At 42.1% G+C, this 288,358-nt stretch overlaps 2 protein-coding genes across 2 annotated transcripts; both read left to right on the top strand.

Annotated features, from left to right (window-relative positions):
• Positions 1–6,517: 6,517 nt before the first annotated feature.
• On the top strand, positions 6,518–8,459 carry LOC309565963 (uncharacterized protein; the record flags this gene model as incomplete). The annotated part of the gene is made up of 2 exons (XM_082270991.1): positions 6,518–6,850; positions 7,665–8,459. 2 exons carry the CDS (start codon positions 6,518–6,520, stop codon positions 8,457–8,459), a joined length of 1,128 nt encoding a protein of 375 aa, XP_082127117.1.
• A 59,774-nt stretch (positions 8,460–68,233) lies between these two features.
• LOC309565962 (von Willebrand factor-like) lies at positions 68,234–282,302 on the top strand (the record flags this gene model as incomplete). Its single annotated transcript, XM_082270990.1, has 78 exons — positions 68,234–68,294; positions 83,385–83,522; positions 85,290–85,340; positions 105,471–105,732; positions 108,608–108,722; positions 108,809–108,899; positions 111,006–111,112; positions 111,204–111,420; positions 112,083–112,208; positions 112,317–112,434; positions 113,508–113,646; positions 114,965–115,075; positions 115,312–115,381; positions 115,487–115,624; positions 115,710–115,874; positions 118,779–118,873; positions 119,252–119,378; positions 120,678–120,933; positions 121,235–121,281; positions 122,201–122,301; positions 122,971–123,122; positions 123,214–123,352; positions 127,201–127,311; positions 127,436–127,615; positions 133,375–133,614; positions 141,468–141,624; positions 141,755–141,883; positions 143,915–144,059; positions 144,850–144,893; positions 149,848–150,039; positions 151,948–153,249; positions 153,958–154,199; positions 157,816–157,990; positions 161,736–161,986; positions 169,105–169,288; positions 169,403–169,643; positions 177,596–177,774; positions 177,962–178,031; positions 183,678–183,778; positions 183,951–183,982; positions 187,202–187,379; positions 215,591–215,695; positions 216,622–216,659; positions 223,692–223,866; positions 232,763–233,013; positions 233,864–234,047; positions 234,161–234,392; positions 237,279–237,379; positions 237,528–237,559; positions 241,115–241,840; positions 242,648–242,825; positions 242,927–243,031; positions 244,485–244,522; positions 249,493–249,667; positions 254,299–254,549; positions 255,853–256,036; positions 256,152–256,350; positions 260,962–261,140; positions 261,293–261,362; positions 261,836–261,936; positions 262,102–262,133; positions 267,102–267,279; positions 267,378–267,482; positions 267,928–267,968; positions 270,252–270,380; positions 270,467–270,565; positions 270,852–270,980; positions 271,059–271,157; positions 272,002–272,121; positions 273,852–273,950; positions 274,159–274,278; positions 274,948–275,046; positions 275,440–275,556; positions 277,031–277,129; positions 277,243–277,362; positions 280,182–280,227; positions 281,130–281,247; positions 282,065–282,302. The coding sequence occupies 78 exons, from the start codon at positions 68,234–68,236 to the stop codon at positions 282,300–282,302; spliced, it is 12,291 nt and encodes a 4,096-aa protein (XP_082127116.1).
• Positions 282,303–288,358: the final 6,056 nt, after the last annotated feature.

Genomic DNA, 288,358 nt, shown 5'->3' with positions numbered 1-288,358 from the left:
GTATCGGAGTGTCCTAAATACATAAAGTATTTTCAGTAAAATAATCATCTTATACGCCGCTAAGCGTCCTGACCAAGAGATGTAGAAACATTGTAATTTAGCTAGATCCTGCGCAATTGACGATACTAACGGTGCATAATTAATTTTAAAGGAGATCCGATAGGGGGTGCGTGAGTTCAATACCTAGATATTTTAATGGGCCAGTTGTCCACGGGTAGGGTAGGCTACATTGCAAGGAAGAGGCCCTTACGGGATCCACATTAATGCCAAGGATGTTGGACTTGGAAGGGTAATTTGTAATAGGAGGCCTCTCCAAATTGGAGTAAAACCTGATGGGCCCGGGGCAGTGACTGATTAGGGTCTGTTAGTGTCAAGATTACATCGTCTGCGAATAACGATATCTTATATTGATTGGTGTGTGAGGTAATGCCACATATGTGTGGGTCAGATCTTATTTTTTCTGCCAGGGGCTCAATAACTAAAGCAAATATCAGGGGCAATAGGGGACACCCCTGCCTTGTCCCATTGGTGATTTTAAAGTTTTTGGAAAACATACCTTCTGTGTAAACAAATGCAGAGGGGCAAGAATATAAGGCCATTATTGCGTTCATAATCGGGCCTGTGAAACCAAATTTGTGTAAAACTCGCTCCGGGTACCTCCAGTGCACTCTATCGAAGGCCTTCTCTGCATCCAGGGTAAGAAGCGGAGAAGGCCTCCCTGACTTCTCCACAATGTGGATAAGGCTGGTAAAGTGAGTTTCCTGGAAGCACATGACATCACTTTTCAGCTTGAGTGCTTCAATCCATGTCATCTGTCTCTTATGGGGACTGTTCAGGCCTTTCACGTTAAAGGAGGAGATAGTAAAAGACATAATGAAGCACGGTGACAGTGGGCGGTTGGGATATAGTATATAGTAAGTTAGAGTGACAAGGAAAGCTGTTGGCAATAAAAAACGAGTTTGTAGAAGGAAATAACTGTTGGATGAGGTCTTACGAGGAGAAGCTTTCCGGCAGGAAAGTGGTCCAAGTTAGATAACCAAAGTAGCTTGAGTCCACAAGGCGTGGTCCGACTACTGAGGGGAGACTCGTGTGGACTGTGGGAGGCGCCAAGAGGTACCTCGGAGAAGACAAGAGACCGTAAGGAAATGAAACCAAGAAAAACAAGAAAAAAACACCAAGAACAACACAGAAGCGATCTGATATTGAATCTGTGTGATAGAATTATCGCTAAGGCAAAAGGGGTTAAACTTGGAGTACCAATCTGGCTATTCTCCTAGGCCAAGTGTAGTAACGTGCAGTAGTATTGAGTGAGCTCCATCTGTTAATCTGCATCTGAATTGGAGTTGCAAGCAGCAGAGGAGGGCGATTTGTGCGGCACTTCAGAATGTGAGTGATCCTGTTCCAGTATGCCCCAGGTGTGCAGTAGGTGGATGCCCTCTTTGACTGTGGTCACGGCATAATCATCACCATCTTTGGTGATGAGTAATTTTGCAGGATAAAGCCAACGGTAGGCTATATCATGGTTATTCAAAGGCTTAGTAATTGTGGTTAGCTGCCTCCTTTGTTGTAATGTAAAGGCCGAGAGATCAGCGAAGAATGACAGGTCCTGCAAGGTGGGAGACTGAATGTCACGTCACCTCATGGCCGGCATAAACCGCTCCTTCACGTGATAAAAGTGAAAACGTGCAATTGTGTCTCTGGGCAGGTGGGAGGGAATATGCTTAGGCTTGGGGAGCCTATGAATTCGGTCAATGATAAAGTCCTCAAGGGGAGCGTCAGGCAGTACCTCTTTAAGGACATCAACAAAGTAAGCTTTTAAATCCTGGGGTTTAACAGATTTGGGTATTCCCCGTATTTTAACATTGCTCCATCTGCTTCTATCCTCCAAGTCAGCCAATTTACGTTTTATTTGAAACAGTTCAGAATCTCTATCGTTATGCACCTTCAATGATGTGGTGGACGCAAATTCCCCCATCTTCGTTTCAACGTGATCAACTCTGTCACATTTCGCTGCTATTTCAGTTTTAAATTGGTGGGCTAAAGACATTATGTCAGCATGTAATGTAGACCTCAATGACACCAGCATGTCCTTTAGTAAAGTATCAATCACTGGCTGCCCCCTTGTGGGGAAATGAGAAATTGAGTCCTACAAGTCTCTAGTCATATCTTGAGAAGAAGGGATGGGGCTTACCTCCAGATCCAATTCTGATTTGTTTTGTCTCCTGGACTTGTGTTTTACAGGGCTGAAAGATAAGGATGGAGGGAGAGAGGTTTGATGTGCAGCACCGCTGCAAGAGCTGGCAGGGTGAAGCAGGGGCAGGGAGCCTCGCACGCGGACTGCATATCCGCCAGCGCCATCTTGACTGGACCTGCGGCTCCGATGTGGAAAAAAGTCAGGCATTTTTGCCTGGCTTAGATGGCCCCCTCCTCTTTCTCATTGACATCACCGTGGTTGTGGGTGTTCAGCGGCTCTAGAGGACAGTTTAGGAGGAGCTGTTCGTCGCTGGGGTCTCTTACTGCAGCCTTAGGAGAGGAGAGCTGAGCACTCGTGCTTCCATTCACCGCGCCGGCTAGCCAAGTCCCCCCCTGAGGAGGCGATTTTTGATAACCAAATACTAAAACATGAGGCAAAATGGATATATACTTTAAAGACAACTTCTCCGCCAGGGTTAAATACAACGATGTATTTCAAGCCATTTCTATAAATACTGTAGAATTAGGAATTATCTTGGGGTTTAATATTATGATGTCATTAACTAACTTTCCTTCCTGGTACAAGCTCCATTTATTTAATGTATGTCCATTTAATATTATTATTTCCAAGGAACGTGTTTCATGTTAATTTGTTTACATGATTTACTGTATATAAGCTATGGTTATTGTCCACTGTGCCTCTGGATGTTGTGGTCTATCCAAGGGGAAGTGATGGCTGTAGTCTCTGTGATGGGCACTCGGGTGCCCAGCCAGGATTGGAGAGGATTTTAGTACCCTTAGCCATCCTGACCCGGCTGGAGTTTTCTCTCCGGCTGGGAATGGCACTGTGGTGTGGCTCCAGGCGGCTTTGCAGTGTCTTTGTGCTTGTGGGCGACACACATGCACACGAAGCTGGGCACCCATGCTAGATAAGACATAGTGGGCCGGGTTATGGCCCTGTCATATCCGGTGGGACTGCACTATTAAAAGGAGGCGGCTGGATTGGGCGCCGGATGCGGCTCCCGAGATGTGGCTACCTTGTTGTACAGACAAGCTGGATACAGAGAGGTAAAAAGGCACCTTTAATGTTGGCAGTGGCTGATTGCCACACTATTGTGCCATATAGCTTTATATAGATATTAATCTAGCAAAAATGGAGTCCCCTGCAGGGGGAGCCAGGTGCCACTATATGTTATCAGGTATGGTGAAAGGTAGACCTCCACATATATATTGGCAATGATATACTATGGTGTACAGTACTGCCTGGTCTGTATGGGTGGCTCACCTATGGGGCCTTGCTGGGCTAGTGGACTATATAGTTACGCTGTGTGTGGAGGGGATTATGGGGACTAGTGCGTGTGGTGACTTGACCTAATGGTGAAGGGGGAGGTGGGGTTTTTTTAATGAGTTTGTTTTGCTGTGTTGGGGCATATGAGTTTGAGTGTGTGTGTGTGTGTGGAGGGGGGGGGGGCATTGGGGAGATTGGGGAGTGAATGTGGTGTTGTGGCTGGTGTATGAGGATCTTGGTGGTTTTGGATGTGGGGTAAGAATATGGGGGGGGGGGGGGGGTGTGTGTGTTTGAGTACTTGGTAGACCCTACTGACCAGCAATATTTTATTTGTAGGGCTGGGAATCCTGATATATATTGACGCAGTTCAATTGCCAGGTGGCTATACGGACATTATATGACCCGGTGTATACCATACGTGCTTGGATGGTTCAGTGGTCTCTCTATGGCCGAGTTATGTTCTCATCTAAGAAACAGAATTTGATTTGTGATATGATCTTATATGTATAATATGTCTTCTCTTTTCTTCTAAGCCTTTGTGACAACTTAGTTAACATTGAGGGTCCCTGAGGAAGGGGAGTGGGAACAAAAGTGTGTTCTGTAAAACTCTTTGGACCTTCACTCTCTTCAATAACTAGTTTTGAATACATACACTGTATATGTAATGAGCCAATTTGTTGTATCTTCTTGTATATGTGATTTTATACTAAGTTTTTTTTTTTTTAATCTATTTTTGTACAATAAAATCTACCTTTTTACATATGTTAAGTCGTTGTGTGCTCATCAGTGCTGTATCTTGGCCTAGGCCAACAAGGCCCAGGCCTAGGGCGGCACTTTGTAGGGGGGCAGCAAAAAAACTGCACCCCGCACAAAAAAAAACAAAAAACAGCCTCCTCCCTGCTCCCGCACGAAAAGGGTCCCCGCCGACTTGCACTACACTTTTAGTATAGTGTCAGCCTTATGGGGCGAATTGGGCCAGAGAGCAGGGTCCAGGAGGCAAATAAGTCTGGCTCCCACATAAAGCAGTCACACTGCTACCTGCTGGTATGATAATACCGATGGGTGAGGACATTCGGACAGACCGCAGGCCGCCAACCACTCCTAATACAACTGGCCTGATGGCCCCCAATTGCTAATAAGTGTGGCACTGCAGCCTAATGCTCCGCCTACCCTCCTCCGCCCCCAGGTATGGCAGGCATCATGTCAATAATATAATTTAATTTCTCTAAACATCCTTGTCCTTGAGCGAGAATACTGAATTGCATCATATAAAATTAAGACTTTTAATTGTATATGTTGGCAATAATATTTTGGACCTGCTTACCTCATATGTCCTATCACAATATGTCACTGGGTTAGTAAGATTACTCCTATCTTATAAGATATTTGGACTTGTGTTTGCTGCCACTGCTTATTTCACTTATTTGTATAATGACTATTCACAAATAAGTGAAATATTCCTATAATTACAATCAGTGGCAGCAAACACAAGTCCAAATATCTTAGGATGCACTAATGGGCACTGATAGGCTGCATTGGTGGCCACTGATGGGGCTGTACTGATGGCCACTAATGAGGCTACACTGATGAGGCTGCACTGATGGGCAGTAATGAGGCGGCACTGATAAGGCTGCACTGATGGGCACTGATGAGGTTGAACTTATGGGAACTGATAAGGCTACACTGATGGGAACTAATACACTGTGGTTGTGGTCTGTGGTTTACAGATGACAGAATGGGTCAGAAACAGCAAGGGGTGTGGCCTTTACAGGAAGGGGTGGGTCATATTTAAAATCAGGGGGTGCACAAGTTTAGTCAGGCCTAGGGCAGCACAAAACCTAAATACACCACTGGTGCTCATCTCAAGTGAGAACCCCACATCCTAAAAAGTCCACTCTTTCTATTAGGGGGGGGGGGTATTTTTCCTCTTTCCTTTGTGATTTTCTTTATACAAATACTAGAATGTGGATGTGGTAAGTTGTCTCTAGAACTGGTAAACTTTCATCTAACTTTATCCACGATAGACATAAATGAAATTTGTCAAGATACAATTATGCTACTGCCTTTTATGGAGTTGATTACTTTGAATTTTTCCTAATAAAGGCATATTTGTGGGCAAAGTTATAGGGAGGTTGGAGTTCTGCCACTAATTGGGCCCCCCTATTGTTTGCCACCCCGGACTCCTCCCCCAGTCCTTTCTTCAATGCAATACTGTATGACTATGTACTTATTATTATATTTTTGTTTAGATGATTTTATAAAAAAATAACTGTTGGCTCCCGAAGAAGTGGATAATGTGACAGACAATAAGAAATCAGTATCCCATGATACAGTGCCTTACAAAAGTATTCACCCCCTTGACTTTTTACCTATTTTGTTATGTTAGAGCCTTAAGTTCAATGTTTTGTTAATCTGAATTTTATGTGATGGATCAGAACACAATAGTCTAAGTTGGGGAAGTGAAATGAGAAAAATATATACATAAAACTATTTTTTAGAAATAGAAAACAGAAAACTGGCATCTATGTATGTATTCACCCCCTTTGTTATGAAGCCCATAAAAAGCTCTGGTGCAACCAATTACCTTCAGAATTCCCATAATTAGTGAAATGATGTCCACCTGTGTGCAATCTAAAGCAGGCCATACACGTTTCGAATTTCGTACGATTTGTCGTTCGATAAACGCAAGCGCCAGTCGTGCACATCATCGAGTGTACCATCAATGTGATTCGAAAATCGTACGACAAAACACTTCTTCCTTCTGCAAGTATAGGAAGTGATGCAATGTTGTCTTGACCTTTTAACCACACCTCCACTGGGCACTCCCCCTACAGTTAAAAGTCGGATCGTGTCATTTGCGAACAGAGCAATCATTCGCCACAGCATACGACTATTCTCAGCAATAAAATGCCATTCAAGAGGTATAATAGGAATCAGAAAATGGCAGCAATGGTTATTGCATTGATTGCTTTGGAGGAGGAGAAGAAAAAGAAGAAAAATAGAAGGAAGAGCAGAGTGTGGGCCAAAGACTGGCTCATGCAACGAGAGCAATTTTCACATGTAAACCTGCTAACAAACCTCAGAGAAAATAATCCTGAGGATTACCGTAATTATTTGCGGATGACCCAGCAGTCCTTTGACATGCTATTATTAACTCTTGTGCAGCCACATATCACCAAACAGGACACCTGCATGAGAAAATCTATTAGTGCAGAGGAGAGGCTCATGGCAACCCTGCGTTTTTTGGCAACAGGCAGGTCTTATGAAGACCTGAAGTTCACCACTGGAATCTCTGCCCAATCCTTGGGAAGAATCATACCTGAGACGTGTCAGGCCATAGTGAAGGTGCTCCAGCCACAGTATTTAAAGGTAATTATAAAAATTACAACTTAAATTAGTAAGAATATTACTGCAAACATAAGTCAAATTTTGTGAGTACATCAATTTTATTAAAAAATATCTAACTTCCTGTACACGGTTGTCTGAAAAAGTTTGTATTTTCTTAAATCAATACATACCCATTTCCAAATCATTATTATGAAAATATATAATTCTTAAACAATAACCAATAAAAAAGGAACAAATACACCAAAGAAATGCAATAATATTGAGCAACATATCTAGAATTATTTTTACAGATTTGTGTATTGGGGGCCATGAAACCAAGAACCTTGAGGTGGTTCAGGACGCACTGACCAGCTTGGGTTTCCCTGTGATTGAGACATATTTGGGTGCCAATATTGGCCAGATGTTACAGGTGGAGCAGATGTTACAGGTGGAGCAGATGTTACAGGTGGAGGAGATGTACATCCCTGATACCCTATTATATCTGTGTTAGGTGTAAGATTGCCCTTTAGTCCAATGGCAATCATTTTATGCATTAAAGCTTCACAAATGTCTCGTTGCTCCATGGACATTCTCCGTAATTTGTGTGCAACCAGATGACCCACAGCATCACATTCATCATCTTTCTGCTTCATGATAGATGATGCATCCTTCAGCAAACTGGCAGTATCGTAGTCAAGATTTCTCTTCTTTCCTCTTTGAGTTCTCTGAGTTGATGTTCCTGGCTGCTCTGATACTGGGCTTGGTGTATCCTATAGAAACAAAAAAAATTAAGAAGAAAATATGATCACTAATTATCATTAAAACATGTTTTAATTTTTTTCTATCTTGCCAACAGTTTCCTTCTAAATCTGAAGAATGGAAAGAAGTTGCCAAAGAATTCCAGGACATGTGGAATTTCCCCAATTGTGGTGGCGCAATTGATGGGAAACATGTGAGAATTACACCACCAGCACATTCAGGATCCTATTTTTACAACTATAAAGGGTTCTTCAGCATAATTCTAATGGCAATTGTGAATGCCAAATATGAATTTATGTACTTGGATATAGGGAAAAATGGAAGAAACTCGGATGGAGGTGTGATAGAGCGCAGTCCATTTATGCATCGATTAAAAGAAGGAATGTTGCATCTTCCATCTTCCAGTGAGACAGTTGAGGGCCTTAATTTTGTGTTCATTGGGGACGATGCATTTGCCTTACATGAACACCTGTTGAAACCCTATCCCTTGCGCAATTTAACTGCTCCCCAGAAAATCTTTAATTATAGATTGTCTAGGGCGAGAAGGGTGGTAGAAAATGCATTTGGGATCATGGCCAGCAGATTCCGCATTTTCCACACCGCCATTAATGTTACAGTTGAAAAAATTGACATAATAGTGGAGTGCTGCTGTATGTTACACAATTATTTAAGAAGCACAACTGTGTCATATATGCCATCAACTGCAGTTGATATTGAAGATCTTACCAGTGGCACAATTGTGCCAGGTGATTGGCGAAATGACAGCAGTGGCATGGTAAATTTAGCTCCTGCAAGGCCTAGGCTACCAACTGCAAATGCACGTCAAAATCGCATTCATTACACAGATTATTTTATGGGTAGTGGTGCAGTTGCATGGCAGGATCGCATATAATCATATGTATTATATTTTGTAAGAAATGACTTGCTCTAAATAAAGACAGCTTAATAAATCATATACAATATATGAGTATTCTTTATTCTAGTTTTTGTTACATTCTACTATGACTGGCCCATGAGACAGAAGGACCCCTGACCCTATAGTTGTTTCATTGGGCCCTCCAACCCCCCCCCCCCCCCAAAGAAAAAACATTGTGAATTAAACGAAAATTTGGATATACCTGTGTCTGAGTCTGTGTCTGTGTCTGTGACATTTCCTCTGCTTCTGGGTCAGATATCAAACTGGAGTCTGATGCTGCACTTGGTGGCAGAGTGCAATGGGACTCTCTTGGATCATCTGTGTCAGCAAGAAACATCAGGTCTTTGAAGTACCACAAACGTGGGAAATAGACATCATCAGCCCCTGCTCCAGATTTCTTGGACGCTTGTATTTTTTTATACTCCTTTTTAAAAACAGTCCGCAAGTTAGCAATCTTGTGCTTTACATATAGGTCATTTGGATCTTTGCAAACCTCTTTACATAGCTCCTTTAGTTCTTTGATGGCCTCATCACGCTTATATCTATTAGAATAATCCCTGGATTTCACATCCCATAAGCACGAAAATTCTCTGTATTTATCAATGAATTGGGGAAGGAACTCAGTAGATGTGAATGTGAGAGGCATTTTCCTTTAAAAAAAAAAAAAATATATATATATTTTACTAAGTTACCTTGCAAAGCCTTGTTATACATGTGTAAAATATAACACATAATGATTTTGCACATTAATAATGACTAAATAAGAAGAATAAATAATACTTAAGACAATAGAACTAACACGATATGCAAGTTTCATGCAGCCTGTTCATATAATGGATGAGACATGTGCCATGAATCGTGACTGAGATAAGTTTGGACAGGAGTGAGGTCTAATTTTTATCCTTTTTGAACAGCTCCTATACTGCAAAAGGACTTCTATCAGTAATAAAATATCATATATTTACATTATAACACAGTATTTCCGTAGAAAAAGTGAAATATGCAATGGAGAGTCAGCATTTTGAACTTACCTCAGGGATGTGTGTTCAGCGTTCTCTGCACGAATAGACTTTCCTACGTCCCGAAAAGTCGCTGCATATTCGTGCAATGCGCACGTGCGTTATATACCATGTACAGGCCCCGCCTCTTCTTTCTTTCGGGGGCTTGTGGGAGAAATCATGGCAGAGGGACAAGACATGGCAGCTTCTCAGAGCGAAAGATCTGGGACAGATGAGGAGCAGGAAATCGTGGAGGTGGAAGAAGGTCACCAGACAAACATTGTGACAAGCCCCAGGAAGAAGAAAGCCACCAACATGTCTTTGGAGGAGATGGTGGACATGGTGAACATTCTTCAAAAGAAGGATTATGACTGTCGGAAGCAAGTCTACCCTAAAAAAAATGTGAGAAAAGATCAAATTCTGGAGAAAGTTCTACGTGTCCTACAGAAAAACCATGGTGTTGAACGCACTAAAGATCAAGTGAGAAAACGCTGGTCTGACTTAAAATCCAGAGAATCCCATCAGCTAAGGAAAATCAAGAAAATTCTTCAAAAAAGTAAGTATAAACTTTTTAACAAGAATGTATGATGTTCTTGGGTTTTTCTGTGTGAGTGTCTGTTCTGTATATGCCATGTGACATGTGCATGCAGAGAGTGCATACTACACAGCTTGCATCGTTGTGATTTTCTATGCATATCTATAGTGTATTTTTGACTTCTATACAGAAATAATATGCATAGTGTGATTGCATTTAAATATATGTATAGTATTTGAAGTTAAATACATGTATTTATTAATTTTCAAAGGACATTCTAGAAAGGCCCATGCAGAGGCGGGAAATGAACAGCAGACAAGTGCAGAGTCTGAGATGAGGACTGACACAACACTGATATGTCTCACACCAGTTGAAGGCAGTGATTGGAGCAGCATTGCCACCAGTTCAGGTACATAACCAAATGTCACATAAACGTATGCTCATTATAACGTTTATACTGTGATTTTTATGATTTTTCATGTTTTCTTATAGGCTTTACAATGTCTACTGGTGGCAGTTCTTCATTCACTTCTGCATCTGCAAACCGCATGATTGCTAATTTAATGCAAATCAATTCAGATATTGAGAAAGTTTGCAATAAAATGAAATCGTTTCAAGGCAGGATTTCGGATGTGATAGACCAATTAGCAAAGGTTTAAATACTCTGGAAACAAAAATTTTTTTTTAAGACCATGTTTCGTTATGGCACTTTAAAAAATAAAAATGGTTGTTATAAAGTAGGGGCCCATTCACACTGTCCGCATGCACCCACGTACTCCATTCTGCTGAAAGGGGGGTCCACGCCCAAATCCCCTATGAGCAGGTGTCTGACAGCTCTTTCTCTGCTCTTTGTGCAGAGACAGAGCTGTCAGAACCCCACCGTTCTCTTTTGGGGACCACCAGTCCATTTTCATCATATCCATCCGATCCGCCTGACAGATGTAAATGATAATTTCCATCCGTCAGGCTTTGATCGGGTCGGATAGCAGCGGATGTCAGTGGACATGTTTCCACTGACATTCGCTGCCCTATGGGGATGCATGGAACATTCCAATGAGTTCCGCCTGACAACATGACAGGCGAATCTCATTGGATTGTGTGAAAGGGCCCTTGCTCTGACTTGCACTTTATTAAAAATACAATTGCACTATGTGACTGTTTATGTACTTTTGTACTGTTAAATTTTGGCTGTATGTACATATTTACTAACTATATTGATGTACATATGTACAAGCTTTTAAGATCCTAAATAGGGAAATGTTTGTGTGCTGGACATGCGCAACTACGCTTTTTGTTTATTGTTCATCAATAAATTGATGGTTATTTTGAAATTGGTTTCAAGTGTCTTTATTTCATGCATTATGTGATATCAACTGTATACACAGCTATTGATCTTTATGGTAGTATAGACAATGACATTCTCATCAAAATAATCTACTGTTAAAATGACAATTAGGATAACCATATGTTATTAATGACAAACAATATTGGAACATATACATCCTGCAGAAAGAAAACTTGCTGTACCATTTATTCTGCAGCTGTACAACAATGCAGTGGGTCCGTTTATTGAAAAAAGGTGTTAAAAGTCATTTTGCAATACACATACTTTTGTGTTTACACTTTTCATGCACACATATTGGCCTCTTAGCAGAGTTTGCTTGAACATATAATATTTGATGTATTGCGGTTTTTCGGCTGAACAGTCGTCCGTGTTGATATTCTTTTTATTTACCTTCCGGGTCATTCTTTTCGGAAACATGCGCAGTTGTGTGTTGTTCTGTGGAATCGAACGACTAAACCACTAATGATACGAAAATTGGACAAATTTCGCGGAAAAACCCAACATGTTGGATATGTGAATTTTTGCTGTCGTACGAAAACGCATAGTTTACATACCACACTAACGATACGAAAATCGTTCGATAACACTGGCATTTACGATTTTCGGACGATATTCGTATCGTCTATGGCCTGCTTAAAGAGGAAGTAAACTCAGCTATGAAAATCAAACTTTTACAATGTATTAAACGTACATGCAATATAATTACATTTCACATTAAATATTCACATCATAACTGTCTAGAAATACCTTTATTTTAAAGTTTATCTTTTTCCTCTTCCTTGGTGTAGGCAGCGCCATGTCTAGTCCTGTTTTATGCTCCCCCTGCTGCCGTCATTTCCGCCCTTACTGTAGTTGTAAGACTCTCTGTGTAAGACGTGCTCTCTCAGTCTCTCACACTGTCTTGGAATGCTTGGAATTTTCACTCACTAGCTCCCTCCTCCCCCCTCCCCTTGTGTAAACTGTCATGCTCACTCCCCCTGTGAGATGACAGGAAGCTGGAAAGAACGGCATAGCTAATCGCGAGACTTAGCTGTGCCCTGACAGAACAGGGAGAGTTCAGAAACGGCATGCAGACGTGCCGTGGATTAGATAACACACTGGGCATGCGCAGATGACGTCAGAAAAAATTACAGGAAGGATTACAGGAAGAATAAACAAGTAAGAAATCTTTTACAGGCATCTATCAACTGCTTTGTTTCTGCAGATTAGAATAAGCTAAAGTGAAAATTATGAGTTTACAACCTCTTTAAGTGTCACATGATCTGTCATTACATATACACACCTTTTTTGAAAGGCCCCAGAGGCTGCAACACCTAAGCAAGAGGCACCACTGACCAAACACTGCCATGAAGACAAAGGAACTCTCCAAATAAGTATGGCCTCCGCAGTCACCAGATCTCAATCCAATAAAGGACCTTTGGGATGTGGTAAAAAGGGAGATTCACATCATGAATGTGCAGCCAACAAATCTGCAGCAACTGCGTGATGCTATCATGTCAATATGGACCAAAATCTCTGAGGAATATTTTCAACACCTTTTTGAATCTATGCTATGAGGAATTAAGGCTATTTACCTTTCTGTAGGCAAAAGGGGGTCCAAACCGGTACTAGCAAGGTGTACCTAATAAAGTAGCTGGTGAGTGTATGTACCTATACATATAAAGTGCTGAGGGCTAACAGATCCTAAAAATACTAACTATTCCCAACCGATCAACCAAAGATCAATGTTTTGTGTCCTCATAATACAATATAGCACAGCATTATTCATAGAACTGTATGGCTAGTTCTTGGGTGCACACATTCCATTCACCTGTTATCGGATGATCTATGCAGCAGGAAGAACTGTCAACAATTAACCTGCTTCGTCAAAGGAGCAAGGTCAAGTTGCACATAGCACATATACTACTATACCCCACTCACCCAGCGCTATTAGTATTGACACATTAAAACTCAAATAAATCACTTTAAAAGGTTCAGCTGCTGATATTAAATGAACAATCATAAACAACAAGGGCGTGAAAATGGCTCAGAAAGCATATATCCCCTGAGACAAGGATCACACTAGCAGCGCTAAGCTGAGTCTGTTCAGTCCTACTGGGATGGGAGCAATGCTGCTAAGATGTTTTAGCAAAAGTCTGATGCAGTCAATAGGCAGGGTAGGTGAATAAATCTTCAACTTCAGTTCTCAAAATTCACACCGTGCACCTTCACTGCACTTCAGTGACGCCCCTTAGGCAGTGCTCACTTACCAGATAATGACTTTAAAATTGCGCCTTTCTAAGAAGACCCCGTGGGATTAAGTATCTCCAAGGAAATCCTTATCCAGCGCCTTACCGGGTCAGGGTCAGGTACTCCTCTTATCCCAAATCAATACACTGTTCACAGCATGATATCCAAATAAAGCTCCAGGTTCAAGTTGGTCCATCTTAATCACACAGGCAAGAGAACATATGCACCCTATATTGAACATTGCATTACAAGGTCTTGGCTCAGAAACTTCCTGTTCCTGTTTCAGTCTGCAAACTTCTACAATGTTACAGGAGCTTTTGATGCAGGCTTTGCGGGTTGTTTAACACACATTAGGCAGGCACAAATTACTGTTGGATTAAACAAGCCCTAAGAAATGCAGTGTGTTCTGTTCTCACTACATGTTTGCCCCTGGCATGTATGTAGCTCAACATACAGTTTAAACCTTCAATCCTATAATAACCAGACTGTCTGTAACTTTGGGTCTTTATTACAATGAACAGATGGTGGTCACATAAGAATAGGATGTACAAGCGATATGATAGGATATGGATATGGTGAAACTAGAAATAAACAGATAAGAACATATAATAAGTACATGAACATAAACAAATGTGCACTGGATATACAGCTAACAGTCTTTAAGCATACCAGCGTTGCTTCCTCAGAAGGATAAGGATTTTCTTTGGAACATGCGGTGCAGGCCTAGCTGACTCCCATGCGGTGTGTGCTTAATGGAGAAATGTGAAAGACATTTCAGTAAGAGATGGAGCTAGACTAGTTACCAGTGATAAAACAGGAAATGTGTAATACCATGGAATACTGTCCATCAGTAGTCTTTGTTAGAGTGGCATCTTGTAGACAATGTTGGTATTACAAGTCCAAAGGATATTATTTTTTCCTTATAGGCTGAAGGCATGACACTCCCCGTCTGGTATCTATGGCTGCCACTATTTATTCCTCAAATTACAACAACAAAACTAGTTCAGAAACTGGTCTGAGGAACAACTGTCTCCTTGTTTCTATGAATCTTGACTTCCACTTTTCTGACCTTTCCATCCTCGCTTGGAAAGGTGTTGGTGATGAGACCCAAAGGCCATTCCTTCCTTTGGGACTGACAGTCCTTAACAAGAAAAATGTCTCCTCTTTTTAGGTTAGGTTTATTGTCTTGCCATTTAGTACTTGGCTGTAAAGTAGAAAGGTATTGCTTCCTCCACCTGTCCCAGAAGGTATTTGCCAGACTTTGTACTTGTCTCCATTGGCGCAAGTATAAGTCTTTAGTGGTGACATTCCCATGGGGAGCACCAATCACTCCAGTTTTCTATGTAAGGAGTGCTGCTGGTGTGAGTAAAACAGGCTCGTCTGGGTCATTTGAGACTGGAGTTAGAGGTCTGGCATTGATGATGGCTGAGACCTCTGCCATGAAGGTTACCAGACTCTCATGGGTACGTCTTGAGGTCCCTATTTGCAGAAAGATAAAGTCCAAAATTCTGCGGGCTATGCCTATCATTCTTTCCCATGCTCTACCCATGTGAGAGGAGTGAGGTGGGCTTAAAGTCCATGAACAGCCATGGTCTCTGAGGTATCTCTCTACCCCTTTGGTGTCCATGTTTGAAGGAATATGCAGTTCCCTGGCTTCTCCAACAAAGTAAGTGCCTCTGTCTGAGCGGATGTGTTTTACAGGGCCTCGGATAGCGATGAAGCACCTGAGGGCATTTATGAAGCTTGAAGTGTCCATAGACTCAATAACTTCGATGTGCACTGCTCTGATGACCATACAGGTAAATATCACTGCCCAGCATTTTTTCTTTGTGTGTCCTCCCTTGGTGTGACGTGCGACAACAGACCAAGGGCTGAAGACATCAAGGCCAACATTGGTGAAAGGAGGGTCTGAAGCAAGTCTGTCCACAGGAAGGTTGGCCATTTTTTTGTGTTTGTAGCATGCCACCAAGATTGCGACAAGTAACACATTTAAAGATCATGTTACTCACGCATCTCTTAGCTCCAACGAGCCATAGGCCAGCAGCTCGTAAAGCTTCCTCTGTGAACAGTCTTCCTTGATGTTTGAGGTGGGAATGATGATTTGATACAATCAAGTAAGCGATGTGGTGGTGACCAGGAACTATTAGAAGGTTTCTCTCATCCGACTCTAGGTTGGCTTGTCTTAGGCGACCACCTACCCTCAGTAGTCCATTTTGATCAAGAAACGAGTCAAGTTTTCTCAGGGGACTGTCACTAGGGATAGGTTTCCCGTTCAAGATACAGTCGATCTCCTTAGCGCAGGCTTCATGCTGTACAGTGCGGATGATAAGATCCTGGGACTGCTGGGACATGAACAAATGTGCACTGGATATACAGCTAGCTAACAGTTTTTAAGCATACCAGTGATGCTGCCTCAGAAGGATAAGGATTTCCTATGGAACTTGTGGTGCAGGCCTAGCTGACTCCCATGCGGTGTGTTCTTAATGGAGAAATGTGAAAGAAGTTTCAGTAAGAGGTGGAGCTAGTTACCAGTGATAAAACAGGAAATGTGTAATACCATGGAATACTGTCCATCAGTCTTTGTTAGAGTGACATCTTGTGGACAATGTTGGTATTACAATTCCAAAGGATATTCATTTTTCCTTATAGGCTGAAGGCATGACATAGTGCAAGATTTGTTTCAATGCATAGACAGAAAGTGGCTGCAAAGAGGCCACAGAAGATCAATAGCACTGAGAAAAAAAAAATTAAAAACTTTATTGTTGATGACATACAACACTTTAGAAAACAAAATGTCAGCTAGGGTTTACATCTACTATGATTTTTAAAGGGCAGCCAAAACAAGAAACACAAAAATCAACACAAGGGACATAACTTACAGTCACTGGGATGCTTCCTTTATGCTCATGCCTCTTCCATTAGGTGAAATCCTCCTCTGTCCATGCCTCCAACCACCTCTGCAGCTGCAGTCTTCTGGTGTGACAGGGGTTAATAGAGGTCTAAGGGACTGTCACAGGCTCTCATCAATGGTGCACAACTATGCCCACCACCTTTTCTTCCCAACTCCTCCTCATAAAAGCTGTTACTACAGCTTCTATGAATAGAAAGCAATCTATGAGTGTAGGACAGGCAGATAACACCCGCTCCCTTTATTCATAGATCCTGTTTCATTTATAGAAGCTCAGCAGAAAGGGTTAGCATAGTCAGGCACAACTAATGAAAGCCTGTGACAGCCTCTTAATTTTTCAACCCCTGCCGCACCAGAAGACTGCAGCTGTGGGTGCAGGGAGGGACATGGACCGAGGAGGATTTCATCTAGTAGAAGAGGCATCAGTACAAGGGACACATTCTGTACATTACTGTATGTCTTTTGTGCTGATTTTTGTGTTTTTATTTTGACTGTACTTAGGCTTTAAAGAGCCATTGTATCCCGTAACTTTACTAGGATCACAGTTCAATGAGTTCATGATCTTGTGCAAGGGAAAAAAAAAATGTTTCTAAATGGATCTGAAGCAATCATTTATGTTGAATGTAATGCATACTTTTGTTTGTCTACTTAATACTGTCTTTGGAATTTTTAGGTGTTGTTCCTGTTATTCACTTGCCCTTTTAATAACATAATTTCCCTGATGTCTAAATATATTTACCAAGTTCCTTAAGGAAGCCTATTTCTGTTTATTCTGTCTTGTGGTTAATGAATAAACCAAGAAATAACATTTAGAAGTTAATGTATTGTAGATATTAGAATATGAATAGCCATCATTTCACCATAAGGATTATCGCCCTTTCATTGTGTTGATATATTGAACAGAGAATTAATCTGTGGTAGATGTTGAGATTAAAGAATGATAATATTTTTACAAGTGATTCAAACCAAAGTGAGCATCTAGTTACCAATAGTAGTAAGTGACTCAAAGGATTTGTCTACATTAAAGCGTGATAACTGATTACAAAAGATGTAGGCTTAGCAATAAACACTCCTTGGTGTGCTAAGGAGCATTGCTGTTCTCAGATTGAAAGGCAAACAAGTTTTTGCTTCTCCATGTTTTCAGCTCTGTTCTCCAATATAGTAATATTTTTATTTCCGGAACTTTCACTTCTCTGTTACTCTGATTTTTTGACTAATCTGCTTTGTATAACTACTGAATAAGGAACCCCCCCTGTTTTTTTAACTATTTTTTTAACTATTTTTTTTATAACAGCTTTTGGTCTTACCTCTAGTAATAGATATGAAACCTATGAAAGCATAAACATATTTAAATGTATCAATTTTTTCCATACCTCTTTACTTATCAGTTTTTATTTTGTTTTTTACATCCCTGCTTATGTTTATGCTTATTCTGATGTGTCCTTTCTTCCTCTTACTCCTGTACTGTTCTTTACTCCAAAAGTCTCCTTTTAGTTTTGTACCTACATATTTCTTCTCTTCTTTCTTGGTCTTGATGTTTCCCCTTCCTTGTTTTCCCCTTCTCTCTGCTCTGTTTCTTTAACTTTTCCCCGCTCAGTGCAGCCCTTCTGACATCATAGGTTGCCATGGTGTTGGTGGCCCCATAGGCTAGCATCCTCTGTTAATAAGAGAGATAGCTGGCTGCAATACACATGCGTGACTGATGCCTTTTACTGTGATAGACTGAGAGAACCAGTTTCCGGGTTACTGGCAATGCTAGACCTTGTATGTTGCATTGTTTTGATTGGGCGCATCTGGCAGGATGGGGCTTTTATATAGCACTATGTACTGTGCACTTATGCCCTGTGTATATAAATCTGTTGATTATATCCCAGTGTAACCCTTGATAAGATCAGCTAATGAGGAGACACATGGGGAAGAAAAATGTATGCTACACAAACAAAGGCATGTGATCCCCCATAAAGTGTTTTCCTCAGGCATTTTGGAAAGTAAAATGGTTTTATCTTCTGCTAGTAAATATCATGGATGTGAATCAGCTGCATATGAAATCAGATCAGTAGATAAAAGCATTAAAACACCTTTTAGTCAGTTTTATGAAGCGAGCAGCGCTCTAATAATTTTATTGCTGAAGATTTGTATATGGCTGAGATTATTTATGGTTGACTGAATTCTTTATTTCCTAATAGCAATGACTTGTGGTGAAAAAGTAGACCTCAGCTACTGGGTTGACTTTTTATTATTGATGTTGAACATAGAAAGTCCTATAGGAAAGTACTGGACTGATAAGTACAGAAAAGATGGAACTAGTCCACTTGGATGCACCAAAGACCACTCACAACTTTCAGGGGACCTTCCCCCAAGTGTAACTTGCTACAGCAGTTTGCCTTGAAATATGTCAACACTTTTCAGCCTTTGTGACTGTTATCAGCACTCTGCTGGCATTGCATTGGATATTTTAATACAAGTCAAGGACTCATCAACACTGCCCTGTTTCTAAAGTCTGGGCATCCAGGTGTAGTTAAAGGAGAAGGTTGAGGTTGTTAAAAAACAAACATACGTACCCACCTCCTTGCTGCAGCATTGATATGATGCTACAGTTGTCCCCTACTTGCTCTAAGCTTGAGAATTGACCACTGATATCTCAGTTCTCAGCAAGCTCTAGGCAGAGAGTAGTGACTGTCAGTCACCACTCTCTGATCTGCACCTCCAGCACTCACTGGAGCATTGGGCTGGCATTGGGCTGGCAAGGGGGTCTAGCTCCAGCTCTTAGCCATGTGCTGATTGGCTGAGCCAAGCTGCCAATCAGGCATCTAGGTGGATGCTGGAAAAATAGATGAGATCCTACCAGAGCCCGGAGAGGCTCTATGACCTCATTCCTGATTCTGTTTTACCGTAGAGCACAAGTAAATACACTCTTGTGACACGTTTCTCTTTTAAATGCCCCGGTTACTGTAATCTGACATTTGGAAATAGACATCTATAAGAATATGAATCACTATTCTTTTTTTTTTTTCTTTTCAAAAGATTTTATTGTTAAAGGAGCAAAGTACAAAGACATAAGAAAGTGACATAGGAAGTGTCACCTAGAATTTACCTTTTCGTACATTAGGTAATGTTTTGCCGCAATCAAACACAGGAATGGCTTGTAACACAACCATGTATCAAAATACCCTAAGGACATACAGTAACTAAATTCCAATAATACTAGGTTGAAAAAAGGATGGAGTCATCAGGATAATGAATATTTGGGGGGAAGGGGGAACAAAGAGGGAAATTTGCATATCTATCTAGTCAGACTGACCGAGGGGTGTTCAGAAATGAAACTAGGTAGTAAGGCTTTTAACTGGTATCCTCCTTGTCATAAAGCTGTTGGAGACCTTGGAAATACAAAAATGACTCCTCTAAGGTATCAAGTTCCTTAGCGGGCATAGTGGCGAGCATGAAAGACTCTCTTTTGTAAAAACTCACCTTTGAGGAGGAAAGAGTGAAGTCCATTCCTACTTTCTCTCTGTATAGTAGAAGCTGGAGTTCCTTTTTAATCAGAGAAATTGTTGGACAAATGGAGGAAGTGCAGTTTTTTAGAACGGTTCTCCGTGCGATTAGTAAGAATATCAGAATTCAAGATTTGTGCTTAGTGTTGGTATTATGTGGGGATCCTGAGAAGAGTTGTTCGTTCTAGTATCCAAAGACTATTAGAAGAGGGTCCTTTGGCAGTAGCACTGGGGTGATTCCATTGATGAAGGATAATGTCTGGTCCAAGAAGGTTCAAATAGATTTGCATGACCACAAACGGTGTGAGAGAGACGGCCTAGGGTGAGAGCACAGAGGACATAGAGCAGTTTGAGGATTGGCTGTATCTGATACAAATGGAATATAAACACAATGGAGAATTTTCATTTGTGTTTCTCTCCACTGCTCATTTGGGATCAGGCATAGCATGTGAGTATAGCCTTGGAGAATCTTGTTCAGGATCTCTGGATCAGAGAAGTCTTTGCCCCAGTTGGCTGTTGATAATGAAGCAAGTGAGGAGGTAAATTTGTGGATCAAAGGTTTGTAAATATCTGAGATGGAGTGCGTTCCCAATTTGAGTAGACGGTCCGGAATTGAAGGTTGGAATCTCTTGTCGTTGTTTCTACAGTAGGGGCGCACAAAACTGACACATTGGCCATAGTAGAAAGCGTGAGCTTTTGGAAGGGAGAATTTTTTCGCTATTTCCACGAAAGCGTATAGTGAGCAACTGGGTAAGTCGTACAGAGAAGTAAGTTTGATGAGACCTTGTTAATGCCATATGGAGAAGGCCATATGTTCCATTCCCGCTGGGAACATGGGATTGCCATGAATAGGAAGATGTCTTGAAATGTAGGGGGGAAGATTGAGTTTTTTCCAGATTTCCCTCCAGGCTACCATAGTGTCCCATAGTAAGAGATTATTTTGAAGATCTGGACAGACAGATTTCCACTTAGCATGTAAGAGGGCCTTTAGAAAATAAGGGTGAGCCATCTTGGTTTCAATAGAATAGTTGGAATATCATGATGCCTTCAGCAACCAGTCCAATCCCGAATGAAGCAGGCATGCTAGATTGTAGACCCTGATATTGGGGAGACCTATTCCCCCTTCGCTTCTAGGGTGATATAGTTTAGAGAATGCAATATGGGGGCACTTGAGCCTGAGCTTGAGGATTTGAGGCATTTTGAGGATCCTTTCTTGGGCTCCTTTGGTCCAGGGATGGGTTGGGTTTTAGACGGAAGGTTTGCCTGAGCCTCCGGATGTAGAGAGCGGAGAAAGTTCTCAGCATCTGATGGGTAGAGGAAGGAGAGTTGGTCTCCGTTCAGTGACTTAAGCCGAAGTATGGCAGGGAATGCTAGAGTGAACTTTATTTGGTGTTTAAAGAGTTCTGAGCATATGTGTTGGAAGGCTTTTTGTTTTTTAGAGACGTCTGCAGAATAGTCAGCAAAGATTAGGATTTTGACCGAATCAATTTGCAGAGGACTGGAATGCCTGCATTTTTTTTAAAACTAGAGAGTGCGAAATCTGGTGCAGTTTTGCATTGAAACCAATCACCAGTTATTTATTTATTTTTACAGCTAAATTTAATAATCTGAAGTTAGAAGCTAATTGGCGATCATGCACAGCTGCACCCAATTTTGCACTCTCCAGTTTTAGTAAATCAACCCCAATGTACTGTATGTATGGATACACAAAATATGATTAGAAAGATTTTTTTATTTTGCATGTCAAACATTAAAACTTTGCATTAAAACATTACAAACCCTCCAGTGCTTACTAAAAAGCCAGGCTGGGAATGGGGCAGTATGTGGCTGGCTCAGGTTCTCAGTGGTGCATTGAAAGGCCGGGGCAGCTGCTTGTAAAGCATCTGAATGGATCCCAGAGTCTGGAGTGGGTCTGTCACATGAGCTAACAGCAGGGCTTATCCTGATGTGGACTGATTTTGGTTCACAGAGGAGCAAGGAGCAAGTTAGTGCAGTCCTGGGACCCTGAGGCATAACTAGAACCTTCAGAGCCCAGTGCAAGAAACCACGAAGGGCCTCCTGACCCAAGCCCGGGGCCCTTCCTATTGATCCTGAAGCTCTTTACTCCCATCTCTGAGCCCTTTATTATGGTCACACAGAGGGACCCTTTTTACACGTTCTGCAGCAGGCCCCCTTCCTGCCCTTACATTGAAGTCCCCCCTTACATCAGAGTTCCCAGGATTTCCAGAGTCCCTTTACATCAGAGTTCCCCTTTGCAATGCAAAGAGAAACTCTGTGGACCCTGATGTAAAGGGAAGTTCTGTGGACCGTAATGTAAGCAAGGTGCTAGGAGCGTCTGTGAAGTAACTGGAGTAGGTTTAGTATCAGGGGAACTTAGAATAGGGTAGGTAACAAATTAGCAGGTTATCCTTATTATCCCCATAGAATACAGGGTAATAATGTCTGACAGGATTGGGGATGCCACTCAGTGCACTTCTTGCTCCATGTATGCCTTCCTTGATGAACCAATCGTGGGCGAAAACTGCTGTGTGAGATGTGAGCGACTTGTTTCTCTGGAAGCACAGATCCTAGATCTAGAAAACTAGGTGGCAACACTGAGAAGCATCAACAACCTGGAAAGGAGCTTGGACATCACCCAGCAGGTGCTGGCGGGGGCCAACGTAGAGGAGGGTGGAGACATCTAGACACAGGCACCAGAGGTAGGTAATTGGGTGGTAGTTAGAAGGAGGGGAAGAGGGAAAAGCACTAGGGAGGCCAGTCCTGAGTTAGTACACCCCAACAAATATGCCAAGTTGCATGATGTTGGGGATATAAGCTCAGGGGTGGCAGTGCTAAAGCAGTCGCCCTCCCCTAGCTGCCAGGGGAGCGACGGCTCCAGGAAGGAGGGGGACAGAGACTCAAGAAGGGTTAGACAGGTAGTGGTAGTAGGGGACTCAATTATTAAGAGGACAGAGAGGGCTACCTGTCAAAACGATCGTGGTCGCCGAACAGTATGTTGTTTACCGGGTGCTCGGGTTCGGCACATCGCAGATCGGATAGACAGATTATTGGGCGGGGCTGGGGAGGACCCAGTGGTCATGGTGCATGTAGGCCAGTTCACATCACAGTCACTTCACATTACTGTCCTCAGCTGCCCCATTACAATCCTCTGCTCCATATTACTGTCCTCAGCCACCCATATTACTGTCTTAAACCCCTTATTACTGTCTTTAGCTCCCCATTACTGCCCTCAGGTCCCCCCTTATTAATGTCCCCCCATTAATATCCTGAGCCTCCCATTACTGTTAGAAAACAGGAAGCTGTAACATTTAGCACTGGTAATAATACAACTGCTACGTGTTGTGCTTCACGCTGTAGCTAGAGGTTTGCATGACTGAACACCCATTTTTTGGGCCAATTGCACAGGATTCCTTATAGACTCTACACAGTGCAGAGGTTGCTCTCATATTTATTTCCCTTGATAGTCAAATGTTCTTAGTCTATAGTGTTAGGCTAATTTCTCTATTGGCGAATGTTAACTCTTATGGTTGAATGTTCTTAGGGGTATTTTTTCGTAGAATTGATTGTTAGGGAAAGCTACGATTTTGCTAACTTTGATTAGGTTACTGTATTAAAAAGTACATATCTTGTACACTGTATGTACATACTACCCTACTTTCTGAGATTAAAAAGCAGGACAAAATGTTGGTGCAAAGGAAACACCTACATATCACCTCCCCAGTTTAGAGGACCACCAAAAATTAATACTTCAAAGAAAGATTTGTTAAACTTAAAAGTGCCTTTTTTGTCATTATGTTTCCTTTATATTGGAGTTTCAGCCTAACAAATGTATTCATTTAGAGGTTGGATGAAAAATTTAGTGTAGTGAACAAACAACAAAAGAACCTCTATGTGGAGCACTGGGGGATGTGAGTATGTTCAGCCCAATCATAGTACATGTGCTCACACTTGCTGGCTGTTGTAAGTAGGCTGGAAACAGTCACCATGGATGATAATGATAAAGAAAAAATATTCATTGTAAGTCAAATAGAAATAAGAGCCAGGGAAGAAACCCACCTGTCTCCACAGTGTGATGAGCTGTGTCCCTGCAGTGTGTCACAGTTAAATGGAAATGATGATAAAAACCAGAAAGGGGAGAGCAGCTATATTTCCCTGGCTGTGTGTCCCGCTTAGCTCAAAGTGCTGTCTTGGACACTGCAGCAGCAGCCCCGCAAACCACACTGTGATCAGCAGGCGGGAAGGCTGGAAGTGAGCGATCCTGCTTTAGCTGGAATCCCATTCCCGTTCATTACAGAGCTGTCATCATGACGATGCGTTCCGGCCATGGCCCTTCGTCTAGTCATGTGGTGTGGACAGCCAGTAAGAATATATATAGACAATTGTTAAGGGAATAAGGGTAGAGATGTACCGAACTGTTCGCCGGCGGACAGTTCCCGGCGAACTTAGCATGTTCGCGTTCGCCGCTGCGGGCGAACATATGCGATGTTCGGTCCGCCCCCTATAATACATCATTGAGGCAAACTTTGACCCTGAACTTCACAGTCAGCAGGCACATTTCCAGCCAATCAGCATACCTCCCTCCCACACCCTCCTATAAATAAGCAAGGGCAGCATCCATCTTAGATCATTCTGAAGCAGTGTGTTAGTGAGAGCAGGGAGAGTGTTGCTGCTGCTGCTGCTGTTAATAGCTAGGGACAGTTGTTAGTCAGTGTTCCTGGTCTTGCTAGTCAGTGTTCTTGGTCCACTACTGCTGTAAGGACAGCATCCTGACAGCACCAAAAAGCCCTTCTAAGGGCTGGTATTTGTGTAATTTATATATATATATATATATATATATATATATAGTGTCCCCAAAAGCCCTTTTTAGGGCTGGTAATTGAGTATTTTATATATATATATATATATATATATATATATATATATATATATATATCTATTGTACACTGCAGTTGCCTGCCCGCTGTGTGTGAGAGACCACAGACCCACCACAGACTGTACTGTGTGCACACCACACTCATTTCGGGTGGCACAGACACAGTACCTTGCATTTTAAAAAATATTTTTTTTTTCCTCTATCATAATTGCAGTGAGTGCTGTGTCAGGTCCACAGAGTGCACTGTACCCACTGCAGTGCACTGCCCACCACTGATATATATACGGTGGCACAGCATCTTGTTGCAAATTGAAAAAATATATATTTTTTATTATTGCAGTTGCCTGGGCTGCCAGTGACTGTCAGGTCCACAGAGTGTACTGTGCCCACTGTAGTGCCACTGCGTGCCCACCCACCACTGATATATATACGGTGGCACAGCAGCTTGCAAAGTAAAAATATATATATTTTTTTTATAATTGCAGTTGCCTGGGTACCAGTGACTGTCAGGTCCACAGAGTGTACTGTGCCCACTGCAGTGCCACTGCCCACCCACCACTGATATATACGGTGGCAGGCATGACTTTTTTTTGGATTAGTGTCTGGGGGGGTTTAAAAAGCGTACCTGTGAAGTTTCAGCTCTGTAGCATGTCCAGAACCAGAAAAAAAAGATCATATAGGTGTAAAAGGGGTTCCTATCATCCCTGCTCTACTGAAAAATGATCTTTTTTTCTGGTTCTGGACATGCTACAGAGCTGAAACTTCACAGGTACACTTTTTAGACCCTCTAGACACTAAATCACACAAAAAAGTTCTTAAAAATTGTCATTTTTGATAGAGAGCCAATTATTGGAAAAATAAAAAAAAAAAAACTTAAAAAAAAAATTTCTTTGTATTTATTGTCTGGGGGGTCTAAAAAGCGTACCTGTGAAGTTTCAGCTCTGTAGCATGTCCAGAACCAGAAAAAAAGATCATATAGGTGTAAAAGGGGTTCCCACCATCCCTGCTCTACTGAAAAATGATCTTTTTTTCTGGTTCTGGGCATGCTACAGAGCTGAAACTTCACAGGTACACTTTTTAGACCCCCTAGACACTTAATCACACAAAAAAGTTCTTAAAAATTGTCATTTTTGATAGAGAGCCAATTATTGGAAAACTTAAAAAAAAAAAAAAAAAACTTAAAAAAAAAAATTCTTTGGATTTATTGTCTGGGGGGTCTAAAAAGTGTACCTGTGAAGTTTCAGCTCTGTAGCATGTCCAGAACCAGAAAAAAATAGAATTAGGGTTAGGGCTAGGGTTAGGGTTAGGGCTAGGGTTAGGGTCAGGGCTAAGGTTAGGGTTATTTTTAGTGCTTAGGGTTAGAGGGTTAGAGTTAGAGGGGTAGGGGTAGGGCTACTAACTCTAACCCTAAGTATCTCACCGTAACCCTAACCCTAGCCCCTAACACTAAACCATAACCCTAACCCTCTAACCTTAACCCTAACCCTCTAAGCCTAGCCATAAAAATAACCCTAAACCTAACCCTAACCCTAACCCTAGCCCTAACCCTAGCCCTAGCCCTAAGCCTAACCCTAGCCCTAACCCTAATTCGTAATTTTTTCTGGTTCCGGACATGCTACAGAGCTGAAACTTCACAGGTACACTTTTTAGACCCCCCCCAGATACTAAATCCAAAGAAATTTTTTTTTTTTTTTTTTTAATTTTTCCAATCATTGGCTCTCTATCAAAAAGGACAATTTTTAATAACTTTTTTTTGTATGATTTAGTGTCTGGGGGGGGGGGGGTCTAAAAAGTGTACCTGTGAAGTTTCAGCTCTGTAGCATGTCCAGAACCAGAAAAAAAATAGAATTAGGGTTAGGGCTAGGGTTAGGGTTAGGGTTAGGGCTAGGGTTAGGGTCAGGGCTAAGGTTAGGGTTATTTTTAGTGCTTAGGGTTAGAGGATTAGAGTTAGAGGGGTAGGGGTAGGGCTACTAACTCTAACCCTAAGTATCTCACCGTAACCCTAACACTAGCCCCTAACACTAAACCTAACCCTAACCCTCTAACCATAACCCTAACCCTCTAACCTTAACCCTAACCCTCTAAGCCTAGCCATAAAAATAACCCTAACCCTAAACCTAACCCTAGCCCTAACCCTAGCCTTAACCCTAGCCCTAAGCCTAACCCTAGCCCTAACCCTAATTCGTATTTTTTTCTGGTTCCGGACATGCTACAGAGCTGAAACTTCACATGTACACTTTTTAGACCCCCCAGATGCTAAATCCAAAGAAATTTTTTATTTTTATTTTTTTTTAATTTTTCCAATAATTGGCTCTCTATCAAAAAATTACAATTTTTAAGAACTTTTTTTGTGTGATTCAGTGTCTGGGGGTCTAAAAAGTGTACCTGTGAAGTTTCAGCTCGGTAGCATGTCCAGAACCAGAAAAAAAAATAGAATTAGGATTAGGGCTAGGGTTAGGGTTAGCGCTAGGGTTAGGGTTATTTTTAGTGCTTAGGGTTAGACGGTTAGGGTTAGAGGCGTAGGGGTAGGGTTACTAACTCTAACCCTAAGTATCTCACCGTAACCCTAACCCTAGCCCCTAACACTAAACCTAACCCTAACCCTTAAAGCCCAGTTCCTGTCCCATTTTGGTCGGTTCTGGTCTGTTTGCGGTGCGTTAAACGGGGAGTTTGGTCTGTCACTGTGAAGCGGGCGTAACCCTTACACTACCTGATCGATACAACATCATACCTGATCGTATACACACACTGGATGTTTTAAAGCACGTTATTCCAAACAATTTAGGAATGTTAGGTGATTTATGCCCTTTATGGAATAAAACCCGACTCTGCGTCAACTACGTAATTTTCCATGGGAGTTTTGCCATGGATCCCCCTCCGGCATGCCACAGTCCAGGTGTTTGTCCCCTTGAAACAACTTTTCCATCACTATTGTGGCCAGAAAGAGTCCCTGTGGGTTTTAAAATTCGCCTGCCTATTAAAGTCTATGGCGGTTCGCAATGTTCGCCGGTTCGCGAACATTCGCTGATGTTCGCGTTCACCGTTCGTGAACGGCGAATTTTATGTTCGCGACATCACTAAATAAGTGTTCTCTTTACCACTTGCCAACCGGGGGCCATAGCCGAATGATGGCTACAGCATGGTCTCGCTTATTCTGGGAGGGAGTACAATGATGTCCTCTCAGAATCATGCTTCCCGCTCTCCCCCTGGGCAGCGCACATGGAAGTGTCCATGCTCGCCGGGTCCCAGGGACCCGGCGCATCACGGATCGGGGTGAAGGGCCAATGACAGTGGCCCTTTACCACGTGAGCCCTCCGTTCAATAAAGGAGTGTTCAGTTGTCAACAAGCTGGCGCATGTCCGGTTTAGTTCTCTCCTCTCCTCGCACACTGTACACAGGAATTGGTACAGCAAGCGAGGAGAGGAGGGAGGCTGCAGCACCGCCACATCAGTGTTCATCCATGCCACATCCACGTCAGTGCTCATCTGTGCCACATCTATGCCACGTCAGTGCTCATCCATGCAACATCCATGCCACATTGGTGCTCATCAATGGCACATCCATGCCACATCAGTGCTCAGCCATACCATTCCATATCGGGGATTCCACCTAAAGCAGGATCGTTCACTTCCAGCCTCCCCGCCTGATGATCGCAGTGTGGTTCCCGGGGCTGCTGCTGCAGCGTGCAAGACAGCGCTTTAAGCTAAGCAGAACACACAGCCATGGAAGTACAGCTGCTCTCCCCTTTCTGGGTTTTATCATCATTTCCATTTAACTGTCACACACCACGGAGAGACAGCTCATTTCACTGTGGAGACAGGTCGGTTTCTTCCTGGGCAGATCCCTTCCTGCCTTCCATTCAGTGTATGGGTTTCTGATATGTGTAGTCCCACAGGGATCATTATTTTTTGCTATATATTGCCTACAGCAGTTCACAGCTTCTTTAGAACTCTTATTTCTATTTGACTTACAATGCATCTTTTTTCTTTATCATTATCATCTATGGTGACTGTTTTCATTTTGTAGAACTACAATTAACAGCCCACTTACAGCAGCCAGCAAGTGTGAGCACATGTACTATGATTGGGCGGGACATACTCACATTCCCCAGCACTCCCCATAGGGATTCTTTTGTTAGTTTGTTGTGAGTATTGGGACCATTATGCGGGTATAGGATTGTGTATATGGGATTGTATGGTTGGGTTTTCTTTACTGTTTTTTGTTTTTTATTGGTTGAGCCAGATGGACTTGTGTCTTTTTTCAACCTGACTAACTAATGCCCCGTACACACGTTCAGATAATCGGACGACTTATCGTTGGCATTTTGTTGCATGATACTAACATCGAATTCAACAATGCGTACAAACCGTATGATTTTTGTCGTACGGTTCACGAAAAACTTCCTGGTTGCTTAGCTACGTATCAGATGGTGCAAAACAAAAACAATGGCAACCAGGCTTTTTCCATGCTATTTTAGTGTTTCTGAGCATGCGCGGTCTTTGTCGATCAATTTTTAGCGGACGCATAGTATACTGATGAAACGATTGTCGTTTGCGAGGCTGTCGTACGACAGAAGTTTTCCTGTTTGTCCCTTCGGATTTTGTTGGATGAACTGTCATGATCGGCTGTCGAAAGCTGTGTACTAATGATCAGATTATCGTGCGATCAGGTCGAAAGCGAGTTTTGTCGTATGATTATCGGAATGTGTGTAGGGGGCAAAACTACCGTATTTTCACGACTATAAGGCGCACCGGATTATAAGGCGCAGTATCAGTGAATGGTAAATTTTCAAACTATTTTCATATATAAGGCGCACCGGATTATAAGGCGCACTTTTTTTTTTTGGAACATTGATCCGCGCAAGGTTTACTGGCAGGTGCTCATCGCGAACCCTCGGATGACAGTTCTGGCGGATACTTTATGCCAGGCATCCACTATCCACTGGCACACAGTGGCATTACTGGCCCGGCGTTGCCTCCCGGTCTTCGTGAAGGAGTGCTCTCCTTCCATCATCCAGTTTTCCCACGTGATTCGCAGTTTCACCTTGAAGGAACGATTGACACTTATATCCAGTGGTTGCACCCCATTGGTTAAACCATCCAGTTAACGGTAAATTTTCAAACTATTTTCATATATAAGGCGCACCGGATTATAAGGCGCACTGCCAGTTTTTGATCAAATTTTAGGATTTTCAGTGCGCCTTTTAGTCCGAAAAATACGGTATGTAACTATTAACGTGCCCAGGTGTTCCTCTCAGCTCCGGGTGGATACTCAATCAATGCTTTTCATAGTCCACTATAGAGCGCCATAATCATTTGTTTTTCGTATTTAGTGTAGTGAAATGCTTTTGGTGGTTAAATAGTGCATTAATAAATTGAGAAGGAAAGATAAAGAGGAAATTTGATTTGGTTCCAAAAAAAGTTACAGTCCCTCCAAATGAGGAATGGTTTGGGGCTATATATGCATAAAAAGTTATATTGTCAAAATGTTTCTCCTAATGGTTTTTCACGACTGTTCACACACCTATCCAGCATAGTAAAAGCCCAAGATCGTATTTGTTCTGGTCCCTTGCTAGCTTTCTGGGCAGCACCGGAATGTGAAATGACGCTTGCAGCCCATGTTAGTCATTAGATGAAACATGTACAGCTGGGAAGAGTAAATAAATACAAATACAAAAGATCTGATTTCCGAGGGATTAAGCCACTATGAGGTCACTCCCTGCTGTCTGTTTGTGGTGCAATGTTAAATGTTCCAAGAGAAGCTAAGAAAGTAGCAGGGCAATTCCCACACTTCATGTTCACAGTGGATAATAACGCATTCAATGATTTCAGTGAAGTGGATGACAGTTGTATCTGGTACATTCCACAAGCATTTTCACCAAATAAACAGTCATACAAAAGGAAGTGTTATAAACAAATTAGCTTTTTGGTATTATTTTAACCCTGAAACATGTGTTTCCTTCACTTTGTCTGGATAAAGCTGGATGTGATGATTGTGCACCTTCTGTAGCAAATTAGAAGTAAAGACGATCAAATCTGAGAATCCAATTCTTAATTCATTGAAAATACATCCCATGTGCATTCAAAAAAATGATGTGCCACGTCTTAGGCCCCTTTCACACCTCGATCCGATCCGCCTGTAATTTTTTCTCAGGCGGACCTGATCAGATGCTCTATGCAGCCCTATGGGGCAGCAGATGTCAGCGGTGACATGTCCGCTGACACCCGCTGCTCTCCGATCCGATTCTGTCCGTGAAATCCGGATGGATGGAAACCTATTTTCCATCCGTCTGGAGGATGGGATTGGATGTGAATGGACAGGCGGCCCGTTCTCATCCGATCTCCCCATAGAGGACAGCGGCGATCTGACAGCTCCATCTCTGCACACAGAGCGGAGACGGAGCTATCATCTGCCTGCTCAGCGGGGATCAATCCCCCGCTGAGCAGAACGGACTCCGTCAGGTGGTGCGCCCGTGTGAAAGAGGCCTTATAGTTGGTTTCCTTTAACCACTTGCCTACTGGTCACTTTTACCCCCTTCCTGCCCAGGCCAATTTTCAGCTTTCGGCGCTGTCTCACTGAGAATTGCGCAGTCATGCAACAGTGTACCCATATGAAATTTTTTATCATATTTTCACACAAATAGAGCATTCTTTTTGTCATATTTATTCACCACTGGGTTTTTATTTTTTGCTAAATACATGAAAAAAGACTGAAAATTTTGATTAAAAAAATTGTTTCTCATAGTTTGTTATAAAATTTTGCAAACAGGTAATTTTTCTCCTTTACTAATGTGCGCTGATGAGGCTGCACTGATGGGCACTGATAGGATGCACTTATGGATACTGATTAGGTGGCACTGATGGGCACTGATGAGGTGGCACTGATGGACACCTTCTTTCTTTGTCCAGATAAAGCCATACACCTTTTCAGTTAGAGGGATGCAATTTGAGCTTGGATTCACACTTGTGCACTGCTGGGCATAGCATGTGATTCGTACAGGAATCGCACCACATTTTGTATGGCTCAAAATGCATCACATCTGCACCAAAATGGCGCAGGACCCTTCTTTTTCCTGCACCTAAATTGCATTGCATGGGTGTTCACACCCACACAATGCGATTCTGGCAATCGCGCTGCATTTTGCAAGCTATTTTTGGTTGTCGGTAATCTAACATTGACACTCTCAGCAGATAGCATGGATGCCATGCAATTGTAATTCTGTTTGGGAAATGCACAGGATTCGCTGCATTGACCACATTGCATCAGTGTAAACCAGGGCAATTACATTGCTATAATCTTTTTATATGGACTATAAACTAAAACACTTATTAATAAATGGTTGTGGAACAAATCATCTGAGTTTCCATGGGGAAATTTGCTTTGATATACGAGTGCTTCGGATTACAAGCACGTTTCCTGAACAAATTATGCTCGCAATCCAAGGTTTTACTGAATATCCGTACTTAAACTGTAGCTTTATTCTTACAAATGTGAACTCAATCCTATTCAAAAAGTAGAAAGAAAACTCCAAAAATATCCTAATGTGAAACATCTAAATCAGAAGGAGCAGTTCAGTCGGTAATTTAATTATGTTGTTTTCCAAACTAACATAATGGAGAATTCATAGCATTATAAATAAAAAAATACACTTATAAGGTCACATCATTTTGTAAACATCATACAATTTACTGTGATTTTATGTAGTCATTGAACTGCTTTATTGAGTTAGATTACATTATAAACCTTTTAAACCAAGGTGGCTACATCTAAGGGAGGAGTTATAAATAGGTCATTAAAAAAAAAAAAGTATTAGTTCATGATTCTAAAGTTTTCTGGTTCCTGATATACAACCTATTCCTTGGCAGAAGTAATGTGGTCTGCGAATGACAAAGTGGGGTCAACCATTTCATTTTGAACTTCCTAATTGATTAAATTACATGGTAATTCTGCAACACTTCAAGATATGCCCCAAAGGGTTGCCTTCTTGGGACATATCTTGATGTTTATAGATATAGATGTAATTTTTTGAAAATTATATTATTTCTTCTCTGTTTTCTAACATTGTCCTGAGATTGATCTCCAGTCTATGGATACTTCTATGCTGTTTTGATGTGGCTATAGGGTAAAAGGCAGTGTGTTCGGTGTTGGTGTTGGTTTCATCTGCACTTCTGCCTGACTGATCGGATTGTGTGCACACCAATTTACAACTACACTTAAGGCCCCTTTCACACATGCTGTCCGTTTGTCCGTTTTTCATCCATCCGTTGACGGATGAAAAACGGACATCAATGTATCTCTATGTAAAAACGGATGACAACGGATGATCATCAGTTAACATCCGTTTTCATCCACTTCCATCAATGTGTAGGTAGTTCCCAACTAATTGAGAAACGATATAGCGCTTGCTGATATGTGCAGGAACTAGCGGATTAAGTGTATGTAAAATTAAAATTGCATTACTAAAAACAGTAAAATTGGGCTAACCCCTATACAATACATATATAAATAAATAGACAAATAGTGAATGTGCCAATAATCAAGTCCAAATTCAATATAGCATCAAAGTGCAAAGTGACCTTTGGTGGAACGCACGCCGTCAAACCCGGAAGTCAGCTGGAACACAAACCGCTCTCCACGCTACAGACATCCATCATAGGGATTGCACAGTGTTATTTTAATGTAATTTTACTTTTTGGCACAATAAATTCGTTTTAAACGATACGGCACTATCTGGAGCCTCCTTCTTGTTTCCCCAACCGCACGGGGGATCCTGGTTAAAGAGGGAGAGGAGCCCAGCAGTTGCTGCCATCCAGACCTGGAGGATCACACAAAGCTCTGATGGTCTCTTTACCGTAAGGCAGTAGAGACCCAACCTATCTGGTGAGTGTACATCTTCCCTCAGTGTCTGCATGAATGAACACTTTATCTCATTGGAGGAATTAACACCAAGCACCAGCACTTTTTTCCATTTTTCTGGCCCCTTTTTCGTTTGAGAAACTACAAAAGGGCCACCTATGAACTGTTATATATCACTTTGCACTTTGATATTATATTGAATTTGGACTTGATTATTGGCACATTCACTATTTGTCTATTTATTTATATATATTTGGGTTAGCCCAATTTTACTGTTTTTAGTAATGCAATTTTAATTTTACATACACTTAATCCGCTAGTTCCTGCACATATCAGCAAGCGCTATATCGTTTCTCAATTAGTTGGGAACTACCTACACGTATACCTTCCTATTTTATAGCAGCTGCTTAGTCCACACACTATTTCTATTATACCTCTACCTTTAGCACACATCTGGTTAGGTACTCCTAGGCGCGAGAAATATATTCTATCGAATATATACATTTGCCAACACTTCCATCAATGTCAGTTTTTTTGAACGGATGAATGCCCTATTTTTCATCTGTCAAAAAAACGGATCGGACGAAAAACGGATGAAACGGATGAAAAACGGATGACAACGGATGAAAACGGATGACAACAGATGAAAAACGGATAACAATTGACAAAAAACGGATGAAAAACGGATAACAACTGACAAAAAACAGATGAAAAACGGATAACAACTGACGAAAAACGGATGACAACTGACGATAAAACGGATGAAAAACGGATGAAAAACGAATGAAGAATGGATGAAAAACAGATGGAAAACTGATACATTTTGACGTGACTGAACTGATGAACTGAACGGACTGTATGTGTGAGAGGGGCCTAAGAGACTTGTGGACTCTTTGATTAGTTTTAGCGCTGCACCTTCTTTTATATTGATGTCATTTAATGCCTTATCTTACATATGTGCTAGCAGCTTATCCCAAATGATTGAATGAATCTGTTCTGGTTCACTATTTATTAAGTCTAAGAGCAGCTTTGTTTTGTCATTTACTTGTGTCTGTTTTACCCTGTATGCTCAATAAAAATTGCCACTTGCCATTAGCAACACTATTTCTTTTTCTGCCTTTAAAGTTCCTGGGGGGTATTTATCGGCACAGTTGTGTGTTAATTTGTTTTTCCAGTTTCGGATGTTGGCAGAAGCCTCCCACACTCCACTCAGCCCATTATCCTTTGAAAATTAGCTGCAATCTTATGGCATATTATGTTTCTCACTCAAATTAGGCATATATAGCATACTATATGGCACTATTTTTGGAACAATTTTATATTCTGGACTTATAAAATAGAGATTTTAGCTCAGTGGTTTTTGGTGCAGGGGTAGATGCATCCCGTTTAAAGTTCTGAATGGATTGATAAAAGAGCTAAGGTTATTTTTTTGGCTTTGGCCTGTCTTAATGTTAAAGATTTCACTTTTATCAGAGTCCTCCCTCTGTTAAATTCTCTTTCCTTTGCCCCTCTTCTCCACTCCATAGTTAATACTGTCTATACTGAATAGATCAATCTCATTTCAGCCTTCTCCCTATTACTGCATTCATCCCCTCCCACTAATTCTGAATTCACACGCTGACATAATCTTCGGGACACTGGGGCATGTGCAGCTCTACGTATTTTTTCTTTAGTCATATGGCAGTTTAACACAATAGTTTAGCTAAGGCAGAAACCAGAAAGTATCTGCAAACAACAGTTTAAGCAAGTGAACCTATATTTCCCAAACCAGCTAATTTTTTTCCAAATCTAATTCCTTCTTTCTCCACCTTGTAATATGCTCTGTCAACTTTTCTTTACACAATTGGGCCCTTTCTCCTTAAACTATCTTTTCTTTATCCCATATCTCAACACCTCAGCTAGGCAGGTGTGAAAAAATGCTGTAAATGATAAATGCTTTCAGGAATAGAAGTGTTACTAGTTTATTTGTTTTTTATCAATTAACAAAATGGAAAGTAAATGGACAGAAAAGAAATCCAAATCATATCAATGTTTGGTGTGACCACCCTTTACCTTCAAAACAGCATCAATTCTTCTAGGTACACTTGCACACAGTTTTTGAAGGCACTCGGCGGGTAGATTGTTCCAAACATGTTGGAGTGTTAGAAAGTCTATATATAGCCTTACCGAACAGTGCACAATCTACATGCCTAACTGCTTACAGGAACACTGCCATCTACTGGTTGGAGGATATAGCTCTGTAAAATACTGATATTGATGTAGATGTTGCATAAAATATAAATGAACATTGTATTCCAACACTCCAACTTAACCACTACTCCTTATATTATTCCCATTTCAGGTCTTAGTTCTAAAAATCTGTTTCTTGCAAGCGATTTTGTCAAATGCTCTGATACACTTTGGTTTCTCATGAGTTGGAAGTCTTTGCATCGCATCCAATAAATCAACTGTAGCTTTGGTTTTAATGCAATGTGAGCAACATAGGACAGACATCTGGCTGGGATGCCTTTATTGCTTCTGATGGATTTCCTGATTGAAGCCTTTTGTGGCCTGGTATCTATTTGTATAGCATTTGGATTGTCTCCATTAATTTCTATTTCTTTGTCACTTTGTTGCTTATCTTCATGTGACACTGATGTGGATTTTCCCTCAGTTTAAAGTGTTTGCGTTAGTTCATAAAAATGTTGAATACACTGAAGTTTCATCGAAAATTACTCTTTTACTGGTGGTTGTGTCTTGGTGAAGAATTCTGTATCCCTTTTGAGATTCACTGTAACCCATAAGTACACCTTCCTTTGTGCAAGCATCCCGTATATTTTTCTTTTGGGATGTGCACATGGGCTTTGCTTTCAAATTGTTTTAGATGGTTCAAATTCAGGGCTTTTCCATTCCATAGTTCATAAGAAATTTTCCCAGTTTATTTTCCTTGTAATCGATTTTGGAGATAGCATACAGTCACAACTGCCTCCCCCTCCAGTTTGTGGTTGGCATATCTGCATCAAACAGCATTGTTCTTCCACTCTCACGGTTCATTCTTTCTGCAATCCAATTTTGTTCTGGGTTGTATGGTATGGGCATTTTAAATATTATTCAATCCTTTCTGAGAATCGCCTGTGTGTTATAACCTGTATATACAGTTCCATTGTCTCTGCGCAATACACGCTACATTTTGCCAACTTTGTTCCTTACTTGAGCAAAGTACTGTACATGTTTCACTGGTACTTCACTTTTGTTGTGAAACAGATATGGTGTAGTATACCTGGAGTAATCATCTATAAAAGTGAGAAAATACCTCTTTTTCCGGAGTCAATATTTCCACTGGACCAGAGAGATCTGAATGAATTAGGTCCAGAGGTTTTTTAGCTCTGCTGTTACTTTGCTTTTGAAAGGCTTTTCTTGTAATTTTTATTTTTATACAGCTGTTGCATTTATTTATTTGATCGCATGGACTAACTTTTATTGCACTTACATAGTCATTCTCAGTTGATTTCTTTATCATGTCAGGACTTCTATGCCCAGGTCATCTGTGCCATATGTGAATGCAGTTTGAATGTTTTTCCTCCTTGGCAGTATTAACCACCTCATTGCAGTTAAGCTGATACAATTCCTCTCTAATTTTAGCCTTTGTAAATAAGAAATCCCCTTTTGTGATGGCAAAACCGTCATCTTGGAAGGTCAATACATTGCCTTGTTTTGTGAGCTTCTTCCCTGACAAAAGAGCAGGGACATGTTAGTTATTTTTCACAGGTATCTTTCGGTTGACACTCTCGGGAATAGGACAATAAAGAAAACAATTTCATATTCCTTTTATTCCATTATTTGCTCATTATCTGGGGTGGTTTTTTTTACCTGTTTTACTCTGGTCAAGGTGAATAAAGAAATGTTTGTCATTTTCAATGTGACTTGTGGCTTCTGAATCAACACACCATGCCTGCAAAGGTAAGGTGTGACTTCTTGATTAAAAAACATATTCATTATCTGAAGCAAACTAAGTTTCCTCCTTCACGCTTTTGGCCTTTTGTAGTTTGGTTTGTATTTGCATTCTAGCAGATTCTGCAATCTGCTTTAAATTACCTTATTTCTTGCACACAAAACATTCACATGTTTCTTGTTGCATGTTACTGTTTTTATTCCTGTTTTTTCGCCTTTAAAGCAGACTCTGCGACAGAAGCCTAATCACTATTAATTGCTTTCTGCTTTATGCTTATATTCATCCACAAGCTTGCCCTTAACATATTACAATGTCAGTTCTTTATCTGGACATGCATCAAGTGCTGTGACAAGCGTTTCATAACTTTCTGGTAGACCACTAAGTAATAGTGCTATAACACGATACAAAAAATTTTTATTTCTACTCCTATACCCCTCAGGCATTCAGCCATTTCCAAGATGTGCCTTATGTAATCCTGCATATCCTGGCCTTTTATCAGCCTGGTTTGGTATAGCTTTCTAATCAAATACAGTTTATTGCTCAGATTAGCTCTTTCATGCACCTTTTGTAATCCTTCTCACATTTCTTTAGCAGTTTCACACTCACATACAGTATATGTATGATTTAATCATCTTCTATGCTAAGAGAGATTGTGCTCTGAGCTCTTTGATCTTTCTCTATCCACTCATCTAAAGGGAATTCTGGTCTGACTCCATTTATACATTTTCACGTACCTTTGCCTATTAGCAGCATTTTCATCTTGAATTTCCAGGATTGGTAGTTCTGGTTTGTCATATTTGCAAATGAAAGCTTTATTGCTGTTGCATTAATGGCGGGTGTCTGGGCTATGCCTGGGCCTATAACTTGTTAGAAATTATGTATATAGCCCTACAGAACAGACAGTGCACAGTCCACATGGGCTTTGCTGCCTAACTGCAGACAAGAACAGGAAACTTTTATTCAGAGAAAAGACATAGACTTTTACCATAGATGCAACTATAAATGTATAGACACTGCCATCTTTTGTTTGAAGGATATATCTACACTAAATAAGGATATTGATGTAGCTGTTGCTTATACAAATTATACATTTGTATAAGCAAATGAACAAATGAACATTGTATTCCAACATGAATAACTAACCACAGATCTTCTGTGGATCTAGGCTGCCTCAAAAACGTCTGTTTCTTAATGTAATCCCGGACAGGCTCGATGATGTTAAGATCAGGGCTCTGTGGGGGCCAAACTATCACTTCCCCAAATCCAATTTCTTCTTTACGCTGAAGATAGTTCTTAATGACATTGGCTGTTTGTTTGGGGTCATTGTCCTGTTGCAGAATAAATTTAAGGCCTCCCTGGGGGTATGGCATGATGGATAAATATTTGCCTGTGTTTGTTGCCATGTTTTTATGCATAGTTGCTTAGCCTTGTTTCCACATCTAAGGTATGGCTTTTTGGCTGCAATTCTTCCACGAAGACAGTAAATGTTTGTACCCGGGTACCATTGTTTTCCGCCATTTCTGTGCTGATGGAAATCTTCCGATGTTCAAGGGAAATAAGTATGATGTGTCTTTCATCTGCTGCATTAGGTTTCCTTGGCTGACCACTGTTTTTATGGTCCTCAGCGTTGCCTGATCAATAGTGTCCTCAATGCTGAGATATGCTGAGATATATGATACAGGATATCATTAAGAAGAACAAGCAGCATGCTCGTAGACGCGCTGCTGGTGGCAGTCCCACCTGACAGAGGGGGCACAGTGGAAGCACAAGGCCAAGGCAGGGGAGGAGGAGGAAGAGGTCGTCAATGCTGCCAGGGCACCGCCAGCACCTCAGAAGGCAGGGTTAGCATGGCCGAAATGTGGAAAAGCTTTGTCAGCATGCCACAACAAGCAGCTGTACCAGCAGCTGATATGGAACGTCTTAGCAGGAGGCAGCATTTCACTAACATGGTGGAGCAGTATGTGTGCACATGCCTAGACGTACTAAATGATGGGTCTGCCCCCTTCAACTTCTGGGTCTCCAAGTTGGGCACATGGCCTGAGCTTGCCCTTTATGCCTTGGAGGTACTGGCCTGCCCTGCAGCCAGTGTATTATCTGAATGTGTATTTAGCACGGCTGGGGGCGTTATCACAGACAAGCGCAGCCACCTGTCAGAGCCAGTGTGGACAAGCTCACATTCATTAAAATGAACCAGGCATGGATCCCACAGGACTTGTCCGTACCTTGTGCAGAATAGACATGTATACCGGCCTTACCCAGCCATTGCTAGATTGGATCTTTCTTACTCTTTTTGGGGTGTACCCGAATTTAAATTTTTTTTTTAATTAAAAACCAAAACCAGCATTGGCTACCTCGTCCTCCTCCTCCACCTACACCTCCATATCCTCTGCCACCTCAACCTCCTACTCCATATGGGCCTCGTCCCTTGTCACACACACACACACTTAACACTCCATGTTCGCAGGTACACTCAACCCTGTTACTATAGACAAGGTTGCTAAACTTATTTCTTATGCCCACCTAACCACATGTCCCCTGGACCCTATTCCCTCTCAAATACTGTGGTCCCCCTCTGGCTCTATCCTACACTTTCTAATCAAGTTAAAGTCAGTACTCTGTGCAGGCCAGGAGGGGCCAACACAAACTGGCCTGAAACATCTACAATCTCTCCCTCTCTTATGGCATCTTCCCCAACTCTCTAAAACATGTCCTAGTCACCCCCATACTTAAAAAGCCTTCCTTGGACCCCACCAATTTTAACAACCTACACCCCATCTCCTTGCTCCATTTTTCCGCAAAATCCTTGAGTGCCTGACATTAAGAATAATTTCCTTGATCCCCTTCAGTCTGGATTTCACCCTCAACACTCCACAGAAACTGTTATCCTAAAACTGACAAACACTTTACTAACAGCAAAAACAAATGGATGCTATTCTGTACTTTAATTCTGGATCTTTTGGCTGCCTTTGACATGGTTGACCACCCCCTCCTCCTCAAAAAACTTTACTCATTTGTTCTCCATGATTGTGCTCTTCATTGGCTCTCATCTTAGCTATCCCTCCACACCTTCACTGCCACTTACAATTCCACTTCCTCCTCTCCTCCCCCCTTCTTCTTTGCGGTCCCCCAATGTGCTGTTCTTGGACCCTGCCTATTCTCTAATTTACTGACCTATATATCAGTCTGGATACCACTTCCTCAAACTCAATCTGTCCAAAATCAAGCTCCTAATATTTCCTCCCCCATGTACCCCTTCCCCTGACTTCTCTGTCAAGATTAGTGGCACAACCATCAACCCATCCCCGCGTGCCAGAATGCTAGGTGTAATCTTGGACCCTGAACTCCCCTTTTGCTCCTACATCCAATCACTTTCCAAAGCGTACTGCTTCCGCAACATCTCCAAAATACGCCCCCTCCTAACCAATGGCACCACAACGTTCCTAATTCACTCCCTATTTATCTATATCTCGCCTTGACTACTGCAACTCCCTCCACGTTGGCTTTTCTGTATATAGGCTATAACCCCTTCAGTCTATCATGAATGCTGCTGCCAGACTCATCCACCTTACAAACTGCTCAGTGTCTGCTACCCTCTCTGCTAATTCCTCCATTGGCTGCCACTCACGCAACAACCTAAATTAAAAAAACTAAGAACAACTTACAAATGTACAGTAATGAGGAGAAGGCGATTATACCTCATGCGACAGACACAGCGCTTGCTATAAATTTACGTGAACAGGTGCAATAATAGGTATCAAACCTATTCTTGTTGGCTAAATAAGTATCTTCTATATATCATCAGAGATATATAAATAGTGGAAGGGGTTGAAATATTAATGAATAAAGTAAATAAATAAAATAGTGGACTGGGTAAATAAATTCGGGGCATATAAGTTCACGGTGGTGAAACGTTTACCCAAGATCGTGCACTGAAGTATGATGTATCTCCCCTTGGGGTCAAGTATATCGGCATGGTGGTGAAAGTCTATGGAGTCTTTGACCGCAATAAGAACACCCTTCCGCTTCCTCTTGCAAGATGCTAGGTACATGTATGGATAATTTTTATGGGTGCACTTCGGTGTAGCATCTTGTGCAAAATGGGTTTCTTGAATACAAAGTATGTCCCCCTTCAGAGATGAGGCCGTAGCCCATAGAGATGACCTTTTGGCAGGGTGGTTCAGACCACGCACATTCAGTGATACTATGTTAATGGACATGGTAAGTGATGAGGTTGCAAGAAGACTTCAGTGTGAGAAAGGCACCAGTGAGCACGTTATGTGGAGAGGGTGATCTCCAAAGAATTGACAGTACCTGAAGGTCCAATGCTTATGTAGAGGCGGCAATCTATTTGGATGTGAACCTTTTGCGGTCCAGGAAAAAAGCAGACACTGGCGGGTTTCACTGAGGTTCGGTATCTCTGGGTTATCTGGTGACGATAGAAAATGTCTCAGATGTAACGACCAGCAGGAACTTCCGACATGTTCAGATGAGGGTGGAAGATGTCTCTACTCTGCAATAAAACACGTAGGGAGAGAAAACAACAGAACAAGTGGAAAAAATGTGAGCTTGTGTTCAAAAATGACAAACTGGTAACAGGTGAGAATCAGCAAGTGGTATCCTGGGTCAGGCTTGCTGATATAAACAGGGGGTAAATCCACCTCTGGTGGAAACAAAGGTGCACAGAAATCATTCAAAAGTGGGCCGGCCGGGCCATGTGTTGCTCAGTATGGGGAACTCAGTAAAGTCACGGTGTGAACCTTTGCCTGGAGCTGCTATGATGATGCCCCTGGGATGGAGGCGGGGTACGATGTGGGAAATCCGGAGGGCCCCTCGGAGGGTCGGGGTTAATACCCCAGGAATGGAGCAGTTTCATCCCTCCTTCCATCGTGGAAATAGTGTGAGGTATCCCATTGTACGTGACCAGAAGGGTAGCTGGGTGGCGCCATTTATATGTAACTTTGTGGTTCGCCAGGGCCTTGGTAAGTGTTTTAAGCTGCCTGCGTTGTTGCAGCGTGTGCTGGGATAAATCAGCGAACAATTGTATTTGCGAGTAGGGGGCTGGGAGAGTGCCCAGTGCTCGGGACGCTTGCAGGATTTGCTCTTTTGCAGGATAGAAATGAATTCTTAAGAGGACATCCCTGGGAACTGAGGCTTCCAGAAACTTGGGTTTAGGCAGTCTATGTATCCTGTCAATAGTGAGCTCAATAGGGGTTAATGCAGGCACTAGAGAGGAGAACAGGGTGGTAGCATATTGCTGCAACTCTGCTGGAGGAACATCTTCAGGAACGCCCCGTATTTTAACATTATTGCGGCGAGAGCGATCTTCTAGATCTGCCAGCTTGTTTTTGATCCATATATTGTCATCTTTCTGTTCAGTATATGCGTCCACAAGATCGTTAATAGTATCTGTACAGTCCTCCATTCTCTGTTCCATGTATTGCACCCTGCTCCCCACACTCTTCATTTCCAGTGTAAATCTATCCATGATAGAGGATAGGTTAGTCATCAGTGAGGATTGAAAAGAGATAAGCATGCTCTTTAGGGTAGTGTCCATGACAGGTTGCCCTGTAGTAGGGAAAGCTGATATGGAGGTCTGCAGGGATGACAGGGAGTGAATGGAGTAAAGGCTGTTACTCACTGTGGATCCTGAGCTGCCATGATCATCCATCCGCATCCTCGTTTTGGCAGGACTCCCCGAGATCGGCGTCGCTGTGGCGGAATCCGGAGGAGAAGGAGGTGGGGGTCCATCTGCCGATGTAGTGGGGTCAGCATCAGGGAGATCTGTGTACGCCGCCGGATCGTTGCGGCCTGCTGGCGCGGCGGCGCCATCTTGGATCCTTCCTGCCTGTGAGGGCGGCCTGGAGAAGAAGGCCGTGAGCTTCGTGGGGCCCCGATTTTCTTTCCTCTTTCTGTTGGACATTGTCCCAGGGCTTCGGGTATCAGAGGAGGTAAGTGGTAGCGCTGTGGCGATCGATAGATCCCCGTTTTTTAACGAAATCCCGGCCGGTCCCAGAGAGCTATCGGCTCAAGCAGCCATTCAGCAGTGCGCGCAAGCCACGCCCCCTGACTGGGTAAATAAATTGATCAAATAAAATAAATTAAAAATAGTGGACTGAGTAAATACCCTCTAAGTAGTCAGGGATATGGGTATATTGGAGGGAATTGTATTATGGTCCCACTGGGTTGGTAAATGGAGTAGTGTTAATCCCAAAAGAGATAATAGACCATAATTTCATGCAGGGGGTAGAGGCCAGGATCACCACGTGTGCACGGGAGCTGTGGATCAAACTCACCAAATGAAGTGGATCCCCTCTTGCCTTATGGCAGGGGGATCATTCAGGCTTAGGCAGTCTTCGTGACCAATGAATCTGTGGCGTCTGGGATCAGCCTCCCTCTCCTCTTTCTTCTTGTATCCCAGGTGGCTTAGTGCATGGATGGAAAGAAATGAATCATCATAGTGATTTTCATTAAAAAAAAAAAAATATTTTTAAAAAACAACTTGGTACAGATAAATTAAGTTAAAAAAATGACTTCCGAAGTGGGGGGGGTGGAGGATGGAGGGGATGCCACACAAACTAACGGTGTGCATTCCACCTACCACTTCCACCCAGAAGTTACGTGGTCTATGTGCATTTCAAATTTCATCACAAGGTGTGAAGTCTTCAGAAAATGGAATGAAAACGTCACACCTTGTGACGAAACGCATCAATTTGGAATGCAATTTGTGCTTATTCAAAAGGACTTGAACAGCACATCTTGAAACCCCAGTCTGCTTTAAAGTATTTGCATGGGAGAGACCTTACTATTGCAATTTATCTACCTTGTGTCTTGTTGCTGTGCTCAGTCTTGCCAGGATGTATGACCTGTGACATTGTAAAATTGTCTTCCACAACCTCACCTTAGTAGCAGAGTTTGGATGTACCTCGCAGTTTTAAGCCCCCTACACAGCTGTTTCTGTTTCAGTTAATAACTGTGTTTTAACCTACATATTAAATTGATTATCATTAGCACCTGCTTGGTATAATTTATTCACACCTGCCTAAAACGTTTGCATAGTACTGTAGATGTGTATACAGTATATAAATAAATATATATAAATTTGACAGTATATGTCTTTGAATCAATGCATCATTTTGCAATGTGGTTTTTACTTTAATTATGTACTTCATCTATGTTTGAAGTGCCAGGTTGATTACACGTGTACTTTGAGTCTACACTGTACACATTACTAAAACAACAAGGTTGCCAAACCACAGAATATTGGCAGTAATTCAGTTTTTTTTTTTGGCCGGCTCTGTTTCATGTACACTAGAACCAGGCTAAACAATATAAATTGCAGACTTTTTATTAAACAGTACAGTGCATTTATATTTACTTCCTAAATGGATTGTGACATACTGAATACACAAGGGAAATTGAAACATTTTTACCCATTTTTGCACTAGTTTGTTCACCTCATAGCAACTAGCTAAATTTTCTAAATCCAACCAGGGGTCTGTTTAGGGACTTTGTCAATATTAATGAAAAGTGATGTGGGATTTAGAACCAGTGTTGATGGCTGTTTACTTCAGAACTGCCAAACTAACAACTCCCCCTCGTGGGAATGCAAAGCAGCTTGAAGACCATCAACTAACTGCAGATCAAATGCACTCACAATAAAACATGAAGGATCTCATAAGAGAGGCAGTCGCAATAAATCTAAAACCTATAGGCTGGCTCCCTCTTGTAAGTGTAATAGAATGCTTTAATTTTTTTCTTTTTTACGCTGTGGGAGCTGCAGAAGGGACACGCTTTAGGAAGGATGCTGCTGGAGACGGTGGGGTGGCATTATGACAATTCTATAGCAGTATAAGTCTTAGCTTGACCCCTTCATTTTGTCGGGGAACCTTTTAAAAAGGGGGTCCCACGTTATTAGGGTGCACATTAAGGGCAGTGCTCAGCACAGGGAAAGGTACTTGTTAAGTAGGGATAGCACAGGGAAGGTTCCTACAGTACTTTAAAAACTTTGAAATCTGGAATGAGAGTATGAAGCCAGTTCTGACAACAGAGACCGTGTACCTTGTGAAATTAAAGGAACACCATCTCCCCTGTAACCAAAGGCATCCTCCAAGAAAGTATATTGTGAGATATATTAGTGGTTCCTCCTAAGTTGGGCACCTGACTTAGGCCCCGCCTTCATTCTTACAGAAACACACTGCATACATTGCAGTTAACCTTGAGTTTACTTCAGGGTGTATTTTAAAGCTGGATGTTTGGCACCCATGTCACTCGGGCCCTCATACTCACTGTCTACTATTTCAGGGGTGTTTGGACTAGAGTTGTAAGGGAGACCACTGTCAGTTCAGTCTCTAACAGATACAGCATGTCTTTGTTCATCTCTATTGCATGGGGGGGGGGGGGGTGGAGAGATTATTAGTTTACAGAAGAGGGATAATATTGTTTTACATTTCAAGTTCAACCTACATGAAGTAACAAGGACACTGGCAAGATCAACTGGTGTTTCCTGTATGTCCTGGTATTTTCTGTACATAATAAAAAAATGTTTTGAAAAAAAGAAAACAAATGTAGCCACTGAGGATGACTTGACGGCTCAGTGCAAACCCAGGTTTGAGCTGAACTTTGGCTGTTCACGTGTCCCAATTTTTAGCCCATTTCTTTTTATGTGTGGAGCCCCCCTTAAGGGGTCTGGTATAGATTTCCTGGGGGCTACTGTTGGATTTCCCATTTGGATAATATTCTTCATTCAGGGATACAATGTAACAACATTTTACATTATATTTATCCTGTTTCATTCATCTGCAGATCAAAGAGGTGACATTTGATTTGCATATGATGTCAGTTAAAGCAGCCCTACCAGTAAAACATGTAAAAGAAATTGTTCTTATTTAACCCTTTTGTTATTTAGCACTATCCCTGAAGGAGCTGCTTGGTAATTTGGGTTCTCTGTTCCGCGCCTCAACTGCAAGAACAGCTTCAGCCCCTCTGAAACACATAGTTGAGTGAAAGTTACTGCAAGCACTTATAGGAATGCAAGTGTGGATACCTTTAACTTGACTGTGAATAAGTATCAGTTAAGTTATATTTAATTTGGGTTCTCTGTTCCGCGCCTCAACTGCAAGAACAGCTTCAGCCCCTCTGAAACACATAGTTGAGTGAAAGTTACTGCAAGCACTTATAGGAATGCAAGTGTGGATACCTTTAACTTGACTGTGAATAAGTATCAGATAAGTTATATTTATCCTGTTTCATTCATCTGCAGATCAAAGAAAGTGTGGATACCTTTAACTTGACTGTGAATAAGTATCAGTTAAGTTATACTTAACTGACTGTGAATAAGTATCAGTTAAGTTATATTTAATTTGGGTTCTCTGTTCCGCGCCTCAACTGCAAGAACAGCTTCAGCCCCTCTGAAACACATAGTTGAGTGAAAGTTACTGCAAGCACTTATAGGAATGCAAGTGTGGATACCTTTAACTTGATTGTGAATAAGTATCAGATAAGTTATATTTATCCTGTTTCATTCATCTGCAGATCAAAGAGGTGACATTTGATTTGCATATGATGTCAGTTAAAGCAGCCCTACCAGTAAAACATGTAAAAGAAATTGTTCTTATTTAACCCTTTTGTTATTTAGCACTATCCCTGAAGGAGCTGCTTGGTAATTTGGGTTCTCTGTTCCGCGCCTCAACTGCAAGAACAGCTTCAGCCCCTCTGAAACACATAGTTGAGTGAAAGTTACTGCAAGCACTTATAGGAATGCAAGTGTGGATACCTTTAACTTGACTGTGAATAAGTATCAGTTAAGTTATACTTAACTGACTGTGAATAAGTATCAGTTAAGTTATATTTAATTTGGGTTCTCTGTTCCACGCCTCAACTGCAAGAACAGCTTCAGCCCCTCTGAAACACATAGTTGAGTGAAAGTTACTGCAAGCACTTATAGGAATGCAAGTGTGGATACCTTTAACTTGACTGTGAATAAGTATCAGATAAGTTATATTTATCCTGTTTCATTCATCTGCAGATCAAAGAAAGTGTGGATACCTTTAACTTGACTGTGAATAAGTATCAGTTAAGTTATATTTAATTTGGGTTCTCTGTTCCGCGCCTCAACTGCAAGAACAGCTTCAGCCCCTCTGAAACACATAGTTGAGTGAAAGTTACTGCAAGCACTTATAGGAATGCAAGTGTGGATACCTTTAACTTGACTGTGAATAAGTATCAGATAAGTTATATTTATCCTGTTTCATTCATCTGCAGATCAAAGAGGTGACATTTGATTTGCATATGATGTCAGTTAAAGCAGCCCTACCAGTAAAACATGTAAAAGAAATTGTTCTTATTTAACCCTTTTGTTATTTAGCACTATCCCTGAAGGAGCTGCTTGGTAATTTGGGTTCTCTGTTCCGCGCCTCAACTGCAAGAACAGCTTCAGCCCCTCTGAAACACATAGTTGAGTGAAAGTTACTGCAAGCACTTATAGGAATGCAAGTGTGGATACCTTTAACTTGACTGTGAATAAGTATCAAGAAATAGACACAAGCCCATTTAGTGCTAAATTAACTCAATGTATTGGTATGGTTAGAATAAATGGTGGTTTGAGCAAAATGAGAATACAGATACAGTCTGCTACACAGTGTAATCACTATGCCAACGCAACTTAGAACAGGATTCTGTACCACTAGACAGAAATCAACACATTATAATAATACTATAAATAGTAAAGAGTGCACTCTAGGGGAATGGCTAGGATATGGTGCAATGTCCCCTGAGAGGTACCTCTTAGAATAGGCAATAGGTAAAAGTTTTGGTGTAGCAGCTGTAAAGGGACAGTCTTTAGTTCTAACTCATCGGTTGGCTAGCTTTGGGCCCCAGTAGTGCGCTGGTGCACATGGGAATAGTCCCAGTCATGACTGGGGTCAGCAATAAGGTTATTAGATGGCTGTATGGTCAGTCTCTCAGTCCCTCAGTCTCTCTCTCTCTCTCTAGCAGCAGTAAATTCCCACAGCAACTCACTACTTCCAGCAATATTGCAACTCACCATCCATTGAGTAGTCCACCATGAACCAGGAGACTTCCTAGCATCTGCAGACATTAGGAAAATGCAGGTTTTTGAGCCTGTTAAGGGGTTCAAGGGGTACCCATTCTGGGGTATTTGGATGATCTGTTGCTCAGAGGGCAATCAAAACCATGCAAGTGCAGTGCTATATGATAAACAAGCTCACAATTATAATAAACAAAGGGAAAAATACCCCCCAAAAATGATATTATAAAAATCCCAATATATATGTGAGTCCCAATATTATTAAATTAGTGTAGATCAGTCCCTAGTACAGTCCCTGGTACAAAATAGGTATCCGCCATGTGTTCAAGCTTCCATCCCGTGTTTAAACTCTACTCAACTATGTACTCACCAAAGACATGCAAGTAAACAGCAACATGACAGCCGATACACTTCACCAGGTGTAACAAACAGGGTCACTGCACGTGAGCCTCCACCAACATATGCACTCACTAGAGGTAAAATAAATGTAAGCCTCAATATACTCCTTTAAAGCATACTCCTTCCCAGCTCCTCTTGTGAATCAAATGAGGGGATCATCCAGGGAAACGATAAGATGCATATGAAAGGAGCACACTACCAGGAGCCCACAAAAGTGCTTAGATTGTGCAGTATTCTATTTAAAACTTGAGTAAAACAAATGGATTGCTATAGCATAACAACATGTAAAAACAAGCTCGCCAGACTTACAGCAATTGCCCCCACTCCGAACACGTGGACTCAGTGGCAATGACGTCAGCATGTAGGCCCCTCCCCTAGCTAGCAGCTTTTCACCTATTTAGAGCGCTAACTACATATTTTTTGCTTTTATTCAGAGAACAATAAGTTTACCATTTGAGGTAAAATGTGTTTCTCGTGGTTGAAAGAAGTTTGGTTGGGTTCTCAATGTCCAGAAGTTAGCATTGGTGCCAACTCAGAGACTGGAACATCTGGGTCTGATCCTGAACACTGTCCAGGAGAAAGCTTTTCTTCCTCCAGAAAAGTGCATTTCTCTAAGAAATAAGATGTCTTCCCTCAGAACTGTAGGAAGAACACAGGCGCCACTCTAAGTGCAGTATAAGGATTTATTAGTATAAAATCAGATGTAAGGGTACTCACAAAGAATATATAGATAGGCATAGGAATGTCCATATATATAGAAAGTGTCCATCATTCCGGTGCAATGGTCAGGATGGCTCGAGCGGTCACGATCCACAAAATGTTTACCGGTGGTTACCGGTACTTCCTGGTGACTGGAACGCACTGGGGTTCTTCCCGCCGTCACTTCCGGGTATGACTTAATGGCACAGGCGGCGACGCGTTCTCGGAGCATGTGCTCCTTCCTCATCGGCCTGAGGAAGGAGCGCATGCTCCGAGAACGCATCGCCGCCTGCGCCATTACGTCATACCTGGAAGTGACAGCGGGAAGAGCCCCAGTGGAACGGGCCCTGCTGATAAAAATTCCATACGAATTTGAAATCGCATGAACTTGTCATACATTATACTCACAAAATGATTATGGAACAAGGGCAATAAGCAATGAGGGACCACCAGGGGTCTCCACTGTGCATCCTCAGCTGCTGCAGGCCGTGGAAGGATGTAGACCTTCAAAAACCGGCTTACGCATTTCGGGGTGTTCCCCATTCATCAGAGCGGTGCAGGAACGGGCCCTGCTGGTAAAAATTCCATACAAATGTGAAATTGCATGAACTTGTCATACAGGTGCAGAAAAATCGGGCTTTTGGTTTTGTTGGTGCCTGAACACAGTAACCCCTCACAGCTACTCTTGCTGGGCGCAGGAACGGGCCCTGCTGGTAAAAATTCCATACAAATTTGAAATTGCATGTACTTGTCATACAGGTGCAGAATAATTGGGCCTTGGTTGTTGGTGGTGCCTGAACACTGCAACCCCTCATAGTTACTCTTGCTGGGTGAAGGAAGGGGCCCTGCTGGTAGAAATTCAATGCAAATTTGAAATTGCATGTACTTGTTATACAGGTGCAGAAAAATTGGGCCTTTGGTGTAGATGGTGTCTGAACACCGTAACCCCTCACAGTTACTCTTGCTGGGCACAGGGCACAGGGACAGGGCCTGCTGTTAAAATTTACATATGAAATTTAAATTCTATGCACCTGTCATACAAGTGCAGAAAAATTAGGCCTTGGATGTTGGTGGTGACCTAAACCAAAAACATTGTTAGAAGCTAGCAGAATCAAAATTGAGGAATAGGATAGGCAGCATATGCAGTCTTCAAGGGATGGCAGACCCCTAGAAAATTCAATCAGTTACATCAGCATCAGGGGCTTGATAGCTGCTGTTGATCCAGGACTGATTAATTTTGATAAAAGTCAGCTGGTCAACAGAGTTTTTGGACAGACGAACTCTTTTGTCTGTCACAAAAGCTCCAGCAGCACTGAATGTCCATACAGAAAGCATGTTGGAAGCAGGACAGGCCAGAAGCTCCATTGCATATTGAGCAAGTTCTGGCCAGTGGTCCATCCTCAAGACCCAGTAAGCCAGTGGATGCTCAGTTGGAAAAGTCTCCAAGTCTACTCTTGCCCCTAGATAGCCATGCACCATATGATGGAGACACTGCCGATGGTTGTTTAAACCTAACAGCCCTGGGTGCTGCTGAAGACTAAATAACTGTTTAAAGGCATCGGTCAGCCAGCCGCCTTCTCCACTGCTCCTCCTTTGGATAAACGATGCCTCAGAAACACATCCAGAGAATGTTAACCTCCCAGTGTCTGGAAAGGTGGTACAAATTTTTCTTCAAGGCGTCCTGAAGATGTTTCATCCTCTGCTCCCTCTGTGAAGGCAGGATGAGCTCTGCAACTTTACCCTTGTAACGTGGATCAAGAAGGGTTGCCAACCAATAATTATCCCTCTCCTTGATAGCATGAATTCTCTGGTCCTTTTGCAGGTTTTGCAGAATTAGGGAGCCCATGCAACGTAAGTTTGAGGAGGCATGAGCTTCTGAGTCCTCTGGGTCACTAAGGATGACAATGTCAAGAGCAACCTCTCCCCAACCACGTACAACTACTGGGGTTTCTGGGGAACGAAAACCAGCCGTTGAAGACTTCTGTATGTTATCCTCTACATCCATGCTGCTACAATCCTCCACCTCCTCCTCCTCTTCCTCCTGTGTGTTTTGTGTCCCCACAGGAATGAGATCTGCCTAAAAGGTGCCTTGTGAAGAAAGGAAGTCCTCCTCTTCCTCCTGCTGTTCTGCCTCAAGTGCCCTGTCCATGATTCCATGAAGCGTGTGCTCCAGCAAGTAGACTAGAGGGATAGTGTCACTGATGAATGCATCGTCCCGGCTCCCCATCCTTGTGGCATCCTCAAATGGTGACAAGACGATGCATGCATCCTTGATCAAAAGCCACTGGCGTGGCGAAAAAAAGCCAAGCTCCCCTGAGCCTGTCCTTGTGCCATATTCACACAGGTACTCATTGATGGCCCTCTGCTGTGTGTGCAGCCACTGCAGCATTACCAATGTTGAGTTCCACCTGGTGGGCATATCACAAATGAGGTGGTTGGTGGGCAGGTTGAATTCCCATTGAATGTCAGATAGCTGAGCACTGGCATTGTATGAATGCCAGAAATGGCCACTGACTTTTCTGGCCTGCCTCAGGAGATCTTGTAAGCCCAGGTATCTTCAAGAAATGCTGCACCACCAAATTCAGGACATGTGCCAAACATGGAACATGTGTCAAGTGTCCCTGTCGTGGGGCGGAGAGAAGATTGGTGCCATTGTCGCATATAACCATTCCTGGCTCAAGCTGTCATGGCGTCAACCATTTCTGAGCCTGCCCCTGAAGAGCTGACAGAATCATTGCCACGGTGTGACTCCTATCCCGTAGACAGACCAACTGAAGCACTGCATGGCATCTTTTAGCCTGACTGCTTGCGTAGCCCCTTGAACGCTTAGGGAGCACTGCTGCTTCAGAGGACAATTCAGCAGACGAAGACATATAGGAAGAAGAAGAGGAGGAGGTGGCGGAGTAGCCAAATGTGGCAGAATCAGCACCAGCTTTTTGGAGGTGTGGTTGCAAAACAAGCTTCAGCACTGAACCCTGTGCTGCATCCTTCCCTGCTGCCAGCATAGTTATCCATGCCTGCTGGACCAAGAGTCAGCAGTAATGTGAACCTTCCTGCTGACTTCTCTGTCCAAGGAGGCCAAAACACTACCTTCCACATGATGGTAGAGAGCTGGAATGGCCTTACGTGAAAATAAATGTATTTTTGGAACCTGCCACTGTGGTACAGCATATTCCACAAATTCACGAAAGGGGGCAGAATCTACCAGATGAAAAGGCAGCAATTATAGTGCTAGCAAATTGGCCAAGCTAGCATTAAGATGCTGAGCATGTGGATGGCTGGGACAGTATTTTTTTCTATGGTTCAGCAACTGGGGTAGTGAAATTTGCCTGCTGGTGAAATCAAGAGGTGGTGTACTGCTAGCAGATTGGGTGCAAGTATCTGTGGCACTCATTGCTATACCATCATCCCTCTCAATGCAGGTTTTTGAGAAGACATGAGGTATAGTAGGGTTAGAGATCCCAGATGAGGAGCAAGGTGAAGTATGCTTGTTTTTATCTTGTAGCTCTTTCAGGTGCTGTTGCCAACAGACTGCATGGCAGGTCGTCATATGTCTTGTCAAGCATGTGGTGCCCAAGTGGCTGGTGTTCTAGCCATGCTTGATCCGCTTCAGACAGATATTGCAAACAGCAATGCTGCGGTCTACTGCACGTGTTGAAAAAAGCCCACACTAATGAACTTTGGAAGTCCACGGGGAGTTTGCAGCACCCTGCACCTGTGGAGCTCTGGCGTGATGCAATAGGTTGGCTACTCCTATGGGAGCACATCCTGTATCGTTGGAGTTGTGCTAACTCCTCCTCATCCTCCCCCTCACTTTCCTCCTCTATTCTCTTAGGCACCCAAGTACAGTCAGTGACCTCATCATCCCCTCCCTCCTTATCACTGGAGCAAACTTGGCAGTATGCTGCAGCTGTGCCAACATGACTGCTAGTTTCTTGTCTGTCATTGTCACTCCCTCTCTCTAGGTTCACGTTATTCCCTTCATCAACCTTGGAACCAACATCAGAGACTTCAAATTGCTGCGCATCCTCCAGCAGCATGTCACTGACACTATGATCGAATAATTCAGGTGGCTCCTTTGTGCATGATGGTGGGGCGACAGAAGGAGTAGCTGTGGAGAAGGAGACTGTGGAATGGGCTGCTTTGGCAGCTGCGGTGGAAGGCAAACTAGTATGAGCCTGTGTGACAGAGGATGAGGCGGATGAGGACGGCTTGTCTATCCACTCCATCAACTCTTCTGCATTTTATGGGTGAATAACACGGCCAGCACCAAAAAAAAAAAAAAAAGGATGGGCGTGCCCCGCCTGCAGAGGATGCATCATGTCTGTGACCAACACTTTTAACTGTGGACACAGAGGCTGCTTACCCTCTTTTCATGGCCTGTGAGCATCTGCCTCTCCTTGTCGGCCTTTTGGACATGATGTGGATGGGGGGGTTTATTACTGGTTGATAAATATATAATATATATATTCTGCACTGCTGATATGTACTGAACTGGCCAATAGATACTGCATGGCCTGATAGATACTCAAGTGGCCTATATATATATATATAGATATCAATATATGGTCTATACTGAACCGACCGATATATACTGAATGGCCTGATATATACTCAAGTGCCCTATATATCTATAGAGATATTGATGAATGGTCTATACAGAACGGACCGATAGATACTGAATGGCCTGATATATACTCAAGAAGATGCATATAAAGGTGGTTGTTTGGAGTAATTATGATGGGATCCATGAACATGCCCCTACATGTGTATATGAGTTGCCGACTAACCCGAGACTAGCATATGAACAAGGTATTCTGCATAGGCTGCAGAATGGTAGTAGGTTATGTATGTCAGCTGTAAATGAGTCGGGGCACATATATATGTGTGATCATAGATGTTTATTAAAGCAAGTAAAATTGTATCAATATACAACCGTGCAAATTGTTGGTAATGTGAACCAGTGAAAACAACAAGAAACAAGACTGACAAGACATGTAGACACATAATAACAAAACCGGCCGGCGTACAATGGTAATAATCTCAAGAATATAATTACAAAATATTTGCCATACCACATACTGATCAATTACAACATCATGGCTGTGTAGAAGAAGGATCCGGGTACTGAAATGGCCAGCCTGCAGTCCAGATCTTTCACCCATAGAAAAATTTGGCACATCATAAAGAAGAAGATGCAGCAAAGAAGACCTAAGACAGTTGAACAACTAAAACCCGTATTAGACAAGAATGGGACAACATTCCTATTCCTAAACTTGGGCAACTTGTCTCCCCAGTCCCCAGATGTTTGCAGACTGTTATAAAATGAAGAGGGGATGCCACACAGTGGTAAACATGGCCTTGTCCCAACTTTTTTGAGATGTGTTGATGCCATAAAATTTAAAATTAATTTATTTTTCCCTTAAAATGATACATTTTCTCAGTTTAAACATTTGATATGTCATCTATGTTGTATTCTGAATAAAATATTGAAATTTGAAACTTCCACATCATTGCATTCTGTTTTTATTCACAATTTGTACAGTGCCCCAACTTTTTTGGAATCCGCTTTGTATAGATAGATAGATAGATATCAATGTATGGTCTATACTTAACTGACCAATAGATACTGAATGGCCTAATATATACTCAAGTGTCCTATATATACATATATAGAGATCAATGTATGGTCTATATTGAACTGACTGATAGATACTGAATGGCCTAATATATACTCAAGTGCCCTATATATATATATATATATATATATATATATATATATATATATATATATATATATATATACAGTATCTCACAAAAGTGAGTACACCCCTCACATTTTTTGTAAATATTTTATTATATCTTTTCATGTTACAACACTGAAGAAATGACACTCTGCTACAATGTAAAGTAAGGGAGTGTACAGCTTGTATAACAGTGTAAATTTGCTGTCCCCTCAAAATAACTCAACACACAGCCATTAATGTCTAAACCTCTGGCAACAAAAGTGAGTACACCCCTAAATGCAAATGTTTAAATTGGGACCAAAGTGTCAATATTTTGTGTGGCCGCGATTATTTTCCAGCACTGCCTTAACACTCTTGGGCATGGAGTTCACCAGAGCTTCACAGTTTGCCACTGGAGTTCTCTTCCACTCCTCCATGGCGACATCACTGAGCTGGTTGATGTTAGAGACCTTGCGCTCCTCCACCTTCTGTTTGAGGATGCTGTACAGATGCTCACTAGGGTTTAGATCTGGAGACATGCTTGGCCAGTCCATCACGTTTACCCTCAGCTTCTTTAGCAAGGCAGTGGTTGTCTTGAAGATGTGTTTGTGGTAGTTACCATGTTGGAATACTGCCCTGCGGCCCAGTCCTATTATGTTAAATCCTTGGTGATCCTGCTAGTCCCTCTGCTTTCCTTAAAAAAAAAACTGACCACACTAGGCACAAGAGCACAGATTGGTCAGTTACCTAGCTGTGATGAGAACTCCTCCAATGATCAGACCTATCCTGACACACCCTGTCTGCACAGCCATTCACTGGGAAGTTCAGAGTGCTGCTGCTTCTCCTCCCCCCCAGCTCGTATGCAGCTAAGAACAGATGGAATGTGATCACTTATAAAGAGGGAAAAAAGGTATTTATATTAATTTTGATATCTATACAAAGGAGTTTCAAAGAATTTGGCAGTACATCCAACCGGCCTCACAACCGCAGACCACGTGTAACCACATCCAGCATCGTCACCTCCAAGGTCATCTGAGACCAGCCATCTTGACAGCTGCTGCAACAATCGGTTTGCATAACCAAAGAATTTCTGCACAAACTGTCAAAAACCATCTCAGGGAAGCTCATCTGCATGCTCATCGGGGTCTTGACCTGACTGCAGTTTGTCATCGTAACCAACTTGAGTGGGCAAATGCTCACATTCGATGGCATCTGGCACTTTGGAGAGGTGTTCTCTTCACGAATGGATCCCGTTTTTCACTCTACAGACACACCTGTGCAATAATCATGCTGTCTAATCAGCATATTGATATGCCACACCTCTGAGGTGGATGGATTGTCTGGGCAAAGGAGAAGTGCTCACTAACACAGATTTATACAGATTTGTGAACAATATTTGATAAAAATAGGCCTTTTGTGTACATAGAAAAAGTCTTAGGTCTTTGAGTTCAGCTTATAAAAAATGGGGGAAAAAGCAAAAGTGTTGCGTTTTATATTTTTGTTCAGTATATGAAATCAAAGGAATTACACTTACAAACGTTTAATTAGACCTTGGTTTATAAATGAAGCCAAGAACACAGCATAAAAATGTGGTTTAATAACTGTATGGATGGTTTATGGTGACTGGACCCAGTTATACATATAGGAAGACAAAAGTAGAATATTACAGATCCTGCACTTGGCAGCATAATAAAGCGGAACTACATTGCATCTGCGCATCACAAACCAAAAAAGCTATTAAACGAATTTTTAACATTCAAAGCAAACTCCCCTATCCTTCCATGTCTTCATGCTTTATTTCACTGAGAAATAACTTTAAAAAACACCTCCTAGCATTTCTGGCCATGTCAAACTTGAGTAAGGGCAGATAATTCTATTTAATAATGATAGCAACATAAGGATTAAAAAAAGTCAATGCTGATTGAGACTCGGTTCACACCTATGCAATTTTTAGTGCTTTTTGCTTGTTGCAGAAACACACTACAGTCAATTTAACATGGTTCCTATGGGAAACGTTCATATCTATGCTTTTTTCAGCCTCTGTGTTTTTGGATTTGTTTTTTTCTCATTAAACACATGGTGTTTAGCTGTATTGTTAAGGAGTGGGTCAGGAAGTCGGCCCCTGCATCCTTAACAACCCACGAGTCATCAGCTGTCAGTGAGGTTCCCTGCTGACAACTGAATGTAAAATAAAAGAATTGCCGGCAAAAAATTGTAGAAAAAAAAACGGCATCTGGTATGTTTTAGAGGGGAACCCAATGTCAAAATGAAAAAGTAATGGCATGAGGTCCCCCCAAAATACATACCAGACCCTTACCTGAGCATGCAGCCCTACAGGTCACAAAAGGGAGGGGACAAGTTAGCGCCTCCCCCCCCGGACATACCAGGCTGAATGTCCTCCACATGGGGGCTGTTTTTGGGGGGGGGGGGCTCTGTTTCCCCACCCTAAAGCACCTTGTCCCCATGTTGATGGAGAGAAGAGCCTCTTCCCCCACTACCCTGGGCAGTGGTTGTTGGGGTTTGGGGGCTTTTCAGAATCTGAAAGCCCCCATTAACAAGGGGGACCCAAATCCCAGCCCCCCCCCCATGTGAATGTATATCAGGTACATTGTACCCCTACTTAATCACCAAAAAAAGTGTCAAAAAGAAATTAAAACACACACAGTTTTCAACAATTCCTTTGTTAATAATAAAAAAACAATGTCCCCTAATGTAGGTCCATCATCAATAACACCGACCGCCGCATCGCCGAACCCGTTTCTATTGAACCGGCCAGTGCCACCCGATATTCGGCCTTTAAACATGCGTTTGATATCATCATCTGTTAGGTGCGTCTCCTGAAGTAAAGCTGTCAGTATGTAGTCTTTGCTGTATGTCACAGTACTTTCATTCGTTTTGAAGGAGAACTCAAACCCTTCACATTCCATGACAATATTTTCATATTTGTTCTTTATATTCTTTGTTGTAAAGTATAAGGAGTAGGATTTTTATTTTTTCCAAGTGTAGATGCAAATGTAACTGGTGTATCTAGTTATTGTCAAACTCATTGTCTTAATACAATTGTTGAAGATATAGTATAATCCCACAACAAAATGCACGCAAGATTCCATTAATAATCCACAAACATCGAATGACAACAGAAAAAGTAAATAGTTAACCAAAAACTGCTTCTCTTTTTTCCACATTGATCTACCTCTTGTAAATCCTAGCAGCTGCCGAGACCCAGCAAAAGAGATAAATACTGTATATATGAACTCTGCAGTCTAAAACCCCATCATAGTTATTTAAAAACATTGTATAAACTTTAAACGTTTGCATATATTTTCCATAAATGGAGCGACATTTTACAATACTTATAGCCTTTGTGAAGCAGTAAACAAGTAGTAATGGAAGGGCGTATATTGCATCCCTGTTTATGGCATTTTCAGCACACTGAAAGTCGTTATAACTATTCCATGTACATTTCCAGGCATTTGAAAAGGCAAAAAATAATTTAAACAAAGGCTAATAAATCAGTGTGCTCTGGAGTTGCCCATATGCCCTTGTGATCTGAAAAGGAGTTTTCCTAGGGCTATGTTGGGGTTTAGCTGATGATCTTGTCCCTAGAGGTATTCCTTTTGTCAGAAGGAGATTTTCCCAGGGCTTAGCATCCCATCCATCAAGGAGCCTAGGAATGCCTTGTGATCCTCAGGATATTTAATTGTATTTTAATTTTCTCTATCAGGTGATTGGACATATAGAATAGCTGGGTATACAAGGGTGAACTTCAGCTTTTTGTGATATAGGTTAGAACAGACTGAGGCAATTGCATTGACATGTAACTTCTACAGAGTAATCTGTAAAGATCAGTATTCTATGTCGAGCTATAGAATCATTGCGTGTTTTTCTGTGATGTTGTAAAATTAGCATTTTGTTGTCATAGTTTAGGTATCCAACTATTATGAGTCTGGGTGATGAACGACCCTCAGTCGACCTTCCCACTCAGTGACCCTTTTCTGTTACACACAGAGAATCTATTTCCAGAGCCACTGGGATGTACTTGGAATATATATGCATTAAAGTGCTAGGATTGTAAGACTCAGGGAGACCAAATACTTTAAATGATTGAACTTAGAACAATTTTCTAGGTCTCCCACCTTTTCCAGTAATGATTGTTGTTAATGACTGTGCTATGGTTAAAATAGCTTGCTCAAGCTTATCTTCAAACGCAGAGAGACTTCAATCCCTGTAATATGGCTTTGTCCACTGCTTCAGTGGATTTTGGGGATCAGTAGACTGACCACAGCCTGTGCTCCTTTAGCATGAGAAGTTACTGGCTCATCATCTGATGTATCAGAAGAGGGAGAGTACTGCCTGATATCCACAGTACCTGTGCCAGTGTCTGTGTCTTGGAGCAGCAACTGGAGCAGTGGTCATATTGGAGCGCCTGTTGGCTACACTCTGCTCCGCAAGCCGACAGGGAAGCAACTGGGAGTGGGTCCTGTTGCGGGCTGCAAAGTGCTCCATACAGGGAGGATTTCAGTGGGAGGCAGGCTATGTAAAAAACAGGTCCCCCAGTGGTCTTTATTGCAGCATCACTGCCTCTCCATGCAGCGTCAGAACTGGAAGTTAAACAGGGATATGATGGTATATACAGTATTTTGTGGTAGTGATACTTTTCTTTGCGATAAAGCAAGCAAATTATAAGGCATGCTTTAGGCCCAGAGTGTTTCCCACCACCTAGACACAGAACTACTTTATTGGCACTGGAGCAGTAAATGTGATGTTTAAAAGGTGGTGAAGAAACTTTGATTTACAATGTTTGATGTTCTATCTGATTTTTCAGCTACTCATTTGAAACTACATGAGGCTAATGGCCTTGTTGTCATAACTGTCAAAGTTTTAGGCAGCATTTATCACTACGTATGCCAAAGTAAAGCATCCTCTTTTTTACATATTTTGTTATATAAATGTTATAATGTGTAAATTCTATAGCCATATGAATTATTTATCAATGCATTGGTTATGTAGGTATTCAAAAAACTTTTACTGTGAAACATTAAACTTCTTAAGCCAAAGTATACCCAGACCTAATGGGACCATGTATCAGTGTCCCATTAGGTCTGGGATCTAAACCCCAAAACAAAAATGTATATGCTGCAGCTTACCAGAAATTGGATGCTGTGGCTACATTGTTTTCTCTTTTAGGTATTCCTCTTAACATCAAATACCAGACCCTTATCTATCATGAGGGCCTGGTATGGATTTTAAGGGGAACCCCCAAGCAAAAAACAACACAAAAAGTGTTGTGTGGTCCTCCTAAAATCCATACCAGACCCTTATCTGAGCAGCTGACCAAGAAAAGGAGGGGAATCAAGCCTGCATTCCCCTGAGTAAGTGGTGTATAGTTTTGAATGTAGATTATGTATTTTTCTTTCTTTATAGCAACATTTTTTTATTGCACCCCTCTGAGCCCTTAAAGAAGCCAAAAAAGGTGAAACATGTTGGGATGAGTTATCCTATCCTTGTGTGATAATTTATGTACAATTTATATGGGTATGGTGGTTACCAAACATTACCACAATTTATAATGTATACATACATAAGAAGGGATCTCTATTTCCAGGGGTGCCATGGGTTTAAATATAAGTTTTAACAATTTTCTATGGTTTTAAAAGGGATGTACAGTATATCCCTAATATTACATTTTTAAACAATTTTTGTTATGAAAAATATTTTTTAATCCATGACATGTGCCATCCTGTGTACAGTACTAGTAATTATTCTGAGAGGGGGTTCAACACCTTTAAAGTCCCATTTGTTTCTTCTTTTTTGCATTCGTGCATAGTACGAATTCACTTATTCATGAAAAAAAAAATAGTATATAAACACACACAAGCACACACAAACAGTCCTTTAATAAAATATTTTAAAAATACAAGAAAATTCCTACAATGTTACATAGAATCCTTTCGAAATCATGTTAACCACTTAAGCCCTGGAAGATTTTACCCCCTTCCTGACCAGGGCCTATTTTGCGATTCGGCACTGCGTGACTTTAACGGACAATTGCGCGGTCGTGCGATGCTGTACCTAAACGAATTTGACGTCCTTTTTTTTTCGCACAAACAGAGCTTTCTTTTGGTGGTATTTGATCACCTGTGCGATTTTTTAATCATGCGCTATAAACAAAAAAAGAGCGTAAATTTTGCAAAAATAACAATATTTTTCAAATTTTTTTTATATGAAATTCCCCCCCCAAAAAAATGTAAAAATCAAAAATTTTTAACATTTTAGGCCAATTTGTTTTATGCTACATATGTTTGGTATAAAAAAATTGCAAAAAGCATATTTTGATTGGTTTGTGCAAAAGTTATTGCGTTTACTAACTAAGGGAAAGATTTTTTTTTTTTTTTTTAACGAGTAATGGCGGCGATCTGCGATTTTTTTTGCGGGACTGCGACATTGCGGCGGACAGATCGGACCCTTGACTGACATTTTTGACACTTTTGGGGTTACCAGTGACATTACTACAGTAAACAGTGCTATACATATGCACTGTTACTGTAAAAATTACACTGGCAGTGAAGGGGTTAACTTTTTTTGAGAGGTAGGGGTTAAGTGTGTCCCTAGGGGTGTGTTTCTTACTGTAATTGGATGTGGCTTGATGTGTAAGAACAGAGATCAACGGTCCTACATAGCAGAACTGTATGATCTCCATTCTTACTCAGGGAAGAATGACAGGCGGCTTTGTTTACATTAGCCGCCTGCCTTTCTCCCAGTGTAATGGACGATCTCGAGTGCCCGGCGGACATCGGGTCCACCAGGCACACGCGGGGGGGTCTGTGACCAAGCGGGAGCGGGAGCGCGCCTCCGGCAGCACGCGCTCGCTCCCTAGAGCCTCACAGGCTAGCGACGTAGACCTATGTCGCTTTGCCTGTGAGGGGCTGACCGCCGCCGTAAATAGTCGTGCGGTGGTCGGCAAGTGGTTAAAGAGTACCAAAACAACAAAAAACATGACACCCCACCCACGGTGATCCTATTCTTGCCAGACACACTGCAGATGACAGCTCCCAGGCTTTGTGCTGAATGTAAACAAGTTGGGTGATGACCATAGTTGGTTAATTATGTTGCTGAGGCTACCTGCTGGCTTGGATACTATATGAAGTCATTGCTCTAGTCATACTGCCATGAAATGAATGACTTTTGGCTGCATTAGCAGCCAAACGTTTGGTGAGGATAAAGATGCCATTTCTGTCCATTTATTTTGTCCACTCAGTGAGCCGTAAACAGCTAAAATTTGGATCAAACCTGCCATTGGTCTTAACCTCAAGTTCATTCCTATGGCTGAGAATGTTTACTAGATTTCTGACATAATCCACATGTGTTTTTTTTTTTTTTTTCACTTATCAAACAGATAAAGGAAACTGTTTTTGATGGTATATTTAATAAACCAAAGAGACCAAATAAGAGACAATCAATTTTAAAGTTTGCATTATTCACAATTACTAAAACCAATTGAACTTCTTTCTGCCTGATTAAGTATACATTTTAGTGGTTTAAACATCAGAAAAAAATGAAGCTGGGGTAGCCAAGGATTTTTAAAATTTACGTAAGATTGTTTCCTGTGAAACCTATGATGAACGTTGGACAGATAAGTGGAAAGAAAGCAGGGAGTTGTTTTTGCTGCTTGCAAGCAGGAAATCCCCACGAGCCAATATTTGTTATGTCCGTCTTCACATTGTAAGATTTTTCTTTCCACACAACCTATTTAGACTTTTGCTCTGCATTAAGTTGCTTTAAGTAACTCTATGGTTATATTACAAAACTAAAAAAAGGTGCTCCTTGCAAATAAAGAATAAATGCTTACCTTTCCCATTAACCGCGTTGACGATTTTCACTATCTTGAAGAGTTAAACTTGCTAAAAAATCTTTAGCAACTAAAAAACTGCCTGGTGTTTCGAAAGCCTGATTCTTTGCTGCCTGGTGTGGTTCTTTTTGCCAGCCCCTACATCATTTCTTTGTCCTGCAGTGACATAGTGGCTTATAGATGGAACCACAGAGCGCAGAGGGTGACCAGGCTTTTGAAACACCCATATGCCTATTCATGGTAATACGGGAAAAATTAACTTAGCCAAGACATTTCTTGGTTATAAAGAGGAATATAAGGCAAACAAAAATATGCAGTTCATCATAACACCCTTATGACAGCAACAAACAGAATGCAAATACACATTAAGATAAGTGACCATCAAAAAAAATCATCAATAGTGAATAATATATTTTGGCTAGTCACTGGGCTGCCAAACACTATATCATGGTTTCAACCTTAACTTACAACAGTAAGCAAACCTGTTAAACAATATATTGCAAGTTTCATTGTTATTTGTTTACTGGACCTAATTTTGGCTCATTGGGGAAATTTACTAAGACTGGAGAATGCAAAATCTGGTGCAACTCTGCACAGAAACCATTCAGCTTCTAGCATAAATGAACAAGCTAAAGTTAAAACCTGATTGGCTACCATGCACAGATGCACCAGATTCTGAGTGATCCAGTTTTAGTAAATCTCCCCCATAATGTCAAACTTTTGACTATGTAGCAATATTTCCAGGTCTTGAGCCTAATGTGGGTCTGCCATTGTTACCGGAGACAATTCCAACACATTTAAGTTGTGAACTCAAGTGTGAGAACTGAGGCAATAACCATTCCGGCATCTTGATTTTGTTTAGTTTATTTTGTAATGGGGATGGGAGAAGGGAATGAGTGGGATACTCCTCTGGCTCAACTAGGTTCAACTGGGATACTGTACAGAAAAATGCCTGTCGGCGCTGTCTTGGCGCCAGCTGGATGCCGGCCAACGCTCCCTAGCGCTTGAAAATACTGTTCTGCTGAACTGTGCTAGAACTTAGACTTTAACACACTGGTTAACTCAGAAGATCCAGGACGGTAGGACATTTGACTCCTGACACTCTGTTTAGCTCAAAAGTCTGGTTAACTACTCCCTCCAGCCCATCAATGACTGAGGTATCTCCTTATAACTGCTTGTGCTGCTGCAACTCTCAACTCTGTACACTTCACAATGTACACTTAACTCTTCAGGGCCCAACCGCTGGTGCCCCCTTTACACTGCAGGGTCCTCTGACTAGGCACCCCCTCTGACACTTTAGGGTCCTCTGACTAGGCACCCCCTCCGACACTTCAGGGTCCTTTTACTAGGTACCCCCTTGCTGCTAGCTAGCTGCTGGATCCCTTGAAACTTTACTGGAGTGGTCTCCTCACAGCTAGGCATACCCCCAGGGGCAATTCACAGTACTCACATGACCTTGGAAGGCTTTCCTAGAACTGAACCCCTCTTTCTCCACTGGTCCTCAGCACACCGGATATCTTCTGCAACTCAGCTTCAGCTCTCTCTCTGCACTCTCAAGCCAGCCGCCCGAGACACCCAATCCTTCTGACAGGAAGAGAGACAGCCATACTCTCCCTCCTGGGACTCTGCTTCCCGCCAAAGACGCTGCGTCATGCGTTCCCCTCAAACTTATACCCACTCCCAGAATCCTTTGCGGCAGAATCTGCCTTTTGGGGTAGATACAGGCCTGAATGTGTCTCTGATTGGGTTTCCTCCACTGCCCTATGAGAATCTGCTCATGGAGTCAGTGGGGAGACTCCCCCCTCAGCAGACACAACTGGGAGACATGACAGCCCAGCTGAAATCATGGCCCTGCTGTTAGGCAGCCAAGGCCCACTATACTTTACCTAGCATCCTACCTTGTAGGGTGCTACAACTAGAAATATGAATGTCTGTTAATACTCTTTATATTACATATAGCTTGGTATTGCATATTTCTATAGCACATAATTTGTACTTGACCAAAGAACTTTCGGTAAATTTGTTAAAATGTACATATAATGGATTCAAGCTAAAATGACAACAGGCAAACTATTTGCAAACAATACATAAAACGTAATATTAATAATTATTCTTTGTAACAAAGTTTTTACAAGTTTACTTCATCCTAAATCCTAAAATAAAACATGTATTTGATTGTCCTTTTATGTATAGCTAGTAATAGTTACTGTAGTTGTGTTCAACTGTATAACGTGATACCGATATTTAAAAAAGGGCAGAGGCATGTCCCGGGAAATTATAGGCTGGTCAGGCTGACATCAATAGTATGTAAACTTCTGGAGGGGATGATAAGGGACTATATCGTAGAGTTTGCTAAAGACAACAACATCATCAGCAGTAATCAGCACGAGTTTACAAATAGGCGTTCTTGTCAAACCAATCTCTTAACATTCTACGAGGAGGTGAGCTGTGAGCTAGATAGGTGGAGACCAGTGGATGTGGTGTACCTGGATTTCGCTAAGGCGTTTGATACAGTTCCCCACAGGTGCTTAATTTATAAAATAAGGTCTGCAGTCATCGACCGCAGGGTTTGCTCTTGGATACGGAACTGGCTAAAAGGGTGTGTCCAAAGGGTGGTAATAAACAGAGCATACTCAGACTGCTCTCAGGTGGTAAGCGGGGTCCCCCAAGGCTCAGTCCTGGGACCAACCTTGTTCAATTTATTCATAAACAGCATTGAGGACGGGATCAGTAGTTCTATATCAGTTTTTGCAGATGACACAAAATTGGGCAGGGCAATAACTGCACAGCATGAAGCAGATATCCTACAGAATGACCTGGATAGAATAACAGAGTGGGCAACGACATGGCAAATGAGGTTTAATGTGGAGAAGTATAAGGTTTTGTACTTGGGGACTAAAAACATAAAGGCACAATACACGTTAGGGGGGGAACCCTTGGGGGAATCAAAAATGGAGAAAGATCTGGGAGTCTTGGTAGAGGATAGACTAGGCAATAGCATGCAATGTCAAGTGGCAGCTGCCAAAGCCAGCAGAATATTAGCATGCATAAAGAAAGGGATGTATTCCAGAGATAAAACTATAATCCTTCCACTTTATAAAACTCTGGTCCAACCACATCTGGAGTATTCTGTCCAGTTCTGGTCGCCAGTCCTCAGGAGGGATGTGTTGGAGCTGGAGAGAGTCCAGAGAAGGGCAACTAAACTAATTAGGGGATTGGAGGACCTTAATTATGAAGAGTGTCTGCAATCGCTTGATTTATTCTCCCTGGAGAAGAGATGACTGAGAGGGGACATGATAGCAATTTATAAATATCTCAATGGTTATCTCGGCATAGAAAAAAAGCTATTCAGTCGAAGGGATTGCATGAGGACTCGAGGGCATACAATGTGATTAGAGGAGAAGTGTTTTAACATCAGGCAACGTGGGGGATTCTTTACTGTTAGGGCTACAAGATTGTGGATTTCTCTACCACAAGAGGTGGTTTCTGCGGGAAGTATGGTGGCCTTCAAAAGACTCTTAGACGTACATCTCAAGGATCAGAACATTCAAGGGTATGTGAGATGATTACGGCCACACACACCTACACAGGTTGAACTGGATGGACTGTTGTCTTTATTCAACCTCATCTACTATGTAACTATATGTAACTATTTAACTATGTACTTGTTCTGTTCAAGATATTTTGAAGCTTATCCGAAACACTTCTTTAGTTCTTATCAGTGTCAGGAGTGTATTTCATTTTTAAGTGTTTCAGAATCAAACAAAATATAAAATGTAAACCAATTATAAATTACAAATACATAAAAAAGAAAAAAAAAAAAAATATATATATATATATAAATTTATTTAATATGCAACATACTATGCATGATACTGGCTGCTTTAAGCTCCTTATTTTAAACCATAATATTATGCATAGAAAATATAGAACTGAGAAATTGCACACATGGATGCCAAACCAAGATATCAAACAGAAAATTACTCTTTATTATACAGACACTGAAATGAAACAGGAGTAATAACCAAAAAACGTTATTAAACCACCATAGAAAAGACAGTGTAAAAGTAAACGTAATTAAAGCACTGGAAACTATCACTTAATCTAATAATCTTTTTCCACATCAAAAAAGGTTTAATGGTCTAATGATCCTCAGTATTTCACCTTCTGAATAGCAATAGAAAAACATACATCTTTTTTTCTTTTTTTTTTCTTGTAAATAAAAACATTTTTTATTAAATATTTAAAACATACGTAGTAGCATAAATGTACTGGAAAGCATCTATAATATATAATATAATATATATATATATATATATATATATATATATATATATATATATCTGTATATACATATATATATATATATATATATATATATATATATATATATATATATATATCTGTATATACATATATATATATATATATATATATATATATATATATATATATATATACATATATATATATGGTGAGCATAAATCTACCAGAAAGCATCTATAATATATATATATATATATATATATATATATATATATATATATATATATGTATATATATATATATATATATATATATATATATATATATATATATATATATATGTTGCTACAGACTGCAAATTCTCAAATAAAGTAGAAGTTTAAGTATACATAGTCAGAGTGTACAGTCCACATATTGTTCCAGCATCCTCCCTTACACCTGCAATTAGAGGAAAGACCAACAACTCCTCCCAGGTTACCTGTTTGGAGCAATTCTGGCATTGTTCCAAGGTACCTTGAGAAGTGTATATAAAGATCACCACAGGACTGTCCAGCCTTGTTCCCTACTAACCCTCTTCTCTGCTGCCTCAGCTACTTAGAAGATGGGGACCTCCAATAGGATCCCGTTGTGGATCCTACTAGTCATCTTGGCCCCACTGAATGGTAGGTATCCTTACCCACTCTTCTATGACTTTTCCACAGAGAAATTTGAAAACATTTTTATTTTAATTAGTTTAAGCTTTATTTTTAAAATGCACGCTTTTTAAAGGAAATTATTACTGTTATATTAAAATAGTTTTGTTAGAAAGAAGTGCTTGCAATATGTGACCTTTTAAATCCAGTGTACTCATGGAAATTGACCAATGTCCCTCAGCAGGTAAAAACTGTTTACTGGATAGAATAAATAACGTTTTTAGTTTTTCTTTGATGCTTTTGTACCATTAAAATATAATGCTTCTAAATTAGAATTAGAAAAAAAGCTATCTACTAAAAATAAATATAGACTCTTAGGGGGGCATTTACTAAAACTGAAGCATGCATAATCTGGTGCATCTGTGCATAGAAACCAATCAGCTTGCAGGTTTTATTGTCAAAGCTTAATTGAACAAGCTGAAGTTAGAAGCGGGTTGGCTACCATGCACAGCTGCACTAAATTCTAAGTATTCCAGTTTTAGTAAATCTCCCTCTTAGATATTTTACTTTAAGTGCTGATTCTGTCAGTGCTGATATTACACTGATTATAACTTTCACAGTGTGTTACAAAAAAATGTGTGTTGTATATCATTGTTATAGTTGTTAGCTGTCCTCCGCTTCTATTGGTACAGAAGGGATGATAAAATTTTAGTATATTTATATCTGAATCTGTGTGTGTATGTGTGTGTGTATAAGCCTGAGTGTTATAAAACCTTAAGGAATTTATGTACCTTTGCGCTATTCTTTGTATTTAGTGGTGTCAGAGCAGATTTATTGATGTAGCGTAGACAAGCGTTTATAAAGGATTATGTAATACAGTCATAAGATTCACTTTCTTCATACTAACCAACAATACAATACAGTACAATTAGAGTATGCATTAAAATATTTAAGATCCAGTGAACAACTTTTAGCAGTCCTTATTATGCTTTTCTAAAATAGACAAATTGGTGTACTGATTTATTTACAATAAAGTACATGGATGAAAACAGAATACAGATTGATTGCTAGATATTTGTTCAGTTACTGTTCAAACAGAGATGCTGTTGAGTACACAATATACACACTGCTGAGAACAAATACAGAAGGTAATCTGTCACAGGACATTAAAAAGTTGTTTCATCTCTCTGCCATTAAAGGGAAGGGGGAATCCATCTTGGTTTTGATGATCAATTTTATTCTTTGCATTTGAATTTGCAGAAATAAATGGAGATACAATATATATCAAGATAGGCACCCAATAGGATGCTATAGGGAGTATGTCAGTAAGGAATTATAACTTTCCAGGGCTCTTTTTTAAATCTATGTAATTATTCGGTAAGGTACTACAGAGAGCACAGATGATGTGCGGGTTGCCATTACCCATCAGAAATGATGTTTCAGAGATCTCACTCTAGACAACAGTAATATTTCAGATATAGAGGGACTGTGGTGAGCTGAAACATTTGTTAGCTTCTTTTATCTCTAGGTATCTGTAGTGGTAGGATCTCACTGCCATTGTTCTTGTTTCTTTTCCATCAAACCTTGGAGTTTTGGGTGATCCAGTCCCCACTAGAGTATTAGCATTTTTTCTTCTGTTGTATCCTTGCAAAATGTTCAAATCCAGCAGAGAGATCAGAGCCCCCACTTGTAATATCATTGTTATATGTACAGATCCTGAGTTCCTGATAGCTAAGAGAACCCACTGGGGAACTGATCTCTCCAAAGTATCTCTTTTGGACTAATTGATCCTTTAAGCTTGTCAGTTCTGAACATCAGAACAAACCTAGGCTGGGAGTTTCAAAGTCTGGCCACCCTTTCAACAAATATGTTTTTCTTCTTCTTCTTCAAAAAAAATATATATATACATATATATATATATATATATATATATATATATATATATATACACACACACACACCCTATTTACCCTTTTGACCCAGTTGAAAAAATCTAAAGGAGAACACTCTTTAGAAAGACACAGTTTGCATACTAAACTAATAGTATTTGTTAAAGAAAGCCTCCCGACTTCCGGTTCCGGCGCCGCATGGAGTAGTTGAGCACTACTCAGCTCCCGCGGCGTGGCTCCAAAAATCGGCATAAAAAGCCGGCCCAGCACCTCCAGCCTGCCCCATCGGCACTCCATCTGCCTTCCGAACCCCCCCGGACCCGGCACAGCCCCTCCGTTTGCTCCGCCATGGAGCGCTTCTTAGAAAAAGCGGCGGCGCGACCTCCGCCGGGCACGGCCCAAATCGAGGCCGCGGTTGCGGCCTACTCCGCGAAAACGCCTGCTCCAGCTGCCATGGACACCTCCCAGCAGCCTGAGGAGAGCTCGCAGCCGACCTCTGCCATATCCTCCACAGCTGCGGACCCTTCCACGGACCGGATCGCTCAGGCAGTGGTCGCCCTGCTCACCCCCACCATCAAAGCTTCAGTGGAACAAGCGGTGGCTGCAGGCATGGCCTGCATCAGAAAAGAGCTGGAGTCTCACTCCCGTCGCCTAAATGAAGCTGAAGGTAGAATCTCCAGCATAGAAGACGAAATTTACCAAATGCAGGGAACGGAACAATCCCAAGATAAACTCAATAGGGTGATAATGGACAAGCTTGAGGATTTGGAGAACCGATCCAGGCGGAGCAACCTTCGGTTCATAGGGATCCCGGAATCTGTTGCCCCCTCGGCTATCCCTGAGCTGTGTGCACGCAAAATACCGGCTGCCCTGGGCCTACAAGGTATATGTGTGGTGGAACGGGCGCACAGGATGGGACTCTACTCTGAGGAGCGGAAGACCCCTCGCCCCATAATCGCAAAATACCTTAACTATGCGGACAAATCGGCCATCTTGCAGAAATTCCGCCAAACTCCACACCTCCAAATAGAAGGTATGAAAATACTGATCTTCGCTGACTTTTCTGTTGACGTCGCAAAAAGACGTAAAGCTTTCCAGAACGTTTGCTCGCAACTACACAACGAACGTTTAAAATTTACCTTGGCCTACCCGGCGACGCTACGCCTTCGTGCCCCGAACGGCGAACAACTGTCCTTCCAGGACCCTTCGGAAGCAGAAAAATTTGTTCGATCCCTTCATCATGGCGACTCGGGTCAGTCATCTACATATAAATCATCCTCCCTTTCCAGACCGGATCCACAGCACAGCCCACGGAAAGAATCTCCGAAAAGGCAGCGATATGCGGATGTGGTTAGCTCTGGCCGCTCTGGACCCCCTCATTGACCTTTCTCCTGCCTCCTTGGTGCTACCTTATGTCTCCTGGGACCTCAGTACTCTTCTTCTGTGACCTGTCCCTGGACGACGCCTGCCGTCATACGGCAACTTCCCTAAGCATACCCTCCACAAACTGGAGTAGATCAACCTGTTTATTACATGTCGCTTATAATTCTCTCAGCCCTTAATGTTTTACTGTTCTCCTCTCTATGCCCCGCATCTTGTGCCATGGCAGCGCCTAGTTCTGTTCGTTCATCGCGACCCGGGTCTCACTCCAGATGCGTTCGTTTATAGGGCCTGATCCGCCCCGGTCGTATCTGGAGTCACGCTTGGGGAGCTGCGCTCTATTGCACACACATGCGGAAAAAAGTGAAGTTGATGCTATTGTTTTGCTATGTTTCTCTGTTCTGTAGATGTTGCTCCTTCCAGTTATCCCTTCCCTTCTCCCCTGGGCCCCCCCCCCAACGGTCGTCACCCCTTGAGCTCTAGACGGCACTTGGAGCTTCTTTCATTTAACTCTGTAGCTTCCCCCACCGTACTCTGGCATAACTATATCATATTTTTGGGCATGATGTACCATCACTGTCTAACACATCGACCATTTTTGTATGACAAATGACGCTGATATCCTGGAACGTTAAGGGACTCAGATCCCCGGCGAAGAGGATGAAAGTCCTGCGGCATTTAAAACGCCTGCGGGCGGACATAGCTCTTCTCCAGGAATCGCACCTTCCGGCGGCGGATATGCACCGCATGGAAAAGCTTTGGGTGGGTAAGGTGATAGGATCAGTGGCAGTGGGCCGCAAGGCTGGTGTCCTCATTCTTTTCCACAAGCGGCTCTCAGTGGAAATCCTGGCTGTGGATACGGATGAGGAAGGCCGATATGTCTCTGCACACGTTCGCATCAACAGTAGGGAATTAGTCATATCCAACGTGTATGCCCCTAATGTATTTGACCAGTCCTTTTACTCGTCGCTATCGACGCGGGCCCTGACACTGCCACAGACTCCACGACTACTGGGGGGCGATTTTAATGCGGTTATGGATGTAGTTATGGACAAATCCTTGCACCCTCAATCATCCCGCTCCCGCACTATGGAATCTCCTACTCCCCTGACCACTCTTGTAGACTCATTATCACTGATTGACGTGTGGCGACATTTCCACCCGACAGACCGTGAATATACCTTTTATTCTCACCCTCACAAGACCTTCACTAGGATCGACTATTTCTTCTGCTCTGATTCTCTCCTCCCCCTGATACAAGACGCAAATATTCACGATATGGCTATCTCTGACCACTCTCCCCTAGCCCTGTCCATTGACCTCGCAGGCTCCCCGACGGTCCCACTTATTTGGCGATTCCCCTACTTTTTGGCTAAAAATCATGACTTCCAGTCTTATCTCGAGCGTGAATGGCAAAATTACTCGGCGGCTAATGCGGCGCACTCCTCCTCCCCACATCTATTTTGGGAAGCGGGCAAAGCCTTCCTAAGGGGCCGCATAATTTCGTATGCGGCAGCGTACAAGAGACATGCCAAAAGCGGTTACAAGGCAGCGAGCGAACGTTTACACGCGGCACACAGGCACCTACTTCTCACGAACACCCCCAAGGCCACAGAAGCTTGGCTTCTGGCTAAGAAAGCTTTTTTTTTTTTTTTTTTGCAAATATTCTTTATTCAAGTTTTGGAGCATAACAAAGAAAATAAGAGAAAACCAAAAAAGCATATGTTTCTCAACAAGCAGTCATATAACATATAACAGTGACATCTCATAAACAACCGTACAAAGCATAGAATGGTGTAATATAAAGTGACATTACATATATAGGTATCACGTATTGAATACTGTAACCAACAGCGTCTAATAGTGTGCAGCTAAACAACACAATCAGGATAGTGTCCCCGCCCAAAAGTTCCAATGAGTCTCAAAGGATCGCATCTGCATTCTATTAATCGCTAATGCTTTTTCAAAGCTGTAGTTCATTTTTAAAAGATGAACCACCTCTTCTAAGTGGGGGGGCTCAGTTGACTTCCATTTGCGAAGAATAATCGTTCTGGCAGCCAATAAGACATGGGTGATCCAAGGCCTATATGTGACCGGTATGCGGTCTATTCCAATGTGTAGGAGGGCTAGCCCCGGGGATGGTCGGAGTATGCACCCCGTATGTGTTGACATGTAAGAGAATACCCTGTTCCAGTAGCTTGTCAAGGAAGGGCAGGCTCACAGAATGTGTAATAAAGTCCCCACCTGGGAGCATTCCCTCCAGCAGAGTTTGGAGTATGATGGGGAGAAGCCAGCCAGACGATAGGGAGTATAGTACCATCTGTTCAGAAGTTTTTGGGTCATCTCCCAATGATTCGCACAGTGCGAGTATTTATATATGGCCGCTAGGGCAGAGCGCCACTGTGGTATAGAGAGTGTAGAGCTCAGATCTTTGTCCCATTTAAACATGGAGGTTGTTTTGTAGAATGTAGAATTATCTAATAGGATGTCGTAATAATGTGATAATTTGGATTTTGTTGGGGTATTGAGTGTGAGAAGGTCCCATAAACCACCATCCACCACTATAGGCCGCAGCGGATGTACCCTTAGAAAGTGGAATATTCTCAGAAGATGGAAGTACATGTGGCCCGGAAGTTTGTACTTTTGAATTATCTCTTCAATGGAAAGGAGAGACCCCTTTTCATAGAAGGATGTGATAGATGTTACCCCTAATTTGAGAAGTAGATGAGTTGGTATATCCGGTAAGTGTTGTGCGAGTATAGTAATAGGTAGTGATGCGCTAGGTGAGACATCCCTCACTGTTGATACCGGAGATAGTCGCCATACCCTCAGTGCCGCCTGTACAGTAGGCGGCAGTGGGGCAAGTCGCCACTCCAACCACTTATCACCCCATAGCAGGGTATGCAAGTCCCTCGTTGGTACCACATCCTTTTCCATATCCACCCACATGGGCGACTCTTTGGTAATCAACCACTGTTTTAGCTGGGTCAAAATTGTAGCCCTATAATAATTGGTGAGGTCGGGCACTGCAGCACCACCGAATTGTTTTTTTTTAACTAGAAGGGAAAGGGCACAACGAGATCTTTTGCCACCCCATATAAATGACCACATTAATTTAGAAAATTTTTGGAGATGTGTCGTTGGGAAGTGGATGGGAAGTGCCCTGAAAAGATATAAAATTTGAGGGAGTATGAACATTTTATATGCTGCGACTCTGCCACTCCAGGAGAAGTACGGGGTTTTCATGTGGGAAATATCAGTCGTGAGTTTGGCCAATAGTCTATTTACGTTGGTGGATAAGAGTTTGAGAGGGTCGGCAGGCAGGTCAATGCCCAGGTAATGGATGCGTTCATTGGACCATGGAATAGGGACAATTCGTTGAATGCTAGACTGGATATGAGCGGGGACCCCCAGATTGAGAACCGTTGATTTAGTTGCGTTGAGTTTATAAAACGAAACTCTGCTATAGCTTTGTAGTGTGTTATAGGCCTCAGGTAGGGAACTCTGTGGGCTGGTGAGCATCATAATGATATCATCAGCGAACAGATTGATTTTATGATGATAATTCGGTAATTTGAATCCCGTGATGAGGGGGTTGGATCTAATAGTCTCAGCTAGTGGTTCTATTACCAGGTTGAAAATTGTAGGCGATAGGGGACAACCCTGCCTAGTGCCATTAGATATATGAAAAGTCTTGGACAGTATTCCGGAGGTATACACCTGTGCCGAAGGAGACGAATAGAGGGACAATATGGCGGAGAGGATGGGGCCTGTGAAACCAAATTTTTGTAGGGTGGCCTCCATATACCCCCAATGGACCCTATCGAAGGCCTTTTCGGCGTCTAAGGTAAGTAAAACTGAAGGGGTTTTGGAAGAGTGTGCTTGATGCATGATGTTTAGGATTCGCCGGGTGGCATCCGACGTCTGCCTTCCAGGGGTGAAACCCATTTGGTCCTTATGTATGAGTGTGGGGAGCATGACTTGTATTCGTTTGGACAGTATACGGGCATAAATTTTTGCATCCGAGTTGAGCAGAGAGATGGGGCGGAAGTTAGCGGGCGTGGTAGGGTCTTTACCCGGTTTTGGCAGGGTGACTATGTGTGCACTCAGGATGTCGGGTGGAAGGGAGGAAGTAGACATAGCCTTGTTAAAAACAGCAGTCATAGTGGGGCTAAGATGTTGGGTAAAGAGCTGATAAAATTCATTGGAGAACCCGTCGGGTCCAGGTGATTTGCCTTTTGGTAGGGAGGAAATGCTAGAGCATACCTCCGCAACCGTGATTGGGGAGTTGAGGTCTCGCAATTGTTGTTCAGAGAGAGATGGCAAGGACACCTTGTGAAGAAATTTCTGTATGTCTTCCTGAGATGGCTGAGTTTCCGAAGTGTTATCTTTGAGATTGTATAAAGCACTATAGTACGTAGCAAATTCATCCGCGATAGCTTGTGGATGGGTAATTTTGGATTTTGTTATGGGATGGATTAGGTAGGGAATTCGGGATTTTGCTTGTTTGCGCCGAACTTGGGACGCTAAAAATTTACCTGCCTTGTTAGCCTGACAATAGTATGTTTGTTTAAGGTAATTAAAGTGTCTGTGGGAAAGTTCTAAAAGCAGGAGACGAAGTTCTTGTCTCAAGTTAATGATGGTACGTGATTTAGATTCTGTAGGGGCAATCTTATTGTCCGTTTCTAATGTGTGTATTTTCAGAGTCAACTGAGATATCTTGTCCTTCCTCTGCCTCCGAAGCCGCGCCTGCTGCTGGATGCACACCCCTCTTATGAAGGCCTTTTGTGCACCCCACAGCACCCACGGGTCGGAGACAGAGGTCCCGTTGTGTTGGTAGAAGTCCTGCAGTTGTTTGGTAATATGCGCCTGACACTCCGCATCCTGCAACATGCGGGCATCACACCTCCAAATGTACGAACTAGCACACCTCACCGCATCCTCTATTGTCAATTCCACAGGTGCATGGTCAGACCACGTTATGTCATGGACAGCAGAGGAGGAGGCCTTGTCTAACAGAAATAAGTCAACAATGAACATATCTATACGGGAATATGAGCAATGCCTGGAGGAAAAAAACGAATAATCCCGCTCCAGAGAGTGCTGGCATCTCCACACATCAAATAATTTTTCATCATGCAACGTCCGCCCAAGGGACTGTTGTCGGCTCCGGGGGGACGCAGAAGAGTCCAACCCGGGGTCGACAACAGCGTTAAAATCCCCACACAATAAAAGATGACCATATTTAAACGTTGATACTTGCTTGAGGATCTTGCGTATGTAGCGTAATTGATGAGAGTTTGGCGCGTACAAGTTCACCAAAGTGAGTGGCAGATTGTTGATATCGCAAGTCACCATGATGTATCTACCCTCAGGGTCCAGAACCGTCTTGTGTATTTGTACCGTCAGTGTGTCCCTGAAGGCTAACATCACACCTCTCTTTTTCTCGGCACTAGATGCAAAGATGGTTTGGGGATAGTTCTTGTGACCGCAGATTGGTGAGGAGTCTGCTTGAAAATGGGTTTCTTGAACCGCTAAAATATCAACTCTACGGGTCAAAGCTTCCTTCCAGAGGGATCTCCTCTTGGCCGGGTGGTTTAGGCCGTTGGCATTCACTGATAACAGCTTAATGGTCATCGATCAGAGAGAAGAGCTCTGGGTAGTCGATGTCACTCAGAATTAAGTCGGCATTGAGATTCAAAAAGGTCGAGAAACATGAGGAAAAATAAACAAAAGGAAAGGGAACCATAGAAAGGCATAAAAAAAGAGCCGTCTCGGCAGCTCGAGAGCGACAAAACTCGCAAAAGGATTTGAGGGGGGCCAGGTGAATGGATGACATTCAGAGGCCCGAGACACGTATGTGAGGATCAGTTGCGGTTGGGGCTAGGATGTGAGGAGGAAGGCCGTGAGTGCCTTTTACGGGAAGACTCATGCCACTCGGTTTCCAATGAGCGCAGGGGCGGAGAGGCCGCAGCCGCAGCCTGGTCAGCGGGTAGGATGTTCCATCTTCTCAGTAAAGATAGGCCCTCATCCAGTGTTCTGATGGCCGTCGTAGAGCCCCCTTGTGTCACCAAGAGTGTTGCTGGATACCGCCATTTATGATGTATTTGGTGGTTGCGCAATGCCTTAGTGATGGTAGATAAGTTGCGCCGTGATTGGAGTGTGATCTTGGAGAGATCCGGGAGCAATAACACATCACTATAGGGGTCTGGCAAGGTTCCGTGCTGTCTGGAAGCTAGCATAATTTTATCTTTTGCAGTGAAAAAATTTACTCTGAGCAATACATCTCGCGGAACATTGCCCTCCAAAAAGGTGGGCTTGGGCAGACGATGAATCCTGTCTATTGTGAGTTCGGATTCAGATAGTGAGGGCACCAGTAACTTAAAGAGAGATGCGGCATATTGCGGTAGCTGATCCATGGCGATCGATTCGGGTACACCCCCTAACTTAATATTGTTGCGCCTGGAGCGATCCTCCAGGTCCGCCACTTTATTTCTTAGCCATGAAAGTTCATCCGATTGTTTATTAAGCTTGTCTATGACTGAGTTAATGGTGTCAGCGTGTGTTTGCACCGAGTGTTCCACTCGATCGATCCTGGATCCCAAAGCCGAGATCTCTGCAGTAATGCGATCTGTATTATGCTGCATATCCACTTGCATGGACGTTCTTAGGGAGAATAGCATTTCCCTCATGGAAGCTTCCGATATGGGATTCCCCCCTGAGGAGACAGCGCCTGATGTAGTAGTGACAGGCAATGCTTGCATCTCTGGAAGTGAGTGGGGATGTGAAACTTCCATACCTGGGATGCCTAGAGGTCCTGGCGGCGAGTCTCTCCTCTGCCTGCTTTTCGCTGGGCTCCGGGATGTATGCGAGGGTGGTGAGGGTGACCCCGAGGACTGACCGCTGTCAGGGTTCCCGATGATCCTGCACTGTGGATGCGGAGGCGGGAGTAGAGGTAGCCTGGCAAGCGGCTCGTTACCCTGCTTGGAGCTCCGTGCTTGTCCTTTCCCGCCGGCGCCATCTTGGTGGAGACCATGCGCCTGTGAGATGAAGAAACCGGACAGTTTGTTAAGCTGTCCGGTGTCCTTCTTCCTGCGGGTCATCCTGGAGTGTTCAGCGGGCTATCAGGTATCAGCACGGCTGTCCGTTTAGTCGGTAGGCGCCCTTGTTGCGGCTCGTGTCTCTGGTGGCTCACGGAGCTGACTTACAGTGCAGCCATCTCTCGTGCTGGCAGCCACGCCCCTCCCGCTAAGAAAGCTTTTGATGACTGGGCAGAAAAGGTGGAACGCATCCACACTGCCCACTTGGCTGCGTCCTTGCACAGGTTCGGCAATAAAGCGGGCAAGATGTTGGCGAGCATGTGCTAGGGTCGGCCTTCTCCCACACACATAGGCTCTCTTCGGGATCCCTCGGGCTTGGTAGACTCTTCTCCCCTAGGCGTGCAGCGCATCATGAGAGATTTCTACTCTTCGTTATATGGGCAGGAAGACGTAGAGGAAACGGCGGGCGATATGTTTCTGTCAAACACGGGGCTTCCTCTTATTGACCCTGCACAATTGCGTATGCTGAACGCTCCGATATCGGCGGAAGAAATCACACAAACGATACGACACCTAGCGGCTAACAAATCTCCTGGTCCTGACGGTCTCACAGGGGAATTTTACAAATCTGCTATGACATGCTTGGTCCCTACATTGGTTGCCGTCTACTCCCATATTTGGGACGGGGGGCCTTACCTGCCGACATGTAACCAGGCTATTATTAAATTGCTTGCAAAAAAAGGGAAGGACCCTCTGGAACCAGGATCGTACCGCCCTATATCGCTACTCAACCTCGACGTTAAAATTCTATCAAAAATTGTTGCCTCGCGCCTGGCGCTCATCATGCCCACTCTAATTCACCCAGCCCAATCCGGTTTCACCAAAGGACGTTCGGCTACGGCGAATATCCGGAAGGTGTTACTGGTGCTAGAACAAGCCCGCATTCATCCCGACAAAGACCTGGCCATAGTAATGCTAGACGCCGAAAAGGCATTCGACAACGTGAACTTCAACTGGCTACGGCGGGTCCTGGACACTATGGGGTTCAAGGGCCCATTCGTGCACCTGGTTACCTCTATGTACACCTCTCTGACTGCTAGACTGTGTGTGGGTGGATCCATGACGGACGATTTTAGACTGTACAAAGGAACGCGTCAGGGGTGCCCCCTATCCCCGCTGCTCTTTAATTTGGCGATGGAACCCTTGTCGCGTTACTTTTCCACCAAGGCGCCCTTACACGGTGTCTGTGTAGGGGACCGGGAACTCCGGATCTCCCTATTTGCTGACGATGTGCTTCTCTTCACCTCTCAACCCACTGACGACATACCCACGATAGTTTCTACCTTTGACGCCTTCAGGAAATGTTCGGGCCTTAAAATAAATTATTCTAAGAGCGAAATCCTCCCCCTGGGGTCTAACGTACAACGTTCGTGGGAATGTAATTCCCCCTTTAAGATTGCACCTCATGCTATCACTTACCTAGGTATAAAAATCGGAAGGACGCCTGCATCAATCTACACCCTTAATTACCCCCCGCTATTCGCCAAAATTAAAGGGGAACTGGAAAACTGGAAGGATCTACCGCTGTCTCTCTTGGGGAGATGCCATTTGGTTAAGATGGTCAGCTTTGCACGCATACTGTACTTTTTGCAAACCTTACCATTACTGATCAAACACAAGGACGTACAGGAGCTCTCCAGAGCCTTTTCTCGTCTCCTGTGGAGAGGGAAGAGGCCTTGCATATCCTCCAAAAAGCTAAGCCTCCCCAGGCGAGACGCAGGTATCAATTTTCCTGACATACGACTGTATAATTTGTCATGCTTGCTGAGGGTGGCTTTGGACTGGATATCTCGGGCGTCACAATTCTCGAACTATGAGTTGGAGTCCCAAATGTCCAAGCCTTTCGACCTGGCAGCCCTTCTCCATGTCAGATGGGTTCAATTCCCTCCCGACCTGCGACATAGCTTGCTCCTGAGGGACACAGTTATAGCGTGGAGGGAGATACGCAAGCTGCTAAAACTACCACTGTATTTCTCTAAATTTATGCCGATCCGGGGCAACCCGGCTTTTCCCCCTGGTATGGATCACACGGTCTACAATCATTGGAACTTGAAAGGTCTGGTCACCTTCGCCCAGCTCTGCAACACCCAAACTGGTCTCTTACTCCCTATTTCGGACACCTCCAAGATTTATGACTTGTCTGCATCGGACCATTTCTACTTGGCACAATGTCGTCATTTCATCCGCACCACCTCACCCAAACCTGATCAGCGATTCCAGCCGTCACTTGTGGACTCTCTTAAAGCTTCTGGCAAATACACCATTTCTGACGTGTATAAACCCCTCTTACACTCGTGCCCACCGGCGATCTTTACATCATCCGCAAAGAACTGGCTCAAAGACTTTCCTGGAGAGGACACCCTACCAAAGATCATAAGTGGTCTTCAGACAAATTTTGAACTCACCCCTAACTCTATCTGGAAGGAAACGCAACTTAAGATCTTTCATAGAGCACATATTCCGTTCCTCTCAGATAATACGATGCTGGATGCCCACAAATGTCCTTTTTGCCTCATTGAACGCCCATCCCTCTGTCACAAGTTTTGGGACTGTCCTTCTATTACGTCATTTTGGGATAGGGTGCTCGCCTACATTGAAACCGTCACCAAACTGATTGTCCCAAAAGACCCTCTTCTCCTGCTGTTTGGCTACTGGGACAAACGCCTGCAAAAATGGTCAAGCACACCAGACGTTTCCCCTCGTCTCTGGATCCTTACCACTCTACTAATTGCCAGGCGACTGATCCTGAAACATTGGATTACAAGTACCCCCCCCTTGTATCCATGCTACAGCCAGAGCTAACCACACTCCTTTCCATTGACCGCATAAACATGGACAATGTGTCCCCCTCTGCCACTGGTCTCTTCCACGCCAAGTGGAACGTCTTCCTCAAGCACATGTCAAAAACCTCGGATGACCCCCCCCCCTGTTGATTTTGCCTTTGCATTCACTATGAGTGACTCCACAATCCCCGCCACCTATGCCAACCTGGGACTCATGTAATGTCTGGCCATTGAGTTCTGGCCACCCCCCCTTTCCACTCTTCCTCTCCCCTCCTGCTGGATCCCTCCAATCACTGTTGCATTTTGCTATGTACAATTCTTGTGTATACCTGTTGTATTATCTGACTTGTTAAATTGTCGAAAAATTTTAAATAAAAAAAAAAAAAAAAAAGAAAGCCTCCCAGGAGCAAAATAGAGGCTGTCAACTAATCTCTTTAATTTGGGGTACATGCAAGTTCTTTATGGGTCGTAAATGTAAAATTTGTCAAATTTATGGCTTTTGCATTTAGATCACCCTTGTCTTACCGAGGATAAAACATTGATTTCAGCATTTAAGTGTGCTCTTTCCCTTACACAATAAAAATGTAGGTTTTTATGTCAATTTCACTGGAGGTTCAGAACTGTAGTTCTTTTTTGTGTGTTACGATAATATCCTTGCTTTATCATTGTATCTAGGTAGAGGTAGTCAGGTTAGACTTTCTTTTGGTTTCTTTACCTCTTTTTAATATGAAACATTACCCAAGGAACATTCCACATTTAATAATTATGATACCAAAATTAGCCCCTGAACAGCAGTAAATCATAAAGCAAAACTAAACCCATCAAATGAATGGTTTAAAAAATGAGTTATATTTCTGGAATGCAAGGATTGCCACCTGTCAAATTTGCTTGTTGTGACAGACCTATCCAGGACAGGGGCTTTTGGAGGGGACTGCAGTGTAGCCTCTTGCCTACTGACTATGGTCCCTGCTTCTACTCTTTGTGAGGTGTGTGCCTGGGGGACCCTTGGAGAGGTTTTGTTTCTGGTTCAAGTCCATGTGTCCCAAAAACACACAGATTTTGGCAATTAGAGGTCCCAGATCCATATTTAGGGCCTTCATGCCCAAAACCAGAAAAAAACTGCTTTCAATTTATACAATAATAGGTGCAATGCTATAATAGCAATGTTTAAATAATAGTGAAATTCTCAAAAACCATATATCTTATGCATCAATAGAGTGCAAATACTGAGTGTCACAAAAAGGAGGAAAAAAGGAGAAAAAAATCAGTTTATATATGTGAACATAAAGTCCAAAATGAAGGGGTTCCAGTGTACTCTAAGTAATTATAAATAGCAGTGTAGACAGTCCATAAATAACACCCAAATATGAATATCCACTACCGAAGATGGGTATTGTGCTTACCAGTACATATGGGCTCAGATACCATAGTTCTGAGTCAATAAAACATGCGTGATCCTGGTCCTGGTCACAGAAGCAATTCAAAGAGTCTTACATCACCACTTCACAATAGGAAAGCTGCTCACTCAATCATTTTGTGCATTCCCATGGACCATGAAAACACAAAAAGGCCTGTTTCAATGAAGTTCTGCATTTCACATGGTTTTGCTACATCAGTGCTTCACAATGAACTTGACCTCTTGTAGGGTGGAGACCATCAACCAGCAGTTGTCCCAAAAAACGTAAGCAGGCTTGGGCTTCTAGCGTTGTATTTCTGCACTCCCCAGGTGCCCCCTTTATGGCAAATAAATACTTCCACACTACACACACTTATTCCACATCTCCTGTCTCCTGTATTGCTCTCCCAGCTATTTCCTCTGTTCTTCTGCATGCAGTATGTGCAAAAATCCTATTAACTCCTATGGAGGGACCATCTATTATGCATCCCATGGAAAATGACTGCATTCTTTGCAATTTCAGCATTTATATAAGACTTATAATTTTAATAATTGTAATTATTTTATTGTAGCTCAAATGCAGAATTATGATTATGCCTCAGAAGAGACTGAAACAGAAACGTATGACTACACTGTTGATGAAAACATACAACAGCAGCAGCAAATACAACAACAGCAAGTAGTACAACAACAGAAACAAGGACATACTGGTACATTTTAATTGTCTATAGAAATAATATATAATTTTAAATAGAAAAAAAAATGCCTGTTTAGATAAACCATGAATAGTACCTTGATTGATTATTCTTAATATAATTCTTAGCTGATATATGGATATACATAACTTACTTATACCAAAGAAAAGATCCAATCGAACATTCAGTTTATAAATGAACCTTGCTTTTTTTTTAGTATCCGTCTATTGTGATTGCTAATGCTATATGCAATGCCACCTTAATCAGATATTGTCGACAAATGAAAGAGGGTTGAAATAAACATTTTCATTAATATACTATATATGAGGGATAATTTAACTGTAACAACCAAAGTATATAGTCTATTCATTTGTTGTATCAAGAATAACTATCAATATGTAATCTTTAACCACTTTACCACCGGAGGATTTTGCTGTCTTCCGTCCAGGCCACTTTTTGCGATTCGGCGCTGTGCGACTTCAACTGACAATTGCGCGGTCGTGCGACACCGTACCCAAACGAAATTTACGTCCTTTTTTTCCCACAAACAGAGCTTTTGGTGGTATTTGATCACCTGTGCGATTTTTACTTTTTGCGCTATAAACAAAAAAAGAGCGTTTATTTTGAAAAAATAACAATATTTTTAACATTTTTTTATATGAAATTCCCCCCAAAAAAATTTTTGGCCAATTTGTTTTCTGCTACCTATGTTTGGTAAAAAAAATCTCAATAAGCGTATTTTGATTGGTTTGCGCAAAAGTTATTGCGTTTACTAACAAAGGGAAAGATTTCTGTCATTTTTGGTGTTTTTTTTTTTAACGAGTAATGGCGGCGATCTGCGTTTTTTTTTGCGGGACTGCGACATTGCGGCGGACAGATCGGACCCTTGACTGACATTTTTGACACTTGTGGGGGTACCAGTGACATTACTACAGTAATCAGTGCTATATATATGCACTGTTACTGTAAAAATGACACTGGCAGGGAAGGGGTTAATTTTATTGGAGAGGGAGGGGTTAATGTATGCCTGGTGCTTACTGACGTGTAGGGGGGGAGGTGACTGAGTGAGTCATGGACAGATCGGATGTCCAGCTATGCTGAACAGTCCGATCTGTCACTCCCTGTCACTATGGAGATCCGCCCGCTGTGTTTACACACAGCGGGCGGATCTCCAGACTCGATCCCCGACGATCGGGTAAGAGCAGCGGCGATCGCCGCTGCTCCTCCCCTGGCCCGACTCCCGCTGTGAATGAAAACAGCGGGAGCGAGCCTCCGGCGGCGCGCAAGCGCCGCCCAGAAGGGGGAGTGTCTGACGACGTTAATACTACGTCGTCAGACGATAACGAACCACTCTGCCGCAGTAGTATTACTGTGAGCAGACGTAAAGTGGTTAATAATAACAATCTGTATCATTAATATTAATCAATAAGTAATCCCTATACACATGTATCAGGTATCATAATGAATATACAGTACCTGTGCTATGGTTAATTTCTGTTTTTGTTTTTGTTGATAAAAAATACAAGGAAATGGCCCTCTAAAGTCCTATGGAAATTTTTGTAAAACTAATTTTCCGTACTACAAACCTTATGAAGTACTCTTCATACTATATCATGACCAAACATACTTTAAATCATACATAATTTGATAGCCATGCAGCTATAAAAGGCATGATGAAAAACTTAAAGAAGCATTTGTTCTGTATTTCTATATATATTTATTGAGCACCATCTTGTCTTTTATTTATTTATTCATTTATTTTTATTTCAATTTTAACAACAGAAGCACAGAGAATATCAGTGATCCAACTGTCTACTAACCTTCCAGTGAAAGGTAGGTAATAAAAAATTTTCTAACTTGATTGGATGTTGGTTGTGTATAGTGTGTAGACAGTAAATATTTCAATAAGGGTATTCATTAACCACTTGCCTTCTGTGCACTTAAACACCCTTCCCATCCAGGCCAATTTTCAGCTTTCAGCGCTGTCACACTTTGAATGACAATTGCGCGGTCATGCTACACTGTACCCATTTGAAATTTTTATCATTTTTTTCACACAAATAGAGCTTTCTTTTGGTGGTATTTAATCATCTCTGGGTTTTTTATTTTTTACAAAAAAAAAGAATAAAGACAAAAAATTTTGAAAAAAAAAAAAAGTTTTTCTTATTTTCTGCGAGTAAATTTTGAAAATAAACTTTTCTCCTTCACTGATGTGCGCTGATGAGGCGGCACTGATGGGCACTGATAGGCTGCACTGATGGGCACTGATGAGGTGGCACTTATGGGCACTGATGAGGTGGCACTTATGGGCACTGATGAGGAGGTACTAATATGCCGCACTGATGAGCACTGATAGGCAGCACTGATAGGCGGCACTGAGAGGCGGCACTGCTGGGCACTGATAGGCGGCACTGCTGGGCACTGAGAGGCGGCACTGCTGGGCACTGAGAGGTGGCACTGCTGGGCACTGAGAGGCGGCACTGAGAGGCGGCACTGATGGGCACTGATAGGCGGCACTGATGGGCACTGGCGGATGGCACTGGACACTGACGGGTGGCACTGATGAGCGGCACTGATGGGCAGCACCATCAGTGCCCACATTCAGTGCCCATAGTGCTGCCAGTCAGTGCTCATCAGTGCCTAGATGAGCAGGCACTGATGGGCACTGACTAGCAGCACTATGGGCACTGATTGTGGGCATTGATGGGTGGCACTGATGGCGGGCACTGTGGGCACTGATGGGGGGGCACTGTGTGTGTGTTTTTACCTTGTGTAATCAGGGCACTGGTGATCGGTGCCCTGATTACATTCCCCGGCGCTGTGAGGCTCCCCCTCCTTCCTCACACTGCAGGCTCCGTGTGAGGAAGGAGTGCCGGCGATGAGAGATGATCTCATATGTTTACATATGAGATCATCGCTCATTGGACGGCCAGATCACGTGGTGAATGGCCGCTGTGATTGGCCATTCACCACGATCTGTGATCGGCCGTGTCCAAGGGACACGGCCGACACAGATTTTCCCCGCAGCGCGCTCGCGGGAGCGCGCTGGGGGCGTGTCACTGGGAGGCCGTTTAAAAACGGCCTCCCGAAAATTCGAGTCCGCGCTGCAGCCGTATATAGGCTGTAGCGCGGACGGGGGGTGGTTAAACAATATACTTTACATGTGCGCACATACATTTAAGGTGTTTCTAAAGACATTGTTCGTTTTCTTCTCATTAAATTTCACTAGTAAAGGGAGAGGATATTACCCTACTGCCATTTCGGAGGTGGAAATGAAAAATAAATTTATCCCTCACTATATTGTGAATGGCAATTTTTTATTTTACAAACATCTCAGATGTAAGAAAGGCACCTTGTGTAGACAATTACAAAACAGCACAAAAGAGATTAGCTCTGATAATAAAATTATATAAAATATCCTTTAAAACAGTAATAAAGTAAATAACCGCGCTAAAACACAAAAAATTCAATGTGTGAAAAGTTGAATAAAACAAAGCTGCAGCAGCAGCGGGACACACCAAAAATAATATATAAACAAGTAAAGCTGCGCTAAGTGATAAATCGGATAAACACATATAAATAGAGGATATCCCTAAAGGTATCCAAATAAAAATAAATATAAATGATACAAGGTGATATCAAATACTTATGTTCTTTTGCAATTAAATAAAGTGACATCCAATAGTAACAAGTACATGAATCACAGTGTCCAATGACTTATGTAAATAAAGTCCAAAGATGAGTGTAACAGTGCTCAAAAGCAAGCCTCCACCATTCAATAATGCTAACACCGTGCTGGAAGGGAATCACGCTAATGCGCTTACCAGAACACCATAAATGTAGGCATATAGAACTCGGAGCTCAACCAAGGACCTAGACAGCTCCACTTAGACCGACGAGGAGGTTCCGCTCAGATCAGCCAGATAATAGACCTTGAAAATCCGGACATTGCACAGCCATGTGTATGTTAAAACAGCGCTGAACGGCAGGATCCAAAAGAAAACACACAGCCGCCCGACTTCCGGGTATTGCGTTGTGACGCCAGCACGCCTTTCCTTTTTTTTTTCGTCACAAATGGCGTATTCCTGGGGAAGATATATTGTATTGTTTATATCTAGAGTTGAGCAGACACCTGGATGTCCGTGTTCGGCGGGTTCGGCCGAACTTTAAAAAAAAGTCCGGGTCCGTGTCCCGGACTTTTGCCGAACTTTTCCCGGACACCGAACCCCATTGAAGTCAATGGGGACCCGAACTTTCAAGCACTAAAATGGCTCTAAAACACCAATGGAAAGGGCTAGAGTGCTGCAAATGGCAGCAAAACGTAGTTAAGAGCATGGCAAGTGCTCTGCAAACAAATGTGGATAGGGAAATAACTTAAAACAACAAAAAAAAACAGAAAAATAAAACAATGTTCTTCATCTCTGAAGGACGAGGCCCATATGGAGTAGGAGGGAGGTTGAGGTGGTGGTGGATGTGGCGGTGTCATAGGCGTGCGCACAGGGTGTGCCGGGTGTACCTGGGCACACCCTAATCACCTAGGGCACATAGCATTATCGCTCTGTTTGCCAGTGAGGAGATGGGAAAGATCTCCCTCGGACCTGCTCTGCTCTATTTCTCTTTGCCAGCAGGGAGAGTAATGTATCGGGGCCATGTACATGTAGGCAAACACATGCATGTGTATTTAAACTTTGGGGTGCACACCCTAATGCAATAGGCTGCGCAAACCTATGGGCGGTGTAGGTGGAAGCGGCAGTGGAGGAGGACCAGGGCCGGATTAAGAGCATCATGGGCTTGGTGCTGAGGATTTTGAAGGGCCTTAAGGGCCGTGCCTTGGCATGCACCCAGAGGAGGAAGGGTGCAGCCATGCATGCCTAATTCCACATGGGATGCTGTCTCTGAAGCCCATAAACACATCCATGCATCGGCAACTGTCCCTCCTTGTCCGGCCTTCGTGCTGTGTTGGGAGGTTCTGAGGGAGCTGCCTGGGGAAGCGAGCATAGAAGCCAGACTTCTGTGTTTACAAGTGACAGAAGAGCGGTAACAGTGAATATGGAGAACCCGGGGCCTATATAAAGGTAGGGGCCTCGAGCTGCAGCTCCAATAGCCCCTACGTTAATCTGGCCCTGAGGAGGACGAGGTAGCCAACACTGGTTCTTTTCACAAATTTTAAATGAGGGTACAGCCCAAAAGAGTGAGAAAGAGCAAAAATGGAACAATGGCTGGGTAAGGTCGGTATCCATCGCTATTCTGCACAAGGTACGGAAATGTCCCGTGGGATCCATGCCTGGTTCATTTTAATGAACGTGAGCTTGTCCACATTGTCTCTGGACAGGAGGCTGCGCTTGTCTGTGATAATGCCCCCAGCCGTGCTAAATACCCGTTCAGATAATACACTGGCTGCAGGGCACACCAGCACCTCCAAGGTGTAAAGGGCAAGCTCAGGCCATGTGCCCAACTTGGAGACCCAGAAGTTGAAGGGGGCAGACCCATCATTCAGTACGTCTAGGCGTGTGCACACATACTGCTCTACCATGTTGGTGAAATGCTGATTCCTGCTAAGACGTTCGATATGAGCTGCTGGTGCTGCTGTTTGTTGTGGCGTGCTGACAAAGCTTTTCCACATTTCGGCCATGCTAACCCTGCCTTCTGAGGTGCTGGCGGTGCCCTGGTTGCGTTGGCGACCTCTTCCTCCTCCTCCTCCTCCTCTGCCTTGTGCTTCCACTGTGACACCGCTGTCAGGTGGGAATGCCAGCAGCATCGCGTCTACCAGCGTGCGCTTGTACTCGCGCATCTTGCGATCGCGCTCCAGTGAGTGAATTAAGGACGGTACGTTGTCCCTGTAACGGGGATCCAGCAGCGTGGCAACCCAGTAATCAGCACAAGTTAGAATGTGGGCAACTTGGCGGTCGTTGTGGGGACACTGCAGCAGGTAATCGCTCATGTGTGCCAGGCTGCCCAGAGGCAACGAAAGGCTGTCCTCTGTGGGAGGTGTATCGTCTGTGTCCTCTGCATCCCCCCAGCCATGCACCAGTGATGGCCATGAGCTGGCCTGGGTGCCACCCTGCTGTGAACATGGTTCCATTTCCTCCTCCAGCTCCTCCTCCTCATCCTCCTCATCCTCCAGAACTGTGCCCCTGCTGGACAATTGTGTCCCTGGCGTTTGTGTGTGCAGGAACCCACCCTCGGAGCCCCTTGTGAATGACTGCCCTGAAAGCCTTGGAAATGTTACCTCTTCATCCTCCTCCTCCTCCTCATCCTGTGCCACATCCTCTTCCATCATCGCCCGAATTGTTTTTTCAAGGAGGCATAGAAGTGGGATAGTTAAGCTGACAACGGCGTCATCGGCACTGGCCATGTTGGTGGAGTACTCAAAACAGCGCAACAAGGCACACAGGTCTCGCATGGAGGCCCAGTTATTGGTGGTGAAGTGGTACTGTTCCGCAGAGCGACTCACGCGTGCGTGCTGCAGCTGAAACTCCACTATGGCCTGCTGCTGCTCGCACAGTCTTTCCAGCATGTGCAAGGTGGAGTTCCACCTTGTGGGCACGTCACATATGAGGCGGTGAGCGGGAAGGCCGAAGTTACGCTGCAGCGCTGACAGGCGAGCAGCAGCAGGGTGAGAACGCCGAAAGTGCGCACAGACGGCCCGCACTTTCTGCAGCAGCTCTGACATATCGGGGTAGTTTTTAAGGAACCTCTGCACCACCAAATTCAGCACATGCGCCAGGCAAGGGATGTGCGTCAAACCGGCTAGACCCAGAGCTGCTATGAGATTTTGCCCGTTATCGCACACCACCAGGCCGGGCTTGAGGCTCGCTGGCAGCAACCACTCATTTGTCTGCTGTTCCATGCTCCTCCACAACTCCTGCGCGGTGTGTGGTTTTTCCCTCAAACAGGCAAGTTTTAAAACTGCCTGCTGTCGTTTACCCCTGGCCGTGCTGAAGAAGGTGGTGAAGGTGTTAAGCTGTCCGGATGAGGAGGCGGTAGAGGATGAGGAAGCGGAGTAGGAGGAGTTAGGAACAGGAGGCAAACTGAAATGCGCCCTGCAATCCTCGTGGTGGAAGGACATGCGCCAAATTGCTATCCGCCTCAGGCCCATCCGCCACTGCATTTACCCAGTGTGCCATTAGGGAGATATAACGTCCCTGACCGTGCTTACTGGTCCACGTATCGGTAGTTAGGTGGACCTTGCCACAGATGGCGTTGCGCAGTGCACACCTGATTTTTTCCCCCACTTGGTTGTGCAGGGAAGGGATGGCTTGCCTGGAAAAGTAGTGGCGGCTAGGCACGACGTACTGTGGGACAGCCACCGACATAAGGCTTTTAAAACTGTGCGTCTCCACCAGACGGAATGACAGCATTTCAAAGGCCAAGAATTTTGAAATGCTGGCATTCAGGGCCAGGGATCGCGCGTGGGTAGGGGGGTACTTCCTTTTCCTCTCAAGTGTTTGGGAGATGGAAAGCTGAACGCTTCCACGGGACATTGTGGAGATGGTTGGTGACCCAGGTGGTGGTGTTGCTGAGAGATCGTCTGTTTGCGGGGTGGCAGGTGCCGGTATCACTACAGATGTGGCTGGAGCGGCCGAGACTGCAGCAGAAGAGGAAGCAGGATGAGCCAGAGACGTTTCTTGGTTTTGAGGATGTCTACTCCACTGCAGCTCGTGCTTTGCACTTAGATGCCTGATCATGCAGGTTGTGCTCAGGTTGAGAAGGTTTATGCCTCGCTTCAGGCTCTGATTGCACAGGGTGCAAACCACTCGTGTCCTGTCATCAGCACATTTTCTAAAGAACTTCCACGCTAGAGAACTCCTTTGAGCTGGCTTTGGTGCGCTCGTTCCCTTGCTGCGTTGGGCAGTAGCAGGCGTAGTGTCTAGGGCACGGCCGCTCCGCTTCTGCACCCTGCTCCCTCTTCTGCTGTGCTGGTGGCTCTGTGCGACCACCGCCTCTTCCTCCAAACTACTCAGGTCACCTGCATGACCTTTATTCCATGTGGGGTCGAGGACCTCATCGTCCTAAACATCATCTTCCACCCAGTCTTCACCCTTGCCCTCCTTGTCGGTCTCCACAATTCTGAACGCTGCAGCAGTTGGCACCTGCGTTTCGTCATCATCGGAGACGTGCTGCGATGGTCCTTGCATGTACTCATCTTGAGAAATAAGTGGTTGGGCATCGCTGCACTCAATCTCTTCCACTTCTGGGGCAGGGCTAGATGGATGGCCCTGGGAAACCTTGCTGACAGAGTCCTCAAAAAGAAGAAGAGACTGCTGTATGGCTTGGGGCTCAGACTGCTTGCCTGATTTGCAAGGGGGTGAGGTGAAAGACGGTTGGACATTGGCTGCAGGTGCCAACTCTGACCTTTCTGCAGTAGACTGGGTGGGAGACAATGTGAAGGAGGCACTGTCAGCAACCCAATCTACTATCGCCTGTACTTCTTCAGGCCTCATCACGTCTAGAGGTGCATTATGCCCTACCAAATACTGCTGCAGGTTCTGTCTCCTACTCACACTTGAGGAAGGTGTTTCACTTGTGCGTGTAGCTGGCACAGATCGACCACGCCCTCTCCTTGCAACAGGAGCTCTACCAGCAGCACCACGACCCAGGCCACGGCCCCTATTTGACGGTCTCCTCATATTTCTGTAATTTATGATCTTGCCCTAGAAAGGTGTTTATTAAATAGCGGAACAAAACAACAACAGTATCGCACGGGTGTATCTGACAGTCAAATATGCAAACTATGCCGCAATTTAATGTTTTTTACCCCAAAAGGGTGTATATTGAATAGCGGAATAGGAAAAAGGATAAAAAAACGGTGTATCTCACACGTACAAACACAGACTAGGCCCCGATTAAAATTTTTTGTACCCTAAAGGGTGGATGAGGAAGAGGAGTAGGAGGAGTTGGGAACAGGAGGCAAACTGAAGCGCCCTGCAATCCTTGGCGGTGGAAAGAAATGCGCCAAACAAATTTAAAAGGTGTATCTCACACGTACCGATACAGACTATGCCGTAATTTAATTTTCTTACACTCCAAAAGGGTGTATATTGAATAGCGGAATAGGAAAAATGTTATAATACGGTGTATCTCACACGTACGAACACAGACTAGGCCCCGATTACAATTTTTTGTACCCTAAAGGCAGGATGAGGAAGAGGAGTAGGAGGAGTTGGGAACAGGAGGCAAACTGAAGCGCCCTGCAATCCTCGGCGGTAGAAGGAGATGCACCAAACAAATTTAAAAAGGTGTATCTCACATGTACCGATACAGACTATCCCGCAATTTCATTTTTTACACTCAAACAGGGTGTACATTGAATAGCGGAATAGGACAAATTTACAAAACGGTGTATCTCACACGTACAAACACAATCTAGGCCCCGATTACAATTTTTTGTACCCTAAAGGCAGGATGAGGAGTAGGAGGAGTTCGGAACAGGCAGGAGGCAGACTGAAGCACCCTCAAATCCTCGGCATTATGAGATGCGCCCCAAAAATTGGAAAGGTGTATCTCACACGTACCGACACAGACTATCCCGCAATTTAATTGTTTATACCCAAAGGTTTTTATTAAATAGCGGAATAGAAAATATGATCAAAAAAAGTGTATGTATCTCACACGTACACAACCAGACTAGGCCCCAATTACTATTGTTTGTACCCCTAAAGGCAGGATGAGGAGTAGGAGGAGTACGGAACAGGCAGCACCCTCAATTCTTCAGAAGTATGAGATGAACCCCAAAAACTTGGAAATGTGTATCTCACACGTACCAACACAGACTATCCCGCAATTTAATTGTTTATACCCAAAGGTTTTTATTGAATAGCGGAATAGAAAATATGATCAAAAAAAGTGTATGTATCTCACACGTACACAACCAGACTAGGCCCCAATTACTATTGTTTTTATCCCTAAAGGCAGGATGAGGAGTAGGAGGAGTTTGGAACAGGCAGCACCCTCAAATCTTCAGAAGTATGAGATGAACCCCAAAAACTTGGAAAGGTGTATCTCACACCTACCAACACAGACTATCCCGCAATTGAATTGATACCCAAAGGTTTTTATTGAATAGCGGAATAGAAAATATGATCAAAAAAGTGTATGTATCTCACACGTACACAACCAGACTAGGCCCCAATTACTATTGTTTGTACCCCTAAAAGGCAGGATGAGGAGTAGGAAGAGTTTGGAACAGGCAGCACCCTCAAATCTTCAGAAGTATGAGATGAACCCCAAAAACTGGAAAGGTGTATCTCACACCTACCAACACAGACTATCCCGCAATTTTATTGATATCCAAAGGTTTTTATTGAATAGCGGAATAGAAAATATGATCAAAAAAAGTGTATGTATCTCACACGTACACAACCAGACTAGGCCCCAATTACTATTGTTTGTACCCCTAAAAGGCAGGATGAGGAGTAGGAGGAGTTTGGAACAGGCAGCATCCTCAAATCTTCAGAAGTATGAGATGAACCCCAAAAACTTGGAAAGGTGTATCTCACACCTACCAACACAGATTATCCCGCAATTTAATTGATACCCAAAGGTTTTTATTGAATAGCGGAATAGAAAATATGATCAAAAAAAGTGAATGTATCTCACACGTACACAACCAGACTAGGCCCCAATTACTATTGTTTGTACCCCTAAAAGGCAGGATGAGGAGTAGGAGGAGTTTGGAACAGGCAGCACCCTCAAATCTTCAGAAGTATGAGATGAACCCCAAAAACTTGGAAAGGTGTATCTCACACCTACCAACACAGACTATCCCGCAATTGAATTGATACCCAAAGGTTTTTATTGAATAGCGGAATAGAAAATATGATCAAAAAAAGTGTATGTATCTCACACGTACACAACCAGACTAGGCCCCAATTACTATTGTTTGTACCCCTAAAGGCAGGATGAGGAGTAGAGATGTATAGAACTGTTCGCCGGCGAACAGTTCCCGGCGAACTTAGCATGTTCGCGTTCGCCGCTGCCGGCGAACATATGCGATGTTCGGTCCGCCCCCCATAAGACATCATTGAGGCAAACTTTGACCCTGAACTTTACAGTCAGCAGACACATTTCCAGCCAATCAGCATACCTCCCTCCCACACCCTCCCACCTCCTATAAATAAGCAAGGGCAGCATCCATCTTAGATCATTCTGAAGCAGTGTGTGTAGTGAGAGTAGGGAGAGAGCTGCTGCTGCTGCTGCTGCTGCTGTTAAGCTAGGGACAGTTAGTCAGTGTTCCTGGTCTTGCAGTGTTCTTGGTCCACTACTGCTGTAATATCAGCACCCCAAAAAGCCCTTCTAAGGGCTGGTATTTGTGTTTTTTTTTTATATATATATATATATATATATATATATATATATATATATATATATATATATATATATACCTAGCGTCCCCAAAAGCCCTTTTAAGGGCTGGTAATTGAGTTGTTTCTTCTTATATATATATATATATATATCTATATCTATCTAGTGTCCCCAAAAGCCCTTTTAAGGGCTGGTAATTGAGGATTTTTTTTATTTATATATATACATATATATATATATATATATATATAGTGTCCCCAAAAGCCCTTTTAAGGGCTGGTAAGGTAATAGAGTTTTTTCTTTATATATATATCTATATATATCTATTGTACACTGCAGTTGCCTGCCCGCTGTGTGTGAGAGGCCACAGACCTACCACAGACTGTACTGTGTGCACACCACACTCATTTCGGGTGGCACAGGCACAGTACCTTGCATTTTAAAAAATATTTTTTTTTCCTCTGTCATAATTGCAGTGAGTGCTGTGTCAGGTCCACAGAGTGCACTGTACCCACTGCAGTGCACTGCCCACCACTGATATATATACGGTGGCACAGCATCTTGTTGCAATAAATTGAAAAAAAAAAATATTTTTTATTATTCCAGTTGCCTGGGCTGCCAGTTACTGTCAGGTCCACAGAGTGAACTGTGCCCACTGCAGTGCCACTGTGTGCCCACCCACCACTGATATATAAGGTGGCACAGCAGCTTGCAAAGTAAAAAAAAATATATATTTTTTTTAATTGCAGTTGCCTGGGTGCCAGTGACTGCTGTCAGGTCCACAAAGAGTGTACTGTGCCACTGCCCACCCACCACTGATATATAAGGTGGCACAGCAGCTTGCAAAGTAAAATAAAATATATTTTTTTAAAATTGCAGTTGCCTGGGTGCCAGTGACTGCTGTCAGGTCCACAGAGAGTGTACTGTGCCACTGCCCACCCACCACTGATATATAAGGTGGCACAGCAGCTTGCAAAGTAAAATAAAATATTTTTTTACTTTCAATGGTTTTTATTGAAATTTCAGAAACACAAGTAAAACATAACAAAGTACACGGGGGGGGGGGGGGACAGAGAAAAAAGGGGGGGAGGGGAAGGGTGCGATGTACATTACATAGTACAAAGGTTTGCATCAATCTTGGTACAATCAGTAGGTTTAACAAAGATTATACAATACGAACAATGCGAGAGTATAACAACTGGTGTAGAGGTAAATGGAACAACAGAACTAGGTAATTCCTGTCAACAAGGGTTGGTGAAGTATTTGCTTTGCATCCAGAATGACCAGTGTTTGTGGAACCTAGGGCTTTGAAGAACAGCATAGGCATAAGCTTTCTCCAAAGAGAATTGGAGGTTAATCTGTTTAATGACCTCAAGGTGTGAAGGAGCGATTGGCTGCCTCCAACATCTGGCTATAATCGTCCTTGCTGCAATTAGTATATGGGTAATAACAGTATGCATGGCGAGTGGAAATGAGTCTATGCCCAAGGAGAGGAGTGCTAAGGCCGGGTCTGTGCTTCTTAAAATGCCAGTGACATCTGATATAATTTCGAAAATCTTTCCCCAAAAACTGGTCAGACTTCTACATTGCCAAAAGATGTGAAGAATCGTGCCCACCTGGTCACAGTTACGCCAGCAGAGGGGGCTTTGGGTATCGAAAATTTTGGAAAGTCGGTACGGGGTTAGATACCAGCGAGTCAACACTTTTTGCGCCTGTTCCCAATGGGATACACATTTGGAGGCTCTATAAGTAGCACGGATGGCCGTTTGCCATTGAGCATCTGAGAAGGTTTGCTTGAGGTCACCTTCCCAGGAAATCATATGTGGGGACTTGCGGAACGTATTTTTATGCTTGATGGTATTGTAGAATAGGGATATACCTTTTGTAGAGCATACGGGGTTAGTGAAGAATTGCCATAATTGAGGGGATACCAGGATCACCGGTGGAGGGTATTTACGCAGGAAACTGGAGATGCTGTTGTATGCAAGGGTAGCTTGTACTGGGAGGGAAAATTCACTGGCAAGCTTTGTGAACGGTTTAAGGGTGTCACCCTGGTAGAGCTGTGATACGAAGGTGATGCCAGCTGCATGGAATTTGGAGAGGTTAACATAAGGGAGGAGGACATTCAAAGTGGCAATGGGGATTGGTAGTTTGACAGGTGTCGCAGAACCTGGAAGGTGGTGGGATAACATTCTCCATGACAATAGGGGAGCCTGAGTCGGTAGGGGGAGCGTGTGGAGGGGTACCTGTTTCCAGCTATCTGCTAATAGCAGATCACTAAGGGCATGTACATTAGAGAGCGCTTTTTCTATGGGAACCCACGGGAGGTCAGAGCGTTCGGAAAACCATTGGCGAAGGGCGGTGAGATGGGCCGCAGAATGGTAATCCAGAAGGTCTGGCATACCAATGCCTCCAACCGATTTGTGGCGAGTCGAATGGGCATAAGAGCATCTGGCCCTCTTTTTTTGCCAGACAAAAGCGCGGAGGAGCGACGAAAGGGGTTTGATGAGCTTCTGGGGAATGTAGACTGGGAGAGTACGAAAGAGATACAAAATTTTGGGTAAGCAGACCATTTTAAATGCAGCAATCCTGCCAGTCCACGAAAGATCTGCCGACGTAAGTTTGGCTATGTCTGCGGAGATAGTCGAGATCAGAGGTTTGATATTGGAGGTGACTAAGTTGGCCGAGGGAAACGTGAGGTTAATGCCTAAATAGCGGAGCGGTGACGTAGACCATGTGTAAGGGAGAGTGGTTTGTAGATGAGTACGCGTTGTATTGTGTACGCCCATATTGAGAATAACGGACTTACTAAAGTTGACTTTGTAATATGAGAGATGACTGAAATTTTGTAGTATGTCGTGGGCCGCCGGGAGGGATACTACAGGGTTTGTGAGACTAAGAATCACATCATCAGCGAATAGTGTAATGACATGTTCCGAGCGGTTGATTTTAAAGCCGGAGACCAGGGAGTTTTGTCTAAAGGAGGCTGCTAGTGGTTCAATGATCAGGTTGAAGACAAGAGGAGATAAGGGGCATCCTTGACGGGTGCCATTTGTTATAAAAAATGGTTTAGACAGGACTCCTGCTGATAGGACTTTAGCCGAAGGTGAAGAGTAAAGGGAGAGTATAGCGGACATGATCGGGCCCGAGAAGCCGAACTTCTGCAGCACCAATTCCATGTACCCCCAGTGGACTCGATCGAACGCCTTCTCTGCGTCTATAGAGAGGAGCAGAGAAGGCGTTCTAGAGCGCTCTGCGTGGTGGATCAGGTTGACTACTCTTCTGGTAGCGTCCGGAGCTTGTCTTCCCTTTACAAAACCCATCTGATCCATGCCTACTAGTGTGGGGAGAATTGTTGCTAGTCTATTGGCTATCAATTTGGCATAGACTTTTACATCAGTGTTTAATAGCGAAATGGGCCTGAAATTCGCGGGTGTGGATGGTGGTTTACCGGGTTTGGGGAGGGTGGTGATATTAGCTAGGAGCATTTCTGACGGAAGAGTACCGGTTTGGATGGCCGTGGAAAATAAAGGGAGCATGTGGGGAATTAGGGTGTCTTGCATGGTGTGATAATACTCATTTGTCAGGCCGTCCGGACCTGGGGATTTACGGAGGGGAAGGGCTTTAAGAGTTTTGGCTAATTCTTGGGTTGAGAAAGGGCGGTTCAGGTAGGCAAGGGAGTCTGTAGAGAGTGTTGGTAGATCAAGGCGGTCAAGGAATGCTTTTATGTCACAGGCGCTGGGCTGGGGGGTGTCTTTGTCATCACGCAGGTTATATAGGGATCCATAGTAGTCTGCGAAGGCATCAGCAATTTTTTGGGGGTGGGTTAATTTTTCACCAGTGTGTGGGTGGGTAATAGAGTCTATCCTGGATTTTATTCGTTTGGCACGTAGCCGAGAGGCCAGGAATTTGCCTGCCTTATTGTGGGACGAGTAATACTGTAAACGCAGTCGGGCCAACATTTTGTCGTGACGGTCAATAAGGAGACGCCGGAGGTCTAATCTCAAGGATGTGAGTTTGGATGCATTAGCGGGGGAGGGTGCGGTGGCATTGATAGTGTCTAGTGAGTGAATTTCTGCAGTGAGGTCCCTCAACTTCTGTTGATATCTCTTTTTAAGGCGAGAGCCCAGCTGTATGAGGATTCCCCTGACGAACGCCTTGTGGGTGTTCCAGAGGGTGGTTGGGCTGACATCTGGTGTGTCATTGGTCTCAAAGAATTCTCTCATTTGTGATTGCAAGTGTTTAAGGGAGTCAGGGTCAGATAAGATGGAGTTGTTACAACGCCAAATATAGGAGGATGGGTTTGCAGGGCCGGTGGAAATGGTCATGTGTATTGCCGCATGGTCGGACCACGTGATAGGGGAAAGGTCAGTGTCAACTACTAGGGGCAGAGTGGCAGAATCTACCAAGAACAAGTCGATCCTGGAGTAAGTGTTGTGACAGGGTGAGAAATAAGTATAACCTCTTTCTTCCGCGTGTTGGTACCTCCACACGTCATGGAGTCCTTCGGCATGTGTTAAAGCAGCCAGTGAAGGCAACTTCGATTTAGGATTGGAGGAGGAGTCCATGACGCGGTCTGGCACCAAATTGAAGTCCCCACAGATGATCAATTTGCCCACCGTTAATTTTTTTACCTTAGCATATAATTTACGTAGAAAACGCAATTGGTGAGTGTTAGGCGCATATACATTAACTAACGTGTAATGGCAGCCATCCAAAGTACAATTAACAATGAGATACCGTCCCTCCGTGTCCTGCACCACCCTGGAGTAAGCGAAGGACACCGAGGCACGGACAGCTATCAACACCCCCCTCTTCTTTTCGTTGGATGATGCTAGAAAGACGTGTGGGAATTCCTGATGGGAACATTTGGGGGTAGATCCCAGCTTGAAGTGAGTCTCTTGGACTGCAAGAATGTCCGCCTTGGAAGAAAGTGCTTCTTGCCACAAGGAGTAGCGCTTAGCCGGGTGGTTGAGACCCTTAACGTTCAGTGAGAGGAAGTGCAAGGGCGTCATGGGGGTGGATAAGGGGACACAGAGGTGGCGGGGTCAGTGAAGAGAGGCAGTCCTTCGGGGCATAGAGGCAAGTCCATCAGTGGTGGATAGAAAGTGAGGGACAAGGGGCAAGGCCATAGTCCAACAGGGATATGAGCAGCACCGTGGAAAAAAGTACCTGAGTAGGAGACGGTCATTGAAGATCGATTGCAGGCGATGAAGAACTCAGCAGAGGAATTAAAGCCGTGACAAGGACAAAGTTGAATCAAGATAGTGAGCGAAGTCCAGCTGCGTGTGTAGCGGATGAATGCAAAACCGGAGTCTCTACCTGGAGTTGTGGAGAGAGAGAAAAAAAAGGGGATAGACACAACATAGGACAAAAGACACGACAAACAAGGAGGGAGGGGGAGGTAAAAAGAACTTGGCCCATGGGGACCAGGTGAGCAATCTGTATTGCGGAGATTGCGGGGTTCATGGACACGGTGTTGGGTGTCCATCAGAGACAGCGGAGCCGGGCGTACCCGTCAGGATGATATGTGGTGAATTCACTTGTGACGGTTAGATGATCTGGACGATCTGGATGCGAGTTGCCAATCCGGTTGGACGTGAGTAGGCAAAAGTGGGGCGCTGCTGCTTGGAGAATGGTCTGGAGGCTCAGGGACTATACCCCATTGCTGTAGCAGGCGTATCCCTTGGTCAATCGTAGTTATTTGGGACGTCGATCCTTGGTAGGTGATGCAAAGTTTGGCTGGATACTTCCATTTATATATGATTTTGTGATTCCTGAGGGCTTTAGTCACAGAGTTAAGGTTACGTCGTTGCTGTAGCGTATATTGGGAATAATCAGGGAGTACCTGGAGAGTAGCGGCGTGTTCAGGCAGGCGGTCCTTGCGTCGGAAAGTCTCAAGAATCTTTTCCTTTGCCTGAAAAAAGTGTATCCTAAGCAAAACATCCCGGGGAACTTCTTGTGGGAGGAAGGAGGGCTTGGGGATGCGATGGATTCTGTCAATTGTCAAGTCCGCATTAGTAAGCTCAGGTACCGATTTCTGGAAAAGATCTCTCACATAGGTAGGCAATTGGTTAGGGAGAACAGATTCCGGAATACCGCGAATCTTCAAGTTATTTCGCCGTGAACGGTCTTCAAGGTCCGCTAGTTTGGCTTGGATGTGGCGAATGTCAGTTTGTTGAGCTGTGTGGGAGTCTACAAGGGTATTATAAGACGCTGTAAATTCTCCCATTTTCTCCTCAATGGTATGTACTCTATCTCCCATCCCATGCAATTCTCTTTGGCAGTATGCTATGGAGGCAGAGATATTGGCTTGCAGGGAAGCATGGAACATAGACATCATGTCTTTTAAGGCTGTGTCCGTAATAGGTTTGCCTGTGGTCACCAGGGATGCAAAGGGATCAGGTGAGGGGGTATAGGCCTCAGCGTGGGTAGTGTGGCTGGCAGCAGCGCTCACCTCCATGTCCGGGTGTTCCAGGGTCGGCAGAGCTTCCTCCCACCTCGGTCGGGACTTAGCCGGGCTTTGTGTGGAGGGTGTAGAGGGCGAGGAGTCTGAGGAGCGAGATGGCCGCATTGGATTCGGCTGGGTGGAGAGCCCTGGAGCCGTAGGAGGAGCCGCGTCATCGGTGCGCGCCGCCGCAAGAGGGCGGACGCGCTGAGGCAGAGGAGAGGTGCCGGCGCCATTTTGTTGAAGACCGGCGGTGGCCGGCTTGAAAAACTCCGATAATTTGCGCACGACAGGCTGCTCCAGCTTCCTCCTTGCCATGATCGGTGGATGCAGCGGGACTTCGGACGCCCGAAAATGGTGCAGATGGGCTGCGATCGTCTCTGTGGTAGGCTGTGGAGATTGAATAGACCGGGTACACGCCGGAGCTCAAGGTCTAAGCGGCCATCTTAGCCAGCGGTCGCCACGCCCCCCCCAAAATAAAATATTTTTTTTTAAAATTGCAGTTGCCTGGGTGCCAGTGACTGCTGTCAGGTCCACAGAGAGTGTACTGTGCCACTGCCCACCCACCACTGATATATAAGGTGGCACAGCAGCTTGCAAAGTAAAAAAAAATATATATTTTTTTAAATTGCAGTTGCCTGGGTGCCAGTGACTGCTGTCAGGTCCACAGAGAGTGTACTGTGCCACTGCCCACCCACCACTGATATATAAAGTGGCACAGCAGCTTGCAAAGTAAAAAAAATATATATATATTTTTTAAATTGCAGTTGCCTGGGTGCCAGTGACTGCTGTCAGGTCCACAGAGAGTGTACTGTGCCACTGCCCACCCACCACTGATATATAAAGTGGCACAGCAGCTTGCAAAGTAAAAAAATATATATATATTTTTTAAATTGCAGTTGCCTGGGTGCCAGTGACTGCTGTCAGGTCCACAGAGAGTGTACTGTGCCACTGCCCACCCACCACTGATATATATGCCTGCAAGAGAAAAAGCCAGCCGCAGAGAAGCCGTATTCCTGAAAATATAAGAAAAATGCTGTTTTTTAGGGGTTCTGGACATGCTACAGAGCTGAAACTTGACAGGTACACTTTTTAGACCCCCCAGACACTAAATACAAAAAATGACATGCCTGCCTAAAAAAATGCCCGCTAAATGCCTGCAAGAGAAAAAGCCAGCCGCAGAGAAGCCGTATTCCTGAAAATATAAGAAAAATGCTGTTTTTTAGGGGTTCTGGACATGCTACAGAGCTGAAACTTGACAGGTACACTTTTTAGACCCCCCAGACACTAAATACAAAAAATGACATGCCTGCCTAAAAAAATGCCCGCTAAATGCCTGCAAGAAAAAAAGCCAGCCGCAGAGAAGCCGTATTCCTGAAAATATAAGAAAAATGCTGTTTTTAAGGGGTTCTGGACATGCTACAGAGCTGAAACTTGACAGGTACACTTTTTAGACCCCCCAGACACTAAATACAAAAAATTACATGCCTGCCTAAAAAAATGCCCGCTAAATGCCTGCAAGAGAAAAAGCCAGCCGCAGAGAAGCCGTATTCCTGAAAATATAAGAAAAATGCTGTTTTTTAGGGGTTCTGGACATGCTACAGAGCTGAAACTTGACAGGTACACTTTTTAGACCCCCCAGACACTAAATACAAAAAATGACATGCCTGCCTAAAAAAATGCCCGATAAATGCCTGCAAGAGAAAAAGCCAGCCGCAGAGAAGCCGTATTACTGAAAATATAATAAAAATGCTGTTTTTTAGGGGTTCTGGACATGCTACAGAGCTGAAACTTGACAGGTACACTTTTTAGACCCCCCAGACACTAAATACAAAAAATTACATGCCTGCCTAAAAAAATGCCCGCTAAATGCCTGCAAGAGAAAAAGCCAGCCGCAGAGAAGCCATATTCCTGAAAATATAAGAAAAATGCTGCTTTTTAGGGGTTCTGGACATGCTACAGAGCTGAAACTTGACAGGTACACTTTTTAGACCCCCCCAGACACTAAATACAAAAAATGACATGCCTGCCTAAAAAAATGCCCGATAAATGCCTGCAAGAGAAAAAGCCAGCCGCAGAGAAGCCATATTCCTGAAAATATAAGACAAATGCTGTTTTTAGGGGTTCTGGACATGCTACAGAGCTGAAACTTCACAGGTACACTTTTTAGACCCCCCAGATGCTAAATCCAAAGAAATTTTTTATTTTTATTTTTTTTTAATTTTTCCAATAATTGGCTCTCTATCAAAAAATTATAATTTTTAAGAACTTTTTTTTGCGTGATCCCTCTCCGGCATGCCACAGTCCAGGTGTTAGTCCCCTTGAAACAACTTTTCCATCACTATTGTGGCCAGAAAGAGTCCCTGTGTGTTTTAAAATTCGCCTGCCTATTGAAGTCTATGGCGGTTCGCCCGGTTCGCCGGTTCGCGAACATTTGCCGATGTTCGCGTTCGCCGTTCGCGGACGGCGAATTTTAGGTTCGCGACATCACTAATGAGGAGTAGGAGGAGTTTGGAACAGGCAGCACCCTCAAATCTTCAGAAGTATGAGATGAACCACAAAAACTCGGAAAGGTGTATCTCACACCTACCAACACAGACTATCCCGCAATTTAATTGATACCCAAAGGTTTTGATTGAATAGCGGAATAGAAAATATGATAAAAAAAAGTGTATGTATCTCACACGTACACAACCAGACTAGGCCCCAATTACTATTGTTTGTACCCCTAAAAGGCAGGATGAGTAGTAGGAGGAGTTTGGAACAGGCAGCACCCTCAAATCTTCAGAAGTATGAGATGAACCCCAAAAACTTGGAAAGGTGTATCTCACACCTACCAACACAGACTATCCCGCAATTTAATTGATACCCACAGGTTTTTATTGAATAGCGGAATAGAAAATATGATATAAGATTGGTGTGATTTATCAATAGCACATGATGTGAACAGCAGTGTCTTATATCATTCAGCTCTGCTGCAGGCCACAATTAATTTTTTTTTAACCCAAGGCTGTATATTGAATAGTGGAATAGAAAATAGTGTATGATTTTTGAAACCAATCAATAATAGCACATGTGAACTGAACACTGAACACAGCAGTGTATGATCAGAGTCAGCACAGCACAGCTGAAGGACAAACGCTGCACACAGTGACTGATAGAAAAAGACTTTTCTCCCTCCTCCTCAGTGGGCAAAAAAGTTTGTTTTCACTGCACCCCACACATAGCAAAATCGATGTGGACCACTGACACCTGCCTATCTCCAGCCTCTCCCTAAAAGGATTGATAAGATCGGTCACTGCAAACCCCCCCACACAGCAATATCGATTGTAGAACACACTGTCTGACCCTAAAAATCAGCAGCCTCTCTCCCTAAAAGGATTGATAAGATCGGTCACTGCAAACCCCACCCAGCAATATCGATTGTAGAACACACTGTCTGATCCTAAAAATCAGCAGCCTCTCCCTAAAAGGATTGATAAGATCGGTCACTGCAAAATCGATTGTAGAAAACTGACCCTAAAAATCAGCAGCCTCTCCCTAAAATGTCCTACAACTCGCCCTGCCTAACACACTCCGACCTGTCCCTCAATTCTATCCGGACACAAATGTTTTTTTTTGCCTGTCTGTCCCTAATCAGCAGCCAGCAAGTATGATGTGTGCTCTGTCCCTGAACTAACACAGCAGAATGACGCAGCGGCGCTGCCTCGGACTTATAAAGACTTGGTCACATGCTTCAGATGGCCAATCACAGCTACTAATACATTTGTAGGCATGGCTGGGATGGCTTAAGGCACACCAGTTAAACTCTTGTTGATTGGCTGTTGAAAGCCCGCCATGAAAAGCGCGCCAATGCATACAAAACCTGGAAATAAAATGACCGAACACGCATTTTTACCCGAACATACAGTAAAGTTTTCGGGTCCGTGTTCGGGTAACAAAAATCCAATTATTCGGTACGAACACGAATAATACAGTCCGTGTTCGCTCAACCCTATTTATATCCTTTAAAACAGGACTACATAGATTTTAGGAAATAAACTATATAAAGACACAGTAAATGGACTGGATAGAAAAAAACATATACATTCGGTATCCAATAACAAGACTATAGAGTAGGGCTCCCCTACTTTTCTGTAGTGAATAACCAAGCATTTTTGTGAAGTGTTTATGTAGAAATGGGTATTACATCTTCTTGTACATTTTTGCAGCTTTGAATGTGGCCCATAACAACAGGGCATGCAGCACCTGGGGAAACTTCCACTTCAAGAACTTTGATGGGGATATCTTCTACTTCCCGGGTACATGCAATTATGTCTTTGCCTCTCACTGCAAAAGCACCTATGAGGACTTCAACATCCAGATGCGACGGACTGTTGTGGACAATGTCCCTGTCATTGAGAAGATCAGCATGAAACTCGACGGGCTTATAGTGCAAATGGACCGCAAAACAGTTTCAGTCAGTGGCAATAGGTAAGTGCATAAGGCCAAGAGCCTAACTATAGCGATAGAAGACTGTGTGACTGCTGTAAGGGCATCTGCACTGAGGTTCCTAAGCTATCAGTCTGGACACATTGGGGTTGATTTACTAAAGGCTATTAGACTGTGCTCTTTGTAAAGTGTAGTTGCTCCAGAGCTTAGTAAATGAGCAGAAGCTCTGCTGACTTCCATCATCCTATCATGTGCAAGAAAAAATGCATTTTTTATTTTTTTTTATTTTCTTTGCACGTGATTGGGTATTCATTGCAAAGTGAAGCATTACCTCATTTACTAAGCTCTGAGCAACTGCACTTACAGAGTGCAACTGCACTTTGCAAAGTGCACATTCTATTTGCCTTTAGTAAATCAAACCCATTGTGTTTTTGCAGCTAGTAATAGTTTTTGGCCAATACATGTGTTGTAGATTAAAACAATAGAAATATTGCTTGGCAATTTTTATATAATTGTTATAAAAACAAGTAGTATTATGTAACAACGGAAGGATTGTCAAGCTGTAGTTATACTTTTTTAATATAAATATCTAGACTGTGTGATGGTTTACTCCAGCTGCATTACCGCTACAGAATAGCATCCTATTACCAAGCCTATCTTTAACTATACCGTGCTGAAAATCTTCCTGAAGAATAAATTATTAGCATATATAACTATTATTTAGAATGTATTTGAAGAAATAAAACTGATGTTTAAAACCAACATTTGTTTTTTTTTCTCTGGGCAAATTTCAACATTACTTATTTTTGTATCACTTCATTTTTCCTGAATCTTTCCATTCACTATAAGAAAAACTAGATATCTTGTGGGTATAAATATATCATAAGATAGATACATCGGCAAATTGTTTACCCCATAGTTTAGCCAGATCCATTCCAGTCACAGTACTTCTAAAGATAAAGTGCGTGTCTAGTCTAAAGCCTTTTTTTTCTAATTTTGAATAGGGGGAAGGATTAAAAACCTTTTCAGTTTTTTACAGCTTTCCAGGTTTCATTGAAGAGAGTGCTAACCTTCTCCTAACCTACTAAACCATGTTTATTTCTGTAACACACCATCCAAACCTAAGAAAAATAGCTGTCCTATAACACACTCACTCTACCTAATTGTCTTCTCTTTACCCCTATCACAAGCTTATCCATACCTCAGATGAGACTCATACATACAATATGTGTTGCCATACAATAGCTGATTGCTAACATTGGAAATCGTAATTTCCATCTACCCAATTTAAATCAAGAATAAATTATATTAACCTCTTGGAAAAAATCTTTCACACTATTTATAACTCAACTCGATTCTATAATAACAAATGGGATCCCCGGTTTAAACACGCAGAAATTTTATTTCAACCCATCAACATCTGAATTTAAAGAACAACAGATATACTATTGTTTTCTGAGTTCCTTCCCAAAGAAATGTTTCAATGTATTTGAATATGGAATGATATTCTCATTGCTATAACTCTGTAAATCATACTATTATACTCCTAATATCGTCTTATATCTTAAGCACAAATACCGGTTTTGTTTTTTCAATCTTGTTTACTAGAATATTCTTGATATATATAACATGATATACCGTAATTTGTAATGCAGTTATGTATTTTTTTCTTGTACTAACAATTTATCCTCAATAAAAAAGTTTGTAAACAGAAAAAAAAAAATTGCTGGACATACTGTACATCTATCAGTTTTAGGAAGGCATATGATTGCATATAGGAGCTGAAGATCTTTTCTGATGAGTCCTGCAAAATATTGTAAAGAAGCGCTTCATTTAACCACTTAAGCCCCGGAAGATTTTACCCCCTTCCTGACCAGGGTTTTTTTTGCGATTTTTTACTGCGTGACTTTAACGGAAAATTGCGCAGTCGTGCGACGCTGTACCTAAATGAATTTCACGTCCATTTTTCCCACAAACAGAGCTTTCTTTTGGTGGTATTTTATCACCTGTGCGATTTTTTGATCATGCGCTATAAACAAAAAAAGAGCATAAATTTTGCAAAAATAACAATATTTTTCACTTTTTTTTATATGAAATTCCCCCCCCCCCCCAAAAAAAATGTAAAAATCAAAATTTTTTAACATTTTCGGCCAATTTGTTTTATGCTACATATGTTTGGTAAAAAAAAAATCGCAAAAAGAGTATTTTGATTGGTTTGCGCAAAAGTTATCGCGTTTACTAACAACGGGAAAGATTTTTGTCATTTTTGGTGTTTTTTTTTTAACGAGTAATGGCGGCGATCTGCGGTTTTTTTTTGCGGTACTGCGACAATGCGGCGAACAGATCGGACCCTTGACTGACATTTTTGACACTTTTGGGGGTACCAGTGACATTACTGCATTAATCAGTGCTATACATATGCACTGTTACTGTAAAAATGACACTGGCAGGGAAGGGGTTAACTGTATTGGACAGGGAGGGGTTAAGTGTGTCCTAGGGGCGTGATTCTAACTGTAGTGGGACATGGCTACTAGTGTAAAAACAGAGATCAACGGTTCTACATAGTAGAACCGTCTGATCTCCATTTTTATACAGGGGAGAATGACAAGCGGCTTGTTTACATAAGCCGCTCCGCCTTTCTCCCGCTGTACCGACGATCGTAGTGTGACCGGCGGACATCGGATCCGCCGATCACACGCCCGCACTCCTCCATGAACGAGCGGAGGCGGGCGCGCGCCTCAGCGGGCGTGCGCTCGCCCGCTATTGGCTCAAAACCCGGTGACAGGCGAGCGACGTAGACCTACGTCACTCTGCCTGGCCGGGGCTGACTGCCGCAGTAAATATACTGTGCGCAGTCGGCAACTGGTTAACGTAATATGCATGATAATAACTAAACTCCTTTTCAATATTTTCTTAGAGTTCAACTGCCCTTCAGTGGTTCAGGAATTCAGATAGAGAAAAATGGTGTGTACCTTACAGTGACCTCCAAACTTGGCCTGGTCTTCATGTGGAACGATGATGACAGCCTCTTGGTAAGAGTGCAGAAAAAGTTTCTCACATTATTTATTCCTGGTGCTGCCTGTTTTTCTTTAACTTTCTTTTCTTTTCCCTTCGGTAGCTGGAACTGGAATCTAAGTATGCCAACACAACCTGCGGACTTTGCGGAGATTTTAATGGCATTTCTATCCACAATGAGTTCATTGCCAATGGTAAGTTTCTCCTGACTTTCTGTAATGAACTTATAATAAACAAATATGGGAACATAAAAATATACATGAACTACACTGTGGAAAAATGCACAGCATATTACCCATACTATATCTTGGTATAAATGAACCATGGCGCTATTCTAAAACTCTTTAAAGGAGTTGTAAAGGAAGAATGTTTTTTTATCTTAATGCATTCTATGCTTAAAGATAAAAAGCCTTCTCTGTGCTGCAACCTCCCTCAGCCCCCCTTATATTTACCTGAACCCCCTCTCTGTCCAGCGATGTCCACGAATGTCTCAGCCGATGGAGATTCTCCTTTCTGATTGGGTGAGACAAATCAGCGGCACCATTGGCTGCTGCTGCTGTCAATTAAAATCAGCTAGCCAGTCAGGGGAGAAAGGGGTGGGGCTGGGGTGGGGCTCCATGTCTGAATGGACACAGGGAGCTGTGACTCAGCTCCGGTGCCCCCAAAGCAAGCTGCTTGCTGTGGGGGCACTGAACTGGAGGGAGGGGCCAGGATCACAGAAGAGGGATCTGATAAGAGGAGGATCCGGGCCACTCTGTGCAAAACCAACTGCACAGCGTAGGTAAGTATAACATGTTTGTTATTTTTAAAGGAAAAAAAAGGAGACTTTACAATCGCTTTAAAGTAGTGATTGACCATTTTGTTTTTTTAATGCCAATACCGATATTTTGGTCATCGGAGATCGGTATCGGCCGATATCTGCCGATATTTTCGGACATGTAAACATTTATTTTTTTTCTAAAGGTACTCCTTTTGGAGGGATCTGGGGGGTTTAAAAGACCCCCAAACCCCTCCTTGGCACCAAAAAGCATTAAAAACGCCAAGTTTGTTTGATTTTAATGCTGTCAGTTTTTTTAATTTGGCGCAGAGTCATGACATCATTTCCGGGTTTTTTACATGGAGACCCAGGTTTTATCTTCGGCGGTGGCAGCAGTGGAGGTAGGATGCCCAGGTCTCCTGGTGGGATGGGAGACCTGGGCGAGCCACGGAAGGCAGCGGGAGGGGGGACATCCCCTCTGGCTCCTTGTAATGACAGCTGAGCGGCTTCTCAGCCGCATCGGTTGTCATTACAATTCAGCTGACCATCGGCTATGGATACCGGTACCAGGGTGATGCCTCTAGCTGCAGGCATCACCCCGGTACAAGCACTTTCCCTAAATATCGGCAATATCGGTAATCTCAGGGGCCAATTCCGATGTATCGGGGAAAGTGCATATCGGCTCCCGATATATCGGTGTTGCCGATAATCGGTCGATCCCTACTTTAAAGCAAAGCTTTGGGAAAGTTTTTTTTTTCCATGCAATGGGGCTGTGCCTGCACTGCATTGGTTAACGACTTGTTTTGTCCAGGGGCTCACAGAAAGGGTATACTTAACTGATACTTCGGAAAACAATGCTTCTCTACATCCAGCGCTGGACTGTTTCTGCCGTCCTCATGTCCAGAGCTGGTCTGTGCACCAAATCGGTAGTGTATGGGGGCGGTAGGAGCATCAGGGACCTGTCTTGCACTTGGAGGATTAGGGAAGTATATCTCCTCTCTCCTCACCCCTTGACAAAAACAAGCAGTTAACCCATGCAGTGAGGGCACAGCCTCACTGCATTAAAAAAAAAAAAGTCCTGGAATTCTTCTTTAGGAAGATGAACCTGTAAAAAGGAGTGTAAATACTTACCTTTTCTTCTCCACCCCCCAACCACCTCTAAGTCCATCGAGTGACCAACATTTCCAGATGTGTCAATATCCTTTGTTCCTGCAGCTCTCACTGGCTCCTTCTGCCGACCTCTACATCATTACAGGACACAGTAGTGATGATCGGCCAGGAGGACCCGGGAGGCTAATACTTCCAAAAGTATTGGTTTCTCAGGAGATTTTGGAAGACGATTTCTACTAAACAGAGCAGAGATTATCAGCACAGGAGGCAGGAAAGGTAAATAGTTATACTTAGATATGCCTACCTTGAAGATTTTTAGCATTGCATAAAAGCATTCCCTAAACAAAACTGTTTTAAAACTTAACATACCATCCTAAATACAAACTAGGAAACCCACATGACCTTATTTCTGGAAACACATGTTATTTTGCAGGTATTCAGATGACAGCAGCTCAGTTTGGAAACCTGCAGAAGTTGGACGGACCCACAGAACTGTGTCCTGATGTGCAACCTACACCAAAGAACAACTGCACTGACTTTGTAAGTCACATGTATCAAAGCAAATTATAATGACATGTGTTGACCATCATCTGCCAAACAGACGTCCTAATGACTCTACATGTATTTCCAGGAGAAAATCTGTGAAACTGCCCTTCTTAGTGCATCATTTTCAAGTTGCCATTCTTTGGTGGCTGTAGAGCAATATATTGAAACTTGTGTGCAAGATTTGTGCCAATGCGAAGACAAAGATACCACTCAGTGTCTGTGCAATACCTTTGCTGAATACTCAAGGCAGTGTGCCCATGCTGGAGGACACCCAGAGAACTGGAGGACAAAATACCTATGTCGTATGTATCTTTATTTAGCTTTTACCATTTTTAGTGAAACAAGAAATGAAACAAATCACGTTAATGACCAGTTGCAATACCATATCTTAAAGTGTTATTAAACCCACAATGGTAAAATCAGTCTGATTATGCAGTAAAGTATGCTTGTTATACTCACTGTGAAATCTAGGGGGTTAATCCTCTGCATTGTGTATTAAGACTGCTTGATCCTGTCTTCTCTGATGCTCCCCTTTTTTTACTGTTCCCAATCCATCTCCAGATAGAACCAAAGCCTTGGGGGCAAGCTGCAAATTCTTAGTGTGGTGTGTATTGCTAGATAGTTTTTTTTTTTTTTTTTTAATTTGGAGAGTGCACTTGATCAGCATTGTCCAGAAAGAGGGTCAGGGGTCCTGCAGCCTCATAGGACAATCAGGGGAGAAAGAAAACTCCTCCTACAAGCTTTAACCAGACACTAATAGAAGTCACAAGACTGCTCTAACTGCTGATGAGAAAAGGTATTTAGCAGTTTATATTTGCTAAAATAATTGCATTTCCATTTCCTGTGTACTGTGGGAAATCAGATATAGTGAATGCAGGCTCCTGGGTTTAGTAACACTTTAAACTTGCCATTAAAAGCAAAGTATGTGAGTACTGAATGCATAATTTTCATTATTTTCCCACAGCCAAAACTTGTCCTTACAACATGGTATACCAGGAATTTGGATCCCCTTGCCTTGACACTTGTAGCAACCCAGAAAGATCAGTTCTGTGTGAGAATCACTGCATGGAAGGCTGCTTCTGTCCTCCAGGTTTGCCTCTTATAGTTACCAACCATGATGACCAATAGAGTGAAACAAAAAAGGAGATTTTTCCATTGTAATTAAACATAAACCACATTATTTCCATATCCCTTACAGGAACTGTATTTGATGACATCAACGACTTAGGCTGTGTCCCTCTTGAAACATGCTCCTGTACTTTGAATAGTAATGCCTATGCTGCCGGAACAGCTTATTCAACACCTTGCAGTGCTTGGTAAGTTTACTTGCTCTACAGGTAAACATGTGCAGGTACTCATAAAGTGAACGGGTAACTTTTCCATTCTAGACAAAGTAAAAGGTTTGCTTTTTAGGTGGCACTGCAAACAGTCATTATATTTATACAGTACTCCCCAATATAGGGACTATGTGACTTTTCCCTTACATTCTCACAATTCAGTCATACCTAAAGCCTGAGTGCTGCCATATTGTGGGCAAGGAGGGGGACATCTTCAATATAGGGACTATGTGACTTTTCCCTTACATTCTCACAATTCAGTCATACCTAAAGCCTGAGTGCTGCCATATTGGGGGAAAGGAGGGGGACATCTTCAGAAAGTTGAAACGTGCACAGTATTTCAGAGGGAACTGGCAGCATATCAGGTGAGCAGCAAGGGAAGAGTACTGACTCCTTACAGTGCCTCCACTAAAAAAAAGCCTGCTACTTTGCTTGTATAGGCAAAACAAAAGTTCACCAAAAATTTAGATATTGCTTTTGTATGATATGCCTTATGCTAGAACTGTCTTTGAACAAACAAGGGGACTAGTTTATAGGATACTGTATAAGAAGGGCAGCCTTCATTCAACAGGTTAGAAGGGCAGAAAGGGGAGTTATGTAGTTAAAGAAATTTATTAAAATACATGTTTGCCCACTACCAGTACCATGGTATTACTGTGACCAATCACAGCAGATCACGTGACAATTGTAAACAATAGATGGTTTCCTTTCATGCCATCCAATGTGTACAATTGTGTTGCTAGCTGTGATTGTGACATGGTACAGACTGGGCCAATCACAGCCTATCTGTACCATGTGATTAACTGTGGTCAATCACAGCTAATCAGAACAAAACACAATGAAAGAATCAGTTTTATTCAGTAACAATAGTTGCTTATACCAATGAAAGTCACTGGTATAAGCAATCATAATGTGTAAAAAAAAAAAAAAAAAACAATCCTGATCACTTCCCCAGCAGTCTAGTACAGTGTTATTTAATTACTAGATATCATAGAATTAAAATATTGTGGCTTATTTGCAAGATTGATTAATCGGTTGTTTATTTTTAATAGCATGTGCTCGGGAGGAAAATGGTCCTGTAAGAACCTGCCATGCCCAGCCAGTTGTTCTATCGAAGGGGGATCTCATATTACTACTTATGATCAAACTCATTACAGTATTCATGGTGACTGCAATTATGTCCTTTCAAAGGTAAGTTCATACTTTAGGTATTGCATATTTATGTAAATAATACAGTAATAACTCTTTTTAAATATCATATTGGCCATTGTATTGAAAATGTGAGTTTTGACAAAGTGTGCATACCTTGATAGCATTCATGGATCTGTATATGTTAAAAAAATGCATATGTAGCACCCTACAAGGTAGGTGCTAGGCAAAGTATAGTGGGCCTTGGCTGCCTAACAGCAGGGCCATGATTTTCAGCTGGGCTGTCATCTCTCTCAGGCTTGGTTGCTGAGAGGGGAGTCTCCCCACTGGCTCCATGAGAGGATTCTCATTGGGCAGTGGAGGAAACCTAATCAGCGGCACATTCAGTCTTGTATCTACACCGAAGGCAGATTATGCCGCAGAGGATTCTGGGAGTGGGTATAAGTTTGAGGGGAACGCATGATTCAGCGTCTTTGGCGGGAAGCAGAGTCCCAGGAGGGAGAGTGCGGCTGTCTCTCCTCCTGTCAGAAGGATCGGGTGTCTCAGGTGCCTGAGAGTACAGAGAGAGCTGAGCTGATCTGCAGAGAGGATCCGGAGTGCCGAGGACCAGCGGAGAAAGAGGGGTTCAGTTCCAGGAAAGCATTCTAAGTTCGTGAGTACTGTGAACTGCCCCTAGGGGTCTGCCTAGCTTAAAGGGGACCACTCCGGTGAAGGTCCCAGGGATCCAGGAGCTAGCTAGCGGTTAAGGGGGTGCCTAGTCAGAGAACCCTGAAGTGTTAGAGGGGGTGCCTAGTCAGAGGACCCTGAAATGTTAGAGGGGTTGCCTAGTCAAAGGACCCTGAAGTGATAGAGGGGGTGCCTGGTCAGAGGACCCTGAAGTGTAAAGGGGGTGCCAGCAGTTGGGCCCTGAAGAGTTAAGTGTACAGTGCGCAGTGTACAGTGTTAAGAGTTTCAGCAGCACAAGCAGTTACAAGGAGCTACCTCAGTCAGTAAAGGGCTGAAGGGAGCTGTTCACTGGATTTTTTGAGCTACACAGAGTGTCAAGTTAACCAACGTGTTAAAGTCGAAGTTCTAGCACAGTTCAGTAAATCAGTATTTTCAATTTTTCTACAAAGTGTCCCACTCATTCCCTTCTCCCATCCCCTTTACAAAATAAACAAAACAAACCAAAGATGCCGGAATGGTCATTGTCTCCAATCTCACACCTGGGTATTCAACTTAAATGTGTTGGAAGTGTTACCGGAAACAATGGCAGACCCATATCAGGCCCAATGCCTGGAAAACTTGCTACACATAATTCTGGACATTGTGTAAAATTTTTAATTTACAGTATATTCCTAAATTTTTCCCATCTCTATAGGCTTGTGATGGTGAGTCTTTCATTGTACTGGCAGAGATGCGTAAATGTGGTTTGACTGAAAGTGAAACTTGCCTCAAGAGTACAACTATCATTCTTAATGGGGGAGAAACTGTAAGTATCAATTTATATAAATGGATGACATACATCCTAAACTGTTCTACAGGCAGCTTAAACAAAGTTCTAATGTGATTTGATAGTCTTTTCCTTTATGCAAATGCAATAGATGATTTTCTCTGTGACTATAACTATATTCCTATTTTTATACCTCTACTAATATGAATATTGCCTAGTTCTATTTTTGCTGTATTTTGACCTATTTCTCACCTTTTGTTACCTTATTATAACAGATTATTGTAATCAAGCCATGCGGCAGTGTCTTTGTCAACAGCATCTATACTCAGCTGCCCGTATCTGCAGGTATGAAACATTGAGGATATTGTTTGCTGGGAAAATATTTGTGGAGCTAGTTAACGCTTTGTAAATTTGTTATACATGATCTAAGGGTGGTATTTTATTTTGTAGCTAATGTCACCATCTTCAGACCTTCATCATTCTACACTATTGTTCACACCAATCTGGGAGTACAGATCGTGGCTCAACTCACTCCATTCATGCAGGTCTATGTTGCCCTAGACCCAGCTTATAAGGGCCTGACATGCGGTAAGTTTAGCACTGTGATGTTTTTACTGCTTTGTAAACCAATGCATATGCCCAATCTTTTTTTTAATTGGCAAATAATTCATAGGTCTCTGTGGAAACTTCAATGACAAACAGTCAGATGACTTCCAAACAATCAGTGGTGTAATTGAAGGCACTGCAGCATCCTTTGCCAACACATGGAAAACCCAGGGAACCTGCTCAAATGTTAAAAATGTTTATGAAGACCCTTGTTCCCTCAGTGTGGAAAATGGTAAGATTTATTTTCTAAATGGAAACTGTATTTGAAGAGATCACAACATATAGATAGATAGTGATGGGCTGAACACCCCCCTGTTCAGTTTGCACCAGAACATTTTGAATAGGGAAAAAGTTCTAGCCAACATGTGAACTCTATTAAAGTCTATGGGACATGAACATGAAAAATCAAAAGGCCTAATTTTAATGGCTTATATGCAAGTTATTGCCATAAAAAATGTATGGGGACCCGGGTTCGGCCCTGGGGGACATTTATCAATGCAAACATTTTTTTTTTTTTAATTATTGTTTTTAATGGAGCAGTGATTTTAATAATGCTTTAAGTGAAACAATAAAAATGAAAAATTCCTTTAAATATCATGCCTAGGGGTCCCCTTAGTGTGCCTGCAAAGTGGCACATTTGTACATTTGTACGTAAAAAAAAAAAAAAAACAGTTTGGGATCCCCTTCGGAATCCATACCAGACCCTTTTTTGAGCATGCAGCCTGGCAGGCCAGGATAGAGGGGGACGAGCAATTGCCCCCCCCTCCAACCATACCAGGCCGCTTGCCCTCAACATAGGGGGAGTGGTTTGGGGAGCCTCCCAAAGCACCTTGTTGATAGGGACAAGGGCCTCTTCCTGACAACCCTTTACTGTGGTTGTGGGGGTCTGCAAGAGGGGGGGCTTATCGGAATCTGGAAGCCCCCTTTAACAAGGGGGCCCCCAGATCCCGCCCCCCTTATGTGAATGGGTATCCAGTACATCGTACCCCTACCCATTCACCAAAAAAGTGTAAAAAAATAAAAACCACAGAACACAGTTTTTTTGACAAGTCCTTTCTTAAAAAAAAATAAAAATAGCATCCCTCGATGTAAATCCATCGTCAATCACGACGCCCGCCAACCCGAAAAATAGAAAAAATTTCAAGATTGCTTCGCCTCTTCTGAGGCTAATGAAATCTGGGTGGAGAGTAAATATCTATCTACTGAATACCGGCACAATCCCCTAAAAATTGGGTAAATCTAAGAGTAAACCAAGTCTGACAGGGCAAATCCCAACAGATGAGGAAAACTGGGATTTTATTGTGCCCAAAATATAAGAGAAAAATAGATCATAAAAAATGTATACATTTTACTGAAAACATAATATTAAAATCAACTCATAAAAGTACAGCATACCCTCAAAGACATTTAATCTCTATATCCTAATCCCTACTATTCCCGAAAACCATCCCCACTTCCTTGAACATACAACTTAAGTGGGAAAAGGATCTATCAATAGTCCTATCTGAGGAAGAGTGGAGGAATATATACCTAAATGCTCACAAAGGCTCTCATAACATTTCTACTCAGGAGAATGGCTATAAAATAATCTCAAGATGGTACCTGACCCCTAATAGACTTCACAGAATCTTCCCCACCTCTTCCCCCAAATGCTGGAGATGTGACGACATTGACGGATCATTCTAACACATATGGTGGACATGTCCAAGGATTCAACCTTTTTGGAGAGAAGTCCACCGCATTACACACCATGTCTCTACAATCCCTCTGGATTTCACCCCTGCAAAACTTCTCCTACACCACTCCAACACTTCTAGAAAACTTTACTTCAAATCCCTAGCCATGCACATGATAAACACAGCAAAATTATGCATACCTTGCCACTGGCAGACCCCCGACCCCATCCATGAGAGAATGGCTCCTCCGCAAAAAGAAAACTGCGGAAATGGAGGAACTAATCCACCAATCAAAGGACACACCACAAAATCTGGGCGTGCTGGCACCACTTCCCAACAGCAGTTTAATATAACCAACTCCAAAGATGATTCAAAAATCTTAACGTTCGAAGGAGGAGAAAGGAGGCCCCAACATACAGCCCCCCCTTCCCCCCCCCCCCCACACTCTTAATTTTTTATTTTTTTTATTTTAGAGTAGAATAAAAAATAACTTAGAGGCAAATACAGAACACTCCCATGTCAAATGACCTGTCCACTGGACAATTCTACAACAACTCTCACACTATGCAGCCGATGGGATCACCTACCATGGTCGAGCACAGATTGCTCACATTTGGGTGCACGACCGAGTGGGGAGCCCTATATGGCTATGAAAAATGTGGATAAATAAAACAAATGAATCTCTAAACATAAACTAAATTTAGAAAGTTGTTAGTATCTACATCCCCCCCCCCCCCCCACACACACACACTCAATTCATAGGCATCTCCTTATCTATGGTAAATAACAACCACTCTATACTGGTTTTTCATGTTTTTCTTTAACCTCGACATAACAACAGGATTTAGACATGACTTCAAGTGTCTACATGTTTACCTTCATGTCTTATACAAGGTTAACTTTCATAATGTTTTGTATACCTGTTATTGTTTGTATTTCTATGCCAAATCTTAATAAAAATTTGATTGAAAAAAAGTAAAGCATATAAATGGTGTATTACATAACACAACACATCCTGCAGTGCAGTGGATGAACGCGTTTCACCTACAACCTGGGCTTCCTCAGGATCCGAATGTGTTAGAGACTTTTCAGAAATATACACCCTGAATAAAAATAAAAATATCTCAACTGCCATGTAGTGATTGAGATATATAATAATAAGCTGGAAAATGACTGATAGGTGTAAGCTGGGGAAGATGATGATAAAATCCCCTACACAGAGTCTTTATCCATAATAGAGTAAATGCAATCAAATATTAAGCACACATGAGCCAAAAGATCAAAAACATATGTTTTAGTGAACACCACCTGGACTAAGTCCATATCCAGTAAAGGAAAAAATCCTGTGTAGGGAGATAGACACACCAAAATGTGCCCCTGCCACACCACACCTTGAAAAATACATAGTAATCAAATAATAAAAAAAATATCTAATTATTTTATTATGTGCTTCATTACAGAGAAGTATGCCCAACACTGGTGTGGTCTTATTTCTGACCCAACTGGACCATTTGCTTCCTGTCATGCTACTGTTAATCCCGATCTTTACAAACAAGTAAGTATGGATGTTCTAGAGCACATATCATATATTCAAAATGTGGATATATATTAAAATTCTGCATAAAACATACTATACCTAACAACTGAAAGACACTTTAATGTGACATACTGTAAGTCAGAGTTTCTTCAGAGGTTCTTTCTTTATAAAAGTTCATTATGCAATAGCAACAGGTGTATAAAACATGCCAGTTATAGTATCCAAGATTGTAAAACTAAGAGTGTTCAATCCCATCCCATCTACACTTTCTTTTATAAACCTCTGTCAATCTAGCGGTGTGTTATTCAACCCTCTCACCACAAATTAATATTTGTTTGCAAATGTATAATTATTTATTATAATAATTTGAATTTAATTATCTGTGTTTCCTATCAGAACTGCATGTTTGACACCTGCAATTGTGAAAAAAGTGAGGATTGCATGTGCGCCTCCCTCTCTTCCTATGTCCGGGCTTGTGCTACTAAAGGAATCATACTGACTGGATGGAGAGAAAATGTGTGCAGTAGGTGCTTTTTTTATGTAATCTGTCAAAATTCTGCACAGAAACATAGTAATAAAATTCTTTCTTTTTTTTTTAGTTCTTGACCCACCCCCTTTTTTCAATGTTTTCTCTTTAAATATATATTATAAATTATGAAAAATAAATATATTCACCCGCACCAAAGATTACCTCTGTTAGTGAAACAGGAATATTGGTGACCAAATAAATCTAAAAAATATAAAAAGTGATAAGCAGCTGCCGGGCCCCTTCCCGCTACGGAAACAAACCGAATAAAAAACAACAAGGGTAAGGTGAAAACCACCTACCCCCACAGGTCCGCGCTTGCTCTATTTAAACCAAGTATAAACCAAAATATATGTGGGAATATGTGCTATTATACAGTGTGTAACAAACTAATATATTTTTAAACTCCAAGAAATCAATTGGTGTGAATAGTGTCCCCAATATATAAAAAACAGTGACCAATACTATTTAAAAATATATGACATATGTGCTGAATGCTTAATACAAATAGAATTAAATATGCATGATTGTACTATGGGTGACCAAAGGCACAAGCGATGTAAATATACCAGACAGTATAGCTATTGTGCTGAAAAGAAGACAGTTTAGAAAAAATATAATAAGTCCAAAAAGGGGTTGGGAATTCCAGGCGGAATAATCAAAGTGTTCAGCAAATCCCAGAAGGGAAAGACTGCACTGCCACTTCATGCATGGAGCATAGACCAAGGACACCACGAGTGCTGGGGGGATATCAAAGAACTCACCAGATGACGTGGATCCACTCTTGTCTTCTGACAAAGGGGATCAGCCGAACTTAGGTGGTCTCCCCCACCTAAGTATTTTTCTGTATCTCCTGGGTCTACTCCTGCCTCCTCTTCTTCAGCTTACTCCTTATTCCCAGAAGGCTCAGCGTGTATGTAGGAAAGGGAATACAAAATCCTCATAGTGTACTCCAGTAAAATGTATTGAAAAAATTAATTGGTACAGAAACAACTTAAAAATCCATTAAAAAAAATCCCCCAAAATAAGTCTGAGTACAAGGGTTTATTGCAGCAAAAATTATGTTGGCCATGGAAAGATGTAAACACCTATTCAGGTGTAAACCCGGTGGGGAGTGCAGGGACACCAAGCGAGCAGCGTGCGTTCCAATGCTACACTTCCGCCTACCGGTCACGTAGTCTACGTGCATTCCAAAATGACTCGTTTCGTCATCAGCATGTGACGTCTTCAGATTTTGGAATATTTAATTCTATTATAAATTATACTGATATTAAATGTACACTTTTTTCTACACAGCTAAGTACATGTACACCTGTCCCAAATCACTGTACTACAGCTACTCCACCAGTACATGCCAGCCAACCTGCCGTTCTCTCAGTGAACCTGATGTCACCTGCAGCATCAAATTCATACCTGTTGATGGCTGCACCTGTGCCAAAGGATTTTACATGGATGACAGTGGCAAATGTGTCCCTGCTGCTGCCTGCCCATGTTACTACAAGGGATCTGCTGTGCCTTCTGAAGAAGTTGTCCATGATAATGGCATTATGTGGTGAGTGTGGATATTGATTTTAGGTTCTATGGTATCTACTATACAGATTTCAGGAACAGTGAAAAACAGCTAAAAAAAACTATTGTCAAGTTTTTACTATTCCCATTTTTCAGCTGCCCTACAATACCTGACATATTTATCTATATGATAATAATCTGCTAACATATGATATTTACTGATATTTTAAAATATTTGTCATGATGCTGCTCACTTGTTCCTTGCTAGTACAAATGACTTTTAGTATCAAATGCTACCCTGTTAAATTTGCATTAATGTTTCTGTTATACTCTTTCATTTTTAGCACTTGCTCCCAGGGAAAATTAAGCTGTATTGGAAGTGTTGAACCAGGTAACGTTCATATACATAAGAAAAAAATCATAATAGCACTAAAAAAAGTAACAGGCAGCCTTCCCAACTTGCTGTAACTTTATTTTCAGCCCTTCTGAAAAGTCTTCCCCTATTTACTCTGCCCCCGTGCTCCTGTACTCTGCCCCCTGCATTGCTTAGACTAGGGATCTCCAAACTACGGCCCTCCAGCTGTTGCGGAACTACCCGTCCCATGAGGCATTGTAAAACTCTGACATTCACAAACATGACTAGGCATGATGGGAATTCTAGTTCCTGAACAACTGGAGAACCATAGTTTGGAGACCCCTGGCCTAGACTGTTCAACATATCCTTTTCCACAGGTGACTCCCACTAAAAAGCATTGCCTCTCATGACCCCTCTCAAATACTCCTCCATTTTTTTATTTGTTTTGTTATGCCTACCTCACAAATGCATTGACCTGCTGTTACTTTTGACTCAGACCTCACATCTAGGAAATGTCTAGTTTCACCTTGCAGTAACTTGCACATTTCTACATTATTGTCTTCCAAACTCAACAAGCTAACAGAGATCTACCCTATGGCCTTATAAGGTTTTGGTCTTAGCCAAAGATCTTGTCTTTCTCTACCAAGACTCCAGTTTCTTCAGCAAGCTAATTCAAGCAAGGAGGTGTTCTTCTCCTATGCCATTCTGTATATATTGTATATTGTCTAGATTTTTTATTATACTAAATGCATAATTTATTGCAATGTGTTCTGTAATATAATAAGTAATAATAATAATATTTTTTTTGCCCAAATCATATAGAGCACTTCTTTTATACCTACCTTACCATTTTATTTTCTATTCTGTTATACAGAATATAATAATATATAAAATAACTATATATTACAGTATTCATAATATAGATATATATCTTTTTTTTGCATTGTCTTCTCAGCCTGCAAATCTCCAATGGTTTACTTTGACTGCCAGAATGCCACAGTTGGCACCAAAGGTTCAGAGTGCCAGAAAAGCTGTCAGACCTTGGATATGGCTTGTGTAAGTCTTTTCATTCCTGCACATGAAAATATGGGAAAAAAGTAATAATGGCAATCTAATTGTATCTGAAAATGTGGGGAAAAGGGGGATAGCGGTTTCAAGGCCCCCCTTTTTTTTTACCACCGCAGCTATAGGGGGTTTCAAGTCTCCCCTTCAGGTGAGGGCGTGGTCTCCCGGGGGTCTTGACACCTGATAGGTGTAATTAAAAGAAGGTGCTGGAAACTGCTAGAACCCCCTGGGATGGTTATAAATAATGTGTCATGACTGGAAAATTGCGCCAGACGTCGCGGGAAGAGTCAAGTGGCAGAGCTCACCCAACCCTCCCTCCCTTGTCGCGGCCTTGTTAATGTGGTGGGTCACCTTTCTTTGAAAAGGGGGACAGTTTATTTAATATTGAAATGTGGTCATTCAACTCGAGCTGTAATAGCTGAGTGGAAATTGGTGGAAAGTAAAGTTATAAGTGGTATCGTTGTTCGTATGAAGTTGGAGTTTAAATAAGTATACTTTGAAACCAATTAATAAAGGCCGCGGCCATAAGATTTTGCCAATAAGAAGTTGTTGTGTTATTTATTATGCAAGTCTGGAGGTTGTTTGATTATGAATGCTGCGTGTAGTACCATGTGAATTTCCTTTATCCTAGTTTTGACATTTGATATTTATTTTATACAGTACAGTGCCAAATGTGTCTCTGGTTGTGTGTGCCCTGCTGGTCTGGTTGGAGATGGAAAAGGAGGTTGCATTAAAGAAGACGACTGTCCATGTGTTCACAATGACGCTACTTACCAGCCAGGGGAACAAATTAAAATAAAATGCAACACCTGGTATGAAAAACAAATGCTAGTATGCAAAGTAAACTACATTCAGTATTCTGCTGGCTGAACAAATGTAATTTCCCTTTATTTTTCTACATAGCACTTGTAAACATAGGATGTGGCAGTGTACCAAAAACCCATGCCTGGCTACCTGTGCTGTGTATGGAGATGGACACTATACTACCTTTGATGCTAAAAGCTACAGCTTTAGTGGAGGCTGCGAATACATACTTGCCCAGGTAAAGTGATCTCCAAGACATCTATATTATTATTATTTTTATTATTATCACCATTTTTTAGATATTATTTGAAATATTTAATCGATTAGTAACACTATATGAGCATCTAAATGTTTAATGCTTAGAAAAATCAACGCTCTTCCTGTCTAGTCTGTGTTGTTTACATGTGTGAAATGACCTCAGCCTTAAACCACTCAACCACACCTCTATGGCTAAGCCCCAGTGTGTGGCGCAAAATCGGGTTGCCACCTTTCCTTTAAGCCGAACCTGAACACTTTAGTGGAGCAGAGCATTTTTGGATTGTACATTATAAGATTGTAGAAGACCTGGGACACTTTTGGGTGCCCCAAGGACAGGAGTAACGCAGAGAGATTAGCGTGCCGTGTCGAACAGTGGGTGTGGCCAAATTGTGAGTGTTATGCACGGAATGCAGTGTTCAGGAATATCTAATGTATAGAATGTAGGGAAAAGGAGTGAGTAATGCATAGTAGGAGTCATGAGTACAAAAAAAAAAAGAGCGCAGGAGTCAGGGGTGTGTAACGAACAGTGTAGGGGTAATGAGAGTGTAACCCCCCCCCCCCCACAAGTAATACTCTCCCCCACTTTACCCTTTCATCAAAAATCCCTGCATGTTTTCCAAAAACTCAATAAATACTTATTGACAAAAATCCACACTCCTGCAAAAAAAATCCAGCACTAATCTTAATGCTCCCCCTCTCCCCTACCACAAAAAATAATTTCTCCCCCTCCCAGTACAATTCTTCCCCCAAATCAAATATTTTTCCCCCTTCCTCAGCACAAGTCCTCCTACAAATCCTCTCCCCCAAATCCCCCCTTCCAGCACAACATGCTACCCATCCTGAAACAAATCCTTTCCTCTCGTCCTCTCCAGCACAAATCCTTTTTCCCCCAAGCCCCTAACACACAAATACTCTCTCCAGTTCCATCACACAAATCCTCCCATTCAAATCCCACCTCGCAGTACAAAACCCTTCACCGCCTCCAAACACAAATCCCCCCCCCCTCAAATATAAATCCATACCACCAAAACATCCCAGTTTTAATGGGCATTCCCTGAGATTTTAACAAAATGCAAGCATTCCATGAATCCAGGATGAGTCCTGGAGCCTAGTGCTGGAACAAGTTCTGGCACTTGTCGCCACTATTTTGCGTAGCAGAAAGGTGCAAGTGTGGGCATCCGAGGCAAATGTCCTGCATTTCTTGGGAGTGACGGGGTCCCAGATGCCGCAATTATCCCCTCTGTGGCAGCTGGCATCTCTTTGATTTGGAGGGTAAGAAGATATGTGCTAGGGGGTGCTTTGTAAGGGGAGAGAACTTATGCTAGCAGGGGGGTGAGGTATTGGATATGTGCTGGAGGGGTGCTTTGGGAGGGGAGAGGGCTAGTGCTTGCAGGGAATTGAGGGGGATCAGATATGTACTAGGTGGGTGCTTTGGAAGGGGAGAAGGCTAGAGTTGGCAAGGGGGGTCCGATATGTGCTGGGTGGTCACTTTGGGAGAAGAGATGAGAGGGCTAGTGCTATCGAGGAGTGGGGGGCAGATTTGTGCTGGGGGGCACTTTAGGAGGGGAGAGGGCTTGTACGAAAAGGGAGGGGGACAGATTTCAGGTCCAACCCACACTTCTAGGATAAGTCATCTCCCCTGCCAAAGTGCGCCCCCCCAGCACATATTCTCTTGACCCCCCCAATCACTCTGTCAACTGTAAATATTTTTTAACTTGTTCCCCTTCCCAGTCACTCTGTCCCCCTCCCCTGTCCATCAACAGAGTATAATATTAAACTTTATACAGACCTCAGACCTCAGATCAGTGCATCTGAGGAGGAGGCGGCTTCAGTACACTCTGCTGTGAGTGAGAAAGGCTGCCGGCAGGGAGGGGAGACATACAGGAGATGGCCGAGTGTGGCACTGTGGGATGGGCAGACTTGTCACTGGTTAGCATGCCCCTGCTGATGGCCCCGACGCAGTCTGTTCTGAATAATTTTTCCGGGTCTCAGGCAGAGACCATACTTATTATGTAAAACCCAGACTGTTCAGTTGAAACCCAGGCAGATGGCAACCCTAGGTGGAACCAGTCAGAGGACGGGGCTTGTGGAGTGGTGTAATGCTGAGGCCATCTGACACACATTAACACATAGACTGGGTTGGGAGAGTGGCAATTTTTAGTTTAAAGTTAATTTCTAGCCAAAGCTTTTTTTTTTTTTTAGGGTGGAGTGGGAAAGAGTTAGAACATCTGTCGGGTTTTTAATGCTACCTGAGACTGTTAGAGAAATCTCCTCTTACTTTATCAATATGATTTTACCAGGCAGGAAGTGAGGTAAACAATAAGGCCAATTCGGATCCGATCAGATCCGCCTGTCAGTTTTTTAGGCAGATCTGATCGGATCCTTCATGCATCCCTATGGAGCAACGGATGTCAGTGGTGACATGTCCGCTGACACCCGCTGCCATCCACATCCGATCCTGTCCGTGAAATCCTGATGGATGGAAACACTATTTTCCATCCGTCCAGGGGATCAGTTCGGATGGGATCAGATGAGAGCGGACAGGTGGTCTATTGTCATCTGATTCCCCATAGAGAGCAGTGGGGCTCTGACACCTCCCTCTCCGCACACAGAGCAGAGACGGAGCTGTCACCTGCCTGCTCAGCGGGGATCGGCGGATCGATCCCCGCTGAGCAGAGAACGGAGCTCATCAGAAGGTGGATCGTGTGAAAGGACTCTAACACAAACAGGATTTTTTTTTTTTGTAGAGTAGGGGAAAGTTAAAACCATCATGAGCCTTTTATTGCTCTCTGTGTCCCTGTTAGAAATTGTTCCTCTCTGTTAAAATGTTTGTCACGTTGGCAGAAGGAGAGAGAAAATATCTTTAAAGGAAGCCTGTATAGCAGGAAAACCCCCAAAAAAAACCATAAACATTTTTTTGTTTAAAAAATATTATAAATAACAATGATATTATTATTATTATTATTAATATTTTTTTTTTTCATTTTAAAAATAAATTATGCATGTGGGGGCATCTTATATGTAAAATTCTGCAGGTTCACTCCAAACATTCCCTTCTCTTGCTGCATAAGCTGCTACTGGCTAACAAAGTCCAAGCTAATTTGAGTAGATATTCCTACAACTAATGTAACTGGAAAGTTTCCAGCAAACTCTGTGCAAGGGCTCTATTTTTCAGCTGCTCATTGCTTTACAAAAAGTATTTTTTAACACTGGCCAAGGATGCCTAAGCTATGAATAAGAAATGTACTGAGAACCTCAAAATGCAAAAAACATTCAGTTGGATACCAGGTCCAAAGGTTGCTCAAAACGGAACTCAACTTTATCAGAGCACCACAAACTTAAAATGCTATTTAATTCATTTTTTAAAATAGTAAACCAAACTCACTTATCCATCCATGTTTCCATGTTTTTTTTTTTTTTTTTGGGGGGGGGGGGGGGGGTTACTTTGAAAAACACCCCTTTGCATTTCCAGCCATGACCATCTTGAGTAAGGGCAGATGATTAATGTAGCACTTTCTGGAATCTATCTGACCTTAGCTCAGGCATGCAGGCAGGAGGGAGCACTTAGCTGAGAAAATCTATCCTCCTCCTTCTCCTCCTATGAAGACTCATGAGATGTATGACATCATTTTGGTCTAGGCCAGAAATAAGGAACCAACGGAAAAAGTTTAAAAGTAAATATAATATACCTTCCTAATGGTAGCAGCATAAGGATTAAAAATAGTCAATGTTGATTGAGAGAGTTTAGTTCCACTTTAAAAACCTTATGCATGCTGATACTTGTATGTTTATTGTTGTATTATTTCATGCTTCCCTATTTCATTTTAGGACCACTGTGGCCAGGCCGCAAACAGCAGCACCTTCCGTGTCATCACTGAGAACATCCCATGTGGCACCACTGGAACAACATGCTCTAAGAGCATTAAAGTCTTCATGGGGGTAAAAGACGTATTATCATATTGCATAAATAATTCATCTATATTAAAATACCAGTTGTAATAAAGGTATTTTTTTGATAATTCTGCATTTTTACTCTCTGACTTGCCTAAATTTCCATTCACAGAACTATGAACTTGTTCTTACTGAGGAGCACATTGAAGTGGTGGAAAGGGGTATTGGAGGAGTTGTGCCCTACAAAGTTCGACACATGGGTATCTACCTTGTCATTGAGGCTGACAATGGGCTCATCCTGATGTGGGACAAAAAGACAAGCATATTTATCAAGCTCAGCAAGGAGTTTGAGGTAAAACATTAAGTTCCACGGTATTATTTCAAAATTGTTGTGTGAAAAGTATCAATAGTAATTTGATGCAAACAGGGATCATTTCAAGCAATTTTGATACATACTGTATTAAAGTGGTTGTTACCACAACTAGGGATGGGCTCTGTGTGTCAGGGTGCCAGGAAACCAGTTTGTTGCAGAAAACAACAATAATCACACAGCAAGAGTGAGGAAGAGAGAGCAGGAATAAGCCAAGGTCAAGTCCAGGAGTGGGTAGTCATCCAAGCCAGGGACGGGGTCCAGAAGTGGGTAGTCTGCCAATGCTGGGTCGTCTGCCAATGCTGGGTCATGAGTCAATGCCAGGTCATACTTGGTGGAACACAGAGTACAGAAAACTTCTAGCAGAGATGCACCTTGGAGCACAAACATAAGGGCAAGGATTGCAACCCAACAGGTAATAGATATAGTCAGGTATGCAGCATCATCAATGTGCGATGCCCAGGCAGCAGGAAGTGATAATGCAATCAGAGTCTATAAAAGGGCAGCAGTCTGCCTATGTCCAAGATGGCTGCCAACAGGAGGAAAAGGTAAGACCTTGACACTGTGTTCGAGTTGAACACACAGGGAGCTCAGTGGGAAGTTTGCCTGCCGATGAGCGCCCCATAATGCACTGCGCTGTTGCAGTGCATTGATTGCTAATGATTGGCAAAAGCATGCACCTGACCTGTATGCTTTGGCCAATCACAGCACAATGTACTGTGAGAGCCATGATTGGACAAAGGCAGAGTGCCTTTGGCCAATCATGGCTCAGGGGCTAAGTCTAGGCCCCACACTATTTAAGGCTGCTGCTTACACGGCAGACATGTATAGTGTGTGACAACAGAGATTAGGCGGGTAGTTAGTGGATAGTGATTTCAGTCAGTTTAGTGCAGTCAGGGTAGTGTACAGGCATGTAATATGTTAAGGGAAGGGAGCGCTGATAGGTGAAAAGCTGCTACCAGAATAGTGAAATAAGGAATGAATAAATAAAATGGTGCGCTAATTCAAAATGTGGTATATATTAGTAAAAATGTGACCAACAAATATTGATATATACAACCAACAAATTGGTGAATAAATAATCAATATCAAATGTGTATTGGTGACTTTGACACAAGGGCCAAATAAATCAGAAATAAATAGTCCAACAGTCCGAAATACAAGAAGAGTGTGTTCTCTTCAATGGTGCTCAGGATTGTTGCAAATATATGATGTGAAAGAAAATCCAAAAAAATCAAAAGACAATTGTGATGTCCCTCCACCTGGTGAATTTCTTCCTTTATTCATCAATTTGTTGGTTGTATATATGAATATTTGCTGGTCACATTTTTACTAATGTATACCACATTTTGAATTAGCGCACCCTTTTATTTATTCATAGTGTACAGGCATACCCCACTTTTAAAAAGTATGGATATGTTGTAGTCCTCCTGGGTCTCCTGTCGGTGCTCTCAAAGTTTGGTGTCCCTGTCACGTATGGTTGTGAGCAGTGCCATTTTAAGCTGACCAAGATTTCCCATAGACGCAAATGTTAAAGACAGGGAGCAGTGCCATTTTAAGCTGACCAAGATTTCCCATAGACGTCAATAAGCACTGAAAACTGAAAATTGGTTTGGGCAGGAAGGGGGTGAAAGTTCCCTGTATTTAGGTGGTTAAGGGGAACCCTACCACAGAATTAAAAAAAAATAAAAAATGGCCCTTTGGGTCTGGTTTAGGTTTTTAAGGGGAACTCCACAGCAAAATTAAACAAATAAAATGGCATGGGCCCCCCCCCCAAATTCATACCAGACCCTTATCCGAGCATGCAGCCTGGCAGGCCAGGAAAGGGGGGGACAAGCGAGAGAGGAACCCCCAAAGCTCCCTGTTTGAGATGTTCTGGTGCTCACCAAACAGGGGGGTGTTTGGCCCATCCCTAACCCCAACAATAGATGTCACTGCCAGCCCCTCTATTTTATCTAGACATAACACACTGCATAAGTGTTTTATTAAAACAAAGCTTTTAAATACCCTTTTTACAGCTATCTTCAGGTCAATCACGTGACTCCCGGCCAGTCTACTACTCCGATCCCCAGGCTACAGCAGGATTTGCTGAGATCTCCCTCTAACGTCAGCCAGGAAGGTCACATGGCCGCTCATCCCCTCCTGTTGCAGCTCTGGATTGGATTGGAAGACAGCCAGGAGTCACGTGACTGGCCTGAAGATAGCTGTAAAAAAGTATTTGCAAGCTTTGTTTTAATAAAACACTTATACAGTGTGGTATGCCTTCATATAATAGAGGGTCTGGCAGTGACAATTGTTAATATTTTATTATCTACTAATAACGGCGGGGGGCAGAGACACAGACAGGGAGCTGACAGGCAGAGAGGGAGGGGGTGAGGAGAGATGTGGATGACTGAGGCACGCAGACTGACCACGGTGATCGGGGCTCAGCAGCCATGGTTATTGTGGTCAGGGCACAGAGGGGGACACAGGAAGTTTCAGGATCAGCCAGGTTTTTTACAGTTTAGAGAGGGGCAGATTAGACAGCAAAATCACTGTGCTGTTTAATCTGCTATAAGGGAGCAGGATCTCTCTTTTTGTTAAACACTTTAAGGCTGAACTCCAGACAAACTGAAATAGGAGAAAAATGTAGTTGTTTTTGTCTATCCAGTCCAGAGCTTTACACAGTTCTGCCACACAGCATAGCCTTGCCTGGTGGGGCAATCATTTATTGAAAACGAATAATTTCGTTTTTTGGAGTTGAGTAACATTTACAGTTCTTGTGTGGACCCAGCCTTTGAGTGGACAGTAAAAAAAAAAAAAACAGCAGACTGATGAGCTGATCTTTGCCCTCTCCTCCTATCAGCATGTTTCTTGTTATCACATGCCCTGCATCATAGCTGATTAGCTAATTGTGCTGCTTCTCCTTTTCCCAGTCTAAGCTCTGCTGTACAGGGACTGCTGCCAAGTCAAATTCAAGTACTTGTAAATGGTGAAAATAGGATGCGCTAATCCGACTATATGTAAGCCGCACTTGGAAATCCCTGAACAGTGGGAAAAAAATTGATAAAAATAGACTAGTGCACTCTAATTATTAATGATTCAAAAAGACATGATAAGTTATGACAATTACTTGACATGAAAAGTGATAAACAAAATGTTGTGACTGTTGGTCCTAAAAAAAGTGCTGTAATAGTCCATAAACGACCAACATAAGTGCATAAAACAGAAATGGTGCTCAGATTGATAAAAAATTCATAAATAAGCAAAATGGAATGCAAAGAAAAAGTTCATAGTAATTCCGGCTGGTATTGCTGAGTGAGCAGTGAGTGAAAACAGCTGGCAGGATAAAGTGATGCATGCACCCCCACGGCGATCACACAAATGGGTGTCTGCTTACTAGAACCATGCAATCGTAGTGCTGATATAAATCCTATGTAGTGGAATAGGCAGGGCCTCAACGAATATGGCAAAGACCTTCAGCAGCCCCGATCCATGCATCTAAACTTCTCACATGTAAAGTGGAACTTTCCAGGTTTGTCATGTAAATGAATGGAAAGTGCATTATCTTTAACCACTTCAATACAGGGTACTGGCAGGCAGCACTGATGGGGAGGGCACTGGCGGGTTCCATGAGCCATGATTGTCATCCCTGGTGGCCATGGTGGACATCCCTGGGGTCATGGGTGGGCATCCCTGGTGGTTCTAGCAGCACCCCCCCTAGAGGGTCTGCACTAATAATCAATGATCTGATTACCAGTGCAGACCCCCCTGTCAGGAGAGCCGCAGATCGGCTCTCCTCTACTCGTGCCAGTTAGGCACGAACTAAGGAAAGCCGATTAACGGCTCTTCCTGTGTAACATGTGACCAGCTGTGATTGGGCACAGCAGGTCACATGGTAAAGAGCCTACGTCAGTAGGCTCTTTACCAAGATCGGAGATGCGGTGTGTCAGAGTGACACGCCGCATCACCGTTCGCCGCTATGCGCGCCCCCTGGGGCGCGCAGAGCGCATTATCCTGCCGCCGTCATAGGACATCCGGTCAGGATAATGCAACCATTTTCCCGCCATCAATCGCCTATAGGGTGGACGGGAAGTGGATAAAAACACTTTAATCAGATAAAGGGTTGCACTTTCATGGAGATGGATGCAATCTGGCGTTTGTGCACAACACAGACAAGAGAGCCTGGCCGCCTGCATTGCGGACTGAGCATGGTGACGATACAGCTACTCCACCCTACACGTTTCCCCTCAGAAGGCGTCAACTGGGATTGGAGGACCTCCTCCAAGCAAGGTGACGATGCGGCTATTCCGACGGACGCATTTCCCCTCAGAAGGCGTTAACTGGGATTAGAGGACCTCCTCCAATTCCAGTTGACGCCTTCTGAGGGCAAACACGTCGGATGGAGTAGCCGCATTGTCACCTTGCTTGGAGGAGGTCCTCCAATCCCAGTTGATGCCTTCTGAGGGGAAAAGCGTCGGGTGGAGTAGCCGCATCTTCACCATGCTCGGTCCGCAATGCAGGCGGCCGGGCTCTCTTGTCTGTGTTGTGCACAAATGCCTCCATCTTTATGTAAGTGCAACCTTTTATCTGATTAAAGTGTTTTATAATGCAGCCTTTCCATCATTTACATGACAAACCTGGAAAGTTCCGCTTTACATGTGAGAAGTTTAGATGCATGGATCAGGGCTGCTGAAGATGTTTGCCATATTCGTTGAGGCTCTGCCTATTCCGCTACATAGGATTCATATCAGCACTATGATTACATGGTTCTGGTAACTGGTAAGCAGCCACCCATTTGTTTGATTACTGTGGGGGTGCATGCATTACTTGATCCCGCCAGCTGTTTTCACTCACTGCTCACTCAGCAATACCAGCCGGAATTACTATGAACTTTTTCTTTGCATTGCATTTTGCTTATTTATGAATTTTTATTCAATCTGAGCACCATTTCTGTTTTATGCACTTATGTTGGTGGTTTATGGACTATTACAGCACTTATTTTTAAGAGCGACAGTCACAACATTTTGTTTGTCACTTTTCTTGTCAAGTAATTGTCATAACTTAGCATGTCTTTTTGAATCATTAATAATTAGAGCGCATAGTCTATTTTTATCCAAATTCAAGTACTTGCTGTGCTTGCATTTAACAACTAAATTTAGGCTCCGTCCACATCTTGGCGTCCTGGATCACGGGTAGAATTGCCGCGATTCTGCTCGTGATCCATGCGATTACTGTCACTTCTAATGGCACCCCAACAGCAGCGCAATTTTGCCACAATTGTTGCCTGACAGGTTGCAGGTAAAATCGCGCAAACAGCCTGTCGCCCAAATGAAGTTCTTGTACTGCGATTCTGTTTGCGTGATTTTACCGCAATACGTTTGGCGACAATTGCGGCAAAATCGCGCTGCGTTTGGGGTGCCATTGGAAGTGATGAGAATTGCACGGGGGTCCTGCGTTTTGCTGTGATTCAGGATTCTGCCCGCAATCCAAGACGCCAAGATGTGAATGGAGCCTAACTGTTTGTTTTAATAAATACAGAGCTGCATTATTTTGTGTCTTTTATATCTGCCTGTTTAAGCTTCAAGGATACCTTTCATTTCTGTAATCTTTAAACTGAGTTTTAGCTCATTTAGGCTAAACAAAAATTCCTAATGCCATGGTAAAACAAATGATAAAAAATAATTAATAGTTATAATCTTTGTTTATGTCGTAATTCAAAACTATGATGAACTAAGTTTTGATACTTTCTTTACTCACAGGGCAAGGTTTGCGGTCTATGTGGTAATTATGATGGAAATGGAAACAACGACTTTACAACAAGAAGCCAATCTGTAGTTGGAGATGTTGCTGAGTTTGGCAATAGCTGGAAAATCTCTCAGTCATGTCCAGATGCCAATATACCCAAAGATGCCTGCACTGCCAACCCATACAGGAAATCCTGGGCACAGAGACAATGTAACATCATCAATAGTCCAGTCTTCTCTGCTTGCCATGCTCAGGTGTGGTTAATAATTATTTAACGTATTACTCTTTTCAGATACAAAATACACTGCTCAAAAAAATTAAAGGAATGCTTTTAAAACACATCAGATCTCAATGGGGAAAAAATAATGCTGGATACGTATACTGATATGGGCTGGGTAATGTGTTAGGAATGAAAGGATGCCACATCGTTTGATGGAAATGAAAATGTTTAACCTACAGAGGGCTAAAGTCAAACACATCCTGAAAAGCAAAGTGAAAAAATTATACAGCATTTTGTGAAATTTAATTGCAGTAACTCAAACTGGTACCCGGGGCATGCTCCTAATGAGATGACGGATGGTGTCCAGGGGTATTTCCTCTCAGATCTGGACCAGGGCATCAATGAGCTCCTGAACAGACTGAGGTGCAACCTGGTGGCATCAGATGGACTGAAACATAATTTCCCAGAGGTGTTCTATTGGATTTAGGTCAGAAAAGCATGGTGGCCATTCAATGGTATCAATTCCTTCATCCTCTAGAAACTGCCTGCATACCCTTGCCACATGAGGCCAGGCATTGTCGTGCACCAGGTAGAACTCAGGACCCACTGCACCAGCGTAGGGTCTGACAACGGGTCCAAGAATTTCATCCTTTTACCTAATAGCAGTCAGGGTGCAATTGTCTATCCTGTAGAGGTCTGTGCATCCCTCCATGCCTCCCCAGACCATCACTGACCCACCACCAATGTGGTCATGCTGAACGATGTTACAAGCATAATGTTCTCCACTGCTTCTCCAGACCCCCGTCACATCTGTCACGTATGCTCAGGGTGAACCTGCTCTCGTCATCTGTGAAAAGCACAGGGCGCCAGTGGGGGACCTGACAATTCTGGTGTTCAATAGCAAATGCCTATTGAGCTCCATGGTGCCGGGCAGTGAGCACAGGGCCCTCTAAAGGACATCAGGCTCTCAGGCCATCCTCATTAAGTCTGTTTCTGATTTTTTGGTCAGAGACATTCACACCAGTGGCGTAGCGTGGGGGGTGCAGGGGGGGCCGGCCGCACCGGGCGCAACATCTGGGGGGGGCGCATCCGTAGTGTCACTCTGTCTGACTCTGACATACACAGTTCACACACTGTCTGCGGCTACCTCCATCTTTAGGCTGGGAGATGTCCAGCGCGGCCGCCCTATGGCTGAAAATGGCGGGGCGGGGCTGGACTGTGCCTCACCTGTCCATCAGTGGCGGCTGGTGCATTGGGGGCGCAGGGGCGCCGCCCCCCCCCATCCATGCACCTGGCACCCTAATCTACATTTGGGGCGCCGGATGCATGGAGTTCAATGTTTTTTTTTTTTTTCAATCACCTGATTAGAGCCAGAGGCTCTAATAGGCTTCAGAAAAGGGTGGACCCAGGGCGCAGAGCAGTGCGCCCCGAGCCCACCCATTGTGTGACAATAGCGAATGAAAATTCGCTATTGCCACACGGATCCTCCTCCTCCTGGCCAATTCTGCATTGAAAGGGGGCACGCTGGTCTCTCTGCATTGAAAGGGGGCACGTTGAACTCTCTGCATTGAAAGGGGGCACGCTGGTCATTCTGCATTGAAAGGGGGCACGCTGGTCTCTCTGCATGGAAAGGGGGCACGCTGGTTTCTCTGCATTGAAAGGGGGCACGCTGGTCTCTCTGCATTGAAAGGGGGCAATGTTTGTTTTCATAACAAACAATACATGTGCTTAGGGGGTAAGGGTTTCTTTAACTAATCTAGTGGAAGAGACTCGAGTGCTAAAATCCCACGGGTTAGGGGGCGCAAATTACTTGCCTTGCCCCGGGTGCTGACAACCCACGCTACGCCACTGATTCACACCAGTGGCCTGCTGGAGGTAATTTTGTAGGGCTCTGGCAGTGCTCATCCTGTTCCTCCTTGCACAAAGGAGCAGATACCGGTCCTGCTAATGGATTAAGGACCTTCTATGGCCCTGTCCAGCTCTCCTAGAGTAACTGCCTGTCTCCTGGAATCTCCTCCATGCTTTTGAGACTGTGCTGGGAGACAAACCTTCTGGCAACAGTACGCATTGATGTGCTCTCATAGAGGAGTTGGACTGTCTGTGCCACCTCTATAGGGTCCAGGTATCGCTTCATGCTACCAGTGGTGACACTGACCCTAGCCAAATGCAAAACTAGTGAAAAGCAGTCAGAAAAGATGAGTAGGAAAAAACTGCCAGTGGCCTCCACCTGTAAAACCATTCCTGTTTTGGAGGTTGTCTCATTGTTACTCATCTAGTGCACCTGTTGTTAATTTCATTAACACCAAACCAGCTGAAATGGATTAACAACCCCCTCTGCTACTTAGCTGACCAGATCAATATCCCTAGAGTTTAATTGACTTGATGCTATACTTTGATTAAAAAGTGTTCCTTTAATTCTTTGGAGCAGTGTAAATGCAATGTTAAAAGGTCACAGATGGCTAGATTTATTTCTGCTAATAGTATCACAGTTTAAAAATAAGATTTTCAGCAAATTGTGTAACAGTATGTTTAGACGCATTTGGAGCAAGCAATGGATCAGTATGGATCAGCAAGCATCACAATAAAATGAAGAATGTAAAGAACGGTATAGGCCGGAGTTGTTATACATTTGCATGGGCTGCCCTACCTGCAGAAACTCAGGGAAAGAAATCCCTAAACAAGGAATAAGGAAGGGAAGAGCGCACGGCCACCCCAGAATAATACTGCTTTATTAAGAACACACATGGAGCTAAATAAATATGCACTCACATTTGAATGAACAATCATGGGCGTATACAGTGTTATGCACCCCTCTCCTAGATTGCCACTATGAGATGTTGGAGCTGACAATCCTCCACCTGAAGACAGGATAACAAGTTCCGTGTCCTCCTGTCCACACTCTGATGTGCCCACTAAGATGCGCCTGCGCCGAACTAGCCAGCGCTGCGCATAAACGTTTGTTATCCGGTCTGCAGGTCGAGGATTGTTGGCTCCAACATCTCATAGCGGCGATTCAGGAGAGGGAGCATAACACTGTATACGCCCATGATTGTTCATTCAAATGTGAGTGCATATTTATTCAGCTCCCTGTGTGTTCTTAATAAAACCATATTATGCTAGGGCGGCCGCACGCTCTTCTCTTTCTTATTCCTTGTATAGATATCCCTTTTCACCACCCAGTGGATTTTGAGGAGCGCTGCAACGTTCTGGCAAAAGAAGCTTTTTTTGAAAAGGACAATCAGCCAGCCTTGATTGGATTTCTGATCAGCGCATGAACTGGTGATTTCTATTGTTTTTAAAGAAATCCTTAACCCTTTTATAACCACGTCAAAACCGGACACTTTTCCGCCCTTCCTGCCCAGTCCAATTTTCAGCTTTCAGCGCCGTCACACTTTGAATGACAATTGCACGGTCATGCAACACTGTACCCAAATTACATTTTTATAATTTTTTTCTCACACAAATAGAGCTTTATTTTGGTGTGTAGACAATGATATGAAAAGTAGAGCCAGCAAAACCGATAAGTCTTATAGAAGCTTTAATAATACATTATGGTGAGTAAAAATTACAGGGGCTTACACATTTTGATAGAAAAGCCTAAGTAGCTCTTTGCCAAATAAACCAAAAAAAGGCAAAAATTTCGAAAAAAAAAATACGCAAATAAAAAATTTAATAAATTTAGGTCAAACTGTATTCTGTTACATTTCTTTCGTGAGAATAACCTAAATCAGTGTATATTATTTAGTCTTTAGGAATGTTATAGAGTCCACAAACTATGCAATATAAATCTGAAAATCTATCAGTCCTGATATCATGACGGCCTATCTTATTTCTTGAGGCCCAAAAATACTAGAACGGTACAAATATCCCCCAAATGACTACTTTTTGGAAAGTAGATAGTCCAAGGTATTTAGTAAGAGGCATGGCGACTTTTTTGAAGTTGTACTTTTTTGTCACACTTTTTTGGGAAAATTAGGAAATTACATTTTTTTGTCATCATTTTTTTAAATGTTTTTCATACGGTCACCAGTGCAGTACAGCATTATCATACAACTGGTGTGAGGGTGTAATGTAATACTATTTTTTTCATTTTTTTTTCTTTTTTTCTTAATTTTTTTTCTTTTTTACCTTTTTCTTTATTTTTACATGGAATGAAAAGACCAATACAGTGTTACCATAGTAACCATTTTTTTTTACACACGATTGCTTGTAATTTTACAGTTATAAGCAACCATTTTTCTGAATGAAAACTATTAATTCAGTGTTTACTATTGTGATTATCTGTGATTGGCCACAGCTAATCACATGGTACATATGGGCTGTGATTGGCCCTATCTGTACCATGTGATCAATGTGACCAATCAAAAAGCTCATCACAATAGTACACAATGAAAGGGATGCCTCAAAGATTTCATTGTGCACGATTGTTATGTGATCTACTATGATTAGTAGTGATCACATGGTACTGGCAGTGGGCCAATACAGTGTCTGTCATTGGTTGTGTCTGGTGGACACAGCAGGTGACAGATTGTGCCAGAGCGAAGCCTGTTGGGCACATGAGGTGCAATCCTGGGACCTCCTCCCAGGATAAAACTAGGCCCGGGCAGGAGGGGTTAGAAATACGCTGCACAGAACTGCACGGTGCTATGAGACCTTTGTGGCTTGGTGAATGTAAATATGCGCTGTGGTTGCTGAGTGGGGTGTCCATTTACAATAAATGGAACTCCCTCATGTGTGCACATTTACAAGTGCAGCACATTCCTCTGCAGGTCAGGAACATGAGCAATTTTACACAGCTTCCCCACCCAACCTAGCCTTAATAGATAATTTTTCCTTTTAAAAAATAATAATAAATGTGTACATTTTAGCAGAAAAAAACTACTACTTTCCATGGGGGCACCCATGCAGGCTTGCTCCTGAGTCCCGTCAGCGTGTCCATTGACACAGACAGGATTTGATTGACAGCAGTGAGAGCCAATGGCTTCTGCTCCTATCAATCTGTCCAATGAGGAGAGAGACAGCGGCCGGAGCTGAATCAGATTGGGCTCAGGTAAGAAAAAGGGGGGGGGGGGGTTGGTGGGCAGCTGCATAGAATGCAATAAGGTGAATAACCTTGAGACTTTACATCTACTTTAAGCTTAGAAAAGGAGCAGTAGTTGAAATGTATTTATTTTTAAACTACTGCTCCTTTTCTAAGCTTAAAGTAGATGTAAAGTCTCAAGGTTTTTCACCTTAATGCAATAAATTCCAATAAAAATGTAAAAAAAAAAAAAGAAAAGGAGCAGTAGTTTGTGTATTTTTTGAGCAAGAAGGAAATAATATTGTAATTTGAACAGTCTAAGGAAGATTGTAATCGTCTTACTTCTGTTGGTATATATTACTCAAGCAAGACAAATTGGATACTAAAATGTATCAAACTTTAAACATGCAAAGCCGAAGGGATCTCTCGGAACCGCAAGTTTCGCCGCCCGCTCAAGGGGCATGGTGCCCGGGTCTTCTCAATCCTTGGTGGGGGCTGGACGGGGACTCAGGATCTAAACCACATCATAGAATGACCTCTTCCAATACTGATGGACCCACTTTGTTAATGAGGTTGTTGCTCCCTAACTGTTTTGATGTGAATTCTATAATGTCTCTCATTAGGTTGTCGAGCACTGTTGAAAATGATATTACTTTTTTTATTGTTGTCATGATTTTACGCTTCTTGTTGAAAATGTTTTATTTTATTGCAAAATCATTCAATAAACAATATTGAAAGTAAACATGCAAAGCCAATGGCAATGTAAATTAAACAAGATAAATATATTGTTAGGGTACAAGCAAAGCGAGGTACTAAAGGTACCAAAACTACTGCAGCCCATAACTAACCAGAAATATCTGTTTAGAGATCTGACTACATTAACCACTTGCTGCAGTAAATAGTCGTGCAGCAGTCAGCCCCTCACAGGCAAAGCGACGTAGGACTACGTCGCTAGCCTGTGAGGGTCTAGGGAGCGAGCACGTGCCGCCGAAGGCACGCTCCCGCTCGGTCACGCCCCCCCCCAGCGTGCGTCCGTTACACCGGGAGAAAGGCAGGCGGCTAATGTAAACAAAGCCACCTGTCATTCTTCCCTGTGTAAGAATGGAGATCAAACGGTTCTGCTATGTAGGACCAGTGATCTCTGTTCTTACACAACAAGCCACATCCAATCACAGTTAGAATCACGCCCCTAGGGACACACTCCCTGGCGGTATAATTCTTTTGGATTTTAGGTGCTGAAAGCGGTACCATTATTTTGCATGTAATTCTTCTGAATGAGCAGCCCAAACCAACTGTATACATTTATATATATATATATATATATATATATATATATATATATATATATATATATATATATATATATATATATATATATATATTATATGTATACATATATATATATATATATATATATACTAAATGTATACAGTTGGTTTGGGCTGCTCATTCACAAGAATTACGTATATATATATATATATAAATATATATATATACATAAAAAGTACAGTTAAACTGCAGGAAAGGGCACTGGGGGGCAAACTAATATGATTTTTTTTTTATTTTGAATGGTATCAGTGTGTTTGGTGTGTTTTTACATTTGAATTTGCCGCCGGTTCCACCCCCCTGAGAATGTCACGTCGCAGGAGACGGAAGCCGGGGCACGGAGACAATCAGGAGGAAGATCCGCCGCGAGACACATCGCTGGATCCCGGTGACAAGGTAAGTAACCCTGCTTACAGGATGCTTCAGGCGGTACCCCAAGTGTGGCTCTGAAATTTAACCCCGAGCCATGCTCGGGAATACCGCTAAGAAGGTTGACCCCTCCCCCTCAAAAAATGTTAACCCCTTCACTGCCAGTGTAATTTTTACAGTAACAGTGCATATGTATAGCACTGATTACTGTAGTAATGTCACTGGTAACCCCAAAAGTGTCAAAAATGTCAGTCAAGGGTCCGATCTGTCCGCCGCAATGTCGCAGTCCCGCACAAAAAATCGCAGATCGCCGACATTACTCGTTAAAAAAAAAACAACAAAAATGACAAAAATCTTTCCCTTAGTTAGTAAAAGCAATAACTTTTGTGCAAACCAATCAAAATACGCTTTTTGCGATTTTATTTTTACCAAACATGTAGCATAAAACAAATTGGCCTAAAATGTTAAAAAATTTTGATTTGTAAATTTTTTTTGGGGAATTGCATATAAAGAAAAATGTGAAAAATATTGTTATTTTTGCAAAATCTTTTTTTGTTTATAGCGCATGATCAAAAAAATCGCACAGGTGATCAAATACCGCCAAAAGAAAGCTCTGTTTGTGGGAAAAAAAGGACGTAAAATTGGTTTAGGTACAGCGTCGCACGACCGCGCAATTGTCCGTTAAAGTCACGCAGTGCCGAATCGCAAAATCTTCCGGGGCTTAAGTGGTTAAACATGCACCTGAAAAGTGACTATGGGATATTTTTGTGGTATGTAAGGTTTGTCTTTTGGGACAATACACCAATGTGTTGCTCTTATTCAGAATCATTAAGTGATTAAAAGCAGTTTGGGGTTTTTCTTTAGTGTACAAAAGCAGCAAACATTTTGGTGCATTCAGCTTGCATTTAAGATCAGTTTGAGATACATCTGAGATCATTCAGAGTTCCTTCACAAATTTTTTTTTTTTGACCTGCAGCTTACTTCCTTCTTACCAGCATTTGACCTGCTTCTAAACTGCATCAAACTGTTTTAAACTGCTTTTGTATTCCTATTGACTTGTGAGGGGAGGGATACATTTCTGATGTGAGCTTTTTAAATGCCTGTGTGCACAGGTTCCTAGAGTTAGCTATAGCATAATAGTTAGAAAAACTTTCTATACTTCATTTTGACAGGTTGATCCTTCCAAGTACTATGATGCTTGTGTGGCTGACGCTTGTGCTTGTGACACTGGTGGGGACTGTGAGTGCTTCTGTACCGCCGTTGCTGCTTATGCCCAGGCCTGCGGAGAAACCGGAATCTGTGTTTCTTGGAGAACACCCAGCATCTGCCGTGAGTATCATATTCCTATCATATGAGATCTCCTATCTCTCTTAGCAGCTCTAACTGTGTAAATAATACTTTTCATAGTAAAATAGTATAATACTTCTTTACATAAAATAATCTCCTTTTTTATTTCCAGCTCTCTTCTGTGATTACTACAACCCTGAAGGAGAGTGTGAGTGGCACTACAAACCCTGTGGAGCACCTTGCCTAAAGACCTGTAGGAACCCCAGTGAAAAATGTTTACATGAGCTTGCAGGCTTGGAAGGTAGGGCCATCATGCCATACATATCCATGTCATTATTACCACCTCTTCTTATAATATTTTTTTTATTATGAGCTTTTATATATTTATCTTGTCAATGTTTTTGTTGCTTTTTATCAGACTTAAAATAATTAAAAAATTAACACTCACCAGACACTTTATTAGGTACACCTGTTTAATTGCTTGGTAACCCAAATTGCTAATCAGTAAATCACATGGCAACAACTCAATGCATTTTGGCATCTAGATGTAGTGAAGTTGACTTGCTGAATTTCAAACCAAGCATCAGAATGTGGAAGAAAGGGGATTTAGGTGACTTTGAACGTGGCATGGTTGTTGGTGCCAGACGGGCTGGTCTGAGTCTTTCAAAAACTGCTCATCTACTGGGATTTTCAGGCACAATCATTTCTAGGGTTTACAGAGAATGGTCAAAAAAGAGAAAAAAATCCAGTGACCGGCAGTTGTGGGGATGAAAATGTCTTGTTGATATCAGAGGAAAATGGGCAGACTGGTTCAAGATGATAGAAAGGCAACAGAAACTCAAATAATCACTTGTTACAACCAAGATATGCAGAATACCATCTCTGATCGCACAACACATCGAACCTTGAAGCAGACGGCCTACAGCAGCAGAAGACCACACTGGGTGCCACTCCTGTCAGCTAACAGGAAACTGAGGCTACAATTCGCACAGGCTTAGAAGATTGGAAAACATTGCATGGTCTGATAAGTCTCTATTTCAGCTGCGACATTCAGATGAGAGGGTCAGAATTTGGTGTAAGCAACATGAAACATGCTGCCTTGTATCAATGGTTCAGGCTAGTGGTGGTGGTGTAATGGTGTGGGGGATGTTTTCTTGGCACATTTTGAGCCCCTTAGTACCAATTGAGCATCATTTAAATGCCACGACTTACCTGAGTATTGTTGCTGACCATGTAAACCCCTTTATGGCTACAGTATATCCATCTTCTGATCACTACTTCCAGCAGGATAATGCACCATGTCACAAAGCTCAAATCCTCTCACCACTGGTTTCTTTAACCTGACAATGACTTCACTGTACTCCAATAGCCTGCAGTCACCAGATCTCAATCCAATAGAGCACCTTTGTGATGTGGTGGAATGGGAGATTTGCATCATGGATGTGCAGCCGACAAATCTGCAGCAACTGCGTGATGCTATCATGTCACTATAGACCAAAATCACTGAGGAAAGTTTCCAACACTTTGTTGAATCTATGCCATGAAGAATTAATGCTGTTCTGAAGGGAAAAGGATATCCAAGTAAGGTGTAACCAATAAAGTGGCTGGTGAGTAAAAGAATATCAGCTAATAGAAGAGCTGTACAAAAGTTATTATTTTCAGTTTAGGAATGCAACTTTTGTATAAAGAAGGGTAGTTGATATGTGTCAGTGACCATCCATAGATGGGTCTCCAGAAACTCAGAGGCACAGGATAATTATTTTAAAATCTGAAGAAAAATGAGGAACCACAAAAAATGGGCACATATTCCTTATGTTTGACATTTGCGTTCACTTCTTTGGAAATACAAATAAGCAGTCACATTAGTCATCAGTATAAAGTGTCCCTTATTTGAAGTAATGTTTTGTTGAGTAGGGAGCATTCAGTATTGTCCGAGGACAGTCTACTCTCTCAATAAGGCCGTAAAGGCAATGATAAGTTGAAATATAATATCCCATATAGAGGAGAATTGACATCTAGGTTCCAAGTGAGTAATAATCAAGAAGCCAATGTGAGGAAAAAAAGGGTGATATGGGCTTATTGTAAAGGGTAAATTAAAATTACAGGGGAATAAGAGGATACTAATACAGGCGGGATGGTTGGGGTCAGAGGGCATGCCAGACAGGGGTTGCTGTCATCCCACCTTCTATCCTAACCTTTTTACTGTTTATTGTTTTTTTTTAAAAACTGCATTTATGGACAAACAAGGTTAGGCCCCATTAATGTCTTGCTACAATGTATTCACTTTTGTATGTTTGTCAATGATAACTTTTTTATTTTTAACCCTATTTAGGATGTTACCCTAGCTGTCCAGCTGCTAAACCATTCTTTGATGAAGATGAAATGGAATGTGTAGCTCAGTGTGGTTGCTATGATGATGAAGGAAATCATATCAGAGTTGGGCAAACTGTACCCGCTACTGAAAACTGCCAGACATGGTAAGTATTCTACAAGGCACATCAGACATAACAAATCATGCTTAGCTTGCTGCTAATTAGTGCATAGTAATTTTGCAAAAAATGTATACTTTGACAAAAACCAATGTGTATATACACTATATGGCAAAATATTTGTGGGCACCTGGTCATCAAATATACAGTACGAACTTGCTGGACATCCTATTCCAAAACCGTAGACAATAATATGGAATTGCACACCCAATTTGACCCTGGCTCCACTTTTCTGGGGAGGTTTTCACAAGTACTGATGTTGGATGAGACGACTCCTGGCTTGTATTCAATATTCCAATTCATCCCAAAGGTGGACAGTAGAGTTGAGGTCAGGGTCGCACAACCAAACAAATAAACCAAACAAAACCTAAACTTTATGGGGCTGACTTTGTTCACAGGGGCACAGTGATAAGTGAACAAAAAATGGCCTTCCCCAAAGTGTTTCCATGAGGTATAAGGTGCTTAATTATTTAAAATATATTTGTATACTGTAGACCCTTTCACTGGAAACACCTGAATCCAATCATTTGCTCACATACTTTTGTCCATACAGTATATTGTTTTGGCAACCAGTAGCAACTATTTAGGCAATATCTGAACCTGCAGAATAGCCCTGTCAATTGCTTGTGTTAATTTGTTTCTTTTAGAACGCTCTGAGAGGAAAATTACTGGTGTTATTTTATAATTGCCTTGAAAAAATACAGGCTTACTATTTCAAACTTGCATTTTACCAGCCATGACTATAGATGTACTTTAATCTTAAATTTTACTTTTTTAGTGTATGCGGCTCGTCTGGAGTGGAGTGTAAATACCAGAAAGAAGGTAAATACAACACATTTTTGGGGGAGTTTTTATGGCATTAACTATAATATTATTAGAAAGTAATAATTGGCCTGGATCACTCACATCTTGGCAGTAAATGATATGGAGGACTGATAGTTTCAGTGCCTGATAAGGCAAGTACATCCCATTGGAAGTTAACTCTTCCATTTTCGGTTTACACAGCTTTAAACTGCTCATCAATATGGATTGGTGTGCATGGGTCAAAAAATGCAATACTGCTTTGTTCAAATCTGTTTAAATTAAATATCTTATTGCAGAGTATTGTAAGCCCATGTGCATGAGCCATTAGGGTTAGGTTAATTTCAAGGATTTGGGTGAGGGTTGGAGTTAAGTGTTAAAATTAAGTTACCGTTTAGGGTTTTCATTAGAATTTTTTTCAACACACATATACCTTTTTTCTAGTGAAGGACCAACACAAGGTTATAGTAACAGGCACATCAGTTTAACTTGGAGTAGCAAATAGATATTTAATATTACTGTAAAAAAATATATGGAAATTTGTTTTAAAACAATGAGATATGAAAAATGCAACTAACCATATCCAAGTTGTCATTTTCTATTATAGATTGCAATGTCAAAGAAAGGAACAAATATGAAATAAATATAACTGTCCTAGACTAAGCTGTCATTTTATTTTTTTTTTTTTGAGAATAATGCTAGGGCCATATGTTAGGCATTAGTGCAGGTGTAATGCAGTATATTTCTGTGCGTTACTGCACTTTTAATGCAGTGTATTTCTGTGCGTTAGTGCATGTTTAATGCAGTATATTGCAGTGCGTCAGTGCAGTCTTACTGCAGTATATTGTAGTGTGTTGGTGGAGTGTCTCTATGTATTGAGTATTCAGGTTAAAGTGCACCAAACTTCACTTTCCATTGATTAAATAGCATCCACGTACACGTTTCCACATCTTTCTTACATCATGTTTGAGAGGCCAACAAGGAGAGACATACTTTTCCATGGCACTGTGATGGGGCCAGCAGCATATGTTTTCACAGTGCAAGGTGGACGTGGTGGGGGACATTATTTCCTCTGTGTAGTAATGTTGCTCATGCTATCCACCCACAGCATGCAGAGGAGGTGTTGGACTGGCTTACTAAACCATCCTCATCCTCCGTCATCCAAGCAGAGACTAGTGCACAGTCCACTGCAACTGTGAGAGGCTAAATCTGCTTCCTTGTCCACAGCTATTCCTGCCATAGCCCGAGCATCAGGCATGGAAAAATCAGCTAAGTTATTTGAACACCGCGTCAGCCACTTGCTCCTTGACAATGCACAGCCATTACTTGATTCAGATGTTGGTTCTTAAGTTGAGGAAGGTAGGAACATGAGCCTACAGAGAGGGGAGAACTCTAGTACACAAATATGCAGTCATGTTCCCCCAGCCGCAGTGTATAGCCAAGTTGTTTCCAGTGATAATGAGGATGGAGGAGATGATGATGAGGTCACTAACGTGACTTGGGTGCCAGGTAGAGAAGAGGAGGGAAGTGAGGGTGAGGCACAACCCCAATGAGGCAGCCATCATGGAAGAGTAGAGAGCAGCCACCCTAGTGTGCAGCCGATCACACTGCTGCAATTTTCAAACTTCATCTCAAGCACATCAAGCGTGGCAAAAACACCAGCCATTTGGGTACCACATGCTTGACTAGGCATTTAACCTCCCACCACTTAGCCTGTTGGTAAGAGCACCTGAAAGCCACAAAAAAGGGATGAAATTCTGTTCCTCCTCCTTACTCACCTCAGTCCCCCAATATACCTCATGACCTCTCAGCAGCCTCCACTGACAGGGATGATGGTATAGCGCAGGGTGTCCCAGGTCCTTGCAGCACATCTGTAAGTAGCACACCACTAGCTGTAGACTATAGACAGCAAATTTCTCTGCCCCATGTGGTGCAGCGAAAAAAAAAATACAGTCACTGCCACCCACATGCCCAGCGTCTAAATGCAAACTTTTCAAAGTTGCTGGCTTTACAACTTCCGCCTTTATGTCTGGTGGATTCTGCCCCCCTTCTGTGAATTTGCAGAATGTGCTGTACCACAATGTCAGGTTTCCAGTCGCTATTTCTATTTACGTAAGGCCATTCCAGCTCTGTATCATCATGTGGAAGGCGATGTTGTGGCATCGTTGAGCAAGGCTGTCAGGCGCAAAGTCCACATTACTTCTGACACGTGGTGCAACAAGCATGTTAAAGGAAGCTATATTTAATTCACAGCACACTCAGTAACTCTGAAATTCTGAAGGATGGAGGACAGGGCTCAGTGCTGCAGCTTGTTGTGCCACCACATCTCCATACAGCTAGTGGTGATGATGCAAAGTTTGTCAGCTCTACCCCCCATTCCTCCTCCTACATGTCCATCTCTGCTGAATTGTCCTATGAACCACAAATACAGGGAAAAAAAGTATTTGATCCCCTGCTGATTTTGTATGTTTGTCCACTGACAAAGAAATGATCAATCTATAATTTTAGTCGTAGGTTTATTTTAACAGTGAGAGACAGAATAACAGCAAAAATATGAGTGAAATAAGTATTTGACCCCTTCCCAAACATGACTTAGTACTTAGTTGGCAGTCATATGTTTCTGGTAGTCTGCTTCTCATGCCTCCACAAACTTGTGGTGCAGGGGCTCCCTAATGCTTCAAACCCTGCAAAAGGACCCAAGAATGCGTGGCATCCAGGAGAAGCATCACTATTGGTTGGCAACCCTTCTTGACCACTGTTACAAGGGGAAAGTCCCAGAACTCTTCCCGACCCCAGAGAGGGTGCAGAAGATGAAATCTCTTGGGGACACTTTAAAGAGGAGTTTTTCTAATGCTTTTTCCAAATCTGGTAGGTTACATTGTTGTGGAAAATGTAGTTTTAAGGTTTCTGTTGAACAAGAGAGGAGCGGTGGAGAAGGGGGCTGCCTAAGTGATGCATTTAACGATTATTTTAGTCCTCTCTCGGGGGCTCTCAGGTTCAACATCCCTTTGGCAGTGTCTGCATCATATGGTGGATGATTATATAGGGGCGAAAACAGAGATGGAAAGCTTTCCAGTTGACGATCCACTGGGTTACTGGGTAATGAGAATAGACCACTGGCCAGAACTTGCCCAATATGCAATTGATCCACTGGGCTGCTCTGCATCCAGCGTGCTTTCTGACCATTCAGTGCCGCTGGAGGTTTCGTTACTGATAATAGGATGTGTCTGTCCACAGACTCTGTGGACCGTCTGACATTTATCAAAATGAATCAGTCCTGGATTAACAGCAGTTATGAAGCCCCTGGTGCCAATGTCACTGATTAAGTGTTTTTGGGATGTGGAATCTCAGCAAGACTTCTCTGGAAGAATTTTTTTGGTGTAGGTTTCATGGGCACATTTACCAACCAATTTTTCCACACCTGTTTGACAGGTGCACATCATTTAAATTTTTGAAAGCAAGACCAATTCTTGCTTTCATCAAGAGTACCTCTATAGGGTTACGGTGTTAAGGCACCTCCAACACCCAAAAAACAATTTTTCTGCATCTGTTTAACAGGTGCATACCATTTGATTTTTTGACAGCAAGGCCAATTTTTGCTTTCATCAAGAGTGCCTCTATAGTGTTTTGGAGTGAAGGCGCCACAGACACCCAAAGACTATTTTTTCTGCACCTGTTTGACAGGTGCATATAATTTAATTTTTTGACAGAAAGGCCAATTCTTGCTTTCATCAAGAATACCTCTATAGGGTTACAGTGTGAAGGCACCTCCAACACCAAAAGACCAATTTTTAGCACCTGTTACTTCTATCCAAAGTCTGCGGAAGAGACACCAGAATTTATCCAAAAAATTTCTGATCTTGTTCCCAGTGCACTACTTGTAGCCTCATCATATAGACCGGCTCCCCAAGCCATTGTTTACAAAATAAAGACAGATTGCATTGAAAATATCATTTTGTTGGCTTTTTTAACTGCAATTATTTTTGCAGCAGCTTCTATACACAGTACAGATGTGCCACTTTACAGGTAGACCAAGGGGACCCCCCAGGCACTATAATTGAAAGATTTTTTCTTTTTTATTGTCTCTTCTCATTTGTATGCTTTCATTTAAGAATCAGTAAATTACTACTCATTTAAAAATGACGTTTTTTACAAACACTTTTTTCATTGATGCATGTCCCCCAGGGCAGTACCCGGACCCCCATAACCACTGTATACCCACTTACTTTCATATAAGCCTTCAACATGGGCACTTTTGATTTTTACAGTTCGAGTCCCATAAATTTCAATGGGGTTCATTATTCGGTTCCGAACTTCTGCATTGGTCAAATGTTTTGGTGCGAACCGAACAGGAGGTCATTCGGCCAATCACTAATAATGATTTTGATAATAATAATCATAATTATTATTGTTATTAGTAGTACCAGAAGAAGTAGCAGTATTTTTAGATTATCATTCTCAAATTATAGGTATGTTTAGAAAATGTACCTGCTCTGCAAAGTGCTGCATACTCCAGTGTCCGGTAATGAGCACATTCACATTTTAACAGTGTATTGCGGGGCATTAATGATCACCCGTTAATGCAGGTTATTTTGCACATTAGCATGCATTGCATTAAAGCCGCCCATTGATGATAACATTTTATAACAGCATCCTAAAACACACAATCCAGTATGTGTGTTGTTGAAAAAGATGCAGGGAATGTACATTGTCTGTGACTGTACTAGTGCTTTGGGTGCTATTCAATTTCATTGGGATCACTGCACAGCAGCGACAATACTGTGTGCCGTGGTACCATGTGGAAACATGTTTTTCCATTTTTTACAGCAGCACATAAGTCTGAATACTGTAAGTCCTCAAACAAATTAATTTTATTTTGTACTCTGTTTATTAAGCAATGTACCACATTTCTCAGGTGTATGAATGCTATGAAAGTGTACATCTATATTTATTGTGTTTGTTTGGATCTAAACAGCATGTCACTGTGAGTACCAGGGCAAAATGTACCATTACAATGATGTGATTTATAACACTACGGATGGAATTGGAGGCTGCATCATTGCTATCTGCAAACAAAATGGCACAATATACAGAGGAAATACTGATGGGTGTCATATAACACCAACTCCTTTTACCTTTACCACAACACATCCAACTACTACTTCAGGTAGGTTACAGTCAGTGGGTAATGCATACATACCCAAAACTACTAGCTACTGTATATTAAAGGTGAATGCAAAACCCAACATAGAGCATCTTATTTAATAAATCATGACAGGAAGATACTAAAGCTGATAGGTGCAGTATTAATAGCAATCATTGGGAATCAGTCTTAGGCTGGGCCCAATAGGAGGAATTTTAGTCACGTGGTCGTGGGGCTAAAATCACTAGCGATCAATTACCTTCACTGAAACACATGACAGGCAATGGATGCAAGCGCATAATCAATTTTAGTTAATCAATTAAGTATCAGTAGAACATGCTCCAAATAAGTAACATAGTGAGCAACCATTGCTATTTTTTAACTCTTTATTTTTATGGTAGGAGTCAATTACTTGAAAAGTTAGAGTATAATCAAGCAATTTCATACAGTTTTTGTTTGTTTAGGGCCTTGCAGGATCCAAAAACAGCAATGACAACCTTAACATTTCCTTTGTAAAGGTTTCAAAAATTCAACATTTTTCCAGACAGAAACCTTGCACACGCGTGGCCGTTAAAATAGTTTTCTTACTTCTATTGTTTAATTTGAACCATTGTCCAGATCATAAACACTAAAATAGTTATGTGTTTTTAACACGCAGTGAAAACACTTTTAAAATTATTTATAAGTATTATTGAGAATTATAGAGAATTATGCAAAATATCCATTGAAATCTTATTTTTTATGTATGAGAGCATAGCTAGCCCTCTAATGTAAATGCACAGTAGGTGCTTCTGAGCTGCTATAAAAATGCATGAAACTGGATTTTAAGGTCTTTGGGCCCTTTCCCATGGGCATTCCAATCAGGTCCACCTGTCAGTTTTTCAGGTGGACCTGATCGGACACTCCATGCAGCTCTATGGAGAGGCAGATGTAAATTGACTTTTTTCCATGTACACTCACCTACCTTTGAGTCTGCCAAGGTCCAAAAAAAAAAAAAAAAGGTTGGAAAGGACTGCTTCCTCTTCTGTTTTTCTGGACCTTTCCTAAACAGGGCAGACCAGCTCTGTGTGAAAGAGCCCTTAGTTGATGACTCAAGCAGCTAAAGAAGTAAGGGTTGGCTTGTTATAAAGCTATTTTACTATTTGGTAAAAATATATAAAGAGTTCAATGTTCATAGTCTGGGCATAGGTGCACTTTAAGGCCACCTTTTGTGAAACGCATTGTGATTTTAATAATATAGAAAATATTGTTTAGCATCAGTAAAACCTTCATCAAGATACTGAAACCATAACAATAAGAGCGCTGCACTATAACCTGCCCCATAGCAGGAAACAGGATTGCTTTTGCATTTAAAAAAAAAAAAGAAAAAAAAAAACTTTGTTGAGATCACTTTTATTAATTCAACTATCATTTATTGTTGCAAATACATAAAATAGCATGATTGTGAAACTTTCTTAAGTCCACAACTAACAATCCTCTGCATGTTCCCCGCCATATACTAATCACACTTTAGCAACATGAATTCTGCTTGATTGCTATGATTTCCTGCATTTTACACGTGTCAGCATTTGTACTTTGTATTGAATAATTCCAATAACAATAAGGTTGGATTTACACCTTTGTGTTTTATGCTTGATGCATTTTTCATTTAAATCAATGGAAATGCATCAACGCAAATGTCAACGCATGATGCACATTGAAATTTAATACAAAGTGCATGTCTGTGGGTTAATGATGTTTCCATTTATGTAAAAATGTCCTGACACACAAGCCACATACTGTACACGCTGCTGCAGGAAAATGGCAGGTTTGCACTCTTACCCTTAACTGTATCCCTTCTGCATTTTCTGTCAGCTTGCACTCTCCTTTGGTATACATGGTCTACATTTTTTTAGACCACATAATTTAGCTTTCATCATGTTTGTTATTTAGGAACAACAACAACTCACAGCACCACAATCTGTGTTAAAGAAGAGTGCATGTGGTCGGGGTGGATCGATGCCAGTTATCCTGAAACTGGAATGCAAAATGGCGATTTTGACACATATGAAAACATAAGAGCTAAAGGAATCTCTATCTGTAACCATCCTCAAGACATTGAATGCAGAGCCGAAAGGTTCCCTAATACACTGCTTTCAGAGCTTGAGCAAAATGTACAATGTAATGTATCATTTGGATTGATTTGTCGGAATAAGGAACAGCTACGATCTATTTGCTACAACTATGAGATCAGAGTAAAATGCTGTAGTTTTGTACCATGTGTACCAACAACCACTACCACTGTAACCACAACTACAGAATCAACTACTACTCCCACTTCTACTCCAATACCGACAACAACAGAGACTACACCTATTACCACTGTAACCAGAACCACACAACCAACTACTACTTCAAAACCGACAACTTTTTCCACAACCACAGAATCAACTACTACTCCAAAACCAACAACAGAATCTACAACAACTATCACTGTAACCACAAATACAGAATCAACTACTATTAAAACTACTACGCCAATACCAACAACAACAGAATCTACACCTATTACCACTGTATCTACATCCACAGAATCAACTTCTACTCCAAAACCAACAACAACATCTACAACCACTACCACTGTAACCACAACCCCAGAATCAAATACTACTCCAGTTCCGACAACAACAGAAACTACACCTATTACCACTGTTACTACAACCACAACTACTACTCCAGAACCAACAACAACTACCCCTTCAGAGTGTCAGCCACAATGTAAGTGGACATCATGGATTGATGTTGATACTCCAAGTTCTGGCTTAGATGGAGGAGATAAAGAGACATATGAGAATATATTGGCTAAAGGCAAACAAATATGTAAACAACCACAAAATATTGAGTGCAGAGCTGAGGAGTTCCCTGGTATCAACATTGAAGATGTGGGACAGATGGTTAAATGTGATGTCACTGTTGGCTTGGTTTGCAATAACAAAGACCAAGTTGGAAAAGTTAAAGAGTGCTACAACTACCAGATAAAGGTTTTGTGCTGTGATGATTATAGTCATTGTAGCACTACCCCTGTGCCAACAACAACAACTACATCAACTCCCACTACTACCAAAGTAACGAATACAAAACCAACAACAATAACAGAATCTACAGCCATTACCACTGTAACCACAACCACAGAATTTACAACCACAGCTAATAGGCGCTGCTTCTGCCGTGCGGGTGATAAATTCTTCTCAACAGGTAAGATTTTTTCTATCTATCTATCTATCTATCTATCTATCTATCTATCTATCTATCTATCTATCTATCTATCTATCTATCTATCTATCTATCTATCTATCTATCTATCTATCTATCTATCTATCTATCTATCTGTCTATCTGTCTATCTGTCTATCTGTCTATCTGTCTATCTGTCTATCTGTCTATCTGTCTGTCTGTCTGTCTGTCTGTCTGTCTGTCTGTCTATCTGTCTATCTGTCTATCTGTCTATCTGTCTATCTATCTATCTGTCTATCTGTCTATCTGTCTATCTGTCTATCTGTCTATCTGTCTGTCTGTCTGTCTGTCTGTCTGTCTGTCTATCTGTCTGTCTATCTATCTATCTATCTATCTATCTATCTATCTATCTATCTATCTATCTATCTATCTATCTATCTATCTATCTATCTATCTATCTATCTATCTATCTATCTATCTATCTATCTATCTATCTATCTATCTATCTATCTATCTATCTATCTATCTATCTATCTATCTATCTATCTATCTATCTATCTATCTATCTATCTATCTTTCTTTCTTTCTTTCTTTCTTTCTTTCTTTCTTTCTTTCTTTCTTTCTTTCTTTCTTTCTTTCTTTCTTTCTTTCTTTCTTTCTTTCTTTCTTTCTTTCTTTCTTTCTGTCTCTGATGCTTCCTTAAATATGTTTATTGGGGTTCCTTCTGCAGGAGAAATTATCTACAACAAGACTGATGAAGCTGGGTGCTCTTTCTATGCTGTTTGCAATGACTTGTGTGAGGCTGCGAGATTTACAGGACCTTGTTCAACAACCCAAACTACCACACCAGAGACGAAAATTTCGCAAACAACCCCTAGGGGTACAGCATCTAAAAAGACTACAACTATTCCCTCAACTACTCTAACCACAGTTGTCCAAACTACACCAGTAGAAGGTTGTCCACCAAGAAAGGTAACTGAACTAAACCTTCTTATAACAAACATCATAATTGTTTTTTTATTTTACGCATATTACGCATATTCACTTTTTAAAGGGATTTTCCCTCATTCACTAAGCTACGTGAACCCCCCCCCCCCCAAAAAAAAATAAAAAATAAAAAGGGAAAATTCACAGTGCAAATTGAATATGCTGAATTTCTTTAGTAAATCATGGTAAATGTCACAAAAGAGAACATTCTGAAAATGAACATGCATGAGCTCTCAAAGTAAGATGTTAACTTGATTAAGGGGAGCTTAGTATTCTCAAAACATTTTTTTTTCTTTCTGGTCACTATGCATTCATTTGATTGCTGTATTGGATTTTTGGTAAGCTTGCCATGTTTTTCAATTGTCTGTTGCAGTACTAGAAAGGGTTGTGTATGCAACTTCAGTTTGGCATTTGAGGCATGTGTGTTGTATGGTTTGTGTATCAAACATGGGCCTGTCACATTCTAGCTAAAGCAGGGTTGTAATTTGCTATACCATACCTGGCAAATCTTGGTGCTTGTTTTTTTCTAAGTTGGTGGGTAGAATCATAGTATGGAAAATGTATTTTACTACTTTGTGAATTATGTTATATCATTAAGGTGTAGGTATGGCCAAAATGTTTTTAGTTTTGGATAGTGTATACAAGGGTTAAACCCCTATTGTTTTTTTTTTCTGCTCTCTATATCCCACTTGGGACAGTTGTTTCTGGAATGTTTGTTCCTATTGGATAATTTATCCTATTTTTTGCTCTGTTGATATAATTTACAATTTTGAATTTTTTATTGCTTTCTGTCAAATAAGAGGAATAACTTCCCAGCAGAGGCCTAGGCAGCAATAACAACTTGAGTGTCCAACCCTTCCCCAGTATTCAGAAGTAATAAGAAAAAAATTGCTTTTACATACTTTAAATGTAAATGAAATGTAAATTTGTATATACAGTATGTTACATTTCTACATATTTTATACTTAAGATTTATGAAAACAGTAGGATAGATAAATGATCACCTAAGATGTTTGGTTGTATTGACCTTCACTCCAGTTGACATACACCCATACTGCTGTATACAATGATGTATACAAAATCTTCATATATACCTATTAAAGTGGATTGTTTAAAGAGGCACTAGGGTGGATTTACTAAAGACAAATAGACTGTGCACTTTGCAAGCGAAGTTGCACTCTGCAAGTGCAGTTGCTCAAGAGCCACTTACGGACCGCCCACCGTGTATTTACGTCGGTAGTTTGACGTTAAATACCAGGGTTATGGCAGCATATAGCTGCCATACCCCAGTATTTTTTTAAATGGTGGGCGGTCCGCTTTAACATAAGGGTGGTCCCAGCGGTGGATTCACCACGGGATCACCTTTACGGACGGTGGGAGAAGTGCACCCCCCTCCTGCCGCTTCCCGGTCGTTTTCCCCATTGGTAGCGGGGCAAGATGGCCCTCACTCGACTCTATGGCCTTAGAGGACCAGAGCGAGTCATACGTCGCTTTCTAGCAACGGTTTTAAAGAGCCCATTTTTTTTCATCTTTTTTTTTTTTTTTTAGTGTAGATGAGAGATCTGAGGTCCTTTTGACATAAAAGAGATCCTGTCATGCCTATTTCTATTGCAAGGGATGTTTACATTACACGTCCCCGTTAGCTCTCACGCAGAAGTGAATGCATACGCAAGTCACGCCCACATATGTAAACAGCACTCAAACCACACATGTGAGGTATCGCTGCGATTGTTAGAGTGAGAGCAATAATTTGCATCCTAGACCTCCTCTGTAACTCTAAACTGGTAGCATGTAGACATTTTAAAGCATCGCCTATGGGGATTTTTAAGTACCAATGTTTGTCGCCATTCCACAAGCATGCGCAATTTTGAAGCATGACATGTTGGGTATCTATTTACTCGGTGTAACATTATCTTTCACATTATAGAAAAAAAATGGGCTAACTTTACTGTTTTCTTTTTTTTATTGAAAAAAATTGCATTTGTAAGACCACTGCACAAATACGGTGGGATAAAAAAAATATTGCAACAATCTCCATTTTATTCTCTGCGGTCTCTGCTAAAAAAAAAAAAAAAAAAAAAAAATCTATAATGTTTGGGGGTTCTAAGTAATTTTCTAGCAAAAAAAAAAAAAACAGATTTTAACTTGTAAACAACAAGTGTCAGAAAAAGGCCTGGTCCAGAAGTGGTTAATAATTGGTTAATATTTGAAAGAAAGCTCTGCTGACTTCTTTCATCCAATCATGTGCAGGCAGCATTTTTTTTTCTTGCATGTGATTGTGTATTCTTTGCTAAGTGAAGCTTCATCTCTCATTGCTAAGCTCTGAAGCAACTGCATTTGAAGAGTGCACAGTCTATTTGCCTTCAACAAATCCAACCCAAAGTCACACTGCCCATGCAGGGCAAAGTGACAGAGCTTGTAAAAAGCCTCCTGCCTCACCCCCATACTGACCTTACCTTTATTTTCTTACTCAGCAGCCTGTTCCTTTCTACTCCACAGCTGATAGTGAAATCAGCTGTGTCTCCATATTGGCAAAGTCTCTTCCCCAGTCATGTGACAGTATTCAGGCCTAGTGATTGTTTCAGTGGTGTATTTTGGTTTTGTGCTGCTCTAGTCAAGACTAAAATAGGGCGCCCCCCCCCCCAGGGTGCCCCCCCCCTCCCCCTCCTATGTAAATTTGCCCCACTCCTTTTTTAACGGATATGGCTCCCTCCAAAATTGAAGGACTACAAGTTCCAGCATTAACCCCTGAGATCTCACGAGAAGGGAGAGAGGGGGGATGTGAGAGAGAGAGAGGGGGAGTGAGTGAGAGAGAGAGCGAGAGGGGGGGATGATAGAGCGAGAGGGGGGGATGAGAGAGCGAGAGGGGGGATGGGAGAGCGAGAGGGGGGATGGGAGAGCGAGAGGGGGGATGGGAGAGCGAGAGGGGGAATGAGAGAGAGAGAGGGGGAAAGAGAGAGAGAGAGGAGGGGTGAGAGAGGAGGGGTGAGAGAGAGGAGGGGTGAGAGAGGGGAGAGAGAGAGAGAGGAGGGAATGAGAGAGGCGGCTCTAGCAACCAGTGGCCAGAGAGGAGAGGTGAGAGAGAGGAGGATGAAAGAGAGAGAGAGGAGGGGGTGTGAGAGAGTGGGGGAATGAGAGCGAGAGAGAAGGGGGAATAAGAGAGGCAGCTCTAGCAACCAGTGGCCAATAGAGTCTCAGGTGGGGGGGTGGATATTTTGCTGCCCCCCCTGCAAAGTGCCGCCCTAGGCCTGGGCCTTGTTGGCCTAGGCCAAAATACAGCACTGGATTGTTTGCCGGGCCTCTATACTCTCACAGGGAAGCTGGTCACATATTCCTCTATACCTGGAAGTATTGAGTATTCTTGTCTTCTATTGAGGAGTAAGGGGATGCAAGCAAGTAAAGGTAGGGTAATTATAAAGGGGTCTGGGGATGCAGAGACACTGTCAATTTTCTTTGCATGAGCAAGGTGACAATGTCTTTTTTAAACTGAAAAAGTAATAACCTTTCAAAGAATTAATGACAACTTTCTATATGCCAGTGTATGTGCTTGTGATATGACATTTAAAAAAAAAAAAAATTAATTAATATTCCCATTTTATAGACCAATGAGACATGGATAAATGACCAGTGTGAAGAGGTCACATGCATTGGAAACAACATCACTATCCACAAGCAGTTGGCCTGCCCTGAAGTCAAAGAGATTACTTGTACTAATGGCTTCCCACCAATTAAGAAAAAGAGTGCAGATGGTTGCTGTGACTACTACGAGTGCCAATGTAAGTTTAAAAAATAAAGGACCTCCCTACCAAGCGAACATTTATATTAAAGAAGTTGTAAAGTCAGAAGGTTTTTTAATCTCTCTATGTCCAGCAATGTCCACGAGTGTCCCAGCTGTTTGAGATTCTCCCTCCTGATTGGCTGAGACAAAGCAGTGGTGCCATTGGCTGCTGCTGGCAATCAAAGTAAGCAAGCCAATCAGGAGAGAGAGGGGGTGTGTCTGAATAGACACAGGAAGCTGTGACTGGGCTCGGTTGCCCCCATAGCAAGCTGCTTGCTGTGGGGGCACTGAACAGAAAGGAGGGACCAGGAGTACAGGAGAGGGACTGGAGAAGAGGAGGATCAAAGCTGCTCTGTGCAAATCCGCTGCAACAGAGCAGGTAAGGATAACATGTTTTTATTTGTATAGGAAAAAAATGAGACTTTACATTCACTTTAAAATAGTCATTCCTGGATGTGATCTTAAATATAGCTCCAAGTACAGTTCCAGGATAGACCTAGCTAATCTTAAAATGCTCAGTCCCCCCCCCCCCCCAAAAAAAAAAAAACACCTATACCAACAACTAATGGCTTATGGTCAACCTATAAGTGATGTTATCCCTCAAGCATTTCAACTGTTGTTGGATACAGGAGCTCTCCCCTCTCCCCTTTAGCTGGAGCTGGCTGATACAGGGCAACTGAACTGGACCAGAGTGGCCATATAATAGGTGAGTATATGCAGGGTAGTTTGTATAGATGTTAGAACAGGAGTGGGAGCAGTTTTAAGATTTTAAACTTTAAAATGTATGTGTAGGTTAAACTTTTTTTTTTTGTTTTTTTTGTTTAGAATAGCTTAAAGTAGAACTAAACCCACCAATTTAACTGTTTCCCAAATTTCAAGAAATTACAAGAATAAAAACTGTAACAGTTGCTTGTTTTTCAAACCAAACTGTTAAGCTCTCAAAAGGTTGGTGTCACATGTGCAGCACCCTGGTAACTGCAGATCATAGTCTGCTGAGGCTAAAGTGGCAGCTTTCTTGGCTGTAACGGGTAGGAGGGTTTAGTTCCTCTGTAGGCTTAAAGTTCTTTTACCTCCTCTCTGGAGCAAGAAAAAGAAGATGTGATAGGAATTATCCACAAAGTAAGGGGGGTTCCCCTCAAAGCTGTCAATGAAACAGTCCCCATTGGATGATTTACCCTTTCCTGTAATAAGTGGATTTCCTATCACTTACTGTATCAGTCGCAATGGTTTCCAGGACAGATAGAGAAGGTGTTTTTTTTTTTTTTCTCTTCCCCTCTTCCCCCCCCCCCTCTCTCTTCAGTCCCTATCATGCTTTGCCCTCCCTCTCCTGGTCTTTGTGCTCTGTGCTGGTTGGCTATGCCAAGTAGCGAGCACCCCCCACGCCTTCCCTGAATGCCTACTTATGCTAGGCCTCCTAGCTCTATCCTTCCCTCCCCACCTCCCCCCCCTCACGGTCCCGGTCTCCGGACCCCGTGATGGGGGAGGACGTTGTGCCTGGTCCCTCCCCCATGGGACACTTGATCCCTGTGGCCTTACCAGTTGTGCCTGTAAAATGTTCTACCTGTGTCCCTGGCTATACTCTGCCCCACCTGGGCAGCTTGAGGGGGTTTTGTTTACTAAGTTGATTTCTATGCTGCCCTCTGTTCCTGTGGACCTCAGGATGTCTATACCTGTTAGGGAGGTTCTCTCCTCTCATGTTGTTTATAGGCTGATATATATAGCTTTGTACTATCTCTTTTATATTGGAATATGCCGTTTCCGAATATATTGTTTTTGTATGGCGTTCACTTCCTGTAATGCTCTTTACTTTTTCTCAATAAATTGTTTTTTAAAAAAAAAAAAAAGAGAAGGTTGAAATGTATGTAAACCCTAACAATTAACTTCTTTTATTTGCTTTCTTCTGGTCTGTTTAATATACCATTGAAAGTGTTCTTGTAGTATCTGTTTCATAGGTGCAAACAGGGCTGCTGTTAGACATCGCGGGGCCCCGTACAGACTACCTAGCAGGGCCCCCCCCCAAGAACATATTAAAGATATTTTTTAGCTAAAATTACAACAAAATCACTATTAGCAGACACAGATATAACATAACTCGCATAATTCCTCCTAAATCTAAAAAAAAAAACGATGGTAAATAAAATAGAAGATGAGATGAGAAAAATATACAGGCTGGGCAGTTGGAGCTCAGTGATCAGAGAGAGAGAGAGAAACAAAGTTACAATTTACAAATAAACTCCTGAGCAGAGATAAGTGCTGGGAGGGGGGCCCACACAGGGAGGGGGATCAGTGAGGGACAACTGTCTCTTTCTCAACAGATAAAAGCTGATAGCAGGGAGAGGGACAGATCAGATTCAGATGCTGGAGGAAGATTTCTGTTTTTGTTGTCCATCACTAATCCCCCTCTCTGTGTGGGCCCCCCTGTGTGCTCGGGCCCCCTACAAGAGGGCTGGTGGTCCCCCCCTATCAGCGGCCCTGGGTGCAAATAAATGTTGCTTTTTCCAGAAGTCTTGTGAGCTGATAAGATCCTACTCTCAAGAAGGTATTAAAGGGATGAGGAAATAGATGGAGATGAGGAGAGATCTGTGTTTTGTGTAATCCATCCGAAAAGAATTAGGCAGGGCTGACACCATTAGTAATTCAGAGCAGAAAATATACGGTGTTGTCATGACAAAGAGGATGTAGGAGCACATTATCAGGGGAACTCAAAACATACCTTATGACAAATTTCCAGTTGTAGTCCCCTTAAGAACTGCCTATGCCTAATTCAAGCAAACCTTTGCAGTAACATTACCAGCACATCCAGAAAATTCAGGTAGTTCTTACTACCACAACATTAGGAACCTGTCACTATGGCAGCAGCAAATTCTTAATAAAATTACCACCAGTTCCCAGATTAAACATCTGGCAGTAATTATACAAACTCTGAACTGGTGTGCAGTATGTATGCCTGTACTTAGAGGGGCAATGCCTGTGCTGGGTTGCTGTCATGTATGTGACGGTTTCCCACATAGTGCTGTATCCCTGTCACCATTCAGCTGGGCAGATGACCAGTCATTGGATGGGCAGATTCTTATGGGGAACTGAGAGACTAGTCCCCCATCAGGTCTGCTTCACTTTTGATTGACAGCACATGGCAGTGGACCAATTAAAAAATGGATATTGGTCTGATTAGGGGCTAAAGATTTACCCACTGCTGTGCACTGTCAATCAAAAGTAAAGTGAACCTGATGGGGAACTAATTTCTTAGTTCCCCATCAGGCTCCATTCACCCCAGTACAAAACTCCATGACCATGCATCTGTCAGTGGGGTGGGGGTGCACTGAGGGAGGAGTGCCCAGTGTGGACACTCTTTCTTCAGTGCAGACATGGACAGAATCATGTACCTTTCTGTGACAGGTTCATGAATAAAGAACAAGCACTGACACTTTTGGTGCTGCACTCCAAGGAAATTCTAAAGGGTATCTATGACACCCTTTATGAATTCCCCTGTATATTTCAGATAACCCAAGAATTTTCCTGTACTTGCAGCATGGTTAAAGACATAAAACACAATGAAGTGTACATGTATTGTGGAGATGTACTAAATATCGTCAGCACTAAAAACTCCATCCAAACTATCTAAACGAAAAAAAAAGAAATAAATAAAAAATAATAAAGCTTTAGCTTTACATACACTTTGAAATCCATTGTATTACAGGGCACAAAAGGACAATAATGCATAAAATGTTCTTGCCTTCTTACAGGTGTCTGCACTGGATGGGGTGATCCACATTACATAACCTTTGATGGAACCTACTACACTTTCCTGGACAGCTGCACATATGTCCTTGTTCAGCAGATCACTCCCAAGTATGACAATTTCCGCGTCCTTGTTGACAACTATTTTTGCAATACCGATGATGGCTTGTCCTGCCCACAGTCTATCTTGATCTACTATAAATCCAATGAGATTGTTTTAACGCGTATGTTATATGAAGGAAGGATGAGAAGCAGGGTAAGAGATGCATATTTTTTTTCATATGAGACAATATTTCCAGAGTCCATTGCATTGTAGTCCAGTTTGGCTTGGAGTGACACAAAACATTATCCTTATTCTCCAAAATAATCCATACACGTCCACTAAATAATATTAGTTTTGAGGCAGTGGTTTAGCGTTGTCAGCTTTCAGCAGAAACTGCTAATACTGAAGGATTTCTAAGTGATAAACTTTGCAATAATAAACTTTGACTAGGGGGTCCTAGGTGGAAGGAATAGTTCTGGGAATGGGGTGACGGATTGGATTTTCGTGGAAGAAAGGGCCAAGATTCTACCCCGCTATGGTATGCAGCGAGTGTTAGAAAAGAGGGCAGGATTCCTGCTGCCCATTCTCTGACACTTTAGGCCAAATGTAATTTGGGAGGGGTCCACAGTCTAATATCACCGTGGGTAAATTTTGGCTGAGTGGAGAATCTGTGTGTGGGTGCACTTAGTGGCAGAACGTTTTAGTATTTAAAAAGGTGTCAAGGGTCCAAGTAAGTAAAAAATGGGCCTTTATGTCCTAACTAACAAAAATGAGTTCCTCTAAAATGGCCACTGAGTCTATGCAGTGAAGCCATTACTGAATTATAGGGGCATGTGGGAATCTTCAATATGGTGGCATTAAAGATTTTGCATCTTTGAGCAGATGAAGTACTGGGGAATGCCCCTACTGTGTCATGTTCATGTTGTGATGGAGCAGATATGAAGCAGGTTAAAAAGGAAGAGCAATTCGCCCTGTCTCAGCATCTATTTTATGAATTTGGAAACAAATCTGGTAAGCTACTGGCCAGGTCGCTGCAGAAGAAAAGAGCTGTGAACGCCGTTCACACTATCTCTGACCCGACAGGGAAAAAACTCCCTTCCACTCCGGACATTGCCCGTCAATTTGTCAGTTACTATTCCGAATTATATATCATCCGATGGGGGGATTCCCACCAAAATGCTGATACCAGACTGTTGAAAATTAGGCAATTCCTACAAACATTTTCATCATCACCGCTGTCTCCCACACCGAGGGAGGAGATGGACCCGGAGAACATGTGCTGCCCTTAACTATACCTTCTCAAACACGATCTCAATCAATGTGGATTCTACCAGTCAAAGCCACATTGGATCCTGGATCGGGTCTTTCGATTCAGCAACACCTGGACAAAACCTGGGAAGGCATGGTCTTAGGAAGTGGACAATACAATTAATCGGTGAAATATCCTTGATAAAGGCCTAATGTTGGCCGAAACATGTCGGATCACCGATCTGGCACCTTCTCTGCACTCATCCCAGTCTTTGACATGATGAACAGCAGAGCAAGACCACCTACAAACCACTTCTAAGTCACTTATTACCACATGCCAAACACACTTTATCTCTTCCTCTTCACTGCACAATGGGACTTTACCCATTAAAAGTCACCATTAATTGTTGTATATATATTGCTACAATGCAATAAATTTTGTGTATTATACTATTCCTGCTTATTGTCTTATACTCCTGCCCATAAAATCCCATACTTGACCTGGGGCACCAACAACCACAAACACTGGCCACTGAGTCTATGCAGTGAAGCCATTACTGAATTATAGGGGCATGTGGGAATCTTCAATATGGTGGCATTAAAGATTTTGCATCTTTGAGCAGATGAAGTACTGGGGAATGCCCCTACTGTGTCATGTTCATGTTGTGATGGAGCAGATATGAAGCAGGTTAAAAAGGAAGAGCAATTCGCCCTGTCTCAGCATCTATTTTATGAATTTGGAAACAAATCTGGTAAGCTACTGGCCAGGTCGCTGCAGAAGAAAAGAGCTGTGAACGCCGTTCACACTATCTCTGACCCGACAGGGAAAAAACTCCCTTCCACTCCGGACATTGCCCGTCAATTTGTCAGTTACTATTCCGAATTATATATCATCCGATGGGGGGATTCCCACCAAAATGCTGATACCAGACTGTTGAAAATTAGGCAATTCCTACAAACATTTTCATCATCACCGCTGTCCCCAGAAACTATTTCCTCCCTTAATGACAACATCACCTCACAGGAAGTACAGGCGGCTCTTCAGCAACTTAAACCAGGTAAATGCCCCGGCCCAGATGGTCTACCTGTGGGGTACTACAAGACCTTTTCTGATATGTTGACATCCAACCTGGTAACAACCTACAACAAATTTCCTACATCACCCAATATTGGCCCTGATTTCTTAGAAGCCCACATCGCCGTCATATCCAAACCAGGCAAAGACCCTGCTTTAGTCCCCAATTATAGACCAATATCCCTCCTCCTGAATGTAGATGTGAAGCTTTACGCCAAGATACTAGCTAATCGCATACTATCTCTAATCCCAGATGTGGTGACCCTGGACCAGGTGGTCTTTGTCCCTGGACGTGAGTCCAGGGATAACACCATCAAGGCGTTAAATCTCCATCATTGGCTCACATCCAAACGTAAGCAGGGCTTCTTCCTGTCTCTGGACACGGAGAAGGCATTTGACAGGGTGGCATGGCCCTACATGTCCGCATCCCTGGAAGCACTTGGAATCTCAGGCCGAATGTTGCAATACATCTCCGCTCTATACTCCCATCCTACGGCTAGAGTGTGGGTTAATAATTCCCTGTCGGATGCCTTCTCTGTGTTAAATGGGAGGAGGCAGGGGTGCCCACTGTCCCTCATCATATTTATTCTTACGCTTGAACCACTATTGCATCAACTGAATTCGAATCCGAACATTAAAGGTGTGACAGTGGCGGGCAAATCCTACAAACTGGCAGCCTACGCCGACGATATCCTTTTATTTCTTATGGATCCTATTACCACTATCCTGAACCTCCTTTGTGATCTAAAAGCATTCCAAGAGTTATCAAACCTTAAATTAAACTATTCCAAATCAAGGGCAATTAACATATCTCTCCCATCCCCGCTCTTCGACCAATGCAATTCTAACTCCCCCTTTCAATGGGAATCACAGGCCATTACATATATTGGCATTCAACTCCCTAACAAACTTTCTGACTTATACACCAAAAATGTCCTCACTCTCCTAACTACTATTAAAGCTGACCTCTCTACCTGGTCCCAAGGCCCTTATTCATGGTTTGGCAGAATAGCGATAATTAAAATGAACAGACTTCTTTACATCCTCCAAGCCATTCCCATCCAGCTACCCCTGTCATTCTTCCAGACATACAAGTGTATCTGCTCAGAATTCATCTAGCATTCTAAGCGACCGAGGCTAAACTGGGCTTTGCTCACGTCCCCTAAACTGCAAGGCGGTCTCCCTCACTTATTAAAATATTACTGAGCTTGCCACCTATCCAGGACAGTGGACTGGCAAGCACATTCTGCTTCAAAGAAATGGGTGAGCCTCAAGAGTGCTACTTCTTCATTCCCATCCCACCACCTACCATGGCTCACACCCTCCTCTACTCCTAAAATTTGCCTCCTACATCCCTTAACAGGGGCCACCTTGCAGATATTCAGAACAGTCTGTAAAAAAGTGAAGCTGTCCCCAAAACATAGCCCATTGACCCCGTTACACCATAACCCAGATTTTCTGCCGGGTCTCTCCCACTTACCGTTTGACAGGCCTCCAACCGGGATGCCTTATAGAGCTAGTCATTTCCTCTCTGGATCCCAGCTTCTGTCCTACAAGGAACTACTACTGAAATACCCTAACGCTAAAATCCAATTTTTTTTACCTTTCTTCAGATCAGAAATTTTCTATCTAACGCCCAGGGGATCTCAGACTGGCCCAGAGCCCTTACCCCTTACCCCCTGACACTCTGCAACACTACTGGTTCACAGCGTCATCTGATATTGTCCATTTACTCCTTGCTATCTGCCTCAGCCAGCTCCCAGTCGACGGCGCTGTGTGACCGTTGGAAGAGGGAGTTGGCCCTGGACCTCTCCGAGAAAGACTGGTCCCTGCATCCATTATCACATTCACAAGGGTTCCATAAATGTTTCCGCACAGGAAAATGGTGTGAAAATCTACACCAAATGGTATAGAACCTTGGACAAATTGAACAAAATTTCCGTGGCACTCTCACCAATGTGCTGGAGATGCTCCCAACACAGAGGCACCCTGGTTCACATTTGGTGGGACTGCCCTCTCATCCAGACGTTTTGGCAGGAAGTACACGCCCACATTTCGCATATCACTACATAGACCCCAGACTTTTCCCCTGCCCAGTACCTGTTGCACCACACCTCCATACCCCAAGCCAGATATAAGAAATCACTTACTCTACACCTCATCAATGCTAGCAATATGTGCATCCCATGCCACTGGCTTTCCACCACCCCTCCCTCCCTTGCAGAATGGTTGCTGACATGGAAGATCTCATATCCCAAGCGAAAGACTCCTACGAAAATTTTTTATAATACCTGGGCCCCTTGGCTGGAATTTACAACATCGCTCACATACAGCGCGTTGATCGCTTAAGCAATCATACACCATGGCATAAGTTTATATAGCAGTTCTCACTGCGTATCCCATGAGATAGAGCCCACAAGAATAAACTAGTGGTTGGGAGCCCTTGGCCCCTAGCCCTCACCCCTCCCTTTCCTCCCTCCCTCAACAAACCCCCCCAACCCTCTCCCCCCCCTTTTTTTTTATTTCTTTTTTCTTTTCCTTTGTGCTCCCTTCCCTCTCTAACCCTTGCTTGGTACTACTATATCAACTCTACCTGTCCGATCATTTATGTTTATTAGGGATGATCGAATGGTTCGTGTCGACAATCGGTTCGACCCGAATATTGACTGTTCGAGGTTCGGCCGAATTTAGAACTTTTTGCTGAAAAAGCTTGGAATTCGGCAACCAGAACCCACCAAAATGCAATGGGACAGGAAATGGGCTTTAAAAGCCCATGATTGGACCACAACCATTAGCAAAAGCCAATTGAGGGGGCAGGAGAATGCTAGGAATGTGATTGGAGTGACTAGGGGGTCCCTAGGCCAATCATTAGTGAATACGCCCCCCAGTATATAAGATAGCCCCCGCCAAATTCCTAGCATTGTAATACAGGGACATGGAAGAGAGTGGAAGCAGTTCTGTTAATTTTACTTTAAAAGTGTCATTTAGCATTTATTAGTGTGAGGAAAGGGATATCTAGTGTAGTTAGGGTGCTCTTTTACACTTTAGTTAGATGCAAAAATTTAGTTTCTGTAGGAAAAATGTTAAGTACCAGGGTGACCGTAATGTAGTGTAGGGTGAACTGACTGCTATGGCAGGGTGACCAAACCCTTCCATTTCAGGGTGACCGTAGTGTAGTGTAGGATGAACTGACACTGACTGCTATGGCAGGGTGACCAAACCCTTCCATATCAGGGTGACCGCTATAGAGAAAAGCTAGTTTCTCTGAAGTCACATTCGGTGCACTAATATGGCTTCTCCCCGGTCAGCTTGCTTTTCAGCTGCAGGCGTCTATAGGGATTTTTTGAGCACATGTTTGGAGTCAGGCATGACATCTGAACATGTGTGTAGGGGGTATATATACACACCCATGTATGTATATATACACCTGCACATATATAGGTGTGAAAGGAGCAGAAAACACTACTTGCGCTAATGAAATAATTAACACCAATATAGTTACGCTCCTATTACACCTATATACTGTATGTGTATGTGTAAAATACATATAAGTGTGTGTGTAAATATATACCCCTATACAGAAGTTCAGATGTTTTGCCTGCCTCCAAAGAACCCCAAAAAATGCCCAAAAAAATGCTAGCGCCAAAAAAAAAAATGCCCAGGTGTGTTGTTGCAGGCATTTTTTGGGGGTTTTTGGAGGCAGGAAAAACATCTGAACTTGTGTATAGTGCTATATATACACACATACTTATATGTATTTTACACTTATACATATATAGGTGTTATAGGAGTGGAGCCATATTAGTGTAAATGATTTTTTGGAGGCAGGCAAAACATCTGAACTTGTGTATACGGGTATATATACACACATACTTATATGTATATATACACCTAGACATATAAAAAAAAACCTTGAAACCTTGAAAAGTTCGATCATCCCTAATGTTTATGCTACCTGAGCTAGCACCTAACCAGTATCCTGGATTTAGCATGCCTTTATATGTTGATCGGCGGCGGCCCTCTGGTCTCCGACACAGCTTGATCCCCATTGGGGGTGTCGGAGCCCAGATTAGGTTGACGCTTTCCTAAGCCTTTGTTAGTTGTGCCCTACATTTCATCTGTTGCTGGGTTAGACCCCCCTCCCCTCTATTCTTTCTTATTGATCCGTACATGAATATATGCCTACCGTTTGTTTCTTCGCCCCGCTATATGCGTAACATGTACCTTATTGCTTCCTATATGCATTCCAAACAGCTGTAAGTTATGTACTGTGATCCTTGATTGACCATTTTTGGCAGTGTTCAGAATGTTAAAATGTCTCTGTATTTTGTGATAATTCTCAATAAAAAGTTTTATCAAAAAAAAAAAAAGGAAGAGCAATGTCAGCCCTTAGGAAGTTGACTGTAGATTAAAATGGTTGGATCAGGGGCAGTGCCATAATATGCTATATATAGGCCTGTGACATTGTTGCATCTCCAGTAGGTGTCAGGCAGATTTGCTGAGATGTGGCATAAAACTACAAGGGTCAGGTACCATCTGGATCTGAGCTTGTAATTTATCCCTTGAATATCAACATTAATAGAACTCCAGGGACAAAGGATATTCATAAATTTCCACTGTGGAGAAAGTGTTAGGGACAAGTGCAAGTAGATCATCGATGTAAGATCAAACAATGATGTTTGGGAGAAGCATTGGGATTCAGAGGTGGGTGATAGAGCATAGTGTGATCTAGAGTGGGGGTTATTCAGGAAGTGTTGTAGCAGGAAATAGGACCATGTTGACACTGTGTTGACCTTGTTCATGGTATTTAATGCATGCAATTAGCAAAATTTGCCACTGCTTAAGAACATTCAAAGCCTAAGATTCAGGTCAGGGTGACAGCTTGAGGGAGAAAATTCTTGGCCACAACTATAGTTCATTTTTTGCACTGGATTCCCGAGTGAATCAGTGCTTGCTTCCTATGGGGACAATTTGGTATTGACTGTTTACTGTTCTCTCCACTCTACAGATTAGGTTCAACAATAACTGGATCTCTCCTGGTTTCACCAAAGATGGCATTACCATCACCACTGCTGGTATCAAGATGAATGTGGAAATTCCAGAAATAGATGCCTTTATCTCATTCAGCGGAATGATCTTTGTCATTAACCTGCCATTTAGTAAATTTGCTTACAACACAGAAGGACAATGCGGTATGTAAATGGTTCTTAAACTTTCATTAATTATGAGTGGAATTGCTTTCTGTAAAGTTTAACTTTGTATTGTTAAGGTTGAGTGAAATACTTTTGGTGATTTTTCCCACAAAGGCACTTGCTCCAACAACAGCACTGAAGACTGTCGAATGCCGGATGGCAAGATTGTAAAAGATTGTTCTTCTATGGCTTCTAACTGGAGGGTCAATACCACAACACCTGGCTGCAGTAAACCACCTCCTCCAACTCTACCTCCTCCAACTCCTCCAACTCCACTAACTCCTCCAACTTCACCTCCTCCAACTGCACCACCAACTTGCAAACCTTCACAACTATGTGATATCATCTTAAGCGAGTAAGTTATATTATTGTTATGAAATTAAAGCAATTTGCATGAATGTTCCTTTGTATTCACTTTAAAAGCAAGTGCCAGTCAAATTGAAGATTAAAGCAAAACTAAATGTTTTTTTTTCAACCAATAGATTTTTATTGGGTTTACAATACAAAGGGGATAAACAAGTAAGATGTACAAAGGTACCAGCATAGCACAAAAACAAAGGTCTACATTGCATACAGGTGTTACATAGATGTAAACAGAACAATAATCATCAGGCAATACTGAATTTAGACACTTCTTTATTCCCTGTCCAAATGTTCCATGACTTGGCGAAGGTGATGTATTTTAGGGCAATAATTGCCAAAAGCGTTCAAAGGCATAGTTTTGGTCCACCATTCTCACCACATCAGAGAGATTAGGAACCATATTGGATTTCCAATTGTGTACCACCATCATACGGGCTGCAAGCAATATGTGAGTAACCACCGAGGGAAACACATGAGGGTACAAATGAATTCCAAAGTTCAGTAAAGCTAGGGCAGGTTCAGGTTCATTGATAATTTGGTGGACTTGGCTAGTAGCTTGAAAATTTTTCTCCAAAAGCTGGTGAGGTTAGGACAGCCTCTAAGCACGTGAATAAGGTTTTCTACTTTGCCACAACCAAGCCAGCATAAGGGGGATAGGAAGAGAGAGAGAGACTAGCTATTCTAGCCAGGGTATAGTACCACCTATTGGTAATCTTTAATACCAGTTCACTGTGGTTGGTGCAATGAGTGGCTTTGTATATCAATTCCAGAGCAGTTTGCCATTGAGAGGGTGAAAAAGAGGTTTGGAGATCTTATTCCCATAGTGACATAGCTCTGGTCTTGTCAAAGACAAGCTTGCCCTTGAGAATTGTGTAAAATAAAGAGATTCCTCTAAAAGGATTAGGCACGGTTAAATGTATCCAAGCCTTAGGAGGAGATTGAGTTTGGGGGTGGGATTTTTGGCATGGAAGTGCAGCAATCCAAAGCATGTGAACCTACGCTGAGTAAGATTGTGGTATTTCTGCTCCAATTCCTCAAGCTTGTAGGGAGTGTCCCCATGAAGGAGGTCTGATACCTTGAGAATACCATATTAGGGTAGAGCAGAGGTGGAGAGATGTGGGATTAAGGCCTCAAGGATATTGATTGGAAGGGATGGAAAGATGGGGATTCTGTGCTCTAATTTAGGGGAGTTAAGACATCTCCATGTCAATATCTAGGCTTGCATAGGCAGGGAGAGTAGGAAGAGGTCACTTTCCTAAAAGGTGTCACTAAGGAGGAACAAATAGAGGTCACCAGTAGAGGCAAGAGATGGCTATCTGGGTGATTGTTAGAAAGAAACCAGTATTTAAATGGATCTAAATTAACTGCCTAGTATTAGTATTTTAGATCCGGGAGGCCTGCGCCATCTGCAAGGTTGTGCTCAATCAGACATGATCGCAGACATCTAGCTTTTTTCCCCTGCCACAGGAACTTCTAGAATATACCTGAGAGGGATGTGAAATATTGGTTTATTACAGGGATAGGCAGGGATCTAAAGAGAAACAATAGAAGGGGAAGAATGTTCATCTTCAAAGCCACCAGCCTGCCATACCAGGACAGCTCAAACTGTGCAATTCATTTGAGTTCTATGTCTGTCTTGGAGATAAGTGTTTGTAATTAGAAGGAACCAGAAACTTAAACATTAGCTATGAGAGTAATACCCAGATACTGGATTCCCTGAGAACTCCACTTGAAGGGGAAAAAGTGAGAAAGAAAAAGTGACAAACCACAAATAAATAAATAAAAAACACACAAACACGAAGTGGGGGAAAGGGGAGAAGTGCTGGAGTGTCAAGGTGCAAGACCCTGACAGGCCCTTCGACCAGGAATAAAAAAAAAATTTCGGGTCCCGGCCAAAAGGCCCGTCCCTAGAGGCAGGTGCAAAAAAAGTGTGTGTGGTGCAGTGACCAAGGTGCCAAAAACTCAAGGTGAGCTCCCCCACCAGAGAGAATTATGGCACCCCTGGGCTGCCACCCCAGGGGCACGTAAACCACGGGTTTCTTTTGGTCCCGGCCTTCGGGGGGGAATTGAGATTGAAGATTAGATTGTATGGACTCATTAACCTCCAGAACAAGGATCAATGATTTGGTGGAGAGTGCCTGAAGTAACCTGAAGTAACGACCTGTCATGGTTAGTGAGTAGGAGAATAATGTCATCTGCAAAGAGATTAATTTTGTGAGTGGAGTCTCAAAAATGAATGCCTGTAACAGTTCGATTATTAGGTTAAAGATCATAGGTGATAGTGGACATCCCTGTTGGGTACCATTGGAAATACTGAAAGGTTTGGATAATAATCTAGAAGCAATAATCTGAGCAGATGGGCTAGAGTATTGGGCCAAAATAGCAGACAGAATAGGACCTTGGAACCCAAATTTGCTGAGAACCATAGACATGTATTAATCGAGAGAAGCAGAGAAGGAGTCCACGTAGTTTCAGCATAGTGAATAATGTTCAGGATCTGGGGACTTCACATTGGGCATGAAAGAAATAATATTCACAATCTCCAGGTCAGAGATTGGGGCATTAAGCAATAAAAGTTGTTCAGTTGACAGAGTAGGGAGATTCAGGTTGGATAGGAAATGCTGTATGTCAGCAGAGGAGGGCTGAGGAGTATTAGGGTCATCGTGAAGATTGTAAAGAGTGCTACAATAGTTAGCAAATTTGTCTGCTGTCAGAGACTTGCTAACCGGCGCAGGCGCATTGGCATCCTTCCCGTCAGGAACACACATGAGCGAATGCCCTTAGCGTACGCAATTGGCGTACGCAGCTGGCGTACGCGGGTCCGCCATTGTGCGCATTTGCGCATTCACGAATTCGCCAGTGCGCATGCGCATGCTAATTATCTTGGCGCCATTCGGCCTATTTAACTCAGCAGTCACTCCAGTTAATTGCTGTGTTATCTTCAGCTCTTCCTGTGATCCTGTATACCCGTTGTTCCTGATTATTTGACCCGGCTTCCTCTTGACCTTGCTACTTGCTGCCCGCCCTGACCTTTGGCTCGTCTGACTATTCTCTCAGTTATCCTTGTCTGCTTCTCCGCTTCTGGACCGGAACCTGCGCTCCTCCTGGCTGGGTGATCCTGGGGACAGCGACCTGGTGCTAGCTTGCAGCGTAGTCCATCCCCACCATCAAGGGCCCTGGTGAAAACAAGCTAGCACTTAGACTCCGCACCTCAGGTGAACCTGTGTCCTTGTCAGAGTACTTACCTTAGTGACCATCCGGCATCCAGCTCTGCTACCTCAGGCTCTCATCAGGTGAGAGTTCTCTCTACTTGTCAGGCTCCACCTGCCTTCCTGATATCTGCTATCTCCTGGGGATTGGTTATCTTGTGTTTAAGAATGGAGTGAATTAGGTGGGAGATGCGGGATTTTGCTTGGGTAGCTTTAAGCCTCCTTGCAAGATACTTTGCTTCTTTTTTTGAGCCCGCACAAGAGTTAAGATTAGGATGCCTTAGGTGTTTATCATACTGCTCAGTTAGATAGAACCGTAATTCTCCCTGAAGTTTGGTAAGGGAAGCAGAGATTGCTTGGGAGGGTGCTAGTTTATTCCTTATGTCTATATTTTGGAGTTCAGGGTCCTAGGAGATTGTTGAGAGTTAAGTTATATTGTTACTTGGCTCTAGAGCTTAACTGGATAGATATGCCCCGAATATAAGCTTTGTGAGCAGACCATGTGATATAGGGTTCAGGGACCAAATTTGCGTTAATAGAGAAGAACTCCCTGAGATGCTGAAGCATAACTTTAGAGGAGACATCATCTTGCAAAGTTTCACATTACAATGCCAAAAGGAGGGTCCAGATTGAGATTCCTGCTCCTCTATCATGATTGTGATAGCGGCATGGTCCGACCGCGTTATGTCTTTGATAGAGAAAAAGGAAATCCTCTGTAGAAGCCATTTATCAAACACAAACAAATCAATGTGAGAGTAGGTATGGTGTCTAGAGGAGAAAAACTTATAGTCTCTCCAATGCATGCTGGCACCTCCAGACATCATAGACCTGCTCCGCGTGGAAAAAGCCCCTCAGTGAAGGAGAACAGCCTTTTAAGGCAGAACTAGATTTGTGCGTGTTTATCTGGTCATATGCACATTTGAAAAATAAATAAAAAGGGCGCGCTGATGTAAAGAAAATAATGAAGCTGCAACCAAAGATCCAAATACCTGATTTGGAATTATAAATGAAACAATAGTGGTCTGGTGCGCTAAACAAAATATAAATCACTTGTGCCTAAATTGAAAAAACACAAATACAACAGTCTGTATAACAGTTGTGAATCCCACAAGTGATCCAAAATGTGACAATGTTATACACCCAAACCAGGGTGTTAACCTTAATTTATATATTAATGTCCAAATGTGATGTCCAACACATTTTTCATAATGTTTGAACTAAAATTCTTGACAAGAAATAACAGCGGTGAATCCAAGTAGTGAATGTGAATCCAATAGTGAATATCCAAACGAAAATACCATGTCCAGGATTAGATCCTTACCGACAGGGTGGGATATTAAGGCAGTAAACTCCACCCAAGAGTGACAACTTCCTGTGCTGTGGAAGTGATCCCACACTTCTTTACACCTTGTGGAAGAGACAAACAAACCAGCCCCTTACCGGATGGATGTTATAATGAAGCATGTATCTGTCCCTTTAAAGACCTTCACTCCAACAGCATCAGTGGATTACGCTTGGGTTTCTCACTGGTGATCTCCTTTGGCTCTTATGCTCCTCTAAAATCGTCCTCCACAGACTCTCTCATACATGTAGTAAACAAAATAGGCAGCCAATAGTGCATTACCCCAGCAAACTTTATTAAAAAAAATGTAGTACACTTACATGATCACACCGAGAATAAGATTGTAAACTCAGATGTCTGCGGGCGCCTGCAGTGCGGACCGCGGATGAGGATAGTGACAGTGCGGCACCTCCTCTTGACGCGTTTCCCCCGAGAGGGCATCGACCGAGATACCTCCTAAAGGGACAGATACATGCTTCATTATAACATCCATCCGGTAAGGGGCTGGATTGTTTGTCTCTTCCACAACGTGTAAAGAAGCGTGGGATCACTTCCACGGCACAGGGAGTTGTCACTCTTGGGTAGAGTTTACTGCCTTAATATCCCAACCTGTCGGTAAGGAGCTAATCCTGGAGGTGGTGGGATTCACTACATAATATTTGGTATTTTTGTTTGGATATTCACTATTGGATTCACATTCACTACTTGGATTCACCGCTGGTATTTCTTGTCAATAATTTTAGTTCAAACATTATGAAAAGTGTGTTGGACATCACATTTGGACATTAATATATAAATTAAGGTTAACACCCTGTTTGGGGTGTATAACATTTTCACATTTTTGATCATTTGTTGGGATTCACAACTGTTATACAGACTGTTATATTTGTGTTTTTTAAATTTAGGCACAAGTGATTTATATTTTGTTTAGTGCACCAGACCACTATTGTTTTGTATCTGCACATTTCAACAGCTTCGAAAACCGGAGTTGGTGGGATTAAGGAGCATATATGGTAACCAGCATGTATGGCTTGGAGTTTAGATCACCGATGATGATGATTAATCCAACGTCCAGATGATTAAGCTGGAAGGACAATGACTTACTAATGGCAAGCAGGACGCCTCCCTTTTTCACAGGAGCGCTAGCAAGGAAAATGTGTGGATAATCTTTGTGTGAACAGGAGGGAGTAGCTGTTTGGTTGAAGTGTGTTTCCTGTGCACACACAATGTCAGCCTTGGCCCTCTGTGCTTCCTTCCAGAGGAAAAACCTCTTGGCAGGGTGTTTGAGACCCTTGAGATTAGTAGAAAGACATTTCAGGGTCATAGTAAATGCTGGGGGGTGATATCTCGGTATGTGGTGACACGCCAGGGTACAGGGGTGTCGATGACATGGGCAAATCAAGTAGCGGACAAAGAGCACATGTGAAGAGGGGAAAGATCAAGCCTGTACTGGTAAAACAAGAGCAACCAGAAACTCATATCATGTAGGGCAGGTCAAACGAACAATAAAGTAAAAGTTTAAGAAAAAGGGTCCCCGGTGAGGGACGGTGAGCAGAGGAAACTGCGTCTTCCGTAACTGAGGGGACAGAGGGAGAAGAACAAGCAAAATGTTGGCTGGGGTCATGGGTAGATGTGTAGCAAGTTGAAGGTGAATTATGAGCCACCTTTTTCATGGATGACTGCTTGTGAAAGACCACTTGCCATTCCGGTAACAGCTTTGCGGGTTGATGGTGACAAGCTTCTCCAGAAGGAAGGTCAGGGAGAATGCCCCATTGTTGCAGTGCTTAAAGGCCTTCGTTCAAGGTTGCGACTATCGATGTCATTCCACTGTGGGAAATGGAGAGTGTGGCTGGGTATTTCCATTTGTAGATAACCTTATGGTTGCGCAACGCCTTAGTTATGGTCGCCAGATTATTGCGGCATTGGAGAGTGTGCTGAGAGAGGTCAAGGAGAAGTTGCAATGAGGAGAAGCATCCTGGAAGATTCAGATAAGGACAGGGTTTTCTCCTTCGCTTGATAAAAGTGTACTCTCAGCAGGACATCTCTTGATACCTTGTAAGAGAGGAAAAAGGGTTTTGGCAGCCTGTGTTATCTATCAATGGCAAGATAAGGGCCTGGCACCAAGGAGGAGAAGAGGTTGCGGGCAAATTGTTGCAGATGGGAGCTAGATACTGGCTCAGGGATCCCCCTGATTTTAATGTTATTTCTCCTAGATCTATCTTCTAGGTCTGCCAGCTTATCTCTCAGCAATGTAATTTCTTCAGAGTGGGTGGCATGGGCATAGAGCATGGTGTTGTAGGAAGAGGTGTATTCACCCAGTGAGGACTCCAGCCTGTCCACCCTGTCCTCCAGGTCTTGTAGTTCCCCCTTGCTGCATGCAAGCCAGCATATCAGAGTGTAGTGAGGAACGCAGAGAGAGGATTATTTCCTTAAGCACAGTGTCTGATACAGGCTGTCTCATAGTGGGGAAAATTGATACAGGGTCTGGAAAGGCCTGGGACATTCCTGTATTTAGGGCCTGAGAAGCACTCACCTCTATGATGGGGTCTTGCCGTGTCCTCTGGGGCAAATCCATGCGTGGCCTTGATTTTGCCTGACTGCGGATGGTGGATGTAGATGCCCCAGATAATCCCCCGCTTCCCTGGGGTCCAGATGGGCCATTAGCCTGCTTCTGGTGGTCCTGTGCTGCGCTGCATGCTGGGGACATGGCCTGCGCCCGCCACCACTTTGGTGCAGACGGCGGCCTACAGGTTGGAAAAATCAAGCCAGTTTGCGGGGCTATGGTGGATTCTTGCAGTGTTGAGGCATGCTGCCACATGACTGCTTTCTGAGGAGGTATGTGGCAGCTCTCTGGATGCCGTGGTGGCTCAGATGTTTTTGGATTCCCCAGAGGCCAAACGGAGCTTCAGGCTGATGCAGCCATCTAGGTGTGCTAATGCCATGCCCCCCCAAAACATTTTTTTTTTAAATCATTACTATTAAAGTGCCCAGGATAGTTAAAAAAAATAAATGAACTTTATTTGCAATACTCACCTTTAATCTGGAGTTTCCTGGTTAAAATCTTTTGACCACTAAATGGGGCTAGTCTTCTGGATTGAATGATCTCCAGCATCACTCAACCCACTTCTTCTGAGCCCAGGTTGCCATGGAACAGCCCCTTCGGGGTGCGTCATCACACCAGCCTGCATAAATCATACAGCCTGGGGCCACACACTGGCAAAGACAACCAAAGAAAGATGAATTCCAGCTTCAGCTTAGTCTTCCCCCACTGACCAGTCATTCTGACATGTTTCACCTGGTTCAGGTTAATCATTGGGTGATTATAACACTTCATTGTTTTTTATACAGATGTTGCATGACAGGTTCACTTTAATTCAACTCCTCTCTTTAAAGTATCTTTGCTGAGTGCCACAAGATTATACTACCCAAGCCTTACCATGAAGGTTGTGTCTTTGATGCCTGCCGAATTAGCAACGATTCAGTGCAGTGTTCCAGTTTGGAGATTTATGCTTCCATGTGCAGTGCCAATGGAGTCTGCATAGACTGGAGAGGAAAAACCGGAGGCCATTGCCGTAAGTTTTCTAACTGACTCGATTTTAAAATGTCCAAGCTAGGATCCTTGATTCTAATCCCAGAGAAAAAGTAAATATATTCTACATATATATGTATCTATGTATCTATCTTTCTATCTCTCTCTCTCTTCTATATATATGTGTGATGTGATTTAAATTTTCCCTTTTTTTGGTTTAAAAAAAATAGCATACAGCTGTCCTGCTGGAAAAGTGTATAATCCTTGTGGACCAGTGCATGTTAAGACCTGTGAAAACAAGTAAGAAAAGTTAATAATAATAAAGCATTCTTTTTTTTTTTGCAACACTTTCTTACTGAAACCCTGCCTGTTTATTGGTTATGGCTTCTCCTTCTCATATACAGATAAACAAAAAAGAAGGGTAGAAAGCCGTGCTTGGTCACACACGTGTATTGTGACAAACCACTAAGCTTATCACCATCCAACTTAATTCTGCTAGGCCGCCAGCACAAAAGATATGATTAATCCAAGAAATAAAAATAAATAAAAAGTGCAGCGCCAAACAAACATTAACATTAAATAATGTCAGTGATATATTCCACATATAATTGAGGAGACATATCATCACAATACAGCTCTTAAATGATTTGTGTATATCATTCCCAGATAAATGTCCTTAGAGGAAGGAAAAAAAAGTTCATCCATAAATTAGGAGACCATAACCAGACGCAGCATAAGTCCATTGGTAGGATAGATCACACAGACGGTGAGGTTAAAGACAAAGGTGAGTTCCCACTCCCAGGATCAGACCTAAATCCCCCGCCGTGCTCCACATAGATAAACCCTTACCAGAGAGTGTGGACCCCCAAATTAATAAGTGGTCAGATGGGCTTATGCCTATAATGTATACGGCTTGATGTAAAATCCACACCCCGTGCAAGGCGATCTCCCAACTCCTCACTTGTGTCCAATGGAAATTGAATATCCCTCTCCTGGGTCTTGCTGGTCAGCAGTAGTTAAATGTACCTCAAAGGAAAAAGGGACTCCAATCGCTTAGTACTTAATAGAATTTATTCACATAAAAGCAGAGTATCTACTCACATGTCAGCAATGATTCATAACATGTATCCAAGATGGCCGCGGCATGTGCGTGCTTGCGTGCGTTGTGACGTGCCTGATGCGTTTCGTCATCAAAGATATTCTCAAAGGCATGGCCGGCGCCTGCAAGCACGCAATAAATAGTACAAACCCTGGAAGAGATCACGCAGGGAGTTAACCAGATGCATCCCGGAAGTAAAAACATAACAACACAAGCTTGCGCTCCACCCTGTATACCGGAAATATGCAATAGTCTGCGCTTAGTGGGAAAAACTGAAATAAAACCCATCCAGCACCCCACTAGGGTACTAAATTCCGAACATATTTACACAACCAGTATATCATGAGCACTAATAATGGTGAGTACATACAAAGGATATTAAAAATTAATAATTAATCCATATAAAATATACATAACCACCATAATTGTCAATACAGAAGTTATACCATATATGCTCTAAAAATTAATAACAAAACACCTGAAAAATACTTAAGAAACCTTGATATCTCTAAATAGCATATGCCTGACCTTCACGCAGGCTATGAACATGCGTGTAATATTAGCCATTAGAACATATCAACTTCAGGGCCCCATTTTAACAGACATGGCGACATCCTGATGTTCAAGAATGGATAACCTGATGTCAAAAACATTTTTTTATTTATAAATCCTGACATCCAAATAAAATTAAAAAACCATAAAAAATATAAAGAGTTAATGGCCCACAGAGCCTATCCCACTGGGGCCAGAAACCTATAGGACTGTATGTGGTTCATGTCCACATCTAAAATAAACCAATCATAAGTAGTAGCAGCCTCAACGTCCAAAAAAAAATAATAATAACAAACACCATAAAACTAAGGGCTGTGGCAAACACCAATCAACTGTTACTAATATAACAGTTGACGTCCCAGTCCACATTAAGTCCATGGGGAGTGCAGCACCTCAGATCACAGATTCACCGAGTTTCTTTCCTCGAGATCTAGCGCCTGACATTGCTACCTCTCCAATGGCAGTGAACTTGTCGATGCCAATGATGGAAGTAACAGTGGCCTTCTTATTGTGGCACTCCAAATAGTGTCGAGAGATGCTATGTTTGGGGAAACCATGCCTGATATTACCTAGGTGCTCCTTGACCCTATTGTTGACATATTGAAGGCAACACGGGCATTCAAGAAGGTACACAACATTCTTTGTGGCACAGGTTATAAATGACTCAATGGTGTATGTTCGGTGCGTGGTGTTAGACTGGAAGGTATAAACCTTCCTGTTCTTAACAGTATTGATCCTGCAAACCGCACATTTTCTGTGGGGAAAGAATCCCTTAATCTCTGGAAAAAGGGTTGACTTAATGGATCTATCAACAATGTTAGGTGCAACCCAAAACCTCCAAGGGGGAACGCCCCGATATACCACCGTTGGTTTATCCCCAACTATTGGTGCCAGGACTTTATCATTCCCAAGCACTTTCCAGTGCCTAGAAAAAAATGTTTTTAATATCCCTATATTGCTGGGTGTAAGACGTAACAAAAGAGGCACCAAAAACTGTGTTTTGAGAGCTATCCTTCGGCTTATCGGACAACATGTCCGACCTATTTTTACAAGCCACCTCCCTAATGACAGTATCAAGCTCAAACGGAGAGTAGCCCTTGTCGACAAACCTCTCCCTCAGAATCTGGGCCTGTTGGACAAGGTGTGTGTAATTCCTGCGCACCCTGATGAATTGACTCTTGGGGACTGACCGCAACCAAGAGGGATGATGGCAGCTATCAAAACGTATATGTTAATTATATTAATATGCATTGTAGTGATCAGAGCATTGTCCTTGATCATGATGTTAACCCTCCTCTTATGTTAGCTTTCTGTTACTATCCATGATGATGTTAACGGGTCGGTTTTGACCCGTGTCTTAAATCAGCCATAAAATACCCTCTGAACAATTATTTATCATCCAATTTGTTTCTTACCTCTTGGTTACCTTGTTAGGCTTCTTTATCCTTGAAAAGATTGGTTTTAATATTTTTGATGTGACTCCTTAGACCTTTCTTTTGATAGCATACCTCTCATTTTCAAATTTTAAAAATGGTAAAATAAACCAGCAACTCTGAAATGTACTGGTCCTATGTTTCTTTACTTTATTTAGAGAAGCAGACAAGCAGGCAAAGAGATAGACCCCTCCCTAACTAAAGCTCACAGGGTTGAGAGGTCCACACACCTTGGGGACTATCTCCAACAGGCCCAGATTCTGAGGGAGAGGTTTGTCGATAAGGGCTACTCTCCGGCTGAGCTTGATACTGTCATTAGGGAGGTGGCTTGTAAAAATAGGTCGGACATGTTGTCCGATAAGCCGAAGGATAGCTCTCAAACTACAGCTTTTGGTGCCTCTTTTGTTACGTCTTACACCCAGAAATATAGTGATAGTAAAAACATTTTTTCTAGGCACTGGAAAGTGCTTAGGAATGATAAAGTCCTGGCACCAATAGTTGGGGATAAACCAACGGTGGTATATCGGGGCGTTCCCCCTTTGAGGTTGCGGGTTGCACCTAACATTGTTGATAGATCCATTAAGTCAACCTTTTTTCCAGAGACTAAGGGATTCTTTCTCTGCAGAAAATGTGCGGTTTGCAGGATCAATACTGTTAAGAACAGGAAGGTTTGTACCTTCCAGTCTAACACCACGCACCGAACATACACCATTGAGTCATTTATAACCTGTACCACAAAGAATGTTGTGTACCTTCTTGAATGCCTGTGTGGCCTTCAATATGTGGGCCGGACCATCAGGACCATGCAGGTGAGGGTCAATGAGCACCTGGGTAATATCAGTGATGGTTTCCCCAAACATAGCATCTCTCGACACTATTTGGAGTGCCACAATAAGAAGGCCACTGGTACTTCCATCATTGGCATCGACAAGTTCACTGCCCATTGGAGGGGTAGCAACATCAGGCGGGAGATCTCAAGGAAAGAAACTCAGTGGATCTACGATCTGAGGTGCTACAGTCCCAATGGACTTAATGTGGACTGGGGTCAACTGTTATATTAGTAACAGTTGATTGGTGTTTGCCACATCCCCTAGTCTTATGGCTCATGGTGTTTGTTATTATTATTATTTTTGGACGTTGAGGCTGCTACTACTTATGATTGGTTTATTTTAGATGTGGACATGATCCACATACAGTCCTATAGGTTTCTGGTCCCAGTGGGATAGGCTCTGTGGGCCATTAACTCTTTATATTTTTTATGGTTTTTTAATTTTATTTGGATGTCAGGATTTATAAATAAAAAAATGTTTTTGACATCAGGCTATCCATTCTTGAACATCAGGATGTCGCCATGTCTGCTGATATGGGGCCCTGAAGTTGATATGTTCTAATGGCTAATATTACGTGCATGTTTATAGCCTGTGTGAAGGTCAGGCATATGCTATTTAGCGATATCAAGGTTTCTTATGTATTTTTCAGGTGTTATGTTATTAATTTTTAGAGTATACATGGTATACTTCTGTATTGACAATTATGGTGGTTATGTATATTTTATATGGATTATTTATTAATTTTGAATGTCCTCTGTGTGTACTCACCATTATTAGTGCTCATGATATACTGGTTGTGTGAATATGTTTGGAATTTAGTACCCTGGTGGTAGTGCTGGATGAGTTTTATTTCCGTTTTTCCCACTAAGCGCCACCCGTATCAGACTATTGCACATTTCCGGTATACAGGTTGAAGCGCAAGCTTGTGTTGTTATGTTTTTACTTCCGGGATGCGTCTGGCTAACTCCGTGCGTGATCTCTTCCAGGGTTTGTACTATTTATTGCGTGCTTGCAGGCGACGGCCACGCCTTTGAGAACGTCTTTGATGCCAAAATGCGTCAGGCACGTCACGATGCACGCAAGCACGCACATGTCGCGGCCATCTTGGATACATGTTATGAATCATTGCTGACATGTGAGTAGAAACGTTGCTTTTATGTGAATAAATTCTATTATGTACTACGCGATTGGAGTCCCTTTTTCCTTTGAGGTACATGTAACTACTGCTGACCGGCAAGACCCAGGAGAGGGATATACAATTTCCATTGGACACAAGTGAGGAGTTGGGAGATCGCCTTGCACGGGGTGTGGATTTTACATCAAGCCACATACACTATATGCATAAGCCCATCTGACCACTCATTAATTTGGGGGTTCACACTCTCTGGTAAGGGTTTATCTATGTGGATCATGGCAGTGGATTTCGGTCTGATCCTGGGAGTGGGACCTCTCCTTTATCTTTAACCTCACCGTCTGTGTGATCTATCCTACCAATGGACTTATGTTGCGTCTGGTTATGGTCTCCTAAGGACATTTATCTGGGAATGATATACACACATCAATTAAGAGCTGTATTGTGATGATATGTCTCCTCAAAAAATATATCACTGACATTATTTAATGTTAGTGTTTGTTTGGCGCTGCACTTTTTATTTATTTTTTTTCTCCTTCTCATAAACCGCAGCTCCTGAATTAGTTGGAGTATTCAATGATTGTACCCAAACAGAATATAAAGACCACAGGGATTGGGAAAGCAATTGGAATGAGCTATCCTTGAACCATTAATGCTGAACCAGAGAAAGCTTTGTATAAGGAAGAGTACTTAATCTTATTTTGTGTTCTGATTACATTTTTCACAACTACAGTAAAACATTCTCTAGATCCATCCTGCATTAATCTAAACTTGATAAATGTGACTATAGCAATTTAAACTGATTTCCTTTGCATTGGTACGGGCAAGGGCCATAATAATTAATTCCAAAATGTGATCAACCACAGTTAAAAGGACATTACAGCATGTTTCTTTTTACAGACACATTGAAAATGTTGCTACCGGTACAACTGAAGGCTGTTTCTGCTCAGCTGGAACAACCCTTTTCAATTCCTACTCTGATACTTGCGTTAAGAGTTGTGGTAAATATGCAAAATATGTAATCTAATCACTGAAAGTAGTAATAAGCAACTGAGAGGACTATAAAAAGTATACATATACTGTAATTCGTATTTATTTATTTGTTTAATTCTTAGTTCATTTCTAGATTTCAATAATGTTATGAAAATAAATTTTCTTATTTCTTTCTTGTAGCTTGTGTTGGTCCTGATGGAATGCCCAAAGCTGTGAGTTGGACTTAAACATTTAATCATTAAAAATACTAGTTAAATATCGTTTAGGTCTGTAAATGTTTTTTATGTATTTTATTTACAATTTTTTTTTTTCAAACAATTTTTTTCAGCCCAAAGTGTAAGAGAACAGTTAGGCACATTCACATAGCAATATAAAATTTGTAAATTTCCCATATGCTTCATTGACACAGTGAAGCAATGAGTCTTAGACCTGCATAGCAAACTCATGTTCTGTAGGCAGGAGAGAGGATTAGCACAATATAGCAAGGAAGATGTGCATACATAGATGCATGTAAACTGCGTCTAAGCGAACAACCCTTTAACTTAAGGTCAGGGAGAAAGGGTGGGTATGTAAAAATCTTTAATGTGTTGCTGTTTAAATGTATAGGGTGTTGTAGAAATGGACAGTGGAGAAGAAAGCTATATTTGGATTGGGAAAGTTGAAACTGAAGGTTGTAGATCAGTAAACTGGTTTGGCTTTTTTATTATTATACAGGATTTATATAGCACCAGCAGTTTGCGCTTAACAAAATGAAGGCAGACATTACAATTACAATAAAATTTGGAACAAAAGGAATCAGAGGGCCCTGTTCGTTAGAACTTGCAATCTAAGAGGAAGGGTCATTTGATACAAAAGGTAAAAGCTGTGGGGGATGAGCTGATGGAGAAAGTGAAACAGTGTATTCGTTAGAAGTCGGGTAGGCTTCTTTAAAAAGAAGGTTTTCAGAAATCGTCTAAAGATGGATAGATTAGGAGAAAGTTAGACAGATTGAGGTATGGAGTTCCAAAGGATGGGAGAAGCTCTGGAGAAATCCTGGAGGCGAGCATGGGAGGAGATGACAAGGGACCTAGAGAGCAGGAGGTCTTGGGAGAACTGAAGTGGGTGGCTTGATTGATATTTTGAGATCAGGTTAGTGATGTAGCTGGGGGCAGAGATGGCTTTGTAAACTATTGTTAGTACTTTGAATTTTATTCATTGGGTAAGAGGAGGCCAGTGGAGAAATTGGCAGAGAGGGGTGGAGGACACTGAATGGTTGGTAAGGTGGATGAGTCTTGCAGCAGCATTCATTATGGACTGAAGGGGGGATAGTCTATGTAAAGGTAATCCAATGAGTAGGAAGTTGCAGTAGTCGAGGCGAGAGATAACCAGGGAGTGAATTAGCAGCTTGGTGGTGTCGTTGGTTAAAAAGGGGTGTATTCTAGAGATGTTGCGGCGGTTAAGATGGCATGATTTGGAGAGGGATTGGATGTGAGTTTGAAAGGAGAGTTCAGAGTCCAAGGTTATCCCTAGCACCCTGGCATGTGACTAAAAGCTGTGCCAATTAAGTTAAGAAATGAGTGCTGTACCGTACGTTTATCTGGAAGAATGGGAGGAGAGAGAGAGAAGTATGGTAAAAGAAGGAGGGGTTGGGAGGGGGTAAGTGGGGTAAAGGAGTGGGAAGTGAAGGTGTGCATAGGAGAGGGGAGGAAAAGAGTAGTAGGATAGTGGAAAAAAAAGGGATGACGTTACTGGTTAAAGGAAGTAAGGGAGGGGAGGAGATTCTCCATACCCCTCCCCTCTGGTCTCAGAATAGATGAAATCATAGGGGATTCATGGCTTGTGCATAGTCTGCTGTTTCCATAAAATAGAACAAGCATGCCCAGGTCTTTGTGAATTTAGCGGGTGTCTTTCTTTGCCTGATGGACAAGTTCCTCCATTTCTGCTACTCTCCCTATACAACGGAGCCAGTCTGAGATTATTGGGGTGGTAGAGGGCCATAGTACCGGGATAGACATTTTGGCCGCATTGACCAGGTGCATAGCCAATGACCGGGGGTAATCTGTTCTAGAAAGAGAGATGCGGTGAAGCAGAAATTGGGCTGGAGAAAAATCCAAGGTATACGTCCTTATCCAAGGTTGTATAGTGAAACAATGGACTTCTTTCCAGTAGGTTTGGAGTGTTAGGCATGACCACCAAATGTGTAGGAGGGAGCCTATATCATTGTTACATCTCAAACATGTGGGTGGGATTGTGGTTGATATCCTATGAAGTCGAGAAGGGGTTCTATACTAGCGTGACAAAAGTTTGAAACCGTTTTCAATTGTTGAAACATTGACCGTGACTTTGTGTATGTGGAGGAATATACGTTACCATTCTTCTGTGGAGAGGGAGACATCTAGATCCTTTTGCCTTTGTTGACAGGCCTTATTATTAATAGGTGTATCTTCAGAGAAGAGCATCATATAGATGTCTGAGATGAGATGCCTTTGTGGATTGTTACGTGTGCATAGGGTTTTGGAAGGGTGTGTGCTGTCTTGACCATATAGGAGTAAGAATAGGGTTGTTCAGAAAGTGTCTGATTTGTAAGTAGAACCAAAAAGGGGAAGAGGTGGCTATCATGTGAGAGATTATTTACACTTACACAGTTTTACAGTTTTACACAGTTATACACAGTTATAATTAGTCCTTACCTAAAAAATAAGATTTTCACTTTACAAACATTTTAACTAAACCTAATCCCTTGTTTGCATGTTCACTTCTCCTGTGCAAGAAATGCTCTCATTCTTGTAAAAAGACAGCTGTGAGCTACTAGATTACAATTAGCAACAAAAGCTTGAAAATGACCATTGGAAGCTGATGCAACAATATGTTTTACCTTTAAAACGCTTTTCATACATGAGATTTCTTTATACTGTGTTGTATATTGTTCCTTCCCATGCCTCTTTCTTGTGTCTTTTGATACCAGATGTATATTTATGTGTATTCGGATGACCATTGTAAGCTGATAGACTGCAATGATTAACAAAAAGTTTGCAAATGACAGTTGGAAGCTGATGCAACAATATGTTTTACCTTTAAAATGCTTTTCATACATCAGATTCGTCATACTGTGTTGTATATTGTTCCTTCCCATGCCTCTTGTGCCTTTTCATACCAGATGCATATTTATGTGTATTCGGACCCATTCCAATCCATTATTTATTTATTTTTATTTATTTTTTTTTACCCCCTGCTAATAATACCAGTGGATAAACATATTTTATAGTTATATAGTTACTACAGAAATATTAGAATTATGCAAGTACAGGATAAGTTTAGGTAGATGTAAAAAATGTCCACACTCTTGAATAGTAAAGAGTTTTTGGACACTAGAAAATTGAGGCTTTGTTTGTACAGTAAATTCTTGTCTTAGATAACAACATGTAATTTAATTATCTTTTTTTTATTGGCAGCCTGCAGAGACCTGGACCAGTGGCTGCAAGAAGTGTGTCTGTGAAGCCAATTCCCTCACTGTTCAGTGTGAGCCATTATCATGCCCCAAACTAACACCCATCACCTGTGAAAAGGAAGGCTTCATCCCTGTGACTCTGCCAAACCCAGAAGAACCATGCTGCATGCTGAATGAATGCCGTAAGTTAACATATTATCTATATTTTATACAATCTAATCACTGATTATCCCATCTACTGCTGTAGGAATACTAACATTTGATCTTCCTGCCCATAGAATGTAACAGTACCTACTGTCTGAACAAGGAAATAAAGTGTGAAACTGGATTTGAAGCTACTCCTGTACTTCAAGAGGATGACTGCTGTCCAAGATATGAGTGCAGTACGTACCAAATTAAGATTCCTCCGCTTGATTCTGTCTGAAACGTCACAGTTGTTTCTATAGGGAATCTTTAAATAAATACCTTTATGCTGACCCACAAAGGATTTCATTTAGGAGCTGTTTTGATTATTTTAGATAAAAGTACTCAGTGCACATACATTTTTGTACCTGCTTGCAATTTCAGTTAATTTGCCATCACAAGCAGAAACATAGTGCACATTTTTTTTCTTTTAAACGGTTTTATTGAAGGCAAAGGAAACATGGTACAACAATATGCATTGAAAATAGAAGGTACACGTCTAGATAAAACAAGGCACATTGTGATTCAATACTGCTGTATATAACATACAAATAACATGTAACAAATGCAATACATATATGGGATCGACCCGACGTACCGTCTGGGATGCAATGAGGATACACTCAAACTGAAGGTGTGGCACAAGGCCACGCTGTGTGGATGGACCCCCACACAGAAGGGGTCTCAACCAAAACCAAGGTATAGCTCTCAAGTGGGTGCGCCAGGGGCCGAGTGGGGGGGGGCTGGGTTGACAGGCAAGGAAAAAAGTAGGGTAAGGAGGGGAGGGTTGTGGGAGGGAGGTAGCAGCAGGGGTCCGGAGGGAGCCTCGAACCCTACTAGGGGCCCAGGAGGGAGAAGTGAGCCGGAAGTGAGGAAGCCCAATCAGGTGAGTACAAGGCTATCGTCAAGGCCAGGAGGTAGGCAATGGTCAATCCAGGGTCGCCATAGCCGCTCATAGGGGGTCAGGTTGTCTAACAAAATTGCTTCCATTTTAGCATGGAGCATGGCTTGGGTAACCCTGTGTAGCATAGCCAGATGGCAGAGTGTGGGGGTTTTCCATGCTTTCGCGATGGTTTGCTTTGCAGCCGTCGTGACATATAGGTAAAGTTTGAATTGACGGTGTGTAAGGTTAGGTGGCTTGCGATTCAGGAGAGTAGATGTCGGGTCAGGGACAAGAGGGACGCCAAACATGGTAGACAGAGTTTCGTGCACTTTGGACCAGAAGGCTTGAACCACAGGGCACTCCCACCAGATATGAGCGTGAGTACCTGGGGATTCGCACCCCCGGAAGCAACGTGGGGAATACTGAGGCACATATTTAGAGATCCTAGCGGGAACCAAATACCACCTGGTGAGGACCTTGTAATTCGTTTCGAGTGCAACAATATTTGGGGATGCCGATTTGGTAGCCTGCCAGATTTGTATCCAGTCCTCGTGATCAAGTGTGATGTGCAGGTCACGTTCCCACTTGGCTATGTATGTAGGTGGTGTGGTCTCCTGAGCCGACAGGAGGTGGGCATAGAGGTCAGAGAGGAGTCCACGTCTGTGAGGGTCAGTTTTGCATGCGCGTTCAAAGGTCGAGAAGGTTGCGGAGGTCTCCCTAATCGGAGTAGCTTGTGTAAAGAAATGCTTGAGTTGTAGGTAGCGGAATATTTCCCCAGAGGGGAGATTATAAGTTTCCCGCAGGGTAGGGAATGTGCAGAAGGTGCGCGAGGTAAAGAATTGATGGGCCCGTATCAGGCCAGCACTAGTCCAGGCGGAGAAGGAAGTCCGCGAGGACCAGGCCGGGTAGAAGGACGGATTGCGGAGAAAAGAGAGTAGGGGATTATGAGGAGATTGCAGGTGGAAGCGTCGACCAAGTCTATCCCAGATGGTCAAGCTATGTTTCGTGATTGGGTTGGTTACGCTCCGCCGTTGTGCGGGTGGTAGCCAGAGCAGGTTGGCCACAGATAATGGATCACATTCCACTGCTTCTAGGGAAACCCACAGTGGAATTTCCTTCGTGGCGTGGTATTTTGGGAGCTGAGCTAGTTGTGCTGCGTAATAATATTTGGCAAAATGCGGTACGCTCAGCCCGCCGCGAATTCGTGGGCGGTATAGCGTCGGTCTCGGTAAGCGAGGTTTAGATTTGCTCCAAATAAAGTCCAAAGCTCGTTTTTGTAAGATGCGTAAGAAGTAGGACGGCACCGGAATAGGGAGAACTCGAAAGAGGTACAGGATTTTGGGTAAAATGGACATCTTGATCACCGTGATTTTCCCCATCCAAGATAGGGGCAGGGAGGACCATTTAGACATGAGGTTCGTAAGTGTAGACAGCATGTGGGGGTAATTGGCGGAGTAGAGCCCAGCAGGGTCAGCCGTGAGGTTCACCCCCAGATAGGGGATATACGAGGTTGCCCAAGGGAATGGGAGTGAGGACCTAAGGTGGGAATGGACATCAGTCGGGAGAGATACATTTAGAGCTAGCGATTTTCGAGGATTAACCACGAGGCCTGAGACGGAGCCAAAGATTGCTAGGGTACGTAAGAGGCTAGGAACCGACACCAGGGGGGCAGTAAGAAAAACGAGGACGTCGTCCGCAAAGAGGCAGAGTTTATGGTGATGTCCCCCTAGCTCAATTCCCTTAATGTTAGGATCAGCACGTACAAGGATAGCGAGGGGTTCAATAGCTAGGGCAAATAGGAGGGGGGAGAGGGGGCAGCCTTGTCGAGTGCCTCTTTCAATGGGGAAGGAGTCAGACCGGAAGCCGGAGTAGTGTACATATGCTCTTGGGTTCCGATAAAGGGCTTTCACCCACTGCATAAAATGTGAGCCGAATCCCCAACGACCGAGGACCGAGGTAAGGTAAGGCCAGGATAAGGAGTCAAAGGCTTTGCAGATGTCAAGGGAGAGGAAGCAGGAGGGAATGTGGCGTTGTCTAGCGATGTGGGCTAGGAGAGTAGCCCGTCTGACATTGTCGCCTGCTTGACGAGACGGGATGAAGCCCGTTTGGTCTGCGTGAACTAATGACCCAATGACGGTATTGAGACGGGTGGAGAGGACTTTGGCTAGTAGTTTAATGTCTATATTCAGTATGGAGATGGGTCTAAAGTTAGACCAAGAAGTGTGGTCGGAGTTGGATTTAGGAATCATAGAAATAGCAGCCGTTAGTGACTCCTCCCGGAAGAGGTGCCCATCTAGCAGGGAGTTGAGCGCCCCTACCAGAGGGGGGATCAGAATGGGAGCGAAGCGTTTATAATAAGTAGCGGAGAAGCCGTCAGGGCCTGGGCGCTTACGTGGTTTCAAAGACTTTATGGCTTGCTGCAGTTCCTCAGCTGTGAGGTGCTGTTCCAGCATTTCCCTGTGGGAGGATGATAGGGAAGGTAGTGGAACGGAAGATAGTAGGGAGTCTAGCTGTGTTTGATCGAATCCAGAGGGGTCCTTATAGAGTGCGGAGAGTTTGTCACGAAATTTGCGGAGGATTTTAAGGGGGTTGCTGGAGTAGGTGTCCTTGGATAGTTTAAGGCGTATAGGTTTCGGAGTGTAGTCGGCTTTACGCAGTGTCAGAGCTAGGAATGTATCAGGTTTATTCGCTTTCATATAGAGAGTGTGTTTAGATTTTCGGAGCGTTTGTTCCGCCGATTCCGACAGGAGGAGGTCTAATTCCAGACGTGCTTTGTCAAGAGCCTGTTTCGTGGTGGGCATGGGGGTCGCCTGAAAGTCTGCCGAGGCCTTGTAAAAGGCTGCTTCTAGCTTGTGGAGCAGGAGACGCTTTTCTTTGCGTATGTACGAGGCTCTGCTAATGCAGACCCCTCTAATAACGGGTTTGTGGGCTTCCCACAAAGTCAAGGGGGACGTGTCTGGATGAGAGTTTGTAGTCAGGTAGTCAGTAATGGCTCGTTCTAGTTCAAGTTGGTGAGTAGGGTTAGCCAACATGCTGTCATTGATTTGCCAAGAGTGAAGGTTAGGTTTAGGCACCATGGAGGAGAAGGAGGTGATCACTGCATCGTGGTCAGACCAAGAGCACGGTACAATGGTGGAAGTGGAGATAAGTGGGGACGTGCCCACATGGGTAAGTATGTGGTCAATCCGGGAAAATACTTTATGTGGATGAGAGTAGTGGGTGTATTGCCGCCGCGTGGGGTTGTGCTCACGCCACGTGTCCAAGAGAGAATGTTGGTTAAGGAGCTGTTGAAAAGAGAGTCGTTGTGGAGTCGTAGGGGCAGGGGATTTGTCTAGCAGGGGGTAGAGCATTTGGTTTGAGTCGCCGCAGAGCAGGAGCGTGCCGCTCTTGTGCGTGTTAGAGACAGACAGGAGGTGGGAAAGGAAGGCCTGGGGATGTTTGTTAGGGGCATAGTAGGACACGATTGTGACCTCAGAGTCAAGAAGTCGACCAATCAGGAGGAGGTACCGACCTTCAGGGTCTTTGATCTCTTTCTGAAGCGTAAATGGAGTAGTTCTATGAAACGCAATCAGAACCCCGCGTTGCTTCGTGGGAGCAGAGGCCGTATAGACCTGTGGATACTGGTGGCCAAAGTGTTTGGGCGTTGATTGCGATGAAAAGTGTGTCTCCTGGAGGCAAGCCACGTGAATGGATAGAGAAGAAAACGACCGGAAAGCTTTCACCCTTTTAGAAGGAGAGTTGAAGCCTTGTACATTTAAGGTAAGCACATTCAAGGTGGACATGGTGAAGATTGGAAGTCGGGAGAGGGAGGTAGGAGTCGGGCGCTAGGGGCTGGAGACTCTCCCCGGGAGGGGGGGGAGGGATGGGAAGGAAGGCCGGAGGGAGAGGGGGGATAGGGAAGCTGGGGAAGGGAAGCTTAGGGAATGTCTTGTAAGGTTAATAAAACCAAAAAGGTGTCCTCCGGAAGGAACTGTGGAACCCGCCGGGAGGAATCAAAGGGTCCAATAGATGCCAATCCAGTCAGGGCTGGCTCTAGTGGACAAAAAATGGGGTGCAGTGAGCAGTCCCCGGGTCTAGGACAGCCTAAAAAAGTATAATGTAATAAAGTAAGCAATTCGAGTCAATCATATAGTAAACTCTGAACAATAAAACTTATTAGGGTGGACAGTCATACCCAACTATATAAACAGAAGTAGACAATCAGGGTATTAAGCCCCGAATGTCTACTGCATATCAATGCACTCAGAACAGGCAGCGATGGTGTTGGGGGAAGATAAAGCGGCAAGGCAAACAATTAGTAAGCTGGCTCAAAAGATGTAGTGAGGACTATTTCTACCCATCCGTGGGTAGTTTGTGATTAACTTGGGGGGTCAATATGGAGACTAATAAACAACCACAAGTGCCTGGTAAGAGTGCATTGAGCAGCAAAAAAGGCTGCTGGCAAAAAAAAAAAAAAAAAAAAAAGGAAAAAGAAGGGTTCATAGTTACTGTATCAAGGAGGCACCAGTACCGTGGTACCCAATGGGGTCGGCAGAGCAACAAGGCGCTCGCCAAGGTATTGGAAAGCTAGTGTACGGCGTGGTGTCCCATCAGTCCATGGAATCTTCAGGAGCGTGGACAGGACGTGGAGTCGGTGAAGAGTAGCGGCCTCTCTTGTGGATTCCTGGCTGGACTTCTTGGCCAGCGTGGGCTTGTTCTTTCTGTGGTGAGGAGGATGCAGCTCGACGTTTAGAGCCTTCAGATGGTTGTTCTGGGGGTGTCAAGTGAAGTTCCCGGAGAGGATGTTGCAAGTCTTCGGAAGACTTACATTGGTAGGAGGTACCTTTGTAGGAGAAACGAACCGCGAAGGGAAAGATCCAACGGTAGATGATCTTATGATGTTGCAGGGTGAGTAAGTGAGGTTTCATAGCTTTGCGTTTAGTAAGGGTGGCTTGTGATAGGTCTTGAAAGAATTGATAGCGATGACCCTGAAAGTGTAAAGCCTCCCGGTTGCGGGCAGCTGCCATGAGTTGCTCTTTGGAGCGGAAATAATGAAGTTTCACTATGATGTCCCTTGGCGGTCCATCATCAGAGCGAGGGGCTAGGGATCTATGAATCCTGTCCATTTCCAGTCGCTCAATTGGTATAGAAGGGGCTAACTCTTGAAAAAGTGATGTTATGGTGGATTGAAGGTCCTCTACCGATTCTGGGATACCCCTGATCCGGATATTTGATCTCCTGGCTCTGTTCTCGAAGTCCTCCAAACGGGATTGCAGGGTCAGGTTCTCCTCTCTGAGGGTCTCGAGTTCCTCAGCATGGTTACCAGTCGTTACCTCTAGTTCTTCAGTACGCTGCTCCAGTACTGTAGTGCGGAGGCCCACTTCCCTGATTTCATGCGTGAGCCTGTCCGTTATAGCATCTGAGGTTGTTTTCAGGGCCCGAGTGAGCATCCGCTCAAATTGCTGGATGAGGTCAGTTTGTGAGGTGTCGCCCCGGAGCATAAGTGGGGTTTGTCCAAAGTCAGGGTCAAATTCCCCCTCCTGTGGATGGGCCGAGGAATGTACACGAGAGGGTGTGTGGGGTGATCTGGAAGATGGCGGGTCTGCCATTTTGGAAGATGACTTGATTAGCACGTCCCTGATGGATTTAGTTTTGATTTTTGATTTGGTGCCCCCGTATACCATCTCTGGTCGGACGGGTAGTTGGGTCTATCAGATGCAAAGCAGGTGATGGTGACTCGATGCGGCAAGGCAGTCCTATCCCCAGAGATGCGGAGCTCTAGGCTGTCATGTCTTGCCTAGAAGACACCGCATTCGCCGCCAAAGGAAAGATTGAGCTGGTAGCTGAGGAGGATATGGGTCTCTGAGTGTGGAAGCAGCTGTGTAGAGATCAGATAGTTAATGTGGGAATGAAGGGCTGTGGTAATAACTCCATATGCAGCAGGAGGGAGTTATAAGTCCTTGTGTGGGGTGTGCAGCAGGGTGTTATGGTCAAGGAGCAAAGGATGGGAGCATAAAGTTCCTGAAGGGGGGGGTCACAGTCACTTTACCGGGAATCCGGCTGCCTGGTATCCCTGTTGAGAGAAGAGGCCGTGGCTGAGGCTGCTGGGTGGGCCCCGAATCCAATACTGGGGCACCCAGGCGTCTGCTGCTGCCAGGTGGATTTGTATCCAATGGAGGTGGTCCCGGTGGGCCTCAGGGGGAAAGGCAATGATTATGGAGGGCTAGCAGTTCAGTGTGGGCGCTCCGGGCCCCCCCCCCCGCCGCGATCGCTGCGATTACAGGCAAGGCTGCGGCTTCGGATAGTGTATAGGCCCAAGGGACGTTTCGGGGAGGAATCCCCCAGTGTGTGCTTCGGAGGATGGCTAGCAGGTTGGGCCAGCTGATCCCCGCTCCTGTGGGTGTCCGTCACGAACCGGATGGCTGGTCGCGGCCGCGGGCTGCGCAGGCGAGGCCGCGGCTTCCGGACGCTACTAGGCCGCAATGTCCCCGGATGGGAGTCAGGCCGCTGCCACACTAAATAATCACCAATATATGGAGGGGGCACCAGAGAGAGTCGGGATGGACCGTTTTGAGCTGTCTTCCAGCGCCCAAAACGGTCGGATGGCTGTCGATTGAAAGTCTCGGCCCGGAGCTCTCTTTCCAGCGTCCTCCTCAGGCGACTTCCGGTCACGCCCCGAGTGCACATTTTTTTTAGTAGTTACATTGCAATGACAAATTATACTTATCCTACTTATCCTAATTTCACTGCATAATTAGTAATTATTCAACATTCACTATAGTTTTGTAAAAAAAAAAAAAAAAAAAAAAATTGATGGTATCATGACAATAGAATATCCTAAAATGTCCTCATATTTTTCCACAGCTGTGCCAGTCTGTGTTTATCATGATGAAACTCATAAGGTAAGAAACGTCTGGACAGCGACACATGACATTTTCCTGAGGATAAAAAAGCCCAAAATGTGTTATAATGATATGGCATGGCAACTTAACCCAATTGAGCCGGCGCCTCCTGGCTTTTTAAGGGGTTTAGAACACCAGGATGCAGGGTCGGGTTTATGGTCATGTGACCTCCATGATTGGGTATTCTCATCCTCTGTTGAGGATCTGGTCACTATGCATTTATTTAAGGTCCAGGCAGCAATAACATATTGACAGAGTATCTAACCCTTCCCCACTATCCAGAAGTAATTAAAAAAAAAAAACACTTTAAATGTGAATGAAAGTAAATTTGTAAATATGTAACAATTGTTATACTAAAGATTTGTGAAAATTGCAGGATAGATACTCCACAGCCGATACTGAAGTCAGCTGTGTCACCATATTGGCTAAGTCACTTTCCCAGTCATGTGACAGTGTCCAGGTCTAGTGATTGTTTGCCAGGCCTCTATACTCTTACAGGGCAGCTGGTCACATATTCCCCTATACCTGGAAGTATTGGGTATTCTCATCCTCTGTTGAGGAGTAAGGAGGTGCAATCAAGTAAAGGTAAGGTAAATAATATAAAGGGGTCTGGGGATGCACTTTGCAGAGAAACTGTCGATTTTCTTTGCATGAGCAAGGTGACAATTTCTCTTCAAAACCGAAAATGTAATAACCATCCAAAGAAATCATAACAACTTTCTATATGCCACTTTATGTGTTTGTGATATGGCATCATAAAAAATAAATAAATATTCCTATTCTTTAGACCAATGAGACATGGTTAAATGACCAGTGTGAAGAGGTCACATGCCATGGAAACAACATCACTACTCACAAGCCGGTGACCTGCCCTGAAGTCAAAGAGATAACTTGTACTAATGGCTTCCCACCAATTAGGAAAAAGAGTGCGGATGGTTGCTGTGACTACTACGAGTGCCAATGTAAGTTTAATAATTGAAGAACCTCCATGCCAAGCGAGCATGTATATTATAATAGTAATTTCTGGATTTAATCTTAAAAACAACTCAAAGTAAAGTTCCAGGACAGAGCTAACTAATCCTTAACTGCCTAGTCATCCCATCCCTCAAAAAAAAAAAAAAAAAAAAAACACCTATACCAACTACCCCGTGAAAGAAAGATCTGTATACTTACCTATTTTCAGGCCGCTCTGGTCTGGTCATATGATCAGCTCCCCTGTGTCAGCTAACAGTGGTTTCAGGGGAGAGGAGGGAGCGCCATCAACTGATGGCTAGTAAGCCTATAGGTGATGTTATCACTGTCAGAGTGCTCTCCACTTTAGCCAGATCTGGCTGATACAGAGCCACTGAACTGGACCAGAGGTGTTAGAAGAGGGGTGGGGACAGTTTTAAGATTTTACATATATGTAAAATATATGTATAGTCAAAACTTTTTTGTTTTCTTTTGTTTAGAATAGCTTAAAGTGGAACTAAATCCACCGATTTAGCTGTTTCCCAACATCCAAGGCATGATGAGAATGATAACTGTCACAGTTGCTTGTGCTCTCAAGTTAAGCTCTCAAATGGTTGGTGTCACATGCGCAAAAGCATGGTAACTGCTAGTGATGGGCCTAACATTCCCTTGTTCGGTTCGCACCAGAACATCTTGAACTGGGAAAAAGTTCTAGCGAACATGCAAACTCTATTAAAGTCTATGGGACAAGAACATGAAAAATCAAAAGTCCTAATTTTAAAGGCTTTTATGCAAGTTATTACCATAAAAGTGTATGGGGACCCGGGTACTGCCCTGGGACACATGTATCAATGCAAACGTTTTTTTTTTTTTTTAAAACAATAGTTTTTACAGGAGCAGTGATTTTATAGACGCTTAAACAATAAAAATAAAAAATTGCTTTAAATTTAATGCCTTGGGGGTCCCCATAATGTGCCTGTAAAGTGGCGCATTTGTATGATGTATGGAGTCTTCTGCAGCAATACTGACATTTCTAAAGGAAAAAATGTAATTTATACTTTCTCGTGGCTGTAATGTATTGATGGATCCTAGCAATACAGATGAAAAAAATGAAAAAAAAAAAACGGCATGGGGTCCCTCCCAACCCTGCAACCATATTATATACCATATATGTTGATGAGGACAACCCTGGGCTGTGGTTGTGGGGGTCTACTGGTGGGAGGCTTATCGGAATCTGGAAGCCCCCTTTAACAAGGAGGCCCCCAGATCCCGTCCCCCCATAGTAAATGGTTATCAGGTACATCGTTCCCTTTCCCCAAACAAGTGTAAAAAAAGTATAAAACAACAAAACACAGTTTTTGACAAGTCCTTTATTAACCTCTTGCCGACCGCCACCTGTACGGCGGTTTGTGCGGAGCACTCTTGGGGGCAGGTGCGCGCTCCCCGGGGAGAGAAAACGAAGGTCTGCTGTTCTCTCTGGAATGAACACAGAGTGCTTGTGATCCTCCTAGGATCACAGGTCTCTGTGTTGATTCCACAAGTCCCTCCCCCATACAGTTAGAAAACACTCCCCTAGGCTCACCCTTAACCAATTGATCACCCCTGGGATAACCCCTTCCCTGCCAGTGTCATTATTACAGTAACAGTGCATATTTTTAGCACTGATTACTGTAGTAATGTCACTGGTCCCCCCAAAAGTGTCAAAAATGTCAGTTGGGGTCCAATCTGTCCGCCACAATTTCGCAATCCCGCTAAAAATCACAGATTGCTGCCATTACTAGAAAAAAATAAAAATGATATAAATCTTTCCACTAGTTTGTAACTTTTACGCAAACCAATCAAAATACCCTTTTGGGATTTTTTTTTACCAAACATATGTAGCAAAATACAAAATGTCCTAACAGGATGAAAAAATTAGATTTTTTAATTTTTGGGGGGAATGTTATATAGCAGAAAGTGAAAAATATTGTTTTTTTTTTTTTTTTTTTTTTTTCAGAATTGTCGCTTTTTTGTTTATAGAGCAATAACTAAAAATCACAGAGGTGATCAAATACCACCAAAAGAAAGCTCTTTTTGTGGGAAAAAATGACATCAATTTTAGTGGGGAACAGGGTCGCATGACCGCGCAATTGTCAGTTAAAATAACCCAGTGCCGAATCACAAAAAATGGCCTGGTCATTAAGGGGGCAAAACCTTCCGGTCTAGAAATGGTAATAAAGAAAAAAAAATAGCGTCCCTGTAAATTTATCATCAATAATGATGCCTGCTGGACCCAAAAAATAGAAAACGATTAAAAAACGCTTCGCCTCTTCCGAGGCTACCCGCTGTATGCCGCTCTTCAGCTCTTCAGCTTTGACAGCTCTTTTATAGGCAAGGGGTGGAGCCAACCAGTTACATCACCTGGTGGCGCCGCCCCTTCTGACGTCACATGACGGGGAGGGGGCCGGAATCTGGGGGCCCTCTTCTTAAATGGGGCTTCAAGATTCTGATAAGCCCCCCCCACCCACAGACCCCCAAAACCACAGCCCAGGGTTGTAGGGAAAAGGCCCTTGTCCTCATCAACATGGGGATAAGGTGCTTTGGGGGGCCCCCCAAAGCACCCTCCCCATGTTGAGGCCAATTGGCCTGGTATGATTCAGAAGGGGGGGCACTTGCTCCTCCCCCTTTCCTTGCCTGCCAGGCTGCCGTCTCAGATAAGGGTCTTGTATGGATTTGGGGGGACCCATACATCATTTGAAAATATAAATAAATAGCGTGGAGTTTCACTTAAAATCTATGGGAAATATTGGTCAGCTTGACATGGCGCTGCTCCCTGAATTTACATTGGTGTTTATGGGAGATATTGGTCAGCTTGACATGGCACTGCTGAAGAAGAGGAGGGGCCTGTAGTGCCAGCGGGGGACCCCAGAAGAAGAGGATCAGGCTGCTTTGTGCAAAACTATTGCACAGAGCAGGTAAGTATAGACATGTTTGTTATTTTGATTTATTTTTTTGTTAAACGAGGGTTTAGTAACACTTTGAAGTTCTTTCACTTCCTCTCCTGCAGAAACCACAAAAACAAGAAGCGAGGGGAATATCCACAAAGTGAGGGAAATTCCCCTCATAGCTGGTAATGAAACAGTTCCCATTGGATGATTAACCCTTTCCCTTTGTAATGGTGACAATTGTAATAAGTGGATGTCCTATCACTTACTGTCTCAGTGGCAATGGTATTCAGGACAGATAGAGAAGGTTGAAGTGTATGTAAACCCTAACTATGAACTTGTTTTATTTGCTCCCTTCTAGTCTGTTAAATATACCATTGAAAGTGTTTTAAAATATCTATTTTATAAATACAAATACATGTTGATATTTCAAGAAATCTTGTGAGCTCATAACTTCCTATGCACAATCCACACAGGGATTATAGAGATGAGGAAGGTGGAGGGAGATAAGGGGAGCTCTGTGTTTTTGTAATCCATCAGAAAAGAAGTAAGCAGGGCTGAAACCACATGCTCATGTAGCACTACCCCCGTAGGGACTGCAAGTGACAGGCTTCCCCGCTGCTGCACAGCCAGGCACATAACATTTTCAGCATTCATCCAAACACAGGGATCAGTCCTCAAGCTTAGTTGTTTTGCTTTATTGAGAGATAATAACTTGGATGGAGATAGTAATTATGAAATGCCCAACTTGAAAGTGACAAAACCAGGGACAACTTCCTCCCTATGTACAACTCTGAATAATTATTCTGCACAGCTTCAATTGATTCCTCTGCATAGGCTAACAGTCTCTGTTAGATTAGCAACAGCCCCTTACAACCTATGAACTCTCAGTTCCTTAGGAAGTAGCACAATTTGGTGTGAACTACATTCTGGAGCACCTCCACTCCCTTGTAGACACTAGTCCCAGCTCTACCCCTGCAGGAAATGCTAGCCCATCTGTCTGCCTCATTACCAGCCCACCTGGCTGCTTCTCTTCACCAGTATACCCAACTGACAATCTTCACCATTCTGTCCGACAAACACTCTGGAGATCTCCCAGAGCAAGGCTACAGAAGACTAAGGCCCCTTTCACACAGGCGGACCGTTCAGATCCGCCTGTCCGTTTTTTTGGCGGATCTGAACGGTCCCCCCATGCATTCCTATGGGTCATCGGATGTCAGCTGAGACATGTCCGCTGACATCCGACCCCATCCGATCCGTCAAATCTGGACGGATGGAAACCCTATTTTCCATCCGTCCAGCGGATTGGATCGGATGGCATCGGGTGAGAACTGACTGACGGTCCGTTGACATCCGATTTCCCCCATAGAGATGCATGGGGAACTGACAGCTGTCCTCCTGCTGCTCAGCGGGGGATCGGCGGCTCGATCCCCCGCTGAGAAAAACGGACTCCGTCCAACGGACGGATAGTGTGAAAGGAGCCTTAAGCACACCACTGTCTTCAAGAAAGACCTCCTACATGTGGCAGTCTCTCTCCTTGTAAGTCTCTGAACCATGCTGTAGTACTCACACTGTCCTCCTTGCTCCCGCTGCCTCTCAGGAAAGCCTCCTTCCAACTTCTTCTGTGCTAGGCTCCTTCCAGGCTAGCCACCTGAGCCCTGACCTGAGGTAAAGCCCCTTGCCGGCAAGTGGTCCCCAACAGTCTCCCTCAGCACTGCATCTCCATCCTCCACCTGACCCTGCCCAGCATGACTCATGTCTATTTAAGGTCTTACTTCCTGGGGATTGGCTAAGGGCCCCTAAATTTGCAGGAAAACCCTGCTTGCCTCTGCCCTGTAGCTTCCGGAAAATTCTCCAACATTCCAGAACGGGGGGGAGGGGCACCAGAGAGTTGTCTGTATGAGTCATGCTGCCCTGAACTCTAGTAACCCTGACCGAATTACAGACTCACAGGGTTTAAACATGAGCCAGAAGATGCATTTACCTACTCTGACACTAGTAGCACACTAGAGGGTGTTACACCTAGTAATTCAGAGCAGAAAATATACTGTGTTGTCATGAAAAAGAGGAAAGTAGGAGCACATTATCAGGGGAACTCAAAACATACCTAATGGCACATTTCCAGAGGTAGTCCCCTTGAGAACTACCTATACCTAATTGAGGTAAGCATTTGCACCAATGTCGGTAACATTATCAGAACATCCTGTAAATTCAGGTAGTTCTGACTACCACAACTTTAGTTTGTCACTATGGCAGCAACAAATTCTATATAAAATTACAACCAGTTCTTAGAAGAATATGGCAGTATTTGTACAAACTGTTCACTGGCATGCCAGATCTATGCCAGTATTCAGAAGGACAGTGCCTATGCTGGGAAGCTGTCATGTATGTGACATCTTCCCACACAGTGCTTTATCCCCAACACCATTCAGCTGGAATTTCTCTGCCGAAAGTTAAATATAGATAGGGATATAGTTGATGCCATTATCCACATGTGGGCAAATAACTTGTCATTGGATGGGCTGCTCCTTCATTACTTCTTCATCAATCAGGCAGATAAAAGGTCTGGAGTTGATTCTAACTGTAGTATTTGGAATCTATTTCTGTGAACCTACATCATGCGTTCAAAGGAGCTGTCCGTGCAAGTGGAAAAGGCCATTGTGAGGCTTCATAAAGTAAACAAATTCATCAGAGAGATAGCAGCAACCTTAGGAGTGGCCAAATCAACAGTTTGGTAAATTCTGAGGAAAGAAGAATGCACTGGTAAGCTCAGCAACATAAAAAGGACTGGACGTCCACGGAAGACAACAGTGGTTGATGATCGCAGGATCCTCTCTATGGTGAACCAATTCACAACAACCAGAGGAGTGAAGGAAACTCTCCAGGAGGTGGGCGTATCATTGTAAAAGTCTACAATCAAGAGAAGACTTCACAAGAGCAAATACAGAGGGAATACCACAAGGTGCAAATCATTCAGATCCTGAAGAAAAGAAAAACCAGATTAGACTTTGCCAAAAACATCTAAGCAGACCAGACCAGTTTTGGAAAAGCATTCTTTGGACGGATGAAACTAAGATTAATCTGTACCAGAGATACAGGAAGAAAAAGGTTTGGAAGAAGGTTTCCATGAAGGCTTGGAACAGCTCACAATCCAAAGCACTCAACGCCATCTGTAAAATATGTTGGAGGCAGTGTGATGGCATGGGCCTGCATAACTTCCAGTGGCACTGGGTCACTGGTATTTATTAATGATGTGACAGAAGCTACTGAATTCTGTAGTGTTTAGAGATATACTGTCAGCCCAGATTCAGCCAAATGCAGCAAAGTTGATTGGACGGAGCTTCAAAATACAGATGGACAATGATGCAAAACACACTGCAAAAGAAACCCAGGTGTTTTTGAAGGAAATGAAGTGGAATATTCTGCAATGGCTGAGTCAATCACCTGATCTCAACCCAATTGAGCCTGCATTTCACTTGCTGAAGACACAACTAAAGGCAGAAAGACCCACAAACTAAGAACAACTGAAGACAGCTGCAGTTAGAGCCTGCCAAAGCACTGCAAAGGAGGAAACCCAGTCTATGGGTTTCAGACTTCAGGCAGTCTTTGCCAGTATAGGATTCTCAATAAAATATTAAAAATTAACATTTTATTTATGACTATATTCATTTGACCAATTACATTTGAGCCCTGAAAATGAGGGGACTGTGAAAAAATGGTTGCAGTTCCTAAACTCTCTACTTTATATTTATATTTATCCCCTTCAATTAAAGCTGAAAAACTACACTTCAATTTAATTTGGATTGTTTCATTTTAATTTTATTCTGGTGGCATACAGAGCCAAAAGTATGAAAACTGTGCCTGTGTCCAAATATATATGGACCTAACTGTATATAAATTCATGAGGTAATAGAGGAAATTCTTCCGTGTATTCAAAAGAATTCCAATAGTAGGTGTGCTCTGTTAAAACTGCTCACCAGAAATCAAGTAATAACAAGCATCAAGTGAATTAACTTCAGCCAGCATGTTTAAAGTTAGCCTGCCACGGCCGTGCACCTCCACCAATCTAGACACTCACCAGATATCTGACAACAATGAGCATTGACCTGTTGCTGTAAAGCCCCCTGCCCAGGTACAGCAATTCAATGGTGGATTCCAAAGGGATCATACACTGTGCAAAATATTTTGCCAATGGGAGCCCAAATTATGCTCACCTAGTGTAATATTTTATTGTTAATAAAAACAGTTAACAGTTGCTGCAGCACAAGAACATTAAAAAGTTGCCAGAAAAACTTACAAAGAGAGCCGCTGTTCCTACCATGAGGACACGGTGGCAATGATGCCAGCATGTAGGCCCCTCCCCCTATTGTTTTTAGAGTTGTTATGCTGCAGCAACTGTTTACTGTTTTAAATTAAAAATTAAATACTACACTATGTGAGCGTAATTTGGGCTCCCGCTGGTGAGCCTTTTTTTGCAGTGTATGATCCCTTTGGAATCCACCATCTGATCGCTGCACATGGGAAGGAGGCCACTTTGCTTCACAGCAACAGTTCGAGGCTCATTGTTGTCTGATATCTGGTGAGAGTCTAGATTGGTAGAGGTTCACGACCATGGCTGGCTAACTTTAAACACGCTGGGTAATGTGCATTTACTTGACGCTTGGTATTACTTGATTTCTAGTGAGTGGTTTGAACACAGAACACCTACTGTTGGAACTATTTTGAATACACAAAAGAATTTCCTCTATTACGTCATGAATTTATATATTTCAGGACTATATTTGTCTTTCATATAATAAACCTTTGTTGTATGTTCATACTAGCGGAGCGCTGCACACCACTTTTTGTTTTATTATCTATAACTTACTATACAGTACTCACTTTACTTTGTTTTTAATGCAGAAAAATTGCTTGCCTTCTTACAGGTGTCTGCAGTGGATGGGGTGATCCACATTACATAACTTTTGATGGAACCTACTACACTTTCTTAGACAGCTGCACATATGTCCTTGTTCAGCAGATCACTCCCAAGTATGACAATTTCCGCGTCCTTGTTGACAACTATTTCTGCAATACCGATGATGGCTTGTCCTGCCCACAGTCTATCTTGATCTACTATAAATCCAATGAGATTGTTTTAACACGTATGTTATACGAAGGGAGGATGCGAAGCAGGGTAAGAGATGCATCTTTTTTTCATATGAGACAATATTTCCAGAGTCCATTGCATTGTAGTCCAGTTTGACACTAAACAATATCTTTTTTCTCCAAAATAATCCATGTACTTCCAAAAATGAATGTCGGTTGCGAGGCAGTGGTTTAGGGTTGTCAGCTTGCAACAGAAACTGCTGTTTTTTGAAAGGATTTCTAAGTAATAAGGTTTGCCTAGAGGGTTCTAGGTGGGAGGAATAGTTCTGGGGTGACGGATTGGAATTTCAAGAGAGAAAGGGCCAAGATTCTTCCCCGCTATAGTATGCAGTGAGTGATAGAGATGAGGGTAGATTTCCTACTGCCCATTCTCGGACACTGTGGACCAAATCTAATTTGGGAGGGGTCCGCAATCTATTATGACCTTGAGTAAATTTTTTCTCTGTGGAGAATCTGTGTGTGGGTGCACTGTGTGGAAAAAAAGGTTTAGAATGTTAAAAGGTGCCAATGGGTTCAAGTAAGTAAAAGTGGGACATGCTGTCCTAACAAACAAAAATAAGTTCCTCTAAACTGGCCACTAAGTCCATGCAGGGCACCATTCCTGAATTGGAGGAGCATGTGGGGATCTCCAGTCACAGTGTTGTGGTATTAAAGATTTTGCATCTTTCAGCAAGTGAAGTACTAGTAAATGTCTGTACTGTTTCATGTTAGTGTGATGGAGCAAGTATGAAGCAGGTTAAAAAGGGACAGCAATGTCAGCTATTAGGCAGTGTAGACAAAATAATATATATAGGCCTGCGCCATTGTTGCATCTCCAGCAGGTGTCAGGCACATCTGCTGAGATGTGGCAAATAAATAACTAGTTTTGAGTATCATCTGAATCTGAGCTTGCAGTCCATCTCTTAAATTTCAACATGAATAGAACCCTGGAGGGATAGGATATTTTTAAATTCCCCCTGTGGATTCCTTTGTATAGAGTGTTAGGGATAAGTGAAAACAGATCAATCGATGATGTGTGGGAGAAGCACAGGGATTCAGGGGTGGGTGATAGAGCATAGTGTGATCTAGCGTGGGGGGTCACTTAGAAAGTGTTGTATCTGGAAATAGGACCATGTTGGCACTGGGTTGACCTTGTTCATGGTATTCAATGTGTGCCATTAGCAAAATGTGTCACTGCTTAAGAACATTCAAAGCCTAAGATATAGGTCAGGGTGCCAGGCTAAGAGAAAAGTATTGGTCTGGCCACAATTATAGTTCATTTTTTGAACTGGATTCCAGATTGAATTAGTGCTTGCTTCCTATGGTGATAATGTGCGATTGACTGTATCCTGTTCTCTCCACTCTACAGATTAGGTTCAACAATGACTGGATCTCTCCTGGTTTCACCAAAGATGGCATTACCATCACCACTGCTGGTATTAAGATGAATGTGGAAATTCCAGAAATAGATGCCTTTATCTCATTCAGCGGAATGATCTTTGTCATTAATCTGCCTTTTAGTAAATTTGCTTACAACACAGAAGGACAGTGTGGTATGTAAATGGCTGTAAAAAAATGTCATTAATTTTGAGGGGAATGGCTTTCTGTAAAGTTTTACTTTGTATTGTTAAGGTTGAGTAAAAGCATTTTGCTAATTTTTCCCACAAAGGCACTTGCTCCAACAACAGCACTGAAGACTGTCGAATGCCGGATGGCAAGATTGTAAAGGATTGTTCTTCTATGGCTCCTCACTGGAGGGTCAATTCCACAACACCTGGCTGCAGTAAACCACCTCCTTCAACACCACCTCCTCCAACATCATTACCTCCTTCAACTCCACCTCCTTCAACTCCACCACCTTCTCCAACACCACCTCCTTTAACATCACCACCTCCTCCAACATCATTTCCTCCTTCATCTCCACCTCCTTCAACATCACCACCTCCTCCAACAACAACACCTCCTTCAACATCTCCATCTCCTCCCACAACACCTCCTTCAACACCACCTCCTTCAACTCCATCACCTCCTCCAACACCACCTCCTTCAACTCTACCACCGACTTGTAAATCTTCACAATTATGTGATATCATCTTAAGCGAGTAAGTTATGTTATAGTTATATCATTAAAGCAATTTGCATAAATGTTCCTTTATATTCACTTTACAGGCAAACTTTAAAGCTAATCTCCATTTTTAAAAAATCATTACTAATAAATTGCCCAGGATAGGTTAAAAAGAATAATTGCACTTTATTTTCAATTCTCACTTTCAGTCTGAAGTTTTCCTTGGTTAAAGGCCCCTTTCAAACAGACATTCTGATCGGGTCCGCCTGCCTCTTTTTCAGGCGGACTTGATCAGAACCTCCATTTTTCTCTATGGAGCAGCGGGTGTAAATGGACACATCCTTCATCCGATCCTATTCGCCAAAAACAGACTGATGGGGATCTGCACCCCTTCCATCCAGCGGATCGAATGGCAGTTGGGTGTAAACGGACAATTGGTCTGTTTACATCCAGCCGCCCATAGAGGAGAGTGGGTTGTGTCCGTGACTGCTCTACATGAGTGGAGTGGACATGCACCTGTCATCTGCCTGCTCAGTGGGGGTCAGTGGAGAGATCCCCTGCTGAGCAAGAGAATCGCAGCCACAGCCTGCCCTGGGTGAAAGGAGCCTAATTCTTTGACCACTAAATAGGGCTAATCTTTTGAGTTGAATGATATCCAGCATCACTGAACACACTTCCTCTGAGCCAAGGTCACCATGGATCAGACCCATGGGGGTGCGTCATCACACCAGCCTTTATAAATCAAACATGCTGGGGCTGCTTACTGGCAAAGTCAACCATAGAAAGATAAGTAAAATTCCAGTTTCAGCTAAGCCTTCTCCCACTGGCCCATCCTTCTGCCATGTTTCAACCTGGTTGGGGTTAATCATTGGGCGTTTATAACACAATATTGTTTTTACACAGATGATGCGTGACAGGTTCACTTTAATTACAGAGCAGTTATAATGCATGCTATTGTTTTTATACAGATGTTGCATGACAGGTTCACTTTAATTTAATTCCTCTATTTAAAGTATCTTCTCTGAGTGCCACAAGATTATACTACCCAAGCCTTACCATGAAGGTTGCGTCTTTGATGCCTGCCATATTAGCAACGATTCAGTGCAGTGTTCCAGTTTGGAGATTTATGCTTCCCTGTGCAGCGCCAATGGAGTCTGTGTAGACTGGAGAGGAAAAACTGGAGACCATTGCCGTAAGTTCTGTAACTAGTCTATATTAGGATACTTGATTCTAATAACAGAGAAAAAAAGACATCTATCTATCTATCTATCTATCTATCTATCTATCTATCTATCTATCTATCTATCTATCTATCTATCTATCTATCTATCTATCTATCTATCTATCTATCTATCTATCTATCTATCTATCTATCTATCTATCTATCTATCTATCTATCTATCTATCTATCTATCTATCTATCTATCTATCTATCTATCTATCTATCTATCTATCTATCTATCTATCTATCTATCTATCTATCTATCTATCTATCTATCTATCTATCTATCTATCTATCTATCTATCTATCTATCTATCTATCTATCTGTGTGATGTGACCTTGTTTTTTTATTTCTTTTTAAATTATAGCATACAACTGTTCTGCTGGAAAAGTGTATAATCCTTGTGGACCAGTGCATGTTAAGACTTGTGAAAACAAGTAAGAAATGTTAATACATGTAAAGCCTCCTTTTTTTTTTTTGCAACACTTCTTATTTAGGCTGAACATACAAGATTAGAATCTGGGATTAACCTGGGTACAACTAGTCTGCCGAATTATCTTCTGACAACTGGGGGGGTGGCTTTTTCCGCTCTCCCCCACCTTCCTGCTGGGAGAAGACAATGGCCTGGCAGGAGGTATTCCTGCATCAACGCTGTCTGTGTTGATGGGGGAATCAAGCAAATTTCAAAAGAAATCCGCTCCATGTATAGTTGGCTTTACTGAAACCCTGCCTGTTCATTGGTTATGGCTTCTCCTTCTCATAAACCACACCTCTTGAATTAGTTGGCATATTCAATGACTGTACCAAAGCAGAATATAGGGACCACAGAGATTGGAAAAGTAGTTGGAATAAGGTATCCTTGTAGCATTAATACTAAACCATTAAAGACTTTGTATAAGGAGTACCCAATCCTATTTTGTGCTGGGACTTGTTCTACTTACATTTTTCAGAATTACAGTAAAACATTTTCTAGATCCATCCTGCATTAATCTAAACTTAATAAATCTGACTATAGCATTTTAAGCTGATTTCCTTGGTATTGGTATAGGCAAGGGCCACAATAATTGTGGTTCACCACAGTTCAAATGCCATTATTGCTCACTTCTTTTTACAGCCACATTGAAAATGTTGCTACCGGTACGACCGAAGGCTGTTTCTGCCCAGCTGGAACTACCCTTTTCAATTCCTACACTGATACCTGCATCAAAAGCTGTGGTAAGTATGAACAATATGTAATCTAATCGCTGAAACTAGTAATAAGCAACTATGTAAAACTTATAAATATACTGTAATTCTTATCATTTGTTTTTAATTCTTAGTTCCTTTTTAGACTTCAATAATGTCATGAAAATTTGTTTTCTTGTTTCTTTCTTGCAGCTTGTGTTGGTCCAGATGGAATGCCCAAAGCTGTGAGTTGGACTTAAACATTTATTCATTAAAAAGACTATTTAAATAACATTTAATTTAAGTCTGTAAATGTTTTTTTTTTTCTCCATTCTTTTTATTATTTTCAAAAATAAGAGTACAAAATAGTGTAAACAATACACAGTAGTTACAACTTGTGCAAGGATAAAAGGAGAAAGAAACAAAAAAGGGAGAAAATAAATAAATAAATAAATAAATAAATAAATAAATAAATAAATAAATAACTAAAGTAAGAAAAAAGAATTACAAGAAGTACAAGTACAAAAGGTACAAGCAGAGTACAAACAAAGTACAATAAAAGTGCAAACAAGGTTAGGTCCAAATTTTAGTGCTGTTATCATATTCATTTAACTCGCATGTTTTCAGGAAAAATAAAAAAAAAAGAAAATATCGCAGCTTCAGTCTAGTGGGAATCTATTGGTCCATAGTTTCCATTGTGTGTAAAATCTGGTCCTTGTACCATGCTTAGTAGCTAACATTGTTTTAATATTTGAAATGCAAGTGGGCAATCTCCACCGCCTCCGTGAGGTTTGGGGCATTATTTGATTTCCATCCTCTTGCTATAGGTAGTCTTGCCACTAGAAGGATGTGGGTAGTCACGGACCTACAAGAGGGGGGAAATGTATCTATTCCCAAGTTTAGTATTGCAAGCTTAGGGTCTGGAGGATTTAGGATGCCCCTGTTGTCAGATCTGAAACTGAAAATATTCCTCCAGAAACCAGTAAGATTTGTACAAGACCAAAACATGTGCAGGAGGTGACCGGTGTTTCCAAAACCTCTTCAGCAGAGGGGCGAGAAGGCCAAGAGGAATTTGGAAATAGGCAGGGGAGTGAGATACCACCTCAATGCTATTTTTTTTGGGACAATTCCCAATGATTTACACAGTGTGAGGCCTTGTATATAGATTTTAGCACTGCTTGTCGTTGTGCAGGAGTGTATGATTCACCTAGATCTGTTTCCCATTTTAAGAATGGGGTAGATTTGTGAAAAGCGGGTTTGTCCTGAAGAAAGTTGTAAAAAATGGAAATACCCTTAGAGAGTGGTGGGAGGGCATTGATGAACCTCCAGGCTACAGTAGGGAGGGATGTTTCATATGATTTTAGAGATCTCAAATGTTGGAGGGTTTGGAGGTATACATAGTACTCATGTGAAAAGAGATCAAATTCTGTGGAAAGATTCTCGAATGATTTGACTTGCTTGTTGATAAAAAGATCTGTAATCAAGTGGATGCCTTTCTGTTGCCAATGAGCAAGAGATATGTTTGGAATGAGATCTTCTAAGATTGTAATAGGTAGGGAGATAGTGGTTTGAGAGATTGGAGGTGGGTGGATAACCCTTAACGCCCTCCAGGCTAGTATAGATGCTTGAATCGTGGGTGGCAGTTGTTGTAGGTGATGTGGTTTCCATAGGTCTGAAATTAAGAAAGTACGAAGTTCCACTTTGGGGCTGAGAGATGTTTCTATTTGGGACCAGAGAATGTCAGGTGTTGGGGAAAATCAGTGCTTAAGTTGGGTAAGTAGAGAAGCATAGTAATAATATTTAAATTCCGCCCATGCCTCCCGCCAGTCTGTGTTTTATGACAAGAGTACAGGAGCATCTGGGTCATCTAGCGTTCCATAAGTATTGTCTGAGTGTATTTTGCAGGACATTTTTGTGTTTTTTTTTTTAGAGGTATTGGTAGGGTACTAAATATGTACAATATCTGAGGTAAGCATAGTATTTTAAAGGAGGCCAAATGCCCTGACCAGAACAGTTCTACTCTGGAAAATCTATTAGTCTCCTGGGTGATATTGTTTATTAGAGGTGTAAAGTTAGCATCAGCTAATTTTAGGGGATCTGCTGTCAATGATAGTCCTTGATACAATATTGTAGATTCAGTCCAGCAATACAGAAACATGGTCTGGAGTTTGGATTTGAGAAAGGGCTGTATGTTCATTCCCAGGATTACTGACTCACCTTACTTCCTCTTCCTCCCCTCGGCGGCCACGACGATTCGTCACTTCCTGGCTTGCAATGATTCCTGGGAGCTGAACATCATCGCTCCAAGGAATCAATGCGCCTGCACCGGCCCCGACGTCAGTTCTGGTGCAGTCGCCGTCATACCTTGCTAAACAGCTTCTGGGCATGCCCAGAAGCTGTGCAGGGATGAAGAAGATGGAAGAGGATGCAGTAGAGGATCGCGCTGGCTTCAAGCTGCCCACACCTGAGATAGCAGCGCAGGACAATACATTTTCAAGGTAAGTATTTCTTCTAAAAGGTAAGTGCAACCCGGGACAGATCAGAGGCTATCCATTGTGGAATGCACTAGCCCTGACTGTCCCGGGGGTATTTTTATTAAAAAAAACTTTCCCAGGGTGGAACTCCGCTTTAAGGAGAGAGTCGGGTTTGTTAGGCATAGAATAACGTTGTCCACAAATAGACTAATTGTGTGGGATCTATCCTGGAATATGAAGCCGTTTATATTCGGTTCAGATCTGATAGAGGCTGTGAGGGGTTCTATAAGGAGATTAAATATTGTGGGAGATAGTGGGCATCCTTGCCTCACTCCATTGGTTATAGAAAAGGGTCTCCAAAGGGCATTTGAAGAATAAACTCGTGCTGATGAGGAAGAATAAAGGGCCATAATGGTCAATAATATAGGGCCAGAAAATCCAAATTTCTTAAGGGTATGTGTCATGTATCCCTAATGGACTCTGTCAAAGCCTTCTCTGTGTCCAACAATAGGAGCAGAGAAGGCATTTGGTGAGCTTTAGAGAGATGGATTATGTTTATGATTCTCCTTGTGGCATCTGATACTTGTCTACCTGAAATTAAGCTGGTCTGGTCAGGGTTTAATAAGGATGGTAGGATAGGGAGGTAGGATAGGGAGCAGTATTTAGTAGATAGGTCTGAAATTAGGTGGTGTAGTGGGGTCCTTTCCAGGTTTTGGAATGGTGACAATGTATGCTTGTAGCATCTCTGATGGGAAAGAGGCAGTAGTTATTGCTGAAGAATAAACAGAGGCAACAGCAGGGATAAGGTGTGTCTGAAATACTTTGTAGTAGTCATTTGTTAGATCATCTGGTCCAGGTGACTTACCATTAGGTAGAGTCTTGATAACCCTGACAATCTCAGCGTTTGTCAGTGATAGGAGCATTTAACAATGCTAGTTGGGTTGGAGAAAGTGACAGTAAATCAATTTTAGCCACAAATTGTTGGATTGTACTATCAGTAGGTTGAATGGTCCCCGTGTCTTCAGAGAGGTTATAAAGAGAGTAGTAATCAGCAAATCAGTTGGCTATATCACTGGGGTTCCTAATTTTATTGTTTTTCGTCGGGAGAGTTATTTAGTGAATTATAGTTAGGGCCTTATGACTTTGGAACCTCTGAGCTAGAAATGTTCCTGCTCTGTTGCCAGATGAGTAATGCGCCAATTTCAAGGAGGTCAGATGTTTGTTAAATTGCTCTAGGAGTAAAAGTCGGAGCTCTTAATTTAGATGTTTTGTGTGATGTCTCTGTGTTTGGTTGTGTTTTTTTGGATGACTCTACCTTTTTTATTTCAGACAATAGTTGCCTCTGTGCCCTCTGTTTTTTGACTCGAGAACTCAGTTGTAACAGTATTACTCTAATGAATGCTTTGTGAGCACACCACAAAGTAGAGGGTCTGGAGACAGAGGGATTGTTAGTTGCAAAAAACTCAGTAAGTTGATTTGCAATGAGAGTAGCATATGCAGGGTTGTGTATAATCTGTGAGTTTGCTCTCCACACAAATGTTGGCTCGGTAGTGTTTTGCTCCTGTAATATAATTGAGATTGGAGCGTGGTCAGACCACAAGATCGTATGAATGGAGGAGGAAGACACTTGCTGCAGTAATATTCTATCAACCAAAAATGCATCAATACGAGAATAGGTCATATGTCTGGAAGAGTGAAATGAATAATCTCCTTCATTTGCATGTTGGCACCTCCAAACATCATACAGATCATTGATATTCAAAATAGGCTGTACTGCTGGTGGAGGTCATTCAGCTTTGGAGGTTGTATCCAAACTAGGATCAGCAATGGTGTTAAAGTCCCCACAGATGAGAAGAGCGCCTTTCCGAAGAGAGACAATCTTGCGAAGCAGTTTCCGGATGAATCCAATTTGATTAGCATTAGGAGTGTAGACGTTGGCTATCCTGTTGTTAAGTTTACAGATGAGAAAAAGGTATCTACCTTCTGGGTCTTCATGGAGATCTAGTAGTGTGAAGGTAACTGAATTTCTGACAGCTATTCCCACTCCTCTTTGCTTTGTGGGTGCCAAGGCTAGAAATATATGAGGAAAGCCTATGTTTGAAGGCCGGGGTATTAGAGGCCTGGAAGTGAGATTCTTGGAAGCATAGGATATCAGTTCCTAGGTTCAGGGCTTTTTTTCCAAAGTGCTGCTCTTTTTGCAGGGTGGTTTAATCCATTGACATTAAAATATACAAATGTAATCATCATTGGCAATAAGGACTACAAAGAGTAAATAGTACCCCATCCAGTTTGACTTCCAATTCAGGAGATCTTTGCTTGGGATGTCAGATGGAAGTGCCCATTTGGGTAGATAGATTGGAGATGAGCTGGGTTCAGGATTACAGTTTTGTACAGCACTTGGGTTGGACCTTGGATTGTTAAAAGAAAGGAACAAAAAAACATAGAGAAACAGTAGGCAAACAATGTGGTATGGCATAAAAAGGGGGATCCCAAAGAGAATCTGTATGCATAAACAATGCGAAATACAACTGGGGGGAATTTGTGGGCTACAAGCTTCTGAGTATCACTGGGTTCTTTTTGTGTTTGTTGCTAGGTTAGCCTGGGTCAGTTAAGGGTTGTGCTTCTTATTTCGCTGTTTGTGAAACACCAGCTGCCAGTCATCCTGGGAGTTTAGCTTGGTAGACTGAACCTGTTGAGGAGGTTCCTGGTCTGGTAGGATATCCCAAGTGCGAAGAAGTTTCATTCCCTCCTCTAGAGATGAGATCACTGTAGATGACCTGTTGCAAGTAATTGTTAGCTTGGTAGGGTAACCCCAGTGAAACTTTATGCTGTGGCTTTAGCGATAGGCAGTAGACTCCTGTGTTTCTGCATAGTGCATTGCGAGAGGTCCGCAAAGATCTGGACTGTGGTAAGTGGTTGAGAATTTTTGCAGAATGCTAACATGAATTGCTCTTTTACACTATAAAAGTGCACTCGCATTAATACGTCTCTAGGGATGTTATCTGCCAGGAAAGTGGGCTTGGGGAGACGGTGGATTCTGTTGATTATTATCTCGGAATCAGTTGCAGATGGTAGGAATTCTTTGAGATCAGATGCGTATTGTTGAACAGGCTGTATGGCTTCAGGAATGCCACGTATTTTAACATTAGTCTGTAAATGTTTTTATGTATTTTAATCTGTATATTTTTTTAGTATTATTTGTCCTTTCACTAATACAAAACTTCACATTACAAACCTTTTAACTAAACCTAATCCCTTGTTTACATGTTCACTTGCAAGAAATGTTATCATTCTTGAAAATGACAGTTGTAAGCTAATAGATTGCAATGAGCAACAAAACACTTGAAAACTACAGTTGTAAGCTGATAGGTTGCAATAAGCAACACAAAGTTTGCAAATGACAGTTGGAAGCTGATGCAACCTTAAAAGCGCTTTTCATACATCAGATTCTCCATACTGTGTTGTAAATTCTTCCTTCCCATGCCTCCTTTCTGTGCTTTTTGATACCAAAAAAATCCATTTATTTTTTTAAGCCCTGCTTATAATGTAAAAGTTTTGCGAACCTCAATCAGGTTCAAAATAGATTTCTGCTACTGGGTCTAATTAAATAGGTAATTAGAGTGCATGCACGAGGATATCATAGACTGACACACATGGTCAGGTAAATGATACTTCCTGTTTATTTCTAATGGACAGTCTATTATATAGTTAGTAGGCGGTGTCATATGTTAGTACGTCATAAGCATAATATTAGCATAATACTGATTATTTGCAGCTTTCTGATTAGTCATGTCCATTATAAGGTGGTCCCCTTCGAGTTTATGAATGTTATCTTCTTTTGAAGGCACTGTGCCAAGGCTCCCTCTTTCTTCTCACATTCCATTGTCGGTGGGGGGGGGGGGGGGTATCTAGTAACGGGCATTTTGAGCAAGGAAGACAGGAAAAAATATGTACATGTATAGAAAAATACACATAGAAAAATAGACATTTTTCTTAATTCACATGTGTTCATCACATTCCTTCACAATAATACTAGTGGATAAACATACTGTACAGTTATATGGTTACTACAAAATAATTGGTATTATACAAGTACAGGATACATAGATGTAAAAAATGTCCACACCCACTGCGTAAATAGTAAAGAGTTTTTTGACACTAGAAAATTGAGGCTTTGTTTGTACAGTAAATTCTAGTCTTTTATAACAACATGTATTTGAATTTTCTTTTTTATATTTGCAGCCTGCAGAAACCTGGACCAGTGGCTGCAAGAAGTGTGTCTGTGAAGCCAATTCCCTCACTGTTCAGTGTGAGCCATTATCATGCACTAAACTAACACCCATCACCTGTGAAAAGGAAGGCTTCATCCCTGTGACTCTACCAAACCCAGAAGAACCATGCTGCATGCTGAATGAATGCCGTAAGTTAACATCTTATCTGTATATGTAATATGATCTAATCACTGATTATCCCACATACTGCTGTAGGAATACTAACATTTGATCTGTCTGCCCATAGAATGTAACAGTACCTACTGTCTACATAAGGAAATGAAGTGTGACACCGGATTTGAAGCTACTCCTGTTCTTCTAGAGGGTGACTGCTGTCCAAAATATGAGTGCAGTACGTACCTAATTAAGATTTCTCCCCCTGGATGTGCTCCATGTTTAAAAATGTGCTTGGTACTGTTTGAAACATCACAGTTGTTTTTATAGTGAATTTTTAAATTTAATTTGTTGGCTTTGTTTTCTGACCTACAATGGATTTAAAGCAGAGCTCCAGTCTCTGAAGTGAAAATTCAAAGTCAACAGCTACAAAAACTGTAGCTGCTGACGTTTAATAGGTGGCCATTCACCTGTTTCATGATCCAGTGATGTGCTTACCCCAGTGATGTTCTCCTTGTGTCCTCCCTCGCTGGTACTGGCATCTTCACTATCGGCACCCGACTCTGACAACTTGCAGCTTCACAGCCGGGTGCCCACTGTGCATAAACGAGCGGCACTGCGGTCTGTGACTGGTCCCGAAGTCTTCTGGGACCTGTCATGTGCTCCAGAAGGCTTTGAGAAGGAGGGGGGGAAAGAGAACTTCTGCTTCTGATCACCTGAATTGATCGAAGCAGAAGTTGGAGCGGGTATCTGTCAAAATCAGGTATCCACTCCCCCCTCCTCCCCAAAAGCTGCATTTCACAAACAGAAGCAGGGGGGGGAAGCCTTAAAGTTGAACTTCCCCTTTTGGGTGGAGCTCCACTTTAATTTAGGAGCTGTTTTGATTATGTTAGATTGAATTTCTCACCTTGTAGAAGAGAAGATCATTTTTACCTGCTTGAGATTGCACTTATTTCACCATCACAAGCAGAAACACAATGCATTTAATAAATCTGTACATTTTTTTAGTAGTCACATTGCAAAGTAAATTTTTACTTATCTTACTTATCCTAATTTCAGTGCATAATTAGTAATTATTAAACATTAACAATCGCTTTGTAAAAACAAGTTTGATGGTATTATTACAATAAAAATATCCTGAAATGTTCTCATATTTTTCCACAGCTGTTCCAGTCTGTGTTTATCGTGATGGAACTTATAAGGTAAGAAACCTCTGGACAGCAAAACATTACATTTTCCTGAAGAAAAAAAGTTCAAAATGTGTTATAATGTTGTGGTTTATATGGCAACATAAAGTATATAATAGAGGAAAATTGTTTTTATGTTTTTGGATAGCATAGGTATAGATATTTACCATCCAGAACAGGTGTGGCTGTGGCAGAGATTCTAAGAGCCCATTCACACTAGCACAACTTGTGAGGCAACTTGTGTAGCCCCAGGTCGCCTGACATAACAAAAGCAATGTTAATCAATCAGTGCTGTCTTAATTGGCACTACTGAAGTCGCTCCGACTTCAGAAAAGGGTCCTGTACTACTTTGAGGTGACCTGTGATCCGACTGTCCCATATACTTCAATGGGAGTCGCTTCCTTATCTTAATTGAAGTGACTTGTTATCAGACTTTCCAGGAAGAAGAAAGAAACTAGCCAGGCATTCCCCACAGATAAAGTCGCCTGTCTCTTCAAAGTAGTGCACAAGTCTCTTCCAAGTCTCTTCCAAGTCTCTAAACAAGTCTCTTCAAGTCACGGGGTGACTTTCTGGTCGTGGTAGTGTGAACTCGGCTCTTATTCTACCCCATTCTATCCAAAACCTTTTGCCTTTAGATACACCTTAATTATATATGTGTAAGACAATCTGATATCTGCTTTAACCAGTTCAGTTTTCATACCCATAGTTGCCTTATGGACTGGATTAAAATTTACAAATGTTTCTGGGATGTTAGAAATTGACTAAAATTAACTTTAATGTAATTATTGTTCATAGTACGAGCAACATAAATGTCAAAGATAGTTTGTTTTAAAGCTTTTTTACTGCTTGTTACAAACAAGATTTTATCCTGACAACACTGTCTTAAAAAAAATCTTCTATTCAATCTATAGACAAAAATATGTAACAATACAAAGCAATACTTTTTCCCTGTTTCTAGTGTTACCATACCGTGTTTCCCCGAAAATAAGACCGGGTCTTATAATAATTTTGGCTACAAAAAACACACTAGGGCTTATTTTCAGGGGATGTCTTATTTACCCCTCTCTATGTTCTAAAAAAACCTGGAATAAAACAATAAAATGTTTTTTAAAAAAGTTCCTGTGTCCTCTGTCTTCTCTCCCCCTCTCCCCCTATCAGCTAAGGAGTCAGTATTATGACATTCTGTAATCCCAAAAATAAACAATGGTTAACGTATCGTAAAATCATGTATCGTTTTGTAAAAAGATTATATAATGTCCAGTGTGTCTCCTTTTGTAACTTTATTGTGGCAAAAACCTTATTTACCGCACTGCTGGGCGCTCACATGACCCGCCGAAGCCCTTCTTCCCCGCTCCGAGCACTGAAGAGGGAGAGGCAGTTGACCCCAGCCGGGAGGAGAGGAGAAGATCTCCAGCGGGTCACGTGAGTGCCCAGCAGCGCGGTAAATAAGGTATTTGCCACAATAAAGTTACAAAAAAGAGGCACACTGTACATTATATAACCTTTTTACAAAATAGATTACAGTAAACCCCCGCTCCATCGCGGTTCAGTTTTTGCGGTCCCGGTATATTGCGGTTTTTTTTGTAATGTTATTTTACTATATAAATCATTAAAAATTAAATATTTTTGTGTTTTCCATAGCTCTTGCTATGTCTCTCAGTATCTTTTATGTGTTTAAATGAGTTTCTATTGTTTTAAAAGTGTGTTTAAAGACCTTAAAATGCTTTTACACGTACAGTGACAGTAAAAAAAAGCATGCCTACAATGCATTTTAATAGGGTTTTTCTATTTCGCGGACTTTCACTTCTCGCGGCTGGGTCCGGACCGTAACCCCTGCAATGGAGGGGGGTTTACTGTACATGTTTTTACAACAACTTTAACTAGGGCTTATTTTCGGGGTAGGGCTTATATTGCAGACATTCCCGAAAATAACGCTAGGTCTTATTTTCGGGGTAGGGCTTATTTTCAGGGAAACAGGGTAGCTATAAAAGTGCACATTTTATTCTATAATTTGCATCTAATTTTGTACAATACATCATAAAATTTGCTCATGCTAATATAAAAAAATTAATGTTACCTTGATGGGTTTCATCCCCTAATGACCAGGCCATTTTTTGCAATATGGTACTGCGTTGCTTTACTTAAAATTGATCTATCGTGCAACACTGTACCCAAATAAAATTGATGTCCTTTTTTTCCCACAAATAGAACTTTCTTTTGGTGGTATTTGATCACCTCTGTGGTTTTTCTTTTTTGTTCTATAAACAAAAAAATAAAAAACTACAGTTTAAGAAAAAAAAAAAAAACAATATTTTTAGTTTCTGCTATAAAACATACCCAATAAAAAATGTTAAAAATCTAATTTTTTCATCAATTTAGGACAATATGTATTCTTCCACATATTTTTGGTTTTAAAAAATCCTAATAAGTGTATATTGATTTTTTTGCGCAAAAGGTATATCATCTACAAACTTTGGGGAAGATTTATGGACTTTTTATTTATTTTTACTGTTTTTACTAGTAATGGCGGCGATCAGCAATTTTTAGCGGAACTGTGACATTGGGGCAGACTAATCTGACACTGGGTGACACTTTTTGGGGGCCAGTGACACCAATAAAGTGATCAGTGCTATCAAAAATGCACTGTTACTATATAAATGACAATGGCAGGGAAGGGGTTAACACCAGGGGTGATCAAGGGGTTAAGTGTGCTCCTAGGGAGTGCTTTCTAACTGTAGGGGGAGTGGATACACTTGAGGAAAAGAGAGATCTGTGTTTCAGCTTAGCTGAAACACAAGATCTCTCCCTTTCTCTGTCATCCCGGACCTGCTGATTGGCTCCAGCTGTGTCCAATAACAGCCGGAGCTTGCATGCCCCTGACATCTCCTGCACAAAATCCCATACATGTACTTGATTTTTCTCAGCCTGACCACCCTTCTGCAGTATATATGCAGCAGGCGGTCAGGAAGTGGTTAAGGGGAGCTTAGTATTCTTAAAACATTTTTTTTTTTAAATTTGATCACTATGCATTTATTTAAATGCTGCATTGGATTTTTGGTGAGCTTGCCATTTTTGTCAATCATCTGCTGCAGTACTAGAAAGGGCTGTGCACACAACTTTACTTTGGCACTTGAGGCATGTGCTTTCCATGGTTTGTGCATCAAACATGGGCCTGTCACATCCTAACTAAAGCAGGGTTGAAATGTGCTATACCATACCTGGCCAATCTTAGTGTTTGTTTATTTTTCAGTTGGGTGGGTAGAGTTGGTAGAATATGGAAATATATATTAAATTACTTTGTAATTGTTTATACCAAAATGTTTGGCTATATTTTTTTTTTTTTTTTTGCTGTCTATATCCCATTGGGGAGATTTCCCCTCATTGCCTGTCCCGAAGATGCAACAGGAAATTAGAGGAAATCTTCCCAAAGTGATAGCAATTGCCATCTTAGACAGTTGCTGGCAGTTTTGTGCCTCTTGGATAGTTTATCCTATTTTATGCTCTGGTGACAACTTTACAATTTTGGATATCTCATTGCTTTCTGTCAAATAAAGAGGATTATCTCCCCTGTGGGGGCCCAGGGAGCAATAACAACTTGACAGTGTCTAACCTTTCCCCACCATCCAGTATTATTTAAATGGAAGTATTTAAGAAAAAAATTGCCTTTCCTTACACTTTAAATATAAATGAAATGTAAATTTGTTTATTTATTCATTTTTTATACTCAAGATTTATGAAAACTGTAAGATAGATACATGCTTATCTAAGATTCTACCAGTTTGGTTGCAATGATCTTCCCTTCAGTTGACGTACATCCATTCTGCTGCTGTTGCATCTACAACATGATGTATGCAGAATGTTCATATATTACACTTATTAAAGTGGTGGATTGTTTAACCACTTCAGCTCCGGAAGATTTTACCCCCTTAATGACCAGGCCATTTTTTGCAATTCGGCATTGGATTGCTTTAACTGACAATTGCGCGGTCATGCGATGTCGTACCCAAATACAATTGACGTCCTTTTTTTTCCACAAATAGAGCTTTAGTTTGGTGGTATTTGATCACCTCTGTGGTTTTTAGCGCTATAAACAAAAAAAGACCGACAATTTTGAAAAAAACACAATATTTTTTACTTTCTGCTATAAAACATTCCCAATAAAAAAAAATTAAAAATAAAAATTTTATATCAGTTTAGGCCAATTTGTATTCTGCTACATATTTTTGGTAAAAAAAAAAGAAGAAAAAAGCGTATAATAATTGGTTTGCGCAAAAGTTACAGCGCTTACAAACTGCAAGATAGATCTATGGACTTTTTTTTTTGTTATTATTAGTAATGGCGGCGATCAGCGATTGTTATCGGGACTGCGACATTGCAGCGGACAGATCAGACCCCTAACTGACATTTTTTACATTTTTTGGGAACTGTTGATATTAACCTCTCTAGCGGTATCCCCGAGCGTGACTCGGGGTAGGAATTTTCTGCTATTAGCGGTATCCCCGAGTCACGCTCGGGGTGAATGGCAGAGCTATGCAGACAGCGCAGCGGAGCTTCTCTTACCTTATCCTGGCGATCCAGCGATGAGCTCTCATTGCTATGAACGCCAGCCGAGATCTTCGCCGCTCGTCTGTCGGTAGGAGGACTTCCTAGTTCCGTTCCCTGCAGCAGCAATGCTGCATGGGAGCGGAACTAGGGAGGGAAATTAAAAAAAAAAAAAAAACGTTGCACAAAACACATAACACATTTTATATTATATATATGCATATATATATATATATATATATATATATATATATATATATATATATATATATATATATATATATATATATATATATATATATATATATATATATATATATATATATATATATATGTATATATGTATATATATATATATATGTATATATATATATATATATATATATATATATATATATATATATATATATAAAATGATATTATTGATTCGATTATAATTCATGCGTTATATATATATATATATATATATATATATATATACACACACACATATATATATATATATATATATATATATATATATATATATATATATATATATATATATATATACACATATATATATATATACACACATATATATATAATATATAACGCATGAATTATAATCTAATCAATAATATAATTTTATTATATATATTATATATTAAATAATAAAATAATATTATTGATTCGATTATAATTCACTTGTTTGTGTTTCAAATTTATCACATCTGGGATGTCTGGGATGTCTACTAGAGACTTGTTTTGGTCAGGTTTAAGTCAGTAATTACTAAGAATTGTAGGCCTATAATACATAACGCCAAATTTCCATGAAAAGAATTGTATCGCTTTTGGAACAGAATTCCTGACAGAATCATACCGCCAGGGAGGTAATACAGTAATCAGTGCTAAATAATATGCACTGTTACTGTATAAATGACACTGGTATGGAAGGGGTTAACACTGAGGTTGATCAAGGGGTTAAATGTGTTCCCTATTGTGCTTACTAACTGTGTGGGGGGATGGGTTGGACAGAGGCAGAGAGAGATTGGTGATCCGCCTGCTCCTCCCTCGGTCTGGCTCTAACTGTGTCTAATCACAACGGGAGCATGGCACCGGCGGTGCACATGCGCCGCCGAAGCCGCGTGCACATAATCACGTAGATCTACATGATTATGCACAGCCGAGCCGCCCTGCCTCAGTAAATCTGCGTGGGGCAGTCGGCAAGTTACTAAAGGCAAATAGACAGTGCACTTTGCAAGCGTAGTTGCACTCTGCAAGTTCAGTCACTCCAGAGCTTATTAATTGAAGGACGCTCTGCTGACTTCCTATATCCAGTCATGTGCAGACAAAAATGTGATTATTTTTTTTTCTTGCACGTGATTGGGTATTTTGTGCAAAGTTAATCTTCATCTCTCATTATTGAGTTCTGAAACAACAGCATTTGCAGACTGTGCAGTCTTTTTGCCTTTAGAAAATCCACCCCAACGTCACACTGCCCATGCAGGGCAAAGTGACAGAGCTTGTAAAAAGCCTCCTGCCCCCCAAAATCACTCAACAGCCTGTCCCTTTCTCCTCCACATCGGATGCTGAAATCAGCTGTGTCACCATATTCTGTGAAAAGCCTCCTTCCAACCCCCTCCCCCCTTACTGACCACATTGGCATTGTTACTTTCCCAGTCATGTGACAGTATTGAGGCCTAGTGATTGTTTGCCGGTGTAACGTTAAAAAACCATACCCCGTGAAGAAACCATACCCCCGTCACTTCCGGTCTGAAACAGCTGAGCAGCGCAGCAGTGCGCATGCTCAGAGCCCCGGACACCTAATAGAACATGAAAGGATTTGAGAAGTGCGCATACTCGGTGGGCATGAAATTATCACGGCACCGTTTCTAATGTTATACTTGCGGCGGGTACATTAAAACACTTCGGCTGGAACATCAATCATCTCCTCTGCTATCGCTGTCACTTCCCTCATCTCCGGTAATAAATATAAAAGCGGCGGCGGGTGTATGAGATGTAAATGTGACGGCGATCGCGGCTCCGTGATCCGCTATTATATTTATTACCAGAGATGAGGGAAGTGACAGGGGATGGAGCGGAGATGATTTATGTTGCATAGCAGCTGTTTTAATGTAAGCGCCGCAAGTTTAACTACCGTGAGAAATCCATACCCTCCGTAGGTACACCGGAAGTGACGAGGGTATGGTTTTCTCACAGGTATGGTTTTTTTCACGGAACACCGGGCCTCTATACTCTCACAGGGCAGCTGATCACATATACCCCTATACTTGGAAGTATTGGGTATGCTCATCCTCTATTGAGGAGTAAGGAGGTGTAAGCAAGTAAAGGTAAGGTAAATACAAAGGGGTCGGGGGATGCACTTTGCAGAGGCACTGTCAATTTTCTTTGCATGAGCAAATGTATTAACCATCCAAATAATTCATAACAACATTCTATATGCCACTGTATGTGTTTGTGATATGACATCATGAAAAATAAATATACTTTCTTATTCTATAGACCAATGAGACATGGATAAATGACCAGTGTGAAGAGGTCACATGCATTGGAAACCACATCACTACTCACAAGCCGGTGACCTGCCCTGAAGTCAAAGAGATAGCTTGTACCAATGGCTTCCCACCAATAAAGAAAAAGAGTGCAGATGGTTGCTGTGACTACTATGAGTGCCAATGTAAGTTTAATAAATGAAGGACCTCCTTGCCAAGCGAGTATTTATATTATAATAGTAATTTCTGGATTTGATATTACCCACTTCGTTACTGTGCAGTTTTACGCCCTTCCTGCCCTGGTCAATTTTTAGTTTTCAGCTCTGTCACACTTTGACTGACAGTTGCACAGTCATATTGAATCACCGCTGGGTTTTTATTTTTGGCTAAATAAACAAAAAAATTTGATTTTCCTTTCGTTCACTGATGGACACAGCTCCATGTCTTCTAGACCATTTGGCTTCATGCTGCTCTCTCTAGAAGTAGGACTAGGTGGAAACCTTTTTGGTTACGCCCCTGAGGCAGTCCCACAGGGTATGCCATCACGTCCTGCTATAGGACTTCTGTTTTTTCCTGCCTAGTCAGGAGTAAGGACTTGGCTCTCTGCTGGGATCTGCAGTCCTGGCATTTTTTTCCTTTTTTATTTTTAAATGGTGTATTTTACTATTCTTTATTATTTTTGTTCCTGTGTGAACTACAATCAACTTGTTCCTGTGTGAACTACAGTCAACAGCCAGACTGGGCGATACACTGGATATCCTAAATCCTTATGGTCCTCCCAGTCTGGCCTGTGAGCACGCCCCCGGTGAGTAGAACACCTCACAAGGTCGCATAGCCCTGGTCACAACGACAGTCACAATCAGAGTAGCAGCATACCTCAGGCCGCAGCACCCCTATTCCAAGATGGTGCGGTGGACTGCTGGGAGTAGCGCCCGCTTGGTGCCATGGTGTGCCAAGTAGTGTCCCCCCTCCTTTCCTACGGAATTGTTGGGGGGGTTGCAGGCCTTCCCTGGGGATGGTAGGCCCATTCCTGTGTCCTCCCCACCTCATGTTCTTTCCTCTATCTCCACAGTGAGGTTCCCCTGTGTAGGTGCCCTCACCTGCCCCCTTTCTCTCCCCCTTAGCCCCTCATAGGGGGCATGGGTGCATTCGGTAGGGGAACTTGTCTGGTGTTGGGCTGTAGAGTGGTGTATGGGTGTCGCTGTTGCCCCCCCCTTTTGGGGATGCCCATACCTGGGTGCTGCGGAGGGGGATCCCTTTCTGGTGTATGATGTTTTCTCTAGGGTCCAGTGGGGTCCCGTGCAGTGCCATGTGGTGCTGCCATTTTGCCATGGTCTCTGCATTCCCGGCTTCGGCAGCCATGTTTGTGTAGTCCAGCAACCATGTTTTGGGTTTCCCATAGAGAATAACGGTGGCCACTTTATTGTAGTCTGAGTGCGGTGATGTGCTGCAGGGGCCTCTAATGTCAGTGTCAGTGCTTCCTCTTCCTTTTCCATTGCATTGTGGCAGGCTGATTGGTGCTCTCCAGCTTTGGGGTGGTGAGTCTCTGGGGGCATACGATCCTCCCTCTTCTATATACAGCTCCATGGGTGCACTGATTCTTGTGGTGCTCCAGCCCTCTCTGCTGTGCACATTCCGGGGGTAGAGAATTGGCAAGTGGACTACCTCAGTCGACAGACATTGAATCAGGGAGAATGGTCTCTTCACCCGGAGGTGTTTCACCAATTGTGCCTTCGGTGGGGGACCCCCGATGTGGACCTGTTGGCCTCCCTTCTCAACAGGAAGGTGCAGAGATTCATGTCAAAGTCAGTGCAGACCAATGTTATTTTCCCAAAGACCGTTGGTGGCGAATCCTTGGTTCACACTTTTGTGCAGGGAGTTCGCCATCTGGCTCCGACGGTGAGATTCCTGGTGCCTTCGTGGAACCTCAATTTGGTACTGTCTGTGCTTCTAAAGCCTCCCTTTGAAAGTATTCAAGAACTTCCTCTGCTCACTCTGTCGCAGAATGTGGCCTTCTTAGTCGCTATTACTTCCACAAGTAGGGTGTTGGAGTTGGCTGCGTTGTCCTGCGTTGTCGCCTTTCCTGGTGATTCATAGGGATAAATTGGTGTTGCAACCCTGACAGGTGTTCCTTCCTAAGGTTGTCTCGGGCTTTCATTTCATTTGAATGAAGATATTGTGTTGCTGTCCTTATGTCCTTAGCCGAAACATCCTAAAGAAATTGCTTTACATTCCTTGGATGCTGTCAGGGCGATTCGGGTGTACCTGGCGGTGACTGAATCGATTTGAAAATCTAAATCTTTGTTTGTTCTTACAGATGGACATTGTAAGAGGCAGGCTGCATCTGCTGTGACCATTTCCAAGTGGATCAGGCAGACAGTGGTGCAGGCCTATTCCATTAGGGGTCAGGTTCCTTCTTTCCCTGGTAAAATGCATTCTACAGGGGGGGCTTAGTGCCTTCTGGGCCTTCCGTCATCAGATGTCAGTGGTTCAGCTTTACAAGGTGGCTCCGTGGTCGTCTGTACACACATTCACAAAATTTTATAAGGTGGATGTACTTGCATCTTCGGATGTGGTTTTCGGGCGCAAAGTTTTGCGTGCTGCGGTTGCAGTCGCTCCCACCTCTTGAGAGTGTGATTTATTCCTGGTGGTGAGCTCCAGTTTTTCCCGGTTGAGCTCCTGTTTTACTTGGTTGGCTATGTTTAGCCTTGTTGGGAATTATATATTTTGCTGTGTTTTTCCACGCCTTCTATTGCACTGCTTTGGGACATCCCAATGGTCTAGAAGCCATGGAGCTGTGTTCCTCAGTGAATGAAAGAGAAAACTGGATTTTTGTCTTACTGTAAATTCCTTTTCTCTGAGGTTCACTGATAGACACAGCATCCGCCCCTCTATTGGGTTGGGTTATGTGTTCTTTTCACACTACTTGTTACAAACTGAAGTCCTATAGCAGGAAGTGATGGTATACCCTCTGGGACTGCCTCAAGGGCGTAACCAAAAAGGTTTCCACCTAGTCATACTCCTAGAGAGAGCTGCATAAAGCCAAATGATCTAGAAAACATAGAGCTGTGTCCGTTAGTGAACCTCAGAGAAAAGGACTTTACTGTAAGACAAAAATCCAGTTTTTCCTTGTTACTGTAAATTACTGCATAAATTCTGCATAAATTCTTCATAAATTTAGGTCAAACTGTTTTCTGCTACATTTTCTTTTTAAAAATAACCCAAATCGTTTACTATTTAGTAGGAAAGTAGGAGAGTTATAGAGTACACAAACTATGGTATATAAATCTGAAAATTGATCAGTCCAGATGTACTGACATCCTATCTCATTTATTGAGGCCTGAAAACACCAGGGCAGTACAAATACTCTTAAATGACCCCTTTTTGGAAAGTAGACAGTCCAAAGTATTTAGTAAGAGGCATAGCAAGTTGTTTGAAATTTAAATTTTTGGTTACAATTTTTGGAAAATGAAGAAATTAAAAAGACATATTTTCACCAGCGCAGTACAGCATTATCATCTAATTGGTGTGGCGGTCATCAGGGACACTGACTGGTAACAGTATGTAAAAATAAGAAATAAAAATAACATTCTTTATAATATTTTTTTTAATTACTTTTTTTACGCATTATGATTGCTTATATCAGTTAATTTATTTGGTATAAGCAGTGGCGGCCCGTGCATAGGGGGCGCCAGGGCGCCGCCCCCCCTAAAAAAGAGGGGAAAAAAAATGACAAAAAGGACAATAAAGTTATATATAAAAAAAAAATATCGGTTCACCGGAATCGCCGACCTATGTGGTGGCTAAAGGGGGGGGGGGTGGGGTTTACGACCCAGAAGAGGCGCCGATTGGCTGCCTTCTGGGGGCGTAACCTGGGCGCAGGAAGGAGCGCTTGGCCACCCCCACCTTCGTGATATCCTGGCTGTGATTGGTCCAGTCTCCAGCCTGGACCAATCACAGTGGGACATCAGCTGGCGACGTGATGCGTGGGGCGGTGCACCGCCCCGGCGTCACGATCCCCGCTTCCGCTTTCAGTTCCAGCTGAGCAGCAGTGCGTCGCAGACTCGCAGCATGCGGAGAGAGAAGACGACGCGACCGCTCCGCTTAGTTCTTCAGGAGGAGACGGAAGCCAGTCAGGACTCGGATCGGGCGGCGGCGGGCCTTCGGATCTAGGCAGGCCGCAAGGCACGCAGCGTGAGGTGAGGAGGTGACGGATGCCATGCCAGCCAGCAGCCATTGCCATGCCAGCCAGCAGCCCAGCAGCCATGCCAGCCAGCAGCCATTGCCATGCCAGCCAGCAGCCCAGCAGCCATTGCCATGCCAGCCAGCAGCCATTGCCATGCCAAATTGCCAATGCCATTGCCGCCATCCATGATGAAGCACAGCACTAGTCTGGTCTGGGCCCGGCCTGGGTAACTTGATAAATCTTGCACCGTGACCTGCCTGTACCTACCTGTTCTGGCCTGGCCTGGGTCCATCCATCCATGATGGATGGATGGACCCAGGCCAGAACAGGTAGGTACAGGCAGGTCACGGTGCAAGAATAATATCAAGTTACCCAGGCCGGGCCCAGACCAGAGTGTGCAGATATCATTATATATATCATCATGGATGGATGGATGAAAGGGTCATGTACGCTGGTCACTACATTGAAAAGGGGCCTGTACACTGGTCACTACATTGAAAGGGGGCATGTACGCTGGTCACTACATTGAAAGGGGGCATGTACGCTGGTCACTACATTGAAAGGGGGCATGTACGCTGGTCACTACATTGAAAGGGGGCCTGTACGCTTGTCACTGCATTGAAAGGGGGCCTGTACGCTTGTCACTGCATTGAAAGGGGGCCTGTACCCTTGTCACTGCATTGAAAGGGGGCATGTACGCTGGTCACTACATTGAAAGGGGGCCTGTACGCTTGTCACTGCATTGAAAGGGGGCCTGTACCCTTGTCACTGCATTGAAAGGGGGCATATACGCTGGTCACTACATTAAAAGGGGGCCTGTATGCTGGTCACTACATTGAAAGGGGGCATGTATGCTGGTCACTACATTGAAAGGGGGCATGTACGCTTGTCACTGCATTGAAAGGGGGCCTGTACGCTTGTAACTGCATTGAAAGGGGGCCTGTACCCTTGTCACTGCATTGAAAGGGGGCATGTACGCTGGTCACTACATTGAAAGGGGGCCTGTATGCTGGTCACTACATTGAAAGGGGGACTGTACGCTTGTCACTGCATTGAAAGGGGGCCTGTACCCTTGTCACTGCATTGAAAGGGGGCCTGTACCCTTGTCACTGCATTGAAAGGGGGCATGTACGCTGGTCACTACATTGAAAGGGGGCCTGTATGCTGGTCACTACATTGACAGGGGGACTGTACGCTTGTCACTGCATTGAAAGGGGGCCTGTACGCTTGTCACTACATTGAAAGGGGGCATGTACGCTGGTCACTACATTGAAAGGGGGCATGTACGCTGGTCACTACATTGAAAGGGGGCATGTACGCTGGTCACTACATTGAAAGGGGGCCTGTACGCTTGTCACTGCATTGAAAGGGGGCCTGTACCCTTGTCACTGCATTGAAAGGGGGCCTGTACCCTTGTCACTGCATTGAAAGGGGGCATGTACGCTGGTCACTACATTGAAAGGGGGTCTGTATGCTTGTCACTGCATTGAAAGGGGGCCTGTATGCTTGTCACTGCATTGAAAGGGGGCCTGTACGCTTGTCACTGCATTGAAAGGGGACATGTACGCTGGTCACTACATTGAAAGGGGTCATGTACGCTGGTCACTACATTGAAAGGGGGCCTGTATGCTGGTCAATGCATTGAAAGGGGGCCTGTACTGTGGGATTAGTGCTAGGGGGTCTGTACTGTGGGATTAGTGCTAGGGGATCTGTACTGTGGGATTAGTGCTAGGGGGGCTGTACTGTGGGATTAGTGCTAGGGGGCCTGTACTGTGGGGTTTGTGCTAGGGGGTCTGTACTGTGGGGCTTGTGCTAGGGGGTCTGTACTGTGGGGCTTGTGCTAGGGAGTCTGTACTGTGGGGTTTGTGCCACTCTCAGTCAGTGTATCCCATAATAGGGTGTCTCTCACAGTATATCCCATAATAGGGCCCCTGCTCCCTATTGGATATACTAGTACTGAGAGACCCCTTAATATTTGTGATACATTGGGAGAATTTGTTCACGCAAGCAAAATACAGGGGACAAAATGGGTGGAGTCGATAAGGGGTGGGGCTTCTGAGAAATGGGAGGGGTCAAAATAGAAGGGCAGGGTCTTGCGCCCCCCCATCTTAAAACTTCACCAGCCGCCACTGGGTATAAGCAACCATTTTTACTGAATTAAGCTGATTCATTCAGTGTATTTTGTTGTGATTGGCCAAAGCTAATCACATGGTACCGATGGGCTGCGATTAGCCCTGTCTGTACTATGTGATCACTGTGATCAATCACAGCTAGCGACACAATTGTATTCGGTGGATGGCAGGAAAGGAAGCCATCCATTGTTTACAATTTTCATGTGATCTGCTGTGATTGGTCACAGTGATCATAGAATACTGGCAGCGAGCCGGTATAGTAATCAGACAGATCCTGCCACTGCACGGCCCCATGGCTGCTTGAGCGATGTGTTCTGAGAAGATGTCATGTTACGTCTACTTTGGAGGATGAATGGCCCGCCCGAGCGTCAATTTTCTATAGGCCAGGAAGGTGTTAAATACAACTCAATGTGTAGCTCTGGGATAGATTTAACTCATCTTAAACTGACCACCCCCCCCCCCCAAAAAAAAAATACAAAATCACATATACCAACTACCCTATGGAAGAAAGATCTGTATAACTATTTTCAGGCTGCTCTAGTTTGGTGATGTGATTGTCTCCCCTGTGCTAACTAGCAGCGGTTTCAGGGGAGAGGATGGAGCACCAACAACCGATGGCTAACAAGCATTTCAGCCTTTGTCAGAGTGCTCTCCTGCCTTCCCTTCAGCCAGAGCTGGCTGATACAGGGCCACTGAACTGGACCAGGGTGGCCTGAGAATAGGTGAGTATGTGCATCTACCAGGGTAGTTAGTATTTTACAGGGCAGGTTTTACAATTTAAAATGTATGTATAGGCAAAACTTTTGGTTTTCTTTTGTTTAGAATAGCTTAAAGTGGAACAAAACCTCCCGATTTACCTGTTTTCCAATATTCCATGCATGATGGGAATGATAAATGTAACAATTGTTTGTGCTCTGAACGGAACTGTCAAATAGTTGGTGTCACATGTGCAGCACAATGTCAGCTGCAGATCAAACTGAGGCTAAGATGGCAACTTCCTTGGCTGTAAAGAAAATTAGGTTTAGTTCCTCTGTAGGCTTAAAGTTCTTTCACTTTCTCTCCTGGAGAAACCAAAAAAAAAGAAGTGAGAGGAATCCACAAAGTGAGGGGGATTCCCCTCATAGCTGTCAATGAAACAGTCCCCATTGGATGTTTTATCCTTTTCTTTTGTACTGATGACAACTGTAATAGGTGGATTTCCTATCACTTACTGTCTCAGTGGCAATGGTATCCAGGGAAGACAGAGAAGATTGAAATGTATGTAAACCTTAATAATTAACTTATTTTATTTGCTCTCTTCTGGCCTGTTAAATATGCCATTGACAGTGTTTTGTAATATTTGTTTTATAAATTTAAATGTAAATGCATGTTGATTTTTCAAGATATCTTGTGAGCTGATAACTTCCTACGCACAAGAAGGGATTATAGAGATCAGGAAGGTGGAGGGAGATAAGGAGAGCTCCATCAGAAAAGAAGTAGGCAGGTCTGACATCACATTATGACAAAGAGGATGGTAGGAGAACATTATATGGGAAACTCTAAAAATGCCTTGATAATCAAAACTTCCAGTGGTAGCCCCCTTGAGAATTGTCTATGCCTTATTCAGACAACCATTGGCACCAATGTCGTTAACATTACTACTACTAGCACATCCGGGAAAAATTCAGGTAGTTATTTTGAAATTTAGGAACCTGCCACTATGGCAGCAACACAGTATGCCAGTTTTCAGAGGAGCAGTTTCTCTGCTTGGAAGCTGTTGTGCATGTGACAGTTTCCCACACAGTGTTGTAACCCCGCCCCTATTCCGTGGGAATTTCTCAGCTGAAAATTGAATGTAGATAGGAATTTAGTTGATGTCATTATCCAAATGTAAGTAAATGACTTGCCATTGGATGGGCAGAATGTAATGGGGAACTGAAAAACTAGCCCCCCTATAGGTCCGCTTTAATTTTGATTGACAGCACATGGCAGTGGGCCAATTCAAAAATGGCTATTGGACTGATTAGTGGCTATGGATTTACCCACTGCTATGCACTGTCAATCAAAAGTAAAGTGAACCTGATGGGCAACTAGTTTCTTAGTTCCCCATCAGACTACACCTACCCCAGTACAAAACTCCTCGGCCATGCGTCTGTCAGTGCACTGAAGGAGTTTGGACACTCCTTCAATGAAGAAATGGACAGATTCATGTACATGTCTGTGACAGGTTCATGAATCAAGTGCAAGCACTGACACTTTCGGTGCTGCGCACCGACGAAATTCTAAAGGGTGTCTATGACACCCTTTATTAATTCCCCTGAATATTTCGGGGGAACGTCAACAATTTTCCTGTATTGCTGCATGTTTAAAGGGATAAAGCACATTGAAGTGTACATCTATTGTGGAGATCCATTAAATACTGCTGCATTTTTAAACGGATAAAACACAATGAAGTGTACATGTATTGTGGAGATGCATTAAATATAGTCAGCACTAAAAACTTTATCCAAACTAAAAAAAATGAAGTTTAAGCTATACACTAAATACAGTACACTTTGAAACCCATTGTTTTACAAGGTGCAAGTGGTACTTGCAGCATGTTTAAAGGGATAAAACACAATAAAGTGTGCATGTATTGCGGAGATGTACTTAATATAGTCAGCACTAAAAACTCCATTCATTTAAAAAAAACATAAAGTTTTAACTAAACATACACTTTGAAATCCTTTGTTTTACAGAGTGAAAGTGAATAATAATGCAGAAAAATTGCTTGCCTTCTTACAGGTGTCTGCACTGGATGGGGTGATCCACATTACATAACCTTTGATGGAACCTACTACACTTTCCTGGACAGCTGCACATATGTCCTTGTTCAGCAGATCACTCCCAAGTATGACAATTTCCGTGTCCTTGTTGACAACTATTTTTGCAATACCGATGATGGCTTGTCCTGTCCACAGTCTATCTTGATCTACTATAAATCCAATGAGATTGTTTTAACGCGTATGTTATACGAAGGAAGGATGAGAAGCAGGGTAAGATATGCATATTTTTTTATATGAGACAATATTTCCAGAGTCCATTGCATTGTAGTCCAGTTTGATTTTGAGTGACACTAAACAATATCCTTATTTTCCAAAATAATCCATACACATCCACTAATTAATGTCAGTTTGAAGGCAACAGTTTAGTGTTGTCAGATTGCAACAGAAACTGCAGTTACTGAAAGTATTGTTAAGTAATAAACTTTGCAAAAATAAACTTTGCTTAGAGGGTCCTACGTGGAAGGAGTCGTTCCTAGGAATGGGGTGACGGGTTGGATTTTCGAGGAAGAAAGGGCCAAGATTCTTCCCCACTATGGTATGCAGGTTAGAGTGTTAGAGATAAGGGTAGAGTTCCTTCTGTCCATTCTCTGACACTCATTCTTGAATGTCTACATTAACAGGACCCTGGAGAGATAGGATTTTCATCAATTCTCACTGTGGATTCCTTTGGAGAGAGTGTTTGGGAAAAGTGCAAGCAGATCATTGATGTATGATCAGACTATGATGTGAGGGAGAAGCATAGGGATTCAGGGGTGGGTGATAGAGCATAGTGTGATCTAGTGTGGGGGTCATTCAAGAAGTGTTGGAGTTGGAAAAAGAACCATGTTGGCACTGGGTTGACCTTGTTCATGACATTCAATGTGTGCTATTAACAAAATGTGCTACTGCTTAAGAACAGTCAAATCCCAAGATTCAGGTCAGGGTGTCAGCCTGAGAAAAAAAGCTTGGTCTTGACTACAACTATGGTTAATTTCTTGCACTGAATTCCAGAGGTAATCAGTGCTTGCTTCCTACGGGGATAATTTGGGATTGACTGTATCCTGTTCTCTCCACTCTATAGATTAGGTTCAACAATGACTGGATCTCTCCTGGTTTTACCAAAGATGGCATTACCATCACCACTGCTGGTATCAAGATGAATGTGGAGATTCCAGAAATAGATGCCTTTATCTCATTCAGTGGAATGATCTTTCTCATTAACCTACCATTTAGTAAATTTGCTTACAACACAGAAGGACAATGCGGTATGTAAATGGCTCCTAAAACTTTTATTATTTATTAGGGATATGGCTTCTGTAGCTCTTTACATTGTATTGTTATGGTTGAGTAAAATATTTTTGTGGTTTTTCCCACAAAGGCACTTGCTCCAACAACAGCACTGAAGACTGTCGAATGCCAGATGGCAAGATTGTAAAAGATTGTTCTTCCATGGCTCCCTACTGGAGGGTTAATACCACAACACCTGGCTGCAGTAAACCACCTCCTCCAACACCACCTCCTTCAACATCACCACTTTCTCCAACTCCACCTCCTCCAACAACACCATCAACTTGTAACTCTTCACAAGTATGTGATATCATCTTAAGCAAGTAAGTTATACTATAGTTATACAATTTAAGCAATTTGCATAAATGTTCATTTTTATTCACTTTACAAGCATGTTCCAGTCAAATTGAGGACTAAAGCAAAACTCAAGCCCAGCATAGGTTAAAATAATAAATGCAATACTCACCTTCAACTTGAAATTTTCTCTGGTTATATTCTTGTGACCACTAAATGGGGATAGTCATCTAGATTGAATGATCTCCAGCATACTCAACCCACTTCCTCTAAACCTAGGTTGTCATGGATCAGCCCCCTAGGGTGTGTAAATCGAACAGACTGAGGCCACACACTGGCAAAGTCAACCATAGAAAGAATAGAATTTCATCTTTAGGTTTGTGTTCTCCCACTGGCTCACCCTTCTGACATGTTTCACCCTGGTTGAGGTTAATCATTGGGTAATTATAACACATTATTGTTTTTACACAGATGATGCATGACAGGTTCACTTTAATTATAGAGTGGTTATAATGCATGCTGCTGTTTTTATACAGATGTTTTATAACAGGTTCACTTTAATTCAACTCCTCTATTTAAAGTATCTTCGCTGAGTGCCACAAGATTATACTACCCAAACCTTACCATGAAGGTTGCGTCTTTGATGCCTGCCATATTAGCAACGATTCAGTGCAGTGTTCCAGTTTGGAGATTTATGCTTCCCTGTGCAGCGCCAACGGAGTCTGTGTAGACTGGAGAGGAAAAACTGGAGGCCATTGCCGTAAGTTCTGTAACTAGTCTATATTAGGATACTTGATTCTACAGTAATAACAGAGAAAAAATAAATACTATCTATCTATCTATCTATCTATCTATCTATCTATCTATCTATCTATCTATCTATCTATCTATCTATCTATCTATCTATCTATCTATCTATCTATCTATCTATCTATCTATCTATCTATCTATCTATCTATCTATCTATCTATCTATCTATCTATCTATCTATCTATCTATCTATCTATCTATCTATCTATCTATCTATCTATCTATCTATCTATCTATCTATCTATCTATCTATCTATCTATCTATCTATCTATCTATCTATCTATCTATCTATCTATCTATCTATCTATCTAATCTATCTGTCTATCGTGTGATCTAATTTTTTTTTTTGCTTTTTTAAAATATAGCATACAGCTGTCCTGCTGGAAAAATGTATAATCCTTGTGGACCGGTTAATGTTAAGACCTGTGAAAACAAGTAAGAAATGTTAACCACTTGACCTCCAGAAGGTTTTACCCCCTTCCTGACCAGGCCTTTTTAGGTTAATCAGCACTGCACTACTTTAACTGGTAATTACGTGGTCATGCAACGCTGTACCCAAATAAAATTTATGTTGTTTTTTGACACAAATATTGTTTTTTTTTTTTTTTTTGGTGAGATTTAATCACCACTGGGTTTTTATTTTTTGCGATATCAACGAAAAAAGACCGAATGTTTTGAAAAAAACTATATTTTATACTTTTTGTTATAAAAAATATCCAAGAAACTCAAATTTTGTCATAAATTTAGACCAAAATGTATTCACAAAGTTGTCACTTACATCATTTACTGCTCACACATGCCATGGGTATACACGGTTGCCGAAAACCAATCACCGCCTTCAGGCTTTTTAAGGGTGTAAATTTCTCACTTCACTTCCTCACCCACTACCTATCACAGTTTTGGAGGCCCTGAAATGCAAAGAGGTACAATAGCACAACCCCCCCCCCCTCACAATACACACACACTCACACAGATGATCCCTTTTCAGAAAGTAGACACCCCAAGGAATTTGATAAGAGGCATGGTGAGTATTTTGCAGATCTCATTTTTTGTCATAAGGTTTTGAAATTTGAAAAAAGAAAAGGAAAAATACATTTTAGTTTTCTTTCTTCATTCTCCATAATAATTGTGGCAACAAATGAGATCTGCAAAATACTCACCATGCCTCTTAGCAGATACCTTAGGATTTTTACCTTCCACAAAGTGGTCATTTGGGGGGGGGGGGGGGTGGCGGAGGTTGTACTATCCCGGCATTTCAGGGGTCATGAAACTATGATAGGCAGTAAGGAATTGAAATGAGGAAATAATGCCCTTTAAAACGTAATTGTGCTTATTGGATTTTGGGGCCTGTACGTGGCTATACTGCCAAAAATTCCCTCACACGTGGTATTTTCATACTCAGGAGAAGTAGCAGAATATATTTAGAGGTGTAATTCCACATATACCCTTGGCATTTGTGAGCAACATATCATTTAGTTGACAACTTTGTGTAAAACTTGTGGCAAAAAATAAAATATTTCATGGGCTCAACATGCCTCTCAGCAAGTACATAAGGGTGTCTACTTTCCAAAAAAGGGTCATTTGGGGGGTTTTGAACTGCCCTGGAATTTTATGCCCAACATTAGAAGCTTATGCCACACATCATCCACTCTTCTAACCACTTGAAGACCAAGCCTTTTCTGACACTTTTTCTGTACATAAAAACATTTTTTTCTGCTAGAAAATTACTTTGAACCCCCAAACATTATATATATTTTTAAAGCAAATGCCCTACAGAATAAAATGGTGGGTGTTGCATTTTTTTTTCTGTCAAAAGGTATTTGTGCGACAGTTTTTTAAATGCAAATTGTTTGGAAAAAAATACACTTTTTTAAGTTTAATGCACAAAAACACAATATATTGCCCAATTGTTCTGCTTACATTTTTCATGATTACATTAAAACATTCTCTAGATCCATCCTGCATTAATCCAAACTTGAATAATTTGACTATAGCATTTTAAGCTGATTTCCTTGATATTGGTATAGGCGAGGGCCACACAAATTAGTTCCAAACTGTGATCCACCACTGTTCAAATGCCATTGTTGCATTTTTCTTTTTCCAGGCACATTGAAAATGTTGCTACTGGTATAACTGAAGGCTGTTTCTGCCCAGCTGGAACAACCCTTTTCAATTCCTACACGGATACTTGCATCCAGAGTTGTGGTAAATATGCAAAATATGTAATGCAAGCAACTAAGAGGACTATAAAAAGTATAAATATACTGTAATTCTTATAATTATTTAAATTATTAGTTTATTTTTATAATTAAATTAAGTCATGAAAATTAGTTTTCTTATTTCTTTCTTGCAGCTTGTGTTGGTCCTGATGGAATGCCCAAAGCTGTGAGTTGGACTTAAACATTTACTCATTGAAAATACTTGTTAAATACTATTTAAATTTTAGTCAGTAAATGTTTTACGCATTTTAAAACTATGTACATTTTTAAAAGACTTTAAAAACCTTTACAGGTTACTGGTAATTTGTACATTTTTTTAGTATTATGAGCATTAGTCCTTCCCTAAAAAATAAGATTTTTACTTTACAAACATTTTAACTAAACATGATCACTTGTTTAGAAACAGGAACAATATAAGTCCAGCGCTTGATAAATGTGATATCTTAAATATGTATCCAGTACAATAAAACAATGAGTAAAAGTCCAAATGATATTATAGTGAGCTAAATAAATGTGTGCAAAGAGTGTCCACAATGTGTAGAAAGTTTATCCAGTATATAAACTCTTTGGAGTACTATGTGCTGACCAGAACATCAAACATCGAGCAGCAAGTGATATCCAGTGAAATCCACTAAACGTTGTGGAAAGTGAGCCTCCACCCAATCTATGCAGTCACCAGAATTAAGACAAAAAAGGCTCTGATCAGTACTCCTTAGCAGGCACTCCTCATCACTTCTTGGTAGCAGCATAAACGCCTTCCCCAGGAACCAGAAAACTGCACATATAGAGCTTTCCAAATCAGAAGCCCCAAAATGCTTGTATTCTGTAGTATTTTATTATAATATGTTGAAAGTACACATACATAAATGCTGCAGCATTCTAAAACAAATAAACATGTCGGCTGACCCCTGTATGGGACCAAAGACTAGCGGTGAGCCTGCTGCTTTATTACCAATACCAGGATTTGGACTGTTTATTTATTTTGGCTGAAGTAAGCTGCCTTTTGTTTTGCTGCACTTCAAATAAATGACCAGTTTTGCTTTCCCCAAACTGCCTGTTGGTCATTCCAGAGCTACATGGTTACATTTGGTGGAGGTTGCGGGGCAGAGTGTAGCCGCAAAAGCCATTTGGAAGCAATTAAAGAGCCAGTACCAGGACCCACAGTTGCATGTCCTGGGTCAGTAGAGCACAAGCACTGAAAACCTCACAGGGTGACATGGATGAGATGATAAAAGCCCTGGCTCAGAGCATGATAGCCCAGGAGCAGGCCACTACAGAGGCCAACCGTCGCCATGAGGAGGCAATAGCTGCATTAACAAAAAACGGTGCGGCATCTCGCACAGGGACGGGAACACACAGTTGTTGCCCTTAGCAACCAAGTAGCCATAAGGACCAGTCACTACCTACAAAAGTTGACGCCTAGTGATGATGTGGAGGCATTTATGTCTAATTTTGAGAGAACAGCAGAAAGAGAGGGATGGCCCCCGGACCAGTGGGCTGGTATTATTGCTCCATTCCTCACTGGAGATCCCCAGAAGGCCTATTTCGAACTGTCATCTGCTGATGCCAAGTTTTACAAAAGACTGAAGGCAGAAATCCTGGCCCGCCTTGGGGTGACTACTGCTATGTGGGCCCAAAGGGTACACCGTTGGAGAAAGGGTACACCGTTGGAGGTACCGACTGGACTGTTCGCCAAGGGCTCAGATGCATGACCTGAGTCAGCTGGTGAAAAAAATGGCTGCAGCCCGAGGTGTTAATGGGTCCCCAGATGGTGGAGTGGGTCGTGTCAGACCGATATCTGAGGTCGCTGCCACATGACCTTCAGCGCTGGGTGAGTCATGGGGACCCCAAGACAGCAGATGAGCTAGTGGAAATGGTTGAGAGACACGCTGTGGTGGAGGATCTACTGGGACCTGTCAAGCCTAGAGGACCCTTGCCAGTGAGAAGAGACAAGCCATCCATTAAACCAGGGAGTCAGCACCCAGGAGAGTCAAGGAGCAACTGCTCCAGTGTCCCCGAGCTATGCTCTGGCACGCAGGAATGAGGTCGTGCTGTGCTGGCGGTGTCACTCCCGGGGTCATATCCAGACCCACTGTCCCCTGCAGGAGGAACCCATGGAATGTGGCGCTCTACGAAGGATGTTGTTTTATGCCCAGATGGTCTGTGCTGCCCACCTGGACCTAACTGAGGGGCGGTTTGAATGTGACCTTTGGGTAGACCAGATTCATGCCCAAGTGCTGTTGGACTCCGGAAGTATGGTAACACTTGTGGGTAACGGGGTAGCTGGGGAAGTGAGTCCTGGAGCAAGAACCCTGAAGGTGGTATGCATACATGGGGACACCAAGGAATACCCACTGGTGTCAGTGACAATCACCATGGCCTGTGGCACAATTGTTCAGGAGGTTGGCGTGGTACCCAACCTCATCCATGATGTTATTATAGGGAGGGATTGCCCATTATTTGTTGAACTTTGGGACTACGTGAGCCAAAGACTACCGGAAAAGCTGGACTGCTCTGTTCCCTTTAAGGGGTTGAACACCCCTGATAGCATTGCATCTAGGGAACCTTGAGGGGGGGGGACCCAATCTTATGCAGGTCATGGCTGGGGAGAACATAGAGGAGGCCTCCTCTCTGCTGTGTATGTCAGAGGAGGATGAGAGAGAAAGCTCCTCTAGTCTTGCCCATCCTAATCTTGAGATGTAACGGGGTGCATTTTCTTCTGCTCAAAAGAGGGATCCCACACTGAAAAATGCCTGGGAACAAGTTACCGTAGTTAATGGGGTGTCCCAAGTACCTGAGACTAAAAAAAGGTTTCCCCACTTTGTGGTCATTGGTGAGCTGCTATACTGGGTTACCGAGGTTAGGGGAAAAGTGGTCGACCAGTTACTGGTTTCCCAGCCTTTCAAATGCACGGTGCTCGACCTAGCTCACAATGACGCATTGGGGGGGGGGGGTCACCTGGGGGCTGACAAGAACGAGACACGAATAACAGACCAGTTCTGCTGGCCAGGAGTGACAGCAGAGGTGAGACGTTATTGCAGTTCATGTCCCACCTGCCAGCTGACCGCACCAATGCCCCACTTGAGGAACCTGTGGGTGCCATTGCCCATTATCGAAGGACCATTTTAGCGCATTGCTATGGATTTGGTGGGCCCTTTGGTGAAATCGGCTCGGGCCACCAATACATCCTCGTGGTACTCGATTATGCCACCAGGTATCCAGAGGCAGTTCCCCTAAGGCAGACTACTTCAAAATCAATTTCCAGGGAATTGTTTAATATGTTCTCTAGGACAGGATTCCCAAAGGAAATCTTGACAGACCAGGGCACCCCATTCATGTCTCAGGCGATTGAAGATCTGTGCAAGTTGTTCCAAATCAAACAGCTGTGCACATCTGTCTATCATCCACAGACCGATGGACTGGTAGAGCAGTTCAAAAAAACTCTCAAGTCAATGCTTAAAAGTGTTGTGCAAAAAGATAGTAAAGACTGGGACTGTCTACTCCTAGCTTTGATGTTTGCTATTAGGGAAGTGTCTCAAGCGTCCACAGGTTTTTCCCCGTTTGAATTGGTGTATGGGCGAAGGCCAAGGGGACTGCTTGACTTAGTGAAGGGAATGTGAGAGTGAGTCCTCTCCTCATAAGACAGTTGTAGAACATATAACTCAGATGAGAGAGAGGATTGCTAAGGTGATGCCTCTGGTAAAGGAGCACATGCAAAAAGCGCAGGATGCACAAAGAAGGATTTGCTGTGAACCCGGAAAAGTGTGCCATTGCTATGGAGGAAACCAAGTACTTGGGGTACATTGTAGGTAGAGGGCTGGTGAAGCCACAGATGAACAAAGTAGAGGCTATCCAGGCCTGGCCCTGCCCATTCACGAAGAAACAGGTGCAAGCCTTTTTGGGTATCGTGGGGTACTACCGCAGGTTTGTCCCCAACTTTTCCACTATGGCTGTACCTCTCACAGACCTGACAAAGGGTAAAAAGTCAGTCATGGTGAAATGGAATGACAAGGCTGAAAAGGCTTTCCAGGAGCTTAAAACAGCCTTGTGTCAGTATCCAGTGCTGGTCAATCCAGACTTCTCAAGAGAATTTGTTGTTCAAACAGATGCCTCCAGTGAAGGCTTGGGAGCTGTTCTGTCCCAAGAGGCCCATGGGGAGGAACACCCCATAGTTTTTCTGAGTAGAAAATTGACAGCCGCCAAGAGAAATTATGCTGTAGTGGAGCAGAAGTGCCTGGTCATTAAGTGGGCTCTGGACTCACTATGCTATTTTCTCCTCGAGAGAAATTTTCACCTGGTGTCAGACCATGCCCCATTGACCTGGATGAGACAGAATAAACACACAAATGCTAGAGTTACCAGGTGGCTTTTGGTGTTGCAAGAGTTCAAATGTGTAGTTGAACACAGGCCAGGAAAGCAACACCAGAACATGGACGCTCTCTCTAGGGTACACTGTAGGGTGTCCCACGTTGCCTCCGACACCTCCGCGTTGAGGAAGTGGGGGGGGGGGGGTATATGTACAGTACACTGGGAATGTGTCCTGGATGGCCGGTACATTTTCCTGATATTTGAATTGTGATCCCTTTAATGGGGTCAGTTGCAGAGCTTTTGTGGTACTCAGGGGTTAAGTCTAGTTAAGTCTAGGGAGGCTTGAAAGGCAGCAGAGGCAAATCAGCACCTGTGTCAAGGAAGTGAATGAGAGAGAGAGACTCACAAGCTGTGCAGTGAGTGGAAGCTCTCAGACAAGCTGAGCCTTGGGCTGCTAACTTCCCCATGTGTGGCCTGCCTGGCACCCTGACTTTGAAGGAGCCTGACCCCTGTATGGGACCAAAGACTTGCGGAGAGCCTGCTGCTTTATTATCAATACCAGGATTTGGACTTTTTATTTATTTTGGCTGAAGTAAGCTGCCTTTTGTTTTGCTGCACTTCAAATAAATGAACTGTTTTACTTTCACCAAACTGGCTGACAGTCATTCCAGAGCTACCCCAGGTTACATTTGATTAACAACAAGTTTGCAAATGACAGTTTGAAGCTGATACAACAAAATGTTTTACCTTTAAAACGCTTTTCATACATCAGATTCTTCATACTGGGTTGTAAATTCTTCCTTCTAATGCCTCCCTTCCTGTGCCGTTTGATACCAGATGTATATTTATACATTTTGTGACACTGGAAATTCAAGGCTTTGTTTGTACAGTAAATGCTCGTCTTTTATAACAACATGTAATTGAATAATCTTTTTTATATTGGCAGCCTGCAGAGACCTGGACCAGTGGCTGCAAGAAGTGTGTCTGTGAAGCAAATTCCCTCACTGTTCAGTGTGAGCCATTATCATGCCCGAAACTAACACCCATCACCTGTGAAAAGGAAGGCTTCATTCCTGTGACTCTGCCAAACCCAGAAGAACCATGCTGCATGCTGAATGAATGCCGTAAGCTAACATCTTATCTGTATATTTTTTTTTACAATATAATCACTTATTTTCCCATCTACTGCTGTAGGAATACTAACATTTGATCTGTCTGCCCATAGAATGTAACAGTACTTACTGTCTGAAGAAGGAAATGAAGTGTGAAAATGGATTGAAAGCTATTCCTGTACTTCTAGAGGGTGACTGCTGTCCAAAATATGAGTGCGGTACGTACCGAATTAAGATATCTTCATCATAGACATTAATCTCTAATAAGATTTCTCCATGCTTAAAAAAACATTCTTGGTACTGTTTGAAACATCACAGTTGTTTCTATAGGGAATTCATACACAATTAACTGTGCTGACCTACAATGAGTTTAGTTTAACCATTTGCCGACTGCTCACAGTAATATTACTGTGGCAGTGCGGCTCCCCTAGGTCCAGCCATGTAGACCTATCTCACTGGACTGCTAGTGACCGCCGGAGCCGCGCTCCCACTGTGTTTAGACACAGCGGGAGTTCGACCATGGGAGGAGCGGCTCCGATTGCCACTGCCCTCACCTGATCATCAGGGAAACGGAGAGAAGACCCGCCTGTTTATGTAAACAAAGCAGGCGGATCTTCTCAGTGACAGACAGGAAGAGATCAGCAGATTCAGCATAGCTGAAACTGTGATCTCTGTGTCTGTCACACAACCCCCCCCCCACACACACACACACACACACACATCAGTAAGCATTAGGCATATATTTAACCCCTTGATCACCCACAGTATTAACCCCTTCCCTGTCAGTGTCATTATTACAGTAACAGTGCATATTTTTAGCACTGATTACTGTAGTAATGTCACTGGTCCCCCCAAAAGTGTAAAAAATGTCAGTTAGGGGTCCGATCTGTCCGCTGCAATGTCGCAGTCCCGCAAAAAATTGCAGATCGCCGCCATTACTAGTAAAAAAAAAACAATAAAAATGACATAAATCTTTCCCGTAGTTAGTAGACGCAATAACTTTTGCGCAAACCAATCAAAATACGCTTATTGCAATTTTTTTTACCAAAAATATGTAGCAAAAAACAAATTGGCCTAAAATGGTAAAAAAATTCAATTTTTTAATTTTTTTGGGGAGGAATGTCATATAGCAGAATGTGAAAAAATATTGTTTTGTTTTTTTTTTCAAAATTGTCGCTCTTTTTTTGTTTATAGCGCAAAAATGAAAAATGGCACAGTTGATCAAATACCACCAAAAGAAAGCTCTATTTGTGGGGGGGAAAAAGTCGTAAATTTCATTTGGGTACAGCATTGCACAACCGGGCAATTGTCTGTTAAAATAAGGCAGTGCCGAATCGCAAAATAGGGCCTGGTCAGAAAGAGGTCAAATCCTTCCAGGGCTGAAGTGGTTAAGAGCTGTTTTGATTATTTCAGATAGAATTTCTCAGTGCACATCCCCTTGTAGAAGAAAAGATAATTTTTTACCTGCTTGCGATTGCACTAATTTGACCATCCAAAGCAGAAGCACAGTGCATTGAAAAAAGCTGTACATTTTTTTTATGTCACATCGCAAAGCAAATTTTTACTGATCTTACTTATCTTAAAAAACATTTATAATAGCTATGTAAAAAACTAATTTGATAGAATAATCACAATAAGAATATCCTAAAATGTTCTCATATTTTTCAACAGCTGTGCCAGCCTGTGTTTATCAGGATAAAACTTATAAGGTAAGAAATCTATGGACAGGAGGGAAAAAAAGCTCAAAATGTTTTATATTATGGCTTATATAACAACATACTGTAAAGTATACCATAGAATAGAGAAAAACAATTTTTTGAGGTTTTGGATAACAAAGGGTATAGATAATTACCACCAGAACAAGTGTGTCATTGGAAAGATTTCAACTCCTATTGTGTTTCAGTGACAGCTGTGGTCACCATGATTACATAGTTACATACTGTAATTAGTCTGACTGAAAAAAAGGACAGAAGTCCATCCAGTTCAACCAATAGAAGGAAAAAAATATACAGTATAAACGCTCCTATATATACAATCCTACACCCACAGTTGATCCAGAGGAAGGTAAAAACCCCCAGCAAAGCATGATCCAATTTGCTCCAGCAGGGGAAACAATTACTTTTTGATCCCCCAAGAGGCAATCGGATATTCCCTGGATGAACTTTACCTATAAATATTAGTATTTAGTTATATTATAACTACTATAGTTATGTGTATCTAGGATAGAATGCAGGCCTTTCTTAAAACAATCTACTGAGCTGGCCAGAACCACCTCTTGAGGGAGTCCATTCCACATTTTCACAGCTCTTACTGTGAAGTGGCCTTTTCTGTATTTGGAGATTAAATCTCTTTTCCTCCAGATGTAAAAAATGCCCCATTTTTTCCTCTGTGATGACTTTAACCTTCCTAGCGGTATTCCCGAGTGTGACTCGGGGTAAGATTTTAGTGCCAAAAGCGGTAACCCCGAGTCACACTCGGGGTAGCGCTAGGAAGGTCGCTGGATGCTGGTAGAGGTTTTACTTACCTTTTCTCCGGGATCCAGCGAAGAATGCGGGCGGTGTGCGGCGGCGGAGCTTCCTCCCGATCGTCTACGAGCCCCGGCTTCCGTCTCTGGCGACGTGACGTCCGCCGGGGGGTGGAACCGGCGGCTAATTCGAATGTAAAATACACCAAACACACTGATACCATTCAAAATAAAAAAAAAATCACATTACATTGCCCCCCAGTGCCCTTTCCTGCAGTTTTACTGTACTTTTTATGTAAATATATGTATATATATATATATATACAGTATATATATATATATATATATATATATATATATATATATATATATATATATATATATACACAGTATATATATATATATATATATATATATATATATATATATATATATATATATATACACACACACATATATATATATATATATATATATATATATACACACATATATATATATATATATATATATATATATATATATATACACACATATATATATATATATATATATATATATATATATATATATATATATATATACATAATTCTTGTGAATGAGCAGCCCAAACCAACTGTATACATTATACAGTATATATATATTATACATATATATAATATATGTATACATACATATATATATATATATATAATATATATATATATAGTAAATGTATACGGTTGGTTTGGGCTGCTCATTCTCAAGAATTGCAAGCAAAATAATGGTACCGCTTTCAGCACCTAAAATCCAAAAGAATCATACCGCCAGGGAGGTTAAAGTGAGTAACCAAACACCAAGTTCACTATATGAACCACTTATGTATTTATACATGCTGAGCATATCCCCCCACCCTAATCTCCTCTTCTCAAAAGAGAATAAATTCAGTTCCTCTAATTGTACCTCATAGCTGAGCTCCTCAATGCCTCTTATCAGTTTGGTTGCCCCTTTCCCGCTTTCTTCAGTTCCCTGATATCCTTTTCATGAACTGCTGCCCAAAACTGAACTGCATTTTTCAGATGAGGTCTTACTAATGATTTGTACAGAGGGCAACATTCTCTCTCTCTGTCTCTCTCTCCATCTCCCTCTCTCTCTCTCTCTCTCTCTCTCTCTCTCTCTCCACTCCATGTCTCTCTTAATACAAGAAAGGATTTTTCTCACTTTAGAAACTGCAGCTTGGCATTGCTTTAACCAATTCAGTTATCATACCTATAGTTGCCTTATGGACTGGATCATTGTGTACAAATGTTTCTGAGCTAGAAATGGACTGAAACTAGCTTTAATGTAATTGTTGTTGTATTTGAGAATGAATTACTTCATAGTACAAGCAACTAGAAGCCAAAGATCATTTGTTTTAAAGAAAAAAATGTTTTTGAATTTTGACAAGAGACATCCAAATATAAATGCCACCAAAAGAATGCAAGTGGCCAAACCGCAGCCTTAAAAAATGGACTTTATAGGCTTGATATGGGAGACGACTTACTATTATAAAACATAATACATTTGTATACATTATAATACATAAATAAAACACCAGCATAAAATGCACTAGCAAGATCCTAAGAATGGGCAAAAACTGAGATAAATGCCCTACTACATATGACGGAGGTTTATGCTTATACAGCATATGAAACATAGATGTGGAGTCTGTGTACTTTCAGGTCACCGGGTCAAGGTTTCACCAATTCTGGCTTCCTCAGGACCCAATATAATAGGAGGGCAGCACGATGTGTGAAAAATAATGATACAAACTTTGATGACAAAACATAATATAACAATTCTATGAATTTCATATAGAAATGTGCTCACATCAATATGGTGGATCCTAGGGCATCCAATTGCAAAGCCTGAGGAGGAGCACAGAGGCCCCAGAACCCAACTGCACCACCAGAGAGAGCATAGAGATGCAAATATCTAAAATGGCAGAACATGACCACATAATAACTCAATACAAGAAGATCTCCTCAAATCAACAAAGTTTTGTAAATAGGCTTACTTACAAAGTTAGTGGCAAAGACAAAGGGCTGTAGATTAGCATAGATCACAATAACAACTACATAGTATTTATATTCCCACATCCAATAAATAGAATAAAAGAAAGGGGAAAAGGAGTAACCTAGCCCATACAATCTTTTAAACAGGCATAAGTACAAAAACTCAAAAAAGCAAATCAATTTAAAAATACGTATACTATACGTATATTTGAATTTTTTATGAGTTTTTGTTCCTATACCTGTTTACAAGATTGTTCGGGCTATGTCACTCCTTTTCCCATACTTTTGCAAAAGGGAGACTGGGGTTGATAATTTACTAAAGGCGAAAAGACAAACCTTGCAGGCATAGTTTTACTTTGCAAGTGCAGTTGCTCCAGAGCTTAGTAATTGAAAGGAAGCTCTGTTGACTTCCATTATTCCATTATCCAAACATGTGCAGGCAAAAAAAATGTATTTATTTTTTCTTACATGTGATTGGGTATTAATTGCTAAGTTAAGCTTCATCTTTCATTACTAAGCTCTGGAGCAACTGCATTTGCAGAGTGCACAGTCTATTTTAATACCTGTAAAGAGCATGGGTGTTGGCGCTGCTCTTTATCCTAATGTGATGTATCATACTTCAAAAGGTGAAAACTAATGTACAGCATATATGCAAAAAAGTGCATGGGCTAAAAAATATATAAAATGCTGTGCTATATATGTAAGAGCTAATGTACAAAAAATTGAACAATAAATAATAAAGTGCAGGTGCTGGATACAGGTGCCCAGACAATGTGAACATCCAACTACATTAAACAATATGTGCATTAGACATTTGTTAAACCAGACTTAGTTAGTCCAAATTTTCCAGCTCTCTTTGGTGGTCCTCATGGTGGTGTCAATAAAAACTGCAATGTTTCTTAATATTGCAATCAACGATCTGTGCAACCACATGCAGTGTGCCTGGTGTCTCCTCTCGTGCCCCCTCCTGTTATTGCACTCACCAGACATCTTTCCCCTTTCAACAGGGGTATCCAGCTTTTACAGCTACACCCAGCTGTATAACTCTGGGAAACTTTCCTTCCAGTCCCCAGCGGCATCAGTAGTACATATAAATGGCAAGAGTAAACCCCAGTGTGAATCTGTTTAAAATACTTTATTCAAAGGACATAATAGTGCACATTTAAAAAGGAAAAAATTAGCTCGTTTTAGAAGCAAGAAGTCTGGGACGCAGTGCGCCTCACGGACCTAAATCAGAAGTAGCACAATGATGCTATGCTTCACCCTACTTGTTTCATCACTCTGACATCATCGGAAGTGGCGCCATCTTGCTCCACTCAACGTTTTTTAACAGGTAAAGTGTCCTAGCAACTGCAGGTCACATGTTCTATGGCCATTTTGAATAAATAATAGCCTGGATGTGTATCCAGTGCCTCCAGGCAACCCTGTATCCAATGTAGATATCCAATTTAAATATTCACAATCTATTTGCCTTTAGCAAATCCCCCCCAAAGTCACGCTGCCCATGCAGGTCACAGTACACAGAGTATATGAAATGCCTGCTGCCCCCCTCCCTCCTCCATACTGACCATACCCTTATTTTCTCACTCAACAGCCTGTTCCTTTCTCTTCCACAGCAGATGCTGAAATCTGCGGTGACAGTATATTGGCAATTCACTTTCCCAGTCATGTGACAGTGTTCAGGACTAGCGATTGTTTGCTGGGCCTCTACTCTCACAGGGCATCTAGTCAAATATTCCCCTATACCTGGAAGTATTGGGTATTCTCATCCTCTGTTGAGGAGTAAGGAGGTGCAAGCAAGTAATGGTAAGGTAAATATAAAGGGGTCTGGGGATTCACTTTGCAGAGGCACTTTCAATTGTCTTTGCATGAGCAAGGCAACAATGGGGTTGATTTACTAAAACTGGAGAGTGAAAAATCTGGTGCAGCTCTGCATGGTAGGCAATCAGCTTCTAACTTCAGCTTGTTCAATTAAGCTTTGACAAAAATACCTGGAAGCTGGTTTATGTGCAGAGCTGCACAAGATTTTTTACTCTACAGTTTTATTAAATTAACCCCAAAGTCTCTTTAAAATCGAAAAGGTAATAGCCATAAAAGGAATTTATAACAACATATGCCACTGTATGTGTTTGTCATGCTACATTATAAAATAAATAAATAAATAAATACTCCCATTCTATAGACCAATGAGACATGGAAAAATGAACAGTGTGAAGAAGTCACATGCATTGGAAACGACATCACTACTCACAAGCCAGTGGCCTGCCCTGAAGTCAAAGAGATAACTTGTACTAACGGCTTTCCACCAATTAAAAGAAAGAGTGCAGATGGTTGCTGTGACTACTACGAATGCCAATGTAAGTTTAATAAATGAAGGACCTCGTTGCCATGTGATCATTTACATTATAATAGCAATATTTGGATGGGATCCTAAATACAACTCAAAGTGAAGTTCCAAGATAGATCTAACTAATATGAAACTACTCACCCCCCCCCCCCCAAAAAAAAATAAAAACACCTATACCAACTACCCCATGAACGACAGATCTGTATACTTACCAATTGTCAGGCTGCTCTGGTCTGGTCATGTGATTGGCTCCCTTGTGTTAGATAGCCATGGTTTCAGGGGGGGGGGGGGGAGTAGTACCAACAACTGATGGCTAGTAAGCCTATGGGTGATGTTACTGCTCAAGCATTCCAACCATTGTCAGAGCGCTCTCCCCTTTAGCCAGATATGGCTGATACAGGGCCGCTGAGAATAGATGAGTATGTGCATCTTTCTTCGACAGGGTAGTTCGTATAGGTGTTAGAAGAGGGGTGGGAGCAGTTTTAAGAATTTCATTTTTAAAATGTATGTGTAGGCAAAACTCTTTTGTTTTCTTTTGTTAAGAATAGCTTAAAGCAAAACTAAACCCACCGATTTACCTGTTTCCCAACATTCAAGGGATGATGAGAATGATAACTGTCACAGTTGCTTGTGTTCTCACCGAACTTTTAAGCTCTCAAATGAGCACCATAGTAACTGCAATTTAAACAGAGGCTAAGATGGCAGCTTCCTTGTCTGTAAAGGAGGGTCTTTCACTTTCTCTTCAGGAGAAACCACGAAAATATGAAGTAAGAGGAATTATCCACAAAGTGAGGGGGATTCCTCCTATAGCTGTCAATGAAGCAGCACCCATTGGATGTTATCTCTTTTCCTTTTGTACTGGTGACAACTGTAATAAGTGGATTTCCGATCACTTGCTGTCTCAGTGGCAATGGTATCCAGGGCAAATAAAGAAGGTTGAAGTGTATGTAAACCCTAACAATGAACTTCTTTTATTTGCTCTCATCTGGCCCTTTAAATCTAAAATTTAAAATGTTTTCTATTATCAGTTTCATAAGTGCAAATACATGTTAATTTTCCATAAATCTTGTGAGCTGATAACTTCCTACACACAAGGAGGGATTATAGAGACAAGGTAGATGAAGGGAGATTAGGAAAGCTCTGTGTTTTTTGTAATCCATCAGAAAAATGGAGTAGGCAATGCTGACACCCCATGAATGATTAGTAATTCAGAGCAGAAAATATACTGTATTATCATGACAAAGAGGAAGGTAGAAGCACATTATCAGGGGAACTCAAAAAATACCTAAGGACAAATTTCTAGTGGTAGTCCCCTTGAGAACTGCCTATGTCTAATTCAGGCAAGCATTTACACCAATGTCGGTAACATTAGCAGCACATCCAGCAAATTCAGGTGGTTCTTAATAGTGCAACTTTAGGAACCTGTCACTATGGCAGCAACGAATTCTTAAAATAATTACCATCAATTCCCATAATCAGAATTTTGGCAGTAATTATACAAACACTGAACTGGTGTGCAGTATGTATGCCAGTACCCAGAGGGGCAGAACCTGTGCTGGGTTGCTGTCATGTATGTGACCTCTTGCCACACAGTGCTTTATCCCTGTCACCATTCCAGCTGGAATTTCTCAGTTGATAACTAAATGTATATGGTGATATAGTTACCTTCATTACCCAAATATAGGCAGATGACCAGTCATTGGATAGCCAGAGTCTGATAGGGAACTGAGAGACTAGTCCCCCCATCAGGTCTGCTTTACTTATAATTGACAGCACATGGCACTGGGTCAATTCAAAAATGGGTATTGGATTGATTAGCAGCTATGAATTTACCCACTGCTGTGCACTGTCAATCAAAAGTGAAGTGAACCTGATGAGGAACTCGTTTCTCAGTTACCCATCAGGCTCCATCCACCCCAGCACAAAACTCCATGACCATGCATCTGTCAGTGGGGTGGACACTCTTTCTTCAGTGCAGACATAAACTGGATCTATTGATCACTAATGACCCAGACCTAATCTCGGAGGTAGGAGTCCAGGACTATCTGGGCTCTAGCGATCACAGGATGATCACATTTAGTATAAATAACAATATAACAAGGCAAGTGGGGAACATAAGAACCCTAAACTTCAGAAGGGCAAACTTTCCAAAATTGTGCTCATTGATGGAAAGGGTAAACTGGGACCAAACCTTGGGATCACTGACCACAGAGGAAAAATGGGAATGCTTTAGGAACATATTAAGCAAATGCATCTTGCAGTGCATTCCTATGGGAAATAAATTTAGAAGAGACAAAGCCAAACCTGGCTGGCTAAACCGTAGCGTTAAAAAACTTATTAGGGGAAAAAAATTGGCCTTCAAGAAATATAAATCAGAGGGCACAGTATCGGCTTTCGTGCAATTCAAGGAGGCAGATAAGGAAAGTAAACAAGAAATCAAGATGGCTAAAATCAACTTTGAGAGACAAATAGTGGAGGATAGTAAAAAAAACCCAAAGAAATTCGTTAAATATATCAACAGCAAAAAAACTAGGGCAGAGCATATTGCACACATAATTAACAATGATGGGAGGATGGTTACAGAGGACACTGAAAAAGCAACTGTGCTGAATTCTTTTTTCTCGTCAGTCTTTACACAGGAAAAGGAGGGGTACACTAACCATGACTGTATGGTTAGTAGTAATACACAGGACTTGCCACTATGGCTAAGAGAGGGTGAAATCAGGGAAAGGCTGGATAAACTTAACACAAACAAATCACCAGGCCTGGATGGCGTACATCCGAGAGTACTCAAGGAACTCAGTAAGGTTATATCTAGACCACTGTTCCTGATCTTTGCTGACAGTATTAGGACAGGAGATGTACCAGGGGATTGGAGGAAGGCTAACGTGATTCCGATATTCAAAATGGGCCAGAGGCATATCCCGGGAAATTATAGGCCTGTCAGATTGACGTCAATAGTATGTAAACTTCTGGAGGGGATGATAAGGGACTATATCGTAGAGTATGCTAAAGACAACAACATCATCAGCAGTAATCAGCACGGGTTTACAAATGGGCGTTCTTGTCAAACCAATCTCTTAACATTCTACAAGGAGGTGAGCTGTGAGCTAGATAGGGGGAGACCAGTGGATGTGGTGTACTTGGATTTCGCTAAGGCGTTTGATACAGTTCCCCACAAGCGCTTAACTTATAAAATAAGGTCTGCAGGTATCGACAGCAGGGTTTGCTCTTGGATACGGAACTGGCTAAAAGGGCGTGTCCAAAGGGTGGTAATAAACAGCGCATACTGAGACTGGTCTGAGGTAGTAAGCGGGGTGCCCCAGGGCTCAGTCCTGGGACCAACCTTGTTCAATTTATTCATAAACAGCATTGAGGACGGGATCAGTAGTTTGTCATCAGTTTTTGCAGATGACACAAAATTGGCCAGGGCAATAACTGCACAGCATGAAGCAGATATCCTACAGAATGACCTGGACAAAATAACGGAGTGGGCAACGACATGGCAAATGAGGTTTAATGTGGAGAAGTGTAAGGTTTTGCACTTGGGGACTAAAAACACAATACACATTAGGAGGGGAACCCTTGGGGGAATCAAAAAAAGGATCTGGGAGTCTTGGTTGATGATAGATTAGGCAACAGCATGCAATGTCAAGTGGCAGCTGCCAAAGCCAGCAGAATATTAGCATGCATAAAGAAAGGGATGTATTCCAGAGATAAGACTATAATCCTTCCACTTTATAAAGCTCTGGTCCGACCGCATCTGGAGTATTCTGTCCAGTTCTGGTCGCCAGTCCTCAGGAGGGATGTGTTGGAGCTGGAGAGAGTCCAGAGAAGGGCAACTAAACTAATTAGGGGATTGGAGGACCTTAACTATGAAGAGCAGCTGCAATCGCTCGATTTATTCTCCCTGGAGAAGAGACGCCTGAGGGGGGCATGAAAGCAATTTATAAATATCTCAATGGGGACCTCAGCTTAGAAAAAAAGCTGTTCATTCGAAGGGATTGCATGAGGACAAGAGGGCATACAATGCGATTAGAGGAGAAGCGTTTTAACCTCAGGCAACGTGGGGGGTTCTTTACTGTTAGGGCTACAAGATTGTGGAATTCTCTACCACAAGAGGTGATTTCTGCAGGAAGTATGGTGGCTTTCAAAAGACTCTTAGACTTACAACTCAAGGATTAGGACATTAAGGGCTATGTGAGATGATTACAGCCACACACACCTACACAGGTTGAACTGGATGGACTATTGTCTTTATTCAACCTCACCTACTATGTAACTATGTAATAAACAGATTCATGTACCTGTCTGCCAGGTTCATCGATCAAGTACAAGCACTGACACTTTCGGAGCTGCGCCCCAACAAAATTGTAAAGGATGTCTCTGACAACCTTTATTAATTCCTCTGTATATTTTGGGTGCATCAACAATTTTCCTGTACTTGCAGCATGTTAATAGGGATAAAACACAATAAAGTGTCCATGTATTGAGGAGATGTACTAAATATAGTCAGCACTAAAAACTCCATTCAAACAAAATAATATATATAAAGTTTTAGCTATACATACACTAAGAAATCCTTTGTTTAACATTGTGCAAATGGATAATATTGCAGAAAAATTGCTTGCCTTCTTACAGGTGTCTGCACTGGATGGGGTGATCCACATTACATAACCTTTGATGGAACCTACTACACTTTCCTGGACAGCTGCACATATGTCCTTGTTCAGCAAATCACTCCCAAGTATGACAATTTCCGCGTCCTTGTTGACAACTATTTTTGCAATACCGATGATGGCTTGTCCTGTCCACAGTCTATCTTGATCTACTATAAATCTAATGAGATTGTTTTAACGCGTATGTTATTTGAAGGAAGGATGAGAAGCAGGGTAAGAGATACATATTTTTTTTTCATATAAGACAAATATTATCAGAGTCCCTTGTATTGTAGTCCAGTTGGACTTGGTTTGAAAATAAGCAATGTCCTTATTCTCCAAAACAATCCATACACTTCCACTAAATATTGTCAGTTGCAAGACAGGGGTTTGGCGTTGTCAGCTTGCAGCAGAAACTGCTGTTACTGAAAGGATTTCTAAGTAATAAGCTTTGCCTAGGGGGTCCTAGGTGGGAAGAATAGTTCTGGGAAATGGGTGATGTGTTGGACTTTCGAGGAAGAAAGGGTGTGTTAGATGAGGATAGATTTCCTGCTGCCCATTCTCTGACACTGTGGGCCAAATCTAATTTGGGAGAGGTCCACAATCTAATATCACCTTGGGTAAATTTTGGCTGTGGGAAGAATCTGCGTGTGGGTGTAATGGGTGGCAGAAAGTTTTAGTATTTGAAAGGTGCCAATGGGTCCAAGTAAGTAAAAGTGGGACATGTTGACATCAAAATAACAAAAATTAGTTCCTCTAAAGTGGCCACTGAGTTCATGCAGGGAAGCATTCCTAAACTGTAGGAGCATGTGGGGAATCTCCAATATCGTGGTATTAAATAATTTGCATCTTTCAGCAGGTGAAATACCAAAGGAATGCCTGTACTATTTCATGTTCATGTTAATATGATTGAGCAGGTATGAAGCAGGTTAAAAAAGGAGAGCAATGTCAGCCATTAGGCAATTCACTGTATACCAAAATGGTTGGATCAGGGGCAGTGCCACAGGCAGATCTGCTGAGATGGGGGCATAAAAATATTAGGGTCAGGTACCATCTGGATCTGAGCTTGTAATTCATCTTCTGAATGTCAACATAAGAACCCAAATAGATATAATATTCATAAATTTCCCACTGTGGATTTCATTGGAGAGAGTGCTAGGGACAAGTGCAGGTGATTGTCGATTGTAAGATCGGACAATGATGTGTGGGAGAAGCGTAGGGATTCAGGGGTGGGTGGTGGTAGAGCATAGTGTCACATAGTGCAGAGGTCATTCAGGAACTGTTGGAGCTGGAAATAGGACCATATTGACACTGGGTTGACGTTGTTCATGATATTCAATGCATGCAATTAGCAAAATTTGCCACTGCTTAAGAACATTTAAAGCTTAAGATTTAGGTCAGGGTGCAAGCCTGAGAGAAAAGTCTTGGTTTGGGCTATAAATATAGTTCATTTCTTGCACTGAATTCCAGAGTTAATCAGTGCCTGCTTCTTTTGGGGTTTTGGGATTGACTGTATCCCGTTCTCTCCACACTACAGATTAGATTCAACAATGACTGGATCTCTCCTGGTTTTACTAAAGATGGCATTACCATCACCACTGCTGGTATCAAGATGAATGTGGAAATTCCAGAAATAGATGCCTTTATCTCATTCAGCGGAATGATCTTTCTAATTAACCTACCATTTAGTAAATTTGCTTACAACACAGAAGGACAATGTGGTATGTAAATGGCTATTAAATCTTTCATTAATTATTAGGGATATGGCTTTCTCTAAAGTTTTACATTGCATTGTTAAGGTTGAATGAAATACTTTTGGTGATTTTTCCCACAAAGGCACTTGCTCCAACAACAGCACTGAAGACTGTCGAATGCCGGATGGCAAGGTTGTAAAAGATTGTTCTTCCATGGCTCCCTACTGGAGGGTCAATTCCACAACACCTGTTTGCAATAAACCACCTCCTCCAACACCACCTCCTCCAACTCCACCACCAACTTGTAAACCTTCACAACTATGTGATATCATCTTAAGCGAGTAAGTTATATTATAGTTATATCATTAAAGGGTAACTCCAAAAATGACCTTTCCTTTTCAATCTGCAGCTCTGTAATTTTCTGTAAAGTGCAATATGGCTACCTGAAGGTGTTCTGTACACAGAATGTGAACAGAATGCCCCCAAGAAACATAATTTCCTGCTTTTGTGAATAGCTCACTGATTTTCCCAGAAGTCTGCACTAAGATACAAGGCATATTTTTTGCATCCCTTGCAACAAAAGTGTCATTTTTGGGAAGATACTCCCAACAGGTAATCACATCTAAAGGGATGCAGACTCTGCAATGTTCCTCATTAGAACCCAGGGCCAGGAAAAGGGGTGGGCAGGAGAGGTGGTTGCCCTGGGCATGGTGGTATCATGTGAGGTGGGGGGGTCACCATGAGGAGATAGAGGGGGAAGGAGATTTGTGTTTGGAGGAGACATTTGGGAGGCAGCAGGGGGAAAAGAATGGCTCTAGGAGGGAAATTTGGGGTGTGTGTGCTAGGAGTGGTGATTCAAGGGCATTTGTGTTGTGAGGGGGGTGGGAGAGGAGGATTTGTGCTAGTAGGGGGGATTTGTGCTAGAAGAGGTGATATGGTAGAGGGGGGATGGGATTTGTGTTAGGGAAATGTTTTTTCTTTTTTTTGGAGGGGGGGACTTGTACTAGTAGGGATGATTGGGGGTGTTTGTGCTAGGAGAGGGGGATGGGGGGGGGCATTTATGCTGGGGGGATTTGGAGGATGGAGGGGAAAAGATTTCTGCCGGAAGGGGGGGGGGAATTTAGCAGGAGGTGTCATTTGTACTGGGAGGAGGGGGACTTTTATTAGGGGGTAATCATACAGATTAGGGACCAATTTGTTTTGGGGGGAGGGGGTTTGCTGACACACAATGCTTATACATCTTGGGAGTGGGGGTGCAGTTTGGCTGGTTAGGGTCTCGCCATCTCCTACCCACCCTGGACCTACGACAAGGCTCCAGGTTCCCGTGGGTGAACCTCTCTTTTCCCAGAGAGGGCAGCAGGAACAAGTTCTACACAGGCTTTTAAAAGAGCTTAGTGATTATCCAAGGGAGTATGGAAGACCAAAGCAATCCCTTGTAGCATATTCCCCCAATAAGAGACAGGACTCTAGATTGAGGGTGAACTAGCTCAACTTTATTGAACAAGAAACAGACTTATATACAGTTTCCTCCCACAAGGTTACCCCCCAGGTGGACCTTGTTGAGGACTGGATGTGACATTCACAATCCAATAGAAACAGGGTTTTACACTCAGTCATTCCCATACAGTGTACACAATCCCCCCCTAACCTAAACTAATTATCTAGACAACTGGACAGAACAGTGTGCTCTGGGGGACCTTGTCCCTGCACTGTTAGGACCCTACAGGTGAACCAGCTGGTTGATAATTATGAAACCACTTCCATTAGACTCACTTAGAACATGGGCAAAGACAAACACACAGGGATTTCTTCAGAATATCAAAAGGTAGGAATCTGCAACAAAGTTTGTTAAAATCCTTGTAATGTACATTGATCCCCCAGAGGGGAATGTTTTTTTTCTCAACAAAAGTGGAGTTACTATTTAAAGCAATTTGCATAACTGTTCCTTTGTATTCACTTTATGGAGCATGTTCTGGTAAAATTGAAGATTAAAGCAAAACCTTTTTTTTTAAGGTTTTTGAACAAATACCCACGGATTGTTATTTTACTTTTTGCACTGGTGATTGGGGACTTTTTGCATCAATCATTCACGGAATACATTTGTGATTTAATTTATATCACTTGCCATTTATTCTATGGATTTTATACACAGATGATATTATATATATTTTTCCAACACTTATTCATTTATATAATTAATTAGTTGTTTTATATCTTCACATTTCATATGTATTCACAGATACATTTTATGTAGCACTACTCCCTTGCTGGTTACGTATTTCCCTGGGTTACCCATAGCAACAACATCACGGTTTAGCATTTTCAAAGTGCTTTGGCTCAGTCAGAAAACAGTCTAGGAGTTTTGGTTTTGGTGGTTTTTATTGAGAACTTGGATAGGAGAAGGGAATGAGTGGGATACTCCAACTTATATAAACCATGCAGAATTTCCTGGGATGACTAAATATAGCTGAGTGCGGCAAGGCCGCTGCTTCACCTTGTCGCTTGCAGTGAAGAAGATACTAATTAACTGTATTAGATAAGCTGTACTGTACTGTAGAGCACTCTTCAGGGCCCTTCCTGGCACCCCCGTTGTCCCTAAGTCCATCCGGTTCAATAAAAAAAAAAAAACAGTATTGAAAACCCAACCATACAATCCCATATTACATATATACACAATCCTATACCCGCTGTTGATCCAGAGGAAGGCAAAAAAAACCCCCCAGCAAAGCATGATCCAATTTGCTACAGCAGGAGACAAAAAATCCTTCCTGATCCTCCTAGAGGCAATCGGATATTCCCTGGATCAACTTTACCTAAAAAAAATGTTAGTACCCATTTATATTATGTACACCTAGGAAAGAATCCAGGCCTTTTTTAAAGCAATCTAGTGAGCTAGCCAGAAGCACCTCTGTAGCGAGTCTATTCCACGTTTTCACAGCTCTTACGGTGAAGAAACCTTTCCCTATTTGGAGACTAAATCTGTTTTCCTCTAGACGTAAACAGTGGCCCCTTGTCCTCTGTGTTGACGTTAAAGTGAACAACTCAACACCAAGTTCACTATATGTCCCCCTTATGTATTTATACATGTTGATCATATCCCCCCCTTAATCTCCTCTTCTCAAGAGAGAATAAATTCAGTTCCTCTAATAATTTCTCATAGCTGAGGTCCTCCATGCCTCTTATCAGTTTGGTTGCCCTTCTCTGCACTTTCTCCAGTTCCCCGATATCCTTTTTAAGAACTGGTGCCCAAAACTGAACTGCATAACACTCTCTGCTTGAGCTAGCTCCTTGATCTCCTGATTTCATTGAGTGGTCCCCCTTTCTGGGCAGACCCTTTGGCAAATCTCCTGGTACTCATGGACACTGCCAGCCACTCCACTGTCATCTCCACTGGATCTTCTGCAGCTCAGCTCCACACCTGGTTCACTAGGCCGACCGCCTAAGACCACCTTCCTCACACACAGAAGGAGGAGAGACAGCCGTCTGCCTCCTCCTAGGACTCTGCTTCCCACCAAAGACCCCCTGTCACATGTCCCCCGGCTTTTATGAGCAATCCCAGGAAGCATTGCAAGAATGCCCTCCAACTGGGACTCCCACAAAAGCAAATGTGTCACTGGCTGGGTTTCCTCCACTGTCCAACAAGCTCCCTCATTGGATACAGTGGGGACACTCCCTCAGACCCAGTAAATCACACCTGGAGACATGCAACAGGCAACCTAATAGATCAGGCTCCCCTGATAAGCAGAAGGAGCAATAGATGATTTTTCCTTGCACCTACCTATGAGGGTGCTACATCTAATTTCATTATATTTCACCTATTTTTAATATAATTCAATTTCACACATTTTACCATTAATTTTGCACTTTTAGAAGCTGTTTATATTAATGTTCAACATCACACTTCATATAGATCCTTAGGGGACCCTGCTTACCACACCCGGCCATTCTGAGTATTTGCTATTTATCACCACCCTTTGGACCTGCCTCTGTAGCCAGTTTTCAATCCTCACCCTATGGTCCAGTACCTCACCCTATGGTCCATGCTGACAGACCTCAGTTTGTAAAGTAAACATTTGTGTGGAAAGTTTGTGTTAAGTTTTTCAAGTCTATTTCTGATACTGGCCTCTGTTAGCCACAAGGGTGCCTAGATTCATATAGGGCTGTGACATTGACTCAGTGCACCTCCACACACACAAGGACTCCTACAGTTGTCAGACTATAAGCTCTCAGTGGGATGGAGAAGCGCTACTATCTGCTTGGTGGTTGTTAGTATGTGCAGCGCCATGTGGTTAGGGGAAATAGTGGACAATAATGATGATTACACTAGTCTATTGTCTGACAGCTCATGGGAGTCCTTGTGTGTGTGGAGACACTGAGTCAATATTAAAGCCCTATATGGAGCTGGCAGCCAAACTGTCATCCAGGCAGCGAGGAAAGTAAAGCAGGACTTTCACAGCACGATTTCAACATATGGGATGATATGTCTTATATACACCTACAATTTCTAACTGTGACTTTACTTGGGTTATACTTATTTAATAAAGGTTACTGCAGTAGGAGCCTCTGCACTCTCTTACTTTTTGTCTTTTATAGTTTCTGGTGTTACGCTGGTTCTGAGAGCAGCAAGGCATCCATGGATCCAGTTTCCTCATTGTTATAACTTATAGCCTGTGGACTGGTTATACAGGCCACCCCTGGCAGTAGCGTGTGTATCTAGTGTATTCTATTTACATTTCTGTTCAAATCACATTCAATTGTTAGAAGTGCGATTTCAGTCCATTCACTTTGCATGGGCTCAAATTGCACAGCAAAAGGTATCAGTACTCGATATCAGCGATTACTTGACCAAAAGTATCTGAACTCACTGGTAAAAAACTGATATCGGTGCAACCCTAGTTTTTTCGCATGCTATTGTTTATATACAGATGTTAATTCAACTCCTCTCTTTAAAGTATCTTCGCTGAGTGCCACAAGATTATATTACCCAAGCCTTACCATGAAGGTTGCGTCTTTGATGCCTGCCGGATTAGCAATGATTCAGTGCAGTGTTCTAGTTTGGAGATATATGCTTCCCTGTGCAATGCCAATGGAGTCTGTGTGGACTGGAGAGGAAAAACTGAAGGCCAATGCCGTAAGTTCTCTAACTGATTCTATTTTAAAAAATCCATGTTAGGATCCTTGATCCTAAAAACAGAGAAAAAAATATATACTATCTTTCTATCAATATATTGATCGATCTATGTGTGATCTAATTTATTTATTTTTTTGCTTTTGAAAATATAGCATACAACTGTCCTGCTGAAAAAGTGTATAATCCTTGTGGACCTGTGCATGTTAAGACCTGTGAAAACAAGTAAGAAATGTTATTTAACCTAAAGTATTCTTTTTTAAAACACTTCTTCCTTACTGTCACCCTTCCTGTTCATTGGTTATGGCTTCTCCTTCTCATAAACCGCACCTCCTGAATTAGTATACAATGACTGTACCCAAACAGAATAGGACCACAGGAATTTGGAAAGGCATTGGAATAAGCTATCCTCCCTGTCAGTATGGAAGCATTAATGCTAAACCATATAAGGCATTGTAAAAGGAAAAGTATTCAATCCTAGTGGGACTTGTTCTGCTTACATTTTTCATAATTATTAATTCATAATTACAGTAAAACATTCTCCAGATCCATCCTGCATTAATCTAGAGTTAATAAATGTGACTATAGCATTTTAAACTGATTTCCTTGGTGTTAGTATAAGCAAGGGCAACAATAATTAGTTCAAAATTGTGATCCTCCTCAGTTCAAATACCATTATTGCATTATTCTTTTCACAGGCACATTGAAAATGTTGCTACTAGTACAACTGAAGGCTGCTTCTGCTCAGCTGGAACAACACTTTTCAATTCCTATACTGATACTTGCGTCAAGAGCTGTGGTAAATATGCAAAATATATAATCTAGTCACTGAAACTAGTAATAAGCATCTGAAAGGACTATAAAAAGTATAAATATACAGTAATTGTTAGATTTTTTTTGAATTCTTAGTTCATTCTTATATTTCAATAATATCTTAATGAGTTTTCTTATTTCTTTCTTGTAGCTTGTGTTGGTCCTGACGGAATGCCCAAAGCTGTGAGTTGGATTTAAACATTTAATCATTAAAAATACAAGTTAAACACCATTTAAATTTTGTCTGTAAATGTTTTTATGTATTTTAATGTGTACATTGTTTTTAGTATTATGAGTCCTTCCCTAAAAATTAAGATTTTCACTTTGCAAGCATTTTAACTAAACCTAATCCCTTGTTTGCATGTTCACTACTCCTGTGCAAGAGCAACAACAAGCTTGAAAATGACTGTTGTAAGCTGATAGACTGCAATGATTAACTAAACATTTGCAAATCACAGTTGGAAGCTGATAGATTGCAATAAACAACAAAAAATTTGCAAATAACAGTTGGAAGCTGATGCAACAAAAAACTTTACATTTAAAACACTTTTTATACAGGACACGTGAAAAATGCTCACATCAGGAGCTGGGATTTTTAAGGTGCCAATAATCCCTTGTTTGCATGTTCACTTCTCCTGTGCTAGAAATGTTCTCTTTCTTGAAAATGACAATTGTAACTAATAGATTGCAATAAGCAACAAAAATTTGCAAATGACAGTTGGAAACCGATGCAACAAAAAGATTTACCTTTAAAGCACTTTTAATACATTACACACAAGAAAAGCTCACAATGGGGGCTAGGATTTTTAAGGTGCCAATAACCCAATTTCATACACAGATATTTAAGTTCAAAAAATGTTATCATTATAATATTTTTAAAAAGTGTAAACATAACAAATTATACATATATTAAGACAAAAACACATTTAAAATTACTGGACCAAGTAATTTTGGATGTTGACAAATATGTTGGTGGTAACTATGGGGTAAAAATCCTGACATGTCTCGTCAATAAATTTGACTTCCTCAGGGGATATTTATTATTACACCTAAGTAAATGAATAAGTTAAAATATAGTCATCATTGCGTACAAAAGGTATATGTTCATTTTAAACAATCTCAGATATTCAAAGTGAAACACGTAAACATTCCAAACAAATATACAAAATGGGCACAATTTATACATTGCAGCAATGTTATATAAAGATTGAAAGAAATCTTACCACTCTACACTTTGTATGCATGTAAACATACAAAAGGGGTAGGAGATGTCAGATCCACATATAGATGTTCAGCAAGCAAACATAAAGAGACTGTGGGATGAGGCACTCATGTGCTGGCTACAGGAGGGGAAAAATCAAATCCTTGGCCACTATAAACAATATACCTTATGGTTACATTATGAAAAAAAGAGATACATCCATACCCATACTAACCCAACAAAGAGGGAGTATAATTGAAGATCCCTCCACTGGGGGTTAACAACTATCCGGCAGGTATTTTGTTGCTAAATAAATCTAATCAATACACACCAGTGTGCCTGTATCACCCCATAGCTGCGCAAATAGCCATTTTTAATGAGCCTATATTGGTTTTACCACCATTAGTTATACCCTTCTTGTAGGGTTAGTATGTTGATTGATGTATCTCCTTATTTCATAATGTAACAATAAGGTATATTGTTTATAGTGGCCACGGATTTGATTTTCCCCTCCTGTAGCCAGCCCATGAGTGCCTCGTTCCACAGCCATTTAGTGTGTCTCTTTATGTTTGTTTGCTGAACGTCTATACGTGAATCTCACATCTCCTACCCCTTTTGGATGATAACACACATTAATAGTGTAGAGTGTTAAGATGCATTTTATCATTCTTTATATAAAATTGCTGCAATGTATTGGTTATACCCATTTTGTATACTTTTTTGGAATGTTTACATGTTTCACTTTGTATATCTGAGATCACTTGAAATGAACCTTTTGTACACAATAATGACTATATTTTAACTTATTCATTTGCTTAGGTGTGATAATAAATATCCCCTGAGGAAGCCAAATTCATCAGTGAAACATGTCCGGATTATCACCCCATTGTTACCATCAACTATCGAGCATATCAACATCCAAAATGATTTGATCCAGTCACTGTAAATGTGTTTTTGTCTTTATATATATATGTATATTTTGTTATGTTTACACTGTTTAAAATTATTATAAAAATGCAATTTATTAATTTAAATATCTATCTATGAAAGTGGGTTGTTGGCTCCTTAAAAATCTCAGCTCCTGATGTGAGCATTTCTTGTGTGTCCTGTATGAAATGTGTTTTAAAGGTATAGCTTTTTGTTGCATCAGCTTCCAACTGTCATTTGCAAACTTTTTGTTGCTTATTGCAATCTATCAGCTTCCAACTGCAAATGTTTAGGTAATCATTGCAGTCTATAGAAAAATAAGCCGCGCTGCGTGAAGTGGGTAAACAAAAATTAATGTCCAAACAAAAATCAATGTCCCATATAATAACTTGATTGACGCTGAAGACATAGATCACACTCCACAGTCTCTGTAGGAAATGTGCTTACCGGATAGCCACTAAAAGTCTGCAAAATTCATATGCCGAGATATAGTCACAGATCCGGGAGATGGAGGTTGTCAGAGTCCTCAGCGAATATTGTGAATGATATGCAAAAGAAAAAAACTTACATAGTGTGATACCGTAATGTAAAGTATCCACCACCAATAGGGAATCCCTATCAATCGTGCAGCAGCTCACCAAATGAATAATGAGTATAGCGTGAATAGCCCAGTGTAAAGAGAGAAAACGTGGAACAAACCACCACCAATTGTGAAGCCTCTTACCAAAAATAGAGTCAAATGAGCAAATAAGTAAATCCAGATCGCCAAGAAACCAGAAACGTCACTCAAAAGCCCTGTTGGCCTCTTACCAGATGACAAATATTCCAAGCAGTAGATCTACTAACGCTTTCCCATCATACGTGAAGCTCCGGGACCAACAGCATCAGTGGTGTTAACTATGAACTCAGTACCAAGATACAGCCCGAGTGAAAGAAAAACGCCAATAGTGTAATAAAATAATGACTGGTTTAATAATTAAAAGAAGAACACTCACAAGCATAGTAGATAAAATCGCAATCGCAATGGATGGGAGCCGCCGGCCGGACGGCAAGGCACATCCGCTCCTAGGATAACTTCCGGGATGACGTCAGCACGCCGCGACCTGACGGCGTTTCGTCCAAGAAGACGTTATCAAAGGTCACCTTTGATAACGTCTTCTTGGACGAAACGCCGTCAGGTCGCGGCGTGCTGACGTCATCCCGGAAGTTATCCTAGGAGCGGATGTGCCTTGCCGTCCGGCCGGCGGCTCCCATCCATTGCGATTGCGATTTTATCTACTATGCTTGTGAGTGTTCTTCTTTTAATTATTAAACCAGTCATTATTTTATTACACTATTGGCGTTTTTCTTTCACTCGGGCTGTATCTTGGTACTGAGTTCATAGTTAACACCACTGATGCTGTTGGTCCCGGAGCTTCACGTATGATGGGAAAGCGTTAGTAGATCTACTGCTTGGAATATTTGTCATCTGGTAAGAGGCCAACAGGGCTTTTGAGTGACGTTTCTGGTTTCTTGGCGATCTGGATTTACTTATTTGCTCATTTGACTCTATTTTTGGTAAGAGGCTTCACAATTGGTGGTGGTTTGTTCCACGTTTTCTCTCTTTACACTGGGCTATTCACGCTATACTCATTATTCATTTGGTGAGCTGCTGCACGATTGATAGGGATTCCCTATTGGTGGTGGATACTTTACATTACGGTATCACACTATGTAAGTTTTTTTTCTTTTGCATATCATTCACAATATTCGCTGAGGACTCTGACAACCTCCATCTCCCGGATCTGTGACTATATCTCGGCATATGAATTTTGCAGACTTTTAGTGGCTATCCGGTAAGCACATTTCCTACAGAGACTGTGGAGTGTGATCTATGTCTTCAGCGTCAATCAAGTTATTATATGGGACATTGATTTTTGTTTGGACATTAATTTTTGTTTACCCACTTCACGCAGCGCGGCTTATTTTTCTATACATTATTTGAGGGTGTGGTCGCACTTGAAGTCGCTGCTCTTTACATTATTCACTTTAGCGCGGTTATTTTTTCCTTTTTTATTTTTTTTTTTAATCATTGCAGTCTATCAGGTTGCAACTGTCATTTTCAAGCCTTTTGTTGCTCTTGCCCAGAAGAAGTGAAATTCCAACTGGAATTTTGAAGGTGCTGATACCAGATGTATATTTATGTGTATTGGGCCCCATTAAAATCCAATTTTACCCTCTGCTCATAATACCAGTGTCAACGAGTCTGTGGTAGTGAGCCCTTATAGATCCCCAGCTCAGGATTCCCCAGGGCACGGAGTCTAAGCCCCAGCCTGCTTCTTCACCAGGGCCCCTGGTGGTGGGGATGGACTTGCAGCAGACTGGAACCAGGTTGCGGCCCCCAGGTAGGCCCAGCTGAGGATGTGGAGACCGCTGGCGTGTGCAGGGTAAACAGGAGACTATACGGAGATCCAAGAGACAAGCCGAGGTCAGGACAGGCAGCAGACGAACATAGACCGATAAACGAAGCCGGTCGGTACACAGGAGATCAGATACAATAGCCAAGGCATACACGGATGGGAGCTCAGAGAACATCGATGTTGCTCAAGCAAGGAGCAGTGCACTGAGCATGTGTATATATAGGGAAGCATACAGGGAGGTGACCCAGGAAGTAATTGACAGGAACAGGATATAACCCACAGTGAAGCAGGCGACGCCCCTAGGAGAACAGAGAAGCCCAAACACCACATGTGAAGAGAGGCAAGACAGAAGCACTGCAGCAAGGAGGTAAGAATATACAGACAAAACTATAGGCTAACTTGTGACAACCAGTGGATAAACATACTGTACAGTTATATAGTTACCACAGAAATATTAGAATTATACAAGTACAGGATACGTTTAGGTAGACGTAAAAAATGTCCACGCTCACTATGTAAAGTAAAGAGTTTTGTGACACTAGAAAATTGAGGCTTTGTTTGTACAGTAAATTCTAGTCTTTTTTTTGACAACATATAATTGAATTTTCTTTTTTATATTGGCAGCCTGCAGAGACCTGGACCAGTGGTTGCAAGAAGTGTGTCTGTGAAGCCAATTCCCTCACTGTTCAGTGTGAACCATTGCCTTGCCCCAAACTAACACCCATCACTTGTGAAAAGGAAGGCTTCATCCCTGTGACTCTGCCAAACCCAGAAGAACCATGCTGCATGCAGAATGAATGCCGTAAGTTAACATATTATCTGTGTATTTAATATGATCTAATCGCTAATTATTCCATCTACTGCTGTAGGAACACTAACATTTGATCTTTTTACCCATAGAATGTAACAGTACCTACTGTCTACATAAAGAAATGAAGTGTGAAACTGGATTTGAAGCCACTCTGGCACTTCTGGAGGGTGACTGCTGTCCAAAATATGAGTGCAGTACGTACCTAATTAAGATTCCTCCACTTAGATGTACTCCATGTTTGAAAACATTCTTGGTACTTTTTGAAATATTACAGTTGTTTTTATAGGGAATTTTTAAACAAGTAACTTTGTGCTGACCTACAACGGATCCCATTTAGGAGCTGTTTTGATTATTTCAGAGAGGAGATCTCAATGCACATCGCCTTGTAGAAGAAAAGAGAATGTTTACGTGCTTGTGATTGTGCTTATTTGACAATTATAGGCAGAAACCCAGGGTGTTTAATAAAACTGTACATTTTTTTAGAAATCACATTGCAACGTGAATATTTACTTATCTTACTTATCCTAATTTCAGTGCATAATTAGTAAATATTTAACATTCAGAAAAACTTTATAAAAAAAAAATTGATAGTATCCTCACAATAAGAATATCATAAATTATTCTCATATTTTTCCACAGCTGTTAAGCCAGTATGTGTTTATCATGATGAGATGTATGAGGTAAGAAACATCTGGACAGCAAAATATTACATTTTCCTAAAAAAAAAAAGCCCACAATGTGTTATAACGATATGGCTTACATAGTAACAAGTATATAAAGTATATAATAGAGAAAAACAATTTTTGAGGTTTTGGATAGGCTAGGTATAGAGTATTATCACCAGAACAGGTGTGGCTATGGAATTCCTCCTATGTTTCAGTGATAACTGTGGTCACCATGACAGAGAGGGAAGGTGAATCCCCCTGGGGAGATAGAGAGAGATAAAAAAATGACAGAGATTTTAATTTTTTCCTACTCCATCCAAAACCATTTGCCTTTAGATACACCCTAAATATGTTTTGTAGCAATGTGCAAGACAATCTGATATCTGCCTTAACCACTTGCCAACGGCGCACTGTAGTTTTACTGCTACAGTGTGGGCCGGCTACGCAGAATCACACACACACACACACACACACATATATATATGATTCTACTTCTCATTCTCACATGCAGGATCACCTGGCTGTGCTGTCATTGGCTCCTTTACATACCAATCACTGGGTCCAAGCCAGTGATCCATGGCTGGGACCTGCTAACTGGCGGAGCACATGACACGAAAGAGATCTGTGTATGTAAACAACACAGTTCTCTCTCCTGATAGCGGGGATGTGCCCGTTCCAGTCTCCCTACAAAGCAGGAAATAAAAACCATCACATTCCCTAGAAAAACAGCACATGGTACACAACAACACTCCCTAGACACACAGTTACCCTTTGATCGCCCTATATGTTAACCCCTTCCTGTCCAGTGTCATTAGTACAGCGACAGTGCATTTTATTAGCATTGATCACTGTATTAGTGTCACTGGAGATGTCAGTGGCAGTTAGTCAGTTCCCACCCAGTGTCAGTTAGTGTCAGATTGCCCACCGCACTATCACAGTCTTGCTATAGGTCGCTGATCGCCGCCATTACTAGTATGAAAAAAAAATTCTAGTATTTATATACCGTCATTTGTAGATGCTATAATTTTATATTTTTTGGTTTATAATGCAAGTGAAAGTAGTTAACTAGTTCAGTTCTCATACCTATAGTTGCCTTATGGACTGGATCAATATTTACAAATGTTTCTGGAATGTTAGAAATGGAATGGAACTAACGTTAATGTAATTGCTGTTATATTTAAGAATTAATTACTTCAAGTAAATAGAGGTCAAAGATAGTTTGCTTTAAAGCTTTTTTTACTGCTTGTTACAAACAGGATTTTATATTGACAATACTGTCTTAAAAATATCTTCTATTCAGCCTAAAGGCAAAAACAACTAGTGTTCCCATAGCTATAAAAGTGCACTTTTTTTTTTCTAAAATTTGCATTTTGTACAATGCATGGCAAAATGATTTACCAAAAAAAAAAAACAAAAAAAAAATGATTTACCAGTGAAATAACTGTACATTTATTTTTACAGTTTTGAATATTTTTGATAACACTAAAAAAAATAAAGGAACCCAATAAAAAAATATAGAAAAAGTTTTACTTATTATTAGTGAAAAAAAACTGCTAAGGAAAAATGCAAGGATGAAGTTGACTTAGGCTAATTAAGGTTAATAAGGGGTTACTAAGGGGTTAGAGCAGGGGTCTTCAAACTATGGCCCTCCAGTTGTTCAGGAACTACAATTCCCATGGCTGTGAATGTCAGAGTTTTACAATGCCTCATGGATGTGTAGTTTCACAACAGCTGGAGGGCCTTAGTTTGAGGATCCCTGGGTTAGAGTGTGATCAGAATCAAAATCAGAATACTTTTATTAATCCCAAAGGGAAATTGTTGTTTCACAGCCACACTCAACAAAGATAATACAGGATCTTTAGAATGAACAGAACAAGACACAAAGACACAACAAAATTACCAATACCAGTCATTAGCACCAAATAAAATAAATTAAAACTACTCTCTAATAAACCATCCACACAATTAAAATACAACATAGGATAAATAACACAGATTAAAAATAACAGAAAATCAAACTACCAAAATGCTAATTATACACCACTTTTCTCTAACATTACCCAAAATAATATTTAATATAATGCCAACATACTATATTATGATTCGCTTATATCTGAAACACATAGATCCTCATTAAGAAACTTTAATACATGATGTCTTCTTTTTCAAAAATTCCTTACAAATTGATATAATACGAATATGGGTCTAATGTATCACAATCTTAAATATTTATTTCATCAAATAAAATAAATGATAGCATTATATGGAATTTAACCTCCTCTTTATTTCCTTTCATAGCCTGGACATAAAATTCCTCAAGCCCCAGATTCATGTCAAGAATGTGTATGCTCATATGACATAGATGACGTGACCTCACTGCATGCAGTGAATTGCACACCCATTTCTTGCAAGAAGGAATGTGACAAGGTTAGACTTCAGTCTGAGCAACGACAAATGTAAGAGTATAAAATTCTTATAGCGTCTCTAACTGCTGTTTTTATTCTTTGTTTTAGGGCTTCCAGTACATGGATGTAGAGGGTCAATGTTGCGGTCACTGCGTACAGGTTGAATGTATAATGAAGATGAAAAATGATGAAATTATTACTATTCTGGTAAAATACCTTTCTTTTCTATGGTACAGTATTGGCAGGTGTGGAACACCTACCGTGTTATCCTTCTATGTTTGGCCCTTACTTTAATTTGAGTTTGTTTTTTTGTCATTTAGAATTGTGTGTAATGGACATGCTGCAATACCATATGAGTCAAAACTCCACATACATGTGAAACAAAGCTCTGTGTGTGTGTGTGTGTGTGTGCGTGTGTGGGATGGGGTGCACAGTAGACTAATCAACTGAATTACATTGACTGTTTTAAGAATATTTTCATTTTTTTTCCTAGCCTGATGAGATCCGGACCACCTCTGCTGACAACTGTACTTACTATCAGTGTGTCCAGAATGGAAACCATTTTGATATTCACATCACAAGCAAGGAATGCGCTGTCCCCAGTGATAAAGGTTGTCCACTGGTAAGCATACCATTTTTCAAAAAATATTTATTAAAGTTTTGGTGGTTCAAATATCAAACAATGTTTTGTTTCTTCCAGGGCTACAAATATGAGAAGGCTGAAGGGGAATGCTGTGGTAAATGTACACAGGTGGCTTGCGTAATGAAAATGAAGGATGGTACTACACAGGTTCTGCAGGTACAGCTTGATGAAGCAATGATGTTTAATGATATAGGAGTTCACATTTGGATTATGTTGCTTTTGCAGTGCTACTTATATTACAACATGAGACATTAATGCCACTTATAAGAAACTGTTAAAAAATAAAATTTAGACTGGATACTTGTATGAACACAATAAGATATGTTAGACTGGTGGCCTTTGTAAAGATACATCACCATTCAGGCATTGGTCAGAGTGGAAATCAAAGTCAGTGACACATGCAGGAATTTGTATGATAACCTGCTCCCCATTAAGACCCATGATCACAGCGTCTAGGAAAAATAACTCTTCCACCACCAGCTTCCTTCTGGGAAATCATGTGACTGAATGCAAAGTGATGCAAAGAAAGCTGACACTGGAAGATAAAAAAAAGATGTGTCACAATAAAACATGTCCTCTGGCACATGGCACATTTTACATGGTACACTTTCGTTAGCCCTTACAAAGCTCTCCCTGTAATGAAAGGAATACTTGAGTGTGTTTGTGCCCTGGGCTGAAGGTCTCCGTTTCCTCCTGTTGAGTAAGATAGCATAAAATGTGCTTCACTAGACATAATCCAACATAATATATGTTAAATAATATATCAATCATGGCATTTATAAAAGCCCTAAACAGCATCCACGAGGAAGGCTTTTAGTGGAATGAAATGTGGTAGACAACTTTATTGAGACACCTTATCTTCAGGACCAAATTAACAACACTGACTGCAAAGCTAACAATGCTACAACTCTGCAATTTGTATCGTAAATTGTGTTGCTTGTATCTTAGGTTCCTATATTTTATTCATATAAATATTGTTCTTTTCTTTGAAACATTTTAGACTGGAGAAACATGGAGCCCATCCAATGATCCATGTATCAAATATAAGTGCGAAATTACTGAGGGCCAGTACATTCCTATGGAAGTCCCGACACCTTGTCCAAGTGAAGAGTGTCCACTGGTAAGTTTTATTTTTATATGAAAGGTAGAGTTCTAGTATGCATTAAAAAAAAAAAATCAACATTGAAATGTATACCATGATAATAGCCCTCCAATTGGGTATTTTTTCATCCTAACATTTCTGTACTACACGAATCCATGATGTTTTGGTTTGAAAGCTGGTTTTCATGAAACACACCTGCTTATGATGCTAAAACGAGCTCCATGCTGCCTCTCTCATACAGAAAACCTGATGTAAAAACATTCCACTGTTAAGAAGTTTCTCACAGCCATCAGTTGCCAGGCTGTAACCTGCACTGGAAGTTGGAATGTAATTAGCAATGCAGGAAACTTAATAAGTGCACGTTAGAGCTCATCTATACTAGATTTTGACTTTGAGCTGCTTTTTTTTCCCCCCATACAAGTCAATATGAATGCAACAGCCACCCAAAGACACTCAAATCAGCTTGTTGCTTTAGTTTGCTGCCTAAGGTAAATGTTCAGGTTTGAAACTAGTGGAGGGCATTAGGGAATAAACAAAAGTGGGAAAGTGTTAACATGCCTGAAACAAAGTTTGGAAAAATATGTTTGGCCGGAATGTAAAATATGTAAAAAAATAAGATAAGTGCTTTCACAGCCATCCGTCCACACTGGAATATTTGAATGTATTTATTAAAGTGAAAATAAAGATTTTATTTTTTATTTTTTAAATAACAAACATGTCCTACTCACCTACTGTGTGCAGTTGTTTTATACAGAGCAGCCTACATCCTCCTCTTCTCGGGTCCCTCGTCGGTACTTTGTCCCTCCCTCCTGCCTAGTGTGATGGGGGCACCCAAGCAGACTCATTCCTGAGCCACTGCTCTGAATGTCCATTCACACACCCCCTCTCTCCTCATTGGCTTACTTGCTGTGATTGACAGCTGTCTAAGCCAACGAGGAGGGAGTCCCCAGAGAGCTGAGGCTCTTGTGCACATCACTTGTTTTAAATGGGGCTCAGGTAAGTATTGGGGGGGGGTAGGGGGGCTGCTGCACAGAGAAGGTTTTTTACCTTCATGCATAGAATGCATGAAGTTAAATAACATTGAGCCTTTAGATCCACTTTAATATTAGAAAAGGGGTCTTTTGAATTCATCTCAGCTGTTCTTGTAAAATTACATGAATGCAAAAGCAACTTAAAAAAGCATGAAGAACCCCATAAATTGCTGGAAGACCTGTTGTGCAACTCAAGGGCAGATCAAATCAATTCATAAGCACCTGATACTGTATTTGGCTTACTTCTGAGTATGATATTCAGTGTTCAGCCCTACGGTTCCTCTATAGATATATGTGTGCTTTCTGGCTTAATGCAGTGTTTACTGTATAGCATTAGTAACTTACCGATTAATTGTATTTGTTGCCTAAAACAGCTCTGTAAAGTGAACCCATCAAAAAAAAAAAAAAAAGTAATAAAAGCAGTTATAGAATTCAGACACCCAAATATGCTTTAACATGCCTAGATGAGTTTTCCCTGCTGCTGCTGCTATGGGTTAATGTCAGGAGGACATTCTAAAATGGCAAAGCTTAGACATTTCCACTACCTTCCACCTATCACAAATTCCTATTGGCCCATCAGTATGATAGACTGCTTCATTAGCCAATAGGAATGTGTGTGAGATTGCAGGGGGTGGACAAGCTGTCATACTACCTGGAAGTGCCGAATCTGATCAAAATATTCCACTTTTATACCAATTTTTGTCTCTTTTCTTTCAGGGAACCAAGTATGAGAAAGCTGAAGGAGAATGTTGTGGCAAATGTATACATGTGGCTTGCGTAATGAAACTGAAGGATAATACTACAAAGATTTTGCAGGTACATCTTAATGAATCAATGCAGATTAGTCATAACATAGCAGGCAATACATCTATGACACCTAAACAGGGATGACAAATATGGTGCTTTATGTCTAATGTAATTTCCAATGTAGTATTTTAAATCTAGCATTTTTGTATTTGAGGTTTCCACATTTATTTTGTTTATATAAAAAATATTGTTCTTTTGTTAAAAAAAAAAAAAACAGCCTGGTGAAACATGGACCCCACCAGATCAACCATGTGTGAAATATGAGTGTGAAATTATTGACGGCCAGTTCAACCCAACAGAAATCAGAAAAGCCTGTCCAATTGAAGACTGTCCACTGGTAGGTTTATATATCTATTAAAACAAATTCTAGTCTAAATGATACTTTCTCTTGAATTCCTATAGGGGGTACAACCCACCTACTGAGTACCGTAATTCAGTTGTCCATCTCCGCTATACTACAACAGTTCATACAGCTTTCACTAGTCTTTAATCTGGTGATCCTGGAGTGCACATGCTGGTAAAACCAAACGCTTTAAATGCCACTTTTTCACACAGAATTCCTGCTATAAAATGAATGCATTGATTAAGAAGCTTTTTCCCAGCTTACCTTCTGATTCTGAGCTGAATTGTAAGTTTGAGCTGCTTTTTCTTCGCCATACTAGTTAGTGCAAATGCAAACTCAACCCAAAGCATCTTTTGACTTTTGCTTATTACCCAAGATTGCAATTTAATATTTATCTAATTAGCCTAGTAATGATCAGTTTTCAAATCTGTAACAATGGAAGGGCATTAGGGGCAAATAAAACAGGGAAAGCAATATCAAGTTGTAAATAGAAGACAAAAAAAATTCCAAAATTATGTTTGGAGTTCATTTGCTGTGAAGAAACTGCTGGCAACAAAAAAGAAAGAACCGTGGTCGTCTTTTCAGAAAAACAGCTAGTCTAGCTATATTATGTGGCATTTTCTTGCAAGAAGCTTATTGCTCATATGAATTTCTTTTTCTCAGGGCGCCAAGTATGAGACTGTTGAACGGGAATGCTGTGGTAAATGTGTACAGGTGTCTTGTGTTATGAAACTGAAGGACAACACTACAAAGATTTTGCAGGTACAGCCCAATTAATTATTGCTGATGAGTATTAATATAATAAGCATTGCATCCCTTGCACCTACAGTAAGAAAGACAATTCTGGAGCTATATGTCATTTGTGTATTCCGGGCCTCAAGTTCTGGACACATGCACAATTACAAAACATATTTTAGATTTTAAAATTATTTGACATCAGCAGCATTCAAAAAAGGCCTAAACTGGTCAGTGGAGGCCCGCAGTGGGATGAAATGTGGGAAGGAACTAAAGTTAGACTCTATATACTTGGGACCAAAAAGGCCAATCTGATAGCACTACAACACTGAAAATGAGATTTTAGATATTTTTTTTTTTTTGTACCTGAGATTTCTACTTTTTATTTACACACATAATGTTTTGTCTTAAAAAATGTAGCCTGATGAAACATGGATCCCACCTGATCAACCTTGTGTCAAATATGAGTGTGAAATAATCGACGGCCAGTTCAACCCAACAGAAATCAGAAGAGCTTGTTTTGAAGAATGTCCATTGGTAGGTTTTTTTTCCTACTATAAGCAATTTCTAGTTTAATTTATATCTTAAAGCGGAGTTCCTGGCACAGAAACCATTTTTCAATAAACATACCCCCGGGACAGTCAGGGCTAGCACATTCCACAATGGCTAGCCTCTGATCTGTCCCGGTTCGCACTTACCTGCAAGATGAAATACTCACTTATAAAAGGGGAATTATTTTAGGTATCACAACAACCCTTCCACTGAGTAATTCAATTTTGTTATTCAGACACTACTGTACTGCACTAGTCCAGGTCACTTTCTTTTGTCTGTAATCCATTGATCTTGGAGAGGACCTGCTGGTGTTGGAGCACCCTCCATGCTGCCTTTCTACACAGAAATTCTGATGTAAAATTAATTTCACTAAAAAGCCACTAAAGCTGCATTGGAAGTTTGAGCTGACTTAAGCCTCGTACACACGATCAGATTATCGAACAATCTTGCGTCTGATTTTTGTTGCATGCTAGTCTCATATGGAAAGTGAAGAGGTTACTTTCCTCTTATACGAAAATTCTCGTACAACAGAATTCAACTTCAGAAGTGATGTCATGTGTTGAATTGTTTTGGATGCGTTCTTTCGTTTCTGAGCATGCCTAGTCTTGCTCTTACGATTTTTTTTGGACAAAAACTGTACTAATTAAACAAAAATCAGATGTTGTGTTGACGTACGATAAAAATTTTGTAGCCTGCACATCCAGATTTTGTTGTCCGAAAATTCGTAATCGGCTGTTGAAAGCACCATACTAACTATCTGAAAATCGGCAGATCGTTCGTCGGACGAAATTTTACTTCCGATTTTCGTATCGTGTGTATGGGCCTTTACATTTACATAAAAGTTGGTGTGAATGCAAACACACTCAAAGCACCCTGAAATTTCCCTCTACTGTCTATGTAATATGCTTAGTGGGAAAAATCAGATAGCAGGTTTGTTTCAATGGATGGGTATTAGGAGCAAAGAAAACAGGGAAAGCAATAACACACTAGGAATTAAAAAAAAAAAAAAAATTCTAACATTTTTAAAAGTATAACTAAAGGAAAAACTTTTTTAGTTTTTTTTTTTTAGTTTTGGATAGAGGGGAGCTGGATTAGAACACCTGTCAGTTTTTATTGCTGTCTGTGTCCCCGTTAGGGAGATTCACCCTCTCTGTTTTTCCTGTTTACCATTATCATTGAAATTGAAAGTAAAAGAAAATCCCAAATTTTGGGTTGTCCCCAGAAAAGTAACAGAGGTGAAGTCTTTCATTAGGACTCAATCCCCAATGGGATGGGAAGTAAAGGTGAATCTCTCCAATGGGACAAAGATGGCAAAAATAAAACTTAGGGGTTATAATCCTCCCTTACTCTATCCAAAATGAAAATAAAAGGTTTGCTTATAGTTTTACTTTAAGGTCTATGTAGGAGCCTGACAATTAGAAGGTTAGAAGACTGAACTGTATCATTGTTACTGTTGTAGGGTTACAAATATGAGACAACGCCGGAAAGGTGCTGTGGAAGTTGTATAAAGGTTGCATGTACTATGACACTGTCGGACAACTCTACACAAATCTTGAAGGTAAATCTGTTGCAATATATATATTTATCTTAGGCAAATGTATCTAAAGGAAAAAACATAATTTTTTCTGTGAATATATTTCAGTATTTTCTTTCATTCATTAATTTTTTTAGCCTGGAGAGGTGAGCGTGTCACCAGAAGACCAATGTGTCTCATATGAATGTACCAGCTCCCTTGAAATGAAAGAAGTGACCAAGACATGCCCAGCTTTCAATCCTGAAGACTGTTTGGAGGTTGGTATTCGTGTAATGAGTACCATTTTTAACAAATTAACATAATAATGTGACTAAAAAAGTATAAAAAAAGTTACCAGTAAAACCAATATTTTGGAAGGAATATTCTAACATTACTTTACCAGTGGTCTTAAAACTGCAGCCCTTTGCTTGCCTTTATTTGGCCCTTAGAGCACTATCCCTCCCACTGATATGAGACACTATTCTTCCAACTAACATCAACAATGGGGCACAATTTCTACCATTGACACCAACAAAGGGCACCATTTCTCCCATTGACACCAACAATGGGGCACTATTTCTCCCAATAATAGCAACAATTGGGCACTGTTCCTTCACCTAATACCAAATGTTATGTTTACTCTCACTGATGACAGGAAAATGTCCACTCCTGCTGGCCACAGTTCAACCCCCCTAAAGCTTGAAGGACAAAAAAAACTGTTTATATGGAGACTCCTGGTCTAAATGAATATACCTCAAATTATTACAGAATTTCAGTCAAACTAAAAATTGTCTCTAATTTTACAAAATGTCAGCACTTTTTAGAGCTAATCTGTAGCTAGTAAAATTGCATTTATATTCCTTATATCTAATTATAAGGAATACAAATGTTGCAGTTGTGTTACTAAATGAAATGTGTCTTAGTTATATGTATCCCAATACAAAGGATCATAATATTATTAAAAATGAATGTGATATTTGTACCAACATCATCAATGCAAATACAATTTAGAAATACAAATTTAGAGGATGACACCACTTTTCCAAAGTGGCACAAAAAATAAAAAATACCAATGAAAAAGGTAATAAACATGGATCCTTATGGAAGTCCACCACCTATATGCAAATGTTCAAACAAAACAAGTAATTCTGTGTAGGAGGGTTCTGCCACCATTGCAAATGTTTAATGGCTGCAGTTTAGATTTAAACTGTGAGCTTCATGAGTCTCACCAATCAGGTATTTTCACTTAATGGCTTTTGTGAGAGGGGTCTGTCTGTGAGTCTGAACACAGTTCTTTGTGACACATTGCCTATAATTTAAAAAAAGGTGCGTATAAGAGCCTTAGCCCAAATAAACACTAGCAGCGCTAAAAACCGCCTCTGACGAGGTTGAAGGTATATGGCAATTATTAGCAGCCTAACAGAGTAGGGAATAAATATAAAGCCTTAAAGTTCATGAGTCCATAATATTCTCAGGGTGAAGACACACGAAAGGTTGGATACTCGTTGTGTGATGAAACACAAGACTTCTTTATCGATCACTCAGCAACCATCATATCCTTCACCTCACCACTGTGCTCCCCCCCTTGAGAGTGGACACGTACCCTTAGCGCTAGGGTTTAGCGCTTTATTCAATCAATAATCCTCCACTTCCGGATGGCGATCCCCTCAGGATTCCACTCCAAACTAGTAGGGATATAGGCAGCACCTCCTCCTCTCCTCTCACATAAAGGGGGAACAGATACCTCCTCCTCTCGTCTCACATAAAAGGGGAACAGATACCCATAGCGTAATATGTACAAACAAGGCTTTATTAAAAGGTTAAAATCACACTCACATGGAATCGGATGTATTAAGCGAACAACATATCCAAGGCACAAACCCGGTCCTCCCGCTACTAACGTTGTCCCCACTGAGCCACACGGTACGGGTGATCCAGCCACCCTATCGCGATGTTGCCCGGACTCAAATGGCGTTTGGTGCTGGGGATCCTCTGGGATGTCCTTGGTGTGGAACAGAATGACCGCGTGCTCACGCCCTGACGCGTTTCGTCGGCACTGGACTTCTACTGAGGGCGTCCCCTTTTATGTGAGACGAGAGGAGGAGGTATCTGTTCCCCCTTTATGTGAGAGGAGAGGAGGAGGTGCTGCCTATATCCCTACTAGTTTGGAGTGGAATCCTGAGGGGATCGCCATCCGGAAGTGGAGGATTATTGATTGAATAAAGCGCTAAACCCTAGCGCTAAGGGTACGTGTCCACTCTCAAGGGGGGGAGCACAGTGGTGAGGTGAAGGATATGATGGTTGCTGAGTGATCGATAAAGAAGTCTTGTGTTTCATCACACAACGAGTATCCAACCTTTCGTGTGTCTTCACCCTGAGAATATTATGGACTCATGAACTTTAAGGCTTTATATTTATTCCCTACTCTGTTAGGCTGCTAATAATTGCCATATACCTTCAACCTCGTCAGAGGCGGTTTTTAGCGCTGCTAGTGTTTATTTGGGCTAAGGCTCTTATACGCACCTTTTTTTATGTTATGATTTGAGTATAGCAGCTGCTTCGCTGGTTATATAGGCATATGAGTACATCTTGCTGCATTGCTAGATATACAAGGTTGATCCTAGGAGTATTGCATACACATGAGCGCTGAGTGGGTGGGATAAGGAATATTATTTCTTTCTTGCTCCTTTCGTATATTTATTGCCTATAATTGACCACTTTAAAATAGCACTTCAAGCAGTGTATTGCTGAAGGAAAAAAAAAACATCATGCACCCTTGTCCAACATATAGTTTTATGCCACCTCCAATGGAAATCTTCAAATGCATTTTTCATGGGTGTTGGTAATGGCTCATTTACACCTCCAAATTACAGAGTTTATGAACAAAAGCTTGTATGGATCATGTTAGAGACTTTATGTGATGTGTATCTGGCTATTGTCTATGCATAAACATACTGAAGAGAAGATCTTCTGGCTGTGCTTTTTTCCGTTTAAACTTGTCTGATATCCCTAGATTGTTGAATTGGGAGTGTGCAAGAAAAGCAACACTTTCTATGTGGCACAATAGCAATTTAACCTCTATGTTTTTATCCTGCAGGGTACAATCAGGAGCACAGAAGATGGCTGCTGCAAGACTTGTGAAAGTAAGTGTATATATATAGTTACATACAGGGCCAGTGCTGCCACTAGGGTGCACTGCCGCCTAGAGCGCAGCCACGGTATGTCCTAACAAGACAGTAGCATGTACAGAAACCAATTTTCCCTGCAGCTGCTGAATTCCAGCTTCTCTTCCTCTGCCTCCTGCAGAAATTCAGTGGCTGCAAGAGGGAAATGGAGGGGATCAGTTTTTCTATATGCTGCACCTCCTATCCAGGTCTTACAGCCCTGCTGTGATCTCCTGGCCCCACTGTTTCCTCTATTCCAGCCACACTTTGATCTCTGCCGGCCCTGCTTTGATCTCTCCCATCGCCCCCGCAGCTCTGCTGGCTTCCTTCCTCTCCTCCCCACCAGATCTGTCAGGATAGAGAGAGGGGAAGGGGCCGGTAAATGTGTAATTTACTTGCACCCTTTTTTGTCTGAAATGACAAAGTCAGTGATCAGTACCGTTGACTGACTGTTTTAATTATTTTTTTTTTCTCATCCGATCTCCCCATAGAGGAGGGCGGGGATCTGACAGCTCCGTCTCTGCACACAGAGAGGAGATAGAGCTGTCATCCGCCTGCTCAGCGGGGATCGGCAGATCGATCCCCGCTGAGCAGAACGGACTCTGTCAGGTGCACCGCCCATGTGAAAGTGGCCTTATCTGAAATTGAGAATTTGGTCAAACGGTGTTTAGGAATGGCTTTTGCTTTAATATAAGCCATACACTGTAAGCCGCTATTTACCGCTCCTCAAAATATGGCTCTTTATTTTTAAATAAAGTGACATTCATATCACTGAGATTAATTAATTGTAAACATTCGAAGTGTTATTTATCCTAAGATACATTTTATATTTGCCGCCATAATTTCACTATAAATAACGTTCTTGGTCATTGTCTTTGAAGGCACCCTAAAAAGATGCCAAGCTCATAAACAATCTCGTCAAATCAAGTCTGGAATTTGTGAATCAGATCAAGTTGTGGAGCTTTCATACTGTGACGGAGGCTGTATGACATCATCTATGTAAGATATTGTTGTTTTGATACTTATTTGCAATAAGTAATGTATAATATCTTTGTTGGAAATCAATCTAAAGCTACCCCTTAAAATCTTTACCCTAGAGGGGTAAACCAGGCCAATTAGCTGTGTTGCTACTGTTTCATATATAGTAGTCATGCTTCCATTCAGAGTAAAACCTGATTTCTCTGTCCAATAAAGTTAATGTATATGTAAATTCTAACACTTACTATCTATTTACTAGGGTGACAACACAGTGCCACTATAGATACAGTACAATATGTAAGTCAGTTTTCACAGGAAATGTCAGGGAGCGTTTGACTGGTAGGATCATCAAGTGAAAAAAAAAATAAAATACACAATAAAACAAATGCAGTTTCAACTTCTAAGGACTGGAGGATACCAATTATTATTTTTTCTCTTGGGTTTATATATACTGTAAAAAAAAAAATAAAACAGTGGAATCAGTGCAGGCTCTGTTGCCTTCAGTCATTGACTTCATACAGTACATTTGTTTTCTCTGTCATGTTTAGTTACTTTATTTACAGCATAAGCTATTAAACATTATTAAATGAACCTGGTTTAGACAGAATAGTATTCACAAAATGATACATTGTACACATACTTTTTTGGTTATACTTGTGCTGCTGTTGTACAAAATTGGTTAATGTTACACCCCACTGGCTTTAGCCTACTAGCAGTTTATTTTTCTACCCATAATATGACAAGATATGACATGGCCTCTTTGAAATGCATTATTCTGAACATGGCCATTGGAAAGATCAGTTTTTGCAATCACATTCTCACAATTTGATCTTTTCAGGTACTCTGCTGACTCTAACAAAATGGAGCACAAGTGCAGCTGTTGTCAAGAAGTAAAAACAAGCAAAAAGGAAGTGAATCTGAAATGTCCGGATGGAACAAGTACTGTCTACACCTACCTCTATGCTGAAGAGTGTGGTTGTACCATCACAGAATGTGATAAGGACATTTATTCCTCCGTAACACAGCAAGAACAGCAACAAGTCAATCAGGAACAACAGCAGCAAAATATCAACTGAACAATGACCTGAATACAGAGATACAGGTATACCGATGATAGAGAAGTATGAACTATAACCAAATATTACCCACCATCTACATACTCTGGAGATTACCCTCTACCACTGGGCCCTGCTTTGCTTCCCCACTGCCAACATCTCTTCAATGAAGTCTCCAACTGCCCTTCCATTTTAGATATGGCATGGGACTTCTTACTATTGCTGGGTTTTCCTTTAAACAAACTTTGCTTTAATATAAATTGTGCTTCCTGGCATCACTTCCTATCATAAACTACGACAGCAATTATCCTTTCATCCTTGCATACAGAGTCTGTGTTATATTATTATTTTAATGTCTACTTTCCCATTAGAAAAAGTTGTTGAACAACTCTTCTATAAAGAGATTTTATTTTTATTATTATTTTAATAACTTAAAGCAAATGTAGAGAATAATATTCCGATTGGTAGATTTAGCATACGAGGCTTTTTATATATTTTGTGTAGTTTAATTGCTAAAGCCCTGAGAACAGACAGTTAGGCAAAATAACCTCCAGTCCATTTTTGCACTTCATTAAAAGCAGGAAACTATGCTGCCACCTTTTAGAAAATGTGATCCTGTTTACAAAGTAAATACATTTAGATAAATCTATATAGTTAAACTGGATTTCACTAATAGAGAATAAAGATGTTACTTTTTATTTTTGTTTAAATTTTCATTTCTAAACTTTTATTTTCTAAGCATAAGAACTTTGCTGTATTTATTTGTTTGGAAATTTTTGATAGGTGTCTATACTCTTTCTTGAGGCTCATTGGATTTAGAGGATAATGTTTTTTATCTCCGGAGTAAAGAATTTGATTTTAATAAAACAATCTTTTAAGCATGTTATAATCTTGTTGGTTTTCTTTATATCCTTTATACTTCCAAATTCTTTTTCTACTAAAAAAATACCAGTAATACATTGTAATAATTATATTTGGATACAACATTTTTAGTAAGAAACTTCTTCAAACATATTTACATTTAGAAAATTAAATTAGCAAGGCACACAATCAAATTTGATATCCAGAATACCAAGGATAACTAAAGCTTAAACTGATTTGTTTATTGTATACCAAAATACAGTAAGATGTAAACTATAAGTTAATAAATTAATGATATTTATACCCTTTCAAATTAAAGCTGGGTGCTGATTATAAAGCTATACGATATTAAAGCCTAATAAAAACGTTTTTACAACTGTACTTTGATTATCTGTATTGTCCTAACCACCTGAATGCTGGGCACTTTGACTCCCTTCCTTCCCAGGCCAATTTTTAGCATTCAGCACTCTTACAATTTGAATGACAATTACGTGGTCATGCAACACTAAACCCAAAATATCAATTTTTTTCACACAGAGCTTTCTTTTGTTGGGTTTTTTTTTTTTTTTTTTTTTTTTGTGCTACAAATGAAAAAAGACTGAAAATTTTGAAAAAAAATGCATTTTTCTTTGTTTCTGTTATACAATTTTGCAAATAAGTAATTTCTCTTCATAAATTGTGAGCAAAATTTATACTGCTACATTTCTTTGGTAAAAAAAACCCAAATAAGGGTATATTATTTGGTCTGTGTGAAAGTTATAGAGTATAGAAGCTATGGTACCAATCACTAAAAATTGATCAAACCTGATGTACTGATGGCCCATCTCTTTTCTTGAGGCCCTAACATGTCAAGACAGTACAAAAACCCCCCAAATCACCCATTTTTTTTGGAAAGTAGACAGTCCAGGGTATATATTAAGAGGTATGCCGAGTTTATTGAAGTTGTCTTTTTTTCCCACAATTCTTTGGAAAATTAAGAAATTTGTATTATTATTTTTTTTCACAAAAATGTCATATTAACCACTTGCCGACCGCCGCACGACTATCTACGTCGGCGGTCAGCCCCTCACAGGCAAACTAACGTAGGGCTACGTTGCTTGCTTGTGAGGGTCTAGGGAGCGAGCGCGCGCCCCCCGGGGCGCGCTCCCGCTCCCGCGTGGTCACGGACCCCCCCGCGCGTGTGACCAGCGGACCCGATGTCCGCCGGTCACTCGGCGATCGGCGGGGGAGAGGGAGAATGTCAGGCAGCTTGTGTAAACAAACTGCCTGTCATTCTCCTCGCTGCAAAGACACTGATAAAACGGATCTGGTATGTAGATCCGTTGATCAGTGTCCTTACAGCTAGAGCCACAGCCAATCACAGTAGAAACCACGCCCCTAGGGACACACACAGCCCCTCCCTTCCAAATAAAGTTAACCCCTTCACTACCAGTGTATTTTTACAGTAACAGTGCATATGTATAGCACTGATTACTGTAGAAATGTCACTGGTAACCCCAAAAGTGTCAAAAATGTCAGTCAAGGGTCCGATCTGTCCGCCGCAATGTCGCAGTACCGCAAAAAAAATCGCAGATCGCCGCCATTACGCGTTAAAAAAAAAAACAACAAAAATGACAAAAATCTTTCCCTTTGTTAGTAAACGCGATAACTTTTGCGCAAACCAATCAAAATACGCTTTTTGCGATTTTTTTTACCAAACATAGGTAGCATAAAATAAATTGGCCGAAAATTTTTAAAAATTTTGATTTTTACATTTTTTTTGGGGGGAATTTCATATAAAAAAATGTGAAAAATATTGCTATTTTTGCAAAATTGACGCTCTTTTTTTGTTTATAGCGCGTGATCAAAAAATCGCACAGGTGATCAAATACCACCAAAAGAAAGCTCTGTTTGTGGGAAAAAAAGGACGTCAAATTCGTTTAGGTACAGCGTCGCACGACCGCGCAATTGTGCGTTAAATTCACGCAGTGCCGAATCGCAAAATACCCCCTGGTCGGAATGGGGGTAAAATCTTCCGGGGCTTAAGTGGTTAACAAGTTATTTCTCACACACAGCATTGCCATACTTGCAACTACACCCCAAAACACATTCTACTCCTCCTCCTGAGTATTGCGATACCACACGTGTGAGACTTTTTCCCAGCCTGGCCATATAGATAAGCGCAACATCCAAATAGCACCTTCAGCCATAATCATTAAAGACCAGGCCCTCTTCTGACACTTTTTGTTTACAAGTAAAATTCTGTATTTTTGCTAGAAAATGACTTAGAACCTCCAAACATTATATATTTTTGTAGCAGAGGCCCTGGAGAATAAAATGGTGGGTTTTTTCTAACGTAATTTTACACACTAATGTATAACTACATTTTATAAGGTTTCAATGCACACAGAGACAATATAATACCCCCATTTTCGGTAAAATATAAAATATTGTGTTGCGCTGGGTAAAAAGATACAAAACATATCACACTTTAAAATTGCGCATGCTAGTTAAATGGCTCCAACCTTCGGTATTTGAAAATCTCCATAAGCTAAGCTTTATAAGCCTTTATTAATTGCCAGTTTGGAGTTACACAGGTGGTCTGGTGCTAGAATTATTGCTCTCACTCAGATGTTCGCGGCGATACCTCACATGGGTGGTATTATTGCTGTTTGCGTATGCGTACGGGACCAACGTGTGCTTTCGCCTTTACACATGAGCATGGGGGCGTGTTAAATGTTTTATTTATTTATTGATGGGACACTGGTATACTGACAGATGTTGATCAGTCATCGGCAGATACTGAAAGATGTTAATGTCACAATGGTGCACTATTGCTGATTTTTTTTGCACTGGTACAGATGTGATGGGGGACTGACAGATGTTTTGTTCACTGGTATAGATGTGATGGGGGACTGACAGATGGTTTGTGCACTGGTACAGATGTGATGGGGGACTGACAGATGTTTTGTGCACTGGTACAGATGTGATGGGGGACTGACAGATGTTTTATGCACTAGTGCAGATGTGATGGGGGGCTGACAGATGTTTTGTGCACTGGTACAGTTTTTTATGGGGACAGGGGTGACAGTGGTGCTTGGTGTACTGTTTGTGGGGGGTCTGTGACAGCTCTGTGTGTAAAATCATCCTTACACACAGAGCTGTTACAGATTTTGCAGATTCCCCTGCTCCCCCCGCTGACCTCCCTCCCCCCGCACTAAGCTCTCACTGAGCTCAGCGGGGAGAACTGTCACAGAGAGTCTCTGTTTACATTGTGAAGGCTGGTATTGAACACAGCTGTCACGTGATCGGGAGGGCCAATCATAACGGCCATATTCCGATCTCGTCTTGGCTGTGTCCTGTGATCACAGCCTTCAGGGGATCTCACTGCAAGCAGGCGCTTATTCTGAGGGACGTATGGGAACGTCTACTCAGAATGACCGAGCTCCCACTGGCCATTTATATACAGTGGCCGGGTAGGAGGAGGTTAAACTAGAAACTAAGAGTTAAAATGATAATAAAAACACATTGATAAGCATATTTTACCAATCATTTATTGTAATACTGCAGCAATGGCTACCTAAGCAACTGCTGAATTGTTTGGTCCTCCAATTCCCAGTGGTGACCGGCCCTCAAATGGCGCTGACAGCTCATCAACACACCAGTCGTGATAAAATAGGCTTTATTTGGGCAGTAGTAAGCCTGGTAAGGGAAGTAATCATTGAACAGTTTTAATACAGATAGGGTTAACCTACATCCCCTCATCAAGCATAGAAACAAAGTTACAACAAAGTATATTACATATTTCTTGTTTTATTCCCTGTGAATGGCTTTAACCAATTAGACTAGGCAGATGTAAACTTTAAACCAAAACTGTAGTGACAACTTCCTCATCTCTTCTGATTTCTGACCTCACAGAGAGGGATAAACAATGTCAGTTCCTCTCTCTCTATGTGTATTGCAGGGAATTGTAAGGGAGAGGATTTTCTCCGGCCGGCAGGTGGTGCTGTGGAGCAGAGGAGCAGAGCGCGGGATCAGAGGCTGACAGGGCGTGCAAGACAGAGGAGTGTGTGAGGAGTGTGTGTGCGACCGACCGCGTGTAAGTGTGTGAGTAACCCCCCCCCCAGGAGAGCAGCGGCGGGGAGCGGCGCTCGAACCCCCCCCCAGAAGCACAAGCGAGAGGCGAGCGGGTGGCGAGCGGGTCGGTACCCCCCCCTCTCTTGTTGCGGGTGGCGAGCGGTGCAGTAAACCCCCCCTTTTTGCGGCGAGTGGTGCGGAACCCCCCCCCCCCCAGACAGAGAGGGAGCAGAGGAGACTAGCGGAGCAAAGGCTGACCGGGAAGTGACAGAGGGAGGCGGGTGCAGAGCGGAGACTGACCGTCTGAGGGAGGAATCACCGACAGGAACTGCTAGTGTCAGGCTTAAAGGGACACACACTAGGTAAGTAAGACTGGTGACTGAGATTGTACACTGACTGAGGGTGTAGTGTAGTACCTGAGGATCTGTGAGTACCTATTACTACCTGAGTGTCTGTGAGTACCTATTACTACCTGAGTGTCTGGGAGTACCTATTACTACCTGAGTGTCTGGGAGTACCTATTACTACCTGAGTGTCTGGGAGTACCTATTGCTACCTGAGTGTCAGGGAGTACCTATTACTACCTGAGTGTCTGGGAGTACCTATTGCTACCTGAGTGTCTGGGAGTACCTATTGCTACCTGAGTGTTTGGGAGTACCTATTGCTACCTGAGTGTCTGGGAGTACCTATTGCTACCTGAGTGTCTGGGAGTACCTATTGCTACCTGAGTGTCTGGGAGTACCTATTGCTACCTGAGTGTCTGGGAGTACCTATTGCTACCTGAGTGCGACTGACTGGGCTGTGTGTCGGTGAGTGTTGTGCGACTGACAGTGTTGGGCAACTGAGAGTGTTGTGCGACTGACAGTGTTGGGCAACTGAGAGTTATGTGCGACTGACAGTGTTGTGCGACTGAGAGTGTTGGGCGACTGAGAGTGTTATGCGACTGAGAGTGTTGTGCGACTGAGAGTGTTGTGCGACTGACAGTGTTGTGCGACTGACCGGGCTGTGCAACTGAGTGTTGGGCAACTGAGAGTGTTGTGCGACTGACCAGGCTGTGCGACTGAGTGTGGTGCGACTGAATTGGGCTGTGAGACTGGGAGTGTTGTGCGACTGACCGGGCTGTGAGATTGTGAGTGTTGTGCAGCTGAGTGTCAAGTGAG

Source organism: Pelophylax lessonae (genome assembly GCF_965119305.1).
Source record: "Pelophylax lessonae genome assembly, chromosome: 10".
Classification (NCBI taxonomy): Eukaryota; Metazoa; Chordata; class Amphibia; order Anura; family Ranidae; genus Pelophylax; species Pelophylax lessonae.
The sequence above is the reverse complement of the archived record's forward strand: the minus strand, read 5'-3'. Positions and strand labels throughout refer to the sequence as shown.